Source organism: Heterocephalus glaber, unplaced genomic scaffold, assembly GCF_053883595.1.
Source record: "Heterocephalus glaber isolate CG9 unplaced genomic scaffold, H.glaber_assembly_v1.0 deba00001613, whole genome shotgun sequence".
NCBI lineage: Eukaryota > Metazoa > Chordata > Mammalia > Rodentia > Bathyergidae > Heterocephalus > Heterocephalus glaber.
In genome coordinates this window covers 33,304,430-33,592,787 of record NW_028258384.1, presented here as the reverse complement: position 1 = coordinate 33,592,787, position 288,358 = coordinate 33,304,430, and the positions used below count along the sequence as shown (strand labels likewise).

General features: G+C 35.4%; 3 protein-coding genes and 2 pseudogenes across 11 annotated transcripts; 3 read left to right on the top strand and 2 right to left on the bottom strand.

Annotated features, from left to right (window-relative positions):
* The first annotated feature begins 35,237 nt into the window (after positions 1-35,237).
* On the top strand, positions 35,238-36,950 carry LOC101726342 (importin subunit alpha-8 pseudogene; annotated as a pseudogene).
* A 4,735-nt stretch (positions 36,951-41,685) lies between these two features.
* Positions 41,686-42,841, bottom strand: LOC101711114 (BRISC complex subunit Abraxas 2 pseudogene; annotated as a pseudogene).
* Positions 42,842-66,831: 23,990 nt separating this feature from the next.
* Positions 66,832-110,899, bottom strand: Dnaaf6 (dynein axonemal assembly factor 6). 2 transcript variants are annotated; one of them, XM_021241579.2, is made up of 8 exons: positions 110,785-110,873; positions 110,388-110,440; positions 103,313-103,435; positions 100,272-100,344; positions 97,515-97,620; positions 91,491-91,587; positions 73,240-73,325; positions 66,832-68,460 (listed from the first exon to the last, which is right to left on the bottom strand). In XM_021241579.2, the coding sequence occupies exons 3-8, from the start codon at positions 103,430-103,432 to the stop codon at positions 68,331-68,333; spliced, it is 612 nt and encodes a 203-aa protein (XP_021097238.1). In that variant the 5' UTR covers positions 103,433-103,435; positions 110,388-110,440; positions 110,785-110,873; the 3' UTR covers positions 66,832-68,330. The 2 variants fall into 2 exon arrangements, with proteins under 2 accessions (XP_021097238.1, XP_021097239.1); XM_021241580.2 differs by lacking the exon at positions 110,388-110,440 and having other exon boundaries at positions 110,785-110,899.
* Positions 110,900-110,918: 19 nt separating this feature from the next.
* Positions 110,919-199,487, top strand: Nup62cl (nucleoporin 62 C-terminal like). 5 transcript variants are annotated; one of them, XR_015445604.1, is made up of 9 exons: positions 110,919-111,161; positions 142,857-142,970; positions 144,629-144,727; positions 147,673-147,829; positions 155,675-155,825; positions 156,115-156,164; positions 156,315-156,446; positions 194,901-195,072; positions 198,461-199,487. XR_015445604.1 is itself a non-coding variant. In XM_087196726.1 (9 exons), exons 3-9 carry the CDS (start codon positions 142,913-142,915, stop codon positions 198,498-198,500), a joined length of 687 nt encoding a protein of 228 aa, XP_087052852.1. In that variant the 5' UTR covers positions 110,923-111,161; positions 120,950-121,206; positions 142,863-142,912; the 3' UTR covers positions 198,501-199,487. The 5 variants fall into 5 exon arrangements, 4 of the variants coding, with proteins under 4 accessions (XP_087052852.1, XP_087052853.1, XP_087052851.1 ...); XM_087196726.1 differs by lacking the exon at positions 194,901-195,072 and adding an exon at positions 120,950-121,206 and having other exon boundaries at positions 110,923-111,161; positions 142,863-142,970; XM_087196727.1 differs by lacking the exon at positions 194,901-195,072 and adding an exon at positions 111,251-111,411 and having other exon boundaries at positions 110,923-111,161; positions 142,863-142,970.
* Positions 199,488-210,554: 11,067 nt separating this feature from the next.
* On the top strand, positions 210,555-281,507 carry Rbm41 (RNA binding motif protein 41). Of its 4 annotated transcripts, XM_087196723.1 has the most exons (9): positions 210,555-210,627; positions 213,638-213,754; positions 214,357-214,549; positions 214,853-215,057; positions 216,901-216,972; positions 217,852-217,886; positions 271,755-271,790; positions 273,272-273,419; positions 275,964-281,507. In XM_087196723.1, exons 1-9 carry the CDS (start codon positions 210,620-210,622, stop codon positions 276,182-276,184), a joined length of 1,035 nt encoding a protein of 344 aa, XP_087052849.1. In that variant the 5' UTR covers positions 210,555-210,619; the 3' UTR covers positions 276,185-281,507. The 4 variants fall into 4 exon arrangements, with proteins under 4 accessions (XP_087052849.1, XP_012933810.1, XP_087052848.1 ...); XM_013078356.3 differs by lacking the exons at positions 217,852-217,886; positions 271,755-271,790 and adding an exon at positions 255,066-255,469; XM_087196722.1 differs by lacking the exons at positions 217,852-217,886; positions 271,755-271,790; positions 275,964-281,507 and adding exons at positions 255,066-255,469; positions 274,389-275,198.
* Positions 281,508-288,358: the final 6,851 nt, after the last annotated feature.

The window sequence follows — 288,358 nt, the reverse complement described above, 5'->3', positions numbered from 1 at the left end:
AAAGAAATTCATGACCTCCAAGCCAACACTTCAAAAAATTCTCAAGAATATCCTAGAAAGAAAAAATGGAGCTAACAGTACAAAAATGTCCAGTAGCATGAATGCTCCAGGTAGGGCAAGAATTAAGTAGAAAGGAAAGAAAAGAAAACAGCAAGAGAAAAATATTGCAGTGACAGTAATAAGCCAATACATATCAGTATTAACTATCAATTTGAATGGTTGAAATTAGCCAATCAAAAGAGATGCAGTAGCAGATTGGATGGTGAAACAAAATCCAGCAGTGTGTTGTATACTAAAACACATTTACCCCAAAAAGCAATTCATAGACTAAAAGCCAAAGATCTGAAAACAAACAGGAGTAGCTATCTTATTTTGAGAAAATTAGACTTTAAACCAAATCTCATCAAAAGAGGCAAAGAAAGATACTACATATTGGTTAACAGGACTCTCAGCTATTCATTCCAAGAAAAGTTCTCTGATGTTTTCCACATCAGAAAAACAGAACAATTAGAAACATATATGCACCAAATTATGGTGCACCTAACTGCATAAAACAAACACTAATGGTCATAAAAGATAAAAACATCAATATAATTATAGTAGCAGCCTCAATACCCCACTGTTACAAATAAATAGATCGACTAAAGACAAAAGTCAACAAAGATATATCAGAGTTGAACCAAACCTTTGAACAAATGGACATAATTGATTTGTACAGTGTTCCACTCAGAACCAACAGAATACACATTCCTTTCAGTAACACATGGAATTTTCTCCAAAATAGACCACAGTCTAGCTAATAAAGTATGCTTGAGGAAATACAAAGGAATAAACAATTTACCATGCATATTATCAGATCATAGTGCAATGAAACTAGAAATAAATGGTGAGAGAAACCATAGAAATTATGAAAACATATGGAAATTAAACAATATAATCCTGAATAATCAATGGCTCATAGAAGAAATTAAGAAATAAATTAGACAGTTTCTAGAATTAAATGATAATGCCAGTACAATGTACCAGAACTTATAGGACACAATGAAAGCAGTCCTATGACAGAAGTTTATAGCTGTGAATGCCCACATCAAAAAAATAGAATGAGCCCATATAAAGGACCTAATGGTGGAAGCTTCTTAAAAAACAAAATTCATCTAAATTAAGAGCTTATACAAGAAAGAAATTTATGAAAATCAGAGCAGAAATCAATGAAATGGAGACTAAAAAATACAAAGTATCAATAAATTGAAGAGCTGGTTCTTTGAAAGAATAAACAACATAGCAAAAACCTTAGCCAATCTTACCAAAAAAGGAAAGAAAAGACACAAATCAATGTAATTAGAAATGAAAAAGGTGAATCACAACAGATACCATTAAAATCCAGAAGATTTTAACACCTACCAAAACCTATATGCCAAAATATTGGAGAAACTCATAAGAAATGGAGACTTTCCAAGATACATACGAATTATCAAAATTGAGCCAAGAGAACTTCAAAACCCTGAATAATCCAATAGCAGGGAATGAAATTAAGCAATAATTAGGAAAAAGTACCCACAAAGTAAAGCCCAGGACCTGATGGATTCGCAGGTGAATTCTACAAGAACTTCAGGGAAGATATAACACCAATACTCCTCAATTACTTTAATAAAATTGAGAGGGAAGGAGTACTCCCAAAATCATTCTTGGAAGCTAGCATTATTCTGATCCCCAAACCAGACAAGGATCCAACCAAAAAGGACAACAATAGGCTGATCTCTCTAATGAATATAGATGCAAAAATCCTCAACAAGATTCTGGGAAACAAAATGTAACACATCTTCACAGAGATCATGCACCATGACCGAGTAGGTTTCATTCCAGGGATGTGCCAGGATGGTTCATTACTTGCATATCAATAAATATAATGCATCATATAAACAAAAGAAATGACAAAAATCACACAGTCATCTATATACAAACAAAAAAAGGCTTTGACAAAATACTTTCATGATAAAAATCTGAAGAAAATTGCTATAGAAGGACCTTATATCAATCCAATAAAAGTCATTTATGACCAACATACTGCCATCACATTAAATGGGAAAAAGCTGAAAAAAGTCAAGAACAAGACAAAGATGCCCATTATCACCACTGTTGTTTAACTCAGTCCTCATGTCTTATTAGCCATCATGGAATAGAAATAAATAAAAGGGAACATATAGGAAAGGATGAAGTCAAGGTATCATTGTTTGTAGAGGACACAATCCTCTACTTACAAGATCCAAAAGTTCCACCAAAAGATTCCTAGAATGAATAACTAAATTCAGCAATGTAGTAGGATATAAATTAAATATACAAAACAATTGTGTCACTATGCACTAATAATGAACTCACTGAGAAAGAAATTATGAAAACAGTGCCATTCACAATAGCATCAGAAAAATTAAATACTTAGGAATTAATCTAACCAAGGAAATGAAAGACTTCTAAAATGAAAACTATGTCACTCCAAAAAATTAAATCAAGAACATCAGAAAATGAAAAGATATCCCCTGTTCCTGGATAGGCAGAACCAATGTAATCAAAATGGCTATACTTCCAAAACTTATTCATATATTTAAAGCAATCACAATGTAAATACCAACAACATTTCTCATAGATCTAGAGAAAATAATTATAAACAACCAGAAAATACCCAGAATAGCAAGAGCAATGCTGGGAAGTAAAAGCAAACAGCATTATTCTGGCAAAATAACAGGCATGTGGATGAAAGGAACAGAATAGAAGAAGCAGAAACAACCTCAGGCACATCCAACTATTTGATCTTTGACAAAAGGGTGAAAAACAAACTGGAGGAAAGATAGCCCCATTTTGATAAATGGTGCTGGGAAAATTGGATACTCACATACAGAAGATTTTGAATCTAGATCAGTGGGGGCAAACCTATGGCACGTGTGCTGCAGTGGGCTGTTTGTATCATTAAAACTTTAAAAGGTTGGGGCTGGGGATTTAGCTCAGTGGTTCTGGTGCTACCTCACAAGTGCAAGGCCCTGAGTTTGATTCTCAGTACCAAAAAAAAAACCTTCTAAAATGATTACCATCGCTGGTCTAGAATCATATATCTCACAATGTACTAAACTGAAATCAAAATGGATCAAAGATCTAAATAATAAGATTTAAACACTTAATCTACTGGAAGATATTGTAGGTAAAACTCTTGAAAACACAGGTGTAGTTAAGGACTTTCTGAACAGAACACTAACGACATAAGAAATAATATAGCGAGGAGCCACTCCCAAGAGGGGGCTTCTGGGCTGCTGTACCACCCCCGCCAGCACAGAGGAGGTGAGCCACTCCCAGCACACAAGAGGAGGCTTTTGGGCCACTGTACCACCCCTGCCAGCACAGAGGAGGTGAGCCACTCCCAGTGCACAAGAGGAGGATTTTGGGCCACCATACCACCACACCAGCACAGAGGAGGTGAGCCGCTCCCAGCACACAAGAGAAGGCTTCCGGGCCACCGTACCACCACCAACAACACAGAGGAGGTGAGCTGCGTGGGCACTAGGAGCACAACCCCCCCACCCCCATTGAAATGAGAAGACATGTAAACAAGTTTCAAAACCAGACTTCCACATCATCTAAAGCAACCCCAAAAGGAAAAGAGATGGAACAATCTGATACTCAACCACCTGGACTCCCTGAACTGGCAACAAAAGAGGATCTGGAAAAAATGGAATCAGAAATAATTTCTCAGATAACAGCAGAGATTTTGCCCATAGTGCAATGTAGGGAGCAGGGGAAGGGGACGTTACCAGAACCTCTGCAGTAAGTCCTAGTCTCCTGTGAGCCACGGCAGCACATGGCGAATTACAGGAAAGGTAGACAAATGAGACTGAGAAGAAGCTGAGCTTTGGGTCTGATCAGTGCTGCTCTGGGCAGCAAAGATGAAAGACCCCTAGCTTGCAGCACCTTTTATTCAGTACATGGGGAAACAAATGTAACAAGTGAAATATAGAGTTCAGTACTTCACATTGGGATAAACAAGGTGTAACAAAAGGCTGGGGGGCAGTGGAAATCTAAGAATAATGAGGAACTATATAGATGAAGATTTGGTTCCTCCCTGGAGTCTCCCACAGGTGTGGTCTTGTCCTGGAGCATTACGGCATCCCGGGGGATCACTGAAGTCTCAGTTGTGACCAGAGGCCAAAATGCAATTATGTCTGGAATGTCCTAGCTGGGCTGTAGGCAGGAGAACTAGGCCTACTCAAATGATTTTTCCCTAGAATTATGTAGCATTGCTCCCAACAGTGCAAGACATGATTAATAATTTAGAGAGGACACAGATAAAAAATAGAGGAGCTGAGGAACATGATGGAATCCCAACATAGGAAACCAATGGAATCCATAAAATAGATGCAAGCAGATTTCCAGGAGATTAAAATCTCCATTGAAAGTCTATGCAACAAAATGAACCAATGTGAGGACAGAATTTCAGATATAGAAGATAAGATTGCAATTAGTGACCAGGAAAAGAAAAATTTCTTTAAAATCTTATGGGATCACGAGAAATCAATCCAGCAGCTGCTAGACAATGCAAAGAAAAATAACAGAAGACTGTTTGGAGTCAATGAAGAAACAGGAGAGAGTGCAGATGACATAAAAAAGCTTTTCACAGAAGTGATGGCAGAAAACTTCCCAAGCAGGGGAAAAGAACTTGACATACAGATAAGTGAGGCATATAGGACTCCAGCTAGCCTTGATTAAAAAAAAACTCTACACATAGGCATATAATAGTTGGGATTCCAGAAACTCAACAGAAGAACAAAATTCTACAAGCAGTGAGAGAAAAGAAACAAATCACATACAAAGGAAAGCCCATCAAAATCACAGCAGACTTCTCAATGCAAACCTGCAATGCAAGAAGAGCTTGGAGTGATGTATTTCAAGCCCTAAAGGAAAACAGCCTCCAACCCAGATTGATGTACCCTGCAAAACTATCTTTGAAAATTGATGGAGAAATAAGATACTTTCATGATAAAGAGCACCTCAGGAAATTCATGAATACCAAACCGGCACTCCAAAAAATTTTAGATGAAATCCTAGGAAAAGACAATGAGGATCAGAACCCCAGGAAGTCCAGCAGAATGAATCCACTGGGCATGACAAGAAATTAAAAGCAAAGGGGGAGGATCAAACAAAAAGAAAGTCATGACCATGATCACTGAATACGTATCAGTTAAAACCATCAATGTTAATGGTCTCAACTCACTAATCAAAAGAAATAGACTGGCAGAATGGGTCAAGAAGCAAGTTCCAACAATATGCTACATATAAGAAACACACTTAATTCAAAAAGAAACTAATAGACTGAAAGTTAAAGGGTGGAAAACAATACTCCATGCAACAGGAACCCCCAAAAAAGCAGGAGTAGGTATCCTCATTGCAGACCAAGTGGATTTCAAACCCACACTGTTTAAGAGAGACAAAGAAGGACACTAAATCCTTGTAAAGGGAACAATCCAAGAGGAAGAGATGACAATCATAAATATCTATGCACCAAATACTAGTGCACTCAACTATATAAAAAATACTATTGGACATGAAAAACCTTATAAGAACTAATACAATAGTAGTGGAGGACCTCAATACCCCATTGTCACAAATACATAGATCAACTAGACAAAAAACAAGCAATGAAATACTAGAACTCAATCAAACTCTTGGAACATATGAATTTAACAGATATTGACAGAGTGTTTCACCCCACAAAATCAGAATAAACATTTTTTTCAACTGCACATGGGTCATTCTCCAAAATAGACCACATATTCACTCATAGAACATATTTAGGTAAGAGCAAAGGAATTGAAGTTATCCCCTGTGTATTATCAGACCATAGTGCGATGAAATTGGAGATCAACAGCAAAAGAAACTGCAAGAACTTCCTAAACACGTGGAAATTGAACAACACACTTCTGAATAACCAAAGGGTCACAAAGGAAATTAAAGAAGAAATCAAACAGTTCCTTCAATTAAATGACAATGACAATACAACATATTGGAATCTATGGGACACAATGAAAGCACTCTTACAAGGGAAGTTCATACCAGTGAATACTCATATTAGGAAAACAGAACGAGCCCAATTAAACAACCTGATGCTGAACCTCAAGCTTCTAGAAAGAGAAGAGCAGGACAAAACCAAAGCTCTTATGAGGGAGTAAATTATAAAGATCAGAGGAGAAATCAATGCAATGGAGACTAAGAAAACAATACAAAAAAATCAATGAAGCCAAGAGTTGGTTCTTTGAAAGAATTATCAAAATTAACAACCCCCCCCAAAAAATTGACAAACCCTTGGCCAACCTTATCAGAAAAAGGAAAGAGAAGGCCAAAATCCATGCAATCAGGAATGAAAAGGGTGAAATTACAGCAGACCCAGGAGAAATCCAGAGAATCATCAATACCTACTTCCACAACCTATATGCCAATAAGATGGAAAACACAGAAGAAATGGACAGATCCCTAGATATGTATGAATTACCAAAGTTGAATAAAGAAGACCTAAAAATTTTAAAGAACCCAATATCAATCAATGAAATTGAAAACGGAATTAAAAAATTACAAACCAAGAAAAGCCCAGGTCCTGGTGGCTTCACTGCTGAATTCTACAAGACATTTAGTGAGGAACTGCTGCCACTACTGTTTAAACTCTTCAATGATATTGAAAGGGAAGCAATACTCCCAAAATCATTCCTGGAAGCAAGCATCACCTTGATCCCCAAAGCAGAGAAAGACCCAAGTGAAAAAGAGAACTATAGGCCAATCTCACTAATGAACATAGAGACAAAAATTCTTAAAAAGATAATGACAAACAGAATGCAAAAGATCATCAAGAAGATTATACACCCTGACCAAGTGGGATTCATCCCAGGGATGCAGGGGTGGTTCAACATATGCAAATCAATCAATGTAATATACTATATCAATAGAGCCAATGACAAAAACCATATGACCATCTCAATAGATGCAGAAAAAGCACTTCACAACATCCAACATACATTTATGATAAAAGCCCTACAAAAAATTGGAATAGACGGTCTCTACCTCAATCACATAAAAGCCATCTATGAAAAACCAACAGCCAGTATCATACTAAATGATCAAAAACTGAAATCCTTCACACTAAAATCAGGAACAAGACAAGGATGTCCACTATCACCACTCTTGATCAATATAGTTTTGGAAACATTAGCTAGAGCAATTAGACAAGAGAAAGAAATAAAAGGAATAAAGATAGGAAATGAAGAAGTCAAATTGTCATTATTTGTAGATGACATGATACTCTACATAGAAGACCCCAAGAACTCCAGCAAAAGTCTACTAGACTTAATAACCAAATTCAGTCAAGTATCTGGTTACAAGGTCAACACACAAAAATCAATAGCTTTCCTCTACACAAACAACAGACTCACTGAGAGAGAAATAGCACAAACAATTCCTTTCACAATAGCATCCAAAAAACTGAAATACCTAGGAATCAACCTAACAAAAGAAATCAAAGACCTCTTCTCTGAAAACTATAGCACTCTGAAAAGAGAGATTGGAAACAGTATCAGAAAATGGAAAGACATCCCTTTGATCCTGGGTAGGAAGGATCAACATAGTGAAACTGGCCATAGTTCCAAAACTGCTATATAAATTCAATGCAATCCCAATTGAAATCCCAGCAGCATACTTCATGGACCTTGGGAAAACAATACAAAAATTCATTTGGAACAAGAAGAGACCCAGAATAGCAAAAGCAATTCTAGGTTACAGAGATATGGCAGGGGTTATTACAACCCCCAACTTGAAACTATACAACAAAGCTACTGTGATAAAAACAGCATGGTACTGGCAAAGAAACAGACCTGAAGACCAGTGGAACAGATTAGAGGATGCCAAAACAACTCCAGACACACTCAGCCATCTCATCCTTGACAAAGGAGCTAAACAGCCTCTCCAGAGGAAAGATAGTCTCTTTAATAAATGGTGCTGGAGAAATTGGGTTTCAACTTGCCAAAGACTAAAAGTAGACCTATATCTCTCACCATGCACTAAACTAAAATCGAAATGGATTAAAGATCTAAATATTAAAAAAGAAACGCTGAACCAGCTGGAACAGAGGTTAAGTCGAACTCTTGAAGACATCGGTGTAGTAAAAGACTTTATGAACAAAACCTCAGTTTCTCTTGAACTAGCACAAACAATCAACAAGTGGGATCTCTTTTTAGTGAAAACCTTCTGTACAGCAAGAGAAACCACCAACAGTATGAAGAGACAACCCACAGTGTGGGAAAAAATTTTCACCACCAGTCCCTCAGACAAAGGTCTACTATCTCGAATCTACAAAGAACTTTAAAAAATAAGACCTCCCAAATTTAAAGACCCAATCCAAAAATGGGCATCTGAGATGAACAGACATTTCTCACACAGAGAAGTAGAAATAGCAAATAAATACGTGGAAAAATGTTCAACATCACTGGTCATTCGGGAGATGCAAATGAAAACAACCCTGAGATTCCACCTCACTCCAGAAAGAATGGCTGCTATCATGAAATCAACCAATAACCAATGCTGGCAGGGCTGTGGGGAAAGAGGAACCCTGCTCCACTGCTGGTGGGAGTGTAGACTGGTGCAAGCACTGTGGAAATCAGTATGGAGATAACCTCAAAGTACTAGGACTGGAAGTCCCATTTGAATCAGCTATTACCCTGCTGGGTATCTTCCCCAAAGAATTAAAAGTATCATACCACAGTGATATATGTCCACCCATGTTGATAGCAGCACAGTTTGTAATAGCTAAAACTTGGAAACAGCCCAAATACCCATCAACTGCAGACTGAATCAAGAAAATGTGGGGTTGTAAAAATAAAATGGAGTACTACTCAGTCATCAAAAATGAGAAATTCGAGACATTTATTGCTAAATCGATGCACATTGAGGTGATACTCTTAAGTGAATTAAATAGGACACACGTGTGTAAATACTGAATAGTTTCTCTAGTGTGAGAAACTGAAAGTGTACATAAAGACTAAAAGGTATAATAGATAATATGAAATAGGAAGAAAAGGGGCAAAGGGGAAGGGGAAGTAGGAGGGGTAGGGGAAATGAAAGAAGGGAATGGAATTGCTATGAGAAAATGAAAAAATGGAAACAAAGTCTTTGTAAATAGGGGCTGTTGGAGGGGTTGAAGGGAGGGGAGGGGAAGGGCTAAAAATAAGAACCAAGAGAGTATGTAAAGGTGCATATATCCAATGATGAATGTCATTATATTGTACACCTAAAATGTACCAATTAAAGGTATACAAAAAAATAAAACTTTTAACTTCACCTCCATAATGAGTGTATAATTAAATCTCGTTATTGTACTGATTAGTATTTTTCTGATTCTAGTGCAGCATACCTTTCCTTGTGCTGTACTGGCGATTTATCATCTTCTTGTGTCTACTTTTTAATTGGGTTGTCTATTAATGAGCTGTAAGCATTCTTTATATATTCTGGTCATAGGTTATATGCAGTTTAGATATAGTCTGTTTACGGACTGCTTTTCATTTTAATGATGTCATTTAAAGTTCTAAATTTTGATGGAATCTCATTTATCAATTGTTTTCTTTTGCACATCATGTTTTTTATATCCTAGGAAATTCTTGCCTACCCTAAATTCATAAACATTTTTCCCTTATAATTTCTTCTTAAAGTTTTATACTTTTAGGCTTTCATATTTAGGTTCATAGATCCTTTCAAGTTGAGGTTAATTTTTTTACATACGGATACCAGGTGTTCTAATGCCATTTGCTGATAATACTATCTTTTCCTCTGCTCTTGAATTGAGTTTATATTCTATAAAATGTTACTGTCAAATAATCTTTCAAAACGCAGTGGACCATATATGAGGGGTTCTATTTCTAGATTCTCTATTTTATTCCAATGATCTATATGTCTTTCCTTACACCAACACTGCCTTGATTACTGTAGCTTTAGAGGGAGTCTTAAAATTAGGTACTAAACGTCTTCCAACACTGTATATTTTTTCTTTTTCTTTCTACTTTTCTAGGTCCTTTGTATTCCTACATAACTTTTAAATTTCACTATCCAATTCTTCATTTATAGCAACTATACACAGACCTGAATTTTTTATATACCTTGTGTTTTCTAATCCTGCTAAATTCAAATACAAGTTCTAGGGGCTCCTAGAGATTTCTTAGTATTTTCTCTGTAGATGATCATTTCATCTACATATAAAGATTTTGCTTCTACCTTGCCAATCATATCCTAATTGTGTCATTTTTTGCCAGACTATTTTGGTTGGGCCTAGGTTTCAAAGTTTAATGGACAGATGAAGAGTAGGCATATCTGCCCTTGTTCCCCACATTAGGGAGAAAGCATTGTATTTTCTTCATTCATATAAAGCATTTGTGCTGGAAGTATGGAGTACAAGTCTTTAATCTGTTGAGAAGGTTCTGTTCTACTTCTAGTCTCCTGATAGCTTTTACCATGAACAGCTGTAGAATTTAGTTCAATACTTTTTCTCCAACTACTGACCTGATCTTATGGCTTTTTCCTTTCCTCTGTTAAAATGATGGCTTTTGGGGGTGAATCTTTCAATGCTGAACCAACACTGCCATCCCTATAATAAAGCCACTTTCTACATACTGGCAGATCTGACTTCTAATAGTTTGTTTTGTTAAACAAGCTTCTATCTATGTTCATAGTTTTTTTTCTATTTTCTTTATCCAGTTTTAGTATTAGCACAATGTTGATTTCCTAAAATGAGGGGAGAAGTGTTCCTTCTTTTTTCTGCTTTAAATGTTTGATATAATTTATCAGTTAAAATGTATATGAGCCTTTTGTCATCATATGGGTAGGTTTTCAAGCTAGGAATATACTTTCTTTAATAAGTGCTATTCAAATTTTTTATTTCCTCCAGAGTCAGTTTCATTAATTTGTCTTCCACAGTACTTCTTAGAAGTTGTCAAATTTATTTCAAAACAGATTTTTGTAATATGCTTTCTATATATCCTTTTAAATTCTGTAAAATCTATGGTAATGTCTCCTACATCTTGATATTGTAATTTTAATAATGTATAATTGATATTGTGTAATAGGAAGAAAAGGTCTAAAGGAGTAGGGGAAGTGGGAGTGTTAGGGGAAAGGAAAGAAGGGAAAAGAAAAAATATGAGAAAAGGAAAAAAATGGAAACAAAGTGTTGCAAATAGGGAAGGGTGGAGGGGGTGAAGGGAGGGCAGGTGAAGGGGAAAAAAATAAGAACCAAGATACTCATGTAAAAGTAGAAGATCCCAATGATGAATGTAACTGTATTTTATACCTAAAATGTACCAATAAACTTAATAGAAAAAAGGAAAATAACATAGCGAATTAATAAATTAAATCATATCAAATCAAAAGGCTTCTGACAGCAAAAGAAGCAATGAAGAATGAGGAGACATCCTGAAAAATGGAAATAAATTTACCAGCTATTCTTTGAACAGAAGAATAACACCTAGAATATATAAAGAACTCAAAAAATTAGACCCCTCAAATAAAAGTCTAAATTTTAAAAATGTGGCACTGAAGTCAATAGACACTTCTCAGCAGAGAAAGTAGAAATGGCCCATAAATAAGTGAAAAAATATTTTTGGGTTCTATGTAAAAGATTATGTCATCTGCAGATAATGGTAACTAAACTTCTTCCTTTCCTGTATGTATCTGTTTTACTTCTTTCCCTTGCTTGATTGCCCTGGTTAATGTTTTGAATTCTATATTGAGCAGGAGTGGTGATAGTGTGCATCCTCTTGTCTTGTTCTTGATTTTAGAGGGAAAGTTTTCCTTCATTTAATATGATTTTGGTAGAGAGTTTGTCATAAATGTCTTTTATTAAATTCAGGTAAGGCCCTTCTGTATCTATTTTTTTTAGGTTTTTAAGAAAATCACTAATGGGCGTTAGATTTTGTCAAAAGCTTTTTTCTGCATTTATTGATGAGATCATGTGGTTTTTGTCCTTGCTTCTATTTATGTAGCATATTACATTTATTGATTTGCATAGGTTGAACTATCCTTGGAACCCTGGGATGAAACCTATTTGTCATGATATTTAGTACTTTTGATGATGTGTTGCATTCTATTTATCCATATCTTTTTTTATTCATTAATTTTATTGGTACATTTTAGGTATGCAATATGATGACATTCATCATTGGGAATTTGTACCTTTACATGATATATCTTGGTTCTTATTTTTTCCTCATTCTCCTGCCTTCCCTTCAACCTCTCCACCCCTATTTACAAATACTTTGTTTTAATTTTTTCCTTTACATCTATGTTCATTAAAAGGATTGGCCACTAGTTTTCTTTTTTGTATGTCTTTGTGTGGTTTTGGGAACAGTGTGATGCTGGCTTCCAGAAAAGAGTTTAGAAGCACTCCTTCTCTTTCAGTTTAATTGAAGATTTCAGAAGTATTGGTGATAGAATGCCCTAAAAGTTTTTGTAGAATTCAACAGTGATTTCATCAGGTCCTGGGCTTTTCTTATTTGGTAGGCTTTTATTACTACCTCAATTTCTTTGTTTGTTATTGGGTTGTTCAAAACTTTTATGTCTTCTTGGTTTAGTTTTGGCAATTCCTATGAGTCTAGAAATTTGTCCATTTCTTCAAGATTTTCCAATTTTTTGGATTATGATTTTTCATACTAGGTTCTCACTATCTTCTGTATTTTTGCTGGTGTGCATTGTGATTTTTGCCTCTTTTATTTCTAATTGTATTGATGCGAATCTTTTCTCTCTTGTTTCTAAGTTTGGCTCAGAATTTATCTGCTTTGTTTATTCTTTCAAAGAACCAGCTCTTCAATTTTTGGGTTTTTTTGTATATTTTTAAGTCTAAATTTCATTTGTTTGGGCTCTGATCTTTATGATTTCCCTCCTCAAGTTCAGTTTGACCTTGGGTTGTTGTTGTTTTTCTGTCTTTGGGCACCTTATTCAGTATTTATTTGTGCTTGCTCTGTTTTTCTAATGTGAGCATTATTTGCAGTCAGCTTCTCTCTTAGGATTGCTCTCATTGTGTGCCATAGATCCTGTTGTGTTGTACTGGCATTGTTATTTTATTTCAGAAATTAATTTCTTCCTTGATTTCTCTTGTGACCTATTCAATGTTCAGGAGTGTGGTTTTACATTTCTGGGTGTTTCTAAATTTTCTGTGATTTCTTCTGTGACTGAGTTCTAGTTTCATTTCACAGTGGTCTGATAGTAAACATGAGATGGTTTTGATTCTTTTGTTTATTTAAGCAGGCTTTATTGATTGGTATGTAGTCTATTTTGGAGAAAGGTCCAAGTGCTGCTGAGAATTCTGTTGTAGAAGAGTAGAAGAGTCTGATAAGTACTGAAGATATAAGGTACAACACTTTGTAGGCATCTAGTAAGTCCATTTATTCAGTTGTGTGATTCAGCTCCGATATTTCTTTATTGATTTTTTGTTTAGTTGATATGTCTCTTTGCAAAAGTGGGGTATTGTATTCACCCGCTATGATTGTTTTAGTGTTTATTTGATCTTTCATGTCCAGTAGTATTTGTTTTATGAAGATAGGTGTTCCAGTATTTGGTGTATATACTGAATACTGGTTCCAGTATTTGAATTATTCACTTGATTAGCATGTACTGACAGTTTTTGACTCTTCTGATCAGTTTTAGTTTGAAGTTTACTTCATTTAAGAGTAAAATTGCTACCCCTGCTTGTTTTCAGGGCCAGATGCATGGAATATTGTTTTCATCCTGTGATTGTTAGTCTATGAATATCTTTTTAGATTTAGATGTGTATCTTTTTTTTTTTTTTTGTACTGGGGATCGAACTCGGGGCCTTGTGCTTGTGAGGCAGGCAGTGGAAACACTGAGCTAAATCCCTGGCCCCAATTAGATGTGTGTCTTGAATTTACCAGACTATTAGATTCTCTTTTTTGGTCCAGTCTGCTAATCTGTGTCTTTTAACTGGGGAGTTGAGGCTGTTAACGGTGAGTTATTACTGAAAGGTATTGATTTATTCCTATCATTGTACTCTTTTTCTGCCGATGGCTACTTTTTCTTTTCTTGTTTATGTATCCACTGTGCTTGATATATTTATTCCATGTTAATTTTTGGCTTTGATTGCTTCATCATCCCTGTCTACAATATTCTTGAGTATTTTCTAGAGTACTGACTTGGTGTTCAAAAAATCTCTTGACTTGTTCTTTTTCATGAAACGTTATTATTTCTCCATCTATTTTGAAAGAAAATTATTCTAGAATGTGCTGGTTAAAAACAATAGCTTTGAAATTAGACCTATGAATCAAGGGCTTGCTACTTATTAGCTATGATCCTAGGCTACTCAGTCTGTAAGATGGAAATAATTGTAGTAGTATCCAGCTCATAGGCTGTAGTGAGGATTAAATAAGATAATGCATTTCAGTGCCTACCATAAATGCTAACTAAATGCTACCCTGTTATTATTTCATTACTCTCATCGCTTCTCAGCCTTTTGGCCAAGATCAAGTGTATCATTTTATTACTCTTGCTATCTCTGCTCTTAGACCTCACAGCATATTCAGCTTAGTACATATGTGTTTTATTGGGTATCCAAGCCAGAATTTATTTTTTTCAGTCTTTTGCTTCTCAACATCTCACATGCTTTTGCTACCTGGTACTTTTATAAAGTTAAAACAGAATACTGGATGGAATGGTGGGAGAATGTGGTTACATACTAGGGATGTTAGAAAGTTCAGTCTCATTCTTGTTGGAGACTTAAACATACAGTATTCTGTGCCAAATTTTCTTGCCTTCTTAGTACTAGAATGTGCTTATTAATGTCTCATGTGAGCCACCATAGATGTGGGATAAATAAAGAGTTGGTAGGCTTATCCTCTTTATCCTAGCCCCAACATACTCTTATGCCCTAGAGTTAACTGTTTTCTCCTATACTAGCCAGAACTATGCTTGCTTTATTCTGTCAATTGTACAGTAGTGGAATAATTCTTTCCCAGAAAACTAAGGTAGAATCTTTAAAAACCCAATGGAAAGAATAAGCAATGCCAACAGCATCCCAAGCCTTTCTTTCCACTTGAGAGGTAATGTATGGTAGGAAAATAGTTCTCAATGTGTGTTCTCTGGACCTGCAGCTTCAATATCACCAGAAAATTTGTGAGAGATACAAAATCTTGGGCCCTATCCATGACTGAGTTAGAAATTCTGGAAGTGGAATCCAGTGATCTGTGTGTCAACAAGCTCTACCTGTGACCAAAGAACACTACAGCCTGACAGCTACTGTGTAGTGGTTAGATTTTGAAGTCAGATTGTTTGAATTTAACTCTCTGCTCTTCTGTTACTAGCTATGTGATCTTGGGTGAACTACTTATACTCCCATGGGTGTGGGTGGCACAAACCAATAAGCTTGTTGCCTGAACTGAATATAAGGTGAAAAGAAGGAAGGCAGGCTTGCTGCTTTATGCCTGGCCTGCCATGGACAGTTTCTCCATGACTGTTTCAACACTCAGTTTCCTTACCTGTAAAATGATAATAATAGTATTCTTTCGCTACAGTCAAGTGTGATGACACACACCTATAAAAGCAGCCCAAAGAAGGTTGAGGCTGAAGGATCACAGCAAGTTTGAAGCCAGCCTGGGGAATCTAGCGAGTCTGAGGGCAGCCTGGGCTACACAGTGTGACTCTTTTTCAACAAACAAAAAAAGCATTCTTTCCTTGAAATTCATTTACCCTTTCCTTTTGTCTTAGTGACCCTGCACTTTCCTTTTGGGTTAACTTCTACCTCACTGGTTCCTTAGTTTCTTGCTGTGTCCTTGTCCTCTGCTTGACTTCTAAATGTTGGTGACCCCAGTGCTTAGTCCAAGAACCTCTTCCTTGTACCTGCTGTAGTTTTCTCTTTAGCAATGTCATGTAATCCTAATGTGTTAGTGTCTTAGTTACTTTTCTTGTTGCTGGGACAAAATACCTAACACCAATAAGTTAAAGGAGGAACGCTTTATTTCAGTTCACAGTTTGTAGAGGTTTCAGTTCATAGTCAACTGGATCCTAGCCAGGGTGACATGGCAGAGGGGCATAGCTGAGGAGAAAGAGTCCATGGCAGGGCAGGCAGAAAGCAGCAGGCAGCAAGCCTGCCTTCCTTCTTTTCACCTTATATTCAATTCAGGCTACAAGCCTATTGGTTGGTGCCACCCACATACAGGGTGGGCCTTCCCATTATCTACACCCAGAACTATGCTAATCATTCAGTAGACTAATTTGTTATCACACATCCTTAATTCATATTGAAACACTGTATATCCAGTCACCTCTGAAAAGCCCCACATATGAGCACATAAGGCTTTGAGGGGACACCTAGCTTCAAGCCATAACAATTAAATACTGGTGTCTCTGACCCTGACATGATCCAGGACTGAAGAGAAATATATCTGCTATTTGACACCTCAGTTCAGAGTTTTATTAAGCATCTGAACTTCTACATATCTGCATATCTAAAACTAAATTCTTGGTACCTGACATCCTTTCCCCACTCTCTTCTCAAATATTCTGCTTGTTACTACATAATTCCACCATTCACCCAAGTTAAGAAACATGGGAATACCCTTGAGTCCTTTCTTTTCTTTACAAGATCCCCATCACAAAATTTGGTAACCTTAATTCCAAAGTACATGCAGAACTGTCCTTGACTCTGTTGCCCAACACCTGGATCCAAGCCACTACCCTCTTTCACATTGTCCATTTACAAGTCTACTTGTTTTTGTTTCCATTCTCATCTTACTGCAGTCTAGTCTCCAAAAGTTCCAAGAAGATCTTTAAAAATAGAAATTTGATCACACCTCATTCACATGCTTAAGACCGTTCAGTATCTTCCTTGAACTATTGTTCAGAATAAGAAAGCATGCCAATCCCCTGACCCAGACCCAAAAGGCCTCCATGATCTGAACCCTTCCTCACTTTCCAACCCCCTCTCACATGACTCTCTTCGTTGTTCCACACCATTGCCAAGCCATCCTTCTAATTCATTTCCTAAACCTGTCATGGTCCTTCCTCCCTTAAGGCTCATGTAGTAGCTATTCCCTATGCCTAGAACATTTCTCCCTGGGGTCTGCGAGGGGCTAGATTTTCATTCAGTTCTTCGCTCAAATATCACCTCCTCACCATTCCCTTACCAACCAATTGAAGGTAGCTACTCCGTTTCAGTCATATCACCCTATTTTTATTTTTCATAGTACTTTTCAAGTACCTGTAATTACTTGTTTCTGTATTTATGTATCTTTCCATACTATTATGTAAACTACATAAAGCAGGGATCTTGAGTGACAGGATCCCTTTGGTGTCTTAGTGTCCTGCATTCTGCTGGGACACAGAAGGCCCTAAATATTTGCTGAATGAATAAATATTCTCAAATAGTTGCAGCTATGGAAAATGGCTATTTCTCCATCTATATACAGAAACATACCAGATATACATATTGAGTGCATGAATGCTATGTTTACACTTAACCTTAGGTCCTTTTTTCTGAGCAACTTATGGCATAGGGAAAGGTGCACAGTATATGTTCATGGAATCAACAAATAAAGGAATGTACTTCTACAGCCTACTGAGACAAGAGTAACTTGATGATTCTGTTACTTGCTCAGCCATTGTTAGGGTATTGCCTAAAAGCATTGCCCTCCAAATGAAGAACTAGGGTGGTGTACATGTACTCATGGGAGAAAAATAACAGGTAAAGTCGAGTAGGTATGAGATAAAGTAACTATCCATTCTGGTTTGTCCATCTTTCCCAGTTTTATCACTAAGAGTCTAGATCTGGAGGAACCCTGAGTCCTGGAAAGTTCAGATGATTGATTACCCCACTTCCAGGGTGAGTTATTTTAAAACAATGCCTCCAGGTGTTTCTGATTCAGGTGATTCCCCAGGTCACACATTGAGATGTACTTCAACATCAGTTCAAGGCTTGGTGGCAGCCCAATGTACCTCACTACCTCTGATTCCAAATAATAGCTGTTGCTGTTCTCTTTCCAACATTAGATAAAATGAACACTTTAATAAGGTTCAATTCATCAAGAATATTGAAAATGTATGATTAAATGATTAAACCTCTTACAGATGGAAGAGCATTAACTGCCTACATTGCTTCAGTGCTTTAAAATAAAAGAGAAATGGGCAAATTGTATCATCCAAAAAATTCTTAAATAATCAACTTAAAGGAACCATTCAAAATGTGAGTAGAATAGTGTCATTTTTTTCCTAGTCTGTTGACCTGTTCATTTCAATAGCTATGGGCAGAGTTGTTAAGTAATCTATGAAACATTAACCTTTCTATGAAGGATATTGATGCTGTCACTGGAATGAATTTGAATTCAGTCAATGAAAGAGTGTCAAAGGACATCAATCTCTCTTTCCTCAATTATCTCAAATTTGTGCAAAGATTTTCTGCTCAGTTTTCAATGTAGCTTGAGATTCATTTCAGTTTCTGCACCTTAGGTGTACAATTATGGATACAACATTTAGTGTCAAATAAGCCAGAGTAAAGAGGGCCAACTACTTAAGTAAAGGTATATTTTCAATATAGATGTTATTTATAATCTGTTGTATGTGTTGTTGGGGATGTGGAGATATTAGAACTCTTGTACATTGCTGGCAGGAGTGTGAAATAGTGCAGCTGTTATGGAAAACAGTTTGGCAGTTCATCAAACAGTTTAACATAAAATTATTATTTGAGCCTGTAATTTCACACCTGTGTATGTGCCCCCCAATGGAAAACAAGCAGCCAGCCATGGTAGCACACTCCTGTAATCCCATTACTTTGGGAGGCTGAGGCAGGAGGATCACAAGTTCAAGCCCAGCCTGGGCAAATTAGCAATTTAGTGAGACTGTCTCAATATGAAAAATAAAAAGGGCTGTGGATGTAGCTTAGTGTGAAGGGCTGGGTTTAATCCTTACCACTCTCCCCAAAGAATTGAAAACAGGAACTCAAACAGATACTTACATGCAAATATTCATGGGAGCATTATTCACAGTAGCAAAAGGTGGAAGCAACCCCAATGTCCATTGGTGGGTGAAAGAATAAGAAAAGTATGGCATGTACATGTAATGGAATATTATTCAGTCACTAAAAGGAAGGAAATTCTGATATATATTACAACATGAATGAATCCTGAAGATGTTATGCTGAGTGAAATAAACCAGACACAAAAGGACAAATATCATATGATTTCCATTTATATGAGATATCTAAAATAAGAAAATTTAGAGAAAGTGAAAGTAGACTAGACGATATTAGGAGCTTAGGAGGCAATAGAACTGAAGAATTGTTAATTGGTGCAGAGTTTCTACTTTGGGTCATGAAACCACTTCAGAAGTGGATTGTGGTGATAGTTATACAACAAGGTGAATATAATTAATGCCACATAATTGTACACTTAAAGTGATTAAATAAAAACTATATATATGTATCTCCACACTTAAAAAATCTGATGATGAATAGTAACTGGGATGTTGGCAGTAGCAATGGATTGGGCAAAGAGAATGAGCAGCCTGATGCCCTGAAGGTAGTTGCCTGGCAAACCTGGCAGCTTTGGAAATGAAGATTATCTAGGGCTTTGAGAATTATACACAAGAAAGATACACACAGAAGGTGGTATATTCCATCTGCGTTTTAATGTAATCTTTTTAAAATTTCTTTTTGGTACCAGGGATCGAACTTGGGACCTTGTGCTTGCGAAGCAGGCACCGGAACCACTGAGCTAAATCCCCAGCCCATCTGAGTTTTAAATAAGCCACTCAAATGAGTCATGTATGTGGTCCTTGAAACTCACTTCTGTCATCTGTAGTTTGGATGGACAAGTTACGCAAGTTTTGATAAATAGGAATTTGAGCAAGTGAGCGAAGATCTAGAAGAATATCACAGCATGTAGTAGGTGGTCCAAAAATTTTCTTGTATTATTGATTGGTGGGAGAAGATAGAGTGCTCAATAACTTTTTTGGCATAAGTGAATTCATATTGTTGCCTCTTTTAAAAATGTCTTTTCCCTCCATCTTTGGGAAAAATCCTCAAAATTTGGTTGCAACACAGCCTCTTCTATGAAGCCTCTACTGATTTTATGTCCCCTACTCTAAGTAGATGTTGTGTCTCCTGTGAATATGAGAAGTTCTGGATAGGTATTAGTGGTAGGGTTCAGTGGAGTATTAGGGGAACTGGGAAGGGACAGCTGAGCTGGAAATGTTAGGAAGCGTCACAAATTTGCATTTAGAGTTTATGTACTGAGGTTCAGGTTCTGGAAGCTGAGAGTTAACCAATAGCAATGGAAGTGAAGCTAAGTTCCACAATTGCTCAGAACAATGGACAATAAATAAAAACTACATGTTGGAGGGAAACGAGTAGACTAAAGATAAGTAACCTAGGTGTAGCCCTCTAATTGATCCCAGCGGCAAATTCAAACCATATAGCAACTGCTTGTTTAACTTTACATTAACATCTTTGCCTCCTAGAACATCCTTTCCTGTCCCTGCATGTGGAAATTCTTCATGTTGAAGTCTCTTCTATACATTTTCTCTGATTGGATGTTTTGAATTAGACCAAATGTTTAGAGCATTGTTGGAAATGGTGTGATAAGAGAGGTGGGATAACAAATTTTCTACTAAGATTTCGCACCAGAGTGAGGTGAAATTGATAACCACTACACAAAAATTTAAAGAACAAAATAGGGATGATAGTAAAGAGGGAGGTAGACATTTTTGCTTTTCTGAATAATGCTGCTAATCAATATTCACGCACAATTTTTGGTGTGAACATATGCTTTTATTTCTCTAGAAGTAGAATTGCTGAGTTATATGGTAATTTATGAGGAACTGTCAAAACGTTTTCCATAATCATTGCACCACTTTACATTTCTAACAGCAATGTATGAGGGTTCCATTTCCTCCACATCTTTGCTAACATTTGTTCCGGGGTTTTAAACAATTATAGCCATCTTAGTCAATGTTAAGTGGTATTTCCTGGTTTTGATTTTCATAGTAATTTTTTTCAATTTTTATTTTTATTAGTACATGTTTGCAGTATATAATGAGTACATTCCTTATGGGGAGTTGGTGCACATACATAACACATCTTAATTTCCTTCAATCCCTTTCCCTTTCCCACCCTCTCCCCTCCTTACATTGCTTGGTCCCCTTCCCTTTCACAAAAGATCTATCTACCTATTACTTATCACATATCATTTATTTTGTTCTTTATTTATAGCTGGGGTTTCATATGTAAGAAAAGCTATGCAATACTTAAACTTATAGGTCTAATTTATTTTACTTAGTATTATGGTCTCAAGGTGCATCAATTTTCTTACAAATGAATCAAGTTTATAATTCTTTATGGTAGAATGGTAATTCATTGTGTGACCACAAACCACACTTTCTTTCTACATTGATGTGTTCATGGACATATATGCTGCCTCCAAGATTTTTCTGTTATGAGTTGTGCTGCTGTAAACATGGGTATATGTGTATCAAGTAACATGATGTCTTTAACTCTTGGGAAGATACCTAGAAGGGGAATACCTGGCTCAAATGGAACTTCTAGACTCAGTTTTTTTATGAATCTCCATACTGATTTCCATAGTGGTTGTACTAGTTTACATTCCTACCAACAATATAGAAGGGTGCCTTTTTCACTGCAGCCACACTGGAATGTGTTATTATTTGATTCCTTGATGATAGTCGTTCTTTCCAGAGTAAGATGAAACCCCAATGTTGTTTTAATTTGCATTTCTTTGATGATCAGAGATGTTGAACATTTTTTCTGTGTATTTACTGTTCATTTGTACTTCTTTTTCTTAGAAGTGTCTATTCATTTCAGTTGCCCATATTTTGATTGGGTCTTTTATTTGGGGCAGTCTAACTGTTGTTATTTATATATTCTAGTTATTAGTCTTCTGTCCAAGGAATAGCTGTCAAATTTCTCCCCATTTTATAGGTTGTCTCTTGACTCTGTTAATTGTTTACTTTTATGTAAAGAAGCTTTTTAACTTGATATGATCCCATTTATTGATTCTTGGTATTATTTCTTATGCACTACTGTTCTGTTCAGAAAAACCTTGCCTATGTCTGTGTCTTCAAAAGTTTTACCTAGTTAATCTTCCAGTAGATTAAGTGTTCCTGTTTTAATGTTTAGATTGTTGATCCACTTTGATTTTAGTTCAGTACTGTACGTGATAAGAGATATGGATCTAAATTCAATTTTCTGCGTGCAAATAGCCAGTTTTCCCCACACCATTTATTAAAGAGGCTCTCTTCTTCCAATGTATGTTTTTGGTCCCTTTGCCAAAGATCAGACAGATGAATGTGCCTGGGGTTGTTTCTATATCCTCTATTCTGTTCCATTGATGATCCAAATGTCTGTTTTTTGTGCCAGTATCATGCTGGATATCTATCTATCTATCTATCTATCTATCTATCTATCTATCTATCTATCTATCTCTTTATAATCTAACTTGAAGCCTGAAGTTGTGATGCCATCTACCTTGCTTTTGTTGCCTGGGATTGTTTTTGCTCTAGATCGCTTCTGATTCCATGTAAATTTCAGGGTTGTTTTCTCTAGCTCTCTGAGGATTACTGTTGGTATTTTAATTGGCATTGCATTAAATCTGTATATCAGTTTTAGAAGTTTGGCCATTTTTGACTATACCTGTGTCAGCCAAAAGAATGTATACATCAAGAAAAGAAAAACTTGTATAAATATTTTAATGCTAAATTTATTGAGACATCATGAGATTAATACAAGTTACCTTTGGCCTCTACAATTACAAGAGGTGCTCAAAGTGGTGGCCATTAACTTCCAGACAATTTGTTAGTATGGTGAACTGCTGAAGAGTGTATACATTTTTTTTGGCAAACTCTGTATTTGTCCTGCCTATCCAGGAATAGGGGATATCTTTTTATTTTCTGATGTCCTTTTTGATCTCCCATTTGCAAAGTACTGTAGTTTTCATTGTAGAAGTCTTTCACTTACTTAGCTAACTCTTAAGTATTTAATTTTTCTTGATGTTATTGTGAATGGTACTGTTTTCCTAATTTCTTTCTCAGTGAGTTCATTATTGGTGTGCAGGAATGCTATTGATTTTTCTATGCTGATTTTGTATCCTGTTACACTGATGATTTTGGGCATCCATTCTAAAGAGTCTTCTGATGGAATTTTTGGGGTATTCTAGATAGAGGATGATGTCATCTGTGAATAATGATAATTTGATTTCTTTCTTTCCTGTACATATTGTTTTTATTTCTTTCACTTATCTGAATGCTCTGCCTAATGTTTCAAGTACTATATTGAACAGGAATTGTATTGTTCCTGATTTTAGAGGGAAAGCTTTCAAGTTGTCCCCATTTAATATAGCAGTAGAATTGTGATAAATGGCATATATCAGGTTGAGATAAAGTTTTTCTCTACCTATTGTCTTTGGGGTTTCTTTTTATCATGAATGGATGTTGGATTTTGTTGAAGGCTTTTTTTGTGTCTGTAGAGATGATTATGTGGTTTGTTTGTCCTTGCTTCTGTTTATTGATGTACTACATTTATTGATTTGTGTTTATTGAACCATTCTTGCATCCCTGGAAAGATGTCTACTTGGTAATGGTGTATGAACTTTTGGTTATTTGTTGCATTCTCTTTTCCTGTATCTTGTTGAGGATTTTTACATTTATGTTTATTAAAGAGATTTGCATGTAATTCTCTATTTTGGTTGGATTCTTGTCTGGTTTTGGAATTTGGGTAATGCTAGCTTCCAAGAATGACTTGAGGAGGACTCTTTCTTTCTCAGCTTCATTAAGGAGTTTGAGGAGTATTGGTGTTATATCTTTCTGGAAGTTCTTGTAGAATTCAGCAGTGAATACATCAGGTCCTGGGCTTTTCTTAGTCGTTGGTTTTTAAAAAATATTATTAGTTCATTTTCATTGCTTGTTATTAGATCTTTCACAGTTTTTATATCTTCTTGGTTCAGTTTTGATGATTCATATGTATGTAGGAACCTATCGATTTCTTCTAAATTCTTGCATTTATTGGCATACAAGTTTTCAAAGTAGTTAGTAATAATCTGGATTTTGGCAGTGTTCATTGTTATTTCACTTTCTTCATTTCTAATTGCATTGATTTGGGTCTTTCCTTTTTTGGGTCTTTCCTTTTTTGGTACGATTTGCTAAGGAATTATCTATTTTGTTTATTATTTCAAAGAACTAGCTCTTAAGTTCATTGTTTGTATTATTTTTTAGTCTCAATTCATTAATTTCTGCTCTGATCTTTATAATTTCTTTCCTTGTACTGGCTTTGGATTTGAGTTGTTCTTATTTTTCTAGGAACTTAAAGTGCATCACTGAGTTATTTCTTTGGGATTTCTCTGGTTTTGTGATGTGGGCATTCACAACCATAAACTTCCTTCTTAGAATTGCTTTCATTTTGTCCCATAGGTTCTGGTATGTTATACCAACATTATTGTTTGATTCTAGCAACTAATTTCTTTCATGGTTTCTTCTGTGACTCATTCATTATTCAAGAGTGTATTGTTTAATTTTCATATGTTTGCATAATTTCTATGGTTTCCTTTTTTTTTTTTTTTTACTTTTTTTGGTACTGGGGATCAAACTAGGGTCCTTGTGCTTGTGCAGCAGGCGGTGAAACCACTGAGCTAAATCCCCGGTCCCTGATTTCTTTTTTTCATTGTGCTATGATCTGATAATATTCATGGGATAATTTTGATTCTTGGCATATAGTCAAGCATGCTTTATGAGATAACGTGTGGTCTATTTTGCAGAATGTCCCATTAGCTGCTAAGAAGAACGTATATTTTGTTGGTATTATGTGGAAAACTTGATATCTATTAAGTCCACTTGTTCAAAGGTTTGGCTCAACTCTGATATTTCTTTGTTGATTTTTTCAAATCTAGTTGATCTATTTGTGACTGTGGTGTATTGAGGTCCCTCACTATAATTGTGTTGATGTTTATCTGACTTTTATGTCCTATACTGTTTATTTTATGAAGTTGTGTTTGCTAGTGTTTGGTACATCTATTTTTATAATAGTTTTCTCTTCCTGTTTAATTGTTCCCTTAACCAATATGTTCCCTTAACCTTTTTGCTTCTTCTGATCAGTTTTAGCTTGAAATCTACTTTGTCAGAAAATATGATAGCTACTCCTGCTTGTTTTCAGTTTATGTGCATGGAACACTGTCATCCTTTAATTTTCAGTCTATGCATTTCTTTTTGGATTAAATGTGCTTCTGGTATTCAGAACACTGTTGGATTTTGTTTCTTGATTCTTTCTCCTTATTTGTGTCTTCTCATTGAGGAATTCTGACCATTCACTTTGAGAATTATGATTGAAACGTATTGAATTATTCCTGTGATTACAATATTTTCCTGTTGCTGATTACCTTTTCTCCCTTCTGCTTAACTCCTTACCCTACCTGGTGTATTTATTCTATTAGTCTTTTTGGTATTATTAGGTTATTGCCTGTTTTTAGAGTACCCTTGAGAATTTTTTGGAGTGTTGATGTAATAGTCATGAATTTCTTAAAGCACTCTTTGTTATGGAAAGTTCTTATTTATCCAGCAATTTTGATATATAGTTTTGCAGGATATGTCAGGTTGGGTCAGATGTTTTACTTTAGGGACTGAAACAATTCAGTCTAATCTCCTCTGGCCTTAAAGATTTGTAGTAAGAAATCTGTTGTAATTCTAATGAGCTCAGTTTTATAAGTGATTTATTGCTTTTCTCTAACAGCTGTTAAGCCTCTATCCTTGTTTTATACTTCTGGGATTTTTTCTATGATGTGTCATGGAGAAGTTCTTTTTGGTCTTGGCTATTTGGGACTCTCTCTATATATGCTTCATTTATCTGTATGTTAAATTTTTTCCCTTAAATTCTTTAATTGGTACATTTTAGGCAAACAATATATTTACATTTATCATTGGGTGCTTGTACCTGTACATGATGTATCTTGGTTCTTACGTTTTTCCCTATTACCTGTGCGCCCTTCCCCCTCTCCACCCTTCCCTATATACACAGACTTTTTTTCCATTTTTTTTCTTTTCTCATAATTTTTCCTTTCCCTCCTTTCCTTTCCCCTTCCCCTCCCACCACCTCTACCAGTTTGTACCTTTTCTTTCTATTTCAAATTATCAATTATTCATTTTAATCATTTTACATTTTAGTCATTTACACTTTCAGTTTCTCATACTAGAGAAACTATTCAGTATTTACACATGTGTATCCTATTTATTTCACTTATGAGTATAGCCTCAATATGCATCCCGTTAGCTATAAATGTCTCTAGTTCCTTGTTCTTTATGGCTGAGAAGTACTCCATTTTATTAAAAAAAAAAAACCCACATCTTCTTTATCCAGTTTCCAGTTGATGGGCATTTGGGCTGTTTCCAAGGTTTAGCTATTACAAACTGCTGCTATGAACATAGGTGCACATATATCGCTGTGGTATGATTCTTTTAATTCCTTTGGGAAGATCCCCACCAGGGGAATAGCTGGGTCAAATGGGACCTCTAGCCCTAGTTCTTTGAGGTATCTCCATACCAATTTCCACAGTGGTTGCACCAGTCTACACTCCCACCAACGATGGAAAAGGCTTCCTTTCTCCCTATACCCCTGCCAGCATTTGTTATTGGTTGATTTCTTGAGAGCAGCCATTCTTTCTGGGGTGAGGTGGAATCTCAGTGTTGTTTTCATCTGCATCTCTCAAATGAACAGATGTTGAACATTTTTTCATATGTTTATTTGCTGCTTTTAAGTCTTTGTGTGAGAAATGTCTGTTCATTTCAGATGCCCATTTTTGGATTGGGTCTTTGAATTCGGGGGATCCGATTTTTTTCAGTTCTTTATATATTCTAGATAGTAGTCCTTTGTCTGAGGTACAGCTGCTAAAATTTTTTTCCCTCATTGTAGGTTGTCTCTTAGCTCTGTTGGTGGTTTCTCTTGCAGTACAGAAGCTTTTTAATGAGATGAGATCCCACTTGTTGATTATTTGTGCTAGTTCCCATGCTACTGAGGTTTTGTTCATAAAGTCTTTTCCTATGCTAATATCTTCAAGAGTTCTACCTAACTTATCTTCCAGCAAGTTTAGTGTTTCTGCCTGAATATTTAAATCTTTAATCCATTTCGATCTTAGTTTAGTGCATGGTGATAGGTATGGGTCTAGATTGAATCTGTGGCAGGTTGAAATCCAGTTTTTCCAACACCATTTGTTAAATAGGCTATCTTTCCTCCAATAAGGGTGGTTGGATCCTTTGTCAAAGATGAGGTAGCTGAGTATGTCTGGAGTTATTTCTGCAACTTCTTATCTATTCCACTGATCCTTGGGTCTGTTTCTTTGGCAGTACCATGCTGTTTTTATCACAGTAGCTTTGTAATATAGTTTCAAGTTGGGGATTGTGATACCCCCTGCCATGACTCTGTTGGCTAGAATTGCTTTTGCTATTCTGTGTCTCTTCTGGTTCCAGATGAACTTTTGGATTGTTTTCTCTAGTTCTGTGAAATATGCTGTTGGGATTTCCATCGGGATTGCATTGAATCTGTATAGGAGTTTTGGAAGTATGGCTATTTTCACTATACTGGTTCTTCCTACCCAAGAGCAAGGGATGTCTTTCCATTTTCTTATATCCTCTTCAATCTCATTTTTCAGAGTGCTGTAGTCCTCAATGTAGAGGTCTTTTGCTTCCTTCATTAGATTTATTCCTAGATATTTCATTTTTTTGGACGCTATTGTGAAAGTGATTGTTTCCCTAATTTCTCTCTCAGTGAGTCTGTTATTAGTGTATGAGAAACTATTGATTTTTGAGGGTTGACCTTGTATCCAGCTACTCTACTGAATCTGTCAATTAAGTCTAGAAGTCTTTTGGCCAAGTCTTTTGGGTTTTCTATGTAAAGTATCATATCATCAGCAAATAATGACAGTTTAACTTCTTCCTTTCCTATCTTTATTCCTTTTATTTCTTTCTCTTTTCTAATTACTGTGGCTAATGTTTCCAGGACTATATTGAACAGGAGTAGTGATAGTGGGCATCCTTGCCTTGTTCCTGATTTTAGCGTGAAAGTTTTCAGTTTTTGACCATGTAGTAGGATGTTGGCTGTTGGTTTTTCATAGATAGCCTTAATCAGGTTGAGATAAAGACCTTCTATTCCAATTTTCTGTAGGGATTTTATCATGAATAGGTGTTGGATTTTGTCAAATGCCTTTTCTGCATCTATTGAGATGATCAAATGGTTTTTGTCCTTGACTCTGTTAATATAGTGTATTACATTTGTTGATTTATGAATTTTGAACTATCCTTGCATCTCTGGGATAAATCCGACTTGGTCAGGGTGTATGATCTTCTTGATGACCCTCTGTATTCTGTTTGCCAGTACCTTGTTGAGGATTTTTGCATCTATGTTCATTAGGGAGATTGGCCTGTAGTTCTCTTTTTGGGTTCGGTGTTTCCTTGGTTTTGGAATCAAAGTGACACTTGCTTCCAGAAATGAATTAGGAAACCTTACTTCCCTTTCAATTTCTTTGAGGATTTTAAGTAGTAATGGTGATAATTCTTCTTTACATGTCTTGTAGAATTCAGGGATGAAGCCATCAGGACTTGGGCTTTTCTTTGTAGGTAAATTTCTTATTACACTTTCAATTTCACTCATTGTAATTGGGGTGTTTAGAATTTCTATATCTTCTTCATTTAACTTTGCAGTTCATATGCATCTAGGAATCTGCCCATTTCTTCTGTGTTTTCCATTTTATTGGAGTACAGGTTCTCAAAGTAGGTATTGATGATCCTCTGGATTTCTGCTGGGTCTGTAGTGACTTGACTTTTTTGTTCTTAATTGCATGGATTTGAGCCTTTTCTTTCCTTTTTTTGATAAGGTTGGCTAAAGGTTTATCAATTTTATTTATTCTTTAAAAAAACCAACTCTTTGATTCATTAATTTTCTGTATCATTCTCTTGGTCTCCATTGCATTGATTTCTGCTCTGATCCTTATAATTTCCTCTCTTGTATGAACTTTGGGTTTGTTGTGCTCTTCTTTTTCTAGAAGCTTGAGGTTCTTCATTAGGTTATTTATCTGAGTTCTCTCTGTTTTCCTAATATGGGCATTCACTGCTATGAATTTCCTGCATAGAACTGCTTTAATTGTGTCCCATAGATTCCTGTATATTGTACTGGCATTATCATTTACTTGTAGAAACTGTCTAATTTCTTCTTTAATTTCTTCTGTGACTCATTGGTTGTACAGGAGGGTATTATTCAATTTCCATGTGTTTGTGGGAGCTTTGCGATTTCTTATGTTATTGATCTCCAATTTTATTGCACTATGGTCTGATAATATACAGGAGGTAACTTCACTTCTTTTACATTTACTTAGACATGTTCTATGAGCTAGCATGTGGTCTATTTTGAAGAATGACCCATGTGCAGCCGAAAAGAGTGTCTATTCTAATTTGGTGGGTTGGAACACTCTGTAAACATCTATTAAGTCCATTTGTTCAATAGCATCGTTCAGTTCCAGAATTTCATTACTAATTTTTTGTGTAGATGACCTATTTGTGATAGTGGAGTATTGAAGTCCCCCACTACAATTGTATAAGTGGTTATTTGGTTTTTCATGTCCATTCATATTTGTTTTGTATAGTTGGGGGCATTCATATTTGGTGCATATATATTTAGGATTGTCATCTCTTCCTCTTGGATTGTTCCCTTCACAAGGATATAATGACCATCTTTGTTTCTCCTAATTAGTTTTGGTTTGAAATCTACTTTGTCTGGAAATAAGATTGTTATGCCTGCTTTTTTCTGGATTCCTGTCATGTGGAGAACTGTTTTCCATCCTTTTACTTTCAATCTATGAATTTCCTTTTGAGTTAGGTGTCTTTCTTGTATATGGCATATTGCTGGATTTTGCTTCTTAATCCATTCTGTCAGTCTATTTCTTTTGATTGGTGAATTGAGGCCATTAACATTGATAGTTATAATTGATAGATATTGTCTCATCCTTGTCATGATGTTTTACTGTTGTTGGCTCTTTTATTTCTTATTTTTTCCCCTTTCCCTTTAGTGTCTTACCTTGCCTGGTGGCTTCCCTCTGTTGAGCCTCATGGAGTTGTGACCTTCATTGTCTTTTTCTAGGATACTGCTTAGAATTGGTTGGAGTGCTGGTTTGGTGTTCATGAAATTTCTCAGGTGTTCTTTGTTGTGGAAGTATCTAATTTCCCTATCAATTTTGAAAGATAATTTTGCAGGATACAACAGTCTAGGTTGGAAGTTATTTTCTTTTAGGGCTTGAAATACTTCACTCCAGGCTCTCCTTGATTTGAGGGTTTGTGTTGAGAAGTCTGCCATGATTCTGATGGGCTTTCTTTTGTAGGTGATTTGTTTCTTTTCTCAAACTGCCTGTAGGATTTTGTTCTTCTGTTGGGTTTCTGGGATCTTGACTATTATATTTCTAGGTGTAGATTTTTTTTGATCATGGCTAGGTGGAGTTCTATTTGCCTCACTTATCTGTATGTCCAATTCTCCACCTCTGTCTGGGAAGTTTTCTACTATTACTTCTGTGAAAAGTTTTTTTATGTCAATTGTACTTTCTCCTGTTTTTTCATGGACTTCTATGAGTCTTATGTTATTCTTTGCTTCATCTAGCAGCTGCAGAATTGATTTCTCATGGTGCCTTACTATTTTTAAGAAATCTGTTTTCATGGTACTTTACTGCAATCCTGTCTTCTATATCTGATATTCTATCTTCAGATTCTCTTAATCTGCTCTGCATGGTTTCAATGGAGTTTTTAATCTCCTGAATATCTGTTAGAATCTGTTTCATGGATTCTATTTCTTTCTTATGCTGGGTGGTCATGGTTTCCATTTCTTTCTTATGCTGGGTATTCATGGCTTCCAGCATGTTTCTGAGCTCATCTATTTTTTTTTTTATCAGTTTCTGTTTTAGAGCCTCTAATCATGTCTTTCACTGTGCTGACCATCTCTGTAGTTATCTGGGAGATTATTTCTGCTTTGAATTTTTCTAGAGCCTCATTCATCTGTTTTGTTACATCCTGTGCTATCAGTTCATGGTGCACAGCTGGTTGATTATCAGACTTTTCCATCTCATTTCCCTCAGAATTTGTCTTTTGTAGGGTGGAAGTCGGAGTCTGCGACTTGCTTAAATGTCTTCTCATTTTGGGGGGTACTGTCCTTGGTTTATTTCCTGGGTTGATACTTTGAAGTTGCTTATTGTAAGTATCTTTGTTGATGTACTTAGCTCCCTTATGGAATGATTGCTTCTCAGCGGTGTCTTCCAGATATAGCTGGTCTTTAGGTTTTGAGTCTCTAAAGGCTCTGAGGCTATCTCATTTTCATTATACCAGGAAGGATAACTGATTAGGTCAATCACACCTTAGCCCAAGTGATACAATCAGCAACACAATAGCATCAAGTACCTCTTAGAAAATGACAATTTGTGGTAGTTATTAATCTATCTCCTTTAACTTTGTGAGTTAGATCAAAATCGAGGACCAACCCAACATATGTTTATAGTGAATAAACACTTCAATATAGCAACTTTACCCTTCATAATGGGGAGTTAGAAGGAGTTGGCGGGGGGAGGGAGAGGTAGGTAGAAGGATAGGGGAGGTTTAGCAGTGAGACCTGAGGACATAGGTGAGAGAAGGAAAGAGAAGAAAAGAAAAATAAAGAAGAAATATGAATTAGGGCCAGAACAGGAACACAAAGGGTGATGAAGAACAATGTGGGACAGCAAGGGAGTGAGGGAGAGAGAGAGAGAAAGAAAAGAGAAAAGAGAAAAAAGAGAAAAATAAAAATTTTAAAAGAGTAGAAAAAGAAGAAAAAATCAAAAATAAGAGCAAAAATAAATAGTGGTAATTTTGAAAATAACAAATAAAAGATGAAAGCGAAGGGACCCCTTCAAGGTGTGTCTCTGCTGTCACAATAGACAACATAGACAGCAGTGTGCAGTTATAAGTCAATCAGTCTCAATAAGCCAGTCACAGACCTGTGAGATTCAGGCAGATTTCTGGTTGCAAGTCCCAAATTGAGCTCCCTATCGTCCTGCAGGGTTGAACTGTGCAAGGTTCTATTGCAGCTTCCAGCTGCCTTTCCCCTGAAGATATTCTAGGTTCCGATGGGAGGTGATAATCCCTCCAATTTACCAAGTATCGTGGTCTGGTGTGCCTTTATTGCAGAGATTCTCTTCACTTTTCCAGTGGGCTTTAGTTTTCATCAGGGAGCCTGAGAGAGGCCCCCACTCTGTTGTTGACTTCTGCAGCTCAGGAGATTGCCCTTTATGTCCTCCTGTGCCTCTGTAGTGTGGAACCAGGTAGCTGCACAGCCAAGAGGCCAGAGATGGGGTCGGGGGTCGGGGGGGGGTCTATTGTTACAGGCGCCCATGCAGCTCCCTGGATGGCTGGTGGGTGTGCCCGGTTGGGTCCTGGTCACAAGTGGGCCTGGCTGGCTCCTGGTTGCAAGTGGGCATGACCTGCTGGACAGAGCTGAACTCAGTCAGCCTGGGGCACTCTTCTTGTGCCTTTCTCTCTCTGTTAAATTTTATCTGCATATTTGGAAGGTTTTCTTCTATTATTTCTGTATATAGGTTTTTATGCCATTTGTGCTGTTGATTTTTCACTAATTCCAATCAATCTTAGATTAGTCTTCTTTGGTTTATGTAACACGCATTGGGTACATTTTTCAGGTTTTCTTGTTTTTAAGCTATCTCTGCATAACTACTCAGCAACATTAACTTTATCTTCTTCTTTTGACATACTGTCTTCCCATTGGTCACATTTGCTGTTCATACTTTCAATAACATTTTTAGTCTCCTGGATTTCTGTTTGGTAACATTTCATGGACTACAATTCTTTGCTAAAGTGATCATTCGTGTTTTGTATCATTTTATTTATCTTAGCTAGGTTTTCATTTGTGTCTTTTGTGAACTTGCTGATCCTTTCCTTTTTTACATATTTATTATCTGTTTATTGATATTGTCTTTGAGCTCAACAAGAAACTTATTGATCTATTTTTTAATCTCCTTTTTTATCACTTTGAGTCTTTCAGCTTTGTCACTTTTGAGTTCCTTACTCTCAATGCCCTGTGTATCAGCTTTGGTGGAGTTGAGGGTGTTTGAAAACATTTGTTGCCTTGTATTTTCATTTTAAATTCTTGAATTTTGTGTTTGTTGAAGTTTGTCGGTTGATTACAATAGAAAGAGTTCTTTGTTAGTATGGAGATTTCTTTAGTTAGTGTCCACTTTGCAGTGATGCACTCTGGGTGTGGCTAACTATAGGCTTTTGTCTCTGTCCCAAGATCCAACCACTTACCTTTGTTAATTTGCAGTATTGTTAATGACACAAAGGCAATCTAGATATTGCCATACACTGAAGATCCATTAATAGAAATAACTATGCCAACGTGACAATGGCAATAAAATCACCAACAATAATGTCAAAGGCAAAGTGGATAAGACATACTCTAAGAACAAGTAATGTACTACTCTTAAGCATAAAGAAGAGATCTATAATCGTAGTATAAACCCTAAGACAAACTGAATGTTCACATGCAGTAAATAGCTACTAAATGTAACAACTATACCTCCATTAACAATAGAAAAAAATTCAATAGTAATAGCATAGCATCACTATCTATTGTTTTATAAAGATTGTTATGCAAATAGAGGATATTGGAGATGGGAGAATGGAAAACATAAAATTTCAAAAATTAAGCAATGGACAATAAGAAGGAGGGGAGAAAAGTGAGATAAAAATCCTATTAAGGGGTGAAAAGAAATTAACAGAATTAGATAAAAGTATTAGGAAAAAGAAGATAAAACAAGAGAGCACAATAAGTGAAGAAAAGAAAAATAAGAATGAAAGTTAAAATTAGAACAGAGGAAAAAAGAAACCCCAAGCCCAGCAAAGAACAATGAAAGAAAATGATGAATCCTCTCGAAAAATTCCTCTGTATTTTTGAATGAGTGGTTTCTATCTAGTCTTGGAATCCAAAAAATTCATGTTTTATCCATGTAGCTTTATGGCCTGTGGGGTTGTGAGGTACCTTCCCACATCTCCAGAGGCCCCACTGTCTGTACACCCTAGTCTGAGGCAACTGTCCAAGCTGAGGCATGTCCTTGCTCATATTGGTAGTTGGGGAAAGCAGTCAGACCACTAGTCTCTGCTGGATGTAGGCAGTGCAGTGGCAGTTCAAACAGACTTCTAGACTTAATGACAGGACTTTCACATCCATCAGCTACTTCAAACCACATTTAATAGTTCTGGCTTTTCACCATGGAGGGTGGGGTACCATATCCCTCCTAGCCTGATCTTGAACATCTCAGGTGGTCTATGTCTAGCCCACTCTCTCTATAGCTGTTTCTTGTGACTTGTCTCTCACCTAGTCACTGTGGTAAGGTAACATTGGAGATCCTGAAGTGAAGTTGTTCTGTAGTTTTTCTATGGCTCAGTCATAAACAATCAACTCCTTCCCAAAATGGCTCCTGATCAAACCTTCTCAAATATAGAGAGTGCTATACTGGGTTTCTTCTCCAACTCTAGCCAAGTCTCTTTTGGAGTACAATCCTATACTGTATTTGGAGTTTGCAACAGCCATAGGCTTTTCTTAGCTGCTGGCCTGGTCCACTGTTTCTCCCTGGAGCTTCCAACTCTCTGGGGCTTACCTTGCCTTCCAAGGCAATTGGTCTCATTCATGATCAGGCTGCTTGGTTGTTTGGCACTCCTTCTGTCCTATGTCAAGGGGAAACAAAATCCAGAGCAGGCTTGGAGTGGGTGGGTGGGTGTGGAATTCACGAGCAAGGAGTTGGTTGAGTGCAAACACCACAGTATGGAGGAGGTAGCTTCTATCCATGTTCCACCTCATAATCATTTCATAACTAATGATATTGATCATCTTTTCCTGTGCTTTTTGAATGTTTCTATACAATTTTTCAATAAGTATCTAGTCACATCTTTTGCCAATTTTTAAACTGAGTTCTTTTTTAGTTGTATAGGTCCTTCATATAATGTGTATACTAGACTCTCGTCAGATGTATGTTTTGCAGTTTTTCTCTCTTTTTCTAGTTGTCTATTTACTTCCTTAGTGTCCTTTGATGCTGAAAAGGCTGAATTGTTTTGAAGTCTAATTTATGAATTTTTCTTTTGTTGTTTGTGCTTTTAAAAGATCTTATAGTCAGTTGTTAAGTTCAATATCATAGACAGCTGTCTGCCAGGTGATTTTCATCTTTTAATCAATATGCTAACCCTGGATGTCCCAGAAGAGAGGCTGAAAAAATTTAACTACCAAGGAAAAGATGCATCTGTGAGGTGGCAACAGAGGATGGCACTCAGCCTGGAGCTCCAGAAGGCCAAGAAAGGTGAGCAGGCTTTAAAGAGGAGGTATATCACCTACCTCTCCCCTGACCTAGCTTCTAAAGGGGTCAGTCTGACACTGGATGAAATAATCAAAGGTGTGAATAGCTCAGATCTAGCTGTATGCTTCCAAGCCACCTAGGCAATCAGGAAAATGCTGTCCCAGGAAAGTAATCCTCCTCTCAAAATGATTGTTGAATCGGGGTCATCCCCAGGATGGCGGAGTTCCTGAAGTCATCCCATCACCCCTGTTTGCAGTTCGAGGCAGCCTGGGCTCTGACCAACATTGCTTCAGGGACTTCAGCAGAGACCCAAGCAATTGTGAACGGGGGTGCCATTCCACCCCTTGCTGAGCTCCTGTCTTCCCCCAATATGACTGTGTGTGAGCAGGCATTGTGGGCACTGGGCAGCATAGCCGGCGATGGCCCAGAATTCAGAAATGTTGTTATCTCCAGCAATGTCATCCCACATCTGCCAGTCCTGGTTTCATCAACCATATCAATCACATTTCTATGGAATGTCACATGGACCTTGTCCAACCTGTGCCGAAGCAAGGACCCATACCCTTGCGAGGAGGCAGTGAGGCAGATGCTGCCTGTCTTCTCCTACCTCCTCCAGGACCAGGACAGTGAGATTCTCTCAGACACCTGCTGGGCCCTGTCCTACCTCACGGATGCCTGCAGTGAGCACATTGCCCTGGTGCTTGACACAGGGGTCCTTCCCAGGCTGGTGGAGCTCCTGACCAGTGTGGAACTCAGTGTTTTGACCCCTTCTCTCCACACAGTGGGGAACATTGTCACAGGAACGGATCAACAGACCCAGATGGCCATCGATGCAGGCATGCTGAAGGTGTTGCCCCAGCTCCTACAACACCCCAAGTCCTCCATCCAGAAGGAGGCAACCTGGGCCCTGAGCAACGTGACCACTGGGCCCCACGAGCACATCCAGGAGCTGATCACTCATAATTTGCTGCTTCCTTTGGTGGCTTTGCTCAGAAATGGAGAATACAAAGTCCAGAAAGAAGCTGTCTGGACAGTGGCTAACTTCACAACGGGGGCCTCCTTGGACCAGTTGTTCTAGCTTGTTCACTTTGGAGTCCTGGGGCCACTGTTGAATCTGCTCACTGTCCCAGATGTGAAGATCAGCCTCATCATCCTCAGTGTCATCTCTTATGTCCTCCAGGCTGCGCAGAAGCTGAATGATAAGAAAAGCTTGTGTCTTCTGATGGAAGAACTTGGTGGGATCAATAGAATCAAGGCTTTACAACTTCATGAGAACTGTCAGATTAGCTGGGCTGCTCTGAAAATCATCAAGAACCACTTTGGTGAGGAAGAAGATACTGACATGCATATCCTCAGTCCAAAGCCAGGACTGTGAATGTATGAATTTCTTCGAGGGAAAATAGCAGAGGCTCCACAACTTCTAAACCCATAACCCAGTGCTAAAGGATATGTCCTTTGAGAAGCAGCATTGCTATTTCTTAGTATATCACAAATGTAAGGTTTTTAAAACTTAATAAAATGTTGAGCACTTTCAAAAAGCGTTCAATATCATAAAGCTTTTTCTTCCACAAACTTTACTTCTAAGAAGCTTAAAATTTTAGCACTTAGGTCTTTGATATATGTTATAAGGTAAGGACCCAATTTTTCTTTCTTATTTGAATATCCAATTGTTCCAGCACCATTTGTTGGAAAGACTATTCTTTCCTCATTGCCTTACCTTAGCACCTCTTTGAAAATTAATTGACCTTAGGTGGGAATGGTGATACATAAGTGTAATCTCAGCACTCTGGGAGGCTGAGGCAGGAGGATTGAAAGTTTGGCCCAATCAACTAAACTTAGTGAGACTGTCTCAAAAGAAAAAAGAAGAAAGTAAAAGCTGGGAATGTTGCTCAGGTGAAGGCCCTGGGTTTAATCCCCACCACAAAAAATTCTTTCAGATTTTCTATGTATAAGATCATGTCCTCTCTGAATAAAGATGCTTACTCTTATCTAATTTGGATGACTCTTATTTATTTTTCTCAGTTAAATTACTTTATTCTTTACTGTTTTTGTTTCATTTCCCCAAGCTTTATTGACATAACTGAGAAATAAAAATTGTATATAGTCAAGGTGTACAACATGATAATTTGATATATGAATACATTCTGAAATGATTTCTACTATCAAATTAATACATTGTATTAGTTTGTTTTCTATTACTACAATGAAATACCCAAGGCAGGCTAATTTTATAAAGAAAATATGTTTATTTTGTTCACAGTTTTAGAGGCTAAAAGTCCAAGATTGAATAGCCCCATTGTTTTGGCCTCTAGTGAGGGACTAATGGGAGACAGCATCGTGAGAGGTTCCTGTCAACAAGCAAATATCATCAGACAGGAAGGCAGAAAGTCAGGTGGAGCCACGTTTGTTCTTTCCAAGAACATTCTCTTGAGTACTATCCAAGGAATCCTATGAAAACTGCATTAATCCTCCCCAAAGGCAGGTACCTTAATGACCCAATGACATCCCATCAATCCCTATCTCTTAAAGGACCACATCACCTCCCAACACTGCCACACTGGGGATCAAAGGAATCAAATTTCCAAAACATAAAACCTTGGGGGACACACCATATCCAAACTACAGCACATATGCATCATCACACTTAATTATCATTATGTGAGAACCAAGATGCATTATGTAAAGGTACAATTCCCAATGAGAAATGTAAATGTGTTTTATACCTACAATGTACCAATAAAAGAATTTAATACAAAAAACCCCCCAAAATTGACAGCATTAGGAGAAAAAAACAAATTATCATTATGTGTGTGTGTATGGTGAAGACATTTAAGATCTACTCTGCAAATTTCAAATACACAATAAAGCGTCAGTACCACTAATCACCATGGTATATATCAAATCTCTAGAATTATTTCTTTTTTATTTTTATTGATTTTTTAATTTTTTAAATTTTATTTTATTGGTACATTTTAGGTATACAATATAATGACATACATCATTGGAAATTTGCACCTTTACAAAATCTCTCTTGGTTTTTATTTTTCCCCCTTCCCCTGCCCTCCCTTCAACCCCTCCATCCCTCCCCATTTACAAAGATTTTGTTTCCATTTTTTCATTTTCTCATATTAATTCCATTTCCTTCTTTCCTTTCCCCTACCCTCCCACTTTCCCTTCCCCTTTGCCACTTTTCTTCCTATTTCACATTAACTCTTATACCTTTTAGTCCTTATTTACAATTTCAGTTTCTCACACTAGAGAAACTATTTGGTATTTATAGATGTGTGTCCTATTTATTTCACTTAGGAGTATCAGTTCAATGTGCATCCATTTAGCTATAAATGTCTCTAATTTCTCTTTTTTATGGCTGAGTAGTACTCCATTTTATAAAAAAACCACATTTTCTTTATCCAGTCTCCAGTAGAATTATTTATCTTATAACTGAAATTTTTACCCTTTGGCCAATACTTCCCATTTCCTATGACTCCCAGACTCCGGAAATCACTGCTCTACTCTGCCTCAATGAGTTTGACTTGTATTTTACATCTGAATAATATTCCATTTCCTTTATGCCACATTTCCTTAATCCATTCATTCATCAGTGGCTGAATTATGTTGTTTCTATATCTTAGTTATTGTAAAATGCTGCAATAAATGTGATTATGCAGATATTCACTTGAGATACTGATATTATTTACTCTGAGTATATACTCAGAAGTGGGATTGCTGGATCATGTGGTAGTTCTAATTTTAGTTTTTTGAGGAAACTCCATACTGTTTTCCATAATGACTGTACATTGGTGGTAATTAACATTACCACCAACAGTGTACAAGAGCTTCCTTTTGTCCATATCCATGCCAACACTTTATACTGCTTGTCTTTTTGATAATAGAAATTACAATAGGTGTTAGGTGATATCTCATTGTGGTTTTGATTTGTATTCTCCTGGTGATTAGTGATGTTGAGCATCTTTTAATAGACCTTTTGGACATTTATATGCCTTCTTTGGAAAAATGTCTATTCAGGTCCTTTGTCCATTTTAAAATCAGGTTATTTCTTCTTTTACTATTGATTTGAATATGTTCCTTATAAATATTGGATATTAAATTATTAGATAGCTCTTGCGCACATACTATTAAAACACTTGCCTCTAAATATTTTTTTAGAAATGCCCTTTGGGGAGAAATTGTTAGTGCTATGCTACTGATGATGACAGGTCTATCTAACCAGTCTTCCAGGAAGTTTCTGAATAGGTCAAATAATGAAAATTTTGAGAGAATTAATTCTGTTCTGATCTCTTTAGTTCTGAGAATGTAGGCTGTTGTGTTCAAGACTACCACTGATTTAAGGAGAAGGGAGTGGAATAAGGTAAGATAAAATGCCAAAAAATCACTCTGTTCTTACAGATATTTAGACACTACTTTGAAGATGTGATTTTCAGGTTGTTGCAAGCCTTTGCTTAATGTCTAGAGTTCTGAAAAAGTTGAATGTGGCATTTTGCTAGTTTTTCATTGTTTTAATGGAGGCATGAGATTTTGAATTTTCTTACTCTGCTATTTTCACTGGCTTTGGGCCTGCAAATATATTTTTTTTTCGTGATTAAATAAATTTTTATTGTCACATTTAACTGCTTTGTCTGATATACATTGTAGATTTCAGTACAGCATAAAAATAAAAATATTTTCCTGACTGTCAAAATGTGAACAGAAGAGATGGCAATGGCACTTAAAGAAAGAAAATTCACACTGGTGCTGAAGCTGCTAGTAGGTTGCTGATAAGAACTGGAACACATCTGCAGATAAAATGATCTGCAGCATTTCAAATAAAATGGCAGTGGTGTAAGGCCAACAAAACCAGGAGAGCAGTTAAAATGCAGACCCCAGGAGTACATATCCAAGGAATGGCAGTCTTAGCATTTCAAGTTCACATTATATTGTCTGATTTAGTTTTGGAACTGGAGTTCGTAAGTAAATGTCTACCCTATAAAATGAAACTATTCTTTTGAAACTGGATTTTAAACTTCTTTAACAACTTCCTTATTCTTACAGGTTTTAACTAGTCCAGAGGAAAGGCAGTTAAGCTCCAAGTATTAACTTCATAGGCTGAACCATAAATGGCGGGCCATGCCATTTCCAAACCAGAAACCCAACATACCCTCGAATGTCTCAGTGGTTTCACACATTTCAGGCAAAACTACAAAACAAGTAGTAATTAATTAAATAAAAATATAGGTGCATCCCAACAGAGTCTCTACACATTCCATAGTTATCCTCTAAATGGCAACTTAAAAAAATAACAAATCTTTTTCACCAAGATTACCAAATGGTTTATTAAATGTCTTTCCTCCACAAGTAAGACTAACACTAGGATTTGTCAGAAGATCTAACTGAGTTATACCCCTTATATATGAATTCAGCTGAATCACTGTGTCTAGAATCTGTTCATCGTAAAACTCAGGTCTGGCACATAATTTCTTTTTGTTATCCAATGCTGTGTGTCCCTCCTCTAAGACTCCAGAACAGAGACCATAATGTGCTAGTGCAACATGGCAGTCACTGTCATCCACCAAAAGAAAAGTAATTAACTTATTTGATGACATACTTATCTGGATGATTATTTACTGGTAATTAGTATTTCTACAATTTTTTTTAAAAAGGCAACCATTTCAAATGACAATACATATCAGGCTAGTAGAAAAAAGTTGAAACAAAGCCCTCTCATTTGATCTCACAAAGTCATGCAGACAAGAGAAGGTAAGTATATCTGATTTGTTCTAATCAGGCTTCTTGGAATTAACAAAATTTCTTTTCTCACAAAGATGAATTTGGCTCATCATAGAAAGAAGTTCTTTGAAGGCTGTTGCTAAACTTGTTTCCCTTTGAAAAAGTAAATTTCAAGGCATAATAGTGCAAGAGGTAAGTTTTTGACTTATAGAACATTTATAGACTAATTGTGCTTAGTCTCTAATTTCCAATTTATTTTAAAGAACAGAAACTACACTGATAAAGTTTCATTTTTCCCAAATTTACCAGTACATCCATGAATCGCATCAGAATTATGCCAATTTGATTATCTTAATGATTTTGTTGTGAAACCTGCACACTGCGTCCAAAGGTAAGACCAGTGGACAGACACTCTTACAGGTTCTGTGCACAAGGACTTTCCTCTTGGGAGCCAAGGTATCTGAAAAAGCAGTTCTCCCTCCAGATTGAGTCCTCAACCATCTCTCAATAAGCAATTCTGAAAAACAGTCCTAGGTAAAGAGTTTCTTTTGTTCAGCTAAATCTGGCAGGTCTGAGTGTTCCTGGGGTCCTCATCAGGTTGTATCGTGGGTCGCGAATCCTTTGAATGTGAGAATTCACTATTAGAGGGCTCTGTAGGGTCAATCAAATTTTCATAATCACTGTCATCTGATTCCTCACCACTGTCTCCAACTGCTCTTTGGGAAGGAAGGTCTGCTCCACTTCCGGGATACTTGAGTCCGGCACTGGTGGAAACGTAACTAGATGAGCCTACGGCTTGAGGTCGAGGCATAAAGACACTCCTTTCCATGTGAGAGTGGCTCAGAGTACTTTCTTGATTGTTTGGGTGAAAATCAGAGTAAGGGGGAGGAGGATCAGAAGGTTCTGCATCTCCAAATGTACTTCTACCTTCAGCTGTAAACCCAGAATAGGGCATCCGAGGACTGAATACTGGTTCCAGACTTTCAGATGGTATCTGCTTAACACAGCCTGCTGCAATCCTGTACTTTCTCTTGAAGTGCATTATAAACCTGATAAATTTCCCTGATGTCTTTCATTACTCCATCCTTGTCAAAGAAGTCAGTACCATGTTCTTTAATAACTTTGGCATAACTCTGAGAAGTATTTGGCACTGAAGACACTTTGTACTCTTGCTGGCTAGTATTGCCTAGATTGGGAATAGTAAGTGATATCTTTTGATTATACCTGCGATTTGGTCTAAAGAGAACATATTCTAAAGCATGAGTGGAATTGTTGGCGGTGGAGATGAAGCTGAAGAGAAGGAAGACGAGGTCAGGCACACCAAGGATGCGGGTGAGCTGCTTATGGATAACCTGCTCTCTGTATGACATCTGTTGTTGTGTGTTTCGCCGGAATCTGTACCATCCAATAACTTTCTTTCTCCGATCTTTAAGAATTCTGTCCAGACTCTCTTCATTAACTTTACTTGCATAGTCATAAAAACTAAAAAGTTTTGAACAAGGCTGATGGTTATGGATTTCAATAACTTGCAGGAATTCTGTGTTGCTAATTTGTTAGTCACTGATGCTAAAGATTTCCTCCTGTCTTACCTCTCCCAGCAAAAATCCTTCGTGGTCCGCCTTGCTGTTGACGCTGTGGAAACACACAGAGCTGAAGGTGTAGCCCGAAATGGAAGCTGCCATGATGGAAATCTCTGGACCTGCAAATATTTTAACAGTGAACTTTGTAATAGTTTAGAATCTCCAGCCCCCACAACTTATTTGAATCTCTGTCTCTGGAATACCACTAAAGAAAGTTGTTGACAAGTGAAGGTCACAGTCCATGATTTATTTATGCTCTCCACCTCAGTCAGAATCTCCATACAGCAGTATTCCATTTCTCTCCTATTGACTACAAGTAGCTATTCCAAATTTCCTCCACTTTCATCAATCCCTAATTCCACTTCTACTTAATTCTCTTTGTTCTTAAAAGGTCCACAATTCAAAATCTATTTGTATCTTATTTGCATTGCTCTTAATAGTAGAGGTCTTAGGTCAAACTGTCTTGGTTCAGTCCCTATGTTTTTACTTACTAGCTGTATGGCATTGAAAAAGTTATCACCTCTCTTTGTCTATTTTCTCATCCTTAAAGGTCAGTATAGGGTTAAATAAAATAGTCTCTATAACACTCTTAGGAAGGTGTTTTTATGAAATATTAGCTATCATCATATCATCATCATCATCATTATCATAATCAACATCCCTATGACTCCTATCTGTAAGGGATAAGTTTCTATCCTCAACACTTATCACTTGTGTTCTCTTAAACCCATCTTTTCTATTACAGTGCATGTTTAGCACTGACTTCTTACCTTTGGCTTATATCTCATTCAAATATCAAGACTTTTTAAAACTCAAGAACAAAAATGAAAAGCAAAATTTAAAAAAAATTTAAAAACCTAACTCCATTTTCTCCAACAAATTGTTGGTCCTTCCTTTTCTTTCCTGCAAAATTTTTCCAAATTTTCATTTGTTATTCATTGCCTACTTTCAACCTAGACTTGCTTCTGAACAGTTACCCCTGGCAATGACCTAATCCCTTTATTCAAATATTTTTTTCAGTTTTCATTTTCCTGATCTTTCTATATATCTAATATCTTCATCTGTTTTTTCTTAACATTAAATTCTTCTAGAATTTTCCCCAATCTTTCCTATGTACCCATTCTGGCTCCTTTATTGGCTCAGGGTTCAATTTTTGCTGCCTCTCTGCACCCTAGGGAGTAAAAACACTTTCTTGATCCCCTTCCCATTTGAGAAAGATCTGTCTCCCTGCTTCTTATTATCTATCTTTTATTATGCTCTTTTTTATAATTTGGTGGAGAGAGAATGGAAAAAGAATTAAGATGTGTTATATAAATGTATCAACTTCATACAAGGAATGTAAACATTATGTACTACAAATATGTACTAATAAAAAAATAAATGAAAAAGACTTTCTTGTCTTCTGGTAGTTCTCACTAGTTTCATTGTAAACCTCTGTTGCAGTCCCATTGCTAGGAGGCAAATTTAGTGCCTCAATCCTAAGCAAAACTTGTAAAGGTCATGCCATATGAGCTTGTTTCTGTGCACCAGAATACATAGAATCCATGGTAACTTTTAATGTTACTTTTGGATTCTTTTATAATATTTCAATTTCTACCTCCTTGTCCATCCTGAAGATTATTGCCAGATTTTCCTTAAATATAAAAATATCTAAAAAGTTTATAATTAGGAGAGGGCGGGAAAAGTGGTAAGGGAAAGGGAAGAAGAAGAGTAATAGCAAGTAGAGAAATGAGAAGTAGAAGACAAAAAAAGAAGCAGGCCTATACATCAGAATTATATAAATGAAATTAAAATACATTTTCATAATTTCACACAGTTGTAGTAATACACAGTGGTCATCCTTTATCCATGGTTTCCTTGTCTGTGGCTTTAGTTACTCATGGTCAACAATGTCTAAAATATTAAATGGAAATTTACAAAAATAAATAGTTCTTAAGTTTTAAAATGTGTACTGTTCTGAGTAGCATGATGAAACATCACATCATTCTGGTCCATCCCACCTGACCACGCATCATAGCTTGGTCTAGTGTATCCATGCTGCATACACTTAGTAGCTGTCTCAGTTATCTGATTGACTTTCAGCATCACAGAGCTTGTGTTCAGTAATCCTTATGGAATAGCTTAATGTTATTTCACACTGTCTGTTGTTCACCTCATGTCATCTCATTATATAGGTACTGTATTATCTTACATCCTCACAAGAAGGGTGAGTACAGTACAATATTTTGAGAGAAAGAGAAAAAACTACATTCACATGGCTGTTCTTATATTGTTATAATTTCTATTAGTAGTTACTGTTGTTAATTTCTTGCTGTCCCAAAGTATAAATTTAATTTTATCATAGGTATGGATGTGTAACATAATATATAGAGAGTCTGATACTATCCCAGGTTTCAAGTATTCACTGGGGATCTTGGAACATATCCCCCAGATAAAGGAAGACTACTTTGATTATTAACATTTTATATTTAATTGTTGACATGAGCCTTTTGAAAATGCTTATTTCTAGGATTCCTTTAATGAAGCTATTAGTATCTAGCTCTTTCACATTGAAAGAATATACATGTTAAAGTCTTCATAAAATTAATTTCTCAGCACTCTGAGATGACATATCATTTGTATATATTTCCTAGAAAAACCAATAAAAGGTAAATTTTAGCTCAGTTCAAGTTAAACTATTTCAAAACAAAAAAGTTTCCTAAGTACTTTAAATATAATTGAGGATCAGGTTAGCAAAGTTTTCCAGAGCTTTGTTCAATCATTCTAGGCTTTAACACTTTAATTTAAAACAACACAAATCTTGCTGTTTTTACTCAGATTAAGCCATTTTTCTTGAATAAACACTTCCTGTATCATTACAAGCTTTGGTTAATTTCCAGAGTTTTAGTGAATTTCCAAATTTAATCCATAGAGTTTTTGTTAGTGTTCTCAAGGATTCTTGGATACTTTCACCTCACTATTTTTGCTAATGTCCTGCAGTACACAATTTAACACTTACATGTTATCTTATGTGTTTTCTTTTCTTTCTTTTTTTTTCTTTTTGCTACTGATGATAGAACTCAGGACCTTGCACTTGAGAGGCAGGCCCGGTGCCCCTGAGCTAAATCGCCGGCACCTTATGTGTTTTCTTTTGTATTATGTATGCTGCTCATGTCTTTCAAACTAACTATAAATTTTTTTACTGTATACTTCCCACAGTGTGTATCAAAAAAAGTTGATTAATCAACCTTATTGGAATTCAGGTTCAGTTAATTGTTCATGTCTTTATGTCGAACAGGTTGTAATTTGAATATAAAAACAGCTGTCATCCACAAAGAGATAATTGGATGGTGTATTATATGCAGCAGAATTGGAAACACAACATAGGTGAGGATGGCAAAGAACAGAATTCAGAGCTGCAAAGGAAGTCAGAACCTCAAAGGAAGACAGAGCAGTGGTGGTAGGATCAAAATCCTACAGTTGACTTTCTCCTCTACTCATTGTTTATTTTGAAATAATTTTAGATTCACAAGAAGTGGGGAAAATTATACAGAACTATCATGTTCTCTTCCCTCAACTTACCCTAATGTTAATATCTTGCCTAACCATAGTCCAACAGTCAAGACTGAAAAATTAACATTGATAAAATACCATTAACTAAATTACAGGCTTTATTCAGAATCCTCAACTGACCTTTAAAGTATGTAGTGCAGCAAGCATTGAAAAGAAAATTTAAAAAGGAGGATACAGAGAAGGTTGTATAGGACTAGGTTTTACTGTTAAATGCCTCCTCCTAATTCATCTCCCCAGGGTTGGTGGTGGTAAGGCTTTTTGTAATTTGTTCATTTGCAGAGGGTGACCTTTTGCCAATAGGGTGATGCTTTTCTTATTTGCATAGAGTTCTGTATTAATTCTGGCTTTGTCTTTCCCTGTATGCATGGAAAAAAGTTCTAAAAAAATGATTGACTTTCACCCTTACTACTCATGCATTTAAGACTATTCATACAATATATTTAGATAAAAATACTGCTTAGGCCAAAGGTGGGACTATCTCTGCAGGGAGTAAGAAACATTTAAACAGATTGGCAGGATGCAGGAAGCAGTTTGCTTTACAGCACCTCTCAAGTTGGATGTTTATGATGAGGGTTCTGAAATTTGGACTGGTATAAATTCAGCCTGAGATATTCATATGTGTGTGTGTGTGTGTGTGTGCGCATGCGTGTGTGTGTTAAATATGTTTTAAAGTCAAATAGAAGCATTTAAAAATTATCTGTCAGGAGAGTTTACTAAAAGTGTAGCATACTCTAATTCTCTTGCTTTATAATATATAACAAATCATCAACTGCTCTTCTGGAAGCAAAATTTGGGGAGATTTATGGTAAAAATAAATGAGAGAAGGCAGAGTGTGACAGTGAATGTTTTAAACATATTTTATGTTCAAGTCTTGAATTGGGAGGCCAAATTAATTGTTCCAAAATAAATTTCAGATGAATCCAGTTGAAGTAAAAGATAAAAAGCTTAAAACTACCAGAATAAAAATAAATGAATAACTTAATAATTCACTATGTAAAAATAAAAACTTCTTGTGAAAAATATTACGGGGCCAGAGAAGTAGGTGAGTAGTAGAGTGCTTGCCAAGCATGCTCAATGTACTAGGTTCCATCCCCAGCACCACAAAAAATTCTATGAACAAAATTAAAAGGCAATCCTGGGGAAATATTTATAAAATACAGTATATTACAGATGGCTAAGTTTGATATTTTTAATATATAAGAAGCTTTTATAAATCAATAAAAAATTTAAACATTTTAATAGAAAAATTACTAAAAACTTGAGTGACCAGTTTATCAAAAAATTAGAGTCTTTGAAAAGGTTCCAAATAGAAATCCAGATTAAAAAATTCTATTGAAAGTATGAGTGGCAGAAGTGACCAATGTCAGGACAGAATATCAGAATTAGAAAATAAGGATGGTTTCATAGACCAATACCTAAAAAAAGAAAGATGACATGAAAAATGGATCCAACAGCTAGTAGATGAGAAAGACTAATCCAAGATTAATTGAATTAAGTAAAAATCAGAAGATAGCACAAAGGGCATAAAAACTTGCTTACATTCATTCCCCATACCAAAAATAAAACAACAACTTGCTTATAGACATAATAGCAGAAAACTTTCCAAATGTAGAGAAAGAATTAAACAAACATACAGATAAGCAAAACATATAGAATTCTAAATAGCCACAATTGAAAGAGAACCTCCCCATGTCACATAGTCAAAATCTCAGAAACCCAACACATGGAGAGAATCTTTTTTTTTTTTTGGTACCAGGGATTGAACTTGGGACCTTGAACTTGAGAGGCAGGCAGTGAAATCACTGAGCTAAATCTCCAGCCCCGTAGAGAGAATCTTAAAAGCTGTTAGAGAAGGGAGGCACCCATTATTGCCACTGGGGAGAGCAGTGCAGCCCATGGCCTGAGCTCCACCCTGAGGAGCCTGCCACTGCTGAAATCCAAACTTCATGTGACAGAGAGAAGAAAGGCCATCATTCTGAACCAAGGAAGATGAGAAGGTAAGTAGCAGAAAGAGGGCCTCTCCTAGGCTTGTTGAGAATTGAAGCCCACTGAGAGAGCAAAGAGAGTCACTCCAATAAAGACACAGCAAGAAGACTGCAGAGGTTGGTGAATTGTTGGGGTGAGCACCTACTGCTGCAACCTGGGCTAAATTTGGAGGAAGGATGGCTTGAATGTGCAGTAGAACCATGCAGAGTTCAAGCCCAAAGGAAGTCAGGGAGTTCAATTCCAGCCTCAAATACTATGGCCAGCTCACGGAGATCAATTGACACAGATCTGTATGCTCCCCATGTTGTCCATAGGTGAAGCAGAGACATGTCTTGAAGGGAACATTTTTGCTTTTCTTCTTCTTCTTCTTCTTCTTCTTCTTCTTCTTCTTCTTCTTCTTCTTCTTCTTCTTCTTCTTCTTCTTCTTCTTCTCCTCCTCCTCCTCCTCCTCCTCCTCCTCCTCCTCCTCTTCCTCCTCCTCCTCCTCCTTCTCCTTCTCCTTCCTTCTCTTCTTTCTCCTTCTCTTCTTCTTCTTCATTTCTCACCTATCTTGTTCCTGATTTTGTCCTGTTTTGTGTTTTCTCAATTGTTCTTTTTTTTTTGTACCAGGGATTGAACTCGGGACCTTGCCATTACAAGGCAGGCACTGGAACCACTGATCTAAATCCCTGACCATACAATTGTTCTTATTTTTATAGGAGAGTGAATATGGTTTCTAGTTTTCCTGTTGCTGTTAGTTTGCTCTATTCTTGTTTTTGTTCCCACCTCTCTTTTCCTCCTGTCCTCACCAGTTTCCCAAAGATTGCATGGTCTACCTACATACTCTAGCTTTACTTCTAACTGTTCCCTCTCCTTCTATTTCTCTAGCTACCCTAATTTTACTATGTTGAAGGGCTTATTTACTGCAAACATATTTCTGATTGGTTCTAGACTTTGATATATAACCACAAGTCTAGTTCATGGGGTCAAAGATGGCCGATTAATAGTTACCACAGTCTGTCATTTTCTAGGCTGTGTTTGATGCTATTTTTGCTGATTGCATTACTTTGGGAAAGGTGACATGATTGTTCTAATAAGTTGTCCTTCCTGGTATACAGAGACTGAGATCTCCTATGGGCCATTACAGACCCAGAATCCAAAGGACAGCTATATCTGGAAGACAATCTGAGAAGCAGCCATTCCATAAGGGTTCTAAATATTAGCAATAAAGATACTCACAATAAGCAATATATGAGCATCAACTCAGGAAATAAACCAAAAATATGAACAAAACAACAGTAACAAAAATAGACATCAGAAGACAACTAAACAACATGCAAACCTAGACTTCCATATTATCAAAGGCAAATATAGGGGACAATGAGATGGAAAAATCCAAAAGTCAACCACCTGGACTCCATGAACTGGAACAAAGAAGGTAACAAAATAAAAGAGAGGTTCTGGAAAAAATGAAATCAGAAATAATTGCTCAGATAACAACAGAGATGGTGACCATAATGAAAGATAAGATTAGTAACTCTGGAGCAGATACAGATAAAAAAAAAAAGAGGTGTTGAAAAAAATGATGGAACCATGAATACTCAGCATAGGAAAGAATTAGAAAACATAAAACACATCCAAGCAGATATTCAAGAACTTAAAAATTCCACTGGAAGTTTCTGCAGAAAATTAAATGTATGTGAGGACAGAATTTCAGATATAGAAGATGGGCTGGCAATTAGCAAACATGTGAACAAGGATTTCTTAAAAATAGGCAGAAACCATGAGAAATCAACCAAATGACTACTACGTGATGCAAAAAAGAATAATTTAAGATTGATTGGAGTCAATGAAGATCAAGAGATAGCACAAAAGACCACTCCCAGCACAGAGGAGGCTTCCGGGCTGCCATAGTACCACTCTCAGCACAGAGGAGGCTTCCGGCCACCCTAACACTGCTTCCAGCACAGAGGAGGCTTCCGGGCTGCCAAACCACTGCTCCGAGCACAGAGGAGGTGAACTGGGGGCATGAGCAAAACACACACACACCAACTCCCCCTGCCCCTGTCGAAATGAGAAGACACATAAACAAGTCTCAAAATCAGACTTCCAGATCACCTACAGCAACACCAAAGGGAAACAGGATGGAACACTGATAGTCAACAAACTGGACTCCCTGAATTGACAACAAAAGAAGATCTGAAAAAAATGAAATCAGAAATAATTTCTCTGATAAGAGCAGAGATTGTGCTCATAGAGAAGACATAAATAAATCTAGAGAGGAGCTGAAGAATATGATGGAATCACAATATAGGAAACAAATAGAATCCATAAAACAGATGAAAACAGATTTCCAGGAGATTAAAAACTCCACTGAAAGTCTACATAGCAGAATGAGCCAATGTGAGGACAATATTTCAGATAAAAAAAATAAGATTGCAATTACTGAATAGGAAAAGAAAAATTGCTTCAAAATTGTAAGGGACCATGAGAAATCAATCCAGCAGCTCCTAGATGATGCAAAGAAGAATAATATAAGATGGACTGGAGTCAATGAAGAAACAGGAGAGAGTGCAGATGACATAAAAAAACTGTTCACAGAAGTGATGGCAGAAAACTTCCCAAGCAGGGGAAAAGAACTTGACATACACATTAGTGAGGTATATAGGACTCCAAATAGCATTGATCAAAAAATATCTACACATAGGCATATAATTGTTAAGATTCCAGAAAGCCAACAGAAGAACAAAATTATACAAGCAGTTAGAGAAAAGAAAAAAATCACATACAAAAGAAAGCCCATCACAACCACAGCAGACTTCTCAACACAAACACTCAAAGCTAGAAGAGTTTGGTGTGATGTATTTCGAGCCCTAATGGAAAACAACCTCCAACACAGATTGAGATACCCAGCAAAACTATTTCAAAATTGATGGAGAAATAAGATACTTTCATGACAAAGAGCACTTTAGGAACTTCATGAATATGAAACCAGCACTCCAAAAAATTTTAGACAAAATCCTAGGAAAAGACAGTGAGGATCACAACCCCAGGAAAATCAGCAGAATGAATCCACCGGGTACGACAAGAAATTAAAAGCAAAGGGGAGAAATCAAACAAAAAGAAAAAGTCATGACAAGGATAACTCAATACATATCAGATGTAACCATCAATGTTAATGGTCTCAACTCACCAATCAAAAGAAACGATTGGCAGAATGGATCAAGAAGCAAGATCCAACAATATGCTGAATACAAGAAACACAATTCAAAAAGAAACCCATAGACTGAAAGTTAAAGGGTGGAAAACAATATTCTATGTGACAGGAACACCAAGAAAAGCAGGAATACCTATCCTCTTTGCAGATCAAGTAGATTTCAAACCAACACTGATTAAGAGAGACAAAGAAGGACACTACATCCTTGCAAAGGGAACAATCCAACAGGAAGAGATGACAAACATAAATATCTATGCACCAAACACTAGTGCAGCCAACTATATAAAAATACTAGTGGACATGAAAAACCTTATAAGCACTAATACAATAGAAGTGGGGGAACTCAATACCCCACTGTCACAAACAGATAGATCAACTAGACAAAAGACAAGCAATGAAATACTAGAACGCAATCAAACTCTTGAACAAATGAACTTAACAGATATTCACAGAGTGTTTCATCCCGCAAAATCAGAATACACATTCTTTTAAGCTGCACATGGGTTGTTCTACAAAATAGACCACATACTTGCTCATAGAACATATGTAGGTCAGTGCAAAGGAATTGAAGTTATCCACTATATATTATCAGACCATAGTGTGATGAAATTAGAGATCAATATCAAAAGAAACTGCAAAAATTTCATATACACATGGAAATTGAACAACACACTTTTGAATAACCAACGGGTCACAGAGGAACTTAAACAAGAAATCAGACCTTTCCTTCAATTAAATGACAATGACAATGCAGCATATCAGAATCTATGGGACACAATGAAAGCAGTCTTATGAGGAGAATTCATAGCAGTGAATATGCATATTAGGAAAACAGAATGAGCCCAATTAAACAACCTGATGCTGCACCTGAAGTGTCTAGAAAAAGAAGAACAGGACAAACCCAAAGCTCATACAAGGGAGGAAATTATAAAGATCAGGCTAGAGATCAATGCAATGGAGACTAAGAGAATGATACAAAAAATTAATGAAGCCAACAGTTGGTCCTTTGAAAGAATAAAGAAAATTGACAAACCCTTAGCCAACCTTATCAGAAAAAGGAAAGAGAAGGCTGAAATCCATGCAATTAGGAATGAAAAGGATGAAATTACAATGGACCCAGCAGAAATCCAGAGGATCATCAATACGTACTTCGAGAACCTATGCACCAATAAGGTGGAAAACACAGAAGAAATGGACAGATTCCTAGATACATATGAATTACCAAAGGTGAACAAAGAAGACCCAAAAATTCTAAACAATCCAATATCAACCAATGAAATTGAAAATGTAATTAAAAACTTACCAACTAAGAAAAGCCCAGGTCCTGATGGCTTCACTGCTGAATTCTACAAGACATTTAGAGAGGAACTACTGCCACTACTGCTTAAACTCTTCAATGAAATTGAAAGGGAAGCAATACTCCCAAATTCATTCCTGGAAGCAAGCATCACCTTGATCCCCAAAGCAGAGAGAGACTCAACCGAAAAAAAGAACTATAGGCCAATCTCACTAATGAACATAGATAAAAATATCCTTACTAAGACACTGGCAAGTAGAATGCAGAAGATCATCAAGAAGATCATACACCCTGATCAAGTGGGATTCATCCCAGGGATGCAGGGATGGTTCAACATACCCAAATCAATCAATGTAATACACTATATCAATAGAGCCAGGGATAAAAACCATATGATTATCTCCATAGATGCAGAAAAAGCATTTGACAAAATCCATTATGCATTTATGATAAAAACCCTACAAATATTGGAAGACACAGTCTCTATCTCAATCTGATAAAAGCCATCTATGAAAAGCCAACAGCCAATATCATACTAAATGGTCAAAAACTGAAATCCTTCCCACTAAAATCAGGAACAAGACAAGGATGTCCACTATCACCACTTCTGTTTAATGTAGTCTTAGAAACATTAGCCATGGCAATTAGACAAGAGAAAGAAATAAAAGGAATAAAGATAGGAAATGAAGAAGTCAAATTGTCATTATTTGCAGATGACATGATACTCTATATAGAAGACCCCAAGAACTCCACCAAAAGTCTTCTAGACTTAATAACCAAATTCAGTGGAGTAGCTGGATACAAGGGCAACACACAAAAATCAATAGGCTTCCTCTACATGAACAACAGACTCACTGAGATAGAAACAGCGCAAACAATTCTTTTCACAATAGCATCCAAAAAACTGAAATACCTAGGAATCAACCTAACAAAAGAAATCAAAACCTCTTCTATGAAAACTATAGCACTTTGAAAAAAGAGATTGAAGAGGATATCAGAAAATAGACAGACATCCCCTGCTCCTGGATAGGAAGGATCAATATAGTGAAAATGGCCATAATTCCAAAACTGCTGTATAGATTCAATGCAATCTCAATTGAAATTCCAGCAGCATACTTCATGGACCTTGATAAAACAATCCAAAAATTCATTTGGAACAAGAAGAGAAACAGCATAGCAAAAGGAATTCTAGGTTACAGAGACATGGCAAGGGGTATTACAACCTCGAACTTGAAACTATACTACAAAGCTTCTGTGATAAAAACTGCATGGTGCTGGCAAAGAAATAGACCTGAGGACCAGTGGAACAGATTAGAAGATGCAAAAGCAACTCCAGGCACACTCAGCCACCTCATCTTCAACAAAGGAGCCCAACACCTTCACTGGAGGAAAGACAGCCTCTTTAATAAATGGTGCTGGAGAAATTTCCTTTCAACCTGCCAAAGATTAAAACTAGACCTATATCTTTCACCATGCACTCAACTCAAATCGAAGTGGATTAAATATCTAAATATTAAAATAGAAACACTGAACCAGCTGCAACAGAAGTTAGGTAGAACTCTTGAAGACATTGGTGTAGGAAAATATTTTATGAACAAAACTTCACTTGCCCATGAAGTAGCACAAACAATCAACAAGTAGGATCACTTCTTAAAAAGCTTCTGCACAGCAAGAGAAGCCACCAGCAGTGTGAAGAGACAACCCACAATATGGGAGAAAATCTTCACCTTCTCTTCCTCAGACAAAGGTCTACTATCCCGAATCTCTAAAGAACTTAAAAAGATCAGACCTCCCAAATTTAAAGACCCAATCCAAAAATGGGCATCTGAAATGAACAGACATTTCTCAGAAAAAGAAGTAGAAATGGTAAATAAACATATGAAAAAATGTTCAACATCCCTGGTCATTCAAGAGGTGCAAATGAAAACAACCCTGAGATTCTACCTCACTCCAGAAAGAATGGCTGCTATCATGAAATCAACCAATAACAAATGCTGGCGGAGCTGTGGGGAAAGAGGAACCCTGCTCCACTGCTGGTGGGAGTGTAAACTGGTGCAACCACTGTGGAAATCAGTATGGACATACCTCAAAAACTAGGACTGGAAGTCCCATTTGACCCAGCTATTCCCCTGCTGGGCATCTTCCCCAAATAATTAAAAAGAATCATACCACAGTGATATATGTGCACCCATGTTCATAGCAGCACAGTTAGTAATAGCTAAAACTTGGAAACAACCCAAATGCCCATCGACTGGAGACTGGATAAAGAAAATGTTATGGTTTTTTTATAAAATGGAGTACTACTCAGCCATCAAAAATGAGAAATTAGAGAAATTTATTGCTAAATGGATGCACATTGAGCCGATACTCTTAAGTGAAATAAGTAGGACCCACATGTGTAAATATGGAATAGTTTCTCTAGTGTGAGAAACTGAAAGTGTAAATAAGGACTAAAAGTTATAATAGATAATGTGAAATAGGAAGAAAAGGGGCAAAGGGGAAGGGGAAGTGTGAGGGGTATGGAAAGGAAAGAAGGAAATGGAATTAATGTGAGCAAATGAAAAGAAGGAAACAAAGTCTTTGTAAATAGGGAGGGATGGAGAGGTTGAAGAGAGGGCATGGGAAGGGGGAAAAAATAAGAACCAAGAGAGTATACGAAGGTGCATATTCCCATTGATGAATGTCATTATATTGTACACCTAAAATGTAACAATAAAAGGATATACAGTTAAAAGAAAAGAAACCACAAGTACTTTACAAACACATGAAAACTGAATAACATTTTCCTGAACAACCAATGGATCACAGAGGAAACTAAAGAAGAAATTAGACAGATAAATTACAAGTAACTGATAATGCCAATACAACATACACAAATCTATGGGACACAATGAAAGCAGCTCTACAAGGGAAATTCATAGCAGTGAATGCCCACCCTAGGAAAATAGAGCGAGCTCAAATAAACAACCTAATGTTGCACCTTAAGCACCTAGAAAAAGAAGAGCAAGACAAACCCAAAGCTCATACAAGGGAGGAAATTATAGAGATCAGAGCAGAAATCAATGCAATGGAGACTAAGAGAATGATACAAAAAAAAATCAATGAATTGAAGAGTTGATTTTTCCAAATAATAAATAAAATTGACAAACCCTTAGCCAATTTTATCAAAAAAAAAAAGGGAAAGAAAAGGCTCAATTCCATTCACTTAGGAAGAAAAAAGGTGAGATTACAACAGATCCAGCAGAAATCCAGAGGCTCATCAATACCTACTTCAAAAACCTGTACTCTAATAAAACGGAAGACATGGAAGAAATGGACAGATTTCTAGATACATATGAACTACCAAAGTTGAATGAAGAAGATATAAAACTTCTAAACACCCCAATTACAATCAGTGAAATTGCAAACTTCATTAAAAACTTACCAACAAAGAAAATCCCAGGTCCTGATGGCTTCACTGCTAAATTCGACAAAACATTTAGAGAAGAACTATTGCCACTACTCTTTAAACTTTTCAATGAAATTGAAAGGAAAGCAATACTTCCAAATTCATTCCTGGAAAGAAGTATTACTTTGATTCCAAAACCAGGGAAAGACCCAACCCAAAAAGAGAACTACAGGCCAATCTCCCTGATGAACATAGATGCAAAAATCCTCAACAAGATACTGGCAAACAGAATACAGAGGGTCCTCAAGAAGATCATACACTCTGACCAAGTTGGATTCATCCCAGGTATGCAAGGATGGTTCAACATATGTAAATCAATAAATGTATACACCATATTAACAGAGTCAAGGACAAAAACCATATGATCATCTCAATAGATGCAGAAAAAGCATTCGAGAAAATTCAACACAAATTCATGATAAAAAAACTTGCAGAAAATTGGAATAGATGGTCTTTATCTCAACTTGATAAAGGCTATCTATGAAAAACCAACAGCCAGAATCACACTAAATGGTCAAAAACTGAAATCCTTCATGCTAAAATCAGGAACAAGACAAGGATGTCCACTATCACCACTCCTGTTTAATATAGTCTTGGAAACATTAGCCACAGCAATTACACAAGAGAAAGAAATAAAAGGAATAAAGACAGGAAAGGAAAATGTTAAATTGTCATTATTTGCTGATGATATGATACTTTACATGGAAGACCCAAAAAACTCCACCCAAAGACTTCTAGAATTAATTGACAGATTCAGTAGAGTAGCTGGATACAAGGTCAACCCTCAAAAATCAATAGCCTTCTCATACACTAAAAACAGACTCACTGAGAGAGAAATTAGGGAAACAATCCCTTTCACAATAGCATCCAAAAAATGGAATATCTAGGAATCAATCTAATGAAGGAAACAAAGACCTCTACATTGAAAACTACAGCACTCTGAAAAAAGGAGATTGAAGAGGATATAAGAAAAGGGAAAGACATCCCTTGCTCCTGGGTAGGAAGAACCAATATAGTGAAAATGGCCACACTTCTAAAACTGCTATACAGATTCAATGCAATCCCGATGGAAATCCCAACAGCATATTTCACAGAACTAGAGAAAATAATACAAAAGTTCATCTGGAACCAGAAGAGACATAGAATAGCAAAAGCAATTCTAGACAACAGAGTCATGGCAGGGGGTATCACAGTTCCCAACTTGAAACTGTACTACAAAGCCACTGTGATAAAAAAAGCAGCATGGTACTAGCAAAGGAACAGACCTGAAGATCAGTGGAAGAAATCAAAAGATGCAAAAATAACTCCAGACATACTCAGCTACCTCATCTTTGACAAAGGAGCCAACCATCCTCACTGGAGGAAAGATAGTCTCTTTAATAAATGATGTTGGAATAACTGGCTTTCAACTTGCCAAAGATTAAAGCCAGACCCATATCTTTCACCATGCACTAAATTAAAATCAAGGTTGATTAAAGATCTGAATATTAAAACAGAAACACTAAACTTGCTGGAAGACAAGTTAGATAGAACTCTCCAAGACATTGGCATAGGAAAGGACTTCCTGAACAACTCCTCAGTAGCATGGGAACTAGCACAAAGAATCAACAACTGGGATCACATCTTATTAAAAAGCTTCTGCACTGCAAGAGAAACCACCAACAGAGCTAAGAGACAACCTACAATGAGGGAAAAAAAATTTAGCAGCTGTACCTCAGACAAAGGACTACTATCTAGAATATATAAAGAACCCAAAAAAATCAGATCCCTCAAATTTAAAGACCCAGTCCAAAAATGGGCATCTGAAATGAACAGACATTTCTCAGACAAAGAAGTAGAAATAATAAGTAAACATATGAAAAAATGTTCAACATCACTGGTCATTTGAGAGATGCAGATGAAAACAACACTGAGATTCCACCTCACCCCAGAAAGAATGGCTGCTATCATGAAATCAACCAATAACAAATACTGGAGGGGTTGTGGGGAGAAAGGAGCCCTTCTTCATTGCTGGTGGGAGCACTGACTGGTGCAACCACTGTGGAAATCAATATGGAGATACCTCAAACAACCAGGATTGGAAGTCCCATTTGACCCATTGTATTCCTCTACTGGGTGTCTTCCAAAAAGAATTAAAATTGTCATAGCTCAGTTACATATGCACATCCATGTTTATAGCAGCACAGTTTGTAATAGCTAAAACTTGGAAACAGCCCAATTGACCATCAACTGGAGGCTGGATAAAGATGTGGTTTTTTGAGGTCTGCGCATGCCCTACCGAAGTCGCGAGTCACGCGGAACATGCCAAATCAGCCCGCACCCCAGCAAGAATCCACAGGACCCCCCCCCCGCTCCTCTGTACAGCCACCTGGTTCCACAGTACAAAGACAAAGAGGACACATGACCACCAGACCACTGAACTGAGTCCCACCACTCCCGGCCCAGAGGTAGGGGATTCTGAGCCACCATCCCGCTGCTCCTGGTCCAGAGGAAGGGGCTTCCCAGCCACCATCCCTATCGCTGCTCCCAGCCCAGAGGAAAGGGCTTTTGGGGCACCATCCCTACCGCTGCTCCCGGCCCCTGTCCCACCTCTCCCAGCTCAGAGGAGATAATCCATACAGGCGCCAACAGCCCCCCACCTCCAGTCGAAATGAGAAAACAGGTAAATAAGTCTCAAAACCAGACTTCCAGATCACCTACAGCAACCCCAAAGGGAAATGAGATGGAACACTCTGGTACTCAACCACCTGGACCCACTGAACTGGCAACAAAAGGGGATCTGGAAAAAATGAAATCACAAATAATTTCCCAGATAACAGGAGAAATTGTGCCCCTAGTGCAAGACATGATTAATAAATCTAGAGAGGAGCTCAGGAACATGATGGAATCCCAACATAAGAAACAAATGGAATCCATAAAACAGATGCAAATAGATTTCCAGGACATGAAAAACTCCATTGAAAGTCTCCACAGCAGAATGAGCCAATGTGAGGACAGAATTTCAGATATAGAAGATAAGATTGCAATTAATGACCAGGAAAAGAAAAATTGCTTCAAAATTATAAGGGAACATGAGAAATCAATCCAGCAGCTGCTAGATGATGCAAAGAAGAATAACATAAGACTGATTGGAGTCAATGAAGAAATAGGAGAGAGTGCAGATGACATAAAAAAAAACTCTTAACAGAAATGATGGCAGAAAACTTCCCAAGCAGGGGAAAAGAGCTTGACATACAGATAAGTGAGGCATATAGGACTCCAAATAGCCTTGATCAAAAAAAATCTACACATAGGCATATAATTGTTAAGATTCCAGAAACTCAACAGAAGAATAAAGTTCTACAAGCAGTTAGAGAAAAGAAACAAATCACACAGAGGAAAGCCCATCAGAATCACAGCAGACTTCTCAACACAAACCATCAAGGCAAGAAGAGCTTGGAGTGAAATATTCCAAACCCTAAAAGAAAACAGCTTCCAACCCAGATTGATGTACCCCGCAAAACTATCTTTCAAAATGGATGGAGAAATAAGATACTTTCATGACAAAGAGCACCTTAGGAACTTTGTGAATACCAAAACAGCACTCCAAAGAATTTTAGATAATATCCTAGGAACAGACATTGAGGATCACAACCCCAGGAAGCAAAGCAGAATGAACCCATCTGGCATGACAAGAAATTAAATATAAAGGGGGAGAACCAACAAAAAGAAAAAGTCATGGCAATGACAAGTCAATACGTTTCAGTTATAACCATTAACATTAATGGTCTGAATTCACCAATCAAAAGAAATAGACTGGCAGAATGGGTCAAGAAGCAAAATCCAGCAATATGCTGCATACAAGAAACACACTTAATTCAAAAGGAAACTCATAGACTGAAAGTTAAAGGGTGGATAACAATACTCCATGCGACGGGAACCCGAAAAAAAGCAGGAGTAGCTATCCTCTTTGCAGATCAAGTAGATTTCAAACCAACACTGATTAAGAGAGATGAAGAAGGACACTGCATCCTTGTAAAGGGAACAATGCAAGAGGATGTTTAAGTAAGTGCAAAGAAATTGAAGTTATCCCCTGTATATTATCAGACCATAGTGCGATGAAATTGGAGATCCATAGCAAAAGAAACTCAAAAAATTCCATAAACACACGGAAATTGAACAACACACTTCTGAATGACCAATGAGTCACAGAGAAAATTAAAGAAGAAATCAGACAGTTCCTTCAATTAAATGACAATGACAATACAATATATCGGAATCTATGGGACACAATGGAAGCAGTCTTACGAGAGAAATTCATAGCAGTGAATACACATATTAGGAAAACAGAATGAGCCCAATTAAACAACCTGATGCTGAACCTCAAGCTTCTAGAAAAAGAAGAGCAGGATAACCCCAGAGCTCATACAAGGGAGGAAATTATAAAGATCAGAGGAGAAATCAATGCAATGGAGACTAAGAGAACGATACAAAAAATCAATGAAGCCAAGAGTTGGTTCTTCGAAAGAATCAACAAAATTGACAAACCCTTAGCCAACCTTGTCAGAAAAAGGAAAGAAAAGGCCAAATCTATGCAATCAGGAATGAAAAGGGTGACATTACAACAGACCTAGCAGAAATCCAGAGGATCATCAATACCTACTTCCAGAAGCTATACGCCAATAAGATGGACAAGACAGAAGAAGTAGACAGAGTCCTAGATACATATGAATTACCAAAGTTGAACAAAGAAGACCCAAAAATTGTATAAACCCCAATATCAATCAATGAAATTGAAAATGTAAATAAAAACTTATCAACTAAGACAAATCCAGGTCCTGATGTCTTCACTGCTGAATTCTACAAGACATTTAGAGAGGAACTGCTGCCACTATTGTTAAAACCCTTCAATGAAATTGAAAGGGAAGCAATACTCTCAAATTCATTCCTGGAAGCAAGCATTGCCTTGATCCCCAAAGCAGAGAAAGACCCAACCGAAAAGGAGAATTATAGGTCAATCTCACTAATGAACATAGATGCAAAAATCCTTAATAAGATAATGGCAAACAGAATGCAGAAGATCATCAAGAAGATCATACACCCTGATCAAGTGGGATTCATCCCAGGGATGCAGGGATGGTTCACCATATGCAAATCAATCAATGTAATACACTACACATCAATAGAGCCAAGGAGAAAAACCATATGATTATCTCCATAGACGCAGAAAAAGCATTTGACAAAATCCAACATGCATTTATGATAAAAACCCTACAAAAAATTGGAATAGATGGTCTCTACCTCAAACTGATAAAAGCCATCTATGAAAAACCAACAGGCAATATCATACTAAATGGTCAAAAACTGAAATCCTTCACACTCAAATCAGGAACAAGACAAGGATGTCCACTATCACCACTCTTGTTCAATATAGTTCTGGAAACATTAGCCACAGGAATTAGACAAGAGAAAGAAATAAAAGGAATAAAGAGAGGTAATGAAGAAGTCAAATTGTCATTATTTGCAGATGACATGATACTCTATATAGAAGACCCTAAGAACTCCACCAAAAGTCTTCTAGACTTAATAACCAAATTGAGTCAAGTATCTGGTTACAAGGTCAACACACAAAAATCAAGAGCTTTCCTCTACATGAATGACAGACTCACTGGGAGAGAAATAGGGCAAATAATTCCTTTCACAATAGCATCCAAAAAACTGAAATACCTAGGAATCATCCTAATGAAAGAAATCAAAGAGCTCTTCTCTGAAACCTATGGCACTCTGAAAAGAGAGATTGAAGATGATATCAGAAAATAGACAGACATCCCCTGCTCCTGAGTAGGAAGGATTAATATAGTGAAAATGGCCATACTTCCAAAACTGCTATATAGATTTAATGCAATTCCAATTGAGTTCCAAGCAGCATACTTCATAGACCTTGAGAAAACAATCCAGAAATTCATTTGCAGCATGAAGAGGCCCAGAATAACAAAAGCAATTCTAGGTAACAGAGACATGGCAGGGGGTATCACAATCCCCAACCTGCAACTCTATTACAAAGCTACTGTGATCAAAACAGCATGGTACTGGCAAAGAAACAGACCTGAAGACCAGTGGAACAGATTAGAAGATGCAGAAACAATGCCAGACACACTCAGCCATCTCATCTTCGACAAAGGAGCCAAACACCCTCACTGGAGGAAAGATAGCCTCTTTAATAAATGGTGCTGGAAAAATTGGGTTTCAACTTGCCAAAGATTAAAACTAGACCTATATCTCTCACCATGCACTAAACTAAAATCAAAATGGATTAAAGATCTAAATATTAAAATAGAAACTCTGAACCAGTTGGAACAGAGGTAACGTAGAACTCTTGAAGACATCAGTGTAGGAAAAGATTTTATGAACACAACCTCAGTTGCCCAGGAACTAGCACAAACAATCAACAAGTGGGATCTCTTCTTATTAAAAGGCTTCTTCACAGCAAGAGAAACCACCTGCAATGTGAAGAGACAACCCACAATGTGGGAAAAAATCTTCACCTGTTCTTCCTCAGACAAAGGTCTACTATCTCAAATCTCTAAAGAACTTAAAAAGATCAGACCTCCCAAATTTAAAGACCCAATCCAAAAATGGTCATCTGAAATGAACAGACATTTCTCAGACAAAGAAGTAGAAATAGCAAACATATACATGAAAAAATGTTCAACATCACTGGTGATTCAAGAGATGCAAATGAAAGCAATGCTGAGATTCCACTTCACTCCAGAAAGAATGGCTGCTATGATGAAATCAACCAATAACAAATGCTGGTGGGGCTGTGGGGAAAGAGGAACCCTGCTCCACTGCTGGTGGGAGTGTAGACTGGTGCAACCACTGTGGAAATCAGTATGGAGGTACCTCAAAGAACTTGGACTGGAAGTCCCATTTGACCCCACTGTTCCACTGCTGGGGATCTTCCCCAAAGAATTAAAAGAATCATACCACAGTGATATATGTGTGCCCATGTTCATAGGAGCACGGTTTGTGAGAGCTAAAACTTGGAAACAGCCCAAATGCCCATCAACTGGAGACTGGATAAAGAAAATGTGGTTTTTTAATAAAATGGAGTACTACTCAGGCATAAAAAATGAGAAATTAATGACATTTATAGCTAAGTGGATGCACATTGAGGCAATACTCTTAAGTGAAATAAATAGGACACACATGTATAAATAACGAATAATTTCTCTGGTGTGAGACACTGAAAGTATAAATAAGGACTAAAGTATATAATAGATAATGTGAAAGAGGAAGAAAAGGGGGCAAAGGGGAAGGAAGTGGGAGAGGTAGGGGAAAGGATAGAAGGGAATGAGATTAATATGAGAAAATGGAAAAATAGAAACAAAATCTTTGTAAATAGGGAAAAATGGAGCGGTTGAAGGGAGGGCTGGGCAAGAGTGAAAAATAAGAACCAAGAGAGATTATGTAAAGGTGCAAATTTCCAATGATGAATGTCATTATATTGTATACCTAAAATGTACCAATGATTAGAATGAATAATTGATAATGCAAAATAGGAAGAAAAGGGCCAAAGGGTAGGGGTAATGGGAGGGGCAGGGGAAAGGAAAGAAGGGAAAGGAAAAATGCTGAGAAATGGAAAAAATGGAAATAAAGTCTTTGTAAATAGGGAAGAGTGGAGGGGGTGAAGGGAGGGCTAGGAATGGGGAAAAATAAGAACCAAGATGCATTATGTAAAGGTACAATTCCCAATGAGAAATGTAATTGTGTTGTATACCTAAAATGTACCAATAAAAGAATTTTAAAAAATGTGTTTTTTTATAAAATGGAGTACTACTCAGCCCTAAAGAGTGAGAAACTAGAGACATTTATAGCTAAGTGGATGCACATTGAGGCCATATTCTTTTTTTTTTTTTTAGAATTTTCAGTGTTTTTATCATGTAATGTAGACGTTTTAAATAGGAAAATAATTTAAGACAAACCATAAGAGCAAAGCCAAGGATGACTCCATTATGATAAGCTGTGAATAAAATCAGGACTATTTCCAATTTCACTGAAGTTTGGCCCCAACCCGTGAAGTAGCGAGAAGTCCCAACATTTCCCTTGAGTGGAAGCTGCAGCAGCCTGGCACCGGGTACGGCAAGCACACAGGGGACCTTGCAGCAAAGAATAGGGGGCCCAGGCCGCATGACGTGCATCTGGGAGAGTGCCTCCTCCTGGCGGACACACTCCCTGAAGCAATCAGCTCCTGCTCCACTCCCAGAACATGTCAAGGGCCGATGGAGAGCGATTCTCTCCACCAAGATTGCTACGTGCCAATCCCTTAAAACAGCAAGTTAACAAGGCTTTATTTTTATCAAATATCTATATAATTTCAATGTGAAAAACATGTACATACACATTTGTTATTAAGATCTGTGAGATGGATCACAAAATAACAGAGGCGAATAATGTGAGCCAGTGCTCCACACAGAATTGAGGCCATACTCTTAAGTGAAATATATAGGTCACACTTGTGTAAATACAGAATAGTTTCTCTGGTGTGAAAAACTAAAAGTGTAAATAAGAATCAAAATGTATAATTGATATTATAAAATAGGAAGAAAATGTCTGAAGGAATAGGGAAAATGGGAGGGGAAGAGGAAAGGAAAGAAGGGAAAAGAAAAAATATGAGAAAAGGAAAAACATGGAAACAAAGTCTTTGTAAATATGGAAGGGAGGAGGGGGTGAAGGGAGGGCAGGGGAATGGGGAAAAACTAAGAACCAAGATACATCATGTAAAGGTACAAGATCCCGGTGAGGAATGTAACTGTATTGTATACCTAAAATGTACCAATAAACTAAATGGAAAAAAATTTTTTTAAAAAAAGAATCTATGGGACACAATGAAAGCAGTCCTAAGAAGGAAGTTTATAGCTGTGAATGTCCATATCGGAAAAACATTAAACCCAAAGAAATAACCTAATGATGCATTTCAAATTCCTAGAAAAACAAAAAGAATCCAAATCCAAAGCTAGCACAAGGAAGGAAATTATAAAGATCAGAACAGAAATTTCATGAAATTGAGCCTAAAAAAATAGAAAAAAAATCAGTGAATCAAAGAACTGAGCTGGTGTTTTGAAAGAATAAATAAAATAAAGAAAACCCTATTCAATCTTACCAAAAAAAGAAAGACCCAAATCAGTGCAATTGGAAATGGAAAAGGAGAAATCATCACAGACTGCCAAAATCCAGAAGATTATTAGTAACTACCTTGAGAATCTGTACTCTAATAAAATGGAGAATTCACTAAAAAATGGATAGATTCCTAGATACACATGAACTGCCAAAGCTGTGCTAAGAAGATATAAAATCTTTGAATAATCCAATATCAGGGAATAAGGTTGAATAAGTCATAAAAAATACTACCAACTAAGAAAAGCCCTGGTCCCTAAGGTTTCATAGCCAAATTCTATAAGAACGTTCATGAAGAACTAATGCCCATGTCCTGAAACTCTTTAATGAAATCAAAAGGGAAAGATTACTTCCAAAGTCAGTCCTAGAAGACTGTATTACTTTGATTCCAAAACAAGAAAAGGTGCCAACCAAAAAAGAGAACTATAGGCCAACTTTGATGAACATAGATGCAAAAATCCTCAACAAAATACTGGCAAATAGAATGCAACAAATCATAAAAAAGTTCATACATCACAATCAAGTAGGATTCATCCCAGAGATGCAGGGATGGTTTAACATATGCAAATCAATAAATGTAATACATCACATAAACAGAAACAAGGACAAAAATCACTGAATTGATATAGAAAAAGCCTTTGAAAAATCCAACAGCCATTCATGGTAAAAACGCTGAAGAAAATAGGTATAGAAGGACCTTATTTCAATCTGATAGAAGCATTTATGACAAACCAGTGACCAACATCATATCAAATGGGGAAAAGCTAAAACTTTCTGTCTAAAATTAGTAATAAGACAAGGATGTCTACTATCACCACTACTCTTCAATATAGTACTTGAAACATTAGCCAAGGCAATTAGGCAAGAGAAATAAATAAGAGATACATAAATTTATCTACCTACATCTCCTAGGGTTCATTTTCCTAAACCTTTTAGAAGAAACCAAGATAAAATTTCCCCTCCTCCTCCTCCTCCTCCTCCTCTTCCTCCTCCTCCTCCTCTCTTTCTTCTTCTCCTCTTCGTCCTCCTCACCCATCCCCTCCACTTCCTTCTCCATCTTTTTATATCTTCAGCACCTAACACAGTGCCAAGCAGGTGGTTAAGTGCTCAGTAGATATTTGTTGAAGGAATGCATTAATGAATAAGTGAATGAATGATTGATTGAATCCCCACAACACCTACTGGAGATTATGGAAACAAAACTTAATAAGGAAATTCATGAAGAAGTATTTGTAGCCTATGCTATGCCAAAGTTGTGGTTTTGACTGAACAGCTCTCCTGGTAATGGCTAAGACTCATTGGAAACTGCTGACAAGATAAATTTCCTTTTGTATTGTCTTTTCTAGATTTTATTTAGTGAGCTATTCTTTTTTATAGAAATAAAGCCCAGTGAATTAGCTTAAAAACAAGTTAACAGTATAACCACTGTAGATTTTATTTCTAAGGCCAAACACAGTAAAGTAGGCTGATTTTTTTTAAGTAGGCTGATTTTTTGATGTGTATATATTATCGTATCACATTTCATTGTGGTTGAAACTGTGTTGCATTTTATAATTGATATAGCATGACATAACTAAATCCCAATTCATTTAGTTCTGAGTATGCTCTCTTCTTTTTTATTATTTATTTATTTATTTATTTATTTGTATCGGGGATCGATCTCGGGTCCTTGTGCTTGCAAGGCAAGCAGGAGAACCACTGAGCTAAATCCCCGGCTCTCTTCTCTTTTAGACACAACTTGTACACATTTGGTCAGCTTGAGTAACAATGGTCTTTGTAATTAGGGCTCATTAATGGGAAAAACGGATATATTTTCCACGGATTCACTGTTGTTCTCTAGAGAAGAAAAATATTGGTTACTGCTTAGACTTAGAATTTACATTTTAAGTTGTAATCTTAAATTCTTAAAATACAGCCTTCAAAAAAGATGCTAAGAAAACCATGTAGAACACTTTTTTGGTCCTGTAACATCAAGGACTGAAATTCATAGACACAGTTTCCTTTTGATTAGTCCAACCGTCTCCCAGTGCCCCCACAGAAGAAGGTCATGGTGATAATTTCAATGTCAAATTCTCTTAGCTTAGTGTTTTAATACACTCACTTTTCCAAAATTCTCAGTCTAATCTTTCTATTTGATCAAGACACAAACTAGATGTTTGGTAACTATATACATAATTAACTCTAGAAAATATTTTCTTGAATATTTATTTCCTTAGTAATTCATATTGATGTGAGGAACATATGTTAGTTGTTCATCTCTTTTCAAGATTTACTCCTAGTTAGTTCCACAGTTCTATAATGATGTGTGAGGTCAAGTTACACTAGTGTTAAATTATAATATATTAATAAATAATTGTGAAATAAACTTATACAATAGTGAGAAGTGTCAGGGGACGCTGGCACAATTCATAAAAATAGTTATGTCCAATGAAGAAGAAAAATGGGAAGCGAGACAGCACAGGATTTGTAAACATGCCATGCTGTTTTTTATGGTGCTTTTAAATGCCAAGGATTTGAATTGACTAAATATAAACATCGTAACCCAAAAGACATTGCTGATGATTATTAGTGCAAAGGAATTTTTTGTATTTTGGTGCTGGGTATTAAATATCACTAGAATTTAATGTTTTCCCTTTCTAAAATATCAAAATAGGATTAAATTTTGATAAATATCTATGTCATACAATTATGTATTTGGTATAATTTCAATAGTTTTAGAATGTAATTTGTATAGTTTTTTTTATTTGGAGGAAACTTTTCTTGTCCAGTTTATGGCAATTCTGGTGAAAGTATTTTGTGTACTTAAAAAGAATTCATATTTGTCAGTTTTTAGATGGAATGTTTTATAAACATCAATTAATTCACACACACAAAAATAAAATATCAAAATAAGAGAATATAGAAAACAATAATATTTTTTCAACGTTTTAAAATTGTCATCAGTGTCTTTTCTCTCTTTGCTCATACAATCTCAGAAAAAATTAATAAAATACAACTCTCTTTTCATAGTCATGTTGACTTCTAGAGTTTCATTCTCTGGAATATAGAATACTTTAGCACTGCTGCATTCCACAGGTTGGGGAAGGTTTACCAACAGCTTCCTAAAATAAAATACAAAGCTAGAATTAGCTTCCTAAAGTGGTATATCACTTTGAGTAAACCAGTAGAAAGCAATAAATACCATTACAATGTTTGAATCCCATCCCTAAGACAACACACCTATATTTAGACAGTATAAATATTGGATTGAAAATATACTTCAATAATTAGTCTACAAGTTTTTGGCCTTAAAAATTCAAGCAGTTGTTTTGAGGCCCTCTTTCTTTTTTAAAATTGACTGTTTATAGGTACCAAAATAGAAACATGCAACTTTGTATTTGGAGGACAGGTTTGTTGTCAGTCGTATTTATGTGTAGATAGAATGTGGCTAACTGAGAAAAATCTCAAAACTGGAATAGTTCTTGTAACAGAACTTTGGGCTGAGTCTTTACTACAAGTGCAGTTTTTGAAAATGAGGCCTGGAATGATTTCAATATCAGATCAATGAAAATGCACTTCTGTTTTCTTCTGATTATTTCTATTACACCTTGACAAAAATTTCCTGTGATAAATTGCAGGGTTTATATCACACTTTATGGCTGAGTTGCTGGATAGTTGTATGCATTAGATACATTTCTGGGATGAGACATCCATAATTCTGTCCTAATAGTACGAATCTGAATTATGCATGGGGTCAGTACCTGCTAGAGTCTAAAGAAAATTAAATACTTGAACCACATGTTACCTCGAATTCTCAGTAGAGAAGGCCTGAATGTTTCTACAAAACATGAACAGAAAAGTTCTTTTAGGCCCAAATCAGTAAATGAATCTGATATTTTTAGGGATACTTCTTGGGTACTTGAATTGACAGCTAGTGTTTGAAAACCAAATCCTTGAAAATCAATTCCCTCTACTCATTTGAAAAGATATAAATTCAGAGGACTGGGCTCATTCAAAGTATTTATTACACATTTCCAAAATCTAAAGGAGAAATTTTCTATTACTCTCATTTCATTACAGATGGGGCATGAGAAACAGACCTCTACCTGAAGTTATGGCAGAGTATTTTAATGTAACTTGTGACATTTGGCATCTCAAAAGAGTAAGCACAAAAAACAATCAGAGTCCATCCATTAAAGCTATTTACAACCATATGTTGTACTAGAGTTGGATTTGTTCCATCCCTTATTCTATAAATGAAAATATATTCACTTTAAAAAGAAAGAAAAGCTTAGTGTGGTAGCTTTGCACTAAAAGACAAGAGAAAAAGGTGTTCTGATGATAATGAGCACTTCTTTGTCCACAGAGAAATAAATTCAAAAGAGACAGTTAGGGGTTATTATAATGATCCATCTATCCTTGCACTTCTGTCTAGTTCTGCCTGAGAAGTATGGCTTCACATATTAAAATTTGAAAGACAGAATCATGCAATTTATTTAGATTCTTAGGAGAAGGGAAGTATTTTTAGTCTAGTTTCTTGTTTGGTGTCTGTACAGAGATTTATAGTTAAACAAAAATGAAAATTCTGTAAATATTTATCCATGTGCAATTCATTGAAAGATAGGGCTGTCTTAGTTTGGTGTTTCCGCAGTGTTCAGCAGGTTGTACATGTTTGTTGAGTGCATAAATGAACAAAATGATATTGAAATAATTATAGATGAATACCATAAAATATGAATAAACATTTAAACACAATCTCGATGCCTTTATATTGATAAAACACTTGTTTCTAAATTCCAATTTAGGCACTAAACAAATATTTATCCAGTATTAATTTTCACTAGAAACTGTTTAAATGCAAAAAGTAATTGTTATGGCTTGTATCTAGCTGTCTCTCTAAAACCTCATGCACTTGTAGGTGGACAGTTTCAAAGGTGGCTGGATTAGGGTGTGTCAGTGTGGATTAAAGGTGTGATACTGGGATTCAGGAGTGGATAATGGAAGCTGTATCTTGGGTATGAGTGGCACCAGTCAATAGGCTTGTAGCTTGGATGGAATATACAGGCACAGAAAAAGGCAGACTTGTTGCTACTGCTGCTTGCTGCCTTCTGGCTGCCCTGCCATGCCATGGACTGTTTCTCCTCTGCAATCCTCCTCTGCCATGCCACCCTGCCTTAAAGCCAGCTGACTGGGGACTAGTCAGGAAACCTTTACAGACTGTGAACCAAAATAAACTTTTCCTCCTTCAACTTTGGGTGTCGAGTATTTTGTCCCAACAACAAGAAAAGTAACTAAGACAGTAATACGTAAACAAATAATATTAAAATAAAAATTTATCTGTATAATGAACTCAAGTTTAGAGACTTACATGCTTACATTTATATTGGAGAATTTAAATTGATGTTGCTTGCATGCTATTTAAATAAAGTACAAACTTGTTCTGTTCATAAACACATAACACAGTTTTTATATTATGTAATTAATGAAAATTATTTGGTTTACATATCTGGGTTTAAAACAGATATGGCCTTTTTAAGGTTTCCTGTAGTGGACATAAGTATTTTCAAAGAAAGTGCAGAAATAGCTACTGAGCTTCAATTCAGCTATTACAGAACTTATTTTTTAGATATCAGGGTCTTTGAAAATCAGTCAATTCTCAATCTGAATTAAAGGAGCACAGCAAAGGTATGATTAGTCAATAGCAGCATTCAACTAAAAATTAATTTGTATTTGTCTTTAAAGTATGTTTTATTATCACATTTAAGATATTCATTTATGATATTCTAAGAATTCACTTAGAAAAATAATGAAATTTTGTGTTAAGATGAAAGCAGATTCTGGGAAATTATTCCATCTTTTTCTCCTCTCTATGTACTCCATGTTGGAAATTTACATGCCCAAAACAGCTGAGAATAAATTAAGAATTCAATAAACAATTTATTTTGGGTATATTATGCTAAATATCTGGGTTTTATGGATAATTCTAATGTAACTATTCTTTGAAATCGTTAGTTAATTCAGTTAAAATAAAATCACTTGTTGTACCTTATATATACATGGACAGAATGTCCACTCTTAAGTACTTTTTGGAGTAGATAAATATATTGTTATAGGATGTTAAAGTTAGGAACCAAAGAAATTAGGTGTTACTATCAATAAATTTAAAAACAACACATTTCTGATGATATGATTTCAGATGTTGACATGACTCTAAAGATAGTGAAATATCTAGGAAAACTGATAAATTCTATCTTTTGTCTTCTATCCTAATTTTTTAAGAGGTAGTGCCTCTCTGCATTGAGCATTTAATATATAAATATAGTGCATGTATTTGTCATTTGTGCACATAATTTATATCATTTAATATATAAGTACAGCATACAAATGACTTAGTGTAGCCCATGCTGTATGTGGAAAAGAATCTTGGTGTCTTTCATTTATTGGATTCTGATAGATATCTAGAATGACAACATGGCCAGAACAGCTGCCTTAAGATTGATGGAGACAGTGAAAAACTGCTATGGTAATGGAAATTAACTCCATGATGTACAGGTATGAGTATGCTTTTAATACTTGTGCAAATGTTATAGAAGACTAGTTGTTTTACCAATTTTCCTTGCAAAGGCTGGGTGTAAGAGTAAATATATGTAAAAAGTACAATGAGAAGAACAAAATACTTGAAGTTAATAGTAACAGTGAATGAAATTTTTATAAGACTTTTTTGTCAAGAATATACTTTTGAACTGATGTAAATAATGAAAAAACATTTGGTATATATTTATCTGTAGATCATTTGGGGTTAAATGTTTCTACTATAGAAATCAAACTTAAGCTATGTATGTACATTGCGTTGTTTACCTTGTTTATCCTTTTGTAAGAGGAATCTGTTTCTTATTTTCTCAAAGCCCTAAGCTCAACAAAGGAAAATTACAAGTACTAATAATGGAAGAAAGAGAATGTGCCAGCCACTGCCTGCTTCCTGAGTCCAGTCTGAGATGCCCATGAGTTACAGAGAAAGGGTCACTGCAGTCAACCATGTGTTATACATCCAGAAGAAAAGTGAATACATCAGTGAGGTATTTAGATATTTTATCTAAAATACACCAGGTTCCATTGATTCCCTTTTGTTTTCTTTTGTTTTTTTTTGTTTTGGTACTTGGTCCCTGTGCTTTGAAAGCAGGCGGTGGAACCACTGAGCTAAATCCCCAGCCCTCATTGATTCCCTTTTTAAAGAGTTAGTTTTGAGAAACAAGACTGATTTATCTATGCTTCAAGAGAAACATTTTATATTAAAATTTTACTCTATGTGTTGCTTGGGGAATATGATTTTAACCTATATAGTAAAAAGACCGTGTCTGAGAATATAAAAATATTTAACTGAATTATTCCATCATCTGTACTACTTTTAAATGTTTCCACACAAACTGAGGATCTAGTGATAAATCAGCAATTAGAATTTTTGATTTAAGTAATTGAAAAGAACTTTTAGATGAACATAATAAAATTTTACTTTAGGAGCCCCACAACATTCAAAAATTTTATAGATATTGCTTCTCTTATGCCTTCACTATACAAAAAAATCACATTCAAAACTTACAACTTAAGGGATTTTCACCTGTAGCTATTTATTCTGACAGGTAAACTATACTTGAATGTCAAGGATTATGTTTTGATGGCATCAATCCACTCCAAATGTATAGATACAAAGAAGGAAAAAAGTCTAGGTATTTCCAAATATATTTGTACTTGTTTTATATAGATCAGACATCTGAATGAGTAACTGAAATTTCACTTTTCTTAGGACTTTAGGAGGTAATACAAAATAATTGTATACATTTTTAAAAAGAGCATTTACTAAGGACTCATTGTGATGTACTATTCCAATTCTAAATTTTACTCACTTATTAGGAGTTCGAAGATCGAGGACTATTTCCTGGATATTAATTTGAATTTCAGAGGGGTTTGTATTGGGCAGTTGAATTTTAACCTGTGAGAAAATGAAAAGAAAATATATTGTTATTTCCTGATCCAGGGACAGTTAGTTTGGAAAGTGTGTGAATAAATGAGGAAGGGAGAACTAATATTTATTGAGGATCAACTATGTGCTAGGTCATGATCTTCCCTTACATAATCCTGATAAGCAAGGATCATCATGCCAATTTTATAGGTGAAGAAGCAAAGAAGTTTAGTTAGTGCAACTATCCAAGGGCAACCATCTGTAATTTGGCTAAGGATTATCTGACTCCAAAGCTATATAAAAAGCATTATGGTTATGTCCCCATTACCTTCATTGTCTACAGTACACTATTAAGATTTGGTGGGCACCTTAGACCACCTTTCTACCAATGGGTCATTTATATGAAAATGTTTACTTGTCATGTTAAATGTGAGTTGGTGATGCTATCTTGTAGTCTTTGGGTAAAAAGTATCATATACATTTCCTAGGGAAGTGCAGGAATCCAGAAAATGTTGCTAAGATAACAAAGGAGAAATAACAACATGAACCCCACCTCCCCAAAAGGATTAATTACTGATTTAGCAAAATTTCACTTACAAATAGCTCATCTCAATTACCTCAAGGCTCAGCAATTCCCCTGTTGTGTATATACTCAAGAATATTGAAAACAGGTATTCAAACTGAAATGTGTACATAATGTCTTTGTTCATAACAGCACTAGCCATAATAATCAAATATATAAGCAATCTATGCATCAACTGATGAATGAATAAACAAAAAGTGGTATATCCATACAATGGAATATCATTCAGCCATAAAGAGGAATAAAATACTGTTATATTGATGAACCCTGAAAAATTTACACTAAGTGAAAGAAACTAAGCACCAAAAGCATATTTTTATGATTCTATTTATATGAAATGTCCATAGTAGAAAACTCCATAGAGACAGTAAGTAGATTGGAGGTTTCCAGTAGCTGAAAGGATGGGGAAAAGGGGGAATAACTGCTTAATGGGTATGAGGTTTCCTTTGGGGCTGATGAAATAGTTTTGGAATTAGATATTGATGATGATTGCACAAAATTGTGAATATACAACTGTAAATATCAATGATGATGACTGTGTATTTTACCACAACACAAAGTCTCGTCTCTCTAATTTGCAGTCTTACATTTTTTTTTGATGGAACTTTGTGTGTGCGTGCAAGTGTGTGAGGTGGGAAGAACAAGGCATGTGGTTTTTGTAAAAATAAAATGCAACTTAAGGTTCAGTTAAATTATGAAGCCATCTCTAAAATAAGCTAGATTTGAAACATTTGGACATGTCATGGCTGGAATGGCCAGAATAAAAGCAGCAAGTTACAAGGAAAATATATGTCAAATTAGCGCGACAAATTGGAATTCCTTGTAAAAAGCTTAAAGTCGGCAATCATGTTTTTATAATATAATGTAGCAGACCAATACATGCTTGTGAGTTATATTTTACTTAATCTGTATTTAAACAAACATGTGTAAATACAGTATAGCTCTAGAGGTGTGACTATGTAAGTACTTCCTATGATTATGTTTTCATTAAACAAAATTATCCTCTAATTTATATTTCAAAAGTTTAGACTTTCATAATTGGAGATGCTTTAAGTGAAATAATACAATATTTTTCAAAGAGGCAGATGTAGCTGCTCTGACTCAAAGTAAATGAGCCTTTTATAGGACAAAAGAAGTTCTACTCTTACTGTAATAAGATTCAGTTTGACAGTGAAATTGATATGTTCTTTAATATCACATGTTGACTCATCACCTGGATGAAAGAAGGCAAATATTTGTTTCTTTACTTTGAAATGTTGAGCTCTTTCAAGGTAAAATATTATTTCCCCAGGGTTAAAAGACAATTGAGGAAGGAAAAGAATTATTACTTATATGCAATTTAGATATAATTTTAGGTAGAACTTCAAAGTGGTTCTTAAAATCATTTGTAGTTCTAGAAAGAGTAATTCAGAAACAATCTCATTTTTCCTCTTAAGGAATTTAAATTATATACTAAAATGATTTCAAACGAAAAACAGGAGAAAGGACAAATTAGGTGGAATGAAGCACATTAATATCTCACAAGATAGAAGATTCCATGAGGGATCATAACAGAAAAATTCTTCTAAAATATGAATATGACTTCCTGAGTAATTAATATATTTATGAATAATCAGGAAACAGACAACGCTATTAGTTGACCTCTAACTGACTATGATCAAGACCTACTGCCTTGTTAAATATTAGTAAATACAAGGTGCCACTGACTAATTTAAAGAACTGATGCTGTTTTCTTTGCGTAGATGCAAATTGAATTCATTTTAAAGAAGGAATTACTTTATTAAGCAAACAACGAAAACTGCCAAGGATTTCACTGGGAAACTTTCAATTTGGGTGGAGCTCAACCTTTAGAATTATACTTGGGTTTGAATTCTAGATCTGTCATTTATTACTTATTTTTTGTTATTGGTGGCTCAAAACAACAATAAACATTTATTATTTCACACATTTTCTATTGTTCAGGAATTTGAGAGACACTTAGCTATGTAGTTCTGGCTTAGGGTCTATCATGAGGCTCTACTCAAGATCTTGGCTGAGTCTGTAAACACCTGAAGTTTTGACTGGGGCTGGACAATTTGCATCTAAGACAATTCACTGGTGTGGCTGTTGGCAAGAGGCCACTGCCCTTATCACAAGGATTTCTCCATGGGGTTGTTTGAGTGCCTTATGACTCTACAGCTGTCTTCTCCCAGAATGAATGATCCAAAAGATCAAGGCAATGCCTTTAAAAATGCAGCCTCAAAAATTACCCTTTTCCTTTTTTGTAGTATCTTATTGGTTACACAGACTAACCCTATTCAATATGGGCAAGTAGTATACAAAGGGAAGAGTATTGGAAGGTGAGAATCATTGGGGACCACCTTAGAAGCTGACTGCCACAATACTCATCTCTAACTTTAATTCAAACATTGGATTTTTTCCTGCTACTAAGCAACAGGAAAAAGGTCCACTAAATTAAGGTTTAGAAAATCTCATCTTCTCAGTTTCAGCTTATCTTCAAGCAACTTATCAAAATCTACCTGGTTAATTTAATCTGAGGCTTTCCTGGAGAGAAGTAAAGGTAGGTCAAAGTGTTTACAACTTATTTTCAAAGGCCTTCATTTATCTCCTGATATAGTTGCAATAGAGCTGGATCACTATATCAAAGCCTCTTAGATGGGGGTCATTATTGTGGTATTATCATTTTCAGTTTTAGCTTTTATTTTGGTTTGTTCTGGAGATTAAATCCAAGGCCTTTGCACTCAGCTACATCCCCAGCACTTTGTTTATTTTTTATTTTGAGACAAGTCTCATTAAATTGCAAAGTTGTATGTACAGGGCTCAAACTTGCAATCCTCCTGTCTCAGTTTCCCAGAGTGCTGGGATTACAGGAGTGAGACACCACACTTGGATCTTTTTGATTTTTAGATCTTTTCTTTCATGTCTTGTTCTTATAAGAGATTTATAGGACAAGATGATCCCCAAAAGATCATATTCTTATAATCTGTAAGTGATTTATACAGGCACCCAGCTTCCCAGATAAATGTATATGTTCTTATTACAAGATGTGTGAAAACTGACATAACGTTCAAAATAACAGGTGCTCTATCAAGGTCATCCATTGTAGATTTCCTCTTGACACATTGTCACTACCAGAAAAGAAGAATACTTTTTTAAAAACCTTATATGTAACTTGGACAGTCTACAATATTAAAATTTCAATCAAGCTTTTGGGCCTACATTTTGGAAGATAATCTAGCTTAATATATGGGTTATAGATATAGTAAAAATATTTCTATTTGACATAAATACAAAATCACCTCCAGTACATTTTATTCTTAGGAAAGAAGATTGAGGAAATTTTAACATAAAAGCTTGGGTAGGCTTTATTATGAATTGTTTCAATGATTTAATTTCCCATTGTTTAACTATGAAACATATGTGAAATTTTTTTCCCCCACTGAACCATACAAAGTACCTTATAAAAACTCTCATAAGCAATAGTAATCTGTAGGAAAATGAAAAACATTAAGGGTGATGAATCCTTATTTTAAAATATGTATATATATTTATATTTATAATTATATATATTTACTTAGAGCAAGAGAGAAAGAGAGAGAGAGAGAATAAAAATATAGATGCACTTATATTCCAAAACTAGGGCACAAAACCAATATGTCATCTTCTTAAATTAAGGGATACATTTTCTATAATGGTACTACTTTTAAACATTCTAGTACTATATTACCATGTCTCTCCTTTTTAGAAAAAGTAGTCTCTAGAAGGATGACTCCTCTCCTGTCATAAGAGTCAAGACAGCCCAGCACATTCTTGAGTATTTACTTACCTTCACCTCTAGTCACTCACAGCCTTACCACCACTATCTTCTTGAGACCACCAGAACTAAATTCATTATACTTTTATTTCTATTTGTCAATAACCACAAGACGTTTCAGATTCCCAAGTCATTCCTTATCACCTAATACTTACCATATGTATCTTCATATCTTATTCTGTTTCTATTTCTTATCCATCATCAACTTTCAAAACTCTTCCTTCAGACCCTTTGGAATGCATAGAAATAGGAGGTAAAATTATTGAAAAGGAGGAAGTAAAAATCATTATCTGAGGGAAAAGCAGTCCAGGTGGAATGAACAGCAAGGAATCAGAAAAAAATAGTTTGGTATATTGAAATATCAGAAAGAAGGCCAGAATAAATAGAATGTAATGAACAAGGGAGAAAATGTGACACCAGATGAGACTAAGATTAGGTCGGGGTCAGACATACAGGACCTCATTGGTCAAGATAAGGAGTTTGGGTTTTGCTCTTACTGCAGTAGGAAACCATTGAGGGTTTTGAGGAAAGAAATGACATGATCTGATTTACTTTTTAAAAGAGTTTCTTACACTATGTGTGGAAAGGGTATAGAGATGCAAAAGTTGAGGGATGGAGAGTATCATAATGGCCCAGGTGAGAGAAGATGGCAGTATGTAAAATAAAGGGAGTTGTGGTGGTAATGAAAATCGGATGGATTTAGAATATATTTTGAAGGTAGAACAAATAAAACTTGCTGATGAATTGAATAGGACATATTAAGGGAAGAGGACTGACAGGTAGTTTAGATTTTAGCTTGAGCAACTGGGTGAATGTCATTTCCAGGAAGAACAATGAGAAAGACATCTGAAGAGAACAAGAGTTCTGTTTTGAACATGTTATATTTGAGTTCCCTATTAAACAAGTGGAAGGTGCCAAGTAAGTAGCTGGTTATATGAATCTGAAGCTCTTGGGAGGTGTCACGAATAGAGACATAGATGGTATTTTAAGCTTCGGGACTAGGTGGAGAGAGAACAGATAGATGAAAAAAAGGCACAAGTCAAAGCTCAAGAGAATTGCAGAGAGAAGGGGAAGAGCCAGTGATTTGGGAGCAAAAGACAGGAGAAATGTCCAGTGTTTGGGGAAGAAAACCAGGAGTGGAGTCACTAAAATAAAAAGAAGTCATATTTCAAGAAGGAGGGAGTAGTTAACAGGATGGAATGCTGCTCAGTGGTCACCCTCATATCTTCATATCTCTTTTTCTTTCGTTTTCTTTCTTTTTTGGAAGGGAGAGGAAGTCTTCACTATGTTGTCCAGGCTGGCCTTGAACTCATTATGTAGCCTAAACTAGCCTCGAACTCATGATCCTACACCTTAGCCTCCTGAGTGCTAGGATTACAGGCATGCACCACCATAACTGGTTCCAAACTCTCTGTTTTTTCTAGTCAGTGTTTCTAAACTAGAAAGAAGAAATACTGGAATTTTTTTTGTGTGTAGGACAAATCTTCATTTTTCAAGACTGTCCCTCTTATGGCAGGGCTTGAAACATCTCTGGCTCCTGAGTACTAAATGACAATAATATCCTGTAATCATTGTAATAACTGAAAATGCCTCCATCCTTTTTAAAAAGTCCTCTAGTGACTCATACCATGATTACTTTTTTTTTTCTTTTTACTGTTTGTTCATTATCTCTAATGACACACAGTAAGAACTAAATAAATTTATTTCTAAATAAATATTATATGAATGAAAGAATGGATCGTTGTCATCAGCTGAAAAGCATACTTAAGACTCTTCTATTCTAAAAAGCTCCCCTAACTCATGCCTATCTCTAGCCTTCTCTTCACTGCTAAACTTCCTCAAGAACCATCTATAGGTGCTGCCTTTCCTTCCTCACTTCATTTCCCAGATCTCTTCAGTCTGCCAATTGATCAAGACACTGAAGCTGTTCTGTTCCAAAGATCACCAAACACTTAAGTGACAAATCTGAAAGTTCTTCCTGCATCTTAATGCTGCTTTACTTCTTTAAAATGGTAGACACTATTATGGTTTCCCTCCTATCTGTGAATATCCAGCTAAGTTTCTTCTCCTTTTTTCTTTTAAGTGAAATTTACTTTTCACTGATATATAAAAACAAAAGCTGTACATGTTGGTGGAATACTATCTGATGTATACATTATATAATGTTTTAAAAAGGTTAAACATAGCTGTATACTCAAATATTTATCATTTCTTTAGAGTAAAAACTGTCAAAATATTTATTCTAGTTTTTAAAAAACATGGTACATAATTGTTATCTATAGCCTCCCCATCATGCAACAGTACACAACTGGAACTTAGTATCCATTCAACTTTTCCCCACCCCTCCTTCCTCACTACTCCCCCATCCTCTGGCAACAACCATTGTATTATCAATATCCATAAGATCAACTTTTTATATTTCATGTATCTTCATTTGTTCATTCCCCAACGTTTTTATATTTCACATATCTTCATTTGCTTGCCCTTTGTTTGTTTATTGATATTTTCTAACCTTACTCTATGAAACTGCTCTTATGGAATCAAAAGCTTCTTCCAGTTCCATCTTGAGGATTTTGGACCATGTGATTCATATATTTTGATGAAATCTCCTCAAAATGACATCAAAATATAAAATTACTTATTCTATTATCAAGCAATATGTATAAAACAACTTTTTTCAATCCCTGATATTAAATCCATCTCTCAATTTCTCTGTATTCCATTATGGAGAACTTTTTTTTGAACTCTGCTAATTTTTGTATTGTTTAACATTTTAAATGTACATTACTTTCACAATTAGAAATATATTGAGTTTATTAGAAGTGGTGAACCTATGGCATATGTGCTGCAGAGGGCTGTTTGTTATCACTGAAAGCTCTAAAAGGTTCGCCATCACTGGTCTATACAATTAAATTACCTTTTAAGGAGATATTTATTCCCCCTCCCACTCCTGCCATTGTTATGAAGGAGTGCTATGATATTAACTATAAGTGTATGTATGTTACTCAGAGAACTATTAGAAATTTAATTGAAGGTTTATTGTGCTGCCTGGAGCTGATACAAAGAAGTCATATTACAGCTCAAATATCCTTCTCCCTGTCACACAGTCTGGAATATAACTTGCCAAACAAGGTCAGCACAATCAGGAAGCCTAATAAAACAAAGCAGAGCAAAACAGGTGTTCATCCTCTAACATTTTAAATGGAAAAGAGAATCCATTTCATTATCAGGAAGCAAAGTCACTTTATTAATTAAAAGTAAATTAATATGACTAATACAGAAATCAGGATTTGAGAAGCATACCATTTACAAAACAAGCGAGGTCTCAGGGGATGTGTAGGCACACTGGTAGCCCTTTCTGAGATAAATACATGTGATAAACATGATTCATAGTTGTATCTGCCAGATGGTGACTAACTTCTATCCCTCCCCTGGCTCTTTCCCTGTCCTCAGTGAGATTTGGAGATGGAAAGAAGGCTCATATCCCAGGGAGGAGGTGACAATGAATAAAGAAAAAAAACAGTTTAATGGCTGTTGGGTCACACAAAAATATACCCTTATCAATATAGATCCCTCAAAATAGAAGCACAAAAATATTATGTATCCATTCCAGCTCAAAGAGTATCAAGCTATGTGCAGGCTGCTTTTTCCCTTCTCTTAGAACAATTGGTCACTTAGCAGAGAGAATATCAGTAATTTTAGCCCCATTCTTGTTTGAATTTTAGAAGTAGTCTGCTGTTCAAATACCCATGAGTGAAAATAAGAATCCACTGACCTAGGTTCCTAATGAACCCTTCCCACTTCTTGTCACAAATAATCCTATGGAGAAGCTAAGCTATATTCTTAACATACCTTTGGTACCTATAATTTCTTTTTCCATAGTCCTCAATTGACACTTGAGTCCAGTGTCTCAGTCAGTCCTGTTCTCAGGACTAGGCAGGTTCTCATTCTTTCCTACCTTATTTCTATACCAGATTTTTTATTTCCTCCATCATCTTTCTATTTCTAAATATTCCACTAGCCCAATCTCACTGTACTGATCCAATTTGCCTTGTTTATCATTATCTGGCCTAGAAATGGAATAAGAATTTATAATCCCTCTGTTTGAACTCTGTCTCTGATTGTTAACTTCGTCCCCATGAGCCCCTTATTTTTTACCTAGTTAACCTCATTTCTGGAAGTCTCATGCTATCCCTCTCAAATCCATTCCCCAAACATACACACTAGGCAAACAAACGCACACACACGCACGCACACACACACACACACACACAGACACACACAATCACTTCTACTTTATTCCAGGCCTGAAGGAAAGCCAACATTCTGTGTACTGTGTGCTTCTAATATCTGCAGAGAGCAAACAGCATCAACTCTTAAAATCAACACCCCTACTCCCTTCTTCTTGGGTTCCACATAGATTTCCATTTCTAATAGCCTACTGGACATTTCTAACAAGATTTCCCAAAGGCTCCTCAAAGAATGTAATCAAAACTTAGTGTCTTTCTCCAAGAACTTAGTCTTCTTTTTGTACTCCATACCTCACTCCCACAACACACAAATAAAACCATCCTTTGATTGCTTACTGCCTTCCCCAAAATAACAGACGGTAATTTAAAAACTGTGGAAGGCAAGGATGAGCAAAAAGAAACAAAAAGAATCTCCAAATCTAACATTTAGAGATAATCACATTCCATTCCCATGTCTTGACAAAGGCCATCATCATTCACCTGCTCACCAAGCTACAAATCTGATTCTTGCTTTCTCCTTTACATATCACATTCAACACTTTCCAAGTCTATCAATATTAACACCGAAATGTCTGTGGAAACCATTATTTTCTCTCCATTCCTGCTGCTGCAGCCCACTCTTATTTCTCTTGCTTGTAATAATGCAATTGCCAGTTTTCTGAAACTCTTATTTCCCATCATAATCACCATTAAATTCTGTGTTCACACTGAAACTAGAGTTGTTCTAAAATATGCATCAAAGTGAACCCACCCTCTTTAAAACATTTACTAACTCCATTGCCTAGAAAATAAAGTCCAAAATTTTTAGTGCTTTAATCTGCATAAGTAGTTTACACAATAGAATGCTTTTCCTCACAGTTCTGGGGGCTAGAAGTTAGAAATCAAGGTGCCAGTATGGTTTGGTTCTAATGAGGTTCCTTTTCCTGACTTGCAGGTAGCTGCCTTCTCTCTGTATTATTACACGATGGGAAAAGGGTGAGCAAACTCTCCAGTGTCTCTCTAAGGTCACCCATCCTGTCATGTATGCCCCTCATTACTCTAAATTCCATTACATTGGGATTTTAAGGCTTCAGCATATGAATTTGAGAGGGACACAATTCAGTCCATAGCACATGGTGTGACATTCAAGGGCTTACATAGCTAGCTTTAAGTCACTTGTTCTGTTTTATCTTCCATATTACTTCATACAAGTGCATTCTGAGGTTCTAGGAATATTACAAATAGTTTTCAAAATACACCATCTACTTTCATAGACCTAAGCTTTTGCTCATATTGTTCTCTTTGCTTGAAGAACTTTTCATCTTTTGCTACACAACAAACTATTATCTGTCCTTCAAATGTTTGAGTCAAATGCCACCTCTATTGCTAAGTCAGCTTGGACTTCCCAACTTTGCATTCATACCACTTTCCTAGTCTGGGTTCAAATCTGTTAAATTATAGAAGTGTGACCTTAAGCAAGTTATTTAACTTTTTTGTGCTTTAACAACTTCATCTGTACATGAAACATCGATCTCATAGGGTTGTTGTGGGGATCAAAGAGTTACTATGGGTATATATTCTTAGAGAAATGCCTAACATGTATAAATATTATATAAATTTTTGCTATTATTCATATTATATAATGTTAAGTGAAATCAACCAAGACAAAAATGCTTATTCATACTGTATAAATGTAGGGACCGGACCCCTCTATAACTTTCTAGTGGCCTTGCCCTATCCACATAAGTCACGTAGGCAAGGCTCAACTACAGTGTGACCCAAGTCTTGGCAGAACATCCTGAGATCCTCCCGGAACATGAAAAAATAGGCAGGCTTTTAAGAACTGTCTCAATGCTATTTCTTATCTGCTTCTCTGCCTTCTCTTGCAAGAGGAGGCTATGAGAGTGTCTCACCCTACTCTCCTGTTCCAGTAAGGGATAGAACTTACAACCTCACTACCGTGGTGTACAGATGCAGACTATAAAACAGCTAGTTGTAGTCTAGAGTTGTCTTTTCAGCAACAGACTCATGTTACCGGCCATCTGACCCTTTTGTTTTGATCTTGTGGACAAAGGAATACAAGGAATTGATTCTAAACAGATCCTGCTAATGCTGTGTAAGTAATAAACTGTTTCATTGAGGGGGTCATTGTTTTCTTATTAGATGAATCTATGAAAATCTGACAAGGACTGCTTGATGTTTTGACAGTAGCCTTGAAAGAAGTAGAACCTTGACTATTTTCAACAATGTTTATCCAGTATCTAGTACGTAGTATCTGGCATATATAAGTACACAATAAGTATTTTAATTTTAAAAATTACAGCAAACAATGATGCATATGCAGTCAAGGATATATATTAAACTTTCTGTCAGAGAACTTGGTTTTTCATTTATTTATTTATGTTATCTTTTATTAGTACATGTTTGCAGTATATGCATTTTATGGTCGTCTTGGGAAGTGGGTACATATACATAACATAGTTTGGTTCTTTTTTTAAAATCCCCTTCCCTCCCACCTCCCTCCCACCTCCTCTAAATCCCCATTCCTCATTTTTGTTCTCATTGATATTGTTAATCTTATCACATGTTTATGACATATAATGTTTACATTCATTGAAGTTTTTAGGTTCCTCTACATGGCATATCTTTATTCTACTTATTTCTCCGTCCCCTCCCCTTCTCTTCTCACCCACGTTCTCCTGGACCCCTTTCCATTTCCAAGAGATCTATCCCCTTGTTGCCTTCTATCCATCCTTTATTATGCTCTTTGTTTGCATTTTGCCTCAGTTAAATGAGACATACTATATAATATTTAAGCTTCTGTGTCTGATTTATTTCACTCAACATGATTTTTCCAGGTGTATCCATTTTCCTACAAATGTCTCAAATTTGTTCTTTAAAGCTGTGTAATATTTCATTATATATAGATATCACATTTTTTTTATCCAGACATATGTTGGTGGATATATAGGCTGCTTCCAGGATTAAGCCATTATTAACTGTGCTCCTATAAACATAGGTATGCACGTGTCACTATAGTATGATGTCTTTAGTTCTTTGGGGAAGATACATAGGAAGAGGATAGCTGGGCCATATGAAATTTCTAATTTTAGTTCTTTGATGAATTTCCATACTGATTTTAATAATGATTGTACTAACTTACATTCCCACCAACAGTGTAAGAGGGTTCCTTTCTCACCACAGCCATGCCAGCATTTGTTATTTTTAGATTTGTTGATCATGGCCATTCTTTCTAGTGTAACATAGAATCTTAGCATTATTTAAATTTGCATTTCTCCAATGGCCAGGGATGTTCAACATTTTTTTATATATTTGTTAGTCATTTGCATTTCTTCCTCTGAGAATTATCTGTTCATTTTACCTGCCCATTTCTTAATTGGACCTTTTATTTTAGGTGGTCAAATTTTTGGAGTTCTTTATGTATTCTAAATTTTAGTTCTCCAAAGGCCAATGTCACTAATGAACATAGATGCAAAAATCCTTAATAAGATACTGGCAAATAGAAGGCAGAAGATCATCAAGAAGATCATACACCCTGATCAAGTGGGATTCATCCCAGGGATGCAGGGATGGTTCAACATATGCAAATCAATCAATGTAATACACTATATCAATAGAGCCAAAGACAAAAACCATATGATTATCTCCATAGATGCAGAGAAAGCATTTGACAAAATCCAACATGCATTTATGATAAAAACCCTATAAAAATTAAAATAGATGGTCTCTACCTCAAACTGATAAAAGCCATCTATGAAAAAACAGCAGCCAATATCATAATAAATGGTCAAAAACTGAAATCCTTCCCACTAAAATCAGGAACAAGACAAGGATGTCCACTATCACCACTCTTGTTCAATATAGTTCTGGAAACATTAGCCACGGCAATTAGACAAGAGAAAGAAATAAAAGGAATAAAGATAGGTAATGAAGAAGTCAAATTGTCATTATTTGCAGATGACATGATACTCTATATAGAAGACCCCAAAAACTCCACCAAAAGTCTTCTAGACTTAATAACCAAATTCAGTCAAGTAGCTGGTTACAAGGTCAACACACAAAAATCAATAGCTTTCCTCTACACGAATGAGAGACTCATTGAGAGAGAAATAGGGCAAATAATTCCTTTCACAATAGCATCCAAAAAACTGAAATACCTAGGAATCATCCTAACAAAAGAAATCAAAGACCTCTTCTCTGAAAACTATGGCACTCTGAAAAGAGAGATTGAAGATGATATCAGAAAATAGACAGACATCCCCTGCTCCTGGGTAGGAAGGATTAATATAGTGAAAATGGCCATAATTCCAAAACTGCTATATAGATTTAATGCAATTCCAATTCAGATCCCAGCAACATACTGCATGGACCTTGAGAAAACAATCCAAAAAATCATTTGGAACAAGAAGATTCCCAGGATAGCAAAAGCAATTCTAGGTAACAGAGACATGGCAGGGGGTATCACAATCCCCAACCTGCAACTCTACTACAAAGCTACTGTGATGAAAACAGCATGGTACTGGCAAAGAAACAGACTTGAGGACCAGTGGAACAGATTAGAAGATGCAGAAACAATGCCAGACACACTCAGGCATCTCATCTTCCATAAAGGAGCCAAACACCCTCACTGGAGGAAAGATAGCCTCTTTAATGAACGGTGATGGAAAAATTGGGTTTCAACTTGCCAAAGATTAAAACTAGACCTGTATCTCTCACCATGCACTAAACTAAAATCAAAATGGATTAAAGATCTAAATATTAAAATAGAAACTCTGAACCAGTTGGAGCAGAGGTTAGGTAGAACCCTTGAAGACATTGGTGTAGGAAAAGATTTTATGAAGAAAACCTCAGTTGCCCATGAACTAGCACAAACAATCAACAAATGGGATCTCTTCTTATTAAAAAGCTTCTGCACAGCAAGACAAACCACCAGCAGTGTGAAGAGACAACCCACAATGTGGGAAAAAATCTTCACCTGCTTTTCCTCAGACAAAAGTCTACTATCTCGAATCTCTAAAGAACTTAAAAAGATCAGACCTCCCAAATTTAAAGACCCAATCTGAAAATGGGCATGTGAAATAAACAGACATTTCTCAGACAAAGAAGTAGAAACAGCCATTAAATACATGAAAAAATGTTCAACATCACTGGTCATTCAAGAGATGCAAATGAAAAGAATGCTGAGATTCCTCCTCACTCCAGAAAGAATGGCTGCTATCATGAAATCAACCAATAACAAATGCTGGTGGGACTATGGGGAAAGAGGAACCCTCCTCCACTCCTGGTGGGAGTGTAGACTGGTGCAACCACTGTGGAAATCAGTATGGAGATACCTCAAAGAACTAGGACTGGAAGTCCCATTTGACCTCACTATTCCACTGCTGGGGATCTTCCCCAAAGAATTAAAAGACTCATAGCACAGTGATATATGTGCAACCATGTTCATAGCAGCACAGTTTGTGATAGCTAAAACTTGGAAACAGCCCAAATGCCCATCAACTGGAGACTGGATAAAGAAAATGTGGGGTTTTTTTTATAAAATGGAGTACTACTCAGCCATAAAAAATGAGAAATTAGAGACATTTATAGCTAAGTGGATGCACATTGAGGCGATATTCTTAAGTGAAATAAATAGGACACACATGTATAAATACTGAATAGTTTCTCTGGTGTGAGAAACTGAAAGTGTAAATAAGGACTAAAATGTATAATAGGTAATGTGAAATAGGAAGAAAAGGGGCAAAGGGGAAGGAAGTGGGAGAGCTAGGGGAAAGGAAAGACGGGAATGGAATTAATATGAGAAAATGGAAAAATAGGAACAAAATCTTTGTAAATAGGGAGGAACGGAGGGGTTGAAGGGAGGGCTGGGCAAGGGTGAAAAATAAGAACCAAGAGAGATTATGTAAAGGTGCAAATTTCCAATGATGAATGCCATTATATTGTATACCTAAAATGTACCAATGATTAGAATGAATAATCGATAGTGCAAAATAGGAAGAAAAAGTCCAAAGGGTAGGGGTAGTGGGAGGGGCAGGGGAAAGGAAAGAAGGGAAAGGAAAAATGATGAGAAATGGAAAAAATGGAAATAAAGTCTTTGTAAATAGGGAAGGGTGGAGGGAGTGAAGGGAGGCCTAGGAATGGGGAAAAAATAAGAACCAAGATGCATCATGTAAAGGTACAAGTTCCCAATGATTAATGTAATTGTGTTGTATACCTAAAATGTAACAATAAAAGAATTTAAGAAAATAAATAAATAAATAAATTTTAGTTCTCTGTCTGAGGAATAGCTGGAAAACTTTTTCTTAACAGAGGGAGTTTTATAAGGAAAGATGGAGAATATAGATAGATAAAGAATGAAAGGGATAATAAAATAAAATAAGGCAGAGGTGTTCTCTTGAGGTGTAAAGAATAAAATATATCACCTACAGAACAAAACCTCTAGGTCTCTTATTATTCTTCCATTCATTTACACTATTTGGTACCTTGTAAGCACATCCTTAGTTTCTCAACTACAATATAAAGAGGAGAGGCTAGATTAGTATTCTTCAAACTGTGTTCCAAGGAGCTGCTGTCCTAAGAGCTGCCTCTTGGGTGGCAGTACCTTTTTAGCCAAGTACTACCTTTTTAACCAAGGAAATGGTACTGCTATGTGTTTTATGTTCTGGGCTTTCTCATAAAATTATATTTGAACGAAATGCTTGGCAGCAAAAAAAGAAACAAAACAAATTTGTAAACAATGGATTAGCTCTAGCTCTGAAATACTTAAGTATAGATTCAGTATTTTTTTCATTAAGTTTATTGGTACATTTTGGGTATAAAATAGTTTTAGATTAAGTATTTTTAATTTTAAAAATTATTGCAAACAATGATACTTGGTAGGTACAGATTTGGGAGCAAAGCAGCAGAGAATAACAATAGGGTAAGCAAAATTTGAATAATGAAGCTTCTGGGTCTGGTGATAGAAAAACGATTTCCTGAAGATATACACATTCTTAATTCAGAATTCTGTTTAGTACCATCACTTGATTTAGGATTAACAAATCTTGCACTGTTATTTGGAATACAGGAAGGGTAAAGAAAAGGGTGGTCCTTTTGAATTTTTAAAGCCCAAATCACTCCTTATACTTAAATTTTGTTCCTATTGTTTTCCTCAACTTAAGCAAGAGCTTAAGCAAGTTTTTTTTTTCTGAAAGTGTCTGGATTGGAATATTACATACAGACCATGTCTAATACCCAAATAAAACATTTAATCAATTCTAAGGTACCATCTTCCTCACATTTTAATGTTTCTGATATTTGGGTACATCATACTATCAATGTGTACGTTATTGTAGTAGTGTACCTATATTTCCCCAGAAGCATTGTTATTAAATTATGGGAATATTTATAATTTAATGATGTCTTAGATTCAAGGAAACATTATATTATCAATAGAAATAAGAAACACCTAAATTTGAATAAGAAATACTGGAGATGGGGTCAACAATTTCTCTTACCTTGAGTCTTTTATTCTTTTTCACAATACTGGGGATCAAACCTGAGCCTCATTTATGCTAGATGAATACTCTATCTCTGTGCTACATACCTTTAACCAAAAATCCAGGGCTTTTTAAAGGAAAAAAATCTATTTTGAAAGTTAGGTTACCAGTATACCACTGTCCGTATTTACTTTTGATCTTTGTTATATTCACTGCTTACTCAAATATGTAATGCTATTTCATGCCTAGATAACATTCCATGTTCTCTTGCCTCTATTTAGAATGCCCTGCTTGGAATGTTGTCTACTATAAAAATCTTATCCACCCACATCTAGTTGATCCCTCTCTGCTTTATATCACTATGTACCTGAGATATGCTTCTATATATGTACTTGCCATGCCGAACTGCAATGATTGGTTAGGTGTCTTATCTCCTTTATTGCAGATTGCTTAGGGACAATTTACTGTTTCTTACTGATTTTTGTGACTAAGTACTTAGTGATTGGTATGTAGTAGCATTTATTGATACCGTATTTAAAGACTGAATAAATGAAGAATGAAAGAGAAAGAAAGGAAAGCAAGAAAAAAATAACAGTATATAAGAAGTAAGGTACTGTAGTCCCAGAAAATATTTTATTTGCTGCTTCCCTTCAGTAGTGTTCATGCCTTATCCAAACCTTCTGAACTTCTAGTAATAGACTTACAATTACATACACTGTATTTAGCTGTTAATAATAAAATTCATTTATGTTAGTTTTATTTCCTCAGTCAATCATAAATTAGAGGGACAGATCAAGTCTTCTGCATAAACTTATTGAGGCTGAGATAAATTTCATATTCCTATTATGAAGTGCGATTTAGTTTCTAAGATTATTTAGTATACTTTTTAAATTAAAACTAGTGGCAATTTGCATGAGAGAAATAGGAAGGCTCACAACAGTTATATTTATCTAGAACCTAGAATTTTTCCAGAGCTTAGAGCAATCCCCAATAGTAGATATCAAATACATAATTTTACAGTAATTTAAGACAGAAGAATTTGAATATTACTGGTAAAACCCTGGGAGCTAATTATGTTCAGATCACTTGAAATCTTAACTCATTAGAGTTTGAAAAATCTCCTGAGGTACTTAAAGTCACTATTCTCATTATGTTACTTGATTCAATTGAGTATCTTAGATTTTGCTAATAAGAGAAAACTTGAAGTTCATGCTAAAGAGAAACTTCATTTATCATTTGCTTAAGGAAAAAATATGAAGCATTTTTATGGGTACCTCAGAATTCTATCATGTAAGAGAGGAGAGAAAAAGAATCATAGCCTCGGATTTCAAAACTAAAACTTTTAACATCAGAGCTACTTGTGCATGTTGCCGAAATATGTTGAATTCCACACTTTGGGTTTGGCTCAGACTTTTTAACAAGATTATTATGAGAGTCAAAAAAGCAAAAGTAAGGTAGTATCACTGATATTGTTTATATTGGTATTGATATTATATAGAAACATTGATTTGGCAAAGGATGCTGCTCAACACGCTGTACATTCAAATAAGGGAGCCAAGCAACATTTTAAATGTCTTCTTAGTAGTTTAAATCAGATGTTCAGATCCAAAAATTAAGAAGAAAATATTATTTTAAATCTCTCATTACAAGTTGAGTCATTACAAGAAATATATAAATAAGCAAGAAGACAGACTGAGCAAAGGAAATGATTTATTCTGATTGCCTATCAGTTCATCAGAAGGTAATAACCAATAAGATAGCATGCGTGAAAAAGAAATAGAATGAAAGAATTTTCAGACCAATCAGATTAGGTAGTTTTAATAGAACTAGAAATAGTGTACTATCTCATGCAATTTTATTATGATTATTTATAAATCTCATCAACTGTGTAAGGTTAGTTGATTTTTGTACATGCTATCAATTTTAAACTGCCCTATTATTCCCCTAGTACCTAAAATATAGCAGCCACTGTTTATAAAGAGATTAAAGACTTGACTACAATATTATGTATATAATAGTCAGTCAGTTTAGATATAATAGTCATACAGAAAATGGAGAGGATAAGCTTACCACTAGCTCCTGACAACATGCAGTTGAAGAGTCTTTTCTTGTCAATCCTAGGTATACATCCTCCGTTCCTACCTGCTGTTTGAATATAATCTCATACCTGAAAAAAGTCAATGAGGATAGACTCTAATGAAAGAGCAATTTCCTATTATAGAAAAAAACTAGAAACTTATGAGAATATGCTATTACAAAAATTAAAGGGCAAAATAAAGTGCTAGCTGTTTTTCAGACATGCAATAGAACATAAAAGAATAGAAATCTAGAAAAGCAATGAAAATATCAAACATTTAAAAGCAGGATATTTATTTTGTACTTGTTTTCTAAAATAAAGCTTAACTGCTTTAGAGTTATACTAATAAAATGGGTTGAAAGAACTTCTAATAAGTTTAAAAGTAGAATACAGTGGCTAGAAAATAACTGGGCCCATAAACCAGGGTTTGAAGGATATATTGAAACCCGCCTCTGCTAATTTTGAATCACAGATTTAGAAAATCCAGATTAAAGGCCTGGGGCTGTCATTTAGTGTGTGGTAGAGTGCTTAAGTAGCAGGCTTGTGGCCCTGGGTTCAATTCCCAGTACTGGAAAAAAGAAAGAAAATCCAAGTTTAGTACTGTCTTATCATGAGGTGTGTGTGGGTGTCAACTAAATGATCTCTATGGTCTTTTACGCTTAGAAAACTGTATGATAGAAACACCAGTAATGTGGTCAATACAGCTGCCTATAGTGTTTAGAATCATTCTACAGAATTATTAGTTTCAATAAAAGATCATTCTGGTATTTTATCCCACATACAATTCACATATTTTTTTCCTTCCTTCTAAATTTGGGCTCCTAGGGATAGAATGGTTTATAAAAGCACCCTGTCAGAAGGTACCTATCTTCTCAGATGGAATGAAACAAATGTGTACAGTCTCTTTCTTTTCTTCTTCCTTTTTGTTTTCTTAGTGGTGTGGATGGAACCCAAGGCCACATGCATGCTAGGTAAGCACTTTATCACTCAACTACATGCCCAGTCCTACAAATTATTTTTTTTTGTTTAATTCTATCCTAATGAAGAAATAGTAATCTCTGGATAGAAAGACTAAAGACTAGATTGAACTTTTGACCATTTGAAAATAAGAATACTCTAAATGAAAAAAGAATGTCTCTGAGTTTAAATAAAACTAGCAATAGGTAGTTATTTGATATGTGGCACTTTTCCCTTAATAGACTTTTATGTCTACCAAGTATTTACAAAGGTGAAGCAGGTTAAAACAAGCAGAAAGTATTGATCCATATGTTGGTGACTTCCAGGTGCATCTGCTCATTTCAGCTTTCACTTGGAGATCCAAATGCAATTTTCCAACTGCCTGCTGTACAGGTTTGCCTTGATGTTCCAGAGGCACCTCAGAGTCTACATATGCAGGACCAAACTCATTGCTTCTCCAACTACCTACATTCTCTGTCACAGCTAAGGCAATTACTAGTTACTTAGTCACCCAAGCTAGAAACCTCAGCATCATCTTTGATGCTTTCTTCTCACCCATTGTATCTAATCAAATACTAAATTTTCCTTCAAACTCTCGGTAACGACCCCTCATACTTCTGTCCAAGGCCAGTGCTTAGTTCAGGCTCTTATTGTTTTTCATATGGCCAATTGTGATTCTTGTTTTGTGAACTGCCTGCTTATGGTCTTTACTCATCTTCCTCTTTATTCATTGAGGCATTTTGAAATGTATTTTCATAAAGAAGAATATAAAGATAAAAATTTTAATTGGTGTAACCATTGTGGAAATCAGTGTGGAGATTCCTCAAAAAACTAGGATTAGGGGTCCCATTTGACCCACCTCTTCCCTTTCTGGGTATCTTCCCAAAAGAATTAAAAGCATGAAGTGATCAGATTAATAAATGTATATTGGTAGCTGAATTTAGCAAAGAAATAGAGATAATCATGATTATACCTTTATTTTTACAGGAAGAGATATAACTAGAGTATGTGTCTACAGAAGTAATAATGGCTTCCAAAGAATATTTTTTAAAAGGAACAAAATGAGTACAAATTAACTCTTCAATATAAGCTATGAAGTAGTAGTTGGTTGTGAATTATAGTGGCACCAGCTAGCCCCTCTATGATTTAAGGGTCTTTCAGTGCTTCTAAAATAAGCCCTTATTTTCAAGTGTTTATAACAGATAAATTCTCTTTTCCTGGCTAAAGCTTCTGTGAAAAGCCTCAGCTTGGGAAGATAGGGTTTTTTTTTTTTCAGTTACAAAATCTAAGTATTTTGACCCTTCAATTTGGAGGAGTGCAAACGTGGAAGTAAAGTTTTAATTTTAAATACTTTCAGTGCTCAAAAATAATGCAATCATTGTATTGTATATAATGATTCATAGGTTGGTCATTCATCATAATTGACTACAGAATTTATATAAAAAAGGCAAAAAGATTCAATCTTGAATTAAGTCTGGGGGGATTTGGCCACTCTGCAGATGCATTGAGTTTTAGAACAGTAATGAAATTCTACCTACAACGCAACTTTGAGCATATGAATGATGCAGAATGTTGTGATGGTTGTTAATGTGCAGAAGATCAAAGCTATTTACAAGGAGTGCCTACAATTTTCCAGTAAGATACAAATTAAGATCACATCATATATATATATATATATATATATATATATATATATCTCAGCAGAGTAGCTTTAGCTTAGCGGGGGAGGTGGGAAGATGGGTGTGGGTTGTGCAGAGTTAGTGGGACCTTGATAGAAAACTTTATAAACTTTTTTCACTTCAGTAAAGATTTGTCTTGCATCTTGCTGTCATTAAAGGCAGTTGATCCTAAAATTTCAATCACTTAAATATACCCACAAAACAAAAATATATAACCTCCATTTCCCCTGGACTTTAATTTGCTCAATTATACCTCAGCATTGTAGCAGCATTGTGTACCTGACACAGTGCTTTGATCTTTTCATACCCTTTGTACTGACCTGAAGGAGATCTAAGAGTCCTTTCTCCTTTTGACTTTGAATCACAGCCTTAATGTGGTCTTTCTTGCTTTATGTCCTTTTTCCTAATGTAAAAGTGTTTTAATGCTTCTTGTTTGTATTGGGTAGCATGGGGATAAGATTTTAACTGGTTATTCTTGAATTGCTTTTATAATAAACCAGTTTTTTAATCTTTAAATTCATCAGCTTTTTACATTTGTGTTCTTTCCATTTAAGGCTTCTTAGATCTAGTTATGATTAATGGAGCACATTGATTTGAAGTTTCAGATATTCCAAAGCACTATTTTGTAATAACTATTTTCTAAACATACTGCCTTAAAAAAACAGTAAGAAAGTGACTGTGATACAAATAATGTTCCTGTTCTAAGTATTCGTATTAAATAGATCCATTCTCTTGGAGCATAACAGACTGAAAAATATCAGTGATTATATAAGCCAGAATTCATACCGATCAGTGTTGAAACTCAAAACAGTGCAAAAACAAAAGGCAATATCCAGTGATTAACAATTTCATAGCTTTTGTACATCTGAGAAATGAGTAGTCAGATGAATTTTTATCTTTGCATGTTTTTATAAGAATTGTGGATGTGCCTACCTTAACAGTTATTTCTTGTATCTTGAAAAATATTTTCCACATTTTAAATGTTTTATATTAGAGATTTCTTTAATGCCCACTTGTCAAATATATATATATAGTACCAATGTTATTATTTTTTTGTTTTAGATGTAAGAGCATGCTCATGTTAGGTACTTACATAAATTGTTACATTATTTTTTCTTATGTACTATCTTTTTGTTTGTTTATGTGGTTCAAATATATTCTTTCTTCACAAAAAAAGAATTAAAAGCAGCCCAAGTACCCATCAACTGGAAACTGGATAAAGAAGATCTGGTTTTTTAATAAAATGGAGTACTACTCAGCCATAAAGAGTGAGAAACCAGAGTCATTTATAGCTAAATGGATGCATATTGAGGCCATACTCTTAAGTGAAATAAATAAGACACACATGTGTAAATACTGAATAGTTTCTCTAGTGTGAGAAACTGAAAGTGTAAATAAGGATTAAAAGGATTAATAACTAATAATTGATACTTTGAAATAGGAAAAGGTCCAAAGGGGTAGGGGTGGTGGGAGAAGATGGGGAAAGGGAAGAATGGAAAGGAAAAATTATGAGAAAAGAAAAAAATGGAAACGAAGTATGTAAATAGGGAAGGGTGGAGGGGTGAAGGGCGCACAGGTAATGGGGAAAAAATAAGAACTAAGATACATCCTGTACAGGTACAAGTACCCAATGATAAATGTAAATGTATTGTATACCTAAAATGTACCAATAAAAGAATTTAAGCAAAAAAAAGAATTAAAAGCATCATACCACAGCAATATATGCACACCCATGCTTATAGAAGCACAGTTTGTAATAGCTAAATCTTGGAAACAGCCTAAATGCCCATCAACTGGAAACTGGATAAAGAAGATGTTGTGTTTTTTTTTATAAAATGGAGTACAAAAGGAAAAAATGGACACAGTCTTTGTAAATAAGGAGGGGTGGAGGGGTTGAAGGGAGGGCAGGAGAATGGGGAAAAAGTAAGAATTAAGATATTCCTGTAAAGGTACAAATTCCCAAGTATGAATGTCATCATTTTGTTTACCTAAAATGTACCAATAAACTTAATGAATAAAAAAGATAAAAAATTTATAAAGCACTTTTCTCATATTTTGACTGGAGTTACAATTCATTTAAAACTTTTGTGGATAGTTCAATCCCCAGTACAAAGAAAAGGTGAAAATTTACTAAAATTTGGAATTTGCTGAGTGTGGCTATGTGACATTCATTAGACAATTTGACAAATGACTGGCTTAATTCTTACCTTTCATATGGATGTGCAGGCACCATATGAACATAACCTGAGATTTAATTTCTTTATTCTTAAAATGCAGACAGAAATGTTGTAAAATCTCCTTTGATTTTTATTAGGTTTACAGTTTTTGATATTGTTTATTTGAAAGCTGGATACTTCTTTCTAGTCAATTATTTGCAGTCTTCCATTGTTTCTATTTTCAGAACTTGTATAGAAAAGAGAGAGCATAAGAGATTTTTTTTCAAAATATTAGGCAGTTTTGTAGTCAGGGTTAGAAAAGTTGTCAGGTCCCTTGCCATAAAAGTCTTTAAAAACTAATAAAGTAGTTTATAATTTAGTAAATATTGATTTTGTTTTTCCAGCTATTCTAAACAATAATGATTTTATTTTAAGTTAAATATATTTAAAACTTAGTCTATTTAACCATTAATTTCATCTATGTATGTAAATATACTTTAAATTTCTTACAATACAAGATTAGGTTTTTTTAAATTCAGAGTGAAAGGAGTTTTTGTTATAATTCTAAATTTTATATCTATAATTCAATAGCATTGAAAAATTCAAAGTAAGGCTTGAATTTGACTTGCAAAATACACTGCATACTAAGTAGAATCCTGAAATATCTAATTAAAAAGTCTGGGTAATAATTTGTAATTGAAAGGAGGACATAGCCTTTTGTTTTTTGGGTTTTTTTCGGTACCAGGGATGGAACTCCGAACCTTCCTCTAGCAAGGCAGGTGGCGGCACCACTAAGCTAAATCCCCAGTCCGACATAGCCTTTTACTAAAATTGTAGAACACTGAGTAATTAAAAGCCAATCTTTGACCCATAAACATGGTATTATAATTTGGTTTCTGTTAATGTTTGCAATTTAATGAAATATTTTTCTCCTACTGTTAGTTCCACATTGGACAACAGACTGATATTAAGTATAAATTTATAATGGAAATGACTACTGTATATTTTTCATTTTTAGTAGGTAAATACTAAAAGGAAGATGTTGTGTTTTATTATTTGTTTATGCTCTATAAGGGGAAAATCGTCAATTATATATGCCTTATGTGTGTCACTGTAGTTTCACCTTCTGTGTGGTGTAAGTCACTATATGAATCTTGTCAAAACAGAATGATATGACACGTCTAACTTAAACTTCTAAACACATTCCTGGCTTTGCTTGACCTACTCTGGGATTTCTCGAACATCCCACATGTCATCATACTCTGCTCCTTCCGGAACCTCTTCTGGATTCCAGATGTCCTCGCTGTTTTCATCACTGGTTTGAGGGATGACTATAAAGAAAGAGAATGTTAAGCTGAAGCTGTTGATTGTTTTCCTCCTCTAAATGGCTCATGTTCTCCACACCATTTGGGGATAATTGAAATAAAACATGCTCTATTTGTATCATTAGCTTGGTCTTTTAGTCCAAACAGACTAAATTAGTAATAACTGACTAAATATTATCAATATAGACCAATACATTGTGGAATTATAATAACTGAAGATAAAAACCACACAAGAAAAAGATGACAATAAGATAATCTACAATCCAACTGTCTGGAAATAATCAATGTTGGCATTCTGGCAAGAGAAATCAGCAACAGAGCTAAGAGACAACCTACAATGTGGGAAAAAAATCTTTACCAGCTGTTCTTCAGACAAAAGTCTACTATCTAGAATATATAAAGAACTAAAAAAAATCAGACCCCCCCAAATATAAAGACCCAGTTCAAAAATGGGCATCTGAAATGAACAGACATGTCTCAGACTAAGAAGTAAAAGTAGCAAATAAACATATGAAAAAATGTTCAACATCACTGGTCATTTGAGAGATGCAGATGCAAACAATGCTGAGATTCCACCTCACCCCAGAAACAGTGACTGCTATCAAGAAACCAATAACTAATGGTGTTTATCTTTCTGTTCTCTCTCTCTCTCCTTCCTCCTTTCTATCTGTCTCTCTGTCTCTCTCTATATATAAAAATATATCTCTCTATATAAAATGTATCTTTCAGAAACAAAGAAGATTATATTTAAAATACTTTTATACAAAAGAAAATATCAAACAATCTGATTTGGATAGGAATATGTTATCTTGTATTTTGCTTTATTATATAAAAACCTTTTGATATCTTTTTATGCAAGCATGACATTTAAAACAAATAATATCAATTAAAGAAACTAAAATCAATGGATACAATGATTATTTTTTAAGCCAGTATTTTCCTCATGTACACGGGAGCTTTAAAGAAAATCTCTATCACTCGTCCTTTATACAACATCAAGCAGATGCTTGGATTTCTATAGCAATCTTTAAATGTTTAAAAGTAGACAAATTCCAGTAGGCATGCAAAAACTCAGCTTGCATTTGTTCTATTGTGGCATCAAATGGAAACCTGCATTAGGTGCAGAACAATGAGTCCTTTCAAGCATTCCCAGAAATGTCCCTGATTGTCAGCTTTTCAATTCTAATTCTTTTAAAATTATCTGTTTTTATCTAGCATAGGCTTTCTAAAGCCTAAGTACAGATTTATGTCTAACATTTTACATATGACTCACTACTCTCAAAATCCAGTGATTATTAGAGCTGTATTATGGGATGGGAACTATGGTCAGCACAGAAATACATCCAAATTTGAACCAGTTTGCCATATAATCTCTCCAGTAAGCCAAATAGCCTCGTGAGTATATGCCACAATAACTGAAATTTTAAAACCATTCTCAGACCTCATTTTAGACATTGTTTTCAACATTTTCCCCAGATAATCTTTCATAATTAGCTAAATTGGTGGACAAAATTCCCTTCCTCTCTCCCTGTCCATCCTCTAGTAACTGTGATCATGACCAATAAAATTAGAGCCTTCTATATTTTTAAACATTGGTAAAATGTTCAAGTCTGTGAAAATATATAGGACAAAATGCTAAAAATCATTAACAATTTTATTCTAGTTTTTTTGACTTGTGATTTTTTTTTAATGGTGATTCTGGGGTTTAAACCTAAGACCTCTAACATTCTAGGGCAAGTGCTCTACCACTGAGCCACATCTCCAGTCCCTGAACCTGTGATTTCTTTTTCAAATAATCCCATCAACTTTAATTCAAAAACATTTCATTGTAAGATAGAATTGTGCAGTGATTTGTTTTATTATCTTGTCCAAAAGTCTATAGCTCAATCAGACCAGGAATTCTTTCTATTTTGATCATCATTATAGTCCCAGTGATAATCATACTTTGCGGTACATAATAGGTTCTCCATAATTTTCTTCTTTTTTTTTTTTTGGTACTGGGGATCGAACTCGGGTCCTTGCACTTGTGCAGCAGGCGGCGAAAACACTGAGCTAAATCCCCTTCCCCATAATTATTTTTAAAGAATTAATTTTATGAAATTGCCCAAACATAGGAAAGTAGAATGCGAAGAAACTAAATATTTTGATAAATAGATTCAAGAAAAAATTATCTAATTACATATGACTTAGTCTTTTATCTTAGGAAATAGACCAAAAAATGTGAATAATTTGAAGTAAATTAATTTTTATTATTAGAACTATTTCCTTGCAGCAATAGAATAAAAACATCACTATAAATAAATGACTATTCATCATTTTCATGATTATTTTAGTTCATCATGTTTTTCCTTTTCAAAATAATTTTTAATTAGCAAAAATTTTATATATGTATCATATACAACATGATGTATATATTGTATATATTATAGAATGGCCAAACCTAGCCAGTTGACATATATGCATTATCTCACATTCTTACCACTTATTTGTGATGAGAACACTTAAAATCTACTCTCATGTCAACTTAAGTGTACTTAATAAATAATAAATAAGTCTTAATAATTACTAGTTTTAGCATTACTCTCCCTTTGATTTTGTTGCAAAGTAAACTATTATATTGATTCTATTGATATATACTGCTATATTAAGTAACTTACCTTTGAACTCTTCTGCTTTTGGTGGTCCAATATTCCCAGGACCCATGGCTCCAACAGCAGATGAACAATTTGACTGGGAAAGAAAAAATAAAGTTCAACATTCTATAACTACTACTTATAGAATGTATATGATTAATAACACTTTAAATCTGTTAAGCTTTCCATCTAGAAAGCTGATAAAGTTTTCCAGTTTACTCATTGTTGTTATACAGCAGAGAGACAGATCTCAAGTATTATTTTGAATGTGTTTTTCTTGTCCTTTCAAAAAGTATTCAGTTTAATAGACTCTGGGACAGAATTGATTTTTGGTCAGACTAAATCCCCAGTTCCAGCTCAGTGAATCATGTATCCCTGGGGATAAAGGAACGGGACACATTCATCTCTATGAAGGTTAGAACCAAGTGTCAGTAGAAAAGCACTGACAATTTTGGATTTTGGCAGTGTCTGTAATTAGATGGGGGATAGAGGTATGGGAAACTTTTGTAAAAATAAAGAGACTAGTATTCAGACTTCAGAGGATCCGTTTGAAAGCCCTGATAACTGCTTTTATTTCTTTTCACTATGGAGATGAAACATTTTCCTATTCCACTGCCTCATGGCACTTAGTGGATTTATACAGCAACCTCAGACTAACAGTGTCAAATACATGCTGAATCACATCATTCTTCACACAATAAATGTTTACTTTGCTATTGTCTGTACAAGCTTACTCACGCCTGCAAGACTGGCCTTGACTCACCAGTACAAAAACAGTATTCATTTTTCAACTAAATATAACATATTGCATCACTAATGTAGTGGCAGCTACCTCACTGGTCTCTTTCAGGGATTCCTTATATTTCACAAAAATCCCAATTTCTTACAAATTGGTCTTGCTGCTGTCAGCCTCTGCAGATCCAATTCACTCCATCGCTAGCAGCCAAAAAAATTATCTCTTTGGATCTTGGCCAACTAGTATCTCTATTTGTCCTTTCTCAGGCATCTGTCCTCACCTCCTAAGGCTTCAAACATGTACAAAATTTAGGGTGTCTTGTTTGGGCAAGGAGAATAGTGTCTGTTCCTGAAATATGGTGGAAAATCTCACTTGAGTCTTTATTATGCTGTTATTCCAATAGCTATAAATCAGAAATTAATCTACAAAAATTCAACAGTGTTTGAAACAGCAACTATTCCTTTTCAAAAAAAAGGAGATTCAAAAGTTCTATGTCTGTGGTTAAGGCATCGCAGGCATTTTTATGTGCAAATCCCAAAACAGTGTTCTAAACACTTTTCCTCTTTTTAATCACTAAGGTCATTAAGTATGTAGTACCTTTTAAAAATTATTAATCATAATACCAATAATCAACCAAGGCACATGAATCTTGGAACATGAGGGTTTCTTGTTTTGTTAAGTGCCTCCTTCCACAGAAAATTAAAATAAATAGAAATAAAACCTTGAACAATCCTGACAAAACTGACATGTTCTCCATGGACAGTGATGATTGGATCAGTGTATTAGAACAAAGGAGAATTTTGATTGATTAATTTAATGAAAATAAAAATTTCACGTGAAAAGATGGAATGAAATAATAAAAACATTAAAAACCATCTGGCATTTGTTTTCTATAAGGACATCATTTGAGCCTTTACCAGGAATCTACAGCCTATTATCTGAGCAATTTACCACTGCAATTCATGCCTCTTTGCAATTTGTAAGAGAGTTTGAACATCCTTTTCACAATGTCTGTGAAGAGTGGTGAGCCTTATTTCTCAAAGGCCTTAACATTCCCTCAGGAGTTTGAAAAATAACACACTATCTCCCAATCTCCCAGATTCTTAACAAATAATTTAGAAGAGGGATGGTGTAAATGTAACAGTTCTCTTGCTGTTTGCAAAGTCTATTTTCAAAAGCACACCACTCCTGTAATCATTCCACAGTTCTCCAGATTAATACGTTTTAAAAAATGAAAGGCAGTTTCTCTCCTGGAAAATTTAATACTTCATTAGAAGCATTAATTATTCTTTCTCTATTCTGATACTCTAATTCTATACTCTAATAATATCTGTACTGTGGTGTCTGAATGACCAATTATCTCAAAATTGCTTGTAACTCAGATATGCAGAATCATACATTATTATAGTAATTTTCCTTTATAGATTGTACAGTTCTGTAATATGATGTTGTAGTCCCTCTGCTCTCATAAACATTTACCTTTTCTCCTAAAACATGTCTAGATGCAAATAAACATTTATAGACATAAACACCAAAGGTACTTGGAAATATTTGGAAATATACTTGTTTTCTGACATTATGACCAAAAAGAATTTGGGGAGGAACCAACTGATATATATGTTTCTTTAAGATGGTTTATTCATGGTAATGGTAATTTTAAAATTCATTAAATAATTTAGTGGAAATTGATATATTATATTATAATATGAAATTTCTGCCCCAAACTTTGCTTATCATAAGCAGACTGATAGCCAAGATCCAGTGATATTTAAATATGAAGAATAGGAGATTACATAAAAGTATTTTGGTTATTCTGGAAGCCAGTTTTAGTAATCTGAAGCTAATTTGCCTTATTATTTGGATCAAAATATTTTCTCTTCTGTTTTCATACAGATAAATTTTTCATATAGGTAAATTTTTTAAATTTAAGGGATTAGTACTCGAGGTTCCATTAATACTTTATAATTGAAAATTTGTTTTATAAAAATACAGTCTAATGTAAACAGTCCTAGCTACCACCCTTTGCAATGGCTGTCAAGCATTCCTTGACCATAAATATAAATGACAAACATTTTGAAATGTGGCTATTGCTACCATAGTTACAGAACTATTTTCCTATTCAGTATTCAGGTGGTTTAGAAAAAAATATAATTATGTGTGCCAGAAATGTACTAGAGGTTATACTGTCACGCATAATCAGCCTTGCAGCCTCCTGTGAATATATCAAATGACACAGCTCTGCTCTCACACCAAGGTGGGAACAAGTTGTTTAAATACAGTTCTACAACTTCCCTGAAGAGAACTAATTCATTTACAAGTATATAACCACCTGCCCAGAGTCAGAATCATCTTCTTCAGGATAAAGTAGATTAGAGAGGTCTTGCAAAGCAGAAATTGAAGATATAGTTCCAATTTCCACATTTCCAGTCTTCGTATTTTCAGATTCCATACTCTGAAGAAGAAAATAATCACAAATAAGTGTTTTATTTTTCTGTTTTATTTATTGTCATATATCTCTTCTTTCACTGGGTTACTCCATTGTCTCTTACTCTTATGTTAAAATACTTGTAAACTTCTTCAAATATATGTTTTGCTAACAGAGACCTGGGGCAGCAAGTAAACTCAAGCATTCAGCCAGCTTTACTGAAACTTCATATTCAATCTAACAAACACTTACTGAACACCTACACTAATTGTTCTTAAGTGATGCTTAAGAATCACTCAGGGGCCTTAAGATGTAGCTCAGTGGTAGAAATCTTAGCAAGTATGAGTGAGGCCCTGAGTTCAAACCCTAGTATCACACAGAATCACTTGGGAGGTTGGTTAAAATTGCAGATGCTTACAGGTTATGTACCATTATTTGGGAATGAAGCCTTTACACTATCTTTTTATCTGTCTCATATATGTTGTTTAGGCTATGTATTCCATTCAGTTAACAAGAAAAAAAATGGTTTCTTAAGAGATATGCCAAGACAACCTTTACTTATTTTGTGCTTTTGCCTCAGACAAGCCTGTACCTTTCTGGTTTATTTGGTGATGCTGTCTTAGTTACTTTTCTTGTTGCTGAGAAAAAATACCAGACATCCAAAGTTAAAGGAGGAACAATTTATTTCAGCTCACAGTTTGTAGAGGTTTTAGTTCATAGTTGGCTGGCTCCAAGGCAGGGATGCATGGCAGAAGGGTGTTGCAGAGGAGAAACAGTCCATGGCAGGGAGAAGGCAGCAAAGCAGGGAAGTAGTAAGCAACCACAGCAGTCCTCTTTCTGTCCCTTATAGTCTATCCTGACTACCCACCCTTAGGGCAGACAGCACTCACACCTGGGGTGGGGCACCCTTAATCCTGCCCATGAAACTACCCAGAACTATGCCAAAGCAGTCAGTGGACTAATTTAGAAATCATACACTCTTGATCCCAGCATCACACAATTAACCCCAGCCTCCCACACTCTAGATCTAGCCACTTCTGAAAAGCCCCACATATGACTGCATGAGGTTTTGGGGGGACATCTAGACACAAGCCATAGCAGGTGTCTAGAATAAATTGCCACTTGAGAACTCTAATGAGTTGGTTCACTGACTTTAGTGAAGGTTCACATACAATGAAATAATTATTTATCTGCTCATAATAATACCACTATATACGTCTATTGTAGAAAATCTTGGAAATAACACATTAAAAGTATAAATAAGAAAGTCAGAACTACCTACAACTTTACCATCATTATATCAGTCTTCTAAATAAATTCTGCAGGGTAGTGAATTTAGATCAGTAAAAATCTCAGGGATGTCAGACTTTAATAATCTGAATAAAGATTATATAGAGTTAGGCCTATTATTAATGATCTGGGCATAAATATGAGAATCATTTCTACACTTGTGCCGATATTTTTAAAAATATCTTTATACAATTATTTCATGGAAAACGTTCCTTTTATGCATTTATTAATTCACCCATGAATATTTTTGCATTGTGCCTAGAATGGTAACATAAAGAGATTCTCAGGCGTGTGTTGGTACTGGTACCTGTTAAAGTCAGTCTGCATGCAGATGATATATTACAAATCCTCTGTTTAATTATTATATTTTACCATTATTTTGACTTCCTTTGTTAAATATAAAACTAATCTTAGTACTTTTTGGAGCTATCAAGAGTATTAAACAAATACTAAATTGCCCTCTAGCATAGAAGCAATGTATTATAGTGGTTAATAGTAAGGATTGTGGAGTCACACTGCTTGGATTTGTACCCATCATTTATTTCTTGGGTCTGTAATTTTGAGCATATTATTTAAACTCTCTATACCTAATTTTCTTTCTCTGTAAAGTGGGGATAAAATAGTATTTATTTCTTAGAGTTGTTAACAAGGTTTAAGTAACTTAATACACATAAAAGAGCTTGGAATAATGCCTGGCACATAGTAAGCACTCTACATGTTAGCTATTATTAGTTCTTTAAAAGTTTAATTTTGCTAAGCATGAATAGCATATCTAATAATAATGTAGAATAAGTTAATGATAAAATTCATTACATTGGAAACTCATTAAGTTGGAAAAGATGAAGTAAAAGGTAATAAAACAATTTTCTCTCACTCTATGGTCTGATAGCCTGTTATGGAAACGAATAATTGACCCACATTAAATTAAACAAAGAGGCTCCTGTTTATATTTTTAAGTTCTTAGTTCATTATTGTTCATTAAACATTTACCTAACATTAAAAACAAAAATTTTATTGAAAGATTTTCTACCTCTGATGAGGAAGGAAGAATGCATCCAGGTATCAGATATAATTAGTATTTACACTTGAGATTGTATAATGAGATTTTTGAAAAAACAAACATAACAAATTTATTATATCAGCATTAACTACAAAAGTGTTTTGATGGTCAAATTATACAATATAGATGAAAAGGTTTGCTAAAATATGAAAAGCTATATGAAATATTATTATTCTCTAGCACATAGTTCCAGTACCCACAGGTACTTGATCATGAGGATTATGAGAGTTCAATGGCGGGCTGATGAGAGAAGAATAAATTGGACCAAGTAAAGGTAATCTGTAAGAAAGGTATTCAGAAGTCTCAAATATAATATCTGAGGTAGTAGTCAGAATAGCTACTCAAGTGATCTTGTCTGATTGGCAGGGACATGGCAGCAGGAGTTTCTCAACATGAGCAGCATTTTGGGGTAGAGAAGGTGAACAGTCATGGTTACAGGGAGGCATATTTAGGGCCAAGTAGGACCCTGGCTCATAGGTAGATGTACAGAAAGCAAGGTCTTGTTGAGAACTGTTGGGGAGTTTGCAGCTAGATGAAGATTCAGAATATAGTAGGACTCAAAGTTAGAGCAGGAAAAGGGAAAACAAACCAGCAACTTCATCAGTGGCTTTCTTCTGTCACCTGAGCACCTGCTATGGAGGTTATGAAGGAAGATTATGGTTTTGTGGGTACACTGGATACAGGATTTAGGAAAATAGATTAATTCTAAATCCCTGCTATTGAGTTGGGAAGGAACTTTGGGAAGTGGGGCAGTGTGGGCAGTCAGAAGCTCTATCTGTATGTAGATTGAATGTCTTCAATAACTGGAGCTGGAACACAGTAATTGATGAATACTGAATTAGACATGATTAAATTCATGTGAATGTGAAATTCATGTATTTCAAAATAGTTACCTTAGAGAGTTATACACTGATATAAAAATATGCTCTCAATGCTCAAAAGATTTTGGAATTTTATTTTCTTTTGGAATTGCCTTCATATGTATAACCAAGAAAATAAGAATCATGATATCATTCAGTTTGATTACATATCAAACTTGTTTCAGAGTGATTTTTAAATATATTTATAAATCAGAACTACTTTCAAAATATAAAGATTTGTTTCTTTGAACATATTCAAAATAATGTGCTACAGATCTCAAGACACTTCTAAAACAGTAGTTTCAAAAGTAATTTAAAGATCAACATTAGAGTAAGTAGATTAGCTTCTCAAAGTGACTACCTTGAAAGGGATTCCGCTGCTTGCAATGTATGTTTGTACATGTTAAACAAACCATTCATAACAATTCTTAGTAATATTTTATGTATTCAGGAAGCATTCATGAATTGGGCTTCAATTGGACTTCCAATTTATGCTGGCATAAAATTACAGTCTAGCACTATAACTAAATTGGAGTAGAAATATAATGATAAAATTAGCACTTTAGCAAAAATAACTTTGATTATATCAAATGTAATAGTATGTAAATAAAACATAAATCCTGACAAATTTGTTGTTCTATCTTGAGAAACGAATCATATTTTATGAATATCTAATAATGCAAAATATCAAAAGAAAAAAGAATGTGAATTTTTTGAAAAATTCTAAATTGAATGAAAATGAAGATTCTACTAGCTTTTTAGAAGTCTAATACACTAAAAATAATATAATATTTATTTTAAAACATTTATTAAAGTTCATTCGACACATTTTTAAAAAGCAAAGGAAGATACATTTGATGAACTCTGCAGTGTTTTTAGTTTCATTTGTAAATTCAATACACATCTAAGTTCATCTTGTATCTGGCAACCAAGGTCCTTCAGGATATATCCTCAGCCTAATTTTCTGCCCTTCCTTCCTATTATTCTCTTGAATGTGTTCTGCATTCTGTTAAAAGCTGAATGCTTATTAAACATAGCCTATAGTTTCCTGCTTTTGTATCTTGAAATATATTATTCTGTTTGCCTAGACTATTTGGGTAATATAAAAATGAAGATTCTGGGGCTGGGGATTTAGCTCAGTGGTTATGCTACCTGTCTTGAAAGCACAAGGACCCAAGTTCAATCCCTGGTACCAAAAAAAAAAAAAAAAAAAAAAAAAAAAAAAGAAGATTCTGGAGCCACATTCACTATATTTGAATGTGACATTACCATTTAAATTGGCCAAGAATAAATTTAAGGAAAATTCAAGTAAGAGTTTCAATGAAAGCCATATGCATTGCTAACCCTTTTATTTGAGATTTGGTTATTTGTAAAATACGTTTTCTGGGCTCTGTGTTTTTATTCCTCACATAATCTTTTGCTAAGCCAATGCCAATGGTAGTATTTTCCAGGAAGAGTTTTTGATTTTTCCCACATCAATCTGAGCCCCTAGGGTCTTCACAAAGATGTAACTAGGGTATCTGTCTTGGTAGTAGCCACAACTAGCTAAAACAACCAATACTCCAGAACTAGATCATTACCAAAACAGTGGAGCCCATTAGAGAATAAAAAAGGTTAAATTAGGATATCTTCAGACCCATGGCAGTGAAGCAATATCAGTAACCTTATAATCAAGTCAGACTCTGACTGGAATCATGGTTTCTGTTTTATTTGTCTTCACCCATAGTGTCAACAAGGATATCTCTTTGACTTTAACTAATTAGAGAAAACTAATTAAATTAAAATAGATTTTAATTGAGATTAGTAAAATTCTAAATTATTCCAAAACAAGTGATATTTTATTAATTTGAGGATATAATAAATAAAATCAGAGTAATAAAGATTCACCAAATGCTATCCTTTTGGAACTTACTGAAGTAAATAGATAAAAACATATCTCCAAGTAAAATTCTGACCATTTATAGCTGAATTACTTCAAAGTATTCAAAAATCCACTTGTAGTCTAAATGTTCAACAGTTTTCAGAAACTTTATATGGTGCCTTATTTAGCAATTCTTGGATTAAAATTCTTTTAAGGACACAAAAGTAAACATCATCTCTATTTTTTAATTAAATTATAATATACGGTATGGGCTAATTTTTAAACTTTTTTGGGGGGCGGTTTTTTTGGTGATGGTGTTGGGAATGGGACCCAGGGCCTCATGCATACCAGGCATGTGCTGTACCACTGAAATATCTTCCTCCCACCCCCCACCCCCCACCCCCCGCTACTTTTAAATTTTTTTAAGCTTTTTTTGGGCAACTATCCTCATCAACTATTTCTTGCCTATTAAAAATAATTAATGTGGGGGTTATGGGTATACTTCAGCAGAAGAGTGAATTTTTATCATATATAAGGTCCTAGGTTCAACCAAAAAAATTAATTTTCAGGGTCTTTATAATAACCAAACGGTTTCCTTTTTATGTTTTAACTTTCACTGCCTTCAAATATACCAACCCATAAGTAACTATGGAAATTTAACAAGGTTCTTATTATAAATTTAAAATATATTTAATGGAAGATATTTAATGAAAGTACCTGGATTTTTTTTTTGAGACAAGATCCTGCTATATACCTCACATTGTACTTGAACTCACTATGTAACCCAGTCTGGCAGCCTCAGCCTCCCAGATGCTGGGATTACAGGTGTGGTCCACTGCCCCTGGTGAGTCTCTTTTGATTTAATATTTCCTCTGCCTATTCTTTATTTAGCCATGTATTTATAAGGAATTTCTACTATCCCAATCCTTTTTGAAAAGTGAGGTTTTGTTTTGTTTTTTGAACAATCTCCTTATGTTGTCCCCGCTGGTTTGAACTCCTAGGCTCAAGCAAGCCTACAGACACATACCACCATATCCAACTATATTCTGTTAGAAAAGCGAGTTTATATGGAGACAAGAATCCTTAGGTTCTACAGAACTTAACCTGAACTATGAAAAGCTATACATGAGCTAACTGTGATGGTGCACGTCTGTAATTCCAGCACTCAGAGGCTGAGGCAGGAGGACTACTGCAAGTTAGAGGCCAGCCTGTGCTACATAGTGAGTTCAAGCCCAGCCTGATTACATAGAGAGATAAACACAAACAAACAAACAAACAAAACCTCCAAAAGCTATATACAGTACAACATTTCAGACAAACCATACATTTGGGAATAATATTTCTCCTGTTTTTCTGTCTCAGTCTCATATTCTATATTTAGAGTGTGGTTGAGGTGGCAAATTTTCTTTCAGCACTTTGGAATTTTCTCAAGTCAACCTCTATATTCTTTGTTCTAAATGCCTATCACAACAGGAAGCTTTTAGGAGAAATGTTCTCTACCTCTCTGGTCAAACTCACTTCCCTCCACCTTTTACTCAGATTAACTTTTTTGACCCAGTTCCCCTTTTTGAAAGGTATAATCAAATGACATACAATATTTAAATCTCCCAGCAAGCTCTTAGTGAGGCACCTTTGACAGGTAGTTGTACAAATTGTTTGTTTTGAGAGAGTCTCGCTAAGTCACTAAATTGCCCAGGCTGGGCTTGAACTTTCAGTTGTTTAGCTCAGCCTCTCAGAATTCTGGGATTACATGCAACTACCACCAAACCCGGCTATGCTGGAACTCTCAGGCTACAGGACATTGTTCATATAGCAAATGGCGTGGGGCCATTTTTTTTTTGTCTGACCATTGTTATGCCCTCCCCTCATACATCCCAACCAAGACATATTTATCAGCACAAATCATACCTGTACATTTAAAAGGTATAGGGGCAGCTCCAACTTGGAGTACTCGGATCTACCTATAAAGAAACATGGTTCACATTCTCGGACTGGTCATTTTTAATGGGAAAGGAGGACGGTTAAAGTGTGTGTGAGCTGAGAAAGCTACTTGGCTATCTTCAATACCAGTCCGTCAGCACCCATGCCTTGTATACTACAACCATCCCATCTCTCACTCACATCCCAGTGTGAGTTTTGATAAAGCAACGTCCTTCATGACTGAGGGAAATGTTCACCTCAACTTGGTGTAACTTGGGTTTTTTGGTGGCACCTCTCTGAGATCTAAGTACCTAGAGTTCTCCCCAGTTTCTCTAACAGACACAGAATCCCTTCTCGCCCCCTCCTGAGGTTTGGGTTACCTCACCTTGGTGGTCAGTTTTCGGTTTGCTGGCTGGGCTCGGAAAATAGACTGAGGAGAGCTCTGCGTCTCTCCGTCGCCCGGGTAACAACTTCGTTACCCTCCCCCAACCCCATCTCTGGGTTCCCGCTTGACTTTCCTGGCCAGTCACAGAAGAGTCAGCTTTGGAACGCTATCCGTATCAACCAATCCAAACGCGTCCAGGTCGGGGTCAACGGCTGCTCTTTCTAGCTAAGTAGGTCGACCCCATTTAAGCCTCAGTCCCGGTTAGCGTCTCTCTGACTGAGAGGAAACTTCTTTCAGTCTCGAGTAGGTCTGACCTGCCTCTTTGTTGGCTACGCAGTCTCAGAAGCCTGCCCATTTACTTTGCAAACCGGACAGTGGTAAGTTTGCACACAGGTTTTCTTTGTTTTTTGTTTTTTTAATTCCCAATTGTTGGCAGGCTTCGCTCTCTGTTCCGCCTTTTCCTTAGTGAATTCCAGATCTAAGGACTATCTCCAGCAGATGTGGAGCAGGCAAGGGCAGAAGCGTAGGGTCGAGTGGCCATGAATTGAGAAGGATTTGTTACCGCTCTGCGCTCGCTCTCTACGTCCCTCTCTGCATGACAGAGACAAGCGTTGTTCTTCTATCCAGGTCTGTGTGTGTGGGGGGGTGTACTTACGTACAGTGGGGTCGTGCTTTTCATTTTCTGCTTGGGCAAGCCTTCCTGGCCTGAAACCCCAAAGGGAACGCCAAGCTGGCTGCCAGGAGGCTCCTGTGATGCACTGGCTGGAGCTCTGCGTGGCTCCTAATCCCGGGAGAATCGTTGGACAGATGTCCTGCTTTTCCCGCCTTAGAGTGGAGAATCGCAGGCGCCCCGGCCGCTTGCCACTGCTTGGGAATTTGTATGTCTTCATGTAGGGGTAGAGCTGTGACCTTTTCCTATGAATTGCGCTGTTTGGTTTTAAACAAAGAGGAGGGAGGGAGCAATAATTACTTGGAGTATTCAGGATTGATTAGCTGAGGTTAACAGTATGCCCCACCACCACCACGAGCCTACATTAGTTGAGTATTTCAAGTGAGGAAAGATAGAATGATTTTAATGCTTACTTTCAGTTATACAGGGATTGGAGTTCGATTACAAATGCACACATTTGCTTTCCTTCTCTCTGCTACCATAGTATTCTTAACTTCCACCCCATCTGGCAGAGGCGATAGTGGAGTGTGAAGTAATTTGTTAGTATCCACAGCAAACAAAAAACGAGGGTAGAATATTTACATTATTGGCTAAAGTAAAGTTATTGGCTTTTTGACCAAATTACCTATACCGTAATTCTCATTACCATGGATGATCACAGTTACAGTGTCTTGCATTTTATTAATTATTTTTATTCAGCCTCACTGTAAAGTCTGCAAATACCCAGGCAGTGTTTTGTAGACCTTTTGGCAGTGATTAACAGAAGAAATAAATTTATATTGTGATGCCAGTATACACACACACAATATATAACTGACAAATGTTTTGAAAAATATTTCTTACTACATGCAGTATACTGTGACACTATTATATTTTTAAAATGTGGTCCAGGGGCCAGGGATTTAGCTTAGTGGTTCCAGTGGCTGCTTCGAAAGCTCAAGGTTCCGAGTTCGATCCCCCCCCCCAAAATGTAGTCCACAACCTACTAAAGAATTGTCAATCACAGTTTGAAAAGCACTGTCATTAGACCTCTGGTTTTCAAACTTTTGTATATACTTAAGTAATTCATGAAAAACACAGATTGCCTTAGCTTACTCTAGAAATTTGTTCTGGGGCGGGGGTGGGGGGCATCTGTGATGAGACTCAGTAAGGTGTGTGGTAACTATATCACACATAAGAAGTGTTTTGTACAGTGTCATTGCAAGAGTGTTCAGTAAATATTAGTTTTGTTCTTGGGAAACACATATTATTTATCTTTAAGGATAGAATCTCCTTTTCAGTGTTTGACCTGCCCCTGAAAGCTCTTGTTTCCCCAGGTTGAGGAGGTAGGGGATGGGTTCCGGATCTAAGATGAATTTTTAAGCACTTGTCTTTTATGGAGAATGTCCTGAATACAGAAAGTTAGAGATTGAACAATATAAGGATTAGAGAGATCAGTGACTTGCTGAGGGTCAGTTAGTGAATCTTCAGAGAATAGAACTCACTTGATTAAATCTAATGTTCTTGTCCATTCTACCTTGATAGTAGATCAGATCTGAAGGCAGAGGTTGAACTAGGAAGAGCTTCCCTGACTTGTCTAGCCTAGAACAAGATAACTGAATTTGACTGCTAGTTGTTTTTAAAGCAGTGAAACTTGAGAGATCTAAAAGATTAAAAAATACACTCAAAAGTTTCTGTAAGTATACAGCTATGAAAAAGGGAAACTGTTTAACTAAACCTTTTACAATATATGGAGAAACTCTTAAAACACTGGTTAAATAATTTATTAAACTGGCATTAAAAAATTAAAGATGGAAAAATTTACCCATTTCCCTACTATCATAATTGACTGTTCAGGTCTCCTCCTGTCTTTATCCATACATACCCATATTTTTACATGATTGTCATCTTTGTTTATACAAGGTTTTTGTTGTCATTCCTTTTACTTAATTCTGTTCTAGGATTTTTTCTGTTTGATAATCTTTATAGTTTGCATTAATATTGGCCTAGTATTTCATAGAGTAGGTTGGCTATCATTTACTTAATCTAACTAAACCAGTAACAGACTTATTTCTAGTTATTCCATATTATAGAAAAGTAACACTGTAATGTCGTACTTAAAATCATTTATACAACTTTTGCCTTCCATTTCACTGGGATTTAACCAAAGATTTAACAATTGTTAAAATTTTGCCAAATTTTTCTTTAGATGCTGATTTTTTTAAGAGATTAGAGATTGAACCCAGGACCTCATGCACGCTAAACATGGGCTCTAACCAGTGAACCACCCCCCACCTCAGCTCTTGAAATTTTTAAATGAACTAAAGCATTATAGGCACCTTTTTGTACCTCTTCCCAGTCTCAATTCTTTCCCACTCCAGAGATAATTGCTTTTCTGAAGTTTGTACATATTTTTCCAGTTTGTTTCTAAATTCACTGAAGAGTGGTCATAAATTATTTGTAATATATTTTGGTGTGTCTTCAAGATTTACATAAATAATATACTGTACTTACTCTTCTGCAACTTTTTATTGTCAGTATTTTTTTTGAAATTTTAAAAATGCAGGTGTTATTTCTTATTGCTGTATAGTATTCCACTGTATGACTATATCATTTTAAAAATCATACCTCTATCATGTTGAACATGTAGATTTTACCAGGTGTACAGATAGTCAAATAAATTATGCAAATATTTTATGATTCCAATTATATAAGGTACCTAGAATGGGGAAATTCATAAAGGCAAAAAGTGGAGCAGTTACCAAGGACTGAGAGAAAGGACAATGGGAAATCAGTGTTCAAGGGGTACATAGTTTCTGTTTGGGATGATGAAAAAATTTTGTAAATAGATAATGGTGACAGGTAAACAACATTGTGGATGTATTTAATGCCAATGAATATACACTTAACAATAATTAGAATGATAAATTTTGTTATTTATATTTTACTACAATAAAAAATACAAACAAGAAATGTGCTTATTTTTCAGAAGCATATACTTAATTGACTTATTTTTTGAAGAACAAGGCCTGAAAAAAAATGAAGAAATATTATTTGAAATAAAACCTTTATATTAACCAGATCTGTTGTTCTTTGTCAGATAATTACTTCTGAGATCTTTAAGTGACAACTTGGCTTAATTGTATACATGTAAAGTCTTTTACACGTACCTTGTGTAAGACTTCTCCAAGTTTTTAAAAATTAATTAATTATTTACTTACTTACTTATTTTTGCTGTACATCAAAATTTTGGGCACCATTCTTCTAAATATAGGTATACCTTTGAAGCTACCTTTTGTATTTATGTGCCTTTCCTCCTTTATTTCCTTGACTAGTTCTCTCAAATGTTTTACTCCCTTCCCAGTCTTCCAACCCTTGTTACTTCTGTTCTTTTCTTCTTGCCATGGTTTAGATCTAGAATGACCTCCAAGAGTTGGCTTTTGGAAGGTGATAGGATCATGTGGGTGTTATACTCATCAGTGGATTAGTCGATTGGTGAGTTCATAGCTGAATGTGCTCGTAGAATGTGGGGTATGTTTGGAAGAGGTATGTCACTGGAGGTGTACCTTTGGAGGGTATATCTTTCTCCCTGGCTCCTCCCTTCTCTCTGCTTTTTGGCTTCTGTGGATTGAGCAGCTTTCCTCCATTACGCCTTCCACCATACCATTTCTGCCTTGAAGTCAGCTGACTGGACTAAACCATAAGCCAAAATAAACCTCTTTTCCTTTAAGTTGTGGGTGTAGGTGTAGGGTATTTTTTTCCAGTAGCAGGAAAGTAATTAATACAGTCTCCCATATGTTCTGGCCTCTCCCTCTCCAGGGTACATCTATCCTCTTCCAGAGCAGGACCACCACCCTCTTTCTTTGAGTTTAGCACCTCCAAGATTCTCCCTTGAGTCTTCTGCCTTCCTCCCCTTGGGTCTCCCTTGTCTTTTATTTTCAAATTTTCTGACTGATTGCATCTTTCACTAACAGTGAGACCTGCTCTATAGCAATCTACAGTATTCTGAAATATCACATTTCTTTTTGTGTGGCTGAGGATTGAACTCAGGGCTCACACATACTAAGCAAACACTATCACTGAGCTATAGCGCAGTCCCACATTTGTAATATTTGGAGAATTGACTTCAGTTTGGGGATTAAAAATAACTCAGATTCTGACCTTATAGCTTTGAGAAGTTATAGTATGAAGGGGGGAAAAAGGACTTAATGTGAAAGATAATTAGTACATTATTACTGCTTTAGGTGTTTAATATTGAACTAAAAATGGTACACCATTTTCAGAAACCCTACATTTTATTTTGACATCAAATAAAATGATCACCATTATAAGTTTGATTTTTTTCATATTTCCTTCAAAATCCCTGTGCACAAGAGGCCCAAAGGGTAAATAAGGAGCATAACGGAGGACAGATATTGGAAAGTAGGAAGAACATATTCAAATGGGAAGGGGAACAAGGGAGGGGGAAAAGGAAGGGAAGGAAGGGAAAAGGAAAAAAGAATGGAAGGAAAAAATGAAAACAAAGCTTGTGTAAATGGAGAAGGGAAGAAGGATTGAAGGGAGGGAAAGGAAATGGGAAAAAAAGAAGAATTAAGATATATTATGTGCAGGTATAAATTCCCTATGATGAATGTTATCAATATGTATAACAAATATGCACTAATAAAAAATAAAGTTAAAAAACAGAATCCCTGTGCACATTTCATCTCCCTATCCATTTCTCTCTGGTTACTCATTTAGAATAAAACATTAATAACTCAGTTTTTACCTTTTGAATTGGCATCCATAATTATTAGCAGCAAAGAAAGTCCTTACTGTGCTTTGAGGCATAGGTTTTCACTACTTTCTTCTTCACTACTTTTTCTGAAAGGCTTTAGTCTTGTTGATTTCTTCAGTGAATTTGTACATTTCTTTCGCTTCTCTATCTACCTCTCTAATAAATGATATGCTAAAGAACCATATGTATTATTACAGGTTATTTATAGAATGATTTTATAAAATGACTAACCACATTTTGTGACTTTTCAGGCCAGATTTCTTAGCCATGATGTTCTTGAGGAGGTAGAATGTATTTGTGGAATTTGATGGTCGTCAAGTAAGGCAGTTTAGAGAAAATACTGTTTCTAAGGAAGAATAGTCTGTTTGCTTCCAAGAAAAGAGAAACAATTTTTAATAAATTGTGCTACTGAACTTCTGCACTAGCTCCCTATTGACAGCCATTTCTCAAAGAAATGTAAGGAAATGGTATAAATGATCCCAAAATATCATTCATATTTTGTGAGACAGTAGTCCCTACACATTTAGGCTGAAATGGCTTATAATAAGTACCTAGGGTTGAACTTATCTTGTTGCTGCCTTTTGAGACACAGTAGATAATGTGTTCCTTAAGATAATATTGAAATAAGACCACAGTGTCCAATTCTTTCACTTACTAGTAGCTTGACCTTAAGAAACTTATTTAGTGTCTCAAAAGCCTCAACTTCCTCAGCTATAGAATGGAGATCAAAATCCCTTTTTGAATTGTTATTGGGCCATTAAAAATAAGAGATTTCAGATGTAACTATTTTTCTTCTTTGAATTACATAAGAAATTTAAGGACTTGAGTAGTAAAATGGTATGTCCTGAAATAACCTACTATCATTTATTGATCCTAGATTAAGGTTCCTAATGTGCAGGACACTCCCAGGAATAACAAATGACAGTTGGTAGTACATAACGCAAATAATTGGTATGCTGATAAATGAGATAGATGTGTAAAATTGTTTTGGAACTGTTATTTGAGATCCAATTTATTCTCACTCTCTGGGTCACCTGAAAGTGCACCATAATTACCCTTGATTTGCTGATGCTTCTCTGATAGGAAGGATAAAATTAGAATTATATTTTGGAAAGCTTTCCTGTAACACTTTATATTGTATTAAATTAGATAAGGTAATGTGTGTGGAAAGTCCTCAATGAATTTTTTTTCAGTTCTGGGGATTTAATCCAGAACCCTATGCATGGTAACCAGACTTTCTGGTTCTGAGTCACATCCCCAGCCCCAAGTGAACTTATTTTAAAAAAGATTTTTTTTTACTCACCTAATGGAACTGCCAGAATTTTAGTAGTGAGGGAACTAAGGTACTCATGAATTTAAAAGACTACTGCTAAGCATTGAATTGTTTTCTTCCTCTCCAGTCATTTAATTTAATTCAGTAAGTTCCTTTATATTGGACAGCTAGGCAGTAAATAGCATATACAAGTAAATAGAATATATAACTTCCAAACCTGGGAAAAATTAAAGGAATAAAGAAAATTCCAGGAATCAAAATATGTTAAAGAGGGCCAGGGGTTTAGCTCAGTGGTTTCGCTGCCTGCTGCGCAAGCACAAGGACCCGAGTTCGATCCCCGGTACCAAAAAAACCCACACACACAAAATATGTTAAAGAAAGATAAAAAGATGGATAGAGCATGGCAAATGAAAAACACAAAAATGGAACAAAAAGTCCAATTGTATCAGTTACAATACACAAATAAGTTAAACGTACTCATTAAGAAACTGTCAGATTGGAGTTGTCTTGCCTGTTATATAAAGCTATCTCGAACCCTTCTATTTCTAATTCTGACATCCATTTCTTGATTTCTTCTTGGTTCATTTTCACATTTACCTCTTTGTTTTATGTGTGCTATTTCTTTCTTGAGCCCTTTGAACATATCAAACATATATTTTCATGGGCCATTCAGATTGCTGAATTATCTCTAATTCCTTGGAAGAGTGTTCTCTCATTTTTGATGACTAGAGATGACTTATTTAGCTATTGCATAATTTTTGTCTATGAGTTAACCTTCTGGTTTTTTTTTTAAATCATGTGTGACCTAGGAAGAAGAGACATCCCTGTTGAGTGATATCATGAGCAACCTGCCTGGACTATGAAGGAATGTTTCAATTCCTAACTAGTTTTTATGCTCACATCTTAACTTGACATTTCCATACCACAAAGGTAGATTGAATTCAGGCCATCTGTGCACATCTTCTGTGCCAGCTTGGAGACCCCACATGTCTCCCTAGTCTTTTCTCTCCTCCTGTGGATATTTCCCAGATTAAAGTTTCACTGTCTTTGCCCGTTGAAGAGACTGTGACCATACCCTGTGGCCTCAAATCATACTCAGCCCAGCATTATACTTCAAGCTATTGAGGCACATATCTCACTCAAGTTGGTAGGCTACACCACTTTAGCTTCTGCTCCTAAATAAGAATTCCCTCTCCGCCGAACACTTGAATATTTGTCTTTCTTTTGGAAAAACTTTGCTGTGTATTTCTAAAAAATGTTTTTATTTAATGATTTTAACTAGTATTTCTAGGAGTTTGGAGTAGAGGGGAGTGATTCTGATGTGGCTTTTATCCATCATATTCATATGGAGGTCTTGTCGAGATCTCTAGTTTTTTTTTCTTCTATTCCCTTTTTACTTCCTTGTAGGGTTTGGAGTTATGAATGGTTTAATTTTGGAGGAACTGGTACCCCTGCAGCTGAGTTTACATTTGGCTCTGCAAAGACAACCACCACCACTTCAACTATGGTGTCACTTTCTCTATATCTGGTGTAGCTGGGTGTAATTTGGGAACTCTATCCCAACCAGTAGCAAATACATCTTCATAGTCCACCAGTCTGTTGTCATTCAGGAATCCAGCTCCAGCTATATAGCAGGATTCAGCTTTGGAACATAATTTGCTTTAACTCCTGTCCCAGTAGGAATGAAATTTTCCTTAGGGTAATAGCAACACAATTTCTGATTCTTTTAGTGGCTACAAAAGGAATTATCTCTCAAAGACAAACTTTAAATCTAGAGCATGGACAGGTAAAGTTTAAAATAGCATGGCATTTCCAAGTCAACTACTTGAAATTATGCAACTAATTTCCAAGATAGTCTTATAAATTGAAGCTGGCTCCGATTTGAGACACAAGGCACTTGAATTATGATATGGTCTCCCTTAGTTTCATATGAGCCTTAGAAAGTACTCACTGGATTTTAGACATATATCATCTTGATATTAGGCTGCTTGTTTAGTAAGTATCTCTCTCTAGAGACATCTTTATCTACTGATCATTATAATAACCTTGAGGATACAGTTTTCTCTCTTGCATCTCAGAATTTGAAAGGAGACCCTCATTTAATGCCTCCTAGGTAAAGCCAGTTGGATCCATGTCTTTTGGTAGCACCTGCTGGCCTCAGGATAGCTGAAATATTTCCTCTGGAATTGTTCCATATCCTATTGTAATTATCTAATAACTTGTAATTGAGTGCTAAACAATCTTTCTTAGGAGGAGTAACTTCAATATTGAAGCACTTTTCATGGAGCATGAAATACATTAAAAATTACAAGAAATTTTATTAAAGAGATGCTTCTTGTTTGACTTTGTGGCTCTGTGACTAAAAGAAAAACTTATGTTATTTAATAAAGCCTGCAAGACTGGAAGAACCAGGAAATATAAATTCTATTGTGTCTACTGAAAACAAAAATTTTTGAATTACCCTTTCACGTTGAAAACATTTTAAAACTTTTTCCCTTGAAAGTGAATCACATTAATAGGAAAAAAAGGGGCAAAGGAGAAGGAAGTGGGAGGGCTAGGGAAAAGGACAGAAGGAAGTGAGATTAATATGAAAAAATGGAAAAATAGGAACAAAATCTTTGTAAATAGGGAGAAATGGGGGGGTTGAAGGGAGGGCTGGGCAAGGGTGAAAAATAAGAACCAAGAGAGACTATGTAAAGGTGCAAATTTCCAATGATGAATGTCATTATATTGTATACCTAAAATGTACCAATGATTAGAATGAATAATAGATAATGCAAAATAGGAAGAAAAGGTCCAAAGAGGTAGGGGTAGTGGGAGGGGCAGGGGAAAGGAAAAAATGGAAATAAAGTCTTTGTAAACAGGGAAGGGTGGAGGGTGTGAAGGGAGGGCTAGGAATGGGGAAAAAAATAAGAACCAAGATGCATTATGTAAAGGTACAATTCCCAATGAGAAATGTAATTGTGTTGTATACCTACAATGTACCAATAAAAGAATTTAACAAAGTGCAAAAAAAAAAGAGAAAGTGAATTACATTATACCTTTATCTGTGGATGAGAAAACAGGGAGCTTTGCACAAGTATTCCTACGTTAATGTCTGCTTCTCTATCTGTATTGAGATGAAATAACCTATAGAACAAAATCTTATAAATTGTTCCTATTTAAAGCTAAATTTGACAGGGAGCTATGTGATCTAGCTACAATTTCATATGTCAAGGAACTGTTTTATTGTTTTCCTTTTTTCTATTTAGAACAAATGCATCAAAATTAAATTTGGAAAACAGTTTCTAAACAGCCTTCAGTGTTTACAACAACTTCTGGACTTGGTACTAGCAACCCTTACTAATGCTGTAATCAGAAGTGCTTTATCACATCAAGTGACAACATCTGTTTCTTTTACTTTTGGCTCTGCTGCCACTTTTGTTATTTAGTCTGCCTTATCAATAAGCTTCTCTTTTATTGGTAGAAGCATATCTCAGACTGGGAGCATCAGTTTCCATACCATCTTCTTGGAGTATGCAGCTCAATCAATAGCCTTTGCAAGATCACCCTTCATTCCTGCTGCTCAGACCTATAGAGGAACAATGCTGCACAGCCAGTTGTTCCTTTGAACCTTGGACAACTTTGAACTTCAGTCTCAAATGGAGAAGTACAATATTCAAGATTGACTTTGAGATTTTTATTTGATTGACTGAAATCCAAATGTCACTTCTCTTGTTGGAGGTTAGTGTGGATGAAAGTGGGATCATCCCATCATTAAATATAAACTACTCCTTTTGGTTTGTAGCTTTAGGTTTAGAACCCAGCAGTGTTTGCTTTAGAAAAAGTTACATTTTCTGAGAACCAATAACCTAGACAAATTGTCATATAATAATAATGGAGTTATATTGAATCATTTTTTTCAATTGTTTAATACTTGTATTTAATACATATTTTTTGTTCACAATCTGTTGGAGTTTTTTTCCCCTTTTGAAAAATAAAGCTTCTGAAGTGAAATTTATCAGAAAATAAAAAAGCACAGGAATAAATATCTTTAGAGTAGTATAAAATGTTAGAGATTTTTATAATACAATTAGAAGACATGTTTGGGGAATAGTTTGGCTGCAGTGCCATCTTACATGCCATATATGGGTTGCCAGTTTCTAAATAATTAAGATTAAATAAAATACATTTAGCCTTTATTAAGGATTAATGAGAACATATTCATTACCTTGCTAAACCAAAATACAGTTAACAAAGAGTTCTGGCTTATAAGCCATGTAATCTTGTTTTTATTATAGATGCCTCAGATATTTTAGAACTTGGCAATTACACAGAGTGAGATGTTAATGCATTTTACTTTATAGTGCATTTTATTAAATTATGTTTTCAGAACTTTGGGGAATAACTAAAAAGGAAAATACATTTTAAACTATAGGTAGTACAGAAATAATTGATTTTTAGTAGTGCTCATATCAATTTTTATTAGTTGATATGGTGTTGTAGGGCATAAGAGAGAAGTAGAACATTGAAATTATGAAATTAAAGTATTTGGTTACTACCTTAGGGACATCATTTTAATTGTGTCAAAATGAATTTTTGGTGTTACAAATAATGCATGTCTGATATTAGAAAACAACTAGGAAATAAATATTTGAGTGTTGGCTCTGCCCTTTACTAGTTCTATGAAATTGAGCAAAGTCACTGTAACCTCTCAGTGCTTAAGTTGATATAGATAAAATGCTTAGAACCTTGTCTGGTGTGTAATAGGTACGCAATACATGTTGCTATTATTGTTTTTATGAAAATGTACATTTTATTTGTTCTTTAATCTTTAGTGATTTACAGTGAAAATATTTGTCATCTTCTTTTACATTATTTGATTAGCAATAGGACTGACTTCAAGTTATTTATTGATTGATTATATTTGTGTGTGTGTGTGTGAAAAAATAAGAGAGATGGGGAGAGAGAAAGAAGAGAAAATCAATTTCCTCTTTGTGTCCTTTGCTCAGTTTTCTAGTATGGTGCTTATCTTTTCTCCATTGATATGTGATTGTAGTATCTTAACACTTTGATATTTCTATAAGCATTATTTTTCTTAGATTTTTATAGATATTTAAAATATTTTAAAAACTCTAATCTTAATGTAAAATTAAGAATTTATTTTAACATAATTGTAGATTCTCTTGCAGTTGTATGCAATAACACAAAGATCTCGTACACCTTTTACTCAGTTTTTCTCAGTGGTAGCATCTTGCATAACTAGTCAATATCACTACCAGGATAGATATTGATACAGTCAGGATATGTGTAGAATATCTCTATCACTGCAAGGATCCCTCCCTCATTTTGCCCTTTTATAGTAGTATTCACTTTTCTGCTTTTAATCTACCAACCATTAACCTGTTTTCCATTAGTATAATTGTCATTTCAAAATAGTTATATATTTCAATCCCCAGCAACACATATACACAAGAGTTATATACACTGAACCATACAGTATGTAGCCTTTTGGGAATGACTTTTTCCACTCAGCATAATTTTATGAAGAGTTCCAGATCACTGTGTGTATCAATTCTTTATTTCATTTTGTTGCTTCATACTATCCAATTGTATGGATTTACTATATAGTTTAACTATTTGCCCATTGGTGTGTTGCTATAACAATATCTCAGACTGAGTAACTTATAAAGAAGTTATTATGTCTTACAGTTCTGGAGGCTGAGAAGTACAGGGGCCTACATCTAGTAAAGGCCTTCATTCTGTGTCACCACATGGCAGAAAGTATCATGTGAGCAAGAGAGAGAGAAAAGGAGGCCAAAAATCATCCTTTTTTTTTTTTTTCGATACGATGAATCTAATTCAGGACTTACCAGATAGGCATGATACCACTGAGCTACATCCCTGGCCCCAAATCATCCTTTTATAATGAACTAACTACCACAAAACTGACATGAATCTATTTATGAGAGCAGAGTCTTCATGAACGAATCATATCTTTTGGCCCCACCTCTTAATGTGATTGCATTGAGGATTAATTTTCCCACAGGTGACCTTTGGGGAACACATTCAAGCTATAGCACCTGCAGGTAGATATTTGTATTGTTCCTACATTTTGGCTATTAAAAGTAAATCTGCTATAAATATTTTGTATAGGTTTTTAAAATTTTTGAACATGTCTTTATTTCTCTGTAATAAATACCCAGGAATGTAATCACTGGGTCATATGGTAGTTGCGTATTCAGTTTAAGAAGCTGTCAAATGCTTTCTGAGGTTGTCTGTACCATTTCTCGCTGGCAATATTTGTGGGATCCAGTTTCTTGGGATCCTCATTATTATTTGGTGTTATCACTATTTTTTAAATGTTAGCTTCTTATATATAATGATATTATATTGTGGTTTTAATTTACAATTTCCCTGATGGCTAATCATAGCTAATGATAATGACATCTTTTCCAGTGTTTATTTCTTGTCTGCTCATTTTTCTAGTCAAGAAAGCATTCAATATAACAATATATTATATGAGTCCTTTTGCATAGGGATTTGAGTAATGCCAGTGGATAATATGATTTTACATATCCATATTTTACTTCTGTGTTGTTCAAATGAGATTTTTTCTAATGTTAAATTTTATTTTATTGACCTTTTAAAAATCAATTCTATCACTTACTTTTCTATTGTTTTTGTTTCCAATTTCATTGATTTCTGCCTTTTAATTTTTTTCTTCTGCATGCTTTGGGCTTGTTTTGCTATTCCTTTTCTAGGTCCTCGAGAGCTTAAATTATTAATTAAACTTCTTTTCTAATAAATGTCTACATTTTCTACTATAAATTTACTATCACTACTGCTTTAACTGTATTGCACAAATGTTGATATTTTAATTTCCACTCAGCTTAGTATATTCTTCACTTCCTTTGGGCTTTCTATGTTGATCCATTTTAGAAGTGTGTTTAGTTTCCAAATGTTGGGAGATCTTCCTGTTAACTTTTTGTTGCTGATTTCTAGTTTGATTTGACTACAATTGAAGAACACATCCAGTATTATTTTAATTCTTAAATCATTTTAAATTTATTGAAATTTTCATGGCCTAATATTGTTGGTCTTGGTACTATATTTGTTACACAGATAATTGAAAAGAATGTATACTCTGCTTTTTTTGGTGAATGCCAATTAGATCATGATAGTTAATGGTGTTCTTGAGTTCTTTGGTATCCTTGCTTATTTTCTGATTCACCATAAATTGGCAAGAGGGAGGTGTTTACTCTGTGTAATAGTGAACTTATTACGCCTTTTGGTTTTATCAACTTTTGTTTGACATATCTTTGAGATTTTTTATTTGACACATTGTCATATGATAACTAAGACATTTTAGAGGATTGGCTCTTTTATCATTATGTAGTATGACCCTATGTTTGTGATAATTTTCTTTGCTCCAAAGTCTATTTTATCTGATAATAATATACCCACTTTTAATATTGCATGGTAGCTTTCTTTAATTTTTAATTTTCAGTCTGCTTATATCATTATTTTCAAAATGAGTTTCTTGCAGATGACATATAGTTAGGCAATGCTTTTTGATTCCCTCTGTGAATCTCTTTTTTTAATTAGTATATATAGGCCACTTATAATCATTGCTGTCTTAAGTCTGTCATCTCTTTTTTTACCTCATTTGTTATGTTTTTTCATTTCTCTGTTTTCCACTTTCTGACTTCCTTTTGGTTACCTAAACATTTCTTAAAATTCTATTTTGATTTATCTGTAGTGCTTTTTAAAGTATCTCTTTGTATAGCCTTTTTAGTGGTTGCTCTAGGAATTATGTATACAGTCTATTAGTGTCGTGTTTACCAATTTGAGTGGAATGTAGGAACATTTTCTTCATGTGTATCCCTTAACCTTTCCCAATTTATAATGTAATTATCTTAAATATTTCCTCTATACACATTTAGAACCACATCAGATAGGGTTATAATTTTTTTGCTTCAACCCTCAAACATAATTAAGAAACTTTAAGATAAGAAAGAAAGCCTATCGTATTTACTGATATTTGCTGTTTTATTCCTTGTTTCTTCCTTCCTTAGGTTTCAAGATTGTTCCTTATTCATTCTTTTATCATATTCTTTCTCTTTAGAGAACTCTCTTTAGCTGTTCGTTAAAATGGTTGCTGACAACAAAATTCTCTGTGGTTCTCTTCATCTTTCAGTGTCCTGATTTCCTCTTCATTACTGGAAGATATTTTCATTAGTTATAAGTCAACATGTTTGTAGTTTTAGTATTTGAAAAGTATTGGACTACTACTTCCTATTGCTTCCACAATTTCTCATGAGAAATCCATTGTCATTCAAATACTTTTTCTGTATTGGTTAGATGCCATTTTTCTTTTGTGGCTTTCAAATGTATTTATTTTTCAGAAGTTTAATTATTAATGTTATAGTAAGGTAAAACACTGTGGTGTCTATTAAGTATATTTGTTCAAAGGTGTGGCTCAGCTCTGATATTTCTTTGTTGATTTTTTGTTTCACTGATCTGTCTCTTTGTAAAAGTAGGGTGTTGAGGTAACCTACTAAGATTCTGTAGGTGTTTATTTGATTTTTTCTATACAGTAGTATAGTTGTGTGTTCCAGTATTCAGTGCATATATTTTTACAAGTGTTATCTTTTCTTTATTGTTACCTTAACTAGTATATAGTGAGTTTCTTTGCCTCTTCTGACCAGCTTTAGTTTGAAGTTTACTCCGTCTGAGAGTAAAATTGCTACCCCTGCTTGCCTTTGGGGTCCTGGTGCATGAAATACTGTTTTTAATCTTTAGATTTTTAATCTATGAATATCTTTTTGGATTAGATGAGTTTCTTGAATGCAACAGACTATTGGATTCTGCTTTTTGACCCATTCTACCAATCTCTGTCTTTTACTGAAAAGTTGAGACCATTAAAGTTGAGTTACTGAAGGGTATTGATTTAGTCCTGGCATTGTGTTCTTTTTTTGTTGATGCCCCCTTTATTTTTCTCTTTTTGTTTATCTATTTCCCTTCCTTGATGTATTCAGTACATATGCATTTTTGGCTTTCTTGGCTTTGTCTAGGATATTCTTGAGTAATTTTTAGAGTGCTGGTTTTGTGTTCATGTATTTCTTAAGTTGTCCTTTTTCATGGTATGTTCTTTATTTCTCCATCTATTTTGAAAGATATTGTTGCAGGCTATATTAATATAGGTTGAAAGTTGTTTATTTTTAGAGCTTGAAATATTTCACTCCAGGCTTTTATAGCCTTTCAAGTTTGCATTGAGAAGTCTGCTGTAATCCTGATTGGTTTACTTTTATACATGATGTTTTGCTTTTCTCTGACAACCTTTAAGATTCTGTCTTTTTGTTGGAAATCTGGGTTTTTTATTTTTTATTTTTTTGGAACCGGGGACTGAACTCAGGTCCTTCTGCTTGCAGGGCAGGTGGCAGAACCACTGAGCTAAATTCCTGGCCCAACATCTGGTATTTTGACTAAGATGTGTCATGCAGAGCTTCTTTTTTCTTTTCTTTTTTTTTTCCCCTTTTTTAAAAATTAAATTCTTTTATTGGTACATTGTAGGTATACAACACAATTACATTTCTCATTGGGAATTGTACCTTTACATAATGCATCTTGGTTCTTATTTTTTCCCCATTACTAGCCCTTCCTTCACGCCCTCCACCTTTGCCTATTTACAAAGACTTTATTTCCATTTTTTTGCATTTCTCATCATTTTTTCTTTCCCTTCTTTCCTTTCCCTTGCCCCTCCCACTACCCCTACCCCTTTGGACCTTTTCTTCCTATTTTGCATTATCGATTATTCATTCTAATCATTGGTACACTTTAGGTATACAATATAATGACATTCATCATTGGAAATTTGCACCTTTATAGTCTCTCTTGGTTCTTATTTTTCACCCTTGCCCAGCCCTCCCTTCCACACCCCCATTCCTCCCTATTTACAAAGATTTTGTTCCTATTTTTCCATTTTCTCATATTAATCCCATTCCCTTCTGTCCTTTCCCCTAGCCCTCCCACTTCCTTCTCCTTTGCCCCTTTTCTTCCGATTTCACATTACCTATTATACATTTAGTCCATATTTACACTTTCAGTTTCTCACACCAGAGAAACTATTCGGGATTTATACATGTGTGTCCTATTTATTTCACTTAAGAGTGTCGCCTCAATGTGCATCCACTTAGCTATAAATGTCTCTAATTTCTCATTTTTTATGGCTGAGTAGTACTCCATTTTATTAAAAAACCACATTTTCTTGATCCAGTCTCCAGTTGATGGGCATTTGGGCTGTTTCCAAGTTTTAGCTATTACAAACTGTGCTGCTATGGACATGGGAGCACATATATCACTGTGCTATGAGTCTTTTAATTCTTTGGGGAAGATCCCCAGCAGTGGAATAGTGGGGTCAAATGGGACTTCCAGTCCTAGTTTTTTGAGGTATCTCCATACTGATTTCCACAGTGCTTGCACCAGTCTACACTCCCACCAGCAGTGGAGAAGGGTTCCTCTTTCCCCACAGCCCCACCAGCATTTGTTATTGGTTGATTTCATGATAGCAGCCATTGTTTCTAGAGTGAAGTGGAATCTCAGCATTGTTTTCATTTGCATCTCTCAAGTGACCAGTGATGTTGAACATTTTTTCATGTATTTATTTGCCATTTCTACTTCTTTGTCTGAGAAATGTCTGTTCATTGCAGATGCCCATTTTCAGATTGGGTCTTTAAATTTGGGAGGTCTGATCTTTTTAAGTTCTTTATAGATTCGAGATAGTAGACCTTTGTCTGAGGAAGCAGGTAAAGATTTTATCCCACATTGTGGGTTGTCTCTTCACACTGCTGGTGGTTTCTCTTGCTGTGCAGAAGCTTTTTAATAAGGAGAGATCCCACTTGTTGATTGTTTGTGCTAGTTCACAGGCAACTGAGGTTTTGTTTATAAAATCTTTTCCTACACCAATGTCTTCAAGGGTTCTACCTAACCTCTGTTCCAACTGGTTCAGAGTTTCTATTTTAATATTTAGATCTTTAATCCATTTTGATTTTAGTTTAGTGCATGGCGAGAGATATAGGTCTAGTTTTAATCTTTGGCAAGTTGAAGCCCAATTTTTCCAGCACCATTCATTAAAGAGGCTATCTTTCCTCCAGTGAGGGTGTTTGGCTCCTTTGTCGAAGATGAGATGGCTGAGTGTGTCTGGAGTTGTTTCTGCATCTTCTAATCTGTTCCACTGGTCCTCAAGTCTGTTTCTTTGCCAGTACCATGCTATTTTTATCACAGTGGCTTTGTAGTATAGTTGCAGGTTGGGGATTGTGATACCCCCTGCCATGTCTCTGTTACCTAGAATTGCTTTTGCTATCCTGGGAATCTTCTTGTTCCAAATGAATTTTTGGATTGTTTTCTCAAGGTCCATGAAGTATGTTACTGGGATCTGAATTGGAATTGCATTAAATCTATATAGCAGTTTTGGAAGTATGGCCATTTTCACTATATTAATCCTTCCTACCCAGGAGCAGGGGATATCTGTCCATTTTCTGATATCATCTTCAATCTCTCTTTTCAGAGTGCCATAGTTTTCAGAGAAGAGGTCTTTGATTTCTTTCGTTAGGTTGTTTCCTAGGTATTTCAGTTTTTTGGGTGCTATTGTGAAATGAATTATTTGCCCTATTTCTCTCTCAGTGAGTCTGTTGTTCCTGTAGAGGAAAGCTATTGAGTTTTGTGTGTTGACCTTGTATCCAACTACTTGACTGAATTTGGTTATTAAGCCTAGAAGACTTTTGGTGGAGTTCTTGGAGTCTTCTATAGAGAGTATCATGTCATTTGCAAATAATGACAATTTGATTTCTTCATTTCCTACCTTTATTCCTTTTATTTCTTTCTCTCATCTAATTGCTGTGGCTAATGTTTCCAGAACTATATTGAACAAGAGTGGTGATAGTGGACATCCTTGTCTTGTTCCTGATTTGAGTGTGAAGGATTTCAGTTTTTGACCATTTAGTATGATATTGGCTGTTGGTTTTTCATAGATGGCTTCTATCAGTTTGAGGTAGAGACCATCTATTCCAATTTTTGTAGGGTTTTTATCATAAATGCATGTTGGATTTTGTCAAATGCTTTTTCTGCATCTATGGAGATAATCATATGGTTTTTGTCCTTGGCTCTATTGATATAGTGTATTACATTGATTGATTTGCATATGTTGAACTATCCCTGCATCCCTGGGATGAATCCCACTTGATCAGGGTGTATGATCTTCTTGATGATCTCCTACATTCTGTTTGCCATTATCTTATTAAGGATTTTTGCATCTATGTTCATTAGTGAGATTGGCCTATAGTTCTCCTTTTTGGTTGGGTCTTTCTCTGCTTTGGGGATCAAGGTGATGCTTGCTTCCAGGAATGAATTTGGGAGTATTGCTTCCCTTTCAATTTCATTGAAGAGTTTAAACAGTAGCAGCAGCAGTTCCTCTCTAAATGTCTTGTAGAATTCAGCAGTGATGCCATCAGGGCCTGGGCTTTTCTTAATTGATAAGTTTTTAATTACATTTTCAATTTCATTGGTTGATATTGAGTTGTTCAGAATTTTTAGGTCTTCTTCATTCAACTTTGGTAATTCATATGTATCTAGGAATCTGTCCATTTCTTCTGTGTTGTCCATCTTATTGGCATATAGGTTCTGGAAGTAGGTATTGATGATCCTCTGGATTTCTGCTGGGTCTGTTGTCATTTCACCCTTTTCATTCCTAATTGCATGGACTTGGGCCTTTTCTTTCCTTTTTCTGACAAGGTTGGCTAAGGGTTTGTCAATTTTGTTGATTCTTTCGAAAAACCAACTCTTGGCTTCATTGATTTTTTGTATCGTTCTCTTAGTCTCCATTGCATTGATTTCTCCTCTGATCTTTATCATTTCCTCCTTTGTATGAGCTCTGGGGTTGTCCTGTCCTGCTCTTCTTTTTCTAGAAGCTTGAGGTTCAGCATCAGGTTGTTTAATTGGGCTTGTTCTTTTTTCCTAATATGCCTATTCACTGCTATGAATTTCCCTCATAAGACTGCTTTCATTGTGTCCCATAGATTGCGATATGTTGTATTGTCATTGTCATTTAATTGAAGGAACTGTCTGATTTCTTCTTTAATTTCCTCTGTGACCCATTGGTTATTCAGAAGTGTGTTGTTCCATTTCCACATGTTTATGAAATTTTTTGAGTTTCTTTTGCTGTGGATCTCCAATTTCATTGCACTATGGTCTGATAATATACAGGGGATAACTTCAATTCCTTTGCACTTCCTTAAACATGTTCTATGTGTGAGTATGTGGTCTATTTCGGAGAATGTCCCATGTGCAGCTGAGAAGAATGTGTATTCTGATTTTGTGGGGTGGAAGACTCTGTAAACATCTGTTAAGTTCATTTGTTCAAGAGTTCGATTGAGTTCTAGTGTTTCATTACTTATTTTTTGTCTAGTTGATCTATCTATTTGTGACAGTGGGGTGTTGAGGTCCCCCACTACAGTTGTATTAGTGCATATATGACTTTTCATGTCCATTAGTATTTGTTTTATATAGTTGGGTGCACTAGTGTTTGGTGCATAGATATTTATGATTGTCATCTCTTCCTCTTGGATTGTTCCCTTTACAAGGATGTAGTGTCCTTCTTCATCTCTCTTAATCAGTGTTGGTTTGAAATCTACTTGATCTGCCAAGAGGATAGCTACTACTGCTTTTTGGGGGGTTCCCGTCACATGGAGTATTGTTTTCCACCCTTTAACTTTCAGTGTATGAGTTTCCTTTTGAATTAAGTGTGTTTCTTGTATGCAGCATATTGTTGGATTTTGGTTCTTGACCCATTCTGCCAGTCTGTTTCTTTTGATTGGTGAATTCAGACCATTAACATTGATGGTTATAACTGAAACGTATTGACTTATCATTGTCATGACTTTTTCTTTTAGTTGGATTCTCCCCCTTTACATTTAATTTCTTGTCATGCCAGATGGGTTCATTCTGCTTTGCTTCCTGGGGTTGTGATCCTCAATGTCTGCTCCTAGGATATTGTGTAAAGTTCTTTGGAGTGCTGGTTTAGTATTCATGAAGTTCCTAAGGTGCTCTCTGTCATGAAAGTATCTTATTTCTCCATCAATTTCGAAAGATAGTTTTGCAGGGTCCATCAATCTGGGTTGGAGGCTGTTTTCTTTTAGGGCTTGGAATATGTCCCTCCAAGAGCTTCTTTTTTCATGGTAGTTAGTTGGTGTTCTGTAAGCCTCACTTACTGTATGTTGAAATCTTTCCTTACACTTGGAAAGTTTTCTATGATGATTTGTATAAATAAATTTTTTTAATTTCATGTGTGCTGTCTTCTAATTTCTCTCTAACTCCAATTAGCCTTAGGTTGATCTTCTTTCCATTGTCTATTAGATGTTGGATGACTTTTTTCTTGTTCTCTTTTCATATGTAAAGCTTCTCCAAATAATTCATTGTAATTTACCATTTTGTCCTTGATTTCAGAAACCTTTCTTTCACATTGATCATTTCTGCAATTTATGAATTGCACATATACTTTTTTATTTCTGGTGTTTCTGTCTGGCATGTTTTTGTGGAGTCTGTATATTTGATGAATTTTCCATTCAGGTTTTGAACCATTTTGCTCAGTTCTTTCATTTTTGCATTTGTTTCTCCCATATCCACATTAGCTTGTATGATATTTCCGTGAAATTTGAGTCATGTCATCTTTGAACTCGGCAAGTTTCTTTACCTCTTCTTAATCAATTTGTAAAGCCTCACTGCCTGGTATTGCTTTCCTCTTCATTGTTGCTCCCTGCATCTGCCTTGGGAGAGTTGGGAGAACTTGGGGGCTTTCTGTCATGGTTTGTGTCTAGATGTCCCCCTAAAACTTCATGCAGTCATCAGTGGGGATTTTTGGAGGTGGCTGGATCTGGAGTGAGGGATGCTGGGATCAAGGATGTATGATCATTAAATTAATCCACTGATTGGTTTGGCATAGTTCTGGGAAGGATTAAGGGTGTCCTACCTTGGGTGGGAGTGCTACTCGTCCTAATGGAGGGTAGCCTGGATAAAATATAAGGGACAGAAAGAGGGTCACTGTTTGTCATTTGTCATTTGCTGCTTGCTGCCTTCTGCCCACCATGAATTGTTTCTCCTCTGCAATGCCCCTCTGGCATGCCACTCTGCCTTGGAGCCAGTCAACTATGAACTGAAACCTCTACAAACTGTGAGCCAAATAAACCTTTCCTCTTTTAACTATGGGTGTCAGATAATTTTGTCTCAGAAATGAAAAAAGTAACTAAGACACCTTTTGTTACCGTGTGTGTGTGTGTGTGTGTGTGTTTGTGTGTGTGTGTGGTGCTGACGGTTGAAGTCAAATAGTGTGAGGAGAGATTGTAGTTCATATGAATGTATAATCTGTCTTCTGGTGATGTGTTGTGGCTTTATTTGTCCACAGATAGTGTTGACACCTTCAGCTAGTTCAGTTAAATGGTTTGGACCTGGTCACCCTGTTGTGAAGAGAGAATTACTCCTGGCTATAACATCATCATCAGATCTGACCATGTGTCATTTATATGTGTTAAACCTTACATACACACTTTCACCCTTTATCAGTACTGTATATAAGCTATACTATATTGTTATTAGAAGCTAGTCTGCAATGTGGAAGGAGAAAGGAAGAGAAGAAATGGAGGGATGGGTAAAAGAGGGGTGTAAGTCAGTAGAAGGAGAGTAGGTAGGAAAAATTAGATGGGGGTCAGACTCTATTGGAGGTCTTTCATAGTTAAAATAAAGGGTTAGTGTTCAGGTTTTTAGGAAGATACTTGTGGGAGTGGGGGTGGCATATAGGAGGAGTTAGGTGTAATTTGGAAGTGAAGAAAACTGCAAGGTTGTCAGAATCTATTGATATACTTTTGCACCTTTATGGTGAAGAAGTGGCAGGGGAAGACAAGGGGATAGGTAAAATAAAGAAGAGCAAAAACAATAAAATATAGAGGACAGAAGTCATACCAGAGAAGATAGGAAAGACTGGTAGAGAACAGAATATATGAAACAAAAGCTTTAAAAAAATAATTTTAAAAGTGAGATAAATGTGTAGAGACTTAGAAAATAGTATTGCTACAAAAGCTAGTATTGAAAAAAAGGAGTAGGGAGAAGAGATAAGAATAGAGAGAGACTATAAACAACACCTACATCAAAGCAAAAAGAAAAGGGAAAAAAGAAAACACATGCACAACACACACATGCACAAATCTGCCTGGAACTCAGATCAACCAGAGAATGTACATGCAATTCCTATGTCATCACTATGCCATAAAGCTTGACTGTCCACACAACTCCCTTCTTGCCTTACTTGTGGTCCATTTGCATGGAAGTACACTACTTTCCCCTCTGTCTATGGTGAGGGGTGTCAGTTTCTTTGATCCCAACTTCTTAATGCAGGCTGGGCTTTGAGCATGGTTAACTTCAATTCTTTAGTCTCGGGCCTACCACCTCAATTAATTTGAGAGGAGAAGGATGAGAAACAGTGACACTGAGCACTCCTTCACCTTCTGCCCATGCCTTTTGCTACCTGTTTCCCTTTGTGCTGGACAAACCTCCAATTTTTTTTTTTGTCACCAGCAGTTCTCTGCCCCAGCTTGACCTGTCTTTTCCTTTGCACTCAAGTCCCCAAATGACCCTTTCTCCGAATTCCCCTTTCCAGGTAGCAAGCAGAATCTGACATGGTCCCCCGATTTGGTTTAAAGACTTACTCCCCACCCCTGCCGTGAGAGATAGTCGCTGTTCAAGATTTCCTGCTAACTCAGACTTTTCTGATCTTTATGAGAATGACAGGGAAGAGTTCACTGTGGACTAACTGATCTGTGTCATTCCTCCTCATCTCTAAGGATGTGTGATCAGTGGTGGGTCCTTGCTTGTGGACTCAGTGGTTGTCATTTGCCCTGTTTATCTTCTCCCTGCCTGGGGTGGGGAGGGCTTCCCTTGCCTGCATTGAGCACTGGAGTGGATGTCAACAGGTATGCAGCATTCCCCAGCGTTTGGGGGATAGTTATGGGGAGAAGAGGCCGATATATGCAGTCTGTCCCAGGACTCTAGCCTCGGCAGCACTACTAGTTCAGTCCCTCAAGCTGTATGGGAAACTTTCATGATGGCTGCCTCCTAGAGGAGCGAGAGCATGGGCTGTGCGGACCAGTTGTGGTGGTGCTACTTCCCTGTGGTTTGGTGTACTTGTATGGACTTTCAAATTAATTTTCCGTCTCAGGATGTAAGCATCACCACCATTTCAGCATACTTGTATTTTCAGTGAATCTTCTCTGAGTATGTATGACATAACTCCTTCTCTAGTCAGCCATGTTGGCTGGATCTTGTCTCTACAACTCTTAAATCATCAAATTAGGTTCAAACCCCAGCAATTAGCCTCAGTTCCACTTGAAAGATGAGTCTAGAAGTCAGGAAATAACAAACCAGTCCAAAGTGAGAGAAATCAACAGCCACATTCCGGAAACTGCAGACCTTAGATGGAGCTCATGCATTTCTATATTTTTAAACACAAAAGAAGGTTTATTTTGGTACTCTTAAATCACTAAATAGAGGTAATTATGATATCAAATTCTTCCTCTATTCTAATGATTTTCAACTGGAGGTGATTTTGCCTCTATCCTTTTTCCCCCTGAAATATGTGGTGTGTCTGGAGACATTTTTAGTTGGCAAGACTGGAGAGGTGTTAGTGGGTAGAGTCCAGGGATCCTGCTGAACATCCAGGAAAGTCCTGTACAACAAAGAGTTATCTAGCCCAAAATGTCAGTAATGCCATGCTAAGAAATTTTAGTCTAGTCCTATGATGAGGAAAATGAGATTTTTATGTCCAAGGCCTTTTCTATTTTAGGGTAAGACCCATTTAACATGAAAACAAATCATACTGAGTGGTATTTGCTTCCTTAGTTACCTCTGGGTATGTGATTTAAGGTTAGGTCCTGAAATTATGTCAGTTTGTGAGACAAATGATGAACATTTTAAAATATGGTCATAAAACAAGTCCATATGTAATTAGTGCTATTAAAGAGATTTCAGTAATACAGCCAGTTACAAAATAAATACCAATAATCAATAGCTTCTTATGTTTAAGAAACAGTAGTTGCAAAATGTAATGAAGAAAGTTCTATTAACAATATCAACCAAAACTATGGAATTCCTAGGAATAATCTTTTTTTTGGTACTGGGGATTGGACTCGGGTCCTTGTGCTTGCGCAGCAGGGGGCGAAACCACTGAGCTAAATCCCCGGCCCCCCTAGGAATAATCTTTTTAAATGTGCATCACTTAGATGAAGAAAACCACAAAATTTTACTGAGGAACATAATAAAAGATGTAAACAAGGAAGAGACCCACTGAAGGCACAGACTTGGTAATATAAAAATGTCTTTTATCTCCAAGTTAATCTATGTATTTAAGGCAATTCTTGTGAAACCATAATGGGAATCTTTGAAGGGAAGGAAAGAAAAGAAAAGAAGAACTTAACAAGATTCAAAAGTTCAAATGGAAGAATAAATATATGAGACTAGCCATCTCTTGTTTTTAAGGGAAGTAATGATAAAGTACTTGCATATATTTATATGAAAAATATAAATTTATTCTCTTCCTGTATGTTGAAAATATTATATAATAAGTATAAAATAAATTAATTCTAGGCCTACAATTATTTAAACTCTGTTACAGAGCAAGGATAGAAAAATCAGTGCAATATTTTAAAGTACAGAAATAATAATCCTGTTTATAATGGTGACATTTGGAATCTATGGTGGGGTAAGAATGGAATAGTGAATAAATGAATTACCTTAGCTGGCTATTTCAAGGGAGGGTTAAAGAGATTAATATTTGCTTAAAAGATTAATCAAAAAGTCTCACATGAATTAAAGGTATAAAAATAGAATTAATGTGTTGAAGGCATCAGTGAATGTGAAAATGTGTAAGTAATATTTCTTGGATTGGAAAGAGGAATATATATCTTTCACATACTTACATATTTCTTGCAGTACCAAGAATTGAATTCAGGGTCTACACTCTGAACTACATCCCTAGCCTTTAAAAATTTTATTTTTTTTTATCTTGAAACAAGGTCTGACTAAGTTGCTAAGTTCTTCAGGCTGGACCTGAACTTGTGATCCAACTGTCTCAGCTTCCCAGTATTTATATGTAATTTTTTTATTTATGTGTAATTTTTAAGTAATGGCTCCAGAATAAAACTATAAATATTCTAAATAGGTATAATAGGTAGGTACCCTACCTGCACTGTATTACCCTTATTCTCTTCCCACACTGAGCTAACAACTGTAATTATACATACCTTCCAGAGCTTCTTTATGGATTTGTTAGCAAATTAAAAATATGTATTTTTGGGTCCGGGATTTAGCTCAGTGGTTCCACTGCCTGCCAGGCAAGCGCAAGGTCCCAAGTTCGATCCCCGGTTCCCAAAAAAAAATGTATTTTTAGCCATCTACCATTTTTGAAATAATAGTATACTCGTACAATATTTTGTACCTGATTTTTAAAACTTATATTATATATTTTACTATGCTTATTTAATGCATTTGCAGTTTTGCCACATACAGAGAGTTTTCTCAATATTTTTTCCATGGCATCACAGCATTCTGTGGTCTAAATGTTCTATAATTTATCTATGCAGTTCCTTAGTGAGGGGCATTTGAGTTGTTTCTTCTTTTGCTAATGCAGTGATGCAGCAGATATCATTTTACCTGTCATTTTGTAAGTATATAGTATATTTTTTTCAGAAAAATTAACTTCTTTTATTACAGAAATATTTTCTAAATGACAAAATTAGTAGTAAACAAAAGTTCAAGTTTAATTATGGATGAAATATCAAGGAAGAAAATTTTATCACAAAACATTGTTGAAAGGATATTTTGAAATAAAAGTAGTCCTTTTATATTTTGAGTGTCATAATGTAGCAAAATAATTTCCTCTTCACCAGAAGACACTTGTTTACTGTTTAACCAGTAAGTAAATAGTATTAAACCACAGATACAGATATTTACTACATGTATTTCTCTCATTTTATAAATGCCTGTACTTTATTTTCTAAGAAAATTCAATTCTGTCTAGACTCACTAGAATGTTTACATTTAAATATTCCAAAGCAATATGTTAGGGGTATCGAGCAGGCATAAACTCCTCAAATAAAGATAACAGTCAGATTTGATTCTGTAAAGAATGAAGATAACTTTAGAGCTTAAAAGAAAACCCAAATTTTCCTATCTCTCTACTTCTAAAGAGTCCTTATCAGAGCTATTTCTTTAAACCAAACATTTTCTAGCTAAACACATGGGCTTAAAAATAAATAAGGCATGTAGTTTTACTTTCAATTCACTGATTTTTATACTCAACTGAAGGTTTTAAAAATATTTTAGAAGCTGGGAGTGGTGGCACAGGCCTGGAATCCCAGTGCTCGGGAGGCTGAGGCAAGAGGATGGCCATGAGTTTGAGGCCAGCCTGGGATACATAGTGAGTTCAAGGTCAGTGAGACCTTGTCTCAGAAAAAAAAAAAAGACTACATACAGACCCGAATTAAACAGTTTTCAAAATTTGTCCAGAACTGTTAGCTAACCTGGTTGTTTTAAGTGTATAATTCTGTGACATAAACTACATTCTTTATGGGTAAATTTCCAAAAGTATTGCTGGTTTCAAAAGATACATGTATTTGTAATTCTTAAAGCGTTGACCACTTGTTTTCCATAGGAGTCATACCAATTTACACTCCCATTAGGAACCCATGAGTCTGTCTTGTTCTCCTTCTGTTAAGTGTCCTTAACAGAAAGCGTTACTAGTTTTTGACTTCTTGTCATGTATTAGATGAAATTAATTTTAGTGTATTTGCAATTTGCAGTGTTCTCTTAAAAACAAGATCCATCTCTTGCAAAAGGTAAGGGAACCAAGAGATGGAGGGAGGGGGAGAGTAGAGAGGGGAAGGAGATGAAGAAAGAATTAAAATGTGCTATGTACCTGTACCAATATAATAATTATGTACTACAGACATGTACTAAGAAAATTTTTAAAAGATGAGATTGAACACTTTTTCATATATTTAAGAGCGAGAGTCTTTTAAAACATGATATGCAGACATAGACCATAAAGTAAAAAAGGACGGAAAGATTTGACTTACATACAAAGTAAAAACAAAATGAAACAACCAGTGATGAACTAGGGTAGGGGAGTTTTTGCAACATCTGAGAAAATATCAGTAAATAGCCTTGATATATACTTTTATTAAAAATCAGTAATAAGGGGACAGTATTTTCCAGTAAGAAAATGGACAAATGGGCAAACGGGTAGTTTATGAAGAAATTAAAGTACCCTTTGAACTCATTTAAAATTTAGCCTTTCCACTAGGTAATGAATTATAAATTTAAATGCCTTTGCTATAAAATTGGTTATTTTTAAAAAGTGTACATGTGGTATGTCTCCTAAATGAAACAGGAATATTCCCCTCTACACATTTAAGTAGTTGGCGGTAGTACATGGTAACATTCTCAGTTTCTTCTCAGCATCTCTTCCCTGGCCCCTTCACTCCTAATAGACCTAGGTGTTTTGGGTGGCAGTTTTATATGTTGCCACAAATTATTCTATAATTGGGTATTGGCGACAATAGATTCAAGTGCAGTTATTTACTAAGTACTTTTTCCTTTTGAAGGGGAGATAGGATATCTGCACTTATGTGTTAAAGCCTAGAAAAAGTTGATTCAATTCAGGAGAAATATGTTTTGAACACTTACTCTCAAGTGCCATGTACAGTGATCTATAGTAAGGATAAAAAGATATTAACTTTGTTTTCAAGTAATTCATTAATCATATTTGTGTCTTTATGCAAATTAATTTCTCCAGGTTTATTTCTTTTACGGTTTTGTTTTTAAATTTTAAAGCAAGAGGCAGGTAATATGTATTCTGAAAATTTATTCTAGACTTCTATTTATTTTTTCATATTTTTGTTATGATATAATTAACATACCATAGAGTTCGGCCATTTAAAGTATAAAATTCAAGCTGAGTATGGCAGCACATGCCTATAATCCTGGGACTCCAAGAGGCTGAGGCCATTTAGTGAGACACTGTCTCAAAAACAAAAAATTATAAGGAACTGAGGTTCAATCCTAAGTACGGAAAAGACAAGTATAAAACTCATTTTTTTGAGACAAGGTATCATGATATAATAGGGACTGGCTGTCAATTCATTATGTAGAAGGAGACAGCCTCAAATTCTTTTCTCTTGTCTTAGTCTCCCAAGTGCTAAGCTTATGATCTTGCACCATCATGCCTGGCTCAATTTTTCACTTTTCAGTATATTCAAAGTTATGTAACCATCACTGTAGACAATGTTAGAATATTTTCATGATCCCCAAAAGAAGATTTATACCCATTAATAGTGATTTCACATCCCTCTCTTCTCCCAGTCTCTGGCAACCATTAATCTACTTCCTGTTTCTATAGATTTCCTTATTATGGACAGTTCATATAAATCAAATCATACATTATTTGATTTTTTGTGACACTAGTTTCTTTCACCTGACATGTTTTCAAGACTTATCCACATTGCAGCATGTATCAGTACTTCTATTTCTTTTTAAGGCAAATAAAACTCTATTATATGGATATGCTACATCTTTTTTTCATCCATTCATCAATTAATGGACATTTGGGTTATTGTCTAATACTGCCATGAATGTTCATGTACAGATTTTTATATGAATATGTTTTATTTCTCTTGGACATATATTGCTGGATCATATAATAACTACATTTAATCTTTTGAGAAAATGCCAGTTTTCCAAAGAAACTACACTATTTTACACTCCCATCAGCAGTATATGAGATTTCTAATTTCTCCACATTTGCTTACACTTGATATTATCTGTCTTTTATTATATTCATCTTAATGGATGTGAAGTGGTTTTCCATTATGGCTTTGGTTTGCAATTCTTTGATGACTAATGGCCTTGAGCATGTTTTCATGTGGTCACTGGCCATTTTTGTCAACACTTTTACATCTTTCTGATCATTCTTTTATACTCACATCTCCCTCTGACCACCACCTGGAAAGGTTCTCTTCTTTAAAAGATTTGTGGCACTAGATTTTTCTTACATGGATAATCTTGGATAATCTCAAAATACTTAACCTTAATCCTATCAGTAAAGTCCTTTTTGTCAAGTAAGATCATATATTCACAGGTCCTGGGTATTACAATGTAGACATCTTTGAGGAGCATATCTGAATACCATAACATAACAATATTAGTAAGTCTTTTGATTCATAAATGTGAAAATTTTCCATTTATATAGGACACCTTTAATTTCTTTCAATCATGTTTTATATTTTTTGGTGTATAAGTATTGTAATTCTCTTGTTAGTTTTTTAAAGTTATTTTATTCTCTTGAGCAATTATAAAAGAAATTATATTATTTTCACTTTTGGATTATCTATTGCTATAATATAGACATGTATTTATTTTATATGTTGATCTTGCATCTTGCACCCTTGTTGAACTTGTTTGTTTTTCTAATAGCTTTTGTATGAATTTCTTGGAATAGTCTATATTAATTATAATGTTGTCTGTGAGTAGACGTAATTTTACTTCTTCTCTTTCTATGTGGATTCCTTTTATTTTGGTTTTTTTTCCACCTAATTATCCTGGCCAAAATTTCCAATGTAGTATCAAAGTGGTAAGAGCAGATATCCTTGTTTTGTTCTTGAAGGTAATGGGAAAATATTCAGTCTTTTACCATTAAGAATGATGTTACTGTAGTTTTTTTTTTATTAATGCCTTCTATAATGTTGAAGAAGTTCCCTTTTCTTCCTAGTTTGTTGAGTGTCTTTATAATGAAAAGATGTTGGATTTTTGTCAAATGCCTTTTCTCCTCCTCTTGAGATGGTAATGTGTTTTTTTAATAACAGCATAAGGTATAATTCACATCTTAAAATTCACCCTTTGAAAGTGTACAATTTTGTGGTTTTTAATAATTACAGAGTGTGCAACTATTACCACTATGTAATTTGAGAGCATTTTCATTACCTCAAAAAGAAACCCTGTACCCATTAGCAGTCACTCCCCATTACCCTGTCTTCAAAGCCCTGGCAACCATTGGTATACTTTCTGTGTATGGATTTGCCTATTCTGGATATTTCATATAAATAGAATCCTGTGATATGTGGCCCTTTGTGTCTGGTTTATTTCACTTAGTGAATTATTTCCAAGATTCATCCATGTTGTAGCACATAGCAGTACTTAATTGTTCTGATTCAGGACAGCTCCTTTCAGCTTTCTTTTTCCCTGTCTTAGTAAACTTGCAATTTAAATTCTTGCTCACATGAAGCTCCCTGTCTCCTTAAATTGCTTATCACCAAATCTTCATTTTTTAAATGTGGAATCTTGCAACTTGAACTCCTTCATATTGTTTCAAATAAACTCATTTCTTTTGGGGATTAATTGGAAGCTCTCTTATGAACAGCCTTTAACTTGGGGAAAATCTTGAAATGAGTACTTTTAGGTTTGGGCAGTGAAAACGGTCTTCTTGCTTACCTTTTCAGATGTGGAACTTAGTCCTGCAAATGAGCTGGGGTAAGGTAATCAGTATTCTCAGCTCTCTATGCCTGAGGTAGAACATCTGCCCTGTGAATGGGGGCTGGCTAAAGGAAGCAAGCCTCTGAACTCTTGTCTGTACTCATCAAAATTTGTATTGGATGTGATGAGTATCCCTTCAAATTTGTGTTGGACTTGAGGAATGCTGGTTGCTTGCACTTCCCATTGAGACACTATATCCCTTGATTGAGAGCTGGAGGCAGAGGGAATCCAGTCCTCTTGGCTATTCTTACCAGGAATGTAACTTGCATCAAGGTGAGCAAAGGAATGGGGAACAGAAAAGGAGTGGATTGTAGCTCAAATGCCATAGACTCTCACTGTTACATTACTGAGTTTTAGCAGGTTTTCTTGAATAAATATTTCATTTGCTCTATTCCCTTAGGACAATTTGCAGCAGTTTCCAACTGAAAAAATACTCTTTGCCAGTTATGGATGTTTCACTTAGGGGACAGTTCCATAGGGTTTTTTTATGCCACAGTTATGGAAGTGGATCCCTTTCCCTACACTGACTTTTTTAGTAAAGTGAAATTTTATGAAGGTGAAAGAAGCCTGGCCTAAGCCATGTGGATGACTTATTTTTTAAATCAATCATTTGATATTTTTACCATTATTTATTTATTAGCTTTCAAGGTACAGTACTTGCTTTTTCTTGCTTTTTTTTAATTTCTCCATATGTGAACCTTGTTATAATATTGTTTTACTTTTTAAAAATTATTTTAATGACATATCTTTCTGCTTGCTACTGTGAGTTTTAGGTTTGGCTCCAGCATCTACTGCTGTCACTACCACTACTAGTTCAAGCACCATGCTGTTTACTTCAATATCAAATATTTCTACTTCCACAGCTGCTACGGAGCTCTTATGTAAGTTATACTTATTCCAAAGAACAGTGTTATTTTAATTTGCCAATGTAAGCTATAGATCTCTATTGATCTCCTGCATCTCATAAATTATCATTATGTTTGAACTAACTGTTGCTATCAATAGTAGCTTTGCTTAGAGCCTAATTGTCATGGCTTCAGCTATAAAGTTATTTTCTTATTAACATGGTTATTATAGCTTAAAATAATAAATATAAGCATTTAATTCATTAAGTCTGTGATGTTTTGAAACAACTTCTTGAAGCTATTAAAAATAGCAAGTGAGGGCCAGGGATTTAGCTCAGTGGTTCCACCACCTGTCTCAAGCTCAAGGTCCTGAGTTCGATTCCCACTACCAAAAAAAAAGAAGTGAGAGTTTTTTTGGCAAGTATGTCTCAAGGGACAAAGTCCTATTATCCATGTGAAGAAGATAAAATGGCAAATAAATGTTGGAGAATTGATATAGCATATTCTTCTATATAGACCAGGTCTGTGGTCTTTACATTTTATCTATCAAAAATGAAACATGGCAAAGGACTAGCTATAGTTTTGGAATTCTAATTGAAACTCATGTGATGTGTGTGTGATGTCTCAGGACCTCCCCTTGGAAGAAAAATATTTAGATGTTTTGAGCTGAGAGGTGGGACATTAATTATCTTGCGACTTGAATTTCTGTATTACCATATCTTCCATTAGTAGACTAATGACAGATGTTAAAATATTGAATTTTATCTATATCTTAGGTAATTCTTTATTACAGATACTTATAAACTGACTTACCTTTGAGGTATTTTCACAGTGCCTTAATGTTCATCTCTAACCTTTCTTGTATTATAGTCTTAGCTGTAATATGGTCCTCCCTAAGTCCTATGATAGCAAAATTTTTGTATTTCTGGGAAACAAACTTGCCAGGGTATTCTGATGCTTAGGTTAGTGTGAACAGTGGGATATAATACTCATTCCCTTGTGCAGTTGGCATAGGCAGATATTGGTTAGAAGCATTGGTTATTACGTGAGTTGCATTTTCTATTAAGACTTCAATTTTGAGATAGGACTGTGATTCTGGAATCCTTTTGAAATACGTAAGAGAAACATCCTTCTCAACCATAATGAATTTAATGAGTGTGATTTGATGAATATGACCCTGCCTGAGATTTGGAGTTAAATCATTGAATTACATGTAATTCTGTTTAAAAACTTTCCCTCTGACTATTGACAGGTTTTCTCCCCTTCCTGCCTCTGATGTCCTTCCCTAGAAAATGAAAAGATACTTGGATCACAGTATACTTCAATAAACTTTAATGAATTATAACTTGCATATCATAAAATCAACTTATTTTATTTTATTTATTTATTTATTTTGGTACCAGAAATCGAACTCGGGTCCTTTCTCTTGCGCAGCAGGCGGCAAAACCACTGAACTAAATCCCTGGCCCAAAATCAACTTATTTTAAATGCTCAAGTCAGTGTACTCAATTGTGTACCTGTCACTATTATCCAGTTTTAGAACCTTTCCATCATCTTGGTAAGATCCCTGTAGATCACCATTAATCTATTTTCTATCTCCATAGATTTGCTTTTCCTGGAATTTCATGATTCTACATAAATTACTCACTTTTTAATTAAAAGAGTAATAGTTAATACTGTCTTGTTCTTTGTAGTTGGCGCCCCAACAACTTCAGCGAGAACACTTGGTGGCATAATATTGGAGTGTGGATTAAAATTCTCTGGAGTGGGTGGAGCAGCTTCTACAACATCTAGTAAGTTTTTAGAATTATTGGGATGTGTTGGGGCCCTCATTTGAAATGTACTACGTAATAAACAGGAAATGTGTAGTATTTCTATAGCTTCTAGTACTGTCAAAGTGTGTTGTGATTGTCTTATAATAGTCTCCAAATGGTATACCAATGTAGAAGACTGCCGAAGGGTAGAATGAGACAGCTGATATCAATGACAGTTGACCATTCATCCATCAATGAACAAAGAAGTAATATAAACGATATCTTTCCTTGAATATTGCACATTATATACATACACTGTGTACATGTATTGAATATCATGCTGTATCTCACAAATATGTATAAATATCACATGTCAAATAAAAATTATAATTAGGGCTGGGAATATAGCTCAGTGGTAGAGCACTTGCCTAGTATGCACTAGGCCCTGAGTTTGATACTAGCATTGAAAAAAATTTTTAAATGATATTTCTTCTTTAAGGTGACCACAGTCAAAACTGTTATCAAATTGTTATCAGTTTTAACACTTAAGAACTTTCATTATTCATAGTGTTTAATATATTGGGATTAATAGAGATTTTTTTCTCTAAAACTTAATTTTTAACCTTTAGTAAAATCGACCCTCTCCTAAAGTTGATTCCAAACCATCCTAAGTTTGTTTCTGCCTAAAATCTAGTTAGATTGTAGATGGAAGAAAACTTTGTTATTTATTGTCTGTAACTATTGTGAGCTAGGGGAATGGGATTCATTTGCTATTTAAACTGACCATGTAAGTAGGAAATTCTTGTTTAATTTTTTAATTTACTTATGGCTAAAATAAATCTTTCTTCAAACCTGGTATAAAATAAAAGTCAACCCCTTTTCAGCTTAAAAAATTATTCCTGAATGGAGATGTAAAACATCTCTTTATGTCTTCTTTTACATAATCAAGACTTGCTGAATTTCTACCATTTCTCTTTTTAGGCTTCCTCCTGGTTTTATGTCTTTTGTTGTCTTTCTGGTTTGCCTTATTCCTAATTTTTACTTACTCATGACCCCTTATTTGTACTTCATGTCTTTTCTGTGCTGTTTCTCTTTGAACTGTCTCTGCCTGCATCCTGATGCTGTCTACATTTTTGGAAACGTTTCCCAATTTCTGCCTATAATCTGATTCTTTTCATATATCTGGAAGCATTCCATGTTTCTACCTAGAGTTGAATTCTTCCATATTGCTAATTTTTTAAGATTCTGACCCACCTTTGGCTAGAACATTTTGTGCCAGAGCCTCCCATAGACATAAGGAATGGCTCCCTGTAGTTCACTGGCCCATTCCAGACACAAACAATTGTGAACCAGGGGCAAAGAGCAGAATTCCCTGGAATAAAGAAGGGATGTCTGAGCCTGTTCCCTCAGCAGAAATGGAGTAGCCCAGGCTCCCTTAGAATACTCAGTACTTGTGGAAAGCACCATAATTTCCATATTTATATAGTGCAACCATTAGCCTGAAAATATTGCTAATTGAAAAAGCAAGACCAACGTAAAAACAATTGTATACATGTTATAGTTCTATAACAAATTTCATGTTACAAAAATAGCATTTAATTGCAAGAACATTTGAAAATATGTAGAACCAGAAAGAAGAAAATAAAATATTCCCAATCCTCATCAGCCACAATTTTCTGTGCATTGTTCTTTAAGTGGTCAGTGTGTAATAAGAATCAAAAGTGCTATTAAAGTTCACAGAACCAGAAGATAACTATGAATAGGAGAGAAATGGGCAAAAAACATGGGGAATGAAGAATTTAGGGTAGATTGTAAAATAATCTCAGAATCTCATCTGTAAGTGGCCAAAGTGTTCTAGTAGGAGTGCAACAGAAAAAGACATAGGAAAGAGCTCTGGGGTGTGGATAAAACTTTGAGAGACTTTTGCTTGTTAGGTTGATGAACATATATGCCTAGTACTAGTTATGGTGTAGAGAAACAGGCGCTCTGCTCTTTTGATAGAAATATATATTGGCAAAATCATTTTAGTAGAAAAATTTCAAGAGATATTAAATTTAGAGCACGCTGACTCTGATCTAACAGTTTCATTTGTAGGTATTAATTATACAGATATAGGCATGTGAGTATGCAAAAAATACACAGAAATTTTTTAAAATTGCCATTATTCATTTCTTGAAAGTTTAGTAGAACTTACCAGTGAGATCATCTGGGTCTGAAGTTGTATCAGATTTTTGTTCCCATCACTGAGACACAATACCCAACACCCACAACTTAAAGGAGGAGAGATTTTCTTTGGCACACAGTTTCAGGGCATTCTAGTGTCTGCAGGCTCCAAGGCAGGAACATCATGGCAGAGGGGTATGCTAGATTAAAGATGTTTGTTTATGGTGACTGGGAAGGAGATCATCAGGACAGCGCCAGAGAGGAAAGGACCAGGGACTAAATATAACACCCAAGATCACACCTATATGATCCACACAAAGACACTTACAAGTGTGTTTTGCTAATCCTCCTGCAGCTATCTTCCAAGCCAATCAAGTTGATAATTAACCCTAACCTTTGAAAGAGTTTTCTTTATGGGAAGGGTTTTAGACAGGGTCTCACTATGTAGTTCAAGCTGGGCTTACATTCCCTACGTAGTCCAGCCTGGTCTCGAACTGCAGTGATCCTCCTGCAGTGCTGGTATTACAGGTGTGCACCACTATGTCCGGTTTGATTGAATTTCTTGAATAGTTATAAGAGTTTGTTAAGTTTGGTTTTATTTTTCAGTTAATTTATCCAACAGTTTTAGCTTTCAGCAAGAAGGTTAATCCAGATATCTGGCCTGCCATCTATCATTTCATATTACAACAGTATTAAGTTTAAATCTATAATTTTGAGTTCACGTACACATTTTTTAAAATGACTCTAGTTTTTAACCTTCAATGATCAAGGCTTAAATGAAGCATTTATTATTTACTAACATTATTTATTTTATTTTCTAGCTACAACTTCCACAACTACCACCACCACTGTTACCACCAACACTACTACCACACTTACCAGTGGCTTTAATCTGAATCTAAGATCACTGACATCAACTGGGATTAATAACACTGATCTAGTCAGTGTTTCTTCTGTACCTCTTACTTCAACTGTTAAGTAAGCCTAATTATTTGAAAATTCATGTGAATTTCATTTTATCTCATCAAAGGCAGTTTGCTTGTGTGGCTTTGGAATAGCATTTGAAGTTAGACAAATGAGCTCAGGTAACAGAGAAAGGTTTCTGTAGCTTAGGGAGTTGAATAACCAACAGTCTTTTGAATAACATTATAATATATTCATTAACATTACTAATAATAGCTATTATTTCTTGTGTAATTACTCTATATGTAGCAAGGTGACAATGGTTTAAAAACAACATTTAATCCTCACAATAACCCTATGAAATAGAGACTATTTTTGTTCACACTTTATAAGTGAGAAAACTAGAGCATGTAGGGATTTTATGAGTCTAATTCATTCATGGTCACATATTTGATAATGATTGAGCCAGGATTAAAATTCAGGCAATTGAGCTCTAGCATGCATGTTAAACTTGAGGCCTTCAGGGGATTTTTTTGCCTTCATTTCTTCTTTAATATTATAATAAAAATTTTAAAAAAGAAGTTTTATTACTTATATACCTTAACTATATTATAAATTTTGTATGTGGCCCAAGACAATTCCTCTTTATTCAAAAAAAATGAGGGCAAAATTACTATAAAGCCACAGGTTGGACACCCCTACTCTAGAGCTTGTATTGTTATAGACTATACAAAACATCTGTGTGTCCTTTATATCGTTTCCCCCAATGATAACAACTTAGAAAACTATAGTATAATATCACAACAAGGATTTGACATTCATAAAGTTAAGATACAGAACATTCCATCACCACAAAGATTTCCCCATTGCCCACATGTGTTACCTTCTCCTGATTCCCTGACCACATTAATTGGGCCACAATTAATCTTCTCATTTCTATAATCATGACATTTCAAGAATATTCTACAGATGGATACATACAGGTGTGACCATTGGGGATTGGCATTTTTCATTCACCATAATTCTTTGAGATCCACACAAGTTGTTCTTTTTCATTTCTGAGTAGTATTTTATGGTATGGTGGTGTACTGTGCTTTGTTTGGCCACTCCCTTGTTGATGTACATCTAGGCTGGTATAAACATTTATAAAAATATTTCTGTGAACATAAGTCTCTTGTCTCTGGGATAAATGTTGAGGACTATCATACTCAGTAGTATGATAATTGTGTTTATTTCAAAAAATTACCCGGCCGGGGATTTAGCTCAGTGGTTTCATTGCCTGCTGCGCAAGCGCAAGGACCCAAGTTTAATCCCTGGTACCAAAAAAAAAATTACCAACTTCTTTTCCAGAGTGGTTATGTCGTTCTATGTGCCAGGCAGCAATGTATGAATGATCTGGGTAGTTTATATTCTTGTCAGGTTTGGGTGTTGTCAATATTTATTTATTTCAGTGCTTCTGATAAATGTGAAGTTATATTTTGTTATGATTTGAAATTGCGTTTCCATGATGACTAATAATGTTGACCATCTTTTCAAGTGTTTGTTTGCCATCATTATATTTTCTTTGATGATGTGTCTGTTCATATATTTTGTCCATTTTCTACTTTGGTTATTTGGTTTTCTGCTGTTTAGTTTTGAGAGTTTATCATGTATTCTAGATACCAGTTCTTTGTCAAATATGTGTTTTATAATTCTCCAATTTGTCTAGTCATATTCTTAATATTGTTTTTGCTAAACAAAACCTTAGTTGAAGTATAATTTGTCAATTTTTCCTTTAATGGATTGTACTTTTAGTGTCAGTTATAAGAGAACACTTTCCCCAGTTCAAAGATTTTCTCCTACATTTTCCTAAAAGTTTTAGTGATCCATTGTGAGTCAATTTTTATATAAAGTATAAGATTTGGGTCAAAGTAATTTTTCCCTATCAGGAATATACAACACTTGGCTTGCCTGGGCCACATATAAAATGTGTAATACAGCTAATGTATGTAAGTAAAAATTTTTCTTTTCTTATATTTGTTATAACAAATATAATAACTTATTAAATGTTATTTTGTGTTATTATATTATTTAATGTTATTATAACATTGGAAAACAGAAGGCAAAGGATCTGTGGGCTGCAAATTGGACATGCCTGGTTAATGTTCAATTTTTCCAGCATCATTTGTTGAAAGGCTATCTTCCTCTACTGAATTACTTTAGTACCCTTTTTCCTTTTCTTTTTTGAGACAAAGTCTTTCTGTGTTGCCCAGGCTGGCCTGATACTCTTGAGCTTAAGAGATCTTCCTGCCTCAGCCTCTCAAGTAGCTGGGACTATAGGTGTGTTGCAGTGTGCCTAGCACTTTTGCCCCTTTGTCATAAGTCATTTGAGCATATTTATGTCAAATTCTTTTAGGCTCAGTTGAGATTTTTTTCTTTATCTTGGGGCCATAGAAGATTATGTTGATGGACTTTCAGATGTGCAACCATGTCTTGCTTGACCATGCTACAATGTTTTTTTGTGTGTGTGTGTGTTTTGTTATAACATGTAACATTGTTATTAACAAGCTATAATGTGTGTATTCTGATTTGACTTGCTAGTATTTTGCTTGTGAGCAAAGTTCATGAGAGATATTGATTTGTAATTTTTTCTTTTTCCTTATCTTTGCTTTTGATATCAGAGTAATAGTCGCCTTTAAAATGATCCAGGAAGTAGTCTTGTTTTCTAGAATAGTTTAAGTTGGTGTTGATTCTTTTTTGGTTGGTTTTTGTTATTGTTGTTGTTTTGCTTTTGTTTTTTGTTTTTTTGTACGGGGGATTTAACTCGGGACCTTGTGGTTGAGAGATAGGCAGACAGGCGGCGGAACCACTGAGGTAAATCCCCAGCCCCTGTTTTTTCGTTTTTTGAGAAAGGTATCACTTTGTAGTTCAGGCTGGCCCTGAACTCATTATGTAGCCCAGGCTGGCCTCAAACTTGTGGCAATCATACTGCCTCAGTCTCCCGAGTGCTGGATTACAGGCATGTGCCACCATGCCCGGCTCACTGCTGATTCTTAAATGTTGGCAAAATTCTTCTTTTTTCTATTTTTTTAATTCATTAAGTTTATTTGTACATTTTAGGTATATATTATCACATTCATTATATTCATTATTGGGCATTTGTACCTGAACATGGTACATCTTGGTTCTTATTTTTTCCTATTCCCCTTCCCTCCCTTTAACCCCTCCACCCCTACCTGGAATACTCTTAAGTGAAATAAATAGGACCCACATGTGTAAATGCCCAATTGTTTCTCTGGTGTGAGAAACTAAAAGTGTAAATGAGGACCAAAATGTCTAATAGATATTGTGAAATAGGAAGAAAATGTTCAAAGAGGAAGGGGAACTAGGGAGAAGAGACAGAGGAAAGGAAAGAGGGGAAAGAAAAAAATAATGAAAAAAGAAGGAAAAAACGGCAAAATTCTTCAGTGAAACTTTCTGGGCCAAGATAATTCTTTTACAAGATCTTTTACTTACAAATCAATTTATATACTGGTTCTAGAATTGTTCAGGTTATCTATTTCATCTTCAGTGAGTTTTAGTAGTGTGTAGTTTTCAAGAAATTGTTTCATTTTTCCATCTTAAATTTATGAACACAAAATTGTTCATAGTATTCTTTTATTGTACTTTTAATAGGCATGGAGATATTCCAGTGTCATTTCTAATATTGTTTCTAATTGTTTCATTTCCAATATTATCTAATATTATTTCTTATATCAATTTTGTTGATCTTTTCTCAAAGAGCCAGCTTTTGTTTTATTATTCTCTATAGCTTTCCTTTTTTCAGTTGAATCAATATTTACACTATTATTGTCTTCTTTCTGGTTGCATCAGTTCATGTTGCTCTTTTTATAGTTTTTTGAAGTCTGAACTTAGACTTTGAGGTCTTTCTTTTTTTTCTAATATAAGCACCTGATGAAGTAAATATCTCTCTCAGCACTACCGTAGCTATTTCTCACATATTTCATTGTTATATCTTTATTTCATTTCTAAATACTTACAAATTTTCTTTTCTGAAAACTCCTCCTTCACCCATGGATTATTTAGAAGTGTACTGTTTAATTTCCAAGTATTTGAGGATTTTCTTGTTTTCTTTCTGGGTTGATTTCTAGTTTGATTCTGTTGTAATCAGAACATGACCGATCTGATTTCAGTGTTTTTTCATTTGTTCATCTTTGCTTTATGGGTAAGGAAATGGTCTGTCTTGATTAATATTCCATTGACACTTTAAAATTCCGTTTTCTGCTGTTAGATGGACTGTTCTCTATATATGAGACCCTGTTGCTTTATTGTATTTTCAGATTCTGTATATATCTTCTTTACTTTTCTGTCTAGTAGTTCTTTCAATTGTGGAGAGTGGCTTTTTGAAGTTCCCAACTATTATTTCTCTCTTTAGTTATATCAGTATTTGCTTCATGTTTCTTGAGACTCTGTTGTTTTGTTGCTTATACATTTAGAGTTATTATTATTCTTTGGTGCCTTGATTCCTTTATCGTTATGTAATGACCCCCTTTGACTGTGGTAATTCTCTTTGCTCTGTAGTCTACTTTATCTGGTATTACTATAGCCATTCCTTTTCTAAAATTAATCTTATATCTTTTCCTATTCTTTTATTTTCACCCTATCTACATCAGTATCTTTGAAGTGAGTTCTTGTAGACAGAATATTATTGGATTGCTTTTTTATCCATTCTACCAATCTCTATCTTTTAATAGATATATTTACCATATTTACATTTAAAGTAATTACTGATATGTTAGGGCTTAAGTCTACTATTTTATTTGTTTTTTACCTTTGATATTTGTTTTTCCATTTCTCTTTTTTCTTGCCTTCCTATAGATTGTCTGATAGTCTCTATAGGGTTTCATTTTTTTCTCTTCATACTGTTTTTGAGTATATTACTCTGTATCATTTTCTTACTGGTTCTTCTAGGTATTACAGTATACACACATAACTTAAAACAGTCCTGTCATACTGACATTTTGGATGAAGCATAGAAACCTTACTTCTATTAAATTCCACTTAATGTCCTTATCTTTTAAGCATAATTGTCTCAAAAAATTTTTATACATTGAATATAACATCACATGGAGTTATAATTTTTGTTTCAACCATCCAATATCATCTAAGAAACACATGAGAAATAGAATAGTATATTTACCCTTCTTTTCATACATTTTGATTTTTTTTCTTTATGTAATACTTCAAGTCTTCTGTTTTGTTTCTTTTCTGTTTAGCTAATCTTCAAGGGTAGATCTTTTAGCAACAAATTATCTCAATTTTACTTTGTATGAGAATATATTTCTTTTTCATCTCCAAAACATATAGAGGTCATTGTGGACACATTTTTTCTTTCAGTGTTGAGAAGTGTTATGTTACTTCCTTATAACCTCTGTGATTTCAGATGAGAAATCTGTTGTCATTCAGATTGGTATCCCCTTTGTTTGTTTGTTTGTTTGTTTGTGATAGGGTCTCTATGTAGCTCAGGCTGGCCTCAAATTCAGGATCCTCCCGAGGCCAGGATTACACCATGCCTGGAGGGTATTTCCTTTCAAGTAATGCTTTTTTCTTTCTACTTGCTTTCAACATTTTTTTTTGTCTTTCATTTTCAGAAGTTTAACTACTTTGTATCTTAGCATGGATTTCTTTGAGTTATTCTGTGTGGGGTTGTTTAAGCTTCTTGAATCTGTGGGTTTGTTTCTTTTGCAAAATTTTGGTAATTTTCAATCTTTTTATTTTCCTAAATACCTTTTCAGTTCTACTCTCTCTCTTTCTTCTCTTTCTAGAACTCTTATTTTACAGTTGCAATCTCTTTTATTATTGTCCTACATGGGGCCGGGGATTTAGCTCAGAGGCACCACGCCTGCCTTGCAAGCGCAAGGTCCTGAGTTTGATCCCTGGTACCGCAAAAAAAAAAAAAAAAGGCTCTGTCCTACAGGTTTCTGAGACTTTTTAAAAATTTGTTTCTGCCTATTTTCTCTTTGTTGCTCTATAAATTCTAATTACCTATCCTGAAGTTTACTTATTGTATCCTCTGTCAGCTCCACTCTAGTATCAAATCATTCAAGTAAGTTTACTATTTATAATTTTTTCTATTTGATTGTTTTTCATGACTTCTATTTCTTTGCAGAGGTTCTCTATTTTTCCATTTGATTCAAGAGAATTCAAAGGGCTTTAAAAGCCTTTTTAATGGTTGCTTAAAAATTCTTTTTGACATAATTCCAACATTTTAATGTTGGCATCTGGGTTGATTGTATTTTCTCTTTAAAGTTGTTACGTTCCTGGTCTTCATAATGACATATTTTTATTGTATTCTGGGCATTTTGTGTATTATGTTTGGAGCATTTGAGTCCTGTTTATATCTACTGTTTTTCATTAGGTAGTCCCTTTGTTGAGGTATAGTGCAAAGGATGGGTGTGTTTTTGTTCAGTTTCCAATGGGACCTTGTCCACACTACCTGAGCAAAAATGAAGCAATGACATACAGTGCCTCAGTCCATGAGTGGTATTGAAATTCAGCTCCTCACTTAACTCCCCTGACTCATTCCCTATGAAATCGGAGCACCGCATCACATCATTTTATTGCTTCTTTGTGGAGATGTAAGCTCAGTGCCTAGCTGAGCTCTGGTGACCCTAAATCAAGGGGAAGTGGAGGACTGACTCATATTGCTTAGTTGATGCAGGGAGAGGCAGAACTTCATCTTCTTTTGGAGGGGGGCCGGGTACCTGGGATTGAACTCAGGACCTTGTGCTTTCGAGGCAGGCGCGGTGACACTGAGCTAAATCCTTGGCCCCCATAATGTCATCTTCTTTTCACACCTCACTGACATAAGGGAAGGGATGGAGCAGGATATCAACTTCTGCCACATGCCACTTCATTCAACCTGATTGGTGCTGGGTTGCCATGGAAGTGTGGCTCTCATCTGGGCCCTGCTCACCAGGCTCAATAATAGAGAGAAGTGCTAACTAGCCCTGCTTTTTCCGTGCTTTTTTCAGTCTTGGTTTCACCAGTGAGTATGGAGGCCAAGCTACTTACTGGCTCCAAAGGTGATGGAAATTGGAGGCTTTACTATCTTCAACTTGCATTACCTTGTTCAGCTTTAATGAACACGGGTAAATACAAGAGTTCAGATTCTCTGCTGGGTCCCACTGACACCAGAGCAAAGGTGAAGTCCAATGGTGACTAATCTTGCCTCACATGACATCATGCTGGTGCTAGGTCAGGATTTAAATTTAGTGTCCCATTGGATCCCACCAACAGTTCCCTGGTGGGGAATTCCCCATCAGTTCTCCTGGTGGGGAACAGTTCCCTGGTGGGGAATTCCTCTGTCAGGCAAGAAATTGCCAGTTACCTTCCCACTTAACCTTGCTGATAATGTCCCAGCAGAGGACCCAGAGTGTCAAAGGTCAGCTGGATACTCAGGCTTTTTGATACCATGTGGCAGACAAATTGGAGCTCCTCATGGTTCTTCCTGATTGAAGATGCATATTCTCTCACAAATATTACTCATACAGGAAATGGATCACTTTGACTAATAGCTGGAGAAGGAGAAAGAGAATCCTATCTCCTTGGACATACTCATCCAAAAAAGACATCAAGAAGCTTCCATCATGCTGATTTGAGATAAGAGGGAGACAGGGACCGAAAGGGAAGAGAGGGGAGGGAGAACAGATGAGCTATTCTTACAGTAATTTAGTAGATTTCTTAATAAATTTTTACTTGATATAGTCCCTCCCTTAGGATAATTTCCAGAGACTTTGAATGATTATTTTAAAATCATCATTACCTGTTAAGGTTATTTTGTTGGGAAGCAGGTATGAAAGCTTCCTCCCACGCTAACTTCTCTAAGTCCTCCTGTGTTGTTTTTAAAATATGATCATATTGCATCCTTTTATTTTTTAGTTCAGTAGTAACTCCTGTGATGACTTATGGTCAGCTGGATGGGCTGATAAACAAGTGGAGCCTTGAGGTAGAGGATCAAGAGAAACTCTTTTTACATCAGGCCACTCAGGTCAATGCTTGGGATCATATACTGATTAAGAATGGTGAGAAGGTAAGAAACATTAATTTACTTGCATTGTATAATTTTCTATTGCAATACTGGAGAACAGCTTCCAAATATTTGCCTTGAGTTTTTTGTTGTTGTTGTTTTCTGTGGTTTTTTTGTTTTTTTCTTTAGTACCGGGGATCAAACTTGGGACCTTATGCTTGCGAGGCAGGCACCGGATGTCTTAAGTATTAAGTGCCTTGTAATAGGAAATGTTTCATATATGAGGTATATTTGAGAAAAATGATAAGGAAATTCAAATAGTTAATTATTTCTTTCTTATTTCTCTTTAAAGATTACTGCTTTACATAGAGAAGTAGAAAAAGTGAAGCTTGATCAAAAAAGGTAAAACCTAAGATTTCCTTGATTGAAAGATTAAAAACCTATCTTTTCCAATTTTTTTCCTTGTATTTTTTTTTCTTGTATTTTATTAACATTAATTGTGTTTACTACAAATTCCTTTCATTAGCCCTTCTGTTGACTTATTTTATCCAGGTTGGGTCAAGAATTATATTTTATCTTGTCTCAGAAGAAAGAATCAGAAGATATACTGACTCCTGCAGAAGAATCTGTGGACAAGAGTGGGCCTGTTTATCTGTTGCATGCAGATGAGAAGCAGGAGAGGACGTAAGTAACTGAATGAAGACTAAGGAATGGGGAGAATTTAACTACTATGAGAGTATTCCAAGAAGGAAGGGAAATATTGACTCAGAAGGCAGAGAATAAATATTGGTAGAAAAGGCAAGTTCTTACAGTTGACATTTATTGACTAGTTTGACTGTTTTGTGAAGGCTTGAAAATGAAGAAATCATTCTAGCAATTTTTAAAATTAATTTATTGGTAGATTTTAGGTATAAAATATAATGACATTCATCATTGAAGATTTGTACCATTACATAATTTATCTTTTTTTAATTTTTGGTACCGGGGATTGAACTCGGGACCTTGCACTTGCGAGGCAGGTGGAGGCACCACTGAGCAAAATTCCCGGCCCTAAATAATATATCTTGATTCTTATTTTTTCCCCATTCCCTTGCCCTCCCTTCAACCCCTCCACCCCTTTCTATTTACAAAGTCTTTGTTTACATTTTTTCATTTTCTCATATTAATTCCATTCCCTTCTTTCCTTTCCCCTACTCCTCCTACTTCCCCTTCCCCTTTGCCCCTTTTCTTCCTATTTCACATTATCTATTATACCTTTTGATCCTTATTAACACTTTCAGTTTCTCACACCAGAGAAACTATTCAGTGTTTAAACGAGTATCGCCTCAGGGCCGGGGATTTAGCTCAGTTGTTCCACTGCCTGCCTCCCAAGTACAAGGTCCCGAGTTTGATCCCCTGCAACAAAAAAAAGAGCATCACCTCAGTGTTCTAGCAATTTTGTTTTATAGTATTCTGTACACTGGTATTAATCTCAAGCTTGTGTATGTCCACTCTAAAGTTTTTGTTTCTCAAGTTTATTATTAAGTTAAAAATACAAATTTTATGTATGTAGTGTCATAGTATTGTGGAATATTTATGATCTCTTATTTATGTTTGACTCTTCTAAACCTAATGATGCAGTTGTTTTAGTGTTAATTTTTTTTCTATTTTAAAGGCAGTTTGTTAATGTGGGGATAAACTACATAGCCTTCAAAAGTGGGATGATTTTGTCAATGTCTCAGGCAAGGTATATATTATTTGTGTACTGTTCAGTCTTTACGTTCTGTCACTCTGTTGCCAATGTTCTTGCAGTTACTTTATCTCACTAGATCTAAGATTTGGTAATCAGACCAATTTAAAAAGTGCTAGGAAACTTTGTATGAATGTATTACATAATCTAAATTGAGACTAAATCAGGCTCATTTTATCAATGGGTTACTAGAGTTAAAACTAGGCTTTCTGTTTTTTGAGATGGGGCCTTCCTATGTGGTTCCGATTGGCCCTGAACTCCTGAGCTCACTACAGGCACACATCACTGCATCTGGCTGAGCTTATTCTTTTGCTCACAATTTTGTTTATTTATTTATATATTTTTGGTACCAGGGATCGAACTCAGGACCTTGCGCTTGCGAGGCAGGCGCTGGAACCACTTAGCTAAACCCCTGGCCCTGAGCTTATTCTTTTAAAGCTTATAATTTAACATTTTTGCAGGGATATTAAACGTGGTAAGTACAGGTAATCAGTACTGATCCTAGGTCTGTTTTGCTTTTGTGTTTCAACTTTTGTTAATCTATCTATATATTTTCTCTTTCTTTCTTTTTTCTTTTCTTTTCTTTTCTTTTCCTGTTTCATGCATATGTTATTACTTTTCTCTCATTGCTGAGACAAAATACCCAGCACCAAAAGTTAAAAGGGAAGGGTTTTATTTGGCTTACAGTTCACAGAGGTTTCAGTCCATAATAAGCTGACTCCAAGGCAGAGATGACAAACAGGCATGGCAGAGCAGAAACAACATGGCGCACACAAGGAAGCAAAGGCAACAAGAGAGTTACCAGCATCTTTCTGCACCTTTTATCTTATTCAGGGTACTTAGGGTGGGTAGCACTCACACCCTTAATCCTAGTGCCCTTGAGCCTAGCATTGCATCATGAATCAATTCCAGCTTCACACACTCTAGATCAACCCTATGACCACATGAGGCTTTGGGGAGACATCTAGACCCAAACCATAACAATGCATTTTATTATGTTTTGAAAACATAGAGTTACATTTTTGTTCATAAGATCCTAACTATAGTTTGTGAAATCTTTAAACATTAATTCCTTTCCAATGTTTTTATAGTTAAATTTATATTGTGATAAAACTTTCACCAAAATCAACAATTTAGGCAACATATAAGAACTCTGGCATAGAAAGGTAGTAGATAGTTACCAACAAACCTAATTGAATGTTTTAATTTTTGTAGATATTAAGGATGAAAATCTTCTGGGTGCATTAATTCTTATAAACATGTTTGTTGATTAGGTTAAGTGTGTGTGTGTGTGTGTGTGTGTGTTTATGTGTAATAAATACTTTGGATGGAAATTTTGAGAATTTAGGTCACTAATCAATTTATAGTATGCTTATATTTATCTTCCTTTATTATCATAAAGCTCATATCTCAAAACATCTTTTATCAAATATATAAGGTTTTACTTTAAAAATTTATGTATTCACTATCATTGAAGACATCTCAGCATTTATTGAATTTGTTAAACACTAACTTCTCTTATATATTTAAATATCTTATGGGAGTATTTTGCCACTTAAAAAGAGTTCTTTTGCTTCAGAGTTCACCAGCGCATTAGATAGGGAATAAATAGATTTTACTAAAAATGAGAAGGTGGATAAAAGCCTTCACCTTCACACTCTTCTTAGAATATGGTGGCAGTAAGATCATGAACACTGTACCCATGAAAATGTGACATCAGTTGCAACTGAGACCCAGTGAGAGATAGGGGAATTGGGACAAATCCAGTTGGTTATATCTTCTTTGTCAATAACAAAGAATGTAGGAAAACACTTTTTGTTAATTCTTTTATTTTACCTGCTTTAGAGTTATAGTATAGCAGAAAATATAGATGTTCAGCTGAGACAAATGTCCCAAGATCTCAATGACATTACTGGCTACCTGAATACATTTAGAAGTCCTGTTGACACTTCTGACCCAGTGTGTTTACTCTTTTATGTATCTAGACAAGCAAGATTTATTATGAAATTACCATTCTCTGGGTCTTTTAGTCACTTTTCCCTGTCTTAAACTGTGCTCCTTTCTTGCCTTTAGTTATGAAGATCTTGGGTGTGGTTATAGGGCAGGAAATATTTACAGGCAGAAATGACTGTGAGTTTTTTTGTGCTTATTCCCAGGAGGATGAAAGAAATCACTCCTTTTGATATTTTCAGGGTTTTTTCCTGTTTGTTTAATTAAATATGTCCTTTACTTACTTTTCTGTTCACTCTCTCATTAGCTAGTTCATTTTTCCTTTTACAAATTTATTTAAGTACTCATAAAAATGTATCTGTTAGGCCTATCCAGGCAATTCTTAATTTATGAGTAGGCTATATTTTTCCAATGTGGTGAGTTAAATAATGAGACTAACATATATTTTTCCACAGAAATTTTGTTAAATGTGGTCATTAGGTCTCCCATAGAATACTATTTAGCCATGATGTAAATGCATTATATCATGGGGAAATACAGCTGAGGCTCCAATTAGAATTGAGATGCTGTGAATTAATTTGGCCATAAGAAAGAATTGGTTCCACCTGCTTTTCTATGCTCTAATTACAGGGTTTATTTCCTGTATCTTTTCCTGTTGTCTTAGCAACTAAATAGAGTTACCTTTTCCCCATTCCCACTCCATGGCAGTCATGTAAAGAGGAATCTCCCATTGTGGCAACTCTTACTGTGCTATCAGTTAATTATAAGTAGAATTGGGGCCAAGATCTGAGTAGATGAGAATGAATGACATATATAAGCAGTGATTGTTCCTTGGTAAGCTCTGTGTCCAGCTATGTACTCAGAGTTCATTATCCACATGTATTATCAGCTTTTTTTAATTATAAAGGGATAGAATATTACAGTTGAGAAAGCATTAGAATTTTGTTTAAGTCATTTTATCTCTCTGGGTCTTGGCTCCTTCTTTTGCAAACTGTCAAGGATAGAATAAATGATCTTTAAGTCCCTTCCAGCTATAAAAATTCTACCATTCTCAAAAAAAAAAATTCTACCATTCTCTACTTTGGGTGAATCTGAAGTTGAACAAAGACAAATATAAATTCGTCTGGGATTATGCATGCTGCCATCTCCCATCATCATCATCACAGAGATGATCAGAAGTTGACAAAATACAGTTTAAGTAAATATTAGATCACTACTGCAATTGCAAAATTCAAAAGTTTTTATTGTAATAGAATTTTAATGCATAGACAAACACATGCATATTTAGACATGAAGCAGAGTTGATGTCTAGCCTCTCTGTGTTGAATATAAGAAGAGTGTTCTCAGCAGAGTAAGTAAAAGGAAACTGTAATCTTGTCTTTATCCTTTGTCTTTACTTGGCCCTGGATTGTTTTATTTTCTTTTAGTAGTGGAGAGTAAATAGTTCGAGTCTTTTTATTTTTTTTCTTCCTGGCAGGGGTAATTGGAGGTGTTTAAGATGAGTGAGTTAAAGGGTAATTACTGTTAGATGACAGAGCAAAAGAAGCAAGACATCAATACCAATTCATCAATAATATTCCTGTAGATAATTTACTATAACAATCAATAAAGCTTTGTTACTTTTAGCCATATATCAGGTAGAAAAATAGCAGCTGTATATGTTCCAGTGTTCATGGTGATAGGATTCACTTGTTTTTATTTCCTTTACTTTGTGGGGATGGGGAGGAAGCGGGAGAGACCACCTAGTATTTAACATTTCTATTAAGCAAGCCCATATTCTTCTCTGTTAGCCACATTTTCTTATAAAATCCATAAAAAGAATCAAATCACCTATATTATCAGTACCCTGGCACTGTATTGATGTATTTCTTCCAAGTCTTTGTTATGCTGATAAAAATGCTTTTGTTTTAAACAACATTGGAAACATACCTGTAATATAGTCTTTTGTTTTCTGTGTTTATTTAATACTGTTTCATGGACTTTTCCCAAAATTTTTACCATTCTTTGAAAACATGAGTTTTATTAGTGCTATGATATTTAATCAGAGTTGACTTTACCATAATATTTATTTTTAAATCATTTTTAACTGATAGAGACATTGTTTCTAATTTTGGCCAATATGAAATACTTCTATAGTGACCAGTTATACTTAAATTTAATTATTTCCTCTGGGTCAACTCCTGAAAATAGAATATTTTGAGTCAAAAGGTATGAACATTTAAACTTTAGATACAGTGGACCCTTGACTTATGAACTTGATCAGTTCCCGAGGGCTGGTTGTAACTAAGTTGGTTGTAAGTCAGTGCAGCTGAGATCTGGATGTTTACCTGGGTACACACTATAGATAACAAGAGACAAATGAATCTTCCATTAACCTAATTAACCCAAGTTGTTTGTATGTCAGGTTGGTCATAACTTGAGGGTCCACTGTATATAAAAATTTATATCATTGAAAAGTTAGGCCAATTTATATTACCATTAGCAGTATATTAATGTAATTATTTTTCCCATACACAAGTTGAACATCCCTAATCTGAAAAATTGAAATCTTAAATGTTCCAAAATCAAAAACTTTTTGAACACCGATATGATGATACAAGTTGAAATATTTGACCTTATAAATTGAATATCTGACCTTATGGGATGGGTCACTGTCAAAACACAGTGTTGGATCCCAAGCAATACAGAAAACAAAACATCTCACTGATGGCCTTGTTCTTATATCAATCAGGGGGAGAGCAGATGACAGTCCTTTCTAGCTAGATGCCTGAGTTGGTGGCCAGAACTATTTCATGTCTAGGGCATATAAAAAACAAAACAAAACAAAACAAAAACCCTATAGGAATAATGAAAATACTGCATAAATTAACTTTAGGCTATGTATATAAGGTGTATATGAAAGTGAACTTCATGTTTAGACTTGAGTTCCATCTTCAAGTTATCTCGTTTTCTGTATTCAGATAATTCAAAATTTAAAAATCTAAAGCCTGAAACACGTTTGGTATCAAGCTATAAGGAATGGAAATGAGGACTTTATGTAGATTTCTGTGGTAAATCTACAGACTCCTATGAGACACCACAACACAAACTGATGAAGAATAAAGAAAGAAATTTCATAAGACTAAAAGAAAGAGACTTAGAAAGAACTGGTTACAGGGGATTTAGCTCAGTGGTTTCGCTGCCTGCTGCTCAAGCGGAAGGACCTGAGTTCGATCCCCGGTACCAAAAAAAAAAAAAACAAAGAAAGAACTGGTCTTGGGCTGATAAGTGCTGCTCTGGGCAGCAAAGACAAGGGAATCCAAGGGCACCCAGTATTTTATTGACTACAAGCATGGGGAGGCAAGAAAGGTATGCTTTGAAGACATCAAGTGGCACAGCTTGAAGTGTCCGGAAGAATCTGGATGGAAGCATCTGTATGGAATCATCTGGACATAGCTGATATGCAGGCAGGGACAGCTGATATGCAGGCAAAGATAGCTGATATGCGAACAGAGATATAAAGGGGGAAGGCACTGCTTGTCTTGCTCTGAGAGATCAAAGAGTGCTGAGACTGGGTTGAAATCAACCAGAGTCTGTTAATGCTGGGCAGAGATGTCTGCTACATCAAGCATTTTAGATTAGAGATATTCAGCCTGTACTTGACAACTTACTTATTTGATAAATCGTGCTATTTTAAGTTTTTACATGAATTTCTTCTCTTATGAAATGTCTCTTAATGTTCTTTATTTAGTTTTGTACTGTTGTAGTCAATTTCTTACTGGGTTGTAGATGTCTAATTCCTGACAGTTACAAAATAAATATATTGAATTAATATATAATGAGGATTGCAAATATAAAATAGCCCCACAAAAGCCATTAATATTTAGTAGATTCTCAGCCTATTTCTTACCAAAAAAATTGCTAGTCACTTCCTGATTTTAATTTGTCTGGTTTTTGTTTACCATATCAGAATAATCATAATCTAAAAGTCTTGGGTGTGTTTTTAGTTCGGGCAGATCTGTAAAATTCTGAATGTTCATATGGACTCTCTACAGTGGATTAATTAGAATTTAGGTTGGAGTTTATTTGTATACCAAGCGGTATGCATGATAATGTTATACAAGTCAGGTTGTGGTGCTCCATGACCACACTGATAGAAGAACTCAGTTTTAGGATTGTTGCTTAACTCATGGCCACATTAGTTTTGAGGAAATAACTAGAAATTTCTTAAAATAGAGGTTGGATAAGGATGAGGTGTAAGGAATACAGACTGAAGCAGGACTTCTGTGTATTTTTCTATACAGTTTTGATTTGGGGGTCATGTAAATTTTTATATACTCAAAAATCAAAATTAAACCAGAAATAATGGGAAGAAAGAAAACACTAAACTTGAAAGCATACTGAAACCAAACAAACCTATGTCAATAATTTATAACACACTCAAGTCTAGATAACTTTTTTTTAGATAACTTTTTAATAGTGTTCTTGATAATGCATCTTTACTAGGATGCAGAGAAATCTTAAACCTTAACAGATTTGTTGCTAGTTTCAGAATTAAAATATCAATCCTGCCATTTCATATATATGTATTAAAGTGAATACATATCATATATAATGATAATCAAAATCAAGATATTTATTGAAAAATAAGAGATACAAGTTATTTTATATTTTTGTTTTATTTGATTGCAAATACCAGTAAACAATTATTATTCCTTTGTTCTATATATGAAAGAGCCTAAAAACAATTACAGACACCCCAGTAGCAGTGAGTACTCCCAGAACCTAGATCTTAGTTTCTAAACATCATTTCCTCTGAAAGAAACCAAATCTCCAACAACTGCTGATCTCAGGTCTTAAGCAGGGAAAGTACAAGATGAGCATGAGACTTTTTCTGCAAGAATGCAAAAATTATTCAATGACTAATAAGGTTATAACAGGATACAAGATTTTACTGTCACATTTAGATGGTATGAATATGAAAAAGAATAATAGCAATAGATGATAATACATGGAGAATCGATAAATTCACAGTGATAATCAGAAAAAGAGAAATGAGAGATATAGGGGGAATGATAGAATTAGGAAACTACTACTGAAAAAAAGTTCAGCAGAACACTTATTCAGTGTGACTTGATCTTGAATCTCCTGCTTCATTTATAAAATGTTTCAATTGTTAGTGATATTTTTGGCAGCAAAATATGCTAGGAGATGGACCAAATACAGACTGCAAGCTACTGAGTTATTTTTTTTAAATTATGGAGGCATAATTTACATACCATGAAACGCAACTTTTTTTTCCAATTTATTTTTTATTGGTACATTTTAGATATACATAATGATAACATCCATCATATGGAATTTGTACCTGTGCATTATATATCTTACTTCTTTTTTTCCCATTTCCCTCCCCTCCCTTCAACCCCCTTCCCCTCCTTATTTACAAAAGCTTTGTTGCCATTTTTTTCCCTACTATTCTCTTTTTTTTTCCTTGACCTTTCCTTTCTTTCCCCCTCCCCCCTCCAGGCCCAGCATAACAGTTGATTCAGGCAAGAATCATCAATGAATACTAAACCTGTTGAGCTTAAGATTGTTACAGAATAGGATACTTATGTGGTCTTAAAAGTATAACTCTACAGATTACTTAGTAATTACAAAAGAGAAAATATGCCTTTTTGAGAGCTATCTGACATGCGCCCGCTGTAATGAAGTGATCAAACTTGGCCTTACCAACAGTGGAGTAACTTGACATTGTGGGCCTCTCAATTTGACATGTTCAGAAGTATATAATGTCACTTATATATTATTTTTACCAGGAATGTGTAACCTGAATGTAAACACAAGAAAATAGTCAGGCATTCTATATGTGAGACATTCTGAAAGATAATTGGCTTGGACTCTTAAAAAAAATCAGTCATGGGAAACAAAACATTGAAAATAAAAAAAATTAAGGGGTTAGTCTTAGATTGAAAGAGACGTAACAGTCAAGTCTACTGTGTTAACCTTAATTATATACTGAAACCAAACTAAAAACACACTTTTAGGATAATTGAATATGGACTCTATAGTTAGTGATATTAAGGCATCATCATTTTTTTAGGTGTGATAGTTATACTTGTAGGAAGTATTTTTACTTAGAAAATCCTAGCTACAATTTTAGAGAATTTTTCCATCTGTGGTTTACTTTCAAATTTTTCAGCCAAAACCATTTTGAAGAAAAAAAGATCTAGCAATTTGCAGTAACATAGATCAATCTAGGTAAAAGGTATACAACTGATTTTTACTATTCTCTTAACTTTCCTACAAATTTAAAATAAAAATTTGAAGGAACCATTTTATACACTTTGCCTAAATATGGAATATAATGAGATCTCAGGAACTGAGACAAATGGGAGCTAATTAACCAATCAATTACTATTTTCAAGATACAGCCTTAAAATAATACATTTTTTCTTACTTGACATTCTACATTCTTCATTCTCTGCATTAATAGAGGTCAGCAGCAGTGAACTTTTTCAGCTTATTTCCCTTCCAAATATACCTGTGTCATCTTTACTTCATTCTCTCTTGTATTAGAGGAAGAAATAGCCTATCCTGTCTCAAACTGTGTTTAGAATTATCAGAGGAAAGTTAAATTCGATGTTGCCTTAATATTCATTTGTGAAAATTACCTGATGGGAACAGGTTTCTTAGTCAGATATATATGAATTCAAGTCATGATATTGCCACTTCTTAGTTATGCGATCTTCATTGTTATTCATCTCTCTGAGTCTGAATGCTCATTTTTAAGATGAAGGATAATATCTACCTTTTAGGTGTTTTGTAAGGATTAAAAGGAGCACCTTTGAACAGTGGCTGACCCATGGTTGTGGTCAGTGAGTGGTAATGGCAGTATTGGTTACTAAGTATCAAAATTTATTCTATATATTGGGCAGAAAGGAGAAGGGTCATGGGACTCAAAATATAGCTATTAAAGTGGATCTAGAGAAGGTGGTTCCAGGCAGATTATCATTAAAATGTACTTACCTAAGAACAGCTAAGATGTAGGAGAATGTCAATAACTGGAAAACATCGAAAAATGAAATGATACAAAATCCTATTATCTGTTGCACATTTTTCTATAGTGAACAATGCTTCTTGGGTAGAGTGGGAAGTGTCAGCAAGTAATTTGGTCTATAAAGAAAAATTATAATATTTTTCCTCTTGGTGAGAATATTATTTAAAATAAATGAAATCTCCAGGCTCTGAGCTGGTGTTTTCTTTATAATATTAAGGTCATTAGCATTGCAAGGGATTTACTTTATATAAATGGAGAAATTGTAGCTCAAAGAGGTTTAATGACTTCCTTAAGAACACACAGCCTAAGTAGTGGCAGAGCTAGAACCAGGATCCAAATTTTCTTAATAACAGAATGGTATTTTTTCTTCTGCTGTGCATACAAAAACCATTCTGATGTAGACATCCCTTGATATAATAACGAATCTTAATCCTGTACCTAATAATTGAAGACAAGATTTTTTTCAGATCATTTTCATTATTAGTACGTTTGTAGTATATGTTTACATTCGTCATAGAAAGTTGATACACATGCATAATACATCTTAATTTTTTTAATGCCCTCTCGCCTCCCTCCCTCCCCTCTCCATCTATCTCTTGAGCCCTTTACTTTTTTGTACATCTTTGCAGTACATAATGTTCACATTACTTGTGTAGAGTTGGTACATGTACATGAAAGTATGATAGTACTTGGGGTGGGATGTGCATTTTAGGTGTCTAGGCAACGTTCTCAGTCAACACAGGGTAACAGGAATCAGATAATGGAGAGTAATGATTACTGGGAATTAATTTTCTGTTAAAAATTCATTTGAGTTGAAGAGGCACTGAAATTTCATGTAGGTTCTCAACTGAAACAAGGGAGACTAGGAGAATGGGAAAAAGCTTGACAGTTCTTGATATTGCAGGTTCCTTTTTGCTGTTCCCATCCAATGAGCCTTTTTTTTCCACATCAGAAAATGACATGATAAAGAAATGGAGTATGACAGGGTTTAATTATGCTGTCTAAGAGAGGGTTTTCTTCTTTTATTGTGCTTTTCAGTAGTTAATTGGATCATGTCTGCTGAAATGGTCTGTGGACTAAAACTTTTAATATTAAATGAATCCATTTTTTTCACATTTAGATAGTAGTTATAGGAAAACTAATGATTGTGTTATTTTGGCAACACAAATACTATATTTTTTTTACTAAAGAGAAATCTTTAACTCATGTAAAGTCAATAATTCATTTTAAAAGTTTTCTTGGAAATTTTTTTATGATTTAATATATTTAATGTTGGCACAAATTTCCATCTCAAAAAATGACAACTGTTACACTAATAGAATCATATATTTAATTGAAAATCATATATTTAATTGAAAATCAGCTCTTTAAAAGTGATGTTGATGTATATTACTGAGTCAAATAAGTGAATATGAAAAGGCTATGTACTATATCATTCCAACTACGTGAAATTCTAGAAAATGCTAAATTGTAGAGACAGTACAAAGACCAGTGTGGTGAAGAGGATGAATAGGCAAAACTGAGAGGAATTTTAGAGCATTGAGAACATTTGGTATGATACTATATGATACATACATGTCATTATACATTTGCCAAAACTCATAAAGTGTACAACACCAAAAATGAACCTTACTGTAAACTATGGTCATTGGATGATAATAACTTGTTAAGGTAGGTTCATCAATTGCAACACATATACCGTTTTGGTGTAGGATGTTGATAGTAGGTTCTAGAAGCTGCATATGTGTGGGGCAAGGAGTACTGTATATAGAAAAACTGTACCTTCTATCAATATTTTTGTGAACCACAAAATGCTATAAGAATTAATTTCATTTAAAATGAAACATAAATGTGATTTAGAAATTAAGCATTATCACTAAGTATGGTAACATACTGCAGTGTCCAATCGACTTCTCAGTATCCATGAACAAGTTGTAAAGAACCAGGCCCCTTACTTCCTCTTACCTATGTAGAACCAACAGTAGTGGGACTGAAAATAGAAAGAGATCAGATATTTTGAATTAAGAAGAGTCTGAACATGTGCAGGTTTTGACCAATTTTTTTAATTTTTTTTTTTTAGTTTCTGATATTCTTTTATTTTTTTTCCTTAAATTCTTTTATTGGTACATTTTAGGTATACGATACGTTCACATTTATCATTGGGTGCTTGTACCTGTACATGATGTATCTTGGTTCTTATTTTTTCCCAATTACCTGTGCGCCCTTCACCCCTCCACCCTTCCCTATTTATGTATACTTCATTTCCATTTTTTTTTCTTTTTTCACAATTTTTCCTTTGCATTCTTTCCTTTCCCCATCTCCTCCCACCACCCCTACTCCTTTGGACCTTTTCCTATTTCAAAGTATCAATTATTAGTTATTAATCCTTTTAGTCCTTATTTACACTCTCAGTTTCTCACACTAGAGAAATTATTCGGTATTTACACATGTGTGTCCTATTTATTTCACTTAAGAGTATAGCCTCAATATGCATCCATTTAGCTATAAATAACTCTAGTTTCTCGTTCTTTATGGCTGAGTAGTACTCCGTTGTATAAAAAAACCCCACATTTTCTTTATCCAGCCTCCAGTTGATGGGCAATTGAGCTGTTTCCATGTTTTAGCTATTACAAACTGTGCCGCTATAAACATGGGTGCACATATATCACTGTGGTATGATTCTTTTAATTCTTTTGGTAAGATACCCAGCAGGGGAATAGCTGGGTCAAATGGAACCTCAAGACTAGGTCAAATAGCCCTAGTCTTTGAGGTATCTCCATACTGATTTCCACAGTGGTTGGTGCTGGATAATTTTTAAGATGATTTGGTCCAGTCAAGAAATGGTTTAAAAATATTTTTATTGATTACTCTCAGCTCTCTCACCTAAAGAGCATCAAATACTGAAACGCCAAAAGATGCCTTTGAATTCTGATTAAAATGTCTTCTTCCTTTTTCGTGTTGTACAATAAAATCTGATTTACTGATCACGGTCATTTATTTTACCTCCTTCTTTTCTTAAATTCTTTGGAAAATCTTGGTGGCATTAGTTGATTGGTAAGGTCATCTCTTGTGTTCTGGAGTATAATGTTCCACTTCAGATACTTGAGAATTGAATGCTTTTGATCTGTAAGAGATGTGGCAACAGCACAAAGACACCTCCTTTTGTGAGGCTCACTTATAGTGTCTTTTCAGATCAAGAGAGAAAATTGCTTCTGTCCATAGCAGTTAATTGAAAAGTATTTTATGTCTTTCCATTGTTTAGAGAGGAGCACTTGCTCTTCTCTCTTTCCCTTTACTAACAAAATAGGTTCACCATCACACCTTTGTTCCTTGATTCCAAAGAAATTCTTTTAGGTTAGATTAGGACAAGGAGATTAGAATTGAGCAAGTCTTATAGTTTTTGTTAAGGAAGCAAGTGTGATGGTTAACATCTTCAGAGCTCAGCTTCCCAAACTGCCTTTTCTATATGTAAATCCAGATTTGAAATACACTCAATACATCTTCAAAATTAGATTTCTCACTAATCCTGCTTATGTACATTTTGTGCCCAAGTGAATTTCCTAAATCTGGAGAGCCTCCCCAGATGAATTATGTAACATAATTTAAATCACTCACAAACTGCAGAATTTATATTGTTTGTGAGAAAGACAGACTTTCCTCCAAAGCAATTTTCTTCCTCTTAGTGACTAAAAAGCATGAATACATTGCAGCCTCGATATAATGCTGGTCTGGGGCCCATGTTCAACAGCCATTTCATAGAAAAAATGACTTGATGGTATTTCACCAAGTAAACGTCTTCAGATGGAATTCACATAGGCTAGCCTCATTCTGAACATTTCAGTGTTTGAAAAGACAAGTACTTTGGTGTTATGCTATAGTGCCAATAATTAGCTCAGCATAGTAGTTATTTTATTTTTGATTAGCATGTATTCATTATACATATTAATGAGGGTTAGTGCGATATTCACTACATGCATACAGGCATACAGTGTGTGATTTTTATTCAGAAGTTTCATAGCATTTGGCAAACAAGTGCACTGTAATAGTGTTATGGCTTGTATCTAGAACCCTCCCCCATAGCCTCATGCACTCTTAGGTGGGTTTTGGGTGAGTGACTGGATCATGAGTGTGTGAAACTGGATTAGCCCACTGTATCAGTCAGTGCTTACTAGAGAAACAGATTTAATGCAAGATATACAAATATATATATGTATATCTTGCATATATATATATATATTTAGAAGATTGTCTTACAATGACCTTCCACAGTGTGAGATATGGAAGAGTGCAAAAAGGCCTGTCTGCACTGGAGACCAAAGGATCCAGTCAAAGGCCTGGAGCTCAATGTAGTGTCCCGTGTTAGTGTGTATCAGGAGACCAAAGGTTCTGCAATGGAAGGCTGAAGGGTCTGTGTTGGAGGCTGAAGAGTCTGTGCTGGAAGCCAGGTGACAATGTCCAATGTGAAAGTGAAAACTGGAGCTCCTCCAAAAAAACAGAATCAAGCCTTCCTTCTTCATTTCCCTCTTATACCATTCTGGCGACAATCCTCCCTAGGATGGGTCTTCCACAACCAGAACTATACTGAGCCCATTTAATTAGGCATTTCTTACTCAAATTGGCAGAATCAGTTAACTGTCACACCTGCTGACTGGCTTAGCATAGTTCTGGGTGTAAGTCATGGATTTACTGAGAACAGAAGACCCACCCTGAGTGCAGGTGGCACCACCCAATAGTCTTGTAGCCTGGATGGAATAAAAGGGAAAGCAGAAGGAAGGCTGCTGCCTCCTGTCTGCTACGCCATGAACTCTTTCTCCTCTGATGTACCCTTCTGTCAATGCTGCCCTGCCTTGGAACCAACTGACTATTGACTAAAACCTCTAAAAACTAAAACTGTTAGCTAAAATAAATCTTTCCTTCTTAACTTGTGGGTGTTGGGTATTTTGTCCCAGCAGCAAGTAACCAAGACAAATAGAAAAAGCACTGTTACTTCAGAGTTTAAAGATATAGGTCCTAGGGCTGGGAATGTAGCTCAGTGGCACAGTGTCTGCCTGGCAAGCATGTGTCCCTGAGTTCCATACCCTGTGCCAAATATATATATATAGGTCCTACTATCATTCTCATTAGCTTTAGCCTTTGAGAAATTAGTTAACCTGAGTTTTTAATTATTTGCTCCATCTCAAATTACTTTGAGAATCAATAAAGTAATATGTATAGGCCTTTTGAAAATTTAAGTGCTGTATAATTGGAAGGTGTTATTTTACATACAGGTTGAAACCCCAGAGTAGTTATGACTCTAAATGCAAAGCTTCTTCTATATGTCAAGGCATCATATTATTCAGGGTAGCAGGTATGACCAGCAATAGAACTTCTGCCGTAAACAGGCACAAAGTGAAGAGGTGAGCTGTGATAAAGGATGAAAATCACAACTTTGTTTGGTTTCCTAAGAGAGGTGAGATTTGAAATGAGACTTGAATAAGTAATATTTCAACAAGATGACTGAGTGAAGGCCATAGGGATGTAATAATTCTACTACTATGATCCTCCCCATCTGTCCCCAAGAATTCAGGAAACTTTCACTACCTTTCTCTTTGCATCTTTCTTGGAAATGTATTTTTTATTAATTTTGTGTGTAGGGCAATGCTATACACAAGCAGAATGTCTTGTCACCACCTTAACATATCAATGGCAAGACTAGGTTGTGAATTTTCATGCCAGAGATGAGAGTGTTGTACATCTCTATAAACACTTCTTTCTATCAAACAGTAGTTAACCATTGTATATTTATTCTTTTACCTTAATTTTGATTAACTGGATATCTTCTTACAATAGCCTTAACCAGTGGGAGGATAGTATTTTCTTCCCCTCTCTCTACTCTCCCTCTCTTTTTTACTCTCTCCCCTTTTCTCCTTTCCTGAATGAGAAATAAACTTAATTATATTAAGTTCTAAGATTTCAAGGTTCTTTTCAAACAGCAGTTAACCCAATATGTAAAGAAGATTGCACAGTAGCTAAAACTTTAAAATGTGGCATTGGCCGAGCAGGTAGGAAATAAAAAGAAGCATTTGTTGAAAGGCTAAAAAGACAGCCAACCATGGAGAACTGTTGCCTGATACAAATTGGTGATCATATTATATGCCTTTTGAGCTAGCACTTCTTTAAGAGGTTGGGAATCAAATCGGTCTTTTTTCTAGTTGTACTTTTTATTGCAATAATTATTGATTCACATGTACTTGTAAGAAAAAGTATAGAAGTTCTTTATATTTTTTTAACCTAGTTTTCCCTAGTGATAAGATCTTGCAAAATTAATGTAATGTAATCAGGATATTTACATTGATTCAACTTAACAAGTTGATTCAGATTTCTCCACTTTTACTTGTATGTGTATGTGTGTTTAATTCTATACAGTTTTATCATGTGTGTAGGTTTTCATATCCATCACCATAGTCAAGATCTGGAACACTAAATACCACAATGTGGTTTCATCTTGTTTTCCTTTTATCATCATGCCCATTTCTCTGCCATTGCATTCCTTACCAAAACAGTTTCCAATTCTTGGAAACCATTAATTTATTTTCTATTTCTAAAATTTTATCTTTTTATCATATAGTACAAGTAAGAGTTACACAACATGTAACCTTTGAAGATTGACATTTTTTTCAATCAGCATAGCTGCCTAAAGATTCATCTGATGGCTGGAGATGTAGCTCAATTATAGATACCTGCCCTGGCATGTGTAAAACCCTGGGTTCCATCCCCAGCATCACAAAAAAGAAAAAAAGAAAAAGTTTTCATCTGACTTATATGTATCAATTGTCTGTTCCTCTTTATTGATAAGTAGTATTACATGGTAAGGTGTACCACAGTTTGTTTAACCATTCATCTATTGTAGAACATCTGGGCTATTTTCAGTTTGGGGATATTATGTCTACAGCTGATTTGAACTTTTTTTAATAGATCCTTATATGAAGATAAATATTCATTTCTCTGGGACAAATGTCCAAGTATATAAATTGCTAGGTAGTATGATAGCTACATTTTTAGTTTCATAAGAAACTGTCACACTGTTTTCCAAAATGGATATATCATTTTACAAAAGGTAATTGAAAAATATGTTGAAGGTTTAAATTTTAAAAACTTAATACAGTAAAAGACATAGTGCCAACCACCGTTCCAAGGGCAGAGGAGGTGAACCAATACCAGCACCCAGGAGGAGGCTCCCCAGTTGCCAATCCACTGCTCCCAGGGCAGAGGAGGTGAGCTGCATGGCCGCCAGCAGCAACCCCCCACCATGGAAATGAGAAGACAGTAAACAAGCCTCAAAAACAGACTTGCAGATCACCTACAGCAACCCCAAAGGGAAATGAGATGGAACACTCTGATACTCAAACACCTGGACTCCCTGAACTGGCAACAAAAGAGGATCTGGAAAAAATGAAATCAGAAATAATTTCTCAGATAACAGCAGAGATTGTGCCCATAGTGCAAGACATGATTAATAAGCCTAGAGAAGACACAGATAAAAAATAAATAGAGGAGCTTAGGAACATGATGGAATCCCAACATAGGAAACAAATGGAATCAATAAAAGAGATACAAACAGATTTCCAGGGGATTAAAGACTCCATTGAATGTCTAAGTAGCAGAATGAACCAATGTGAGGACAGAATTTCAGATATAGAAGATAAGATTGCAATTAGTGACCAGGAAAAGAAAAATTTCTTTAAAATAGTAAGGGACCATGAGAAATCAATGCAGCAGCTGCTAGATGATGCAAAGAAGAATAACATCAGACTGATGGGAGTCAATGAAGAAACAGGAGAGAGTGCAGATGACATAAAAAGGCTGTTCACAGAAGTGATGGCAGAAAACTTCCCAAGCAGGGAAAAAAATCTTGACATACAGATAAGTGTGGCATATTTTGACTTCAACTAGTCTTGATAAAAAAAAATCTACACATAGGCATATAATAGTTAGGTTTCCAGAAACCCAACAGAAGAACAAAATTCTACAAGTAGTTAGAGAAAAGAAACAAATCACATACAAAGGAAAGCCCATCAGAATCACAGCAGACTTCTCAGTGCAAACTCTCAAGGCAAGAAGAGCTTGGAGTGATGTATTTCAAGCCCTAAAGGAAAACAGCCTCCAACCCAGATTGATGTACCCTGCAAAACTATCTTTCAAAATTGATGGAGAAATAAGATACTTTCATGATAAAGAGCACCTCAGGAACTTCATGAATACCAAACCAGCACTCCAAAATATTTTAGACAATATCCTAGGAAAAGACAATGAGGATCACAACCCCAGGAAGCCCAGCAGAATGAATCCATTGGGCATGACAAATTAAATGCAAAGGGGGAGAATCCAACAAAAAGAAAAATTCATGACAAGGCTTTTAAAACTTTTAACTTCATCTCCCTAATGAGTGAATAATTCAATCTTGTTATTGTACTAATTAGTATTTTTCTGATTCTAGTGTTGCACACTTTCCTTGTGCTGTACTGGCTATTTATCATCTTCTTGTGTTTCCTTTTTAATTGGGTTGTCTATTAATGAGCTGTAAGAGTTCTTTATATATTCCGGTCATAGGTTATATGCATTGTAAATATGGTCTGTTTAAGGACTACTTTTCATTTTAATGATGTTTTTTAAAGTTCTAAATTTTGATAGAATCTCATTTATCAATTTTTTCTTTTATACATCATGTTTTTTGTATCCTAGGAAGTTCTTGCCTACCCTAAATTCATAAACATTTTCCCTTATAATTTCTTCTTAAAGTTTTATAGTTTTAGTCTTTCATATTTAGGTTCATAGATCCTTTCAAGTTATTTTTATGTATGAAAATAAAGGGGTGAGGTTAATTTTTTATATATGGATACCAGGTGTTCTAGTGCTGTTTGCTGAAAACACTATATTTTCCTCTGCTCTTGAATTAAGTTTATATTCTACAAAATGTTAATGTTAAATAATCTTTCAAAACTCAGTCGACCATATATAAGGTGTTCTATTTCTAGATTCGCTGTTTTATTCCAAAGATCTGTATGTCTTTACTTACACCAACACTGCCTTGATTACTGTAGCTTTAGAAGAAGTCTTAAAATTAGATCCTAAACGTCTTCGAACATTGTTTTTCTTTTTGTTTTTAACTTTTCTAGGTCCTTTGTACTCCTACATAACTTTTAAATTTCGATAGCCAATTCTTCATTTATAGCAAGTATACACAGACCTGAATTTTTATATATACCTTGTGCTTTCTAATCCTGCTAAATTCAAATACAAGTTCTAGGGGCTCCTAGAGATTTCTTAGTATTTTCTCTATGATCATTTCATCTACATGTAAAGATTTTGCTTCTACCTTGCCAATCCTATCCTAGTTGTGTCATTTTATTGCCAGACTATTTTGATTTGGGCCTAGGTTTCAAAGTTTAATGGACAGATGAAGAGTAAGCACATCTGCCCTTGTTCCCCACCTTAAGGAGAAAGCATTGTATCTTCTCCATTCATATAAGGCGTTCTTGCTGGAAGTGTGAAGTACATATCTTTAATCTGTTGAGAAGGTTCTGTTCTACTTCTAGTCTCCTGATAGCTTTTACCATGAACAGCTGTAGAATTTAGTCCAATACTTTTTCTCCAATTAGTGACAGGATCATATGGCTTTTTCCTTTCCTCTGTTAAAATGATGACTTTTGGGGGTGGATCTTCCAATGCTGAACCAACGCTCCCATCCCTATAACAAAACCACTTTCTACATCCTGCCAGATCTGACTTCTAATAGTTTGTTTTGTTAAACAAATTTCTATCTATGTTCATACTTTTTTCTTCTATTATCTTTATCCAGTTTTAGGATTAACACAATGTTGAGTTCCTAAACTGAGGGGAGAAGTGTTCCTTTTTTTTCTGCTTTAAATGTTTGATATAATTTATCAGTTAAAATATTTATGAGCCTGCTGTTGTCATATAGGTAGGTTTTCAAGCTAGGAATGTACTTTCTTTAATAGGTGCTATTGAAATTTTATATTTCTTCCAGAGTTAGTTTCATTAATTTGTCTCCCAAGGTACTTCTTAGAAGTTGTCAAATTTATTTCAAAACAGATTTTTGTAATATACTTTCTATATCCTTTTAAATTCGGTAAAATCTGTGGTAATGTCTCCTAGATCTTGATACTGTAATTTTAAAAATGTATAATTGATATTGTGTAATAGGAAGAAAAGGTCTAAAGGAGCAGGGGAAGCGGGAGGAGTAGGGGAAAGGAAAGAAGCGAAAAGAAAAAATATGAGAAAAGGAAAAAAATGGAAACAAGGTCTTTGCAAATAAGGAAGGGTGGAGGGGGTGAACGGAGGGCAGGGGAAGGGGAAAAAATAAGAGCCAAGATACTCATGAAATGGTACAAGATCCCAATGATGAATGTAACTATATTTTATACCTAAATTGTACCAATAAACTTAATGGGAATAGAAAAAAAAAAGACAGTGCCAAGAACAGTGAGATAACTGTGTTTGATATGAGGGGCAGTATTTTGAGGGGATTAATGACAATGTAACTTTTACTGTAATATTTTTTTATTTAAACATTCACCATATTTTTGAACACCCCTCATTGATCAAATGGTTATGGCAATTTATGTCAAATACATTCATAATGTGTCCTCATCCACTTTATTCATTGGATCTGGTGCCATATAACTTTTGGCTCTTCCCCAAAGTCAAGACCACAAAATATAAACATTTTGAATCCAGGACATCCAGGCAACGACGATAGCACAACTAATGACACAAAAGACCTCTATAACTGCTTCAGAAAGTGGCAAAAAAAATGGGATAAATGTATTAGAAGCAAAAAGTATTTTGAGGGGGATTAATGGCAATGTGTCTTTTACTGTAATAAATTTTGAATATTTAAACATTTGGTGTATTTTTTATCACAACTCATACACTCCCACTAACAACATGTCTTTAACAGTATTTAGTGTTTTCACTATTTTTTATGTTAGCCCCATCATGGATGTGTAGTTATAACATTGCTATTTTAATTTGTGTGCCCTATGCCCAATGATGTTGAACATCTTTTCCTGTACTTATTTGCCATCAGTATATTAAATGTTCATCTTTTTTGCTCATTTTCTAATTGCTTTTTATTTTATTTTATTTTTTTCCCGATTAACTTTATTGTTACATTTTAGGTATAAAATACAGTTACATTCATCATTGGGATCTTGTACCATTACATGAGTCTCTTGGTTCTTATTTTTTTCCCCTTCCCTGGCCCTCCCTTCACTCCCTCCACACTTCCCTATTTGCAAAGACTTTGTTTCCATTTTTTTCCTTTTCTCATATTTTTTCCTTTCCCTTTTTTCCCTTCCCCTACCCCTCCCAATTCCCCTGCTCTTTTAGACCTTTTCTTCCTGTTACACAATATCAGGTATACATTTTTTAAACTATAGTATCAAGATCTAGGAGACATTACCACAGATTTTACTGAATTTAAAAGGATATAGAAAGCATATTACAAAAATCTGTTTTGAAATAAATTTGACAACTTCTAAGAAGTACCTTGGGAGACAAATTAATGAAACTAACTCTGGAAGAAATATAAAATTTCAATAGCACCTATTAAAGAAAGTACATTCCTAGCTTGAAAACCTACCTATATGACAACAGCAGGCTCATAAACATTTTAACTGATAAATTATATCAAACATTTAAAGCAGAAAAAAAAGGAACACTTCTCCCCTCAGTTTAGGAACTCAACATTGTGTTAATCCTAAAACTGGATAAAGATAATAGAAGAAAAAAGTATGAACATAGATAGAAATTTGTTTAACAAAACAAACTATTAGAAGTCAGATCTGGCAGGATGTAGAAAGTGGTTTTGTTATAGGGATGGGAGCGTTGGTTCAGCATTGGAAGATCCACCCCCAAAAGTCATCATTTTAACAGAGGAAAGGAAAAAGCCATATGATCCTGTCACTAATTGGAGAAAAAGTATTGGACTAAATTCTACAGCTGTTCATGGTAAAAGCTATCAGGAGACTAGAAGTAGAACAGAACCTTCTCAACAGATTAAAGATATGTACTTCACACTTCCAGCAAGAACACCTTATATGAATGGAGAAGATACAATGCTTTCTCCTTAAGGTGGGGAACAAGGGCAGATGTGCTTACTCTTCATCTGTCCATTAAACTTTGAAACCTAGGCCCAAATCAAAATAGTCTGGCAATAAAATGACACAACTAGGATAGGATTGGCAAGGTAGAAGCAAAATCTTTACATGTAGATGAAATGATCATAGAGAAAATACTAAGAAATCTCTAGGAGCCCCTAGAACTTGTATTTGAATTTAGCAGGATTAGAAAGCACAAGGTATATATAAAAATTCAGGTCTGTGTATACTTGCTATAAATGAAGAATTGGCTATCGAAATTTAAAAGTTATGTAGGAGTACAAAGGACCTAGAAAAGTTAAAAACAAAAAGAAAAACAATGTTCGAAGACGTTTAGGATCTAATTTTAAGACTTCTTCTAAAGCTACAGTAATCAAGGCAGTGTTGGTGTAAGGAAAGACATACAGATCTTTGGAATAAAACAGCGAATCTAGAAATAGAACACCTTATATATGGTCCACTGAGTTTTGAAAAATTATTTAACATTCTAATTGTTTTTTAATGTTTAGTTTTATGAGTTCTTCGTGTAGTCTAGATGTAAGTCCCTTGTCAAATATGTGGTTTGTAAATATATTCCCCAATCTGTAACTTATCTATCTTCTTAACAGAGTTGTTCACTGAACAAAAGTTTTAAAAATTTTGATGAAGTCTTTCTCAAAAATATTTTAATGGATACTGCTTTTCATGGCAGCTTTGTTCTTAGTTCTATATCCCCAAAATTATGCCTACAAATTTGATCATTTTATGTTTTATGTTTTAAGGCTGTGATCCATTTTTACTTTAATTTTAATATATGAGGTTTAGATAAAGGGTTTTTGGGGGGGCCATCGATATTCAGTTGTTCCAGCACCATTTGTTGATAAAGCTATCCTTGATCAATTGAATCGCTTTTACACTATCAACAATCAGTTTGGCATATTTGTATGAATCTGTTTTCCGAGGTCTCTATTCTCTGTATCTATATGTCTTTCTGCTCAACCAGTTTCACACTGTCTTCATTACTTTAGCTATATTATAAGCCTTAATATTTGGTAGAGAGATTGTTCCCTCTTTATTCTTCTCTGTAAAGATTATTTCAGTTATTTTAGTTCCTTTGCCTTTCCACAAAAGTTACCTGGGATTTTGTAGGAATTGCATTTAAGCTATAGATCAGTTGTGAGAGAATTAACACCTTTACTGTGAACACTCCCATCCACGAACATGTATGTCCCAAAATTTATTTGAGTCTTCTTTGACTTGTTTCATCAGCATTTTGTAATTTTCATCACCCAAGTTAGGTACATGTTTTGATTTTGTTAGGCTTACACTTTAGTAGTTCACTTTCTTTAAAGTGATTATAAGTGTTATTGTTTCATTTGTTCACTGTTAATATACAAAAACACAGTTTTGTGTGTTTAATCTTATATACTTTGACCTTGCTGAAATTACTGCTTAGCTCTAGGGGTGTGTGTGTGTGTGTGTGTGTGTGTGTGTGTGTATTTAAGGGATTTTCTACATAAGCAGTTGTGATGTCTGATGTAAATATAGTATTATTTCTTTCTTTCTGATCTATATGCCATCCATTTCTTTTTCCTGCCTTTTTGCACTGGCTAGAATTTCCAGTACTCTGTTGAATTACAGAGATAAGGGCAGACATCCTTGCTTTGTTCCTGGTCTTCTGTAAAAAGCCTTCAGTCTTTCATCTTAAGTATAATGTTAACTGTAGGTTTCTTTTTCTTTTTTTTTTTTTTTGGTACCGGGGATCGAACTTGCGCTTGCAAGGCAGGCTCTGGAACCACTGAGCTAAATCCCCGGCCCCCCCCAAAATAGCTGTAGGTTTCTTGCAGATGCTCTTTATTAACCCCCTTTCTTCATAGCTTCCTGAGAGGTATTTTTTTAATCATGAATAGGTGCTGGATTTTGTAAAATGCTTTTTCTGTATCAATTGATATATAATTTTTCTTCTTGAATTCATTGTTATGATACATTTCAAATGTTGATCAGCTTTACATAAATTTTGCTTGGTCGTGGTTCATAATTCCTTTCATACATTCTTGGATTTTGTTTTCTAGCATTCTATTGTAGGTTTTTAAATGTATATGAAATTTTTACATGTCCTTGAGATTTATTGTTCTGTAGGTTTTTCTGTACTGTCTTTGCCTCATTTTGGTGTTAGGATAATATCGCCCTCTGCATTTTTTATAAAGGTTTGTGAAGAAATGGTATTAATTTTTCTTTAAATGTTTAGAGTTCTCCAGTAATATTGTTTGGACCTGGATATTTCTTTTTTGGGAGCTTGTAAATTGTAAATTCGATTTATTTAATGTTTCTAGAACTATTAAGGTGATCTATTTAATTTGGTCCAATTTTCATTGCTTGTGGTTTTTTTTAAGGAATTGATAGCAATTCTGTTAAGCTATTGAATTCATAAGTATAAAAAAGTTGTTCATAGAATTTCCTTTTTATCTTTTAATAGCTGTAGGATCGGTAGTGGTGTATCCTGTTTTCTCCCTGTATTTGTAGATTTGTTTTCTCTATTTTTATTTTTTCTGTCGTGACTTAGGTTTATTAATTTTATTGATTGTTTTCTCAAAGAACTAGCCTTTTGTTTTATTGATGTTTCTCTCTGAAGTTTTTGTTTGCAGTTTTATTGATATCTGCTCTTGTCTTTATTATTTCCTTTCTTCTACTTGCTTTGGGTTAGTTTTGCTTTTTCTATTTTCTTAAGGTAGGAACTTAGATCATTGACTCAAGACCTGTCCTTGTTTGTAATAGTATTCTCTTTTAAGCACTTCTGATAATCAGCAATTTTTATCCCATTTTCATCACCAACTATCAGTTTCACGAATGGTTATTTTGTTATCCATTGTAAAGCTCTATGTTAACAAATGTCTGCATATAGATATCCCAAAAGCACCTCAAATTAAACTTACCTAAACTCACTATTTCTACTCTCTCCTGGGCCTCCCAGATCTATAACTCCCTTTCTTTTTCTCAGATAATGGTTACTATTTTTTACTGAAAAATCTAAGACAGTATATTTCTGTTTCTTCAGTACATAGTGGTGATTACATTTCTTAAGTATCCCTTGAATTCTTTCTTTTCAGTAGTATAGTTCCCCTATTTCAAGTCTTCATGGTCTTCCAGTTTGAAAGTAGAAGAATATGGCCCCTTTTCCACACCCCATTTTCCACTCCTCAGTGGCAATCTTTTTTCAATTCAAGATTTAATTAGTTTTATGTCTCTAAATAGCATATTTACTGTTACTTTTTAGTTTTCCCATATTAGGCCTTCTCTACTAATAAATATATGTGTGTATATACAAATATAAATTTCATATAAATCAGTATTTTTTTAAATTTTATTTTATTGGTACATTTTAAGTATACAATATAATGACATTCATCATTGGAAATTTGTACCTTTACATAATCTGTCTTGGTTCTTATTTTTTCCCCCTTCCCCTGCCTTCCCTTCAACTCCTCCATCCCTCCCCAATTACAAAGACTTTGTTTCCATTTTTTCATTTTGTCATATTAATTCCATTCCCTTCTTTCCTTTCCCCTACCCCTCCTACTTCCCCTTCCCCTTTGGCCCTTTTCTTCCTATTTCACATTATCTATTATACCTTTTTATAAATCAGTATTTAATATTTGAAAGATTATTATTCACACCCTGGTCATATAACATAATATATTGTGTCTTCTTTATTTTATAAGATTTTCTTTTCCTTTGAATTTCATTTCCCTATTTGCTTAGTTTTCTTTTTTTTCTTTCATCTAGTAGGGTTTTTTGTTAATTTTATTGTTACACTTTAGATATACATAATGATCACATTCATCGTAGGGAATTTGTACATAATATATCTTGATTCTTTTTTCCCCAATCCCCTCCCCTCCCTTCAATCCTTCTTCCCCTCCTTATTTACAAAAACTTTGGTTTCCATTTTTTCTTTTCCCTTCCTTCTTTTCCACCCTCCCTCTCCCTTGTTCCCCTTTCCATTTGAACATTTTTTTCCCATTTGCCAATATCTATTATACATTTTGGTCCTTATTTACACTTTCAGTTTTTCACACCAGAGAAACAATGTGATATTTACACATGTGTCTGATTTATTTTACTTAAGAGTGTGGTTTCAAGGTGCATCCATTTACCTAGAAATGCCTCAAGTTTATCCTTCTTTATGGCAGATTCCATTTGACCTATCTATACCCCCTTGGTATCTTCCTATTTGCTTAGTTTTCTATACACTTACCAGCAATTCATTCCCCAACTCCCGGCTTTTAATTTAAATCTGTCAGTTTCATCTTGGACTCATCTTTTCCAGAGTCCTCTAATCTCTGTTGTACCATATGGAATTGTTTGTCAGTCTACTACTCAGCTAGGTTCTTCCTTCTACAGCATTATTGTATTCACTCTACTTTGTTTGCTTTGTAGTTTTTGTGGATCTTACTTATACTTCTTATCCTTTAGTTTACTCCCCTCTCCCCCAATATAGCACAAATTCCAATAGCTTCTAGAAAGATTGCATGCAAGATAAGTTTTTTCTGAGATCTTGCATGTCTGAAAAAGTATTTATTCTACTAGTATACTTAATTGATAAGATTGGGTATTAAATTATAGCCTGGAAAAATTTTCCTCTTTTGGGTTTTGTTTTGTTTTGTCTTGTCTTATTTTGAGTCAGGTTCTCACTATGTAGTTCAGGCTGCCCTTGAAATCACTATGTAGCCTAGTCTGGCCTTGAACTCACATAGATCTTCCTGCCTCAGCCTCCTGAGTGCTGGGACTACAGGTGTGCACCATCATGCCTGGCTTCCTCTGAACTTTTAAAGAAGTAGTTCCATTGTCTTCTAACTTTGAGGACCATTCTGAATCTAAATCTTTACTGACCTTTTTCTTTTTGTGTTCTATTTTTTTTCTATGGAAGATTTTGATATCTTTCTCAGAATACTTAAATTTCAGATGATAGGCTTTGGTGTGGGTCTTTTATCCACTGAAGCTCGTACTTGGTGAGTCAAACATTTCTTTTAATTTGAGGCTATTTTCTTGAATTAGGTTTCTGCTAATTTCCTTCCCTATTTTATCTCTGTTCTTTCTGGAAATACTGATGTTCTAATGTTTGATACCCTGAACAGATCTACATTTTTTCCTTTCAATTTTCTCTTTGTATTTCTGTAAAAATGTCTGTGATATATACTCAACTTTTTATTCCAATTTTTCTTTTGCTTTCTGCTATAATTTTTACTTTGCAGCAACTTATCTTCTTTTATGATTGTGTGTATATGTGCACTTTTAGTAGCATTCTGTTCTTAATGCATGGCTTCTCTGAAAATATTAATGACTTTTTTTGTTTGATGCCAGAGATCAAACCCTGGATCTTCCACATGCTATTGGCAAATGTTCTAAAAGGCATCAATAATGATTTTTTAAAGTCTACACGTCTTAGATTGTTTCTTTCAATTTTATCTTTCTGTTTTGTCTTTGTCTTTCCTAGATTAATGGCTTTCTTCAAATGATGATTCTTGATTGTCCATTTATATTCAAGAAAGGTACACTTAAAAGTTTTGTGTTTCTGTTTTTTAATTTACTTTAGGATAATTTGGCTAGAAATTTTCACTCATATTTTCTCTTTAGCTAGCCAAATTCTCTGGAGAAGTATCTTCCAGTTCCTGGCTTGAGATTAATAAGCCTAGTGTTAAGCCAGTGTTCCTGGAACTGTTAGAAAAGGAACTGGAGGCTCAATGTTCTGTTGGTAAACTTTCATTTAATCCTTGTTGTTGCTACAAATCCCTGCCCTCAATTTTGCCTGGTGTCCCTCATCAAACGCTAATCTGGTTCACTCTCTGCAAAGAAAAATCATTTGCATAACTTTGTTAAGGTGAATGGTCCAGATACAGGATGTGAAGAATTCCAGTCTACTGCTTAATCATTCTTAATCCTGTTTTCAGCTCCACTTTCAACAGCACCTTTAATTACCTAGTTGTACTATTCCATATCCTTGTAGAAGTCTGTACTATAAATCCAGTTGCAATTTTCAAAGTTTTGTTGTTATATCTTTTCTTCTTGTTTTCATCCTTCTGATTTTTATGCCTTTATCTTATTTTTTAAAATTTCATTACTGCTACTTTGTAGGTGTTTTGGAATGAAGCAATGGTAAATGCATATGTTTCATCTTTAGAGATCTTAATGGTCTCCTTCCTCGACCTTATTCATTCCAATTCACTTTCATACTATTGTCAGAGTGATCTTGATAAAATGACAGTGTGTTCCAGTCATCTCTTTATTAAAATCCCTCACTAGTTCTGAGTAATCAGTGATAAATTTTGGTTCTCTGAATAATATACAAAGTACAGTGTATAAACTAAACCCCTACCTGTTTCTTCTACCCTATGTCTTGTTTGCAGTACAAGTTTTAAAGAGGTATTTATCATTTCACAAAAATCTAATGTTCTTTCTTCTTCCATATTTTTATTTTTTTTTGTATTAAATTCTTTTATTGGTACATTGTAGGTATACAACACAATTACATTTCTCATTGGGAATTGTACCTTTATATAATGCATCTTGGTTCTTATTTTTTCCCTATTCCTAGCCCTCCCTTCATGCCCTCCACCCTTCCCTATTTACAAAGACTTTATTTCCATTTGTTCCATTTCTCAGCATTTTTTCCTTTCCCTTCTTTCCTTTCCCCTGTGCCTCCCACTACCCCTACCCCTTTGGACATTTTCTTCCTATTTTGCACTATCGATTATTCATTCTAATCATTGGTACATTTTAGGTATACAATATAATGACATTCATCATTGGAAATTTGCACTTTTACATAGTCTCTCTTGGTTCTTGTTTTTCACCTTTGCCCAGCCCTCCCTTCAACCCCTCCAGCCTTCCCTATTTACAAAAATTTTGTTCCAACTTTTCCATTTTCTCATATTAATCCCATTCCCTTCTATCCTTTCCCATAGCCCTCCCACTTCCTTCCCCTTTGCCCCTTTTCTTCCTATTTCACATTACCTATTATACATTTAGTCCTTATTTACACTTTCAGTTTCTCACACCAGAGAAACTATTCTGTACTTACACATCTGTGTCCTATTTATTTCACTTAAGAGTATTGCCTCAATGTGCATCCACTTAGCTATAAATGTCTCTAATTTCTCATTTTTTATGGCTGAGTAGTACTCCATTTTATTAAAAAACCACATTTTCTTTATCCACTCTCCAGTTGATGGGCATTTGGGCTGTTTCCAAGTTTTAGCTATTACAAACTGCGCTGCTATGAACATGGGTGCACATATATCACTGTGGTATGATTCTTTTAATTCTTTGGGGAAGATCCCCAGCAGTGGAATAGTGGGGTCAAATGGGACTTCCAGTCCTAGTTTTTTGAGGTATCTCCATACTGATTTCCACAGTGCTTGCACCAGTCTGCACCCCCACCAGCAGTGGAGCAGGTTCTTCTTTCCCCACAGCCCCGCCAGCATTTGTTACTGGTTGATTTCATGATAGCAGCCATTCTTTCTGGAGTGAAGTGGAATCTCAGTGTTGTTTTCATTTGCATCTCTCAAATGACCAGTGATGTTGAACATTTTTTCATGTATTTATTTGCCATTTCTACTTCTTTGTCTGAGAAATGTCTGTTCATTTCAGATGCCCATTTGTGGATTGGGTCTTTAAATTTGGGAGGTCTGATCTTTTTAAGTTCTTTATAGATTCGAGATAGTAGACCTTTGTCTGAGGAAGAACAGGTGAAGATTTTTCCCACATTGTGGGTTGTCTCTTCACACTGCTGGTGGTTTCTCTTGCTATGCAGAAGCTTTTTAATAAGAAGAGATCCCATTTGTTGATTGTTTGTGCTAGTTCACGGGCAACTGAGGTTTTGTTCATAAAATCTATTCCTACACCGATGTCTTCAAGGGTTCTACCTAACCTCTGTTCCAACTGGTTCAGAGTTTCTATTTTAATATTTTGATCTTTAATCCATTTTGATTTTAGTTTAGTGCATGGTGAGAGATATAGGTCTAGTTTTAATCTTTGGCAAGTTGAAGCCCAATTTTTCCAGCACCATTTATTAAAGAGGCTATCTTTCCTCCAGTGAGGGTGTTTGGCTCCTTTGTTGAAGATGAGATGGCTGAGTGTGTCTGGCATTGTTTCTGCATCTTCTAATCTGTTCCACTGGTCCTCAAGCCTGTTTCTTTGCCAGTACCATGCTGTTTTTATCACAGTAGCTTTGTAGTAGAGTTGCAGGTTGGGGATTGTGATACCCCCTGCCATGTCTCTGTTACCTAGAATTGCTTTTGCTATTCTGGGTCTCTTCTTGCTCCAAATGAATTTTTGGATTGTTTTCTCAAGGTCTATGAAGTATGCTGCTGGGATCTGAATTGGAATTGCATTAAATCTATATAGCAGTTTTGGAAGTATGGCCATTTTCACTATATTAATCCGTCCTGCCCAGGAGCAGGGGATGTCTGTCCATTTTCTGGTATCATCTTCAATCTCTCTTTTCAGAGTGCCATAGTTTTCAGAAAAGAGGTCTTTGATTTCTTTCGTTAGGATGATTCCTAGGTATTTCAGCTTTTTGGATGCTATTGTGAAAGGAATTATTTGCCCTATTTCTCTCTCAGTGAGGCTGTCATTCGTGTAGAGGAAAGCTATTGATTTTTGTGTGTTGACCTTGTATCCAGCTACTTGACTGAATTTGGTTATTAAGTCTAGAAGACTTTTGGTGGAGTTCTTGGGGTCTTCTATATAGAGTATCAGGTCATCTGCAAATAATGACAATTTGACTTCTTCATTTCCTATCTTTATTCCTTTTATTTCTTTCTCTTGTCTAATTGCCGTGGCTAATGTTTCTAGAACTATATTGAACAAGAGTGGTGATAGTGGACATCCTTGTCTCGTTCCTGATTTTAGTGTGAAGGGTTTCAGTTTTTGACCGTTTAGTATGATACTGGCTGTTGGTTTTTCATAGATGGCTTCTATCAGTTTGAGGTAGAGACTATCTATTCCAATTTTTTTGTAGGGTTTTTACCATAAATGCATGTTGGATTTTGTCAAATGCTTTTTCTGCATCTATGGAGATAATCATATGGTTTTTATCCTTGGCTCTATTGATATAGTGTATTACATTAATTGATTTTCATACATTACATTAATTGATTTTCGTATATTGAGCCATCCCTGCAACCCTGGGATGAATCCCACTTGATCAGGGTGTATGATCTTCTTGATGATGTTCTGCATTCTGTTTGCCAGTATCTTATTAAGGATTTTTGCATCTATGTTCATTAGTGAGATTGACCTATAGTTCTCTTTTTCAGTTGGGTCTTTCTCTGCTTTGGGGATCAAGGTGATGCTTGCTTCCAGGAATGAATTTGGGAGTATTGCTTCCCTTTCAATTTCATTGAAGAGTTTAAACAGTAGCAGCAGCAGTTCCCCTCTAAAAGTCTTGTAGAATTCAGCAGTGAAGCCATCAGGGCCCGGGCTTTTCTTAGGTGATAAGTTTTTAATTACATTTTCAATTTCCTTGGTTGATATTGGGTTGTTCAGAATTTTTAGGTCTTCTTCATTCAACTTTGGTAATTCATATGTATCTAGGAATCTGTCCATTTCTTCTGTGTTGTCCATCTTATTGGCATATAGGTTCTGGAAGTAAGTATTGATGATCCTCTGGATTTCTGCTTGGTCTGTTGTAATTTCACCCTTTTCATTCCTAATTGCATAGATTTGGGCCTTTTCTTTCCTTTTTCTGACAAGGTCGGCTAAAGGTTTATCAATTTTCTTGATTTTTTCAAAGAACCAACTCTTGGCTTCATTGATGTTTTGTATTGTTCTCTTAGTCTCCATTGCATCGATTTCTCCTCTGATCTTTATAATTTCTTCCCTTGTATGAGCTTTGGGGTTGTCCTGCTCTTCTTTTTCTAGAAGCTTGAGGTTCAGCATCAGGTTGTTTAATTGGGCTCGTTCTGTTTTCCTAATATGCCTATTCACTGCTATGAATTTCCCTCATAAGACTGCTTTCATTGTGTCCCATAGATTCTGATATGTTGTATTGTCATTGTCATTTAATTGAAGGAACTGTCTGATTTCTTCTTTAATTTCCTCTGTGACCCATTGGTTATTCAGAAGTGTGTTGTTCAATTTCCACGTGTTTATGAAAGTTTTTGAGTTTCTTTTGCTATGGATCTCCAATTTCATCGCACTATGGTCTGATAATATACAGGGGATAACTTCAATTCCTTTGCACTTCCTTAAACATGTTCTATGTGTGAGTATGTGGTCTATTTCGGAGAATGTCCCATGTGCAGCTGAGAAGAATGTGTATTCTGATTTTGTGGGGTGGAAGACTCTGTAAACATCTGTAAAGTTCATTTGTTCAAGAGTTCAATTGAGTTCTAGTATTTCATTACTTAGTTTTAGTCTAGTTGATCTATCTATTTGTGACAGTGGGGTGTTGAGGTCCCTCACTACAATTGTATTAGTGCATATATGGCTTTTCATGTCCGTTAGTATTTGTTTTATATAGTTGGGTGCACTAGTGTTTGGTGCATAGATATTTATGATTGTCATCTTTTCCTCTTGGATTGTTCCCTTTACAAGGATGTAGTGTCCTTCTTCATCTCTCTTAATCAGTGTTGGTTTGAAATGTACTTGATCTGCCAAGAGGATAGCTACTCCTACTTTTTTTCGGGTTCCTGTCACATGCAGTATTATTTTCCACCCTTTAACTTTCAGTCTATGAGTTTCCTTTTGACTTAAGTGGGTTTTTTTGTGTGCAGCATATTGTTGGACCCATTCTGCCAGTCTATTTCTTTTGATTGGTGAATTCAGACCATTAACATTGATGGTTATAACTGAAACGTATTGACTTGTCATTGCCATGCCTTTTTCTTTTTGTTGGATTCTCCCCCTTTACATTTAATTTCTTGTCATGCCAGATCAGTTCATTCTGCTTTGCTTCCTGGGGTTATGATCCTCAATGTCTGTTCCTAGGCTATTGTGTAAAATTCTTTGGAGTGCTGCTTTGGTATTCACAAAGTTCCTAAGGTGCTCTTTGTCATGAAAGTATCTTATTTCTCCATCCATTTTGAAAGATAGTTTTGCAGGGTTCATCAATCTGGGTTGGAGGCTGTTTTCTTTTAGGGCTTGGAATATGTCACTCGAAGCTCTTCTTGCCTTGATGGTTTGTGTTGAGAAGTCTGCTGTGATTCTGATGGGCTTTCCTTTGTATGTGATTTGTTTCTTTTCTCTGACTGCTTGGAGAACTTTGTTCTTCTGTTGTGTTTCTGGAATCTTAACAATTATATGCCTATGTGTAGATTTTTTTTAATCAAGGCTATTTGGAGTCCTATATGCCTCACTTATCTGTATGTCAAGCTCTTTTCCCCTGCTTGGAAACTTTTCTGCCATTATTTCTGTGAAGAGATTTTTTTATGTCATCTGCACTCTCTCCTGTTTCTTCATTGAGCCCAGTCAGTCTTATGTTATTCTTTTTTGCATCATCTAGCAGCTGCTGGATTGATCTCTCATGTTCCCTTATAATTTTGAAGCAATTTTTCTTTTCCTGGTCACTAATTGCAATCTTATCTTCTATATCTGAAATTCTGTCCTCATACTGGCTCATTCTGCTGTGTAGACTTTCAATGGAGTTTTTCATGTCCTGGAAATCTATTTGCATCCGTCTTTTGGATTCCATTTGTTTCTTATGTTGGGATTCCATCATGTTCCTCAGCTCCTCTCTAGATTTATTAATCATGTCTTGCACTAGCGGCACAATTTCTCCTGTTATCTGAGAAATTATTTGTGATTTCATTTTTTCCAGATCCCCTTTTGTTGCCAGTTCAGTGGGTCCAGGTGGTTGAGTATCAGAGTGTTCCATCTCATTTCCCTTTGGGGTTGCTGTAGGTGATCTGGAAGTCTGGTTTTGAGACTTATTTATGTGTTTTCTCATTTCAACTTGGGCGGCGGGCTATTAGCACCTGCACGGATTACCTCCTCTGAGCTGGGTGAGGTGGGACAGGGGCCGGGAGCAGCAGTAGGGATGGTGACCCAAAAGCCCTTTCCTGTGTGCTGGGAGCAGCCGGAGGGATGGTGGCCGGGAAACCCCTTCCTCTGGACCAGGAGCAGTGGGATGGTGGCTCAGAAGCTCCTCCCTCTGGGCCGGGAGCGGTGGGAGGGATGGTGGCCCGGAAGCCCCTTCCTCTGGGCCAGGAGCAGTGGTACAGAAGGTGGCCCAAAAGCCCTTTCCTCTGGGCTGGGAGCAGCGGGAGGCATGGTGGCCGGGAAGCCCCTTCCTCTGGACCAGGAGCAGTGGGACGATGGCTCAGAAGCCCCTACCTCTGGGCCAGGAACAGTGGGACTCAGTACCTTGGTCTGGTGGTCTGGTGTCCTCTGTGCCTTGGTAATGTGGAATCAGGTGGCTGCCTGTCTGCAGTGGGGTGATTCGGTGTCTTCCGCGTGACTCAGGACCTCGGTAGGGTGTGCACAGACCTGCCTGTCTGCAGCGGGCTGATTCGGCGTCTTCCGCGTGACTCAGGACCTCGGTAGGGTGTGCACAGACCTGCCTGTCTGCAGCGGGCTGATTCGGCATCTTCTATGTGACCTCATATTTTTAGATGTTCACTTTCTTCAGTCTCGAGTACAGAGGTATCCATCATTGTCTACCTAGTAGCTGTTCCCACATTGAGATGTAGTGTAAGAGCGATCACTTCTATGAAGTCTTCCTTATCATTCTAATAGTTCTTTATTCTCTTTTTTGTATCCATCTTGTGCAATACATATTAAGTTATCAGGACTTATCATACAATATTGCAGCTAGTCTTTATTTACATGACTGTTTGCTGGAACTTGAACTTCTGCATAGAGATTATGTCTCAATTATTTTTCTATTTTAGAATTTAGCTATACCTGGCTGGTCAATATCTATCTATCTAGATGGATGGATAGATAGATAGACAGGTATATATTGATTTTTTTCGTTTTTATTAGTACATGCTTATAGTACATATTATATTTATTGTGAGGAGTTGGTATATATAAATAACACATCTTAATTATTTTCCCTCACTCTTCTACTCCTTACCCCTTCCCCATCTTTTGGTCCCCTTAGGTCAGTGTATTTTTTCTTTTTTAAATTTAATTTAATTTTGTAGCACATGTTTGCAGTAAATGAAGTTAACACTCATGTTAGGGAGTAGGTACATGTACATAACACAGCTTGATTCTTTTTTAATCCCCTTCCCCAGCCCACCCACTTCTCTCCCTCCATTTCTAAATCCCCTTTCCTCATTTTCATTTTTTTCTTATTATTTTTAGTTCACGTTTATGACATATAATGTTTACATTCATTGTGAGTATTTGGTATATGTAAGTGACACATCTTAAATCTTTTTATTTCCCCTTCTTCTCCCTCCACTTCGCCTCATTCTCCTGGACTCCCTCCTATTTGCAAAAGTTCTATCTTCTTGTTTCCTTCCATAAAACCTTTATTTTGCTCTTTATTTATACTTTACCTTATCAAATGAGAGATACCATATGGTATTTAACCTTGTGTATCTGGTTTATTTTACTTCACATCATATTTTCCAGATGTATTCATTTCCTACAAATGTCTCAAATTTATCCTCTTTATAGCTGAGTAGTATTCCATTATGTATAGATACCATATTTTCTTTATCCAGACATCTGTTGAAGGGCATACAGGTACAGGCTGCTTCCAGGATTTAGCCACTACAAATTGTGCTGCTATAAATACTGGTATGCATGTATCATGGTAGTATGATGTCTCTAACTCTTTTGGGAAGATGCCTGGATCAAATGGAATTTCTAATTTTAATTATTTGACAAATCTCCAACCTGATTTCCACAATGGTTGTACCAGTTTACATTCCCACCAGCAATGTAGGAGGGTTCCTTTTTCACCATAACCTTGTCAGCATTTGTTATTCTTTAATTTCTGTACAATTGCCACTCTTTCTGGTGTAACATGAAATCTTGACATTGTTTTAATTTGAATTTCTCTAATAATCAGAATGATCATATGTTTGTTGGCTACTTTTTCTTTTGAGAAGTGTCTTTATTCATTTCACTTGCCTATTTTTTCATTGAGGCTTTTAGGTTGGGTCGCCTAATTTTTTAAAAGTTCTTTATATATTCTAGATATTAGTCCTCTATCTGAAGAATAGTTGGCAATTTTTTTCCCATTCTGTTGGTTGTTTTTTCACTCTACTAATTGTTTCTTTTGCTGTGCAGAAACTTTATTTTGATATAATCCCTTTTGTGGATTCTTGTTATTTCTTGTGGACCAGGAGTTCTGTTCAGAAAATCCTTGCCTACACTTACGACTCCAAGTGTTTTACCTATTTTATCTTCCAGTAAGTTCATTGTCTCTGTTTTAATGTTTACATTTTTAGATCCATTTTTATTTTGTTTGGTACTTGGTGAGAGATATGAGTCCAATTTCAATCTTCTGCATATAGAAAGCCCATTTTTCAAGCACTATTTGTTTAATAGGCTATCTTTCCTCCAATGTATATTCTAGGTCCTTTTGTCAAAAATCAATTACTTGCTGAACGTGTCTGGTGATGTTTCCATATCCTGCATTCTGTTCTATTGATCCACATGTCTGTTTTAGTCTCAATACCATGCCATTTTTATCACTTCTGTTTTATATTATAATTTGAAATCAGGTATTGTGATGCTTCCTGCTTGACTCTTGTTGCCCAGGATTGCTTTTGTTATTCTGTGTTCTGATTCCATATGAATTTTGAGATTGTTTTCTCTAGTTCTGTGAGGGATGCTGTTGGTATTTTGATTAAGATTATGTTCGATCTGTGTATCAGTTTTGGTAGTATGACCATTTTGACAATATTTGTTCTGTCTATCCAGGAGCAGAGGACATCTTTCCATTTTCTGATGTTCTCTTCCATCTCCTTTTTCAGAGTATTATAGTATTCTTTGTAGAGCTCTTTCACTTCCTTGGTTATGTTAATTCCTAGGTGTATCTGGTTTTTGTTTTTCTGGGTTTTTTAAAGTTTTTTTCTTCCTTTTTCCCATTTTTGGTGCTGAAGATTGAAGTCCTGTATGATGAAGAGGGCTTGTAACTTTTTTTTTGGTACTGGGGATCAAACTCAGGACCTTGCACTCGTGAGGCAGGTTCAGTGCCACTGAGCTAAATCTCTGACCCTTGTAATTGATGTGCAGATATTTTTAGTAAGACACTGCTTTCCTGTGATGTGCTTTCAGCTTTAGTTGTACTGAGATAGTATTTAGCTCTCCAGCTTTTTAATTTAAGTGATTTGGACTCTGTACTTCTGGTTATAACAACATCAACAGATCCAATCATACATTTTGCTTATATGTGATACACCTTGGATTTACACTTTCACCTTTTATCAGTACTCTTTGCAGCCTACATTCAATTGTTATTAGCAGTTGTTCTATGATGTGGTAGGAGAAGTGGAAGGGAGAGAATGAAGGATGTGTGAAAAAGGAGCATAAGTGTATAGAGGGCCAAGTAGATGGGGGAATAGTGATAGGTGAAACAGATTAGTATAGAGTCAGATTCTGTTAGAGGACTTTTAGTTTGATTGAAGGGTTAGTGTTGAGGGTTTTAAGAAGACATTTGTGGGGGCCAGGATGAGATACAGGGGGAGAGATACGTACTTTGCAATTGAGGAAAACTAAGAGGCTGTCAGAAACTGTTGACAAATTTGTGCACCTGTAATGTGGAAGAGAGGAAGGGCAGACAGGGGGCTAGGTAAGATAAGGAAGAGTGAAAGGAATAGAATGGAGAGGACAGAGTTAATATGAGAAAAGGTAGGAGTGACTGAGAGCAGAATATGGCGAACTAAGACTTGAGGAATTTTAAAAGTCAGAGAAATAAGTAAGAAATAAGAAAATAGTACACTACAAGAGATTGAGTTGAAAACACTACATAGAGAGATGAGAAGAGGAAGAGAACATAGACTACAACATAATCAAAGCAAATCAAAAGAAAAAACAAAACAAAACAGAAAATATCCAGCAGGAACTCAGTTCAGATACTCTGACAGAAATGTATAGCACTCAAGAGGCTGAGGCAGAAGGATCACCATGAGTTCAGGGCCAGCCTGGGCTACATAGTGAGTTCAAGGCCAGCCTGAACTGCATAGCAAGACCTTGTCTCAAATAAATAAATAAATAAATAAATAAATAAATAAATAAATAAAATGTATGTTCAAGTCATATGTGACCATTTTGCCATAATCCTGAGTGTTCACACCATTCCCTTCTTGCCTGGATTGCAGAGAGTGATTATGTCCAGCCACACCAGTATCACCTCTGTCCTTTCCACTACCAAGCTCAGGCAAACTCAAGCTCAGAAATTCACTCTGCTGGCTTATAGAACAAATCTCACACTGTCCCATCTTGGCCTACGAACAAATGATGGCAGAATCTGTGGACAGGTTCACTAACAAGGTGAGGAGCATGGAGTTGGGGCATGCTCAGTGGGGGCCCTGGGGATCCACAAATGTATTCACACGCTCCAGCTGGGGATTCTACAGGAGATGGCAGTAGCTGGCATAGAATCCCAGGAATCAGCGATTTACTCTCAGGAGGGAATGCGAACCCGGGGAAATCCCACCCTTGTTCACCATTTATCCTCTGTCCAGGTTGGGCATTGGAGGGGTCTCCTTTTCCTGGGTGAGGATGCAGCCAAGCTTCAGCATTCGCCACTGATTATATTAGATCTGATGTGGCAAAAGGCTGATATACAGAGTCTGACCTCGGACTACCGTCTCTACAACACCTGTTCTTTCTTTTCCTCCCTCTGGCTATTTGAAGTGCTCTCCTAATGGCTGCTTCCTGAAGGGGCAGGAGGCTGGAGTGGCCGACCAGCCATACTGGCTGTTTCCCCCTCCAATGATCCAGTTCTTAGTTTTCATCTACATATGTTGTCTTCCCAACTAATATTCTAATTCAGGGTGTAAGACCCTCCTCTACTACTGGGTACCTGTGGTTTCAGTGTGTCCTCTCAGCTGGGATTTAGCTCAATGGTTTCGCTGCCTGCTGTGCAAGCGCAAGGACCCATGTTCGATCCCCTGTACAAAAAAAAAAAAAAGTTGTAGTTGCAGTGTGTCCTCTCAGAGCACCTCTCAGGCAACTTCTCCTCTAGTCAGCCATGTTGAAAGTCCACTATATTTTTAAAATTTATTTATCTCCTTATATGTACACAACACGGTGCACTCATCTTTTGATAGAGAAAGAGATATAAAGCTGCCAAATGTCTACGTGAATATCATTCCATGTTATTAAGTACGTTACATTTTAATGGCTTCTATGTATTCCGTTGAATGGCTATGCTATAGTTTTTTAAATTAATATCCTATTGTTAAGTGTTGATTAATGTTTCCAACTTTTTTCTTATTTTAAATTGTGCTGCTGTAAACTTAGCCATAGGTAAATTTTAATATACAACCATGATTACTGGACATATGTACACTTCTTAGTTAAAAAACTGAATCTAGAATAAAGGATTTGTCCTTTTGATTTATATTTTCTTTTTGGTAAATTGTACTAATTTGTATTTTCACTGGTAACTCACTGAAGTACCAATTTTTCTGTGCTCCTTCTAGTATTACTACTTCTGTCATCACTATGACCACCATCATAATTATTCCTTGCCAAATTTATTGGTCAAAATAATTTTTCTCTGGTTTAATTTGCATCCCTCTGGATACTCAGAATAGTCAATGTTTTTAAATGTTTATAAATAGTTTTGTATCATTTTATATGTTGCTTGTCTTTTGAACATTTTTCTGCTAGGATATTTTTTCTCCTAATGCTCCAATTATTTTTCTAGAAGAGATGTACTATAACTATATGAGAGTAGTGTTTTCTTTGACAGTGCATGTAATGTTATACAAATATATTAATTACAGTAGAAAGCTGTGTTTGGTTTTAATGACAAAATTTCTTATTTTATAACCTTTCATAAAAGTCTTCAAATTGTTACCAAAAATATTTGTAAGTAGGCTAAGATGAATAAAACATCTGTCCCCAAATCATAATGAGACTGGCTGGAAGCAATTCTAACAAAAACTTTCCCAAGGAAATAAATCATATTTTAAAAATATTTTAAGCACACAAATATATCATCATAACCATTTATCTATCCATTTAGCTAAGACTATAGAGTTGTGTAAATAACATGCAGTTCATTAAGCATTTTTTTCTTGCCATTTCAGTCATTCTGTATTCCTATCTCAAATTCTAGGCAACAACTAATCTACTCTCTGTATAGATTTTTTTTTCTGGAGATTTTATAGAAATGGAACCATATTCCATGTAACCTTTTGTGTCTGGCTTCTTTTAATGTTTTCAAGGTTCCTTCATGTTGTAACATATATCAGTACTTCATTTCTTTATATTGTGTAACATTGCATTGTATGGACATACAACATTTTAAATATTGTGAATGTAATTGTTTTATTTTCATATTGTTCAGTTTAATTATTTTTTAATAATCTCAAAATGTATATGGCATGTTTCCCCCCTAACAAGTTTTGGCTACTATTAGCATTTTACTTCTAGGGTAATATATAATTTAATGATTGATGCTTATCATGAAACCAGAATTCTGAGCAGGACATGTGTAGGTACAGTTTTTACCCTTAAACAATGAAAGTCCTAAAAGTTTAAAGTATGTTAATATAGAAATATTCCTGGGAATTTAATTTGAAGGCATGCCAAAATATTTATAGTGAAGTTCTCCTAATTAAACTAACTTGTGTTTCTTGACATTTTATTGTTTTTTTAAAATTGTTATAAACATACTCCTTTGCATTTAATGTGTATCAATCAGCAGATTAGTAGATTGTACTTATGTTGACACGTGATCTCAAGTTAATGGTTTGTTGTACTGTTTATTGGTGCTTCCGTCACATTAAAAATGTTATTTAGGGAAAAAATCTGTACCCTGTAATTAGTTATTACAGCAGAAAGGATATGTATTTTGCCAGGCTCAGCATACACTGTTTTTCTAGCCTTCTGGTAGACATCCTTCATTTAAATCACTTGTCTTTAAAGTGTAATCTTGCAGAATATCTATCTTCTAAAATAGGATGAGGTATTACACTTTAAACACTGAATAAATATCAGAGCTGTCCTTATTGGATGAAAAAATTTAAAGTATATTTTAAATTTTTTTTAGGTTTTGATTTGGAAAATTTTTCTTTCTTCTTGGGCAGCTGTTATTGCTTATCCTCTTGAGTATTAATAAATACTAAAAATGATGAATTGTATTTATGTATGTTAGTTGAAAAACTCAGATTGTCATGCTTACTTCAACAGTTTATTTTTACTGACAGAAAAGTGCTGTGTTATATAGTAAAATTAATGCCATTTTGTGATGCATTGTGCCTGAGCAAACTTGAGGATCACCAAGTTAAATAAATCATTAGAAAGGATCAGAAATGTAAATATACTCAGTGTACTCACTTGCTTATAGGTACCTAAGACTTACCAAAATCTATGCCCTGAATTTAATGACTACATCATATTGTACTTTTGAGCTGTAATGAATAAAAAAGCCAGCTAACACTATTCTCCAACAAAATATGAGTGACAAATAGACTGTTATTTGCATTAAAGCTAGGGAGAGCAGAAAAAGAACAGACTTGTCCACTGTTTTCATAGTTTCTAAACATCTAGATGAATGGTTTTTTTTCTTTTGAATTGTCTAAAACTTAAAGCTATTAAATTGACATTTAAAGTTTATAAATCATAGTGGGGGAGAGTATGTGCTATTCTGTTCCTGGAATATTTTTACCTCAGATTAATGATTGTATGACTTTTCCCCCTGTAGGCATGATGCAAAAGAAGGTAGAAGAGGTAAAGGTTTTTGAAGACTGTCATCGCAGGGAGCAGCAACAAAATACGAAGATTTCCTTTGATTAAATGACTGTGTCTTTAGCATACTGTTTTGGGATTATTCATTACCTATATATTCTGATGGTGTTAAACAGAGTAGTATTTACAGTTACTACTCAATCTTTGGTTGAAATAAAGTGTGCATGCATTTTTTCCATTTAAATACTGTGCTATTGCAAATTATACTGTAGTTTTGGTTTCAAAATTAAATAAAAGTTACTGCTAGTCCCTTTGTCCAGGCAGCAATCTATTGGATGTTTACTCTATATGTGTAATGTATATCATACCCTCCTATATTTCACATCTTACCACCAATTCACATATTCCCTCTCACTCCAACTTAATTGTGGAGAGATGTTTGCCAAAAAGTACATGCCAACCAGTCTTTACTGTGTGGATGTTAGATTCAATGTAAAGTGCTCGATACTGTAAAGTCTCTACCTTCAATAAAACTTACCATCTAGTTTGACTTATAATTAATTCCTATTTGTATAAAAATGACATAAACAATACAAGGGTATGTGTTATGTACTACAAAAGATGTGTTATAGAAATTCAGAGGAGTGAAGAGGGTGAATTTAGAATTTGAACTAGGGTTTTTGTTCTTGTTTTTGATTTTGGTCTGGTTTGGTTTGGTTTTTGGTACTGAGGATCATACCCAGGTCCTCACAAATGATGGACAAACACTGTACCACTGGGCTATACCCCTGGCCCACAATTGGGTTATTTTAAAAAGAATAGGTTCAGGGAATTCACTTTTTTTTATTGTAAGATATCTAATGGTTTTTTGGCTTTATCATATGATACGTGATTTTTGTTGATTTTCATGTATTCACTTGTCAAGAAAATACTTTGTTCTTAGTTAAGCATTCAAATCTCTCGTGTTCCACTTAAGTCATCAATAAAACTGATGTTTAAAAAATAAAAGCATGATATCAAAATAAACTTCTTAAAATTTTTAAGTCACTGAGGTCTGTTTCCCATAATAGCTGAGCTAAATTTCTATTTTCCTAACTGCATATGATCATATTGAGAGATACACATTGTGGGAAGAAAATATTTTTGAAATTAATATTAGTGGTAGTTATTCTTATTAGTAGACTGAATTCCAAAATTTTCATGGCCTCTCCTTTTCCTATTCAAACTTTTCCAAAAAGCATCTTCTTATCCAGGTAAGTCTTTATTACCACTCAAACTTATACAATGTAAAGATAATCCAAAGCCCACTTAATATTGTTGATGATTTCTGTGGGTAAACACTGCTTTTGATTAGAATCTTGAGTAATCTTTAATTTTTTAGTTCAATGTTATTACTATTATACCTTAGATAAAGATATTTTCCCTGTTGTTTTTTGGAGACTCAACTCGTGTAGTCAGTATATAAGTTAACTTCCATGTGGATTCAATAAAGAGAATACAGTGTTTTCAAAGAAATTCTCGTTTTGGTTTTGTCTGCCTAATTAGCTGAACAAGTAATTTCATCTTGGTCAGTACATTTTTTATACACAATGATAACATTGTTTATATTGGATTTTTCCTAGATGTTTCATGAGGGTAGACTAGGTTTCATTTCCCTAAAGTTTTGAAATTCCTTCATTTTTTCACTTTTAATTGTCCTTACTGTAAATTTTCTAAGTAAAATAGAGGGTACAAAAGTACTTCTTGAACTACCTTGTTATTCAATCTGCCTTGGAAGTGCTGCTGTTTTTATCTAGTACATACAAGATGCCAGTGGATTCCAGATCAATCCAGTAATCCTTTAAGATTTACTAGAGTATCTCAGTGGAATCTGGACCCTGGGACTAAATCATTCCTTAGATTCTTTGACTCTGGTTCTAACACGTTTAAAAGACATGCCATTGTTGAAAAAATACTGATTTTCTTTTTTATTATTTTATTTTTTAATCAATTTTAGTAGTATTTTTTGTAATATATACTAAATACATTCATCATGGGAGAATTGGTACATATAGACATTCCATCTTTTTTGTGACAGGGTCTTGCTATATATTTCAGGCGGGTCTTCAGCTCACTATGCAGGCCAAACTGGCCTCAAACCTGCAATGATCCTCCTGCCTCATCCTCCCAAATGCTAGAATCACAGTCCTGTGCCTCCACACCCTGCTACATATCACACCTTGATCCCTTTTATTTCCCCTCCCCCTCCTCCCCCCTCCCATCTGTCTCCCTAATCCACAGATCCCCTTTCCATTCTTTTTCTTTTTTTTTTTGTTTTTTTTTTTTTTTTTGCACTTTATTAAATTCTTTTATTGGTACATTGTAGGTATACAACACAATTACATTTCTCATTGGGAATTGTACCTTTACATAATGCATCTTGGTTCTTATTTGTTCCCCATTCCTAGCCCTCTCTTCACCCCCTCCACCCTTCCCTATTTACAAAGACTTTATTTCCATTTTTTCCATTTCTCATCATTTTTCCTTTCCCTTCTTTCCTTTCCCCTGCCCCTCCCACTACCCCTACCCCTTTGGACATTTTCTTCCTATTTCGCACTATCGATTATTCATTCTAATCATTGGTACATTTTAGGTATACAATATATTGACATTCATCATTGGAAATTTGCACCTTTACATAATCTCTCTTGGTTCTTATTTTTCACCCTTGCCCAGCCCTCCCTTCAACCCCTCCAGTCCTCCCTATTTACAAAGATTTTGTTCCTATTTTTCCATTTTTTCATATTAATCCCACTCCCTTCTATCCTTTCCCCTAGTCCTCCCACTTCCTTCCCCTTTGCCCCTTTTCGTCCTATTTCACATTACCTATTATACATTTTAGTCCTTATTTACACTTTCAGTTTCTCACACCAGAGAAACTATTCAGTATTTATACATGTGTGTCCTATTTATTTCACTTAAGAGGATGGCCTCAATGTGCATCCACTTAGCTATAAATGTCTCTAATTTCTCATTTTTTATGGCTGAGTAGTACTCCATTTTATTAAAAAAAACACATTTTTTTTATCCAGTCTCCAGTTGATGGGCATTTGGGCTGTTTCCAAGTTTTAGCTGTTACAAACTGTGCTGCTATGAACATGGGTGCACATATATCACTGTGGTACAATTCTTTTAATTCTTTGGGGAAGATCCCCAGCAGTGGAATAGAGGGGTCAAATGGGACTTCCAGTCCTAGTTCTTTGAGGTATCTCCATACTGATTTCCACAGTGGTTGCACCAGTTTACACTCCCACCAGCAGTGGAGCAGCATTCCTCTTTCCCCACAGCCCCACCAGCATTTGTTATTGGTTGATTTCATGATAGCAGCCATTCTTTCTGGAGTGAGGTGAAATCTCAGCATTGTTTTCATTTGCATCTCTCAAATGACCAGTGATGTTGAACATTTTTTCATGTATTTATTTGCTATTTCTACTTCTTTGCCTGAGAAATGTCTGCTCATTGCAGATGCCCATTTTCGAATTGGGTCTTTAAATTTGGGAGGTCTGATTTTTTTAAGTTCTTTAGAGATTCGAGATAGTAGACCTTTGTCTGAGGAAGAGCAGGTGAAGATTTTTTCCCACATTGTGGATTGTCTCTTCCCACTGCTGGTGGTTTCTCTTGCTGTGCAGAAGCTTTTTAATAAGAAGAGATCCCACTTGTTGCTTGTTTGTGCTAGTTCACGGGCAGCATAAAATCTTTTCCTACACGGATATCTTCAACAGTTCTACCTAACCTCTGCTCCAACTGGTTCAAAGTTTCTATTTTAATATTTAGATCTTTAATCCATTTTGATTTTAGTTTAGTGCATGGTGAGAGATATAGGTCTACTTTTAATCTTTGGCAAGTTGAAGCCCAATTTTTCCAGCACCATTTATTAAAGAGGCTATCTTTCCTCCAGTGAGGGTGTTTGGCTCCTTTGTCGAAGATGAGATGGCTGAATGTGTCTGGCATTGTTTCTGCATCTTCTAATCTGTTCCACTGGTCCTCAGGTCTGTTTCTTTGCCAGTACCATGCTGTTTTTATCACAGTAGCTTTGTAGTAGAGTTGCAGGTTGGGGATTGTGATACCCCCTGCCATGTCTCTGTTACCTAGAATTGCTCTTGCTATTCTGGGTCTCTTCTTGTTCCAAATGAATTTTTGTATTGTTTTCTCAAGGTCCATGAAGTATGCTGCTGGGATCTCAATTGGAATTGTATTAAATCTATATAGCAGTTTTGGAAGTATGGCCATTTTCACTATATTAATCCTTCCTACCCAAGAGCAGGGGATGTCTGTCCATTTTGTGCTATCATCTTCAATCTCTCTTTTTAGAGTGCCATAGTTTTCAGAGAAGAGGTCTTTGATTTCTTTTGTTAGGGTGATTCCTAGGTATTTCAGTTTTTTGGATGCTATTGTGAAAGGAATTATTTGCCCTATTTCTCTCTCAGTGAGTCTGTCATTGGTGTAGAGGAAAGCTATTGATTTTTGTGTGTTGACCTTGTAACTAGCTACTTGACTGAATTTGGTTATTAAGTCTAGAAGACTTTTGGTGGAGTTCTTGGGGTCTTCTATATAGAGTATCATGTCATCTGCAAATAATGACAATTTGACTTCTTCATTTCCTATCTTTATTCCTTTTATTTCTTTCTCTTGTCAGATTGCAAACAGGAGTGGTGATATTGGACATCCTTGTCTTGTTCCTGATTTGAGTGTGAAGGATTTCAGTTTTTGACCATTTAGTATGATACTGGCTGTTGGTTTTTCATAGATGGCTTCTATCAGTTTGAGGTAGAGACCATCTATCCCAATTTTTTGTAGGGTTTTTATCATAAATGCATGTTGGATTTTGTCAAATGCTTTTTCTGCATCTATGGAGATAATCATATGGTGTTAGTCCTTGGCTTTATTGATATAGTGTATTACATTGTTTGATTTTCGTATATTGACCCATCCCTGCATCCCTGGGATGAATCCTACTTGATGAGGGTGTATGATCTTCTTGATGATCTTCTGCATTCTGTTTGCCATTATCTTATTAAGGATTTTTGCATCTATGTTCATTTCCATTCTTTCAAAGAAACAACTCTGTGTCATTGATCCTTTGTATTGTTAAGTCTCAATTTCATTAATTTCCATTTTGATCTTTATAATTTCTTTCCTTCTGTAGTTTAAGCTTTGTATTGTCCTTCTCTTTCTAGGACCTTGAGGTGCATCATTAGGTTATTTACTTGAGAATGCTCTATTCTTTTTATGTGTGTGTTTATAACTTTCTTAAGAACTGCTTTCCTTGTCTCCCATATGTTTTGGTATGTTGTGGTTCCATTGTTATTTGATTCTAGGAACTTTTTAATTTTATCTCTGATGTCTTCTGTGATCTATTGATTACTCAATAACATATTATTTGATCTCCTTTTGTTTGCATAGCTTCTGTGGCTTCTTTTGCTGTTGGTTACTAGCTTTATTCTGTTATGATCCAATGGTATGCAGGAGATTATTTCATTTCTTTCGTACTTATTTCACACATGCTTTATGGTCAAAGACATGGTCTATTTTGAGAAAAGTTCCATTTGCTGTTGAGAAAATGTGTAATTCTGCTTTAGGACAAAACACTCTGTAGATATCTGTTAAGTCTGTTTGTTCAATGGTGTGGTTTAACTCTGATGTTGCTCTTAATTTTTTTGTCTAGATGACCTGCCTGTGACAGTAGGATGTTGACATCCTCCACTATGATTGCATTGGTGTCTATCTGTCCTTTTTAATAATTTTTGTTTTATGAAATTGGGTGTGCCAACATTTGGTGCATATTTAAAATTGTTATCTCTTCCTGTTGAATTGTTCCCTTTACTGGTATGTGATCACCATCATTTTCTCTTCTAGCCATTTTTGCTGTGAAGTTGCTGTGTCTGAAAATAGGATAGCTACTTCTGCTTGTTTTCAGGCTCCTGTTGAATGGAATATTGTTTTCCATGCTTTCACTTTCAGTCTATGTACTTTTAAATGAGGTGTTTCTCCTGTAGGCAATATATATTCATGTTTTGGTTTTCTATTCAATCTGCCAGTCTTTATCATTTGGTTAGGGAATTGAGACGGTTGACATAGAGTTATTATTGTATTTATTGAATCCTGTCATTACATTTTGCAGTGTTGATTATTGTTTTCCTTTTTTTAAGCTACTCTTCCAGCTCTTTTGTGCTGGTTGCCTTCCTGTCTCTATCTGGGATTCCCTGAAGTATTTTCTGCAATGTTGGTTTAGTGGTCATGTATTTCTTTGTTGGAAAAGTTTTTATTTCTGTCAATCTCAAAGGTAATTTTTCAGGATATAAAAGTGTGAGTTGACTTTTTTTTTTAGGGCTTGTAAAACGTCACTTCCAGGATCTCCTGTATGGCCTCTAAATTCTGTGCTGAGAAATCGACGGTTAATTCTGATGGACTTGCCATAATGGGTTACTTGCTCTTTTTCTCTTAACAGCTTTTAGTATTCTCCCTGTGTTAGTTACTTTTCTCTCATTGCTGAGACAAAAAATCCGACACCTAAAGTTAGAGGGGAAGGGGTTTATTTAGCTTATAGTTCATAGTCGTTTCAGTCCATAATTGGCTGGCTCTGAGTCTGGGATGGCAAACAGGCATCACAGAGGAGAAACAACATGGCACACACAAGGTAGCAAAATCAACAAAGGAGCTTAACAGCATTTTTCTGCCCCTTTTATCTTATTCAGACTACTCAGAGTGGGTGGCACTCACACCCTTAATCCTAGTGCCCTTGAGCCTAGCATTGCATCAAGAGTCAACTCTAGCTTCATACACTCTAGATCAAGTCTGTGACCACATAAGGTTTTGGGGGGACATCTGGACCTAAACCATTACACTCCTCTTTTGTTGGATTTTTGGAATTTTGATTATGATTATGAGGTCATGTTCTGCTCATGGCTACTTGGGGTTCTATCTGCTTCTTGTACTTGAATATCAAGCTGTTTTCCTAGATTTGGAAAATTTTCTGCTATGATTTCAGTGAATAAATGTTTTTATACCTTTTTAGTTGTCTTCTAACTTTTCCTTTATTTCTATTATTCTGAGGTTGTTTTCTTTGTTTTTGTTTTCATCTAGCAGCTGTTGGATCTAGCTTCCATGGTGTCTTGTCATTTTTAGAGTATTATTGAGTTTATGATCTATATCCACCTTGTCTTCTATTTCTGACACACTGTCATCACATTGGTCAAGCTGGTACCTATCATTTCCATTAATTTTTTTTTCATATCATCTATCTCTGCTTGCTTCCTTTTCAGACTTTCCAATTCTTTTCTGAAGTGGTCATTCATGTCCTGAATTGTCCTGCTTAACGCAGTTTACTGTTTATTGTTTCTTTAAGCCTATTGGACATTTTATTGGTAAAATCTTTTATCTATTCAATTAAATCCTCTTTGAGCTCATTAGACATCTTATGCATTTGTTTATATGTTTTTTTATTTTATCTTTTCAAACATTTTGACCATTTGGATTTTTGCGTTATTTGGCTACCCTTGTTCTACTTCATTGTCTGTGAAATCAGCTTTTGGGGAGTTAGGGATTTTGGGAGGGGGGATCTTGTTGCCATACTTTCTATTGTTTCTATTGTTTCTGTGCTGCTGGTTGAAGATTGGTTAGGGTAGAGAAACTTTGTTACTACTGTGGAGATCTCTTTACTTAGGTTCTGTCTTCTTGTGGTATATCCTTGGGTTTGGATATGTTTTGGTGTTTATACCCCTCTTCAATCTACTCAACATAATATTTGAGGGTCTTTTTAGTGTCTGGCCTTCTTCTGGGGCCTTAATCCCCAGGACCACTCAGAAGGGAGAAAATGAACTGCAGTAATGTTGACAATACAAAGACAAACAAGATATTGGCATACATTAAAAACCAATTTAAAATAGCTACTATGCTATCATCAGTAATAAAAAAAAATAAGCAATGATAATAGGGTCAAAGACTAAGTGGTTGTTGGCATATTGTAAGAATCAATAATAGGTAAAATTTTACCATCTTTAATAGGAAGGAAATATGCAATAATAATGTAGGCTCTAATATAAACTAAATACATACAGTCATTATCTACTAAAGCAAAAACTATATCACTATTAACAATAGAAAAGAATTCAGCAATAATAAGTCAATTAAATAGCTAAAAATTAATAGAGGTTAATGATAATAATAATGGAGGAGTAGAAGAAGGGGATAATGAAAGAAGTAAAATTTGAAAAAGTAAAGATGAGGTGAGGAAAGAGAAAAAAATCTGATTAAAATAGTAAAGACAGTTCATAGAATTTAAAACTAACAAAAAAATAAAAGAAAAAGAATAAAAATAAAGAGCAAAAAGTAGAAAAAAAGAAACAAAAAGAGAAATGGGTCCAAAAAAATCCCTCTGTATTTATATATGAGTGAGTGGTTTTTTCCAAAGCCTGTAGTATTGCAAACCACCAGATATGAGTGAGGAAATAGTGAGTCACAAGTTAGGGCTATTTTATTTTCATAACTAATTTCTGCTGTGTGAGTGCTGAATCTTGCTCTGTCTTTTCCTGTTGAGTGAGGTCAGTCAATGGTGTGGTGTCTGCTTAGGGTTATATTCACTCCAGGGACTCTTAGTGTTTGTGTTCTGTGTGTCCCAAATCACGTGATCTCTGACTAGCTTTACAGTCTGTGGGCTCCTGGGATGCCCTTCTTGTTCTAAGGATCTTTCTTTCTGTACACCCTTGGATGTGGCAACTGTCCCTGCTGAGGTATATTCTTGATCATGTTGGCAGATGGGAAAAGCAAAAAAGACCACTGAGCTCTAATGGGAGTAGGCAGCAGTGGGAGGGGCAACCAGTCTGCTGGACTTAATGTCAGCATTTTCAGACCCAGGCCCCTCAGGAAACTACATAATTGAATTGGCCTAGGTGGGACTGCTCTGTCCTTCACAACCTGAGCGTGCTACTACTTAAACTTCTCAGGGGATCTGTGACTGACATACTCCTCTATGACTGTCTCTTGTGGGTGCCTCCCACGCAGTTATTGTGGTAGGGTGACTCCAGAGACTCAGAAGTGAAATTGTGCTGTGACTTCTGATACTGGAGTAGCTCAGTCTCAAACAATAAACTCTTTCCCCAAATGGTTTCTGATTATATTACTCCAACGTATGGTAGACACTGCAGTGAATTTTTTCTCCAACTCTAGCCTTCCATGTGGTAGGAGTCACTTTCAGAGTAAAAAAACACACTATATTTGCACCTCACAATACCATAGGATTTTCTTGGAGCTAGAATTTCTGGTCCATTATTTCTCTCTGGTGCTGCTCTTTGTGGGCTTACCAGAACAGTGATAGGACCCCTCCCCTGGAGCCGAGGTTAGTGCTCCAGACTACTAAGTTCTTTTCTCTGCATTGTCTTCACTTTCTCTGTATGTAGTTTCAAGTTTTCCTGTTGGCTCATTCTTTATTTCTAGAACTGTACTTTTTTGTTGTTGTTGTTTTCCAGGTGTCTCTAGTCCAGGTACTGGAGAGGCTGTATTTTGCTGTGGTCTTTATTTGACCATTTTTAATGTTGAACAAAAGTTTAGAAGTAACCTCTTTTTTTTTTTTTGGGTACCAGGGATCAAACTCGGGACCTTGCGCTTGCGAGGCAGGCTCCAGAACCACTGAGCTAAATCTCCGGCCCTGAAGTAACCAATTTTTGCCGGTAATGTTAGGCAGCATATTTGTTAGGCTCAACAGGCTTGAGCTCCTTCTAACCACTGTTAACCAGCTAAGATACTAGCTGAAGGAGAATTCTTAAATTTGTGATGTTGATACTTTTTAATGCTTATCCATTTTTTGTACTTTAAAAACATGCTACATTTAATCGCTCCTTAGCAACATTTATTCTATCTCATTTCAGAAATTGGAAAGGCATCACAATTCTGTATTCCTGATATTGAATGATGAGTAGATTCAAGAGATTTTTGTTTTTATTTTATTTGTTTATTTATTTATTTTTTGGTATCGGGGATCGAACTCGGGACCTTGAGCTTTCAAGGCAGGCGGTGGAAACACTGAGCTAAATCCCGGCCCTAGATTTTTGTTTTTAACATCTTCCATATGTTGGAATTATAATTGCTTCACAATGTGTTCATCAGAAGTATGCTGCAAACAAAGTGCCTAAAAAGGACAAATCCTGAATACGTTGTCTATGCTAAGAAGCTTCTAGCTTAATTAAACTAACCTTGTTAAATTGTCAGAAAGACAAATGGGGGCATATTTTTCAGGTTGTCATAAATTCTTCTAGAAGCAAATTACCCCACGGGAAGATCTTTGTGCCCATGTATAACATTTATAGGTCTCAAAGCTTTTCATACACTGATGTTCTTTTAAGGTGAGGAAAGGCATGCCGTGGGAAACAGAATAGCTGTTACATACAGTTAAAAAGTTTGGCAGAGCTAGAAATTGCCTGGTTTTCTTTCTACTGCAATTTTCTGAATGTCCCTTGATACCTACCTCTTAGGCTGGCTACAGTTATATACAGGCAAATAACCTTGATTTTCATTTCAGTTATACAGCTATGTATATCCTTTAGCCATTCATTCTCCACTCATCCCACCTAGTGGATTTGTAATGTAGTGTGTATCACTTCAGTAGCAATGTTTTTTAGAAGTATACAAAAAATTTGGTGTGGGGAGGGTAATGTTTTTTCAACTTTCTGCCATCTTTCCAACATACTAGCAACCTTAGTGTATTTTTCCATTTCCTTACTGACAGATGTGTCAATAGAACAGTTTGGTTGATCAGTTCAGCACCTTATAGGGTTTACTTGATGTAGGCTATAATATGACTCACATTTTTTGTACTTACATTCAGTCCCTATTCATTGTCAAAGCTACAAATTGGTGTGCCTTATATCTGCATTCATTCAGCTGTGTGCTTTCAGAACACAGTCATTTGCATATAGTAGATTTAGTATAACTCTAACACTTATGATGATATTTTCAGTCTTCTGGATGTTCTCAAGATAGGAAGAACGATGTTGCAGAGAATTTTTTGTTTTGTCCCAGTAACTGCTCTTTTGCTCTAACCTGAACATGGCAATACAAAGTACTTTGAGTAAGTGTGAACCAACTGGGTAATCTTGGAGTACTTATTCATAAATAACCACCCTATTGTGAAGTGACTTTAAATCATATTTTGTATAGTGTTTTACAATCACTCTATCCTTCTGAATAATTTCCCCATTTTACATATGAGGAAGCTGGCCTAGGCCAGTTAAAGAAACTTAACTGAAACCACAGTTCAACTTTAAATCCAAATTACCTGCAAACCTCTGCTTTGCCATATTGTCAGTAACTCAGAACTGAGATTCAAATCCAAGCAATGGAGACCCCCAAATCCACAATTTTTCTTTTAAAAATTTGGCTCCTTGTGATATAAGAAGACCTCCCTTTCATTACTCAATTGATTCAGTGATATGTGGTTCAAAATTCAAAGGACACAGAAATAAAATACACAATGAATTTTTTCCTGTCCTTGACCTTCAGCCATCTAGTTCCCTGCTTGGAGACATTGACTGCTATTTTTAAAATTTTATGTTTTCCAAGACATATTTTGTAATTTTAACCACTATATTATACCTCTCTTTTGATTCGCTACAATTATCTATAAAACATTCAAAGGCCTGAATACATACTTATTTCTGACTTTGACTTGAGTGAACTCAGAAGTCTCTATCATAGGTAGAAGAGAAGCACTAGTATAAGCAATATGTATCGTTGAGACTATAATACAGAGGATGGATTAGAGACTTTACTGGAAACAGCAGACTGGCCCTATAAACCCTTGAAAGAGAAACTTGATAATAACAAATTTGAGAGAAATTAAAGAGCTAGGGTTTAATCATACTGGATGAGAGTCAAGAAGTCAAAGGTGACTCCTGGATTGATGAGATGGTCATTTTGGGTGTTAATCTTTAATTTAAAAGAGAAGGTAAAGAGAAACTTAAACAATCTACAATATACCCGTCATTCCATATCTTCTCTTTCCGTTTGCATATACTATGTGTGCTACTACAATTCCCAGAGTTCCACGCTTCATCAAAATCCCCGTAGACTCTGCTGCGCAGAATTCTGGGACTTGCGGTCCGGGGCCTGTTTACTCAAGTTAGAAATAGAGGCCTGTGGAAACATGAAGAGGTAAGGCCTTGTCTGAGTTGCCCGAGAGAAGAAGAGTTCTTTTACTTTGAAAATGGCTTTTATGACTTTCTGTTAGGACTATGTCACGTTCTTGTGAGGCGGTTTCGTGTGAGCGGGAAGACAAAGGAGAAGGGAGGAGGGAATATGGGCTAGATAGGCCCGCGGGGCCAAGTTCTAGAAGGCCCGCGACCGAGCGATTTCGATAAGAATGGCCTCCAGGCACAGGCCCCAGGAACTTACTGGGTGCTGGGGCTTCTTCTCGGGTCAGAAGGATCTAAAAGGTGTTGGCTCACAAATTTTTGGAGCCAGAATACCCAGGGCAGCTCCTCCCTGGCCTGCCTGAGCGCCTCATCCTCAGCTAAGGGCTCAGGGTGAGTGCATTTATTTGCATTGTCTGTGTACTAAAATTTTCAGGGGCCACAAAACCAGGTAGTGCTTTCAAATCTAAAAGTAAGAAACTGATATTTTGTTTCTACAGATTTAGAAGGAAAGCACAAAAACGACTTGTATTAAAGTAAAGGAAAGGCATTGCTTGGAGCAGTTCCCCCTACTGGTTCTGCAGTAAATAGCCGCTTGAACCTACATGGTCCTTGTTGAGAGCCAGTCTAAAAATTACCAGCAGAACAGAAAGCCTTTTAAGGATCCTCATTAAATTAGTTTTGTATTCACTCTGCAAGAGAATCACCATTCTGGAATAGTGCAGTGTATTTAAAATACCGATATTTTCGTTTGCGCTTTCAGTTCCTTGCATCTTTTAAAAACCGTTTCTAATTTTTGTGCCTGAGGAGAACCTTTAAAATTTTTAACGATGTATTTTGTATGTGCAAAATAATGTATATAATGTATGTATAGTTCAAAAATAATCATAAAGGCTTGTATGCACTACAATCTTAAGAAATGGGACGTTGTAGTACCTTGGAAGTCCTTTGTGTCTCCTCACTGATTACTTCTCCCTCTCCCTTTTCTTCTCCCATGAAATGACCACTTTACAGAATTTTGCATTATTCCTTGCTTTTTTCTTTTAAAATATTTTTTCAACATACCAATTTATCCCAGAACAAAATGTTCCTACTTTTACCCATTTTCAACTTTAAACAAGTGGACACATAATTGTATGAATTGTTCTGACTTACTTTTTTTTAAACTCAACATTTCTTTTTGAGATTCACATGTGTTGATGTATTTGGCTATGGGATATTCACTGAAAAAAACTTTACTCTTAGGAAGAATTTCTGGAATTTTAAAATAAAATAAAAAATGAGATATTTAAAAGGATGTAAAGAAAATGTAGAATTCCCCCAAATAGGAACAAGTCTTTCTAGAGCATGTGAATTCTGCTTATATTTATAAAGGGGTTTTCTTAGACCTTATCACAATCCCACTGGTTAAGCACTATTTTATAAGGAAGGTATTTAATATTCCCTCATGGAGTTAGCTCGTTTATTTTGTGTTTGCTTTTTATAATCTATGATTGCATGTGTAAATGGTCCTGTTATTTCTTCATACTCTAATAAGAATTTTCCATTATTTTAGCTGGTTAACACTAACCATTACCTATATTTCTACACAGTGGTGGCTAGGCTATAAAATGTTATGACTCTCTTCTTATTTCTTTCTATATGCTCCGTTTTAGATATCTCCTCCTCTCTCATAGCTCTAGATCTTGACTCCACAATGCGTTGAGATTTCCATGTCTCAGTCTCAGAGTCTTTTCATTATAACAGTTCTCTGATCTGTCACTTTCATTTTAGTCAATCACTTCTTGTTGCCTCAGACTCGGTGTCTTGGAAGTATTCCTGATACTTCATGCTGGTATTTCAATCAAAATAGGTAGTTGACTTAAAGTGGCTATAACGATACTGATTTTCCCTTTCCTAAACAATTTATTCCAGTTTCTTCTTTCCTTCAGTGGTTACATCATTCTCTTGTTACACAGTTTGAAATTTGAGTGTTATCTTTGACTTCCTTACCTCTTCGTCCTTCAAAAACTTTTTCTTTTCTAACCCTTTCTATTTCCACTATTGTCACTCCAGTCTTGACCTTTAATCATCTTATACTTAAATAGTTTCATAACTGATTCTTCTAGTTTCTTCTTTTCTAATCCATATGGTACATTATAAACATATTTATCTTCCTAAACCATCACTTAGCACTTATGTCACCAAATTGCCTGTTAAGTTATTTTCTTTTTTTTTTTTTGGACCGGGGATCGAGCTCGGGACCTTGCTCTTGCAAGGCAGGCACCGGAACCACTGAGCTAAATCCCCGGCCCTCAGTGTTAAGTTATTTTCTAATACCTGTATGTTTTAAGTCCAGGCTCCTTAGTGTATTTAGAGCCATTGACAGTCTGAATCTAAACAGAACTTCCCATTCTCACCCAGTATGTATTTTTGTCTCTTCAAAAATAATTTCCCCATTTTCCTTTTCTTTGTCATACCCAATTCTTCAATGCCAGTTTAAGAATACCTTTCTAATCTCAGCACTCTGGTAGACTGAGGGAGAAGGATTGTAAGTTCAAGCCCAGCCTGGGCAACTTATTGGTGTAGCAAGACCCTGTCTCTAAAATAAATTTTAAAAATGGCTGGGGATATAGCTCAGTGCAGAAGACCTAATAGGTTCAATCTCTAGTACCACCAAAAAAAAAATCCCTTCTGTGAGCTCTTACTAATTTGGCATAAACTTTTCTATCATTATTTATTCACATTCTCTCTCCCCCAAGCACATGCACCCAACACAAATACATTTTTTCTCCGTACATAGATTACAAGTTTCTTGAGGATGGAAATTGTCTTCAATGTGTGGAACTTCCATCAGTACCTAACATAATGCCTTTTATGAAAGTAGGTACTGAGAAAGTGTGAAATGAATGATAAGGGGAAATGGATTATTAAAGAAATGTCTTTGAATAAACATCATTAACGATGGTAATATAGATAAGGAATATGTTTTCAGACTCTTTGGGTCTTTTCCTGTATCCACTACTTTTTGTCTTTTCCTATGTCCACTCTAGGGTTAACAGCTGTGTGAAGAATGATGAGCATGTCCTGGAGGAGCTGGAAACAGAAGGGGAGAGGCAGCTGAAAAGCCTCCTTCAGCATCAACTTGATACTTCTGTCTCCATTGAGGAGTAGGTATTGATTTTTAAACAGGTAGAATATCATAGAGTCATAGACCCTCAATTCTGGGTGATAGACCCCTCTTAAAACCTGAAGAGAATACTCCTTTGTCATTTTTCTACTTTCTTTGGCAGACCTCTATGTGTTAGTCGAGGTTTTGCTTCTGTGTTTCTTTCTCTAAGAAGCTTTCAGTGTCCCACTAAGTCTGGACCAAGTACCTTTCCTAAGCCTTTCTTTAGTGCCCTGTTTTCCCCCAACATAACAGTTATAACTCAATATTGTCATTACCAATTTGCCTCTCTTCTGTTCTTTCATGAAAGTATGAAATATATGTGTATGCGTGTGTGTATGTATAAATTCCTCAATATATAGAACACTATCTTCTGCATAGTGGATATTTAATAAATATTTGTTGATTTAGCCATTTGTTGGTCCTGGATGAAGGGACATTGATCGAGTTCCATTTTGTTGCAGTGATGCTTCAGCCTAGAAATAGAATTTGAGAGCAAAATTGCAAATTAGTTTTATTGTGCCTCTTATAATGGTAAAGTCCTATTCCTCTGAACTGTGGTAACCTCAAGATGTTCTTACTCCCATCTTGCTTGTTTTATAGATGTATCTCTAAGAAAGAAAGTTTTGCCCCTGGTACTATGTACAAGCCCTTTGGGAAGGAAGCAGCTGGGAGTATGACTTTGTCCCAGTTCCAGACTCTACATGAAAAGGACCAGGAGACTGCTTCTCTCAGGGAACTAGGGCTCAGTGAAACAGAAATCATGATCTGGAAGAGCCATGTTTCAGGTGAAAAGGTAAGTGGGGCAGTGTTGTTGTTTTCTTTTTCCTCTGGAGAATAAAGAACAGGATCTCTTTATTTTGGCATTGAGAACCTTTTAATTTTTAGTTCTCATAAAACTGAGTTCTGGGTGTGAATCTTCTTTGGTTTTGTAGGATAGGGACATTGGTAAAAGATAAGCTGTTAACTTCCTAACTAACACTTTCCATAAACACTTTCAATTTCTGGGTCCTACTCATCTTTCTTACCTGAGGCATCAGATCATCACTTTCAGCATGTGTCCTCTGTGATATACGCTATCTTATTTCCCTGATTGCAGAGGACAAAGCTGAGGGCAACTCCTGAAGCAATACAGAATCGTCTTCAAGATATTGAAGAAAGGATCTCAGAGCGTCAGCGCATCCTTTGCTTGCCACAGAGATTTTCAAAGAGCAAACAGCTGACCCGGCGAGAAATGGAAATAGAAAAGTCTTTATTTCAGGGAGCTGATCGTCATTCCTTCCTTAAGGCTCTTTATTACCAAGGTATGTGATCCTCACTGACTTTAATGTGTTCTTTCACTGAGATAAAGACTTAACATCAGAGCATTAGATATGAAGAATTAACGAAGGGAGTAGGGGAAAGATAATCTGTTACTTCTCTTGAGGAATGTATAGTCCCATGAGAGAAAAAAGTATATGCATAGTTAATTGCATGACAACATGGAAATTGTTATTATAATGATATGAATCAAATGCAGAGGGAACATAGAACATAGAGCATCTAAGTCTAGTTGGGGGAGTCAGAAGTTGACATTTATACTGTAATAGATCACCAGGCATTTGCTAGATGAAGGGGAAAGGGTATTACAGATAGTGAGTGAATAGGAACAGGACTGTGAAAGGACCTGGTGTCTCTAGGGAACAGCGAGAGGTTATATGTGATACAGCTACAGCATATGGCAGGGGATAACAGGTGATGATGACATAGGAAAGGGAGGTGATACCAGATTGTAAAGGGTTTTTACACTGAACTATATAATAGCACAAAATATGTGCATAAATAGTATGTGTCTTAATCAGAAACAATTAAACACTTCAGTTTTATTAGGTACTGTGGAGGGTGCATAGAAGTTTAAGAAATGATTCCTGACCTTGTGCCAAGTACAGTCTAGTTAGAGATACAAATATATAATATTTAATAACAATGCTAGATATCATTGCTAAATGCTATGGGAATTTAGGGTCTTATTGGTGTGACTGAAGAAGGCCTCTCAGAGGAGGTAAGATTTAAATATTCTTTTAATACTGCCTATTTAGAAAGGAGAGGGAAAGGCATTTCAGTTGAAATTGTTGGTATGAGTACTACTTACTGGGCAAGTTGTAAGAGACAATGTTGAAAATGTAGCTAAGAATTTTGGATTTATTTGGTTGGTAGTATATGGCTATGCACAGGTACTTTTTCAGTTAGTTTGAATAAAGTTAGAAATTTTTGAGCCAGGAGTAACATGATAAAAGCCATATTTGAAAATGATTAATGTAGTTACCAAGAAATAGAATTAGAGAGGAAGAACTGGATGCAGAGAGAATGATCAGAAAGTTTTATCGTCATTTAAACATGAAGATCTATACTATACTGATGACAGTGGAATTGAAAAGAGGTAGGTTTAGTTATTAGAGACATTACAAAAGAAGAATTGATAAAACTTGTTGACTAAGAATGAAAGGAAGGTCAATGAAGAAGAGTATGTCACAGATAACCCAGATGTTTCAAAGCTGTGTGAAGTAACAATTGACAAAATTAAGAAAGCTTTTATGTGAAAATTTTGAAGGAGGTTCATAAATTTGATTTTAAACATGTTGAGTTTTCGAGAATGGCAGGATCATCACATGCAGATATTGAGGATGCAGTTAGAAATAAAGCATTGAAGTTCAGGAGACAGGTCAAATCTAGGTATATAGAACCGGGAATCATCTCTGCTTAGAATTAGATGATATGTTAAAGTCATGAGAATGATTTGTTAGAGACAACTTACACATGGCAGAGCAGTAGTAAAGGAGGAATGAATGAACAAATGAACAGCCTTTTGTGGAGAGACATTATAGCATACTGATTTTAAATATGGGCTCTGGAGACAAACTGCTTGAGAAAATCCTGGCTCCCCCACTTACTAGCTATTAGATGCTGAGCAAATTACCTCTCTATGCTTTAATTTCTTCATTTATAAAGTTAGAATATTAATAGTAGATACATTATAGGGTTATTAGGATTAAATGAGGTAATACATGTAAATCACTTAGAGCAGTACCTGGTGTTGGGGTGAGGGGTGGGGGGTGTGAATCTGTTCTGTTTCCTATCTTTGAAATTCCTTGCTTTAAACCTTCACAGCATACCACAAAAAGACAAGTGCAGACAAGTACATGACCTCAATGAAGAGGAAGATAAAATTAGGCACAAAAGGCAAGTCGAGAGTTTTCTTACAGTGTTAGATTTAGGAATGTAAACTAGGGTCCCAAGACTTCTAAGTGAAACATTTACTTAATTCCATATTCAGTAAATGATAATGTTTATAGGAAATGATCTAGATAGAACATATTATCCTGATATAAAATATTAAATAGAGGAGTTAGTAGAAGTTGTAAAGCTCTTATATTTAGTGCTGTTTTTCTCTTCTATACTTGTAAGTTACTGTATCAGACATCAATTGACCTTGCTGATTTTTAGATCCCATTTCACAAATAATTATGAATATTTTATTAGTCAGTAAGGTATAAATATTGATGATAATGATAATGATGATAGTGATAATATAATAGCTAATATTTTATTTTTCAAAATGAACTTACAGTAAAATTGCATGGGGCTTATTTTGGGTGTACAATTCTATGAACTGTAAATCATACAAATTCATGTAACTACCATCACAAGAGAGAACAGCTCCATCACCCTGAAAAGCTCCCTCATACTACTATCCCTTTATAGTCATTCCCAACTACTGCCCATAATTCCTGGAAATCACTGACCAGTTCTTCATCACTATAAATTTCTCTTGAAGAGACTGTCATATAAATGGAATCATACAATGTGTAATTTTATGAGACTGGCTTCTTTCATTCAGCATAATCCCTTTGAGGCTTATCCAAATTTTGTGCATCAATAGTTCATTCATTTTGCAGAATAGATCATACAATTCGTTGTATGGATGTTTCAAAGTTTGTTTGTCCATTCACCCACTGAAGTGATTTTGAGTTGCTTCCAGTTTATGGTAATTATAAATAATACTGATATGAACATTCTTGTATAGGTTTCTGTGTGAACATAAGTTTTTATTTTTCTAAGGTAAATATCTAGAAGTGGGATTACTGGGTCATATGGTAAGTGTACATTTAACTTTATATGAAACTGCCGTGTTTCAGAGTGGCTGTATCATTTTGCACCTCCATGAACAATGTATAAAAGTTCCAGTTGCTCTACATCTTTGTCAGCACTTGGTATTCAGTATTTATTTTGGTTGTTCTGATAGGTGTGAAGTGATACCTCATTGTTTTAAGTTGCATTCCATTAATGGCTAATGATGGTGAACATCTTTTCATGTGCTTATTTGCCATCCTTACATCCGGTTTGGTAAAGTGTCTGTTGAGATCTTCCATTTTATCATTGAGTTATTTTCTTCCTGATGATTTTTGTGTGTTCTTTATTCTAAAGTCAGTCTTCCATTGGATATGTGATTTACAAATATTGTCTCCCAGTCTATAGTGTGTGTTTTCTTTCACTTAAGAGTGTCTTTTATAGAGCTAACTTTTGTTTTTATTATGGTAAAATATATATAATATAAAGATAACCATTTTTAAGTATATAGTTCTGTGGCATTAAGTATACTCATGTTCTGCAACTATCACCACTATCCATCCCCAGAACTTTTTAGTCCTATACCCGTTAAACATTACCTTTCCCTCTCCTCCAACTTCTGACATTCTACTTTCTGTCTTGAATTTGGCTACTCTGTGTATCTCATATAAGTACAATCATTCAATATTTGTTCTTTTGTGCCTGGTTTATTTTACTAAGCATGATATCTTCAAGGTCTATTCCTATTGTAGTATGTGTCAGAATTTCTTCCCTTTTTAAGACTGAATAATATTCCATTGTACATATGTACCACTTTCTTAATCCATTCACTTATCAGTGGACACTTAGTTTATTTCCGTGTTTTAGCTATTGTGAATAATGCTGCTATGAACATGGGTATACAAATAAGTTTGAATATCTGCTTTCAATTCTTTTTTGTATATACCTAGAAGTGAAATTGTGAGATCATATGGTAACTGTACATTTAATTTTTGAGGAACCACTGTATTATTTTCCATAGAGACTATGCTATTTTATATTCCAACCAGCAATGCACAAGGGTTCCAATTTCTCTGCATCCTTAGCTGCATTTGTTATTTTTCTGGGATTGTTTCTTTATTTGATAATAGCCACTTTAATGTGCATGAAGTGGTATCTCATTGTGGTTTTGGTTTGTATTTTCCTAATGCTTAGTGCTGTGAGCATCTTTTCATGTACTTTTAGACATTTTTGTATCTTCTTGGAGCAATGTCTATTCAAGTCTCTTGTTTTTAAAATGAATTGTTTATTTTTGTTGAGTAATGGGAGTTCTGTGTATATTCTAGGTATTAATCCCTTATCAGATAAGTGATTTGTAAATATTTTCTCTCCTGTTCCATGGGTTGGCTTTTTACTATGTTATAGTATCCTTTGGTGCACAAAGTTTCTAATTTTGATGAAGTCTAGTTTGTCTATTTTTTCTTTTGCTGTCCTATCCAAAAAAATCATTGCCAAATCTAACATTCTGAAGCTTTTCCCCCATGTTACCTTCTAAGCTTTTATAGTTTTTGTTCTTTCCTTTAGGTCTTTGATTCATTTTGACTTAATTTTTATATATGGTGTAAGATACGGTTCCAAGTTCATGTTTTGCTAGTGATATCCAGTTTTCCCAGTAACATTTGTTGAAAAGACTGTCCTTTTTATCCTGGATGATCATGGTGCCTTTTTAAAAATTCATTTGATCTTATGAGTGTGAGTTTATTTTTACACTCTCTGTTCTATGCCATTGCTGTATATCTCTCTTTATGCCAGTACCACACTGTTTTAAAAAGGCAAAAGATTTATTCACTCTGAAGAGAAACCAGAGTATATACCACACTGTTTTAATTGCTGTAGCTTTGTAGTATTTTTTTAAATCATGAAATGTGAGACCTCCAACTTTGCTTTTATTTTTCAACATTGTTTTGTCTATTTGGGGGTCTCTTGAGATTTTGTATGAATTTTAGGGTAGATTTTTCTATTTCTTCAAAAAATGTTATTGAGATTTTGGTAGGGAATGCATTGAATCTATAATACTTTGGTTAGTATAGACATCTTAACAGTATTTTCTTCAAATCCATGAACATGGGCTGTCTCTATTATTTGTGTCTTTTATTTCTTTTAGTAAAATTTTATATGTCTTCCACCTTAGAGCAAATGCTTTGAACTCTTATAAAACCCAGCTTATCAATTTATTTCATGGGTTCTGCTGTGTGATGTATGTGTGTATTAAGAATTCTGCCTAATATTTGTTCACAAAAATCTAGTCCTGTGCTTTCTTCTAACAGTTTTACAGCTATACATTTTACATTTAGGTTTATTTCCCATTTTGACTTCATATTTTTATAAGATATTAGAGCTAAATTAAGATTCATTTTCTTTTTTTTATTTTATTTTATTTTTTTCTTTGATTCATTGTTTAAAACTTGGCATATGGCTATAATTACAACTGACAAGTTGGAAAACATGGTCTATACTTAGTTTTGTAAGTTTTATTTTATTTTTATGTAAATTTCTAATAAGATTCATTTTCTTGTCTATTAAAGAGTATACAGCTGTTAAAGAGTCTGCTTCCTCCATTTTTTGTCAGCAGTTAATTAGACATGTTTGTATTACTATTTATCATCATTATTATTGGTAAAAGATTGAATGTTTTCCAAGAGCATAAGTAAGTCAAGGATGACACTGTTGCTACTTCTATTCACAGTGAAATAAAATTAGAAATCAATATTCGAAAGATATAGGACATTTATAAATATGTGGAAATTTAACAATTATACTAAATAACTGATAGATCAAAAAGAAGTCACAGTGGCTTTGGAAAATATTTTGGGATGAATGAAATCAAAATACAACACACCAAAACTTAGGGGCTACAGTAAAAGTAGTGTTTGGAGGCATATGTAAATGCCTCTATTAAAAAAGAAAAGGATCTCACATTAATAACTGAAACTTCACTGTAAGAAACTACAAAAAGAAAAGCAAACTAAACTTAAATCAAACTGAAGAAATTAATAATGATTAGAATAAAAATAAATGAACAGAGAAAAGTAGAGAAAACTGATACAATCAAAAATTGTTTTTTTTAAATCAACAGAATTCACAATTCTTTAGCTAGACTAATCAATTTAAAAGAGAGAAAACTTAAATTTCTAAAACCCAGCCCTAGTCAGGTTTGGTGGTGAATGGCTATAATTCAAGCACTTGGGAGGCTAGGGCAGGAAGATTGCAAATTCAAGTCCAGCTTAGTTATATGGTGAGGCCCTTACTAAAAAACAAACAAACATAGCACCCTAAAATAAAAACTCAGCTCTACTTTGTACTTTGTTCCTATTTGCATGGGATATCTTTTTCTGTCCTTTTATTTTCAACCTGTTTGAGTTTTTTTAATCTAAAGTTTATCTTACAGTTAGCAAATACATGGATTATGTTTCCTTTTTTTGAATCAGTTCATTCAATATTCTCCTTTTCTGAGTGTAATGTTTAGTTCATTTATTTTAATATATTTAATTGGAATATTTTGATAAGATTAGGATTTATATCTGTCATTTTACTATTTGTTTTTTGTATGTCTTATATAGGTTTTTTTCTATTCCACTTATTCCTTTTATGTAAGTTGATTTTTCTGTTATGCTATTTTAATTAACTTTTTGCATGTGCACACATGAACTTTGAGTCTGGTCAAATAGAGTATTGCTTGTGGAATTTCACCCGAGACCACCAGACAGGTTATGTAGTGAGTATTCCCTGGGAATGGTACTTCGAAGAGGTTCCAACCCCATTCTTTCCCCTCTAGTGGCTGCCCTGCTCTTGATTTTTTTCTTTGATTACATATCATTGGTTTTTAAGGTTGTCATAGACCTGGGAAAAATGGATGGGAGTAGGGCAAGTTATAACAGACAAACTCATTTTTCTTCCTGTGATTCAGCTATTTTTCATAAAGAGGTACCCCACAGATTGCTTCAAGCTTTTCATTCTTTTCCAGAGTTATGAAAGTTGGTTCTGAAGGTTTTTCTGCTAGTTTTCTCATTGTTTTTTCGAGGAATAGACTTTTCAGAGATCTCTACTTCACTATTTTCACTGATATTGTATCTCTTAGTAACATCTTTTGAAACTCTAATGTTAGTGATTTTGATGAAATCTACCTAATTTTTTATGACTTCTTTTGGTTCTGTATGAAGATTTCCTTCTAAACCAAGGTTACACAGATTTTCTCATGTATATTATATAAGATTATATTTTAACTCACACATTTATGTCTGTTAAGCATTTCAAATTAATTTTTGCATATGATGTAGGTTTAGGGTTGTGGTCATCTTTTTGCATATATAATATACAATTGTCCTGGCACTTCGTGTGACCCTTTTGTGGAAAATCAGTTTACCATAAATAAAGGTTAAAATGTTATTTTCAGCAGTTTAATTATGCTATGTCTGACCATGAATGAGTTCTTTATTTCAAATTCTGGGCTTCTTACCCATTCTACCTGCTACCATTTACTTTTTACAGTCTTTAAATGTACCATACGTTCTCTCCAAGTTTTATCACATTATTCAGTGAAAGAGACAGGGTGAAGTGTATTTATTTCATCTTACACAAAGCAGAAGTCCTAATAACTAATAGTTTTTGAGGGCTTATTGGTACCAATCGTTGTGCTAAAGCATTTTTACAAATTAACGCATTTAAACCTTTTGCAGTCCAATGCGATAGTGCCAGTATTATACCCATTTTATAGATAACAAAATTGAGTTTCAGAGGAGGATAAGTGACTTTCTCAAGATCACAGTTAAATGACCACACTGGAACTGGAATCCATGACCTTATACAAAAGTCTCTGCCTTGACCACAGCACTTGTATATGTGTTTTGAAGAGATTTACTGGTTTGTTAAGTGTGGTTTTACTGTGTCTTGAAACAATTTTCTTAGAATTATGCATATCCCATTTTTTTAACTTAATTCAGTAGAAACATAAGATATATTATCTCTAGAAATTTACTTCTTCTGAAATAAACTCCAGTATTCTGACTCTCATAACTCTCTTATACCCATTATACCATCTTTTTAGTGTTGAAATCTTCAGTTTCTTGACTTTATTTTCTCCCAATCTATCAGTCACTACCTACATCCTCTTCCTTCTCAGACTCCTTCATCCATTATTTAACCACATTCTTGCCAATGAATAATTCTCATTGCTTCCTTGTGTGTGCATCATACCCATCTAGAAAAACTTCAGCCCTGAATCAGTCAACTAATTGCCTTCCCTATTGCTGCAGCATGGCTTGTGAGCATTACTAGAAGTAAAATCATACAACTGTGGTCAGTGGTGTGTCTACAAATTCTTCACTTTTGGTATTGTCTAGAAAGAGCCTTCTTTTTTGTCTGGCAGTCTGACTCCTAGTTCCTAGTGAGCTCTCTGTTTTATTCTTATCAATACTATTTTAAGTCTCCATTACTTTTTCCTATTGCATTATTTTTAGTGGATAGCCTTCTGTCCAATTTCAAAGAAGTGAGAATTTTTATTTACGTCCTGTCACTTTCTGTTGACTTCTGCATCCTCTCACTTTCTTCCCACTTGACTCAGAGCTCAAGAAGTCCTTAGCACTTCAAGCTAATCTTATCTTAGTGTTAGATCCTATCCCTCTTATTCCAAGGAACCTCAGTCAGTACTGCTTCTTTCCTTTCAGGACTTTAACATGATCTTCGAATCATTTCCCTGTTTTCATGCTGTACATACCCCTACCATAAACTATCTAAAGAATATGATGAAGAAGAATGGCCTTCAGTTGTTTAGCTACTTGGACAGAGAATACACTTAAATTTTTTTCCTCATACTATATACCATAATAAGTAGCAATTTTAAAAATGAAACATAAATTGAAGTTCTAAAAATACAGGATTAAATGCATGTTAATATTTTTGATATCCAAATGGGACAAGATTTCTATTCTTTATTTTCAATGAAAATTTTTAAACATGCAGGAAATTTGAAAGGATTTGACCACACCTGCCCCATTATATCACCATATAGATTTTACCATTAATATTATTTTACCTTATTACATATCATACCTCTGTCAATCCATTTTACTTTATTAATATATTTCTAAAAATTGCCGATGTAAATACATGCCCCCAAACACTTCCCCACACATATTCTTAGCTAGAGTTAAATATTTATTTGCATTTTTTCTTTTGCTGTAAAATTTGCATGCAATTAAATGCACTAATCTATTTATTTGCTGGCTTTTGATCAGTGTGTCAATCTGTGTGATTATATATTGGCAAATGTATAACAAGCAGTTCTCCAGAAATATAAAAGGCCCTGAATTGTATCATTTGTTAGTTTCTGTGGTCTACATATTTCTACTATGGCCAGTTTCATGTTACCCATGTATCATTTCTGAACATGGGGTTGAGTATAGATGCACACAGTCATCAGACCATCTCTAGCATACTATGGAATGCATGTAACCTAACCTTATCAACACAAGATTTTCACCATTCCTGAAAGTTCCATCATATTTTTTTTACAATAACTCCCATCTTACCCTCTCAGAGGCAGCTATGTTTTGATTTTTTTCCAGTGTAGATTAGTTTCACCTGTTCTAGAATTTCTTGTAACTGAAACCATATAGTATGTGTTCTTTGTATAATGCTTCTTTAATTCAACATAATGTTTTTGAGACTCATTCATATTGTATATATCAATAGTTTGTCCTTTGTAACAATGTAATTCTTGAAAGAGTTTTCTATAATAACTGTATTAGTTTCCCAGGGCTGCTGTAATAATTTACCACAAATGTGGTGGCTTAGAATAACAGAAATTTATCCTCTCCATAGTTCTAGAAGCTAGAAGTCTGAAATCAAGGAGTTAGCAGGGCAGTGGTCTTGTTTCAGGCTCTGGGAATGTATCTTTCCTTGCCTCTTTTAGCTTCTTGTACCTGTCAGCAATCCTTGGTGTTCGGTGTTCTCGATATGTAGATAAATTGTTCCAGTCTCTGCCTATGGCACTCTGCTTGTTTGTCTCTGTCTTCACGTGGCCTTTTGTTTTGAGACAAGGTCTCACTATGTAGACCAGACTGGTCTCACTATGTAGACCAGACTAGTCTGCATGTATTCCTCCTGCCTCAACTTCCTGTGTGTAGGGATTACAATGTGTACCACCACACCCAGCCCTTTCTCGTGGCCTTTTATAAGTATACCAGTCATTGTATTTAGAGATCATCCTAATCCAGCATTACCCCTTGTTAATATAACTACATTTGCGAAGAACCTATTTCCAAGTAAGGTCACACTCAGAGTCTCCAGGTAGACATGAATTTTGGAGGTATACTGTTTAATCCAGTAAAATCTGCCCTCTGGCCTCCAAAAATTCACTTCTTTTCAACACGTGTAAAATACATTCACCACATCACAGCATCTCCAAAAGTCTTAAACCATTCCAACATCAAGTCTAAGTCCCAAATCTCATCTAAATATCAACTCAGAAAGTCACAAGTCTCATTACCTAAATTAGGTAGGAGTGAGGCTCTAGATATGATCCATCTTGGGACAAAATTCTCTTTTCTTCAGAGACCAGTGAAACTACAAAACAAGTTGTCTGTTTCTAATTTATAATGGTGAAACAGGTATGGGATAGACATTCCCATTCTGAAAGGGTGAGAAGGAAGGAGTAAAGGAGTGTAAGCTTGTAGTGCAGCAGGGAAAATTCCATTAGTTTACAGGACCTGAGAGTAGTGCTCTGACCTGAGTGCTTTGTCTTCTGGGCCTACTCCTTCAGCCCACTAGGGTAGCTGCAGTCCCAATCTCTCTGGTCACTATCCATGGCTTTATTGTTAGACTTATCCTTTCTTCATTTTCTCCTATGTCTGTCTCTTTCACACCAGGCTGGGACTAGATCTACTGATAAAAAATTGTCAAAAGTTTTGTCAATCTAACGTGTCAAGAATTCCATACCATTAGACATGGGGTTCTCTACAGATCCTTCGTAGATAACTCCATCTCCCTTTCTGGCTTCTGCTGAGATGATTGGTTGGATCCATGAGTCATATCCCTAATCTCTTCAGTGAAAGTTTGTCCAACCACAATCTTCCCTCTTTTCCATAGCATGCTGTCTGAATAGGCTTAGGATTTTCTAGATCATCAAATATTGGGTTTTTATTTCTTAACATTTCCTTTTGCAATATGTGCTCGCTTCGGCAGCACATATACTTCCTTTTGCAATTTATCTCTTTCCTCTTTCATTTTATTATAAGCATGAAAGAAAAACTAGCCTGCATCTTCCACACTTTGATTGGAAATCTCTCAGCTAAATATCCAAGTTTATCATTTATAAGTTAGACTTTTTACCCAACAGCAGAAATCAGTCCAGCCGAGTTTCTGCCATTGTTTAACAAGGACCACCTTTCCTCCAGTGTCCAGTAGTAGCATGTTCATAATTTCCTTCTAAGGCCTCACCAGAAGCACATCTATCTATCTATCTATCTGTCTATCTATCTATCTATATATCTATCTATCTGTCTATCTAGATATACTTTTTGATGGTAGAAACTTTCTCTACTATCCTGTTCATTTCCTTCTGAGCTCTTACCAGAATTGCCTTTAATTGTCCATATGTCTGGTAATGGTCGCCTCAAGAAAATGTGAGCTTTTATTATGAAGAATCTGAAAATTCTTCGAGCCTTTACTCATTACTCAATTCCAAAGTCAATTCCATATTTTGGGGTATTTGCTACAGCAGCATCACACTTCCTAGGACCAAAATCCGTATTAGCTTCTTATGGCTGTCATAACAAAGCACCACAAACTGAGTAGCTTAAAACAACAGTAATTTATTTTCTCACAGTAGGTTGGAAGTGCAAAACAAGAAGTTGGCAAGGTTGGGTCCTTCTGGAGCCTCTGAGGGAAAATCTGTTTCAGGTCTCTTTTTTTATCTTCTCATGATTTTTTTTGGCAACTCTTGGCTTATAGGTACATTATTTCCATTACTGCCTCCATCATCACATACTATTTATTCTATGTGAATGTGTCTGTGCCTTCACATGGCTTATAAGAACATCAGTCATTGTACTTTGGGCCCACCCTCATCAATTATGACTTGATCTAAACTAATAATATCTGCAAAACCTCATTTCCAAATACAGTGATACCTCAGTACTCATCATTAATTGGTTCCAGAATGTTGCAACAAATAACACTGATGAGTACCAAACAAATTGTTTTGGCTGGAAAAGGTAGCAGGTCACAAGACAATCGACACTCACATGCCTTAGCTTGCATGTCAATTACCAAACAAACAGTCCCAGGACAAAATTTCTCCATCAGAAAGCATTAAGTACCAAATACGATGAGTTTCAAAACAATTGAGTACCAAGCTATGACTGTAAGGTCAAATTTTGAGGGTCCAGGTAGAAATGAGTGTGGGGGGAATATTATTCAACCCAGTACATTCACTTATTGCCATTTCTTCACCTCTTATTTGCAATTTTTCAAGCCATATTTTATAGAAATGAGATGGGTAATACTAAAGAGTGCTTGCTTAAAACACATGTGTTCAGGGCCGGGGATTTAGCTCAGTGGTTCCACTGCCTGCCTTGCAACTGCAGGGACCCGAGTTTGTACAGAAAAAAAAAACATGTTCAGTTAGATCAAGAAGTAAAACATTGCTAATACTCTAAAACTCCTATATGTGACTTATAAGATTTGTGATTAAAAAAAAAAGAAGTATGGTGAATACTGCTGCATGCTTTTCCATGTATAGGCAGAGATCTTCAATATGAAAAGCTGCATGTCGAACCTTAGTAACCGTGTATGACAACTTTCAGTCTGTTTGGTGCAGTCAGTTGGTTGTGAGCCATAGTTAAGAGAAGGGTGCTTTAAAATGTGCCATAAATCATAAATCATGAACAACACATTAACATGAAATTTTATCAGTGTTATTGGAGCTGTCCAGTTATGCTGCTTTAGATCCCAGCTTTTTAAGAAATGTCATCATGATGGAGATGAAACTTGGGTCTATAGTTATGATTCTGAGACCAAGGTTCAGAGTTCTCCTCATGCAAAAAAAGCACATCAATCAAGACTCAACATCAAGGTGATGTTGATTGTGCTTTATGATCATGATGGAATTGTATGGGCAGTTTGTACCCAGGAACACTATGATGAACTGTAAATATTATAAGAGCTTATTAGGGCATTTAAGAAACAATGTATGTATAAAATGGCAGTCTTTTTTTTTTTTTTTTGGTACTGAGGATCGAACTCGGGACCTTGCGCTTGCGAGGCAGGCACCAGAGCCACTGAGCTAAATCCCCGGCCCCATGTATACATAAAATGGCCTGAGAAATGGGCACACAATTTCATCCTCCATCATGACAACACTGTGTTACACATCGTTTCTGATATGTCAATTTCTGCCAAAAGATATTGTGTGTCCTCATGCACCATATTTACCGATTCTGGCACCATGTGACTTCTGGCTCTTCCTGAAAGTTGAAATGACCATGAAAAGTAAAAGTTTTGAATTGATTCAGCACATTGAGGCAGCCATGACAGCACAACTAAAGACACTTAAAAAAGAGGACTTCCAGAACTGTTTTAGAGAGTGGCAAGTATGATGGAGTAAGTGTGTTGAAGCAAGGGGGAGTATTTTTGAGGGAGACTAATGGTAGTATGTCTTTTACTGTAATAAATATATAAAAAGTTTAAACATTCATCGTATTTTTTATCATACCTCATAAATCACAACTCTCTCCCCATCAGGTATAATCATTGTCCTGACTCATGATAATAGTTTCCTTGCTTATCTTTATCTTTTTATAACCTAAATATTCAGCACTAGACCATGTTTAGTTTTGCCTATGTGTAAGCATTATATCAACAAATTATACTATATATATTCCATTAGGTCCTCCTTTTCTACTTAATATTATATTTGTGAGCTTCATATTGCTATGAGCCATAGTTCATTCATTTTCACTGTAGTATTTATATGAACCTATCGTAATTTTTCTTTTTCTTATAATTTTTTTCTTATAATTTTTAATTTTATTAATACAGGTTTACAATTCATACAGTTTACAGTTATCTTGAAGAGTGGATACATGTATACATTACAGCTTGATTCTTTTTTTTTTAATCCCCTTCAGCTTTCCTTGCCCTCCTTCTTCCTCCCCCAGTTTCCCTGTCTTCTTTTCCATGCTTGTTGATATTATTTGTCTTAGCTCACGTTATGGCAAATAGTGTTTACATAAATAGAGGTTATTAGGTTCTTGTCATAGTACATCTTTATTCCTCTCATTTCCCCTTCCCTTCTGCCTCACCCCTTGTCCTTGTTCCCATGGGCCACTTCCCTGTTGCAAGAGATCTGTCCCTTTGCTCCTTTCTATCTATCCTTTATCATTTTCTTCATTTGTATGTTGCCTCACTCAAATAAGAGATACCAAATGGTATTTAAGCTTGCATGTCTGGTTTATTTCACTCAACATATTTTCCAGGTGCATCCATTTTCCTATAAATGTCTCAAATCTGTCATTCTTTATAGCCGAATAGTATTCCATTATATACAGATACCACATTTTCTTTTTCCAGTCATCTGTTGTTAGGTATCCAGGCTGCTTCCAGGATTTAGCTAATACAAATTGCGGTACTATAAACATTGGTATGCATGTATCACTATAGTATGATGACTTAAGATCTTTCTGGAAGATACCTAGCAGGGGTCATATAGAATTTCTAAATTCATTTCTTTGAGAAATCTTCATGATGATTTCCATAATGGTCATACTAGTTCACATTCCCACCAACAATACAGGAGGGTTGCTTTTTCACCATAGCCATGCCAGCATCTGTTATTGTTTAATTTCCTAATGATTGCCATTCTTTCTAGAGTAAGATGGAATCTTAGCTTTGTTTTAATTTGCATTTCCCTAATGGTCAGAGATGTTGAATATGTTTTCATATATTTGTTGATTCTACTTTTTTCCTTTCTTGAAGTATCTGTTCATTTCTCTTGCCCATTGCTTGACAGAGTCTTTAATTTTAGATGGTTTAATTTTTTTTTTTGAGTTCTTTCTATATTCTAGATATTAGTCCTCTGAGGACTAGCTGGCAAAACTTTTTTCCCATTCTGTAGGTTGTCTCTTCACTCTACTGAGTATTTTGCTGTACAGAAGCTTTTTAGTCTGATATAATCCCATTTGTTGATTCTTGCTGTTGTTTGCTGTGTGATTGAGGTTCTGTTTAGAAAATCCTTTCCTAAACCTGTGTCTTCAAGTGTTTTACCTATTTTATCTTCCAGAAGGTTTAATGTTTAGATTTTTGATCCATTTTAATTTTACTTTAGTATATGGTGAGAGATAAGGGTCCAGTTTGATTCTTCTGCAGACAGATCATCAGTTTTCCCAATACCACTTGTTGAATAGGCTATCTTTCCTCCAACATATCCTTTTGGCCCCTTGGTCAAAGATCAAATAGGTTAATATGTCTGGGGAAGTTTCTGTATCCTCATTTCTGTTCCATTTATTCGTGTGCCTGTTTCTGTTGCAGTACCATGCTGGTTTAATTGCTGTTGCTTCGTAGTATGGCATGAAGTCTGGTATTGCTATGCTGCCTGCTTTGTTCTTATTGCTCAAAATTATTTTTGATACTCCGGATCTCTTCTGGCTCCATATGAATTTAAGGACTGTTTTCACTAGATCTGTAAAGTATGCTGTTGGTATTTTGATTGGGACTATATTGAATCTGTATTCAATGTATTGGAAGTATGTTCATTTTGACAATTTGGTTCTGCCTATGCAGAAGCAGGGGACATCTTTCCATTTTCTGATGTCCTCTTCAATCTCCTTCTTCAGAGTACTGTAGTGTTCTTTTTAGAGGTCTTTCACTTCCCCAGTTAGGTTACTTCTTAGATAATTTCATTTTTCTTGAAGCTACTGTGAATGGTACTGTTTTCATAATTTCCTTCTCATCCTGTTCATTGCTAGTGTATACAAATGCTAATGATTTTTGTGTGTTGATCTTGTATCCTGCTACTTTACTGAAGTTGGTTATTCTATGAGGTTTTTACTAGAGTTCTTTGGGTCTTCTATGTAGAATATCATGTCATCTATAAACGATAGTTTGAGTTCTTCCTTTCCTATATGTATACCTGGTATTTCTTTTTCTTGCCTAATTTCTCTGGCTAATGTTTCAAGTACTGTGTTGAATAGAAGGGGTAATAGTGGACAACCTTGACTTTTTCCTGATTTTAAGGGGAGTGCTTTCAGTTTTTCTCCATTCAGTATGATACTGGCTACTTATTTGTCAAACATAGCCTTTATCATATTCAGGTATAGTCCTTCTATACCTGTTTTCTTCGGGGCTTTTATCATGAAAAGTGTTGGATTTGATCAAAAGTCTTTTCTGTGTCTATTGATATGATCATATGGTTTTTGACCTTGCTCCTGTTTATGTGATATATTGCATTTATTGACTTACATATATTGAACTATCCTTGTATCTCTGGGATGAAACCTACTTGATCATGATGTATGAGCTTTCTGATAATGTGGTACATTCCATTTGGTAATATCTTGTTGAGGACTTTTGTGTCTATGTTTATTAAAGAGATTGGCCTATAATTTTGTTTTTAGTTGGGTCTTTGTCCGGTTTGGGGATCAGGATGTTATTGGCTTCCATAAATGAATTTGGGAGCATTCCATCCCTTTCAGTTTCTTTGAAGAGCTTGAAGAATATTGGTGATGTCACATCCTTAAATGTTTTGTAGAATTCAATCAGGTCCTGGGCCTTTTTCAGTTGGTAGATTATTACTGAGTCAATTACATGGCTTTATTCTTTTGAGGAACCAGCTCTTCAATTCATTAAGGTTTTTTGTTGTTGTTGTTATTGTTAGGTTTTATTCTCAATTTCATTGATTTCTGCTCTCATGTTTATTATTTCCTTCCTTAATTTTGGCTTCGGGCTGGTCTGTTGTTGTTTCTCAAGTATCCTAAGATTTCTCATAAGGTCATTTATTTGGGCTTGCTCTGTTTTCCTAATATGAGCATTGATTTGTGATGAATTTTCCTCTCAAGAGTGCCTTCATAAGATCTCAGAGGTTTTATCGAGTTATGGAATCATTGTCATTAACTTCCAGAAAAAATTTAAGTTTCTTCGATTTCTTCTGTGACCCATTGGTTGTTTAGGTCTATGTTGTTAATTTTCTAGGAGCTTTTGCCTTTTCTGAATTTTCTTCTGTCATTGATTTCTATTTTCATTGCACAGTGATCTAATAGTATGCATGGGGTGATTTTAATTCTTTTATATTTACTTAAGCAGGCTTTGTGACTATTATGTGATCTATTTTGGAAAAAGTACCATATGCTACTGAAAAGAATGTATACTCTGTTGTAGAGAAGTGAAATACTCTGTATATATCCATTAAGTCCATATGTTCAAGGCTGTGGTTAAGCTCTGAAATTTCTTTACTGTTTTTTTAATTGGTCTCTTTGCAAAAGTAGGGTGTTAAAATCCTTTACTATGATTGTGTTAATGTTTATTTGATCTTTTAATTGTAGCAGTTTTTGTTTTATGAAGACAAGGTAGTCCAGTATTTCGAGCATATATGTTTACCAATGTTATCTCTTCTTGTTGGATTGTTCCCTTAACTAATATTTAATGACCTTTTGTCTCTTCTAATCAGTTTCAGGTTGAAGTTGACCGTGTCTAATATTAGAGTTGCTGTCCCTGTTTGTTTTCCCAGTAGTGGTACATGAAATGTTGTTTTCCGTCCTTTAATTTTTAGTCTATGAATATTGTTTTGGATCAGATGAATTTCTTGAATCCAACTGATTGTTGGATTCTGTTTTTTGATCCATCCTGCCAGTCTGTGTCTTTTGATTGGAGAGTTGAAGCTGTTAACATTGACAGATCTTACTAAGATGTATTGGTTTCAGATATTTCTATCTGACATCTTTTTGAGGATTCCATATTCTTGTTGAATCTGTCATTTAGATTTTGAACTGTTTTGGTTAGCTTGTCCAGTTTCTTACCTATTTCCCCAAAATTCACCATGTTCATATTGAGTATAATTGCTGTGAACTTTTGGTTCATTTCCTCTTTGAACTCATCTATTTTCTTCATCCCTTCTAAGAACTTTTCATACATATCTGCTGCCCGGTATTTGTTTTCTTCTCCCTTTGTGACCCCTTGCTCTGCCTTGGGAGAGTTGGGGTGGGTGTTCAGAGATCTTCTCCTTGTTTCCCCATTCTCATATATATATATATATATATATATATATATATATATATATGTATATATATATATATATATTCCCTCTTTTTTCTCCTCCCTTTTTTGGGAGGGATAGGAACTAGAGAATTGAGGAGAGTTTGTGGTTTAAAAGGAGATTTTTGGTAGAATGTTGCATCCCAAAGAATAATTTTCACCTTTGTATGTCCAGTGCTAGTATTTACTCCTTCTGTTATTTACTTTAAGTGATTTCAACCTTATCTCTATGTTTTGCCAGAAGAATTGCTTCTGATTATAGCAGCACCCACAGATTCAGTTTTACAACACTTCTATATAATAATCCTTGCAGTTACTCTTTCCCCCTTTGTCTATTCTCTTTGCACTCTATGACAGTCTAATATTTGTGGTTGCTCTGCAGTGAGGTAGGTGACATGTGGGGAGAAAGAGAAGTGGTTGGATGAGTAGTGTTGGATACTAAGGGGGAAGTTTAAAGGGGAGAATAGTGGTAGATGAGTAGAAAAGATTGATGTGGGGTCTGATTTTATTGGAGTACTTTTCATTGAGTTGAAGGTTTAGTATTGAGAGTTTTCAGAGGACATTTGGTGGTGGCAAAGACAAGATATGGGAGAAAGGGGATTCACTTTGTGATTGAGAAAAAGATTATCACAACTTGCTTATAGGGAAGATATTAAACTAGGTAAGAGTCAAATGCTTAGAATGGGGAAGGTTGACAAATTATCTAGTGAAGATAGAAGTGACTGTGAGGAAGCTGAGTATGGTGAATTTAAAAACTTAGGACAAAGAGTTTATATGTTGAAAAAGAATAAAGAAATATGTTAATAATATTGTCTTGAGGGTTTGTGGTGAAGAAACTAGATGAAGAGCCGAGATGGTGGAGAGAACCTAGACACCTATTAAATCTGAGCCCATGAAAGAACAAATACATATAAGTAACCTAATAAACAAATGCAACCATAAAAGAACATACCATAACTCTATATTACTAAATAAATCAAGAAATATACAAAAACTTAAATTAATAAGATGTCCGATTGGAACATAGATTAGATATTCTAATCTTTGCCAGAGAGTCTGAGCGCTCACACCCCAATAACTCCTCTGATCCCTCTACCTTAATACTGAAGTTAACTCAGACTCGGGAACTCTTTCTGCCAGGTATCAAGCATTCTTGCAGAGTTTGATCCAGCTGGAGTTCATAGGTTAAGACTCTTGCTGTCCCTCTCTCTAGGTGTGATAGTAGATTCAGCAGACAAGTTCACTGGTAGTAAATTGTCCACTGAGTCAGGATTATTCCTGTGCAACCAATTCAACTAGAGCGGTGGCAGGCTAAATCATTACAGTGGTATCTATCAGGGCTAGTTGAGAAATAACATACTGTAAGACATTGTTTTGGGTCTCCCTTTAGCAGTAGAAACACCGCGTCAGTGTGAAATTTCCAGTCCTGTGTAACTCAGGGTGAAACTACCTCTGACTGTAGTAACTGAGTCTGTGATCACCAGCCCTTGCCTCTCAGCACAGCTTTCCCCAGTCTGCTGTCCAACTGCAGGCAGTCTCCTGTGGATGTCCTTCCCTCATCTACTCTGGGAACTTGGCAATGTAAAGCACCCAAGGGGCTGTTCTGAGACCCAAGTTCAAACACCCAGCCTTGTCCCTACAGTGGCATCCCCGTCAGCTCCTGCTCCATGCGACCTTGTCTTCGGGCGGTTGTAGCACAGTCACTCATCAACTGTTGACTCTGGAGGGCTACTTGGGAAGCAGGGTCTCGATTTCTTCCTGCTGTCTCTAACTGCATGAGATTCTCCTGGCCCCAGTGTACCTCTCTGGTTCTCCATGACCAGAAAAATTGTTAATTTTACTTTTCTTCCCACCTCTCGGTGGCACCATAGTCTTTCTTCTGCTGTGTGGCCCACCATTTCTATATCACTTAATCCTATTTTCTTCTCTTCTGTCAGTTCCCAGGTACCGCTCACTCACTCTGTTTCCTCTGCAAGTATTGTTTTCCAGACTCTAGACACTTTGTCCTGGAGGAGCTGAGTTGCTGGCCCTCACTGCTCTACCATTTTGTCTCTCTCCATAATTTATTTTTCTATTCTACCATAGTGGGATATTTTGGTTCCCATTTGGAGGGGGCTTTTAGTATAAGTTTACTACTGTGATCATTTTTACATAGAAATCCTTGGACACACACACAGCATTTTCTCAGGGTATATACATTGGAGTGGAATTGAATGTGAAGATTTTGCACATGTTCAACTTTGATAGATATTAAGTAATTTCCACAGAGATTAAAATTAAAATCAAAATCACACAACTACATAGGAATATTCAGGTTGTTCTGTATCCTTGTCCATAATGGATATTGCAGACTCCAATATGATGGGTATTTAGTTATATTTTATTGTTTTCTCTCTCTCATTTTTTGTTTTTGTGTTTTTTTCAGTACTGGGAATTGAACCCAGGGCCTTTGCAGTGAGCTATATCCCCAACCCTTTTTGTTTTTTACTTTGAGACAGTGTCTTGTTAAGTCACTTGGTTGGCCAGACTGGACTTGAACTTGCTATTCTCCTGTTTCAGCCTTCCAGAATCCTGGGCTTACAGATATGCATCACCATGCCCAACTTCACTGTTTTCTCTATTCCCCTTATTAATAATTAATATTTATTTGTGTCACTATTTTTTACCTTTTAGTCAAGTGTTATTTTCCTCAACCTTGAACAATTTCAAACCTTGAAAAAAATTAATATACACTGATACCCATCACCTGTGTTCAACAACTGTTTTTATTTGCTATATTTGCATTGCCTTTTTCTTCCTATACATTAGTATTGCCTTTTTCTTCCTATACATTAGTATGTGTGTATGTATATAGTTTGTCTATTGCTAAGTAAATGTCAGGTGAAATGAGGTTTTATTCTTTAATACATCATTATGTATCTCGCCAGATAAAGATATTCCTTTATACAATCATAGAATTATGATCATTCTTTAAATTTTTTTCGGTCCTGGAGGTTGAACCCATGGCTTTCACACTGAGCTATACCCCCAGCCCTTCTTTTACTTTTTATTTTTGAGACAAGGTTTCATTAAGTTGCTAAGTTGCCTAAGTTGAGCTTGAACCCATTTGCAGTAAATAACTGTGCCATGTACTCCAAGTATCTGTGTGTATAAATTTGTCTTTTGTGGCTATTTCATTTAAATAGAATCTTACAATATGTGGTGTTTTGAATCTGAGTTTTCAGGTAGGATAATATGTTTAAAGTTCATTCATATTATAGTCTTACCAATATGTTCCTTTTTATTGCTAAATAATTTTCTGGTATATAGATACACCATATTTAAAAAAATCTCTTCACCACTTGATGACATTTGAGTTGTTTCTACTTTTTTGTTATAATGGATAATCCTACTATGAATATTTGTATAAAAGTTATTGTGTGAACATATTTTTATTTCTCTTGGATGAGTGGAATTTCTGGGTCATATGAAAACTATGTATAACTATTTGAGGACTTACCCAACTGCTTTATAATGTGGTTGAACCATTTTACTTTCCATCAGTAATGTGTGAGGTTTCCTGTTTCTCCACATCCTTGCCAATACTTGTTATTACCTGTCCTTTTCATTATTGTTATTTTAGTGTGTATATTTTGATACATCATTTTAATTTTAATTTTAATTTGTGTACTAATAAATGATCTTGAAAACCTTTCCATGAACTTGTTAGACATTCATATGCTTTCTTTGGTGAAATGTATACTCAAGCCTTTTCCCCACTTTTTGATTGGATTGTTTTCTTACTATTGAGTGGTGAAGATCCTTTATAAGTTACATAATTTTAAAATGTTTTCTTCCAGTCTGCAGATTTGCTTTTTAATTTTTTTGACAGTGTCTTTTGAAGGACAAATGTTTTTAATCTTAATATTTATCATTTGGTTCTGTTATGATTTGGGCTTTTGGTGTTATAATTAAGAAATCTGCTGAAATCAAGATTAGATATTCTATGTTTTTTCTAGAATATGTACAGTTTTAGTTCTTACATTTCAGTCTACTGTGTATGGAAGTTAATTTTCTAATTGGTGTGTCAAGTATATAAAAATACAGTTGGTTTTGTAGCCTATGACTAAATTCTTTTATTCATTCTAATGGTTTTATTATGGGTACCTTCAGAGTTTCTATGTAGACATTCATATTTCCTAGGAATAAAGACAATTATATTTCTTCCTTTCCAATCTGGAAGCCTTTTTGTCCCCTTCCTCATACTATGTAAAATATTCAGTACAATGTTGAGTGGAAGTAGTGTGAGCTGACATCCTTGTCTTATTCCCAGTCTTAGAGGGAAAGCATTAAATTTTTAACCATTAAGTACGATCTTAGCTCTAGGTTTTCTGTGCATGCTTTTTGGCAATGTATGACTTTCTAGTGGATATTATAACTGCCATAAATTTGGTGTCTTAAAGCAACACAGATTCCTTCTCTTATATTTCCAGAAGTCAGAAGTCCTAAAATCAAGATGTTGACAGGGCTGCCTTCCTTCTAGAAAACTCTAGGTGAGCAATGACCAATTTCTAGAAGCTACCAACATTCCTTATCTCATGGGCTCTTCCTCATATTACTCTAGCCTTTTCATCCATCATCATATCTTCTATTTTGTCTTTGACCTACTTATTTATTTCTTATAAGGATACCTGTCATTATATTGGGCCCACCTGCATAATCCAGGGTAACTCTACTCAAGATACTTAATTTAATCACATCTGCAGAGTCCCTTTTGACATGTAATTTATATTTTCACAGATTTCAGCAATTAGGACCTGGGCATCTTTGGGAGATCATTATTCAGCCTACCACAGGCATGTTGAAACTATCACCTTCTATTATCATGAATGAGTTTTGGATTGTGTTTAGTTTTTCTGTATTATTATGTGGTTTAAGGTTGTAGTCTAGTAATATGATATAATATTAATTGATTTTTAGATATTAATACCAAACTTATATTCCTGGGATAAACCTCATATGTGTACAATCCTTTTTATATGTTGCTAGATTAGGGTATTTTGCATCTATATTCAATGAGGGATATTGGTCTGTGGTTTATTCCAATGTCTTTATTTAGCTTTGGTATCAATATAATATTAATAGAATAAGTTGGAAATTATTCCTTCCTCCTCTGTTTTTTGAAAGTGTTTGTTCAGGGATTGTATTACTACTTTAAATATTTGATTCAATTCACCAAAGAAGTCATCTGGACCTGCAGGTTTCTTTGTGTATAGTTTAATTACTAATTTAACCTCTTGTTTTTATTCAGCTGTTCTTTTTTTTCAGTCTGCTTTGGTAGTTTGTATTTTTTTGTGAATTCTTCCACTCATATAAGCTTTCTGATTTGTTGGCCTGAAGTTATTCTTAATAGTCCTATAATCATTTTTCATTTCTGTAGGGTGAATAATAATGCTTCCATTTTAATTAATTTTAGTTATTTTTATTTTCTTAGTCATTTTAGCTTAAGTGGTTTATCATTTGGTTAAAGTTTTCAAAGAACCAGCTTTGGATTTCATTGATTTTTCTCTATTTTTGTTTTCTATTACATTGATTTATTCCCTATAGTTTACATTTTTTCCCTTCTGCTTGCTTGTGTTTAGTTTGCTCTTTCTCTAGTTTCCTAACTTGGAAGTTCAGGTTATAAATTTGAAATCATTTTTCTGTTTTTGACATAGGCATTTAAAGCTTAAAATTTCTCTCTGAGTATTGTTTTAGCTGTACTCACAGATTTTAATATGTTGTATTTTCACTTTGATTAATTTCAAAATATTTTAAATTCGTGAGTCTTAACTCATGGACTCTTTAGAAGTTTACTGTTTAATATTTAAATATTTGTGTTTTCCAATATATTTTATAGTAGTTGGTCACTAATATAATTCTGCTGTGGTCAGAGAACATACTTTATATGATTTCAGCCTTTTCAAATTTTTTAAGACTCTTACATTGGGCTCTTACTCCAATACTACCATGATAGATACCCTCATTTTAGATTTTGACTCAGTTGTCACATTCTCAATAAAACCTTTCCAGACCAACATTAAAGTTGTAATCAACATCATTACTACTTCATAATACTTCTATTTTTATCTTTTTTTTTTCTTTTTCATTTCACTCATAGCCATCTAATATACCATATAATTCACTTAGCTCTATACATTTATGGTCAGTTTTATTTTTAAAATTTTTAACAGCTACACAAAACATAAAATTGTATATATTAATGAGGTACTATGTAATGTTCAATACCTGTATACATGGTATAATATTTAAATCAAATTAAACATTTATCTCCTTAAAAATATTTATCATTTCATTGTGATAAAACTTTCAAAATCCTTTCCTCTAGCTTTATGAAATATGTAGTACATAAGTGTTGTCTATAGTCACCATACTGTGCAGTAGTACCCTAGAGCTTCTTGCTCCTATTTAACTCAATATCTATGGACAAACCTCTCCTCATTGTCACCCCCTTACTGTTCCCAGCCTCTGGTAATCACCATTCTACTCTTACCTTCTAGGAGATCAGCTTTTGTAGATCCTGCGTGTGAGAGATCCTATAGTACTTGCCTTTCTGTGTTTGACATATTTCACTTAACATAATGATTGCCAGTTCCATCCATGGTGTTGAAAATGAAGGGATGTTGTTCTTTTTATGACTGAAGAATTTTCTGTTGTGTATATGTACCAAATCTTCTTCATCCGTTCGTCAGTTAATAGGCATTTAGTTTGTATTTACTTCTTAGCTATTGTAAGTATTCCCGCAGTGAACATGGGACTGCAGATATCTCTTCAGCACACTGATTTCATTTCCTTTGGATATACACCCAAGAGTAAGATTACTAGATCATATGATAGTTATATATATTTTTTTTTGGGGGGGGGGTTACCTGGGATCGAACTTGGGACCTTTCACTTGTGAGGCAGGCAGTGGAACCAGTGAGCTAACTCCCTGGCCCGTGATAGTTATATTTTGAGTAACCTTTATACTGTTTCCCATAATGGCTGTACTAATTTACATTCCAACCAACAGAGTATAAGAATTCCATATTCCCCACATCCTCACCAGCACCTGTTATCCTTAGTCTTTTTTATGTTAGTCATTCTTACTGGGGTGAGATGGTATTTCATTGTGGGTTTGATTTTCATTTCTCTGATGATTAATGATGTTGGGCTGTTTTCTTATGTACCTTTTATACATTTGTATATCTTCTTCTGAGAAATGTCTATTTAGATCTTGCCCATTATTAATTGGGTTTTCTACTGCTGGAAAACAAAATATCTGACACAATTTAAGTAGGAGAAGTTTATTTGGCTTGTGGTTTCTGAAGATTTAGTTCATAGTAGCTGGGGATTTAGCTCAGTGGCACAGTGCCTGCCTTGCAAGCATAAGGTCCTGAGTTTGATCCCCGGTACAAAAAAAAAGTTCATAGTAAGCTGGCCCCCAAGACAGGAATATCATGGAAGAAGAGTGTGGCAAAGCTACTCAGTTCACCATGGCCAGGAAGAGCAAGAGAATAGTGCCAGAGAGGAAAAGGTTAAGAACCAGATGTACTCCCAAGTTCCTGCCCCTGTAACCCACCCAAACACACCCAGAAATATGCTTTACTAACCTCCTGGGTGTCTCTTAATTCAGTCAGGTTGACAACCACAATTAATAATCACAATCCACCAAACACATTTTAAACCATACTTAATCTCCAAATAAAGACAATAAGATCATAGTTCTGCCTAATGTGATGTAACTATTCTGTGTACAACTGAAAATGCAGCAGTCCATTCTCCAGAATCTCAATAGTTCCAACATTTTTCAAAAGTCAATATTGGAGCCGGGGATTTAGCTCAGGGGTTCTGCTGCCCACCTCACAAGTGCAAAGTCCCGAGTTCGATCCTCGGCACCAAAAAAAAGTCAATATGCAAAGCCTCCTGAGACTCAAAGCAAACTCTAAGCTATGAACCCCTGTAGAAGTAGGTCAGAAACAACTTACATAATCTCAAGATACAAGGGCACAGGGAAAACATTCCCATTCCCAAAGGGAGAAATAGGGGGGTAGAAAAGAATTGGACCAAAGCAAGCCTAGAACCCAACGGGGCAAACATTAAGTCCTGTAGCTCCATATCCACCATCTGAGGCACATGGTGGTAAAATATGAGTTCTAAAGGGCTTGGGCACTCCCATCACTATGGCCTTGCCAGTTGCACCCCACAGTGCCTTTCTCTTGGCTAAGTCTAGTTACAGACTGCAGCTTTCCTTGTCAGATGTTCCACGTTCCTGGCATCTCCCAACTTCCTTTGGTCTTCACACCTTTGGCTTCATTCCCACACCTCCATGTACTGCCCTGTCAGGAGCTCCTTGCCTACTTCTCAAGCCTTCCTTTGAAATCTGGGTGTCACCATTGCAACCAGGAGGTAAGCCCCCTTAGACCATGGGCTACAGCAGCCTCTGAATGCCTGGATGGTTGAGCATAGTGAAATGAATCCCAGGGAACCAGTTCCCTAGGAGGACTTCTAGGGCAGGCATCCCAGGCACTCTCTTCTCAAATTAAATGTTTATACTTTTGTACCCTTGAGCCTGTGATAGGTGGAGTCTTGCTCATTTCTGAGATGACCTCAAGACATATTATCCCTGTTCATAGTACTTGGTTTCTTTAATGGTATTAATTTCTTCAGCACCTACACTTCCTTTGGCCCCAACTTTACACATGGTTCCTTTTGCACCAGAATTTTAGTTTCTCCAATCATTCTTCCCTGCTTTTCTGCTCCAGAGTCTCACTATAAATATGACTAAAAGCCAGTGGTATTCTTGCCACAGTCTGAATATTGGGCTGCCCTAAAATTTCCACCAGATAAGTTAGTCCTCAACCCTTAAACTCAGCCTCCCCCAAAGTTTCAGGACATAGGCAAGTTATAGGCACATTTTTGACCACAGTGTAAGATGTATGGCCTCTAACCTAAATCCCAACAGAATCCTCATTCTCAATTGAAACATCATTAGCCTAACCTTTACTGTTTTCATTCCTGTCACCCTTCTGGTGTTCTGAGCTCTAACCAGAATCACCTGTCAGGCTCTGAATACAGCATTCTAGGCTTTCTCTAGCCCACGTCTCCAAATCTTTTCTAACCCCTGCATACAGATTGCAAAGGCTTAACTACATGGTCATTTATATTCACAATAACACCACATTTCTCTGATAACAGTTTTCTATATTAGTCAACTATCCCACTGTTGTGAAAAATACCTGACACCTACAACTTAAAGATGGTGAGATTTATTTGTCTCGTGGTTTCAGAGGGTTAAGTTTATAGTTGGCTGTCTCTATGGCAAGAATATCATGACAGAAGTGTATGTTAGAGCAGAGCTGTTTAATTCATGGCCATAGAGAAACAGTAGGGGAATAGCACCAGAGAGGAAAGGACTAGGAACCAGACATACTTTGCCAGGTCTTGCCTCCATGACCCACCCAGACACACCCAGAAGTGTGCTTTACTAACCTAACAATTTCCCTTTTTTTCGTATTGAGTTTTGGGGGTTCTTCATATATTCTGAATATATACCTTGTCAGATATATACATTACAAACATCATTTCCTACTCTGTAGGTTGTCTCTGTGCTTCTTTACATGTTTCCTTTGCTGTTAAAGAAGCTTTTTAATTTCATGTAATCAAATGTGTCTGTTTTTGTTTCCTGTGCTTTTGGAGTCTTGTCCAAAAAATCCTCATCCAGTCCAGTGTCCTGAGACATTTACCTTAGGTTTTTTTTTCTAGTAATTTTATAGATTGAGATCCATCCTACATTTAAGTCTTTAGCCTATTTTGAGTTAATCTTTATAACTGGTGAGAGATAGGGAGGTAGCATTCTTCTGCATGTGACTATCCAATTTTTCTAGCACCATTTATCAAAAAGAGTGACCTTTCTCCAGTGCATGATCTTACTAACGTTGTTGAAAATCAGTTGGCTATAGATGTATCATTGTACATCCTAGGCTCTTTATTCTGTTGTGTTGTTCTATGTCTTTTTTTTTTTAATACCAACATCACAATATTTTTTTTCTATAGCTTTGTAGCATGCTTTAAGATCAGGTAGTATAATGCCTCCTTTGTTCTTTTTGTTCAAAATGGCCTTGACTATTTGGGGGTTTTGTGTTTCTACATTAATTTTTAAATTATTTTTTCTATTTCTGTGAATGCTGCCATTGATATTTTGATAGGAATTACAATGAATCTGTAAATCGTTTTGGATAGTATGGACATTTTATCAATATTGATTCTTCTAATCTATGAACACAGGGTGTCTCTCCACTTTCTTGTGTCCTCTCTAGTTTCTTTCATCAAAACTTTATAATTTTCATTGTGAAGATCTTTCACTCATTTATTTAAATTTATTCCTAGGTATTTCTTTTTTTGTGTAGCTTCTTTAAATGGGATTTCTTTCTTGATTTCTACTAAGACAATTTGCTATTGGCATATAATAGTGCTAATGATTTTTGCGTGTTGATTTTTTACCCTGCAACTTTGAATTCTTTATTAGTTTTTTTGTTTTGTGTTTTGTTTTTTTGCAGTACCGGGGATCAAACTCAGGACCTTGTGCTCGTGAGGCAGGCGGTGGAACCACTGAGCTAAATCCCCGGCCCTTAGTTCTAATTTTTTAGCAAAGTTTTGGGGGGTTTTCTATATATAACATGTCATCTGCAAATAGTGACAACATCAGTCTTTCTTTTCTAATTTGGATGCCTTATTTTCCTTCTCTTTCCTAACTGTTCTGGATGGGACTTCCATCATTATGTTGAATAAAAGTGATAAAAGTGGGCATCCTTGGCTTATAGATCTTGGAGAAGAAGCTTACATTATAGACTTATTATAAATGACCTTAATCATGTTGTTGAGGATTTTTGTGTCTGTGTTGATCAAGAGTATTGGCCTATTGTTTTTGTTTTACTGTGTATTTATCTGATTTTGGTATCAGAATAATGCTGGTCTCATAGATTGCATTTGGGAGAATCCCTTCCCCTTCTATTTTTAGGAAAACTTAAAGAGAATTGGTATTAATTCTTTAAATGTTTGGTAGAATTTAGTAGTGAAGCCATCTGGTCTTGAACTTTTCTTCAATAGGAAGCTTTTTATTACTGATTCAATTTCATTACTTCTTTTTGGTTTATTCAGCTTTTTTATCTTTTCATGGTTTCTACATTATCAGATTTGTTGACATATAGTTGTTCATAATAATCTTGAATGATCTTTTATATTTCCATGTTGTCAGTTGTAATATTCCCTTTTCTTCACTGGTTTTAGTTAGTTGAGTCTTCTCTCCTTTTCTTAGTCTAGCTAAAAGTTTATCTATTTTATCTTTTCTAAGAATCAACTTTGTTTCATTGATCTTTTTTTTAATCTCCATTTCATTTATTTTTCTGCTCATGTTTACTATTTCTTTCCTTCTACTGATTTTGAGTTTAATTCATTCTTGTTTTTCTAGTTCCTTGAAATGCAGTGATAAATTGTTTATCTTAGTTCTTTCTACTTTCTTGATGTATACATTAATTATTGTAAACTTCCCTGTTGGTACTGCTTTTTTTATGTCTCATAGGTTTTAGTATGTTGTGTCTCCACCTTGATTTGTTTAAAAAACATTTTTTTCAGTGCTAGGGATCAAACTCAGGGCCTAACACATGCTAAGCAAGTACTCTTGCACTGAATTATACCTCCAACAAAGAAACTTTTTGATTTCTTTTCTTCTTTGATCATTGGTTGTTCAAAAGTAAGTTGTTTAATTTCCATGTACTTGTATTTTTATGGTTTTCAAAGTTTTTCATGTTATTGATTTCTAGGTTTATTGGATTATTGTCAGAAAAGATACTGTGTATAACTTGTTTTTAAAAATTTGTTAAGACATTTTGTGGCCTTTCATATAATCTATCCTAGAAAATGTTTATGGGCTGATGAGAAAAATGTGTAATTGGCAGTTGGTGGTGGAATGTTCTGTAGATATCCATTAGGTCCTTTTGGTCTGTGGTGCAATTTAACTCTGATGTTTCTTTGTTGATTTTCTGTCTGGGTGATCTGTCCATCACTGAAAGTAGTATATTAAAGCCCATAACTATTATTGTATTGAAATCTGTCTCTCCTTTTGGGTCTATAATACTTGCTTTATATATTTGTGTGCTCTGATATTAGGTGCACATATATAATTAGCATTGTTATCGTCTGTTGCTGAATTGATCACTTTTTATCATTACATCGTGACCTTCCTTGTCTTTTTACTGCTTTTGATTTAAAATCTATTTTGTCTTATGTTAATATGGCTACCTCCTGCTTTCTTTAAGCTTCCATTTGCATGGAATATCTTATTCCATCCATTATTTTCAGACTGTATATGTCCTTAGAGATAATGTCAGTTTCTTGTAAGGAACATATAGTTTGGTCTTGTTGTTTTATCTATTCAATCACTCAGTATCTTTTAATTGGAGAATTTAATTTACATTCAAGGTAATTTTTGGTAGATAAACTCTTACTACAGCATTAGGTAACTTGTTTTCTAGTCTTGTCGTAATTCTTTTCTTTTTCCCTCTCTTATAGTCTTCCTTGGTTGCTAAGTGAATTACTCTAGTAGTGTGTTTTGATTTCTTGCCTATTATTTTTGTTTCGTCTGTTACAGATTTTTGTCTTGTAGTTACCATTAGGCTTACAAAATGCTTTTTTATTTATAACAAGCCATTTTGAATGATAGCAATTTTACATGATCATAACAGTAAAAACAGAGGACAAGAGAAAATAAACTCATAAGAAAACTCCAATTGTTTTCCATTCCTCCCCACATTTTGAATCTTTGATATTTCATTTTATATCTTTCTGTATCACCTCTCTCAACAGTTTAATGTAGTTAATATTTTTGGCTTTAGTCTTCATATAAAGATGTAAATGGTTTATCACTATGCTTATAATATTAGATCATTCTGAATTTGTTTGTATACTTACTCATACGAGTAAGTTTTATGCCTTCCTATGTTTTCTTTCTTTCTTTTTTTTTTTTTTTGGTACCGGGGGATCAAGCTTGGGACCTTGCGCTTGCGAGGCAGGCGGCGGAACCACTGAGCTAAATCCCCGGCCCCCTATATTTTCTTCCTAATCTTTAGTGTCTCTTTCAATCTGAAGAACTTTCTTTAACATTTTGTAGAGGAGGTCTGGTGGAGATATATTCTCAGCCTTTGTTTGTCTGAGAAAGTCTTTATCCCACTTTGATTTATAATGAGTAGCTTTGCTGGGCACAGAATTCTTGATTGACTTCTCTTTTTCCCCATCAATATTGTGAAAATTTTATCCCACACGCTCCTGGCCTATAAGGTTTCTACTGTTAGACAAATTGGGACACCCCTATGTGTTCTTTCTTTCTTTTTCTCTTGCTGCCTTGAAAATCTTCTCTTTATCTTTAACCTGTGAGAGCTTCATTATGAGATGTCTTGGGGTAGAGTTGGTAGAGTTAGATTTTACTGGTGACCTTTGATCTTCTTGTACCTAGCTATCTGTCCTTTTATAGGGTTTGGGACGTTTTCTGTCATTATTCGTTTAATAAGCTTTCTACCCCTTTGGCATTCACAAGTCCTTCTTGGTACTCAATAACCCAAATATTTACTTCTTAAATACTGTCTCAAAGTTCCTATAAACTTTCTTCATTCCCTTTCATTCTGTTTTCTCTTTCAACTATGTATTTTCAAATAACCAGTTTTTGAGCTCATTATCCTGCTATTGATGTCTTCTATTACTTTTAAAATTTCACTGAGTATATTTTTCAGCTCAGGAACTTCTGCTTGATGTTTTTAATTGCTTCCATCTATTTGTTAAGTTTCTTTGTTAGAGTATTGAAATGCTTGTCTGTATTTCCTTCAAGCTCATTCCTTGTAACAGCAGTTTTGAATTCTCTGAATGTTTCAGTACAGATTACTTACTGCCTAGTCAGTTGCTAGTACTGTATTTTGAGTACTGGGTGAAGTCGTGGGGTTTTTTTTTTTGTTTTTTTTTTTTGTCGTCGCGGTTTTCTGAAAGCTCTTAATGCTTGTTAGTCTATGACATTGTCTGGGCATTAAAAGATCGTGTATTTATTCCAATCTTCCTAATCTGGCTTTGTTTGTGCCTGGCTTTCTAGACACTCTAAGCAGGCTGCTTATTTTCTCTGAACGTATCTATAGTCATTTCCTCTATTTCAGCTCTAGATGGTGCCAAGATCCAGATTTGCTAGGAGTCTGCTGTTGGTGTGTTATGACTTTTTCAGTACTAGAGGGGAATCCAAACCCAGGTTTGTCCCAAATACTCTGTGGGTGTATCATTCAAAAAGAAATAGAATACCTAAAGAATATGGTCTGTCCCCACAAGCTTTGCCCTTGCCCCATCCACTGTTACTGGCCTATGGTCAGGCACTGGAGGATTCTACCTGGTTGTGGGCAGTCACCATGTATGAACCAGCCCCAGGCTTCTGTCTCACCTCTGGCCATAAAAACCACCAAGCTCTGTCATACCCTGACCCCACAGACCACCAAGACCAGTATAATACTGAGTTATAACCCAGACCCACATTTCTAAGGGCTGCCTACTGTTGAAGTGAACTCAGGACCAAAGACCACTGCAACCACTCGCAGGTGATGCTCACTGGAAGAGAAGTCCAATCAACTGGGGCTGTGTGTCTTCTCATACACTAGAACTGCTCCAGAAGCTCCACTCACAGGCAAGTAAAGTGTGGGGGCCATTAGGATCTGCTCAGTTTTAGGTTTCACCAGCCCAGTACTTAGTACCAGGGTAAAGTCTTGTGCTTACTATCCTGTCCTACTCCCAGTGAATGGAGTCTTGTACCACACTGTGTTACGCAAGATTGAGGTAGTGTTGGTAAATGCACACCTTTGACTACCCGGATTGATGCTAAACTGAGTTGTGCCTGAGTCTTACAGACACAAGGACTTGCAGTGTCCAAGGTCTACACCATAGCCTGTGGTCATGTAGCTTGAAACAGTGATTCTGTCCCATTGCATGCAGGCCTTTGCCAGGTGTTAGGATACTTCTAAAGCCCTATTTATAAACACTGGCCTGATGATAGCTGTGCTGCCCGAGGTTGAGTGATATTTGGTAGAGACAGTCCCTTGGCTACTATGGCTGGTGCTATATTGGGTCATGCCTGAGTCTCATAGACACAGGGACCAGCACAGTCTTGGGAAGAGAGAGGTTGTACTGCAAGCCAACTTGAAGGCTAGAACTGAGGCAGCAGAAACTTGAGTTTCTCCCACTGGTATAAAGGTTTCTTCCTGATAGTAGGGCTTGTTGTCTCTCAGCTCTGGCCTGTGTAAGAAGCCTTCAGTTTCTATTAGGTGTTGGGTCTCACCATGGCGGGACTGGCATTGGGCTCTGAGACAGAGCCCTATACTAGCTCTCCTGCCCAGAGGGTGGAGTCCTGCTGCCAGAGGTTGAAAGAGTTTGTGGAGGCAGTCTCTTTGCTGTTTAGCCTAATGGCAATTCCCACAGCCTCTTCCACAGGTACTGCCCTGGAGGTAGGGTCATAGAACTTTGCTCAGCACTGGGTTTCAATGTGATGGGCCTGATTTAAAGTCAAAGGCCTGATTTTAATTCTCTCCCTCTCCCCCATGTGAAAGGCACACAATTCCATGTTGGGCTACTTGGAATTGGAGAAGACTGACAGGGGAACTTCTTCCTCCGTGTCCTCTTCAGTGTGTTTTTTCATGGGCAGTGTGGTCTCTCACTTGATTTCCTTAGCTTATGTGCTGATGGTTTATTAGGTAAATAATTGTTTAACTTGGAGTGTCTGTGGGGAGAGATCATCAAAATATCTTAGCCACCATCTTAGTTTCCAGGATCTTTATTGATGTATACCAAGAACCCAGAATAATGCCCAGCACATAATGGTCATTGAAGAAGTATTTCTGAGTATGTACATTACTATATGATCAAAATATACAATTAATGTTTAAATAAAAAAATTATTACAGGAAAAGACACATTACTCTTACTCCCCCTCATAATACTCCTTCTCACTTCAAACACTTATCCAGCAATTCTGGCCCCTTTATGAAACAGTTCTGGAAGTCTTTCATGTCTTTATGAGGTGTGATTAAAAAATATGATGAATGCTGCTGCTGAGTGCCATACAGTGAAAGGAAAGCTTATATAAAACATTATAATTGCGTGTCCTCATCTATCTTATTCACTGGAATCTGCGAACATGTGACTTTTTGGTCTTCCGCAATGTAAACATGATGATAAGAGGTAAACATTTTTAATTGATTCAGGACATTGAGGCAGCCACAACAATGCAACTAGAGCCACTCACAAAAGAGGACTTCCTGAACTGCTTCAGAAATGACAAGGATAATGAGATAAGTTTGTTTCTAGTGAGTGAGAATGTTTTGAGGGTAGTTAGTAGCAATTTATGTAATAAATATTTTTTAAATTTTAAACATTCATTGTATTTCTAGATTATACTTCATATTCATCCAGTTCTACTTGCCCTCCAACTTTACTTACATGTGACATTACATTCTTTTTCATTTTTCTCACTATGTAAATTTGCTTTATGTATCTCAATCTTAACTTGCGTTTCTCTGAATTCTAATGTGATTGAGCACTTTTGCATGTATCTATTAGCTATGTGTATTTCTTATTTTGTGGGGATATCTTTTCAGTCTTTTCTTCATTTTCCTAAGGATTTCCATCTTTTTCTTATTGACTTGTAGCAGTTATTTATATATTCTAGATGTAAGTCCTCTAATAATTACTTGGATAGTATCTTTTTTTACCCTGTGGCTTTTATTTTCTATTTATTAATAATAATTTTGATGAATAGAAGTTCCTATTTTATTATAGTTTAGCTTACTGATCTTTTCATTAATGGTTAGTGCTTTTCCTATCTTAAGAAATATTTCCATAAATGCTCTTATGTGTTGCTGGTGGAAATACAGAATAGTACAACCCCTACAGAGTGAAATAATAATATGTAGAAAGATTACACACACATTTACCCTTTGTACCAGCAGTTTTACTCCTTAGAATCTATTTCAAAGACATTCTGGAAAAATACCAAACCTTATATACACAAGGCCACTTTTCAGGGCATTATTCATAACAGCGTAAGACTGGATATAAGGTCAGTGTCAGCTGTTGTACATCCACAGAGTAAACTATTGTACATCACATAATTAAGTGTTGTGCAACCATGAGAAGGAAGAAGTGCTTTACACTAATAAGGAATTATCTCTAGGCTATATTAAATACAAAAAAATGTTATGGAACAGAGTTTATAATATCTTCATGTAGGAGAAGGGTATAACTAATGGATTTGTATGTGTGTATATGTGTCCCTATTTGCTTATATTTTAAAAAATAAAACAAGGCAAACTTAAAATATTTATGGGGAAGGAAGGGAATGAGATGAAGGGAAGAGAAATGGAAGTAACATTTCTGTGAAGGTACCATATAGCAGTTTTTACTTTAGATCCTGTGTTTTGTATAATTAATCAAAAAGGGGAAAGGGGTGGGGGATGTAGCATAGAATGCCTGCTTAGCATGTACAAGACCCTGGGTTTAATCTCCAGTATCACAAAAAAAGGGGAAAATCCATAAAATGCAAAGCAACCTGAAACATATGAAACTAAGATAAAGTTGATAGTTTAGCCACACAAAGAAAAGAATTACTTGTAGTGCCTTTAAAGTAATAATTATATATTCCTAATAAGATTTATTCTAAGGAAAATAACTGCAAAAAATATAAAACTGTATTCACTAATTTTAAGCTTGATGATAGTAATAATAGTATTGTTTTGAAATTTAAAAGTTCTATATTGTACATATAGGAAGAAGCCCATAAATCATTTTGATAATATTAAGATTCAGTATCTTAAGCACATAAAAAACAGGTGAAAAGTCAAGGAGCTTAATTTTAAAACTTTGTAATCTTAAATTTGAATTTGAAATACTAATGTAAACTCATGATCTACTTTTCCTCTTTAAAAAACTACCCTAGCTTTATTCACTGAAAAGGCCTGGAACCAACAATTCAACAGTAATGAACACACCTAGCAACACTGGTTTCTAAATACCACTTCCCAGTGAAAAGGAACTAGAGGTCCTTAGAGAAGTATTCCAGGTTTGGGTTAGGAAATTCATGATTGATAAAGAATGGGAAAGAATCAAACATTTATCCTGCCTTTTCCTGTATGAGCTGTATTTATGGAAACCAAATAGTTGATGATGATAAGTTCATTTAGAAATCCAGATAATAAGTACAAATGAAATAACAACATTAGGAAAACCCCACTTTGCAACTCAATAAATCTAGATAATGATCATCAATGGATATGAAACTCATAGGTGACAAGTGAATGGAAAAACATTATAATAGTGAAATAAGACTGACATTACCTGAACCCACTAATTCTAGCATCACTAAAAATGCAATCACAAAACAGTATGTGTTTTGTGGCATGAATATTAGTCACTTCCCATTGCTGAGACAAAGTACTTGAAACCAACAAATTAAAGAAGAGGGAGTTTATTTTGGGCTCACAGTTTCCAGTGGGTTCAGTCCATGGTTAGATGGCTACAAGGCAGAAACAGCATGGTAGAAGGACATGATGGAGAAAATTGTTCATTCCATGGCAGCCAGGAAGCAGAGAGAAGGGAGGAACTGGAGACAAGAATGCACTCTCCTATGTCATGCCCCCATTGACTTGCCCCTCTGACCAGGCCCCCTGAGGAACATGAGATTTTGGAGGACATTTTAGATCTAACATATAACATTCCAGCCCTGGCCCCCGAAGTAGCATGTTTACCTCATTATGCAAAAGAGTCATGAAAGTTTTAACATTTCCAGCATTACTGAAAAGTCCAAATTTTTTTTTTTTTTTTTTTTTTGGTACCGGGGATCAAACTCGGGTCCTTGCGCTTGCTCAGCAGGCGGCGAAACCACTGAGCTAAATCCCCGGCCCTGAAAAGTCCAAATTCAATGTCTCCTTTGAGACTCAAGGCAAACTCTTAGCTGTGAGCTCTTGTAACAATAAAATAAAAGTTAAATACTTCCAACATACACTAGCACAGAGCAAACATTCCCATTCCAAGAGAGGAATAGGGGGATAGAAAGGAATCAGACAAAAGCCAGACTGAAACTCAGCAGGACAAACATCAAATCCTGTAGCTCCGTGTCCAACACCCATGGTAGGTGATAGCTGTAAGTTCCAAAGGGCTTGGGTAGCCCTTCTCCTATAGCCTTGTTGGTTGCAGCCCACATGGCTTCCCTCTTGCACCAACTCCACTTGCTATGTGTGGTTTTCTTCAGTAGACATTCCACATTCCTGACATCTCCAACTTTCTGGGTCTCATCTGCATTTTTGGCTTCACTCTCACAGCTTTATGCATCACCCTTTCAGGGGCACATTGCCTGGCCTTTCAGGTCTTCCTTCGGAATCTGAGTAGTATCCTCCATGACCCCACAACTGTTTCATTCTTCATACCTGAAAAACCAGCACCACTTGAATGATACCAAGGTCTGCCACCACTGTGAGCAGTAGCCTAGTCCCCTTGGACCACAACTGCAGAGGCCTCTGAGTGCCTGGATGGCTGAACTCATGTATACACTTCCCTAGGCAGTCCTGAATGAACAGTGCACCCTGCATCTGTCTTCTGAAAGCAAAGTCTTTCAAAAGAGTTTTCCTTTTTACATCCTGGAAGTTGCAATGGGTGGGGTCTAGCCACTTCCTGAGATGCCCTTAAGGCATCTTTCCTATTGTCCTAATACAAAGTACTTGGATTTTTTTAAATGCTAATCTTTTCAGCAACCAAAATGTCCTTTGCCGCAACTTTGCAGGTGCTTCCTTTCTGGAAAAACTGTAAACTTTTCATATCATTAGCTCTACTTTTTTCCTCCTAATTCTCATTATAGATCTGGATAAAAACAGCCAGCAATACACATGCCACAGACTGAACATTGGGCTGCCTTGAAATTTCCTCCACCAGATTAATTAGTTTACTATCTTTAAATTCAGCCTCACCCAAAGCTTTAGGGAATGGAACAAATGAAGGCAAATTCTCATTTTTCATTAATACATATTTGCAATACATAATTAGTACATTCATAATGAGGAGTTGCTATATATACATATCACATCTTAATCCTTTTTACTTCCCCTTCCCCTCCACTCTCTCCACTCTTCTTCCATCCCAAGACCCCTTCCCATCTACAAAGGGTCTACTTCCCTCTTTCCTATAAGTTGTCATTTACTTTGCTCTTTATTTATCCTTTGGATTGCTTATATGAGAAAAGCCATGTGATATTTAATTTTCTGTGTCTGCTTTATTTCACTTAGCAATATGAGAAGACAAATTCTTTTCCAGAATGTGATATGCATGTCCTCTAGTCCAGTTTTTTGTTGTTGTTGTTGTGGTACTGGGAATCAAACTCAGGACCTTGCACTTGCGAGGCAGGCACAGCACCGCTGAGCTAAATCCCCGGCCCTGTAGTTCAGTTTTTAAGAGTCCTCATTCCCATCTGAAACATCATGAGCCTGGCCATTACTGTCCTCCTTCCTATGAGCATTGTTGTCCTCAACTCCCACCAGCATCTCGCATCAATCTCTATTTACAGTATTCTAAGGCTTCTCTGCTGGCATCTCCAAACCTCCCCAAACTCTTCCTACAAACCAGTTCCAAAGGCTTCTGAACCATATGGTGAGGTACATTCATAGCAACACCTGCACTTCTCTGCTACCAACTTTCTGTATTAGTGAGTTTCCTTTCCCTGGGACAAAATACCCAAAACCTAAAATTAAAAGAGGAGAGATTTATTGTGGTTCACAGTTTCCATTGGGTTCAAGGCTGGCTCCAAAGCAAAATGGCATGGTGGTAGGACATGACAAAAGAAAGCTGCTGACCTTATGGCAGCCAGGAAGCAGAGATAGAAGAGAGGAATTGAGGACAAGAATATACCCTTCAATGTCAGCCCTCAGTGATCCACCCCCTTCAACCAGGCTCTACTTCCAAGCATTAGTCTTTTAGGGAACATTTTAGATCTAAACCATAACAGCATGTTACACAGGAAGAATGCATGTATCTATGAAAGATTCTTGCCTAAAAATATTGAACATGAATCTAATCAGAACTTTAGACCAGCACTGTTAAATATAATTTTCTGCAATTATATAGTCTTTATCTGTTCTGTCTAATATGGTATTCACTAGCCATGTGGCTATTGAGCATTTGAAATGTACTGTTTGTTTGAGAAAGTGACATTAAAAATTTATAATACACACATATGGCTAATGACTACTGTATTAGATATCATAGTTATAACTGCAAAGGAACAGAGAGGATTGAGGAACAATTTAACATCTTAAGAAATAATTCATCAAATTCATCTGTTCATATAGCAAATATGGTTCCTCTAATAATAGTTGGGAGAGAAATAAAAGGCTGGATGGATAGAAGAAAAGGGCATTGTTTCAGAATAAAAGGGATTTAAGAGATGTTAACAGGCAAAGACTGATTTAGATTCTGAATAACCAAATGTGAAAAAAATCTTTGATAAGGCAATTAAATATGAAATTGGTGATAATGAATTATTAATTTCATGAATTGTAATAATACCATACTAGTTATATTTTTCAAGTGTCTTTATCAGTTAGAGTTACATATACTCTTACATGACCCTGAGAGTCCTAGGTGCCTTATTTGCCTCACCATCATTCTGGCCTTGCTTGAAATGCACTATAATAAGATAGCTGTATATACTAATGTCATTTGTCACAGGTTGTAAACACCTTTCCTAGCAGAGTTTTGATATCTGAGATCTAGGACCTAATTTTTATTTGTCAAAGCTTGTACTGGGAGGCTTTGTAGAACTTCCCTATCTCTTTGTCTTGATCCAGATGAACCCCAAAAGAAGAACAAAGGTGATCCCATGAACAACCTGGAAAATTTTTACCAAGAGATGATAATGAGAAAACGTCTTGAAGAGTTCCAAGTTATGAGAGGTGAACCCTTTGCTTCCCACTCACTGGTCTCAGCTACATCAGTGGGTGATAGTGGCACAGCTGAGAACCCATCATTACTCCAGGACAAGGGAAAACAGGCAGCACAGGGTAAAGGTCCCAGTCTCCATGTGGCAAAAGTTATTGATTTTTCACCTGAGCAGTGTTGGACTGGGCCTAAGAAGCTGACGCAGCCAATAGAATTTGTCCCTGAAGATGAGATCCAAAGAAATCGTTTGTCAGAGGAAGAGATCCGAAAAATTCCTATGTTTTCTTCATATAATCCAGGGGAACCAAACAAGGTATAGGCCAAACCAAGAAAATAACATGAGATGTTTCCATTTTTATTTACCTCTACCTAAAGTAGTACTTTGAAATTAGCTTCGATTTTATCAAAGATCATGACATAGGCACAGTGATCATGTTTCTTGACCTTGACTATTTGTTCCCTGCATACTACTGGTATATAAGTAGCATATTTCTTATGATGTTCTTTGTGCTTTTCTTAGGTCCTAATCCACCCTTAGAATTTTAAAGAAATCTTGATCAGACTCAATCCATACCCATTAGAATTTCTGAATTAAAGGAAAAGTGACCTGCAGTTTCCTAGTCTGGTGATAATCAAGTTGTATTCATAGAGCTGCCATCGCTAGTAGCCATGGTGCCTCTGGAATTAGTCAATAAATAATTGACCACTTGGTTGTGAGTAGGGTTAATTGTTAGTTACTATCTGAGTTTTTGGAGTGCTCCACCTGGCTTTAATTTGGCATATAACTTAAGTTGCTGATTGTAAAGCAGTAAAGTGAAAACAAGGTCCTCTAAGCTTTGCAAAATTGGCAAACCCATAACCAAGTAACGTTGTATATAATAATCTTTGTTTTATTGATCAATTCATTATTTCACATCCAAGGTATATGTTACATCTGGAATGGAATATGCTTCATTACCATGCCACCTAAAGAGAGAATACAAGTCCCTAGACCAGTGACAGCAAACCTTTTAGAGCTTTTAGTGATACAAACAGCCCACTGCAGCATGCGTGCCATAGGTTCACCACCACTGCCCTAGAGTATTAATTTATTGTGTCTAATTAAAAACAAAACCAAAACAATACTGCCAATTTCTATCAATGTATTTTTTATAAAGCTGTTGTGGGTGAAGGGTATTAAAGCACTTTCCTTTGAGTGGTTGAATTTCTGATATGTTCTTGCTATTTGCTCAAGGATAGCTTGAATTTTTATTTACTTTTTATTATGAAACATTACTAATATACCATAGATTTATAGAATAATATAGCAAATACCTGTGTACCAAGCCAGTCATATTTATCATCTTAATCTCCATACTTAATTAAAAAGAGTAAATCATTATAGATATACCTGAAGACATCCATGTTTTACCAATCCCATTCTCTTTTCTCCTTTCCAGATGTAACCACTATCATGAATTTGCTGTTTCATTTTCTTTCATGTTTTATATCTTTATAAACACAGTCTCTAACTTACAGTGGCTTAAATTACATTTTTAAATTTTGATTATGTGAAAGCAATAAGAATTCAGTAGAAACTGTACTTTGAATTTTGATTTTTTTTTTCCCCTCAGGATAATGATATGTAGTGTGGTACTCTCTTGTGATGTTAAGTATCCACAGCTAGCTGCTGCTCCCAGTCAGCCATGTGATCACAAGGGGGATCAACTGATACTCTATAGTGTACTATGTTGCTAAACTATGATTTTCCATAGGTTAAGTGTATTAAATGTGTTTTTATCTTGCAGTGGTTTTGTTGGGACATAACCCTATTTTAAGTCAAGGATCATCTGAATTCATAAGTAGTATAGTTTTATATATTTTATTTTATTTTTTTTTTGTATTAAATTCTTTTATTGGTACATTGTAGGTATACAACACAATTACATTTCTCATTGGGAATTGTACCTTTACATAATGCATCTTGGTTCTTATTTTTCCCCATTCCTAGCCCTCCACGCCCTCCACCCTTCCCTATTTTTATATATTTTAAAACTATATAGATGATATTAGATTCTATGACTTGAATTTTCCACTGAATATACCTAAATTTTTTGAAATTTATTTCTCATGATACAAGTAACTATTCCACATTGTATTGTAGAATTATACCATAATTATCCATTTTCCTGAAGATTTATCTTTCCTATTACTTTGCTGTTACAGATAATTCTATAACATTATTGTCCATATTCTTGGACAGTTGTTCTTATTACACAGTGTTCTCTAGAACACTGCTTTTCAAAATTAAGTTACAATTAGTAGGTAACCAGCAATTTTAAAAAAGTGAAATAGAATATAAAAGAAAATATTCAAGTATGTTCCGTATAGTTAATCACTGTTTCTTAAAGCTTTTATTTCATGTGTGAACATTTGAGCAAGGAAGGATGGAGAGGGAGAGTTGTATGTGGGCTACATTATAAAATGCAGTTCTTCCTGGAGATCTTGGTCAAAAAAGTTAGAAAAGGATCATTCTCTTGCAGTGATTCTTACATGTTAGTGTGTACCAGAATCACTGAAGGATCTATTAAAAGCACAAATTCTCCCCCAGAATTTTTTACTTAGTTGCTGTGGAGCAGAGAAAAAAAATTGTATTTCTCTCAAGTTCCTGGGAAATGCTGATCTACTAGCTGAGAATGACATTTTGAGTTATTGTTCTAGCTGTTCAGTTATTATTCTAGAAGTGAAAATACTGTAATTTTGTATATGATATGTATATCTTCAACTTCCAATAAGCAGGATTTCAGAGATTCTCTTTCACAACTTGGCCAAGACTTTATAGAATTAGACTTTTTTTGTACTGGAGATCAAAACCAGGACCTTTGCACGGAACTACATCATCAGCCTTTTTTGATTTTTTTTTTCCACCATTAAGTTTATTGGTACATTTTAGGTATAAAATACATTTACATACATCATTGGTATCTTGAACCATTACATGAGTATCTTGGTTCTTATTTTCATCCCCCTTCCCCTGCCCTCCCCTCACCCCCTCCATCCCTCCCCACTTGCAAAGATCCCATTTCCATTTTTTTCCCTTTTTCATTTATTTTCCCCTCTTTCCTCTCCCCCCCACCTCCCCTGCCCCCCGATACCTTTACTTCCTATTGCACAATATCAGTTACACATTTTTAAAATTAAAATATTAAGACCTAGGAGACATTACCACAGATTTTACAGAATTTAAAAGGATATAGAAAGCATATTTCAAAAATCTGTTTTGAAATAAATTCGACAACTTCTCAGAAGTACCTTGGAAGACAAATTAATGAAACTAACTCTGGAGGAAATATAAAATTTGAATAGCACCTATTAAAGAAAGTATATTCCTAGCTTGAAAACCTACCTATATGACAACAGTAGGCTCATATACATTTTAACTGATAAATTATATCAAACATTTAAAGCAGGAAAAAAAAGGAACACTTCTCCCCTCATTTTAGGAAATCAACATTGTGCTAATCCTAAAACTGGATAAAGATAATAGAAGAAAAAAGTATGAACATAGATAGAAATTTGTTTAACAAAACAAACTATTAGAAGTCAGATCTGGCAGGATGTAGAAAGTGGTTTTGTTATAGGGATGGCAGCGTTGGTTCAGCATTGGAAGATCCACCCCCAAAAGTCATCATTTTAACAGAGGAAAGGCAAAAGCCATATGATCCTGTCACTAGTTGGAGAAAAAGTATTGGACTAAATTCCACAGCTGTTCATGGTAAAAGCTATCAGGAGACTAGAAGTAGAACAGAACCTTCTCAACAGATTAAAGACATGTGCTCCATGCTTCCAGTGAGAATGCCTTATATGAATGGAGAAGATACAGGTGGGGAACAAGGGCAGATATGCTTACTCTTTATCTGTCCATTAAACTTTGAAACCTAGGCCCAAACCAAAATAGTCTGGCAATAAAATGACACAATTAGGATAGGATTGGCAAGGTAGAAGTGAAATCTTTATACGTAGATGAAATGATCATCTACAGAGAAAATACTAAGAAATCTCTAGGAGCCCCTGGAACTTGTATTTGAATTTAGCAGGATTAGAAAACACAAGGTATATATAAAAATTCTGGTCTGTGTATACTTGCTATAAATGAAGAATTGGATATTGAAATTTAAAAGTTGTGTAGGAGTACAAAGGACCTAGAAAAGTTACAAAAACAAAAACAGTGTTGGAAGCTGTTTAGTACCTAATTTTAAGACTTCTTCTAAAGCTACAGTAATCAAGGCAGTGTTGGTGTAAGGAAAGACATATAGATCATTTGAATAAAACAGAGCATCTAGAAATAGAACCCATTATATATGGTCCCCTGAGTTTTGAAAGATTATTTAACATTAGCATTTTATAGAATATAAACTCAATTCAAGAGCTGAGGAAAAGATAGGGTTTTCAGCAAACGGCACTAGAACACCTGGTATCCGTCTATAAAAAATTAACCTCAACCCTTTATTTCCATACATGAAAATAACTTGAAAGGATCTATGAACCTAAATATGAAAGACGTTTAAACTATAAAACTTTAAGAAGAAATTATAAGGGAAATGCTTATGAGTTTAGGGTAGGCAAGAACTACCTAGGATACAAAAAACATGATGTATAAAAGAAAAAAATTGATAAATGAGATTCCATCAAAATTTAGAACTTTAAATGACATCATTAAAATGAAAAATAGTCCTTAAACAGACCATATTTACAATGCATATAACCTATGACCGGAATATATAAAGAACTCTTAACAGCTCATTAATAGACAGCCCAATTAATAAGTAGACAGAAGAAGATGATAAATCACCAGTACAGCACAAGGAAAGGTGTGCAACACTAGAATCAGAAAAATACTAACCAGTGCAATAACAAGATTGAATTATTCACTCATTAGGGAGATGAAGTTAAAAGTTTTAAAAGCCTTGTCATGACTTTTTCTTTTTGTTGGATTCTCCCTCTTTGAGTTTAATTTGTCATGCCCAATGGATTCATTCTGCTGGGCTTCCTGGGGTTGTGATCCTCATTGTCTTTTCCTAGGATATTGTCTAAAATATTTTGGAGTGCCGTTTTGGTATTCATGAAGTTCCTGAGGTGCTCTTTATCATGAAAGTATCTTATTTCTCCATCAATTTTGAAAGATAGTTTTGCAGGGTACATCAATCTGGGTTGGAGGCTGTTTTCCTTTAGGGCTTGAAATACATCACTCCAAGCTCTCCTTGCCTTGAGGGTTTGCATTGAGAAGTCTGCTGTGATTCTGATGGGCTTTCCTTTGTATGTGATTTGTTTCTCTTCTCTCACTGCTTGTAGAGTTTTTTTCTTCTGTTGGCTTTCTGGAATCTTAACTATTATATGCCTATGTGTAGAGTTTTTTTGATCAAGGCTAGCTGAAGTCCTATATGCCTCACTTATCTGTATGTCAAGTTCTTTTCCCCTCCTTGCGAAGTTTTCTGCCATCACTTCTGTGAACAATTTTTTTATGTCATCTGCACTCTCTCCTGTTTCTTCATTGACTCCAACCAGTCTTATGTTATTCTTTGCATTGTCTAGCAGCTGCTGGATTGATTTCTCATGTTCCCTTACAATTTTAAAGCAATTTTTCTTTTCCTGGTCACTAATTGCAATCTTATCTTGTATATCTGAAATTCTATCCTCACATTGGTTCATTCTGCTGCACAGACTTTTGATGGAGTTTTTAATCCCTTGGAAATCTGTTTGCATCTGTTTTATGGATTCCATATGTTTCCTATGTTGGGATTCCATCATGTTCCTCAGATCCTCTGTTTTTTATGTGTCCTCTCTAGATTTATTAATCATGTCTTGCACTATGAGCACAATCTTTGCTGTTATCTGAGAAATTATTTCTGATTTCATTTTTCCCAGATCCTCTTTTGTTGCCAGTTCAGAGAGTCCAGGTGGTTGAATATCAGAGTGTTCCATCTCATTTCCCTTTGGGGTTGCTGTAGGTGACCCGGAAGTCTGTTTTTAAGGCTTCTTTATGTGTCTTCTCATTTCCACGGGGTGAGGGGGTGCTTCTGGCATCCATTCGGCCCACCTTCTCTGCCCTAGGAACGTGGAATGGCGGTGGGGGAGCTTCCTTCCAGGTGCTGGGACTGGCTCACCTTCTCCGCCCTAGGAGCTTGGAATGGCGGCGAGGGAGCTTCCCTCTTCATTTTTTATTTTGAGACAGGGTTTTGCTAAGTTGCCCAGGTCGCATTTGAACTTGTGATCCTCCTGCCTCAGCATCCCAAGTGCTGAGATTAAAGCCATGTGCCACTATGCTCAGTGACTTTTAGTTTTGTGAATCTAAAAGGTTTAAAAAGCCATAACATTGTTGTAATTTTCAATTCCTGGTTTCCAGTGAAGTCTGCACCTTTTCATATATCTTTTAGCCCTTTATCAACCCTCTGTCAGTTAGCTTTTCCATTCCTTTGCCCATCATTTGATTGTTTTTTCATATTTATTCATAGGAAATATTTCTATATTCTGCATTCAAATCAGTGCTGTTTTTTAGTGAATACAGTATATTCTGGTGAGTGGCTCATCTTTTTAACATTGTTTCTTTTATTGAGCAGACATCTTTCATTTCATTGTTGTCAAATTGTCAGTAGTTTTGATGGTTTATGCTTTTCTAAGTCATGTTAAGGAAATCTTTCCCACAAATTAATAAGAAAATACAAACAGTGTAATATGAATGGGCAGAAGATATAAACAGGCAATTCACAGAGCCAGAAACATGAATAGCCAATAAACTTAAGAAATCTCTGGTAGATGTGGTGCACGCTTGTAATCCCAGCACTTGGAAGGTGGAGGCAGGAGGATCGCTATAGTTCAAGGCCATCCTGGACTACATAGTTCAAAGCCAGCCTCAACTGCATAAGGAGACTATCTCAAAAAAAGAAAGAAAGGAATCTCATGAATAATCAAGAAAATGCAAAATAAAACCACAATGGTATATACTGTATAATACCCAGTGTATGGACATACATTTAAAAACCAAATATTGGTAAACATATGGAATAAGAACTCTAATATACTGTTGAGGGAATATAAATGAGTACAACCATTTTCAAGAACATCGTGGCAGTGTTTAGTTAAATTGAAGGTGTTCATATACTATAAGTCAGCAGTCTCACTCCTGCTCATCTAGAGAAAATCTTGCACATGCACATTAGGAGATTTTATCAGAGTGCATGTAGCATTGTCTTTAGGTTTTGTTTTTTGGTTTTTTTGGTACTGGGGATCGAACTTGGGACCTTGCGCTTGTGAGGCAGGCAGCAGAACCACTGAGCTAAATCCCCGGCCGAAGCATTGTCTTTAAAAAACATACATGTTCATCAGGAGAGTAGACAAAGCGTGGTATATTCATAAAATAGAATACTATAAAGATAATGAACAAAATAATATTATACCTATCAACATGTATGAAATTCAGACATAGTTTTGAAAAACAAAAGCTTGTTTCAGATTTCTGTTTTCAGATCCAGCATGTCATATTCTTAGAAGATGTTATTACCATCTTACAGAAACAAAAAACAGTTGAACAAACTAAAATTGAATGACTTTTCTGGACCCATTAGAAAGTTGAAATCACAGAGCAGACTTCAGCCCTGAAGTCTGAGGAAACACATAATTACAGAAACATACCCCAGTTCTACTTGTTCTTCTTATAAGAATAGAAGGCATAGGAACCATAAAATGGTAGGAACACCTAAGCAGTAACTGACAAATCATTGGAGGTGGAATATAGACTAGCATGAGAGTGACAAACCTCTAGCAGCTGAAATTTTAGATAACTCCCACATTTTCATGACATTTACTTCTGGGAACCCTAAAGTCCAAGTCTTGGCCAGGTTAACACAACCTTACATTAATAACCTGTTTAGCTCAGTACTTGATAATTTATATCTGCCTTTCAACAAAAAATTTATAAGATATGCTAAAAGAAAAACCTAAAAAAGTCTTGAAGAGAAAAACCAAACATAGGAAAAAGTTTTTGGAATCATCAGATATATACAAGAATTTAGAAAAACTTGTCAGTATACTAAGGAATCTACTAGTAAAAGTATATGGCACACACCAGCAGATTACTAATATATAAACAGAGAAATAGAAACTTTAAAAATGAACCAGAAGGAGATGCTAGAAATTTTAAAAAATACTATAACAAAATTGAAGAATGCCTTTTCATAGACTCATAAGTAGGTTGCAAAGGAGCAAGGAAACAATCAATAAGCTTATAGACAGGACAACAGAAACTCTCCAAACTGAAATACAAAGAGAAAAAAGACTAGAAAAAAATAGAACAATAGCTAAGAACTATTTTATGATTTTAAAAGGTATAACATATACCTTATTGGAATACCAAAAGGAGAGAAAAGGAGAAATACTTGACATAGTAATTGCTAAGAATTTTCTGAAATTAATGACAGAAAACAAACCACAAATCCAGAAAGTTCAGAGAACATCAGTCAGGATGAATATCAAAAACTATACCTAAGCATAAAGTGTTAAAACTAGAGAAGGAGAAAGAAAAAATTTGAAAACAGAAAATAAATACTTACAGCAAATATATACATAAATACATAAATAAATACATACAGAAGAACAAAGATAAGAACTATGTCAGACTTCTCATCAGGCCACACAAGGAAGAAGAGTGGAATGAATATTTCTACTGAGATAAAAAGAGCTCACCTACCTAGAATTATGTATCCAGAAAATCCTTCAAAAGTAAAAGAAAAATAATAAAGGATTTCTTAGACAAAACTGAATTTGTTGCCAATAAAAATATTTTCACCAAAATTGAATAACCCAGATCTACATTAAAAAAAAAAAAAACAGCATAGGAGTAGGAATACATGAGGGTAAAATAAAATATTTTTATATTCTCATTTTTTAATTATTGAATTAACTTTTCAAAGTAATAATAGCAATATTTTAGATTATTATTAGTATATGAATAAAGTTAGATGAAAAACAGCAATATTATAAGGAATAAGATGGAGGAAAAAAATATATATGAAGTTACCTGCACTTACCCATAAAATAGTATACAGTTATTGGAGACTGAACTTATATTACTGGTAAATGTACATTGTAAACTCTAAGGCAAACACTAAAAAATTATAAAAAGCCAGGTATGTGGTACATACTTGTAATTCCAGCACTTGGGAAACTGAGGTGAGAAGATCACTATGAATGAGTTCCAGTTACCATGAATGAATGAGTGTAACTACATAGTGAATTCGATACCAGCCTGAACTATATAGTGAGACCCTGTCTCAAAAAAACCAAAAGAAATTTAAAAAGAAGTATAATTGATATGCTAAGGGAGGAATGAAAATGAAATCATATAAAATGATGCCCATTCTTTTTCAAAAAAAAAAAAAAAAAAGATGGAACCTTTCCTAACTTATTTTATGAGATAAGCTTTAATGCCAAAACCTGATAAGGACCTTACAATAAAGGAAAAATGACAGAAGTGTTTACTATATACATAGAAGCAAAGTTCTTAAATATCAGGAAAGTCAAAACATAATTATTTTGGTTGAAAAATAAAAACATTACAAAATCAAATCCAAAAACTGTGTAAAAAGAATTACAGACTATGGTCAACTAGGACTTATTCCAGATATTCAAAGTTGTTCAACATTTGAAAATCAGTGTAATCCACCACAATAATAACCAAAGAAAAATTGTGTGATCATTACCATTGATGTAGAAAAAGGTTTTGAAAATATATTAATGTCCATTCATGATTAAAATCTCTCAGGAAACTAGGAATAGAGGAGAACATCCTAGAGTTCATAAATCACATCTACAACATGCACTTGCTAACATCATACTTAATGGTGAGAAACTGCATGCTTTCCCCTTTGATCAAAAACAAGTCAAAAATGTCCACACTCCTTGTTGTCACAGAAGCACTAGCTAGTGCAATAAGATAAGAAAAGGACATTGAGGGCCAGGCATGTAGCTCAGTGGCACTGTGCCTGCCTGGCAACCGTAAGGTCCTGAGTTCAATCCTTAGTACCACAAAAAAAAAAAAAAAAAAAAGGAAAGAAAAGGAAATTCAAAGTACACAGATTGGGAAGGGACAGATAAAACAGTCTTTGTTCACAAGTAACAACTGTGTATGTAGAAAATCCCAAAGAATGGAACGAAAACCAAACTGGGACTAGTAAGTAAGTATAGGGTGGAGGATGCAAGCTTTAATATACAAAAGTCAATTGAGGAAATTTAAATCCATGTTAGCAAATGAAAGAAGCTAGTATAGAAGAATACCCATTGTATGATTGCAGTATATGACATTCTTGAAACTGTAAAACCATCAAATACAGACATCAAAATGATAATTAGTTACCAGGAGTTTGAGGGGAAAGAAGGGAATGTGTAGAACATGGTATTTTTAGGGCAATAAAATTATTCTGCATTAGGTGGAAAGCCGTACATTTGCAAAAGCACATATAATAGTGCAGCATGAAGAATGACTCTTAATGTCACAAATATTTAAAAATTATTTAGGGGGTTAAGGGATTCCGGGAAAAATGACTGTGGGAATATGTAAAACAAATATGTGAGACAGCCTTCTTGAAGGGATTGGGGAAAAGTTGCTGACCTAAGTATCTGGAAATGTTTAGCAAATGGAAGACTAAAGGCAAATGGAATTGCATGTATGCCCTGTACCCTAACTGATAGGATTGTGTCCCTTGAGGGTACAGGTTACCAATGCTAATATGACTAAGTATGCATAATGGAATGGGACAATTAAGTAAATGGATGGTAGATGGTGGGTGCCAGGTTTCACTATTGGAATTTTACATATAAGTAAAAGGAAGCTAGAATGATCTATGTGGTAATAGATTGAGGACATTTGTTTGAACGTATGTTTCACTTAATGTAGATACAAATGGTTGCACACAGAAGTATTTGAATGTATATACACAAATTAGTATAAACATTTTTTGCTCTATGAGCCAAGCAGGCCCAAATGAAAGGATGCCTCAGTAGGAACGAGCTTGCTCAGAATTAATATTGGTTTCTTATGCCATTCTCTAATAAAAGGAGCCAGGGAACCTTAGAGAAATGGCTCCAACATTGCTGGGAGTAAATCAAAGGAACACAGGAGCCTACTGAAAGAACTTTCAGTGACTAAAGCTAGAAATATTTGTGCAACAAACTAAATAAAAAATGTTGGATAATCATCCAAAGTATAAAATAAATATTATTGAGGCTAAGTGATAAAAAGTTGAGCAAATAAATAAATGGAGGAGAGATAAATCTCCAATGAAAAAATTCCATATTATTTATGTAGGTACTTTACATCAGAGTGGGAGAGCATAACGTGACGTTACTTAGTTTTGAGCTTCTTAGAGTTACTTTTTTTCCAAACGGTATGAGAAGGTAATGCCAGAAGAAAAGAGTAACTTTACAGTGGAGAAATCTGACAAACACTACCTCAGCCAGGTGATGAAGACCAACAATAGTTGTAACGATATTGGCAGTGTATATGCTTATAATGGGATCAAAACTCTACTTTTCCTCTGTGGCATTACAATAACATCACTGCAGTCTAACCATGAGAAAACCACCAGGAAAATTCTAATAATGGGGCATCCTGCAGAATACCTGACCAGTACTCAAAATTGTCGAGATCATTAAAAATAAGGAAAATCTGAAAAACTGCCATTGCCAAGAGGAGCTTCAAGACCCATAACTAATAAATGTCATGTAATAACCTGGAAGAGATCATGGAACCAAAAAAGGTATAAACTAAGGAAACCTAAATAAACTATGTTTTGTTAATAATTTATTGATATTATTTCTTTAATTATAAATGTGACATACTAATATATTAATAAAGGGGAAACAGATCAGAGTATATGGAAGCTCTCTGTATCATCTCAATTTGTATGTAAATCTAAAACTGCTGTAAAAATTAAAGTCAATTTTAAGAGTTTTTGAAATGGTAGGTCCCTAAGAATCCACTCAGTATAGTCATTTACATAAAATTTAAAACATGCAAAACAATGCTGTGTATTATATTGTATTACATAGCCATAGTAGAGCTGTTTCATCCTGTTATTGCTTGAAAGTTGTTTTTCTGTTTCACATGTATGTTCATCTTGTTTTTGAGCGTTGTAGTATCTATATATTTATATCTATCTGTATCTATTTGAATACATATATGTGTTGTTGATACACATGCTTACATAACTGTAAATGGGTATTATGTGTCTGTGTATGTTTTTGTAGCAGAGAGCATACATCCAAGTAAAAACTGACAGCTAAATTGGCTAGAAGTACATTTCAGTTTTTAAAACTGTGCACATCAAAGGGAACAGTTTTAGTATGGGTTTTTCCTAATTGATAGAAATGGAGTTTGTTTTCACGTATCCTTTTCTGTGGTCATTTAATTTGATGATGCTTTCCCTGATTAATATATGAAAACTTAAACTAAAAATCACTTGAAATTACTGAAGTGAATCAAAAGTCAAATATTCTATGCCCTTGCCTTTAAGATACAACCATCCATAAATGCTAAGTATATGAATATCCAAGTTTTTAAATTTTGGGGGCAAATATTCTACTCCTTGTTAACAATGTTTAATATATTGATTCATACATTTCAGTCATTATGTCATTTAAGTGGGCTCAATTTTTTAGCTGTTTGCTCTTGGTATTCCTGTCTGAATTTTTTCTTTGTTGCCTTAAGCTCAAACAGTATATAATGCTAGCTAATGTCTGAGTTATTTTTTTCTCTTCCATCTTTTTTGTATTGTGTTTAAAGAACACATTCAATCTACCTGCTTAACTTTGTAGAAGTCCTATACAGTGTTATTAACTATGAGTACAATGTTGTACAGCAGACTATAGAACTTTTTCATCTTGCATGACTGAAACTTTATACCCATTGAACAGAAACTTCCACTTTCAGGCCCTGCCAACCACCCTTCTACTTTCTGTTTTGAGGAGGTTGGCTACTTTAGACATTTCATATAAATAGAATCTTTTAATAGTCGTCCTTTTATAAGTGGCTTATTTCACTTAGCATGTAGTCTACAGGGTTCATCCAAACAGGATTTTCTTTCTTAAGGCTTTCATTTGTCAATGGATGTTTAGCTTGTTCCTGCCACTTGGTTATTATGAACAATGCAGTAATGAATGTAGAAGTACATATATCTGTTCAAGATCTTGATGACTCTTTTGAGTATATACCAAGAAGTGGGATGATTGGATTGTATAGTAAATATACTTTTAATTTTTGGAGAACCTTCCATACTGTCCTGCGCAGTAGCTACATTTTTACATTTCCACTAACAGTGTGCAAGGGTTCCAATTTCTCCATATTCTTGCCGGCATGAATTTTCTGGGTTTTTTTTTTTAATAATGGCCATCCTAATTGCTATAAGGTTATATCACATTATGGTTTTGATTTGCATTCCTTAGATGATTAGTAATATTGAGCATCTTTACATATATGTGTTGGCCATTTGTATGTCTTTTGGAGAAATTTCTATTCAAGTCCTTTGCCCATATTTTAATTGGCTTATTTGGTGTTTTTGTTTGTTTTTTGCACATATAACAGGAGTTCCATATTTATATATTTTAACCCATTATTAAGTAGTTTGCAGATATTTTTTCCTATTCCATAGATTGCCTTTTCACTCCATTGATTGTTTCCTTTATTGTGCAGAGCTTTTTAGTTTGATGTAGGCCCTTGCCTGTTTTTGTTACATGTGCTTTTGATGTCATATCAGAGTCATTGCCAAGACCAAAATCAAGAAGCTTTTCTATATTTGTTTCCTTCTAGGAATTTTATAGTTTCAGATCTTATGCTGAAGTGTTAAACCCATTTTGATTTGATTTCCATATATGGTTTAAAATGAGGTTCTAATTTTATTTTGCAAGTGACTGTCTAATTTTCTCAACATTTTGTTGAAGAAACTATCATTTCCCTATTTTCTGTTCTTGACACACTTCTAGAAGATCAGTTTACTGTAGATGCATGGATATATTTCTAGGCTCTCTGTTCTTTTCCATTTCTATGTATCTGTTTATGCTAGTACTATACTGTTTTAATTACTCTTGTTTTGTAATAAGTCTTGAAATAAGGAAGTGTGAGATCTATAGCTTTGTTTTTTCTCAAGACTTTTTTTCTTGTTTGGCTATTTGGAATCATTAATGGTTCTATATGAGTCTTAAGAGCTTTTCTATTTTTGTTTAAAAATGCCATTGAGACCAATAGAAATTGCATGGAATCTGTAGATTATGGTGGGATATATGGATATCTTAACAAAATTGTCTTCCAATCCATAAACACAGGGCATCTTTACATTTATTTGTGTCTTCTTTAATTTCTGTCCATAACACTTTTTTTCGGTGTGTAAATCTTTCACCTCCTTGGTTAAGTTTATTCCCAAATATTTTATTCTTTTTGATGCTATTGTAAATGGGATTGTTTTCTTAATTTCATCTTACTATTGTTCATTTTTAGTGTATAGGAAACACAACTGATTTTTCTGTTAATTTTGTATCCTGCAACTTTATTGAATTTATTCTCTCTCTCTGTTTTAAAGGGTCTTTAGTCTTTTTATGTGTATGATCATTTTATCTGGAAATAGGGGTAATTTTACTTCTTCCTCTCTGATTTGGATGCATTTTATTTATTTGTCTTGCCTAATTGCTTTGGCTATGACTTCCAGTACTATATTGAACAGAAGTGGTGAGAGTAGACATCCTTCCCTTGTTCTTGGTCTTAGAGAAAAAGCTTTTTCCTTTTTACTGTTGAATTTGATGTTACCCATGGGCTTTTCATATATGGCTTTTATTTTATTGAAGTAATTTCCTTCTCTTACTAGTTTGTTGAGTGCTTTATCATGAAATAATATTGAATTTTGTCAGATGCTTTGCTGCATCTATTGAGATGATCATGTGATTTTTTTCAAATCTTTTGTTCTGTTAGTATGTTGTATCACATTGATTTGTTCTATGTCGTACTGTCCTTGCATCCCAGGGATATGGTGTATGATCCTTTTAATATGCTCTTGAACTTGGTGGTATTTTGTTGAAAATTTTTACCCCTGTGTTTGTCCAAGACATTGGCCTATACTTTTATTATACTGCTGTTTTCTAGGTTGGTATCAGGGTAATCCTGGCCTCTTAAAGTGAGTTTGGAAGTATTCCTCCTCTTTAATTTTTTTAAAGAGTTTAAGAAATATTTGCATTAATTCTTTAAATATTTGATAATTTTCACCAATGAAGCCATCTGATCTTGGGCTTTTCTTTGTTGGGAAGTTTTTCATTACTGATTTAATCTCATTATTTATTACTGCTTTGTTCTGTTTCTTCATGATTCAGTCTTAAGTTATAAGTTTCTAGGAATTTATCCTTTTCTTCTGTGCTATCCAATTTGTTGATGTATAATTTTCATAGTTTTGCATAAGGATTTTTATTTCTGTAATATTATTTGGAATATCTTTAATTTCTGGTTTTTATTTGAATCTTCTGTTTTTCTTAGTCTACGTAAAAGTCTGTCAATTTTGTTCATCTTTTCAAAAAACCAAGTCTTAGCTTCATTTTCCTCTCTTTATTTCATTTATTTCTGGTATAACCTTTCTTATTTCTGTCCTGCTAACTTTGGTCTTAGTTGTTTTTTTCTCCATCCTTGAGGTATAAAATTAGGTAATTTCATATCTTTCTTTTTTTAAATGTAGAATTTTTTGCTGTGAAATTAACTCTTTCACTAAATCCCATAACTTTTAGTATATTGTTTTATCATTTTAATTTGTCTCAAGATACTTTGTAATATCCCTTTTTATTTATTTTTTTGTTGTTGTTGTTATTGTTTTTGTTTGTTTTTAGATAGGGTCTCACTATGTTGCTCAGACTGGTTTTGAACTCATGGCCTCAACTGATCCTCCTCTCTGAGCCTCCCAAGTAACTGAGACTGCAGGTGTTTGTGGCTGCCTGTGGCTGAGTGTGTTATTTAATTTCCACATATTTGTAATTTTCCAGTTTTTTTTCTGTCAATTTCTAGTTTCATTTCAATGTGGTCAGAAAAGACAATTTTATTTCAGTCTTTTTAAATTTGTTATGGCTTATTTTGTGACCTAATTTGTGACCTATCCAGGAGAATGTTTCACGTGCACTTAAGAATATATATATTCTGTTGTGGTTTTGTCAAAATGTTCCATATATGTCTATTAGGACCATTTGATCTATAGTGTTGTTCAAGTTCTCTTTTTCTTTATTGTGTGTGTGTGTGTGTTGTTGTTGTTGTTGTTGATGTTGGGAATCAAACCCAGGGCCTTGCACGTGCTAGGCACTCTATTACTGAGTTTACATCCCAGCCCACAGTTTTCTTTATTGATCTTATATCTGGATGTTCTATTCGTTATTGAAAGTGAATATTGAGATCTACTATTGTGATGCTATTTCTCCCTTCAGTTGGGCCATTGTTTGCTTCATATATTTCAGTCCCTCTGGTCTTAAGTGCATCTGTATTTATAATCTTTATGCCTTTCTGGTGAATTGACATTTTTATCATTGAATAATGTTCTTTTCTGCTTTAGGGACAGTTTTTTGACGTATTGTCTATTTTGTCGGGCGTAAGTATGGCCACCCCTGCTCTCTTTTTGTTACCATTGCATGGAATATCTATTTTTTCATTTTCAGTCTATATGTCCTGAAACCTAAAGTGACTTTCTTTTAGTCAGCATATACATTGGTCATGTTTATTTTTTCCATTCAGCTATCTTTTGGTGAGTTTAATCTATTTACATTTAAAGTAATTATTGATAGGGAAGGACTTACTGCCATTTGTTAATTGTTTTCTGTTTGTCTTATATATCTTCTTTCAGTCTTTCCCTCTCAGTTATCTGCGTTTGTGGTTCATTTGTTCATTTTTTAAATTTGGTTTGGTTTGGTTTTGTGCTTTGATTTCTTTCTCATTTCCTCTGTATATCTTCTTTAGGTATTTTATTTGTGATTACCATAAACATAACAATCTGTTTTAAACTGATAACAGTTTAAGATCAGTCACATCAAGAGCTCTTTTTGTGCTCAAAATTTTTAATGGCTTCCCATTCCTAATTGATAGAATATTTTCTCTTATTTCGCTGAGGATACTAGTTACAGAATTTTTTCCCTTCATGGTCTCTGTTTTCCCACATTTACTTTCTGTTCTGTTACCTGTTTTTCACACATTAGGGGTTTTCCTCAGATGCCTGAAAATTCATGCTTATATGTATGAATAAACAAGAACTAAAAAGCTGTTTGGCAGCTCTAATAACATGAATGGCCCATGTGGACTTTGAACTTCACTTTAAGGTGATCTAGTCCGGCCTTTTGTTGGAGAAATTCCCCATCCCAAGTCAGTATTTTCACATCTTTCCTCTTTGGGCTTATCGGTGTCCCCAGAAGAGACTGTTCCAAGTGCTTTTTTCGAGAGAGTACTACAAACATTCTAGGAGCCTAATGGTGAAAAAGGCCCTGGAGAGCTCAACATTTAGTATGCATTCTTTTTCTTAGTCTCCTTGCTTTTGGAAATCATATTCATGTCTTCAGGGTTATATGGCATTCCCCACCTTCTGACAATGAACCTCCAGTATTCTACCAGAATCAGTGCGCTGCCCAGTGAGCATATTGTGGATGAGATTATTTAAAGATCTAATTAGTTTTTAAACAGCCTTCCACCTAACAATGTTATTTAAAACCCATGCCCTCACATCCATTTCCAGAGATACCTGAAGCTATCAATTCCTGAACTATTTAAAGATTCTTAAGTAGAGATTGGGTAGGTGCCACTACTGGTTTAATGTCCAGCTTTCTTAGTATGCTGAGTTGTTCCTACTCATCCAATTATTTTCCAGCTTCCAAAATATTATTTTCATGTCCTTTTTGACCTTCTTGGTTTGGGTCTGTATTTCTTTAATCCCTGTAATTTTAGAGAGTTCTCTGGAGAGTGTAAAATTAAATAAATGTGTTTGATCCACCATCTTTGTCTGAAACTAACTCATTCTAACCATAAATAAAAGAGTTGTCTTACCTTCCTTATATGTTATTTCTGTTGATCCTCAATTTACATTAGGTGTTATACCTGAAGAACCTTAGCCCTCGGGTGACTGAAAGAGATCTTGTGTCATTGTTCGCTCGGTTCCAGGAGAAGAAAGGACCTCCAATTCACTTCCAGATGATGACTGGACGAATGAGAGGACAGGCTTTCATCACCTTTCCCAGTAAGTAACTTCATGTAGATAATAATTTAATTACAGCCTCAGTTCTCTAGAAACTGCCTATGCTTCTGTGATTTAGATACAGCCCTTTGATTTCTCTGCAGTACATGAAAAGGGAGGTGAAATAAGGAAAATATGTTTTCAGTGTTCCTCTTCCCCCTGTCTGTGTTTTCTCCCCTCTGTTGACAATGTATGACGCATGTACGTCAGTGTCCTCAGTTTTCCCAGTCTTGGCATTTCCTGCTTACCCTACCAAAATTTGTTTTCCTTTTGCTGACAATAGTATTTCTAGTCCAAGTTGTAATTACATTATTCACTACTAATTGTAATTACACAATTCACTAATATATTGATATTCTGATCAGAATACATATACTTTCTTTATGCCCTACTCCTTTATGACTGACTGCAGTTAATATACTAATTCATTACTGATTTATAACTAATGAATGATGATATATTCTAAATGTCACTTGCCTGTTAATACATGGCTTCAAGTGTTCTGACTGAAGTGTAGAATAATATAGGAATCTTGATTTGTGTGATAAACCAGCCAGTATATCTTTTTGGCAAGAGGTTAGGTAAGATCAGTATCTTTAATTGTCCTTAAACTGTCATCATTTATACATAGTATGCTAACTTGTATGTAAGCAAGTGGTTACACCAGTACTGTAAAACTCCCCTCCATTGTTTTCCTACAATCTTGTGTCATCTTTCATATCCCATTGAAGGTTTATAAGTTCTCTGTACTAGTGGTTTTCAGTGTTTTCAACTGTGAGCACTCCTATCCCCACTTGGTGTCATGCACAAATTGAAAAGTATATTATAAAAAAGGTTTTATAAAGTATTTTTAAGTGTATGGCTGTTTTGCTAATCACAGGAGTAGCTATACTGCACATTTGAAAATTAGCACATATTTCTGAGACAAAAATTTCTTCAGTCTAATGACATTGTCTACTTATGATTCCACAGACTCTTGGCCACAATTCACCCCTTCCTCATTTCTTTCATTTGGCTCTGAGATCCATAAACTGAATAGTCCTGGTGACAGTATGTATTCTCATACATAACAGTTCTATATGTGTATGAGGATTCTTAAATTTATTTATACCTATAAGGATTCCCACAACTACTCTCCCACTGAAAGAAAATAGAAGCAAAGTATCCCCAACAATATGATGACTTCTTTGTTTGTGTTGCCATTTTGAAAAGATTTGGTTCTCCAGAAAGAATGGCTGCTATCATGAAATCAACCAACAACAAATGCTGGCTGGGCTGTGGGGAAAGAGGAACCCTGCTGCACTGCTGGTGGGAGTGTAGACTGGTACAACCACTGTGGAAATCAGTATGGAGATACCTCAAAGAACTAGGACTGGAAGTCTCATTTGAGCCAGTTATTCCCCTACTGGGTATCTTCCCCCAAAGAATTAAAAGAATCATACCACAGTGATATATGTGCACCCATGTTCATAGCAGCACGATTTGTAATAGCTAAAACTTGGAAACAGCCCAAATGCCCATCAACTGGAGACTGGATCAAGAAAATGTGGTTTTTTTAATAAAATGGAGTACTACTCATCCATCAAAAATGAAATTAGAGACATATATTGCTAAATGGATGCACATTGAGGTGATATTCTTAAGTGAAATAAACAGGACATACAAGTATAAATACTGAATAGTTTCTCTAGTGCGAGAAACTGAAAGTGTAAATAAGGACTAAAAGGTATAATAGATAATACGAAATAGGAAGAAAAGGGGCAAAGGGGAGGGGGAAGTGGGAGGGTTAGGGGAAAGGAAAGAAGGGAATGGAATTAACATGAGAAAATTAAAAAATAGAAACAAAGTCTTTGTAAATAGGGATGGAGGGGTTGAAGGGAGGGCAGGGGAAGGGGAAAAAATAAGAACCAAGAGAGTATGTAAAGGTGCATATCTCCAATGATGAATGTCATTATATTGTACACCTAAAATGTACCAATAAAAGGATATACAAAAAAAAAGATTTGGTTCTTCTATAATCTATGTCTAAGAGGCTTATGTATAATTAATTATAGCTTAGATTTCTTTAGCATATAGCCTTATTTCTTTCTTTCTTTTTTCTTTTTTTTGGTACTGGGGAGCGAACTCAGGACTTTGTACTTGCCAGGCAGGCACAGTGTCACTGAGCTAAATCCCCAGGCCTATAGCCTTATTTCTTTACCTGTACCTTTGACTTACGAGACAACCTCAAACATCCATTTTGAGTTTTTATTGTCGTTATTGCTAGCCATTAATTTAACCTTTCTGAGTTATACAAATTGTAGATTATAGAAAAGGTGATAAGGGCCGGGGATTTAGCTCAGTGGTTTCGGCACCTGCTGTGCAAAAGCAAGGACCCGAGTTGGATCCCCAGTACCAAAAAAAAAGAAAAGGTGATAAAATAAATAACTATATTACTTTGTTGCTTGCATTTAACTCTGAGGCAGTACAACCTAAACTAGACTTGGAATTGAATTGAACTGAATTGAATTGAATTATTAAGCTCTATGTAAATTGATTTTTTTTTAGGTAAGGAGATAGCATGGGAAGCCTTGCATCTAGCAAATGGATATAAACTGCATGGGAAAATATTGGTGATAGAGTTTGGAAAAAACAAAAGTCAACGGTCAGATCGCCAGGCTGCTTCTCTCATATCATCTACCATTGATAGTAGTGTCACAAGCAGTGATAGCCAGAATGAATATACAGAGTCCTGGATGATGAGTCTTGGATCAGAATCTCGGAGCTAGGATTTGCGTATAAAGTTGTTTGAAGAGCAGAAATTAACTAAGAGAGGAAAAAAGTAATTAGGACAATGCCTTTCAACTGTTGGAGATAATTAGAACAAATTTTCTACAATGAAAAACTATATAGGACAGATATCCTGAGTATTAAGGGTAATACACAAAGAGTATTATTTTCTCAAAGTAAAGTACATAGGATTATTTCTGAGAATTTTGTAAAATCTTTATCATTTTCTGATATCTTCAATATTTACCCCTAGAAATAACATTCTTTTCAGGCCTATCTCCTTTGTCCCTAATTTTATAAACCCAGTAAATAAAAGAGCAGGCCCTCAGGCCTAAGCCTCAACAAATGCTATTATGTCAAAACTACTAACAGAAGATAGTTTCATAAAGTCAGCCAACGTATTCTACACCAATTTATCAGTCTTCAAAAAAAATCTATATATTTTGCCAGGGATTTAGCTCAGTGGCACCTTGCCTGCTTTGCAAGCACAAGGTCTTGAGTTTGATTCCTGGTACTAGAAAACGAAAATCTATATATTTTTATAGTGAAATCTTTTAGATCAAAATATTGGTGTTCACATGGCCATTTTATAAGCTAGGTGCCATTGAGTAATCATTGAATTCAAAGCAATAATCATTGGGCATGTAATATATTAGATATATGAATTTTAGAAGAAGAACATGCTAGCAAGAATACCAAAGGGACATGGAAAGAGTTCTGTAGAAGAGAGATAGCCTGTCTCAAATCCCCTGCTTGTTTGTGGTTGCTGAAAAAATAGAAGAACAATATGGTGTACAAGAAGTGCTACAAACTTTGGAGTCAAACCTTTAAACCTCACAGCCATACTTTCCACTCTGAACTTGATAAGTCATTTAATGTGGCCCTCAGTTTTCTCATCTATAAAATGAAGATAATAATACTACTTACCTCATTAGGTTGTGAGGATTAAATGAGATATTATCCAGGGTGAAGAACAAAGAAAAGAGAATGAATAAAATTAGAGATTAAGGATTTGTAAGATATCATTAAGCTTTCAATGTACGTTTATTGGTAGTACCAGAAAAAGAGAAGAGAGCAGAAAAACATTACAAGAAATAATGTCTGAGCCAGGCGTGGTAGCATACATCTGTTATCCTAGCACTTGAGAAGCTGAGGCAGAAGGATCACCACAAGTTCGAATCCAGCATGGGCTACATAGTTCAAGGCCAACCCTGAACTACATAACAAGACCCTGTCTCAGCCCAAGTAAGAAAAGAAGGAAGGAAGGAAGGAAGGAGAAGAAAGGAAATCTGAATGCTTAAAATTTGATGAGAAGCATTATTCTACACATTGAAGAAGTTCAGCAACTCCCAAGTAGGATAAAGAAATCTAAAAACAGATATATCATAATAAAAATACTGGAACCCAAAGACAGAAAAATCTTTACAGCAACACAAGAAAAATGAACTGTCACTTATCAGTGAACTCCAATAAGATTAACAACTCACTTCTCATCAGTGGTGGCTGTGAGATAACATTTAAAGTGCTCAAATAAAATAATTGTCAAACAAGAGTCCTATATACAATAAAACTTTTTCAAAAATGAAGGTGAAATAAAACATTCCACATAAGAAACTGAGAGAACTTGTTCGTAGCAGACCTCACAGGAAATAGAAAAGGAAGTTCTTCAAGTGGAAAGCAAGTGACCTCAGACAATAATTTGAATCTACACTCTGAAAAGGAATGGAGATAATTATACAATTATAAGAGACAATCTAAACTCATTTTTCCTTTGTTCCTTTAATTTAAAAACAATTGTGTAGAACTGTATGTATATAGTTGCATTGCTCTGCCTGTAACATATAATAGTGTAATATATTTGCCAATAATAGAAGAAAGAAGGTAGGTGGAAATAATGCTGTGTTTTACTAAAGAAATGACTCTAGATGGTAGCTCAAATCCATAGGAACAAATGAAGACAAGAAAGGACAAATAAAAAGGTTAATTTTTTTTAAAAGCTGTAAATACATAATTGTTCTTTTTTCTCTCAGCATCTTTGAGAGGCATAGAATTATATTAAGTAATAATTATAATGAAATATTGTTGGGTTTATAACGTATGTAGAAATAATATATATATCATACCACAAAATGTGGAGAAAGGAATGTGTTTACATGGGAGTAAGATTTCTGCGTATCACTAGCATTTAGTATATACCTTTAGCCAATCCAGTTGAACTAAGATGTATATGGTAAGCCTTAAGCAAATACAGAGGAAATAACTTTTTAAAAATTAAGATATTATTAAAGAACTTTTAAAATGTCACATTAGAAAATATTTAATGCAAAAAAACCTTCAGATCGAAAACAAGTAAAATGGCAGTTATAAATCCAGCATATCAATATTGAAAATAAATATGAATGAATTAAACTAATCAAGAGGCAAAGATTGCCAGACTGAACAAAGAAAACAAGATTCAACACTATGGTGTTTGTCAAAGACACACTTTAGATTAGAGAGTACAGAGATTGAAGGTTAAAAAATGGAGAACAAATGTATAGTGAAAATAATAACCATAAAGAGAAGTGGCTATATTAATAGCCAACAAAATAGACTTTAAAACAGAAACTATTACCAGAGGTAAAGAATCATTTTATAATTATAAAGGGGTCAGTCTTACAGGAAAATGTAACAATTATAATCAGCACAGCCCCAAAATACATGAAGCAGAAAACAAAAAAAATGAACATAGAAATAGATAAATCTACAAAAACAGTTGGAATATTCAGTACTCCATTTTAAATAATAGAAGAACTGGGCACATGATAATCAAGGAAATAGAAGTCTTGAGCAACACTTTAAGCCAAATAGATATAAAAGACATCTATTGAACTTTCCACCCAAGAACATTAGAATACATATTCTTCTCAAGTGCACATAAAACATCTCTAGGATAGATCATAAGCTAAGTTACAAAACAAGCTTTTGTAAGTATATGTGGACTGAAATCATGTTCTCTGACCACATAGAATGAAGTTAAAATCAGTAACAGAAAATTGAGAAACTCACAACTATGTGGAAATTAGGCACACTTTTAAATGACCAATAAGTCAAAGAAGAAATCATAAGGGAAATAAGAAAGTCCTTTGAGATCAATGAAAATGAAGGCAGCATACCAAAACTGATAGGATGCAACAAAAGCAGTGCTTATAGGGAAATTTATAGATAAAAACCTACCCAAAGAAAGGCGATCTGGAGAGGGTGAAAAGGGAGTAAAATGATCAAGATGTGATATGTATATGTACCAAATCCCAAAACAATGTAATTATTATGTATCACAAACATACTAATAAAAAGGAAAAAAGAGCACATAATAATAATAACCTCCCTTTACACCTTAAGACCCTAGAAAAAGAATAGCAAACTGAACCTAGAACAAGGAAAAGGATGGAAATAAAAAAGATTAGATGAAAAATAAATGGCTTAAAGAACAGGAAACAGAAAAATCAATCCATGAAACTAAGTCAAAGTTGGTTCTATAAAAAGAACTACAAAACTCAGTCTTTTTGGTAGAATTGCCAGGAAAAAAAGGAGACTCAATTTATTAGAATCAGAAATGAAGGAGGAACAATACTGACCTTGTAAAAATAAGGATTAGGAAGAAATAATATGAACAATTATATGTCAATAAATGAACCTAGATGAAATCACAAATTTCTAGAAAAACTACCCTAAGCAAAAAGAAATAGAAAATCTGAATAGACCTAATAACAAGTAAATACATTAAATGAACACTACCCACAATGAAAAGCTCAGGCTCAAATGGCTTCTTAGATGAATCAAACATTTAAAGAAAATTAATACAATTTCTCCAAAAACTCTTCCAAAAGTTGGCACATACTATCACATGGAAGAACCCTAAGAATGTTCAGTGAAAGGAACCAATCACATATGACTACATATAATGTGATCCTGTTTAACATGAAATGTCCAGAATTGGCAAATATATAGGGATGGGGGATTAGTGGTTGCTTTAGGTTGGAGTGGGAAACAATGTAATGGAAAGGACTGGGGGTAAGGGCTGAAGTATATGGAGTTTTTTAGAAGTTGGTGAAAATGTTCTAAAAGTTTTTGTGTTGATTGTGCAACATTATGAATATACTAAAAACCCATGAATTATACAATTTAACTGGTTGTAAGATATATAGATTATACCTCAATATTACTGTCACAAAAATAGAAAGTTGGGTATTATCCAAAGTCATAAGTAACTTGGCACATCCACTTAGTGAAATACTATGCAGCCATTAAAATATTGGAGTGGATCTATGAATATATTCTGACCTGTACTCATATCCAAGATTTTGTATTAATTTAAAAATTAGGATTATTTGGTATTATATATATGTATATATGAGTATATGGAATATTTGTATATAGGTATTTCAAAATAAACTTAGGAAAAAGATAAATATATATACCAAATTGTAAGCTTTTTGAAGGTAGAATTGGATAGGCTGAAAAGAACTTTCACTTTATAAAATTAAGATGGTGTGGTTCAGAGTGATTTTTACTTTTTTTCAGTATTTTTTAAATTTTAAAAAATGTAAATATTCTTGCAATGACTTGGCTTCCAAAATATTTTTCAGACCCACTTTGAGGATACCTTCTGACTATACTCAGGACAAACTCCTATTTCTATGATATACTGCTCAGTTAGGATTAACTACCTAGCTTTAAATACAGTTTAAGGGATAAGAAGTAAATTATCCCAGTATAACCTTTTGCACATGTTACCCAAAGAACATACATCTCAGCTGGACTTGCCACAAGAAACTGTTTTCTGTTAGGTGAGAACTCTTACCTCTGCCTTTTACTAGACCTACAGACCACTAAAAATAGAGGAAAATACTATGGAGAATACCTTTACAACTGGTGCATAGATAAACTGTAATATATCCAGACAGTAAAATTCTCTTCAGCAATAAAAATGAATGAACCACACATGCATCAACTTGGATGAATCTTAAATGCATTTTGCTAGATAGAAGAGTACAGACTTAAAAGGCTACTTACTGTTTAATTTTATATATTTGCTAGAAAATCAAAACCATAAGGATGGAGGAAAAGCATCAGCAAATATCGGGTTAAAGCTGGCATACTTCTTGACTACAAAGTGGTAGCACAAGGGGTTCTTTTAGTAATGGAAATTTTCTGTATGTTGGTTGTTATTACCTAAGTGTATGCATTTGTCAAAACTCGGAATTATACACCAAAAGGATGACTGTAAATTTTTAAATAAATGTATTTTTAATGAAAGAAAAATTTTGAGTCATTTAATTAACTAGTACACATATTCTGTGGTTTTTGATTACCGTTGAAAAGTTAAAGACATTTTGCTACTATTCCTTATTTTCTGCCCACAGGTGAGCAGAGATTATTAGTTTAAAAATCTATGCAATATTCACACACAAACCCAGCATAAAAAAAAAGAAAAACTGGAAATACATTTGTTATCATGAGGAACTAATTTCCTTAACATACAATGTGCATTTTTTTTTAGTGCAATTGTTTCCCTTTATCTGTGGGGGTATATTCCAAGACCAATAGTGGGTGCTTGAAACTATGAATAGTACCAAACCCTATATATACTGTTTTTTTCCTGCATGCCCAGTATCATTACCACATAATACTAGAGTTAACCTGTCCTGCATTTAATGCCCTGTGTCTTCTTTACATCAGGACTTTTGCACTTTTGGGCTATAATTAAGTAAAATAAGGATTACTTGAACACAAGCATTGTGGTACTGTGACAGTCAATCTGATAACTGAGAGAGCTACTGAGCGAATAACTGGCAGGTAACATATAGTATGGATACCTTGGCAAAGGGATTATTTACATCATGGAGTGGAATGATGGGAAGTTTCATTACATTATTCAGAAAAGTATAATTTAAAATGTGAATTACTGGTCTGGGGATGTAATTCAGTGGTAGCACACTTGCCTAGCATTTACAAGGCCCTGAGTTCAATCCTCAGTATTGTGGAAAGTATATATGAATTATTTATTTCTGGAATTTTCCATTTAATACCTTCAAGCCATGGTTGACTAAGGGTAACAAACTGGAAAGTGAAACCACTAGTAAGGGAGAACTATTTATAAAATCAATAGAAAATTTTGAAAGTGTTTGAAAGAATTATAAAAAAAGTAAATGACTAACAAACAGAGCAGCAATGCAAATTAGGGAAATTTGTGCCCTCTTTGTGTGTGTGTGTGTGTGTGTGTGTGTGTGTTACTGGGGATCAAACTCAGATGCTCTACCACTGAGCGATGTCCCAATCTCTAATTTTTAAATTTTGAGACAAGATTTCATTAAGTTGCCCAGGCTGGCCTTGAACTTGGGATTCTCCTACCTTAGTCTCCCAAATAGCTGGGATTACAGGGACCACTGCACCCAGCATGAGCTCTTTTCTAAAACATAGATTTTATAGAAAATTTGCAAAAATAGACTTCCTACATATCCTTCACTCAGTTTTCTGTTAACATCTTACTATTGTTCAGTTATCAAAACCAGAAAACTAATATTGATAACCACTAGTGACTAATAAACTTGCTGGAATTTTACCAGTTGTTCCCCTAACATCTATTTCTCATGCGGGATCAAATCCATAATCCCACATTGCATTTTGTTATCATGTCTCCATTTGTTTCTATTTGTGACAGTTCTTGGTCTGTCTTTGAAGAGTACTGGTCAGTTATTTTGTAGAATTTTCTTAACTAGGGTTTTGTGATTTGTTTTCTTACCATAAAGTTGAAGTTTTGCACTTTTGTTAAAAGTATCATAGAAGTAGGGCTGGGGATTTAGCTCAGTGGCTCCTCCACCTGCCTCGCAAGCACAAGGTCCCGAGTTCGATCCCTGGTACCCCCCCCAAAAAAGTTGAAGTGATCTTGTGTCTTTTGTGCAGTATATCAAGCGATACATCACATTAATCATTTGATAAAGGCATTGCCTGCCAGGTTTCTTCACTATAATGTTATCCTCGTTGCAATTATTTAATATCTTCTAGAAGATGCATCGAGACCATTCAAATATCCTTTCCCCAATATCAGTGGTTCTTCATGGGAACAATTACTACTGTAGAGTTTACTTAGCGGTGATTATCTTGGTCTGTGCTGCTATGTTGGTGACACCAAGTGTTGCCAAGGGTATGGAAAATAAACATTGATGTACACTTTGGATGGGTGTATAAAAAAGTGTAAACTTTCAGGAGGATGATTTGGCAATATCTATTAATTTTAATGTACATATCTAGGAAATCTCTTAGCTATATATTATCTAGTAATATAGTGTGCTTAAAAATATATACACAAATATTTTATATCATTTTAATATCAAAAACCTGGAAATAAAAGTTCAGTAATGGACTGACTAGTTAAATCCATACAATATGTCGGCGCTCAGATAAAAACTTCATTGTTATAAGCTGAGTGTGACTGCCCAAAATTCATATATTGAAATTTTAACACCCCTCCCCACTCCATTGTTGATGGTGTGGCATCTCTGGGAGATAGGTCATGAAGGTAGAGTGCTAATGAGTGGGTTTAGTGCCCTGATAAAATAGACCTCTGAGAGCTCTCACTGTACTTCTGCCATATGAGAATACAGGGAGAATTCAGCCATCTGCAACCTATAAAAGGACCCTCACCATAACTTAATCATAAGGGTACCCTGCTCTTAGTTGTACAGTCTCCAGAACTGTGAGAAATAAATCTTTGTCACTTATAAACCACCCAGTCTATGATACTTTCTTATAAAGCAGCCTGAACTGATACATTAATCTTTTCACCACATACAGTATCTGTCATATACTTATATTTGTGCTTACACTATAGCCTCTTGTACCTACTGTATAAGAATAGTGGTTAAGAGCATGTAATACACTTTCAGTATATGACCCTACAATACTGTACCATTTATGAGCTGTGTGACCTTAATTTAAATCTCACCATGCCTTAGCATTCTCATTTTCAAGATGAGAGTAATTATAGTATCTATATTGTGAGGATTAAATTAATGCATGTAGTGTGTTTTGGGTAGTTCCCAGTAATAAGATTTCAATAATTGTAGGTTATTATTACAATGGATGAAGTGTCATTGCTTCTATCAAAGAACATCCTCTTCATTTACTGTAAGTTCCCTCCCTCTCTTCCTTTTCCTCTTTCTACCCCCTCTCACTCTCTGCCCCTCCCCATCCCCTTTCTTTCTCCTACCTCCAACCTATCATGTTTCATTCACATGGGCATGTGAACACTTTCTAGGATGTTCCATTTACATTACACATTTTATGACCTCACATTCCCATCAAACTATTGCTGCATTTCTCAGTAAAATTTTTTGGAGTTCTTTATAGTCACAGTCTCCACTTCCATTTTCTCCTCAGTCCACATTAACAAGCCACTGCTTTTGACAAGGTCTTTAGTAGCATCCTTTCCTCTTATCAAATAAATGGGCATTTCTCTGTCCTAATATTTCTTAGCTGTCAGCTATTTTCAATGCAGTTTACCCCTCCCTCTTACTTGAAACACTTTTCTCATGGCTTCTATGAAATCACAATCTTAATTTTTCTACAATACTGGTAACTTCTCAGTCATCTTTGTTAGCTTCTTGATTTCTATTTCTGTAGTTATAGTGTCCCTGAGCTCGCTCCTTTGACTTCTGTTTTCTGATTTTGTTCTCTAAAATCTCTCAGCTAGGGGCCAGACATGTGTCTCAAAGTGGCACCATGCCTGCCTGGCAAGCGCAAGGTCCTGAGTTCCATCCCTGGTACCAATAAATTAATAAATAAATAAATAAATAAAATCAGCTACTCTTATGACTTTATATTACTATCTATAAGCTTATAACTACCAAAACTTTATTTCCAGCTCAGACGTTTGTATTGAGTTCTAGATTCTTAAAGCCAGTTAACCCCTCAAAAGGTCCACTCAAATGTCTAAACCCATCTCAAATTTAACAAGTAAAGCATACAAGAGATGAATATCCATCTCCAACCCATTATTTTTCTAATATTTCCCATTTCAGTAAATGGCACTTCTATTCAGGGTCTAAATTATGTTCTTCATTCATCTTCTCTCAGTTTCCACAATTAGCCATGACTAACTCTTGAGATTACTTATAATTTCCAAAACTACACCAAGAATTACCAATTTGCTTGCAAATTTTACTAATCCAAATACCGTACATCAATGCATCACTGAATCTTGCACAGACTACTACATAAGCATCCTAATTTCTACTCTGCTTCTGTGTTAGATTTCCCATTACTAAGATACAATATCTAACACCCACAACTTAGAGGAGAAGCTTAATTTGCCTCATGGTTTCAAGGGACCTGGTCCATGGTTGACTTGACTCCAAGGCTGAAACATCCTGGCAGAAGGACATGACAAAGTAAACATGCTTACTTTATGGCAGCCAGGAATAGATTAAGGGAACAGTGCCAGAGAGGAAGGAGCCAGGGACCTCACATATCCAAGGTCATGCCTTCATGACCAAAGCAGACAAAACTCAGAAAAGTTGCTTTATTAATCCTCTAGGCATTTCTTAAACTAATCAACTTGACACAATTAAGGTTAATTTTCCCATCTCACCCCTTTTCAGTTTGACACAAATTTCCTTAAACCAATAATCTCCAAACAAAGAAAATCACAAATTCTTAATTTCTCCTAACATGATCTAACTTATCCTATATACAACCAAGAATGTAATAATCTTTTCCCAAAGTCTTAACAGTCCCACATTGCTAAAAAGTCCATCAAAATCTCCTCTGAGACCCATGACAAACTCTTAACTGTGAAACTCTATAAAAATAAAAAACAACTTACATCAACCCAAGATAAAATGGCACAGGGAAAACAGACAAGTGCAGTTGTTGCACTGTAACACTTTGGTTCAGAAACATTTGGAACTAGTTTGTGGGACAAGTTTGTAAAAGTGTGGAGTTTGTAAAAGTATAGTCTAGAGAAAACCTAAAATGTTACAAGCAGAGCCTGATGGGAGATTCTGGATGGAGCTCAGGACATCAAAATTGTGAAAGGAATAAGAAAAGTAAAGGTCAGGCCCTTTTCAAACAGGGATCACAGGGACACTTTCCAAATTAAATGTGTATGCTGTTGCATCCCTGAGCCTGGGATGGGTGGGATATTGATGCTTTCTGAGATACCCTCAAGTCATCTTTTTCATATCCCCATGCAAAGTACTTGGCTTCTTTTATTTTTATGTATTTTATTTTATTATTTATTTATTTATTTATTTATTTTGGGGTTTTTTTTGAGACAAGGTCCCACTATGTAGTTCTGACTGACCTTGAACTCACTATGTAGCCCAGGCTGGCCTTGAACTTGTGGTGATCCTCCTGCCTCAGCCTCACAAGTGCTAGGATTACAAGTGTGCACCACCATGCCTGGCACTTGGCTTTTTTTTAAATGATGCTAATCTTTTCAGCAGCCACACCTCCTTTGCCCATAACTGTGCATGTGGTTCCTTTTGGACCAAGGTTTTAAGTTTTTCAAAATTTTCTCCTCTACTTCTTGCTCCAGATTCTTAACATGTGTCTGGCTAAAAGCAGTCTACAGTACTCATGCTACAGCCAGGATGTTGGGCTGTTTTGACATTTTCTCCACCAGATTAAATAGTCCAGTGCCTATAAGCTCACTCTCCCACAGAAAAATGGACAAAGGAAAAATGTAAATAAATTTACTATAGACCTCCCAGCACAGAGGAGGCTTTCAGGTCAGTGTGCCAAGGCTCCCAGGCCAGAGGACACTTCCGGGTCAGCAGGCCATGGCTCCCAGCCCAGAGGAACCTTCTGAGTAGGTGTGCCACAGCGCCCAGCATGGAGAAAACTTCTGGGTAGGTGTGCCAGTGCTCCCAGCACAGAGGAAGTTTCCAGGTCAATGTGTCAAGTCTCCCAGCCCAGAGGAGGCTTCCAGGTCAGTGTGCCATGGCTCCCAGCCCAGAGAAAGCTTCCGGGTAGGCGTGCTGTATCTTCCAGTGTTGAGTACGCTTCCGGGTAGTTGTGCCACAGCTCCCAGCACAGAGGAGGTGACCCGCACAGGTGCCAGCAACACCCACCCACACCCTGTAAAAATGAGAAGACATGTAAACAAGCCTCAGAACCAGACTTCCAGATCACCTACAACAAACCCAAAGGGAAATGAGATGGAACACTGATACTCAACAACCTGGACTCCCTGAACTATCAATGAAAGAGGATCTGGAAAAAATGAAATTAGAACTAATTTCTCACATAACAGCAGAGATTCTGCCCATAGTGCAAGGCATAATTAATGAATCTAGAGAGGACACAGATAAAAAAAGAGAGGAGCTTGTTGTTCGACCTCAACGGGACAGGGGTCGAGAGTAGGAGGCCACAAAGAAACAAAAGCAGGACACAGGGGATCCTGAAGAGAAACAGGACGTTTATTCTTGGTTCATACATCTCTTACATAGTACTTACAGTGGTTATTTAAGGTGAATGCATAAACAGCAGGTGTTGTTTAATGTTTTCTTCTCTATGAATATAGTGTAATCTCTACAGAAATGGGCTGAGACTTCTCAGGATGTTCCCATCCTTGAACTATTCCTTCAAGGGAACCAAGGCAAGACAAACAGGATTGCAGCTATGGGAAGTATGACAGGGGGCGTGATCTCTTCTTGGAGCAGAGTCAGCATCACAAGCAAACTATCTCGGGAACGACCTCTCATACCCTTCGGCCACAGCCTGCTGGGCCTGCAAGATTAGTAAGCTTGAATGCGTGACTCTTTGCCAAGAGGCTCTTCCCTTAACTTCATGTCAGGAGCTGAAGAACATAATAGAATCCCAACATAGGAAACAAACTGAATCCATAAAACAGATGCAAACAGCTTTCCAGGAGATTAAAAACTCCATTGAAAATTTATGCAGCCGAATGAGCCAATGTGAGGACAGAATTTCAGATATAGAAGATAAGATTGCAATTAGTGACCAGGAAAAGAAAAATTGCTTTAAAATTGAAAGGGGCCATGAGAAATCAATGCAGCAGCTGCTAGATGATGCAAAGAAGAATAACATAAGACTGATTGCAGTCAATGAAGAAACAGGAGAGAATGCAGATGACATGAAAAACTGTTCACAGAAGTGATGGCAGAAAA

Excerpts from the sequence above, each read along its gene's own strand:
- Rbm41 (XM_013078356.3), top strand. Across the intron at positions 215,058-216,900 it reads TAAGGCTCTTTATTACCAAG|CATACCACAAAAAGACAAGT; the intron begins GTATGTGATCCT and ends AAACCTTCACAG. Across the intron at positions 273,420-275,963 it reads GGCTTTCATCACCTTTCCCA|GTAAGGAGATAGCATGGGAA; the intron begins GTAAGTAACTTC and ends ATTTTTTTTTAG.
- Nup62cl (XM_087196726.1), top strand. The coding sequence starts at position 142,913 with ATGCTGTTTACTTCAATATCAAATATTTCTACTTCCACAGCTGCTACG. Across the intron at positions 147,830-155,674 it reads CCTCTTACTTCAACTGTTAA|TTCAGTAGTAACTCCTGTGA; the intron begins GTAAGCCTAATT and ends TTTATTTTTTAG. Across the intron at positions 156,447-198,460 it reads GATGAGAAGCAGGAGAGGAC|GCATGATGCAAAAGAAGGTA; the intron begins GTAAGTAACTGA and ends TTCCCCCTGTAG.
- Dnaaf6 (XM_021241580.2), bottom strand. The coding sequence starts at position 103,432 with ATGGAATCTGAAAATACGAAGACTGGAAATGTGGAAATTGGAACTATA. Across the intron at positions 73,326-91,490 it reads CATGTTGTCAGGAGCTAGTG|GTTAAAATTCAACTGCCCAA; the intron begins GTAAGCTTATCC and ends ATTTTCTCACAG. Across the intron at positions 68,461-73,239 it reads GATCTTCGAACTCCTAATAA|GAAGCTGTTGGTAAACCTTC; the intron begins GTGAGTAAAATT and ends ATTTTATTTTAG.